Source organism: Taudactylus pleione, unplaced genomic scaffold (genome assembly GCF_031769625.1).
Source record: "Taudactylus pleione unplaced genomic scaffold, aTauple2 ptg000560l, whole genome shotgun sequence".
NCBI lineage: Eukaryota > Metazoa > Chordata > Amphibia > Anura > Myobatrachidae > Taudactylus > Taudactylus pleione.
The window spans coordinates 2,762,429-3,050,786 of NW_028284962.1; the positions used below are offsets into that span (position 1 = coordinate 2,762,429).

A 288,358-nucleotide genomic window follows, 5' to 3' on the forward strand; every position below is an offset into this window, starting at 1 on the left:
TTCTATTTGCCCAGTGCTGGCACAATACCACCACGGATGCCTGGGTTCGAGAAGTGGTCTCCCAGGGGTACGCCCTGTCTTTTCGGCACAGACCACCCCACCAGTTTTTCTGCACCAGTCCTTCTCAGGACAAGACCAAGGCGTTACAGATTCAGGAGGCTGTAGAGTCCTTGCTGAAAGCAGGGGTCATTGTTCCCGTTCCTCAATCACAACGAGGGACGGGGTATTATTCGTCTCTGTTTCTGGTGCAGAAACCCAATGGTTCTCATCGCCCTATCCTCAACTTGAAGTCTCTGAACAAATTCCTCAGAGTTCCCAAGTTCAGGATGGAAACGTTACGTTCCATCATTCTGACAATGGAACCGGAGGATTACATGGTGTCCCTGGATATCCAGGACGCCTACCTCCATGTTTTCCGATAGCACCTTCGTACCAGCAGTATCTGAGGTTCGCTATCCTTCAACACCACTATCAGTTCCGAGCGCTACCCTACCGAGGGTGTTCACGAAGATTATGGCTGTCATGGCTGCACATCTTCGGAACCTGAATGTACGGCTCCTGCCGTATCTGGACGACCTCCTGTTGCTGGCAAGCTCCCCGGAGGTACTGCTTCAACATCTCCACCTGACGATCGCTTGCCTGCAAGCACACGGGTGGTTGATAAATTGGAAAAAGTCCTCCCTGAGTCCATCACAGCGGATGGTTCATTTGGGAGCCCTGCTGGATTTGCGTAAGCAAAGGATTTTCCTGACTCCGGAGAAGGTCGCCTCCCTACAGCTGCAGATACCTACAGCGGCGGCACGCTCGTGCTGGTGGCTCCGGCGTGGCCCAGACGGCAATTGCTTCTGCCAGGAGGATGTCTGAATTGGCGCTTTCCTGTCGCCCCCCTTTCCTGATTTTTCACCAGGACAGAGCGTTGCTCCGCACTCGTCCTGAGTTTTTGCCCAAAGTGGTCTCGAAGTTCCACATTAATCAGGAACTTGTTGTGCCAGCTTTTCAGTCCCCTGATCTTTCAGCTGGTGAGACTTCCTTAGATGTGGACCGGACAGCTTCGGTTAGGAAGTCTGATTCCTTGTTTATCCTCTTTGGTTTTCACAAGAGGGGTTGGCCTGCCAACAAACAAACGTTAGCCCGTTGGCTTCTTTCCGTTATTTGTGAGGCTTATGCACAGGAGGGTTTACCTGTGCCAGCCTCTGTTAAGGCTCATTCCACTCGTTCTGTGGGTCCTTCTTGGGCTGCTAGACGTGGCGCTTCTGCTGTTCAGCTGTGTAAGGCGGCTACTTCGTCTTCAATGCAAACGTTTTTGAGGTTCTATGCGTTTGACACCTTCGCCTCTCAGGATGCATCCTTTGGGCGCCGGGTGCTCCTTTCAGCACAGGGAGAATTGGTGGCTGCTAGTATTAAATCCGTTTCCTCTGGCCTGTTATCCGATATTGTGTTTAGAGATTCTTCTGTTCTGTGTAATTTGAGATTCTCTAAAACGGATCAGATGGGTAGGGGTAGATGGGTGACCTTGCCTCGATTGGATATGTTAGTTTGCCCAGTTCACCTGGCATCTACCTACATGGGTGTGCACCCATCTGGGGGGACGGAGTGGTTGGTGCATGCTGATCTTACGCCTCTCACTAAGTTCCCATTCACTGCTATGTTTAGGCGCATTTTAACGGAGTTGTGTTTGGAGGTCTCAGCATAGGTGCGTCTACTTGAGCAGCTCTTGCAGGGGCTTCTCCCGCTTCCATTCAGACCTATGTACAAGACCTATGTGCACTGCGATAAGTTATAGTGCGCACCCTGTGTAACCCGAAAATGTTGTTTACCCGCCAATCGTTGAATGGCTAGCGTTCAACAATTGGGGGTGTGAAGGGATTTTTACATTTTTCCCCCCTGGAGCCATGATGTGGCCCAATTTGGTTCACAGGTTGGGTTTTTTAGTTTTTCTTCTTCACTCGGGATCTTGGTTTCCCCTGTTTATGCATCCCTGCTAGTTAGTTGCCATGTTTTTTTTTTTCCTTTAAGCTGTGTTAGTGGTGGTGTGGTTTCTTCAGTTTCTCAGTTAGGGTAATTTTTTCTTTACAGCGCCAGCAGTGGACGATGGACAGGTTTGGCTGGTGGGCCATTCCTATGTTTTTTGGGCTCATGGGCATGGTCTGGCTAGGCATGCTAGTGTGTTGCTTGGTGGGTGATAGGTGCGCTGTATTGGTGTGAGAGGTTTGCGTGTAGATGCTGTTCTGGCCTCATCGGTGGTTTCCTGGGGTCTGCCGGAGTGGTTGGTTTTGCATGTTGGTGGTAATGATGTTGGTCACTTGAAAGGGGTTGCGTTGATCATTTGTCTGCGAGGATTGATGGATGAGGTTTGATTGAGTTGGCTGAATGTGAGGATTGCTTGGCCGGAGATGGTTCCTCGTTTGACTTGGCGGGGTGCTCGTAAATGTGCCACTTTGGACAGGACAAGAAAGGTCAATGTGGTGGTGGATCGGCATGTTCTCTCGTTTGGTGGTGCATCACGGCTTTCTGACTGGTGATTTGGCTAGGTTTTTTAGCCCGGATGGTGTGTATCGTAATACTGTAGGGCTTTTTATTAAGGATTTGCTATCCTTTTTGGGTTCGTTTCTGTTGGTGGCGGGCCAGTCTTCCTTCGTGGTCTGGCTTTGGCAGGAGTTCGCTGCAGCCCAGTGGCCGAGTCATTTGATTTCAAAAGCTAGAACTGAGCGTGCAGCGTCTCCTTGCCACCCTGGTTAGGTTAATTATTTAATAAAAAAAGCTGTGACCTTTTAGTCAAGCTGTTTGGTGTCTGTGTCGTTATTTATTAGTTTAAGTTAAGTAAGTTACAAAGGTTGGTTAAGAGGCAATAAACCAATGGATCTGTTATGTGTTTAGAATCACGGCACTGACGCAATTAACAACAATCTGTATTGCAGTGGATGTTTTTCCGCTATGTACTAAACTGAACCAGCAGGGACAATAGTAGCAATAACCGCTGTGCCTGCAAGTTACTCCCCTGACATTTTGGAACAAATGTGAAAGACTTCTCCGAGTAAATCTGCACACAAACACGCAGTGTCAAATTGTGGAACCAGCCCGATGTGGTAGGACAGAGATCAGAAGCTATCGCTCCTGCAATTAAAGCCTCCATATTTTGCTTTACGGAGTTTGGTACACAGGGGTCAGATCATAGTCACCATTGGTAACAATGGAGACTGCGATCTGCAGCGCTAATTTGCATGCTGTAGGAGATTTGTGAAATCTGCATTAGGCTAGTAACACATAACAACAATGAAAAAAACAAAACAAAAACACGATAAACCCCTAAATAACATTGGAGATAAAATAAATAGGTATTAGACACAGACAACCATAGTATATTGACTGAAAATAATGTCAAGCATGCAGACAGCTCTTTCAGTTATGTATTTGGCTCTGGCATATAGTATGCTGTAAGTACAACGCCAGGTTTATTCCGCTGAAGGGAAGTTGTTAATAAAGTTCTGTCTTAACATCAGTTGTAGGTGAATGAACTTACACTTTGCAGTTGAAACCATTGATGGTCTATGGATAATGTTGAATACTTTTACCATCGATGGCAAATCAATTGTAGCCGTGGGCTTGATTTTTTTTTTTCTTCTTTTGTAGTTTACCTAGTACTGCTGCACAGAGCTGCTAGGCTATAAGCCAGCAGCCCTGCACTGCGCCCTGCTCTGTGTTTTGCCGGGAATGGGATGACGCGCCTACGCGACAGGCTCAGCTGTTATTCATAGCTGAGCCCCGTCCCATCTATTTCACAGAAGTGACAGAGCCCAGCTAAAACGCATGCTGACTCTACTGCACAGGCTCAAAAAACACAGATGGTAAAACCATTGATAGAACCACAGAATAGTTGTCTACCATCAATGGAGGGCACACCCATGGCCATCACTACCCAGAATCCCTCTATCGACTAGGAACAGCCTGCAGACTCTTATGAGGGGTCTGGTAACAGCAATAATTGGTGCAGTATCTGCTCATCATTCTAATATTGTTATTTATATAGCGCACACATATTCCGCAGCGCTTTTACAGAGAATATTTGGCCATTCACATCAGTCCCTGCCCCAGTGGAGCTTTCAAACTAAATTTCCTACCACATGCTCACACACATACACACTAGGGTTAATTTTGTAGGGACCCAATTAACCTACCAGTATACTTTTTTTTGGAGTGTGGGAGGAAACCCACGCACGCAGTGAGAGAATATACAAACTCTGCACAGTTAGGGCCGTAGTGGGAATCAAACCCATAACGTCAGTGTTGAGGCAGTACTGCTAACCATTACACAGTCTGTACTGCCCACCCTATTAGGTACATGCTAATCAGGATGTCTTCATGACAATACACCGCCCACTCATTACATCACAGATGCAGTGAACCGAACACTCCACCCCTCTCCTTGCAATTGTAGCACACAGTAAACGGACTGGAACTTGGTGTGGAAAAAGCGGCAGCCGCTGCATCATAGCACTTCCTAGGCTGATTTAGAGACTCTCACACAGATATACAAGTGTCACATGGGGTTGGTTGTCGTGACAGCTGCAGACAAGTGAGGACACATCTGTAGGGGACAGTGGAAACCTACTCAGTAAGGTAGTTCTCATACCTCACAATGAAACACATAGCAGGGTCGTTCCATGCCAAATCATCACAAAAAAAGTAACTTTTCAACCCGACCATCTCAGATTTTCATGAAATTTGGTAGGATGATAGACATAAAGTAACTTTCAGATGTAAAATTTTAGCCCTCAAGTATACTGTGTTCATGCTACAGGGTTGCAAACGTAACAAAAAGTTTATGCTTGTAAGGTCAACTAAAACGAATCATAACTTTGCTACTAATTGTGGTAGAAATGTAATTTTGGTCTTGTTTTGAAGCTAAGGGACCCGAGTTTTCACTGAAAATAGTTTTATATTTAAATATTGACTTTTACATTTTAAGGTCACAGGCAGAAAAGAATTGGCTCTCTACCATCAACCATTAGTAGTAAACCATCGATAGTGATGTCAGTGGGAGTGCTTTTGGCTCTGATAGAGCCAAAAGCACTCCTGGGCTTGTGGCAGCGAGACCCTACCGCGGGGTCTCGTCGCAAGCCAGATGGTCGCGATAGTCTTGACCATCGCGACCATCTTTTTGGCCGCTCGCATAAGCTGTGGGTGGTCACCCACAGCTATGCGAGCAGCCAGGAGGCCGCTCCAATATTAGGTAGGAGGGCCCTGATTCAGAGCGAGCGCTCTTGTCAGCGTGTCCGGCTCTGAATCAGGCCCAGAGTCCTCAGCTGGAATATGGAAAATATCCATTTTTTTTTTTTTTTTAACTTTTGCAATTTTTACAGCTTTCCTTTTGCAATAGTCTTCTTCTTTCATGCTTTTCCTCTTACTAGGTGATGCTCCCACACTGCTTACTTTCATTTAATGACTGCAAGGCTGATTCAGTCCTGCATGTTGCCACTTCTGTGTCACTTTCCTCATCAATTGATGTGCTCAGCAGTTAAGAATCCCTTTTAATTTGTTTCCTACAGTTATCACAAATCATTTGATAACTTTGACATGTGGCTGTATTTTAATCAGATGGTAGCAGCAGTAGAAAACAATTAAGGAAGATGCTATGTCCTTTAATATCAAATGGGTTGCAGCACTGAGTCCTATTGTAGTTCTTATCCATTTGTCACGCTCTTGATCAAACTACCAGTATATCAGATAAACCAGAGGTTCCCAAATGCAGTCCCCAAGGCACTCCAGTAGTTCAGGTTTTAGAGATATCCATGTTTAAGCACAGGTGGTTAAATCAAACTGACTGTGGTAAAGCATGGATATCCTTAAAGGCTGGACTGTTAGGGTGCCATAAGGACAGAGTTTGGGAACCTCTGAGATAATCTGTCTTAGTCATTTCGGGAGAGTAGGCAAGTATGATACAGGGGACTGTGAGCCTCACAAAAATCGGGTGGTGCTCCCAGTCCCACCCTGGAGAAGCAGGTAAGTCACCCCACCCCGGACCCCCTTGCAGAACCAACACAATCCCCCGCAGCAGGGCACTTCTAATGCCAGGTAATCCTAGCCATACTACCTGTGTTGTGCAACGCCCCCCGCCCCCCCACTACTACTACTACTACTACTACTATGCCAACCTGACTGCCCCCTCCCGAAGGCAAGTATGTCTTGAATCACTAGTTCTCAATGCAGAAGATGCAGCCATACTGAGTGGTGCAATCCATCAATGGTTCACCATAGATTGTTATTGTACCATCAATGGTTATCACAGATGGCACCATTTATGGTGACCATCGATGTAAAGCCACCAATGACCATCCCTAGAACACAGAGAGACACACTACAAGACAAGTCTGAACTTGCCCGTTGCATGGTTAGTGCAAGAAGGGTTCAACTGCTGTACTTAATATTTTTTTTTTTTTTACTCCTGTTCCCAAAGGCTACCCAAATATAAACTTATACCAAAGAGAGATTATATTTAAGTGTATAACATACTTTTATGTACAAAAAAAAAAAAAAATCGAACATACACTTTAGATATTCAAGGTCAAAGGTCACATCATGTAACCTTGAAATATAAAAGTCAATATTTAAATAGAAAACAATTTTTTAAAGAAAACCAACAAGACCAACATGAAAGCTCTACCACAATTAGTAGCAAAGTTATGATTAATTTTATTTGACCTTGCAAGCATAGATTTTACACTTTTTGTCACGTTTGCAATCCTGTAAACATGAACACAGAGTATCACTGAGGGCTACAATTTTACATAGACAGCATAAAGTAACTTTTATCTCATCCTATCAAATTTCATGAAAATCTGAGACTGTCAGGTTGGAAGCTGTGATGATTTGGCATGGAATGACCCAGCAGTAATATACAGCACTATGATGATTCTGAGGGCAGGGATATTTATATGTAGAAAGTCATATGCTTAAAGCAGGGAGAGAGGAGATGCATACGGCATACGGCATCCAGATATTCAGGTGTGGTAAAAGGGGATGAAGCACAAAGGAGAGCAGATGCAGATCCTCTGGTATGTAAATGGGGGCAGATGGGGAGTATGACTGACAAAGAAAACCCATATGGGAGAGGTGAAGGAACACGTTAGAAACATCTAGTTTCAGTACCTGTATTTGTTAATCTCTTTGTTATGTCTAAAGAAAAGCCTCTGGACATTAGCGACGCTTCCCGATGCATTGGCAAAGAAAATGTAAAACTGCACTCGCAGTCAGTGTAATGTCTGATGGGCTTTACACTGACTGAGCACAGATTTACATTTTTACCTCCAACCCGCTGGGAAGCAGCAGCTTACAAAAGCCACCACTTTTTATATAAAGCTCAAAGTCTTTCTGCACCACAGAAATCGTCATGTGTGATACATACTAGAGAGTTACAGCTAGTTTTGATCTTTACAGTATTATACATAATCTGAAACGGGTCAAATGTAAAAGAAAAAATAAGACAAAAACACATTGGCAGAATGCTTTAATACAGTTTGATAATTCTGATAAATTCACTATATAATAGCAGCCATCAGAAAAAAAAAAAAGGACAATCACCAAGAAACACAGAGTGAAACCTTATTATTTACATCAAATTTACAGCCTGCTTATCTAAATCCAACTTTTTATTTCAGGGTTACATCTAAATAGTGAAGAGAGACTTTCATATTCACAACACAATCTAAATACAAAATAACATCTGTGCACAGTACAGAAAATGAATGCTTAAAAAAACAAACCAAACCAAAAACAGAACTGAAATATAACGTATGCATTTAAATGTACGCACGGCGTTTACATGAGCGGAAATATTTTCTGGTCATGGTCACAACCTCAAAGGATCAAAACAAATATACATATGGAAACTTACCAACATCAATACAAATAAATCATAAAAATGCACACAAACTAGAAGTGCAAGACAATAAAAACCTAAAAGGAGTGACTCATTCTTCAACGTAAATGTTAGGTTTCAAATCATACATACACACATCCACTGTTGTAAAAATGATGGGGTACTCTTTATGGGAAAGCTCGCAGCTTGGAGGAGGCTATGTAATTTAGTTGTCTGTTTTTTTTTGTTCAAACCCTGGAGTGTCAAACACTAAGGGACACAAATCCTCAATCAATATGGCCCTCGACTCCATTCATATAAGTCATGCCTGTTATATATCCCCATAATTACAGGCATGTAAATGTGCAAATATATAGATATATCTATAGAAAAGAAAAACAATTTGAGCAGCTTCGAAAACATTTTTCCATGACACTTGTGCTGTCATATTAAATAGTATTTAAGAGCACAAAAAAAAAAAGCATAGGTGGCTTCACCCAACAGAAACAGCTTAACCGAACAGTTAAAAAAAAAAATAATGAGAAAAATCAGTATCTTATTGCTTTCAATCAAAGTCTAAATACAGTGTGTGCTACCTGTGGCGAGGTTTGAAAACACTGGCTGATTGTTGAAAAACATTCATCTTTATCTATGGAACTCGTAAATGGAAGTAAAATGTTACACACATAAATAGATAGATATATATCTATCAATCTATAAGAGTCTTGGAATTAAACTGGCTTTTGAAAGAAAGAAAATAATTCTGTTAAAACTAGAGTGAGAGTCCCAGGTTCATCAAGGCTCAGCTCATCCCTAAGCAAGCTTTCCATGAACACCCTTAACAATATACAGTATGGATATTTCAGATGGTTTCAAGTTACCTTTTTGGTCTACATATCCCTACTTACGGTCTGATGTCTTACATAAACACATTCCAGAAAGCTATGGCAGTAGATGTAGAATATCCCGTGCAGGATAAAAGTGCTGAATGTAGCAGTGCAACTGCTAAAAAATGCTATACTAGCACATAACTTAATTAGGAGGTGGTCAATTCTAAATTCAGGTCACTCAACCTGTCCTATAATGTAAACATTCAATAAAATAATAGATAGTTCTGAACACTCCTATAGCCTACTACCTAACCTGATAAAAGAAGGTCAACAAACAAAGGAATAAAAACACAAAAATATAAGAACAAAGCATTGTTATAATGAAATCTAGCCAAAGATGCAGCATAGGTAACTAATATCCTTGGTTCTCTTCCAGCCAGATACATTACATTTAGAGTGTGAGCTTATAAAAGATTCGGCTATCACCAGAAACGATGGACTTTGTTTTATAGTTACCAAACAAAGGTTTTCCTCAAAGATTACGCATTTCTGGTTTGCACTCTTCCTTTTTGGAACCATTCAGGATTGAAAAAGAGATATATCTTATGTCCCATCAGGGCTAAATTGTTTTTCTTTCCCATCTCACAGACCACAAATAAAGTTTGTACAAACTGAAAAGAAAAGCAATTGTTTGCCAAGCACTGGCACACCCAGGAATAAATGCACACCGAGGGATTAAACCACAAGTACACATAATAGTACAGTAGACTGTAGGATTAGGGTGGCAAACACTATTCTGCTTGGTCATCTCTTTTCTGGATCCACGGTTAACCATTATACCCTTCTTCAGGTCTCCTTCTGGACGAAAGGGCAATAAGATAACAAGGTCTCTTTATCAACAGGTATCTGCATAGTAGTTACTAGAAAAAAGAAAGTTTAGGTTATAGGTAAAACAGGTAAGTAAACCATTTAATAATCTGAAGACATGAACACATTAGACACACAGTTAAATAGGATTTCTAACCACTTTTACAAAATTACCAAGAGTTGTAAACATTTTTTTGCAAATGGTCAGCATTATACATTTCTTACAGTTTGGAAATAACAGGCTATATTCGGCGGATACTCGCTCATATACCTAAGCAACATTAGTTACAACTATTCTGAGAAATTCGGAAAAGCTTATCACCACTGCCAGCAAGGCAAAGCAAGACCATTGAAGATTGTAAAAGGTTTATACCAAGCACTGAATAAAAACAATTAAAGCCATTTAATACACAGTAGTACAAAATATAAAGGTGTAAGTGTGCAGTTTGTAAATTTATTATATTATAATGCTGGCTTGAGTGAACAAATGTTCTCTAACTACCACTGACTTTGTTTAACATGAAATAACATGCAAGTCTGGTTAACAGGAATACTAAACAAAATATAAATGGAACATACTCCAAAACACAATCAAAACAATTAGAATGGCATTTGAACTTTCTCGTATCCCACTATACAGGAATTTTCAGTGTCTCCTGCAGCATTATGTGGCCTATATTTAGTTCCCAGGGATGAGCAGTCGCTATAGTCAGCTACACTCATCCTAGGGAATTGCAGATTTTCCTGCACACCTCTTGGGGCAGAAAAAAAAAAACAATCTGTGAAGTTGGTGGCTGTGAAATGCATCCTAAATGCATTCATTATACACACACACTAATCAGTTATCGGTGCACTTTTATTAGAGAATTTCAGAATAACTCAGATTCTATTCAATTATCTGTCTCAACACAATCCACCTAGCACTCTGCATGAGAGTCCATAGTGAATGCTGACACCTGGAGGTTTAGTATACCAAACACGAAAAATGTACAGATGTGTCCACATACATCTATCCTCCGTGCACTACGCGGGAGCTCCGTGTCACTCGGCACGAAAAGATGCTTGTCGCTACCACTTTTTACATTCAAATGCGTCACAGCCATGCGAATATTTAGCACAATCTGAATGAAATGATTTTCAGCATGCCTATATTCTGTGTGTGACTGTGGGTGTATCTGCATGTGATATGCTACGTTACAGCCGCTGACACTAATGTAGCGTTTCCCACGCAGATACACCCGCAGTCACACACAGAATATAGACGTGCTGCAAATCATTTTATTCAGCAGAAGCTGCTTGTGCGCCCTATTTGCATTGCTAATAAGATGCATTTGAAGGTAAAAAAGTTGCACGAAGAGATGCTCAGCGCTACTAGAAGGGCTGTTTAGTGTGCAAGGAGGCTAGATGTATGTGGACACATCTGTAAATAACATTCAGAAATGCAAATTGTGGAACCAAGCCCAATGTAATATAGTAAAAAAATAAAATGTGACCGATAATATTTAATAACCTCATCTAAGATAAAAATTAGTGCTGACTTTAGGGAGATCTGTGCGTGCAGACAAAGCAAGGGTTAAAAGTAAGGTATGAATAACTATAAAAGGATTTCCTCCCACGTAACTGCTTTAAAAGTTGGAGGGGAGAAAACTTAGTTACTTTACCTCACAAAACAACTATTGCCCCATGAAGGCAAACTTTGCATCTCCATGTCATACAAAAATGTAGCTTGTTGGTCTCATCTCCTAGCACATTGTCCTCTTACCCGCAACCTCTCTACAGTGCAGATCTCCTGTGGAGACATGGCTGTTGGAAGTCTGCTGACTCAATGTGTGAGGCGGCGAGGGGGTGGAGTCTGTGAAAAACAAATGCCCATACGGAGATATGCACTTCCTGCCTGAGAAATGTCATCTTGAAGGAGCACTGTGATATTTCATCCATTTTTAGATAAAAATATATATTTCTAATGCAGTGGTTCTCAAATTCAGTCCACAGGACCCCCACACAGTTCACGTTTTCCAAGTCACCCAGCAGGTGCACAGGTGTACTCACTATTCACTGACACATTTTTAAAGATCCAGAGGTGGAGCTAATTATTTCACTTGTGATTCTGTGAGGAGACATGGAAAACATGCACTGTTTGGGGTCCTGAGGACAGAGTTTGAGAACCTGTGTTCTAATGCATTCACGGAAATCATAGAAATATGTAGCAAGTATTTGCACATGACTATTTGGGGGCTTGTAGTACCAAGGGAGAGCAATTGTTTATATGGGTTGGGTACAGGATCACAATGGTCAGAATACCAACAGCGGCATCCTGAAAGTCAGAATCCCGACCCAATTAGGCAAGTGTCCGAACCCATCATTCCTGAAGCCTAACCCCCTCCACCCTGCAGTCTAACCCCCTCCCCCCTGCAGTTTAACCCTCCCCCTAGTGCCTAACACTAATACTTCCCATTTACTCAAACGACCGAAAATCTTTTGTGATCTGCCAAGTAGGAATATTTGCATGAAAAAGCGGGTGTAGCCTCACGGCAAGGGGTGTAGGCGACTTTCCCACCAGAATCTGGATGGTTGGGAGGTATGCTTTTTAGGGCTTTGAGCCAATGAAACGTAAACTAAGAAAACATATCAATTTTAAATGAATTAAAAAGTCTGCAAGTAGGTCTCCTAATCTCCCAAACATTTCCCTTGTTTGCCTATCAAACCTCAGGTTCAGTTACATAAAATGGCTGATGTCTCTGTGAGACAGTCTGATGGCGCCACTAGTCTGATCTTTTTTTGGCTATGGCTGTCACATGTGGCAGCTGACAGGGACTGCCGCGGTGTCAGCGCAGCAAGCCAATAAGGATCAGCCAGATTCATAATGCCTGCTGCTGGAAGTCACCGTAATCTACTGATTGAGTGTCTGCTGTCGACCAAGATCAAAGTTTTGGCTACCCCTGGGCTTATAATTTCTATGGATTGTATACAATACCCCATTACAGCCCCACATCTAAGAGCACATGTAATGAAAAAAGGAGAGTTATGGTAAAACTTACCCTTGTTAACTCTTTCTTCGAAGTCCATAGGGTCCACAGGTGAGACAATGGGGTGTAGAGGGGACCTGGAGGACCGGACACCAACAGCAAAGGTTTTCAATCCCAGGCTGCTCCGGTCATTCCCCTTATAACCCGCCCACATCCTGCGGGCAACTCAGTTTTGTTAACAAGCCCAAGGCAGGATCAGGATAGGAGAGAAGGAAGACTGGTACACTGAAGAATCGCACTCACACAGAGAAGGAAACAAGTGACCAAGAGAAGAAACCCCTAGAAGCCAGTTGTGTCAGGGCGGGTGCCCTGTGGACTTCGTACAAAGAGTTACCAAGGGTAAGTTTACCATAACTGCTTTTCTTCAGGGTCCATAGGGCTCCACAGGGGAGACAATGGGGATGACCCAAAGCAGTTCACAACCAGGAACACTCCTGAGCTGATAGGAGAACCCTACGCCCGAAGGAAGAATCCTGAAAGGCAAATGTATCAAAGGCACAAAACCGAAGAAAGATGTGTACAGAAGACCCCGTGGCCACCTTGCATAGCTGTTCAGCAGAGGAATCATGCTGGGCTGCCCATGAGGGACACACAGAGTGAGTAAAATGAGCAGAGACTGTAGTCAGCACAGGAAGGCCATGCCTGCGTGTAAGCCTGTGATATAGTCATGCAAATCCATCTGGCCTGTTCCACCTGGAGAGGATCAGGTGTTACAGGGGCCTGGGAGTGAAACATGTCGAAGGTGGGCACCACTGATCCCAAGGCCTGCATTGCAGTGAATTGACACTCTGCGCTTATGGAGCAGTCGGCGCACTCTGTGCTGTATTGCTGAAATCTTGCCTGCTGTTAGGAAGATTATCTGAACCAGATGAGTCCAGGAGGGCGCCCAAATGCACCATCTTTTGAGAGGGGGTCAGTGAAGACTTTTTCCAGTTGGTCAGTGAACTGTGCATTTGTAGAAAGGCAATGGTTACCTGTAAATGGCAGTGAAGAATCCCTAGGAAAAAAGAGCAAAGGGTTTCCATATGAAACCTGGGCACCCTGATAAACTTGTGAGATTTGAGGTTGGGCTTCTGAACGGGGAAAAGGGTAGAATAATAGCCCTTGACCCATTGTGAGGAGGGGACCTGAATTATTACTCCTGAATTTAGTAAGGACTGAATGGCTTTCTGGCTCAGTATGGCCTTGGTTGGGTCCGATGGAGGTCCAGTGCAAAAGAACTGCTGGGGGGAGGGCCTCAGGAATCAGAAGGCATATCCGTGGAGACTTCTCTTATCCAGGCATCTGACATGGTTTGATGCCACAACTGGATACCCCCCAGGGAGAGGCCCGCTCCGTCAAACTGTAGGCTTGTCAGGTGGACATCTAGTAGCCCAGGTCTGTTTAGTCCTAGGCTTGGAGGCCTTAGTTGATGCCTGATGCTTTGAAGAGGACTGGCCTCTGGTTTTCCCCTGAGGCCGAAAGGATGATGTCCAAGGCTTTGTGTTATATGCAGAGGAAAGCCGCCTTGGAAGCTGCCAAGTTAGTCACAATTTTATCTAATTCCGGGACAAACAGGATATGTCCAGAATAAGGCAGAGATTCCAAAGGCTTCTTAGAGTCTGAATCTGCTTTCCAGTAATGGAGCCAGACAATACAGCGGGCAACTACCGAAGTGGCAGATATCCTGGAGGCTAGAAGAGCCGTGTCCATAGCTGCTTCACCTAAATAGGAGGCTGCATCTCTAATGTGAGATATGTAGGAGGGAAATGTCATCAGAGGGAAATGTCTCTTCCAGGGCCTCTGCCCAACTCTCAATGGCTTTTGCCACCCAGGCTGTAGCCCTAGCAGGATGAGTAATAGCTCCTGTAAGAATATATATATTTATGACAAGCATCTATCAGTCTATCTGTAGTTTCCTTCAAGGATTTTGCAGTATGTATGGGTAAGGTAGCATTCATGACCAGACGAGTAACATGAGAATCCACTGCTGGTGGAACTTCCCATTTAGTTTCATCAGTGGCGGGGAGAGGGTAAAAGAAACATGTTTTGGTACCTGAAACATTCCAAGCCTCGCTCATGGGATCAGATAGCTAGTCAGAGTGAGGAAACTCTGGTAAAACTACCTTTTGTAGTTTAAACAGTGGCTGTTTTGTCTTAGCGGCAGGTTCCGCCTCTTCTATTTCTAGAATAGACTCAACAGCTCTCACCAATGCAGGTATATTTAATTTAGAGGGTGGCTCCTTGTCTCCTGATAAGGTGTCAGAGTGAGAGAGGTCTGAGTCTTCTGCCTCCTTAGTGGATATATCAGAATAAGATAACTGGGTAGACTGGGAATATAACACAGCACGCTTAGTAGGTTTACTATGTAAAGGCTTCTCTTTTTGCAGCATTTGCTGAAAAACTGTTCAGGTAGTCGCCAAACTTTCTACTGATGTGGATAGTACATCTACCCATGGGGAAGGCAAAGGATTTGCAGGGAGCACCGGTTGTGGCCATCCCATAGGGGGAGCTACCACAGGGACCGCTAGGTGGTCAGCAATTTTTGCCAGTGCCTGTGAAAAGGCAGCCCAAGGTGGGTCCTGTGGAGGAAACCTTGAGGCTGAGGGGCCCGGGGCGGTATAGCAATTAGTAATGAGGTCCTCTGGAGCTTATTCTTTCCTCTGCCAGCCATAGTCACTGGGATAATGGAATATAGAAACTGACTCAGTGAGCAACTGCACTATATAGTGTGTGATAGTGCTTGCAAATCTATGGGAGATGTCAGGTACAATAAACCCCCCTATACCATAGTATGTCAGGGAAGAGTAGAATAAAGGGAAAGGTATAAGCTTGACAGTAAAGAAAGTAGAGATAAGCGCTAGCACAAGTCACATACAAATGCAGAAAAAAAAAAAAAAACAAACTATATATCTGCAATGGGCACTAAATAAACTACACAGATCGCAGTGGCTGGTAAGATATAGTGCTGTATAACGTGGCCCTTGGGAGGTATACCGGGAGACTGGACCCACTGTTCCCGGAGATCTGCTTGCCGAAACTGGCTGCCGCACATCTCTTAGGGGACGGAGGGTGAGGGAGGAGTAGCCCAGGGCACAGCAAGACCGCAGTGGAGGGGCTGCAGGGAGAGCACCTTTTCCCCTGGCTGACGTTAACCACCAGGTCCCCTGGCCTGTAGAATATCCATTTACGATAGTATAATATATGCCCCGGTGTGTAGTGGAGTCGTGGGCGCAACAGTGTCCACATCTGCGCCTCTGATCCGTCTCCCGAGACCGAAGGCAAGACTGCATAAAGACGTGGGTCCCCGCAAGCACGGATCCGCCTTACCTGTCCCCTGGGGTCCGGGGAGCCTACTAGCTAATCAGAGCCCAGCCAGGAGTACCTAGCCGAGGGCTGGTGTCACTGCGCCACAGAGAGGTGATGGAGCAACAGTGCAGACGTCCAAGGGACTGTCTCGTGCTGCTGCTCAATAGTAAAAATACTAGAAATATATTTAAATCATCAAAATAAACTTGTTAAAAATGGTGATCCAGCTCCTGCCGGACACCAACAAAAACGGAGTTGCACTCAGGCTGTGGGCGGGGTATAGAGGGAAGGATCGGGGCATCCTGGGATTGAAAACCTTTTAAAATACGGGAGGCTCAGAATACAATGTAATATGTGGTACGGCATACATACACTCTTAGTAGATTACATTTTCATCAAATTGAGAAATACGAACAAAAGAATACCCATGGCTGACAGAGCATGATTGTTCTTGAACTATAAGCAGCATTCCTTGGCATCTGTGTTACTTCCTCATATTAGTAAAACTTTTCTGTTCTCTCGCTACCTGGAAACATAAAATCATTTTTTCCCTGGATAAGATAATATTTTCCAGAACTTTATGTATTTTTCAAACTGTACCAGTGGCGGTTTCAGACTTACAGGGTATTCAGGTATTCAATTTGGAGCGAAATGTCCGTGCTGGACTTTATGCTCCACATCGCTGATTTTCCTGGGATAAAGTATCGGGCGCGCGCCCGCTTTATCCCCATATTCAATTAAAAAGCAACGAAATAGGATCGGCGAAAAAAAAAAACGGGATTTACCTGGAATTGTAGGACCCCCCTAAAGCTGTCAAAACATGGGGGATCACTATGGGTAGCCCCATTTTAGCCTGCAAATGAAAGTCGTGGTTTTAAATAGCAGCGGCAGTTTTTTTTTTTCCCGACATTGAAGAAGTGATGCAGACGAGCACTTAAGTAATTTTTTTCGTTTTTTTAAGTGGTCCCATCAAATTTGGGGTACATGAAAATGGGTACTAGCATATTTTTATGTCCCTAAAGTAATTTTTTTAAAAATCTGCAAAAATGCACCTGCCGCTAATAGCCTATTCTAGAAAACACCTGCCACATACTTGCAGAATAGCCCTGAACCTATTTCCCTATTTTGAAACACTTTTTTCCAATTTTTGTTTTTCACCCCAATTTTAAATTTTTTTTGGGGTGTCCCTCTGTTTTTTTTTTGACACAGTTTATTTTTAAAATGACATTCCCAGGGTTGCAGGCTATTTTTTTTTACTCCTGCACCCCTAAAGCCCAATTCTGCACTTTTTTTCGCCACCTATTCATTGGTGAAAACTTATCCCCGTTTTGTTTTTTCAAAGACTTTTCGAACCTGCGAAAAGTCTTTGAAATTGAATACGGGGATAATTGAAATCGGCGAAAATGACGCCATCAGCGTTAATTTATCACAGATTCTGAAATTTCCTCTTCAAAATGAATAGCCCTGTTAAGAGTTTTCAATTAACCAAAAGGCATTCCCCAAATTTATATGGAAGAGGATACCACAGAGTCTGGCAGGTGCCACTGAAGAAGTCCATTAGAAGTGGGTGGTCTGGGAGCTTCATGATGAAGTAGGAAAGTATGATAAACATCAATTTGAACCAAAGTCATTTATCATTGAGAGAGCCATTCTTTAAATGAATTTGGAAGGGAGTTAAAAAGCAGCTATCTGTAAAACAACATATGAAAACCTATGCAGTTTCACTCCAGGTTAGCTGATGCATTTTTGCAGATATGATGCGATTCTGGTTGAAGCAGTCTCTTCTCAGAGTGCAATCTGAGTGATCCAAAGTTTTAAACATTTAAGTAATCAAACAGGTTAATATTATTAGGGGAGTAAACAATGATATGCTTTACAAAGCACTGAAAATCTCCCGCAAGATATCCTTTTATAGATGTACTAACAGTTGTTCCTATAAGTTGATTCTTGTAGTTCCAATACACGTTTTAACTGGATTTTCCATTTTCACTTACAGAGCTGTACGTTTCACAATTTCACAGAACCAAATACCCCAAGGCAGGAGCTCACATGCTCACCTACTGGTAAACAGTGAACATACGGGGATATTTAATTTAATGTTCACATCACACTAGGTACTGAATTAAAACCTGAACTATAAATAATAGTTATTCTTAGCCTTACTTTAACTTTGTATGTATTTGATGTAAATATTAAGGGGTGAATATATAAAAACATTCTTATTAGGAGAACTTTACCTAGTTTCTATGATGGTGCTAGCAGGGCTCATCAGTTCCATTGTTTGCTTTCTCGTCCCCATAACCCAGACAAAGAGGTAGAAGACACAAGTCTCTAAATTTGCTCACAGCCTGCACAGAGGAATAAGATAAAACTATGTCTAGCATATATATTCCTATGTGTATAAACAATTAAATGCAGACATTTGTTAAAGTTAGTGTCCCTTTAATGTATAGGGAACCCCCCACAACTGCTCACTATGTAGCTGATGCAGAGTTGGAAGTAAATCAGGCGTCCACTACTCAAAAGAAGCGTGCACAAAACAAATGAGTATATCTGGCCATATGCAGAACTGTGCCCAGATTGTAATCAGAGTGCACTTGTGTCTGCCCCATAACAGGTGCAAACTATACGCCTCCAAAAAGACGTATTTTGCTTTTGCCAAGGTCTGCATAGCCCACATTGGCGTGACCACACTTTCACTGAACTTTGCATATGTGAGACATTCTAATTCTGACTCTTGGGTGGGATGCAAAGGAAAGCCATACACCTCTGCACATGCAAGTGCACTAAGGGGTACATTTACTAAGAAGGGAGTTCTATGAAGAAGTGATGTTGCCCATAGCAACCAATCGGATTCCAGGTATCTTCTAGAAGGTGCTAGATAAATGAGAAGTAGAATCGGATTGGTTGCTATGGGCAACATCGCTTCTTAAGCGAACTCCCATCTTAGTAAATTTACCCTTAAGAGTTCATGCAATACATACTCTGAAAACAAGCATACATTTAACTCTGCATAAGTCCCTATGTCCATAATCTACACAAGTTATCAGTAAATCTGTGTATTTAGCCTTGTTCACATCATTAGATGATAAAATACTGTTCTAAGGCTTTAAAGGTTCAGTGAAGTAGCATGTGTATTAGAACGTTGATGTTCTGCTGTGTAGTAATTTACTTCTATGTCAAACATTACTGTGTCTGAGTGCAGCAGTCCAAATCTAAAGGACATTATATGAAATAGTCAGTACTTTGCTTATAATGTCAAAATTGAAATCTGGAGTTTCCTAAGTCATATATTACTTTTATTTACCAATCATACCCCCTTTCCAGCTGAAATACTCAACAACCTTTCGTGGAGCGCCTGGATTTTGCTTAGATACTATAAGCTCTCCTATCACCTGTATATAATTATAACTTGCACCTTATTGTATAGCATATTTTAATGTGCTATCCTAATATCGCAAATTATAATAATTAACAGGTGGTAATAGAGTGCCAGTAGAGAAACCAGAATCGTGACCGCTTTAAAAAAAAAAACTGTATGCAGGATTTGGATTGTAATTATTCTTTACCAAATGTAAAAGGAGCAATCAGATGTAGTGGCTAACACTGACAGCAGCACTTATGTAGGTATGCCCAGTGTATAGTATTGTAGAACCTTAAAATCGCATTTCTAAGACGTCTGCCAACATTTAGCGCATCTTGTCAAATAAAACAAACTAGAGACGTATATGGGTCAGACATGTAACAGTACATGTACTAAAAGGATTCCTTCAGGAACTTACTGTATCACTCTCCTCGTCCGAGACCGACTGGACCTGGGTGTTATAGTGGAGAGGGGAATAAACCCAGCTCCGGTCATCTGGAGGCTGAGCCGGGGGTGAGGAGATAAGACCAGGCAGGTGCGGAAGCAGTAGAGAGAGAAGAATGAGAGAGAGATAGACAGAAGATAGAAGAGGAATAAAACAAAATATGTGCAGACATGTTTGCAGGACCTACTGGGATCTCTAATACTTCAAAAGGAATTATTTCTAACAGAAGATGCCTAAAGTAAATGCCATATGTATATGTAACATTATGTCAACACTGCTCAGCAGAGGTCCCTGGAAGTGGAGGCTGTATTGCACAAGCAGTACTCACAGTGTCAGTGGATGAAGAAGCAGAGTGCATCCTGCTGAGGCGGGGGGAATAGACCCAATATCGCCCATCCGTGAACTTGTTGAAAGATGAGATGAAACCAACAAAAGAGGTGAAGATGAATGGAAGAATTGTGAGAATGAAATGAGTTGGCCACTAGCAGGCAAAGGCACAAAATACAATTTTATTATTCGAGAAATAAGAAAATTGAAGAAAAAAAAATAAAATAAAGGAAACAGGGAATGTATTTGCAATGGAAACAAGAAATGCACATAATGGTAGAAATGGTGCAAAAACTATTAGCAGAAAGACAGGGGAGAGAGCGGGAGGCAAACCTATGTAGCGGTGGATAGGAGTGAGTTAAGCAATTATTAGTTCCCTGGCTGCTAGGAGGATTAGCAACAATTGGAGACTAGCCAAATTAGATTTATTAATACAACAAGGCACTAAACGAATTTAAGAAAAAAAAAAAAGGACCATCTCCAACACTGGAGGAGGGTAAAGCAACAATCTTGGTTAGAACCTGATAAAGTGTCTGTGACAGTGCTGTGACTAGACTGACCCTCCTAAAAAAGCTATATAGTGTTCTGGGACTGTCCTGAAAATTGTCTCAGCTTCAACCAATATAAATGATCAACCGTTTACTCACAGAGTGAGATATATTATAAAGTATGAATGACTAAAAGAGAATGACCAAGTATAAATGTAAAGCCCATACACACTGGCTGATATGCTGTATGAGCGATATCGTCGTCTGCGGGACACGACAGGGGTGCTGGCATTGGTAAGTGCATACACACTTGCCTATGACGGCAATGACGAACGACAGCAGGGGGGCCATTCGGCAGCATGGCATCACTAACAATATTCCCGGATTGAACTGCAAGTACAGACGACTAGGGATATCGTTAACACGCAGGAGCACACGTCGTTCATCGCACAGTGCATACAGCCATGGCCAAAAGTTTTGAGAATGACCCAAGTATTGGTTTTCACATAGTTGTCCGCTTCAGTGTTTTTAGACCTTTTTGTCAGATGTTACTATGGTATACTGAAGTAAAATTACAAGCATTTCATAAGCGGCAAAGGCTTTTATTGACAATTACATTAAGTTTATGCAAAGAGTCAATATTTGCAGTGTTGACCCTTCTTTTTCAATACCTCTGCAATTCGCCCTGGCATGCTGTCAATCAACTTCTGGGCCACATACTGACTGAGGCCACCCATTCTTGTCTAATCAATGCTCAGAGAAAACAACTTTACCCCAGTCCTCAGCAGTCCAATTCCTGTACCTTTTGCAGAATATCAGTCCCCTGATGTTTTTCCTGGAGAGAAGTGGCTTCTTCTTGATACCAGGCCATCCTCCAAAAGTCTTCGCCTTACTGTGTGTGAAGATGCAGTCACACCTGCCTGCTGTCATTCCTGAGCAAGCTCTGCACTGGTGGTGCCCTTATCCCGCAGCTGAATTAACGTTAGGAGACAGTCCTGGCGCTTGCTGGACGTTCTTGGGCGCCCTGAAGCCTTCTTCACAACTATTGAACCTCTCTCCTTGAAGATCTGAAATGGTTGATTTAGCAGCAATATCCTTCCCTGTGAACCCCTTTTTGTGCAAAGCAATGATGACTGCATGTGTTTCCTTGCAGGTAACCATGGTTTACAGAGGAAGAACAATGCTTTCAAGCTCCATCCTCCTTTTAAAGCTTCTAGTATATTATTTTAACTCAATCAGCATGAAAGCGTGATCTCCAGCCCTGTCCTCGTCAACACTCTCACTTGTGTTAACGAGAGAATCACTGACGTGTCAGCTGGTCCTTTTGTGGCAGGGCTGAAATGCAGTGAAAATGTTTTTCTTGTGATTTTGGCCCGATTCAGGCCCGCTCGATTTCTGCATTCTGCGCAAGCATACACATCGCAGTGCGCAAACCAGTCCGCGTGATCGGGAAGCATTCGCTCACCGTGCATAGACAGTCCGGCTGAATGAGTGACAGGAGAAGCAGTTTGTGGGTGGTAACGGGCTGGCCATTAAAAACGGGGGACTGGAGGTGCGAACGTAGGCATGCCTGAGCGTCTTAACGCCGTTTCAGAGGCATGCATAATTAAGAGGCAGCACACACCACTTGGTTGAATTTTACACTGAAGTGCTCACGGTAGGGTATGGTCAACCACAAGCACTGCATATGCATCCGATAGTACTCAATGGTACAGATGGTTGCATACACTTCGTGGAGATGACGTGCGCAAGTTAGCATCTTTAGACTGGCTGGTGGGCATCTGCATACACAAATCGATCGTACGCAAAGACATAGTGGGCGTGCTAATGCCTTGCCGTACGATCACCTGCCTTCCCGAATTTGCATACGAATCAAGCGAGCAGGTCTGAATCGGGGGCCCCAAGTTCATTGTCATGGCAAAGAGGGACTTTGCAATTAGTTGCAATGTTATCTAGTGCAGACAATAGTTGATGAAAAATAAAAAAATCTAAAACCAATTAAATATAAAACAGTATCACATGAAAAAACAGGACATACGTGAGGTATATCATTTGAGTTAAGCATTTCTTGGCATCCTGCCGCCTCCTCAGGCAGTTGAACTGTGAACAACAATTGATTCACTATTCCAACTACCTGACGAAGTTACTGGATGCCATGAAAACGCATTGCTACTTCAATGAGACAGTTATTTTTATCAATTGTCCTATTTTAACATGTGATACGGTTTTAAATGTATTCGGTTTTCAATTTTATTTTAAATAATTTAATTACGTTTTTCTTCAAATTATTGTCTGCACTAGAGAAAATGTTATGCAATCTATTTTGTCCAGGACGGTAGTAGTATGTTTTTTTTAGGCCATTAATAAAATAATATTGGTTGAAGTAGAGACAGACAATTGTCAGGACAGTCCTAGAACACAAAATAGCTCTCCTTTTTGGAGTGTAAGTCTAATCAAAGAACTATATCACAGACACATTGGGTCAAATGTAATAGGGTGAGAGTTTAGAGAATGTGAGAGTAAATTCTCACACTTTTTAAACTCGGCCAATATAATAGAGTCCGAGAACATGCAAACTCGCATATTTTTCAGACGCAAAAAAACTATTTAAATGCTCATACAGATGTTTTCCCATTTTGAACAAACAACTCGATCAAAGTAATAGTGAAAGTTTACTGCTTAACTCTAAAAGTTTTAAACACTCATCCTATTACATTTGGCCCATTTTGTCAAGTTATAACCAAGATTATTGCTATACCCTCCTCCAACGTCTAGCTATTCTACTGGGTTGGATGGGAATCCCATTTCTCTACTTAGGCTGCAGGAGTAAGGGTATCCTATTGGGTGCAACCCAGACATCCCCATTTCACCAAATGCATTTACAATCCTGAAATGGAAGGGAATCAGTGTTACACTATATGCGTATTATATTTGTGTGGATTTAGGTGAAGTTTTGAGACCAGAGAATACAATTCAGTGTTATTCCTGTAAAGTGGCAAATGATTTTATCACAACAGTTCTACAAGGATTTCTAGAAATTGTAATTTCTCCTTTCGAAGGTCTAATGTGATTTCTTTATATCACAGACATGATGCATAACAAATCTGGAATACTGCAGTCTTGACAAGACACGGACAAGAGCTCCTGACCCTTCTTATAAACTAACACACTGCACACACATGCCCTGACAAAAGAAGACCGTAAGTACATGTATAGAGCACTTACTGGTGCCAGAACTAAACTTCACTGGTAACTGAATGACAAATACCTGTGGGACAGTAAAGTGACAGATGTAGTCGGAATTATATTGAATTCCTGTTATTACATACTTCTATGAAAATACATGTTTGCATGACTGCACAACAGTGTTACCAAGAACGATCGTTTCATGAAATGAGGTTTATTAAAAAGCTATTTTAGTTTTGTACCATTAAAGCCTAACTTATTGCTAAAACCCAATATAATAAATTATATATATATATTATCTAAAATGGCAACTTTCAAGGTCACCTCTCACATGGTAAAAAAAAAAAAGACTTGCGAAACATGACTTGGCACAGGGTGCAAACTGCACAGTACAAATGAGTGCAGACATGAAATGTACACAACTCTGGCGTGCATTTCATAGTCCATGCCTAAACACACAAGACTGATGTGAAACTGCAATCAAATTGTACGACATGAACTGTGGCATTACATTCCCAAGTTTGCACATGGATGGTTGGCACTTTGTTCGCTTCAATATTTTTAGAGAGGTTTGCAAAATTCATTGTCATTTTTTTTTTTATTAAAATAAATTAAATAATAAAAATACATTTTCAATTGTAACATATGAACCACAATGCCCTTCCTTCTTTAGCTCCTGGTCTGGCTAATGATATCAAAAGTTGAAATTAAAAACCTCTACACATGAATATTATTAGTTTTTAAGATGGCATTTAAGTGAACATGAAATAATCAGTACATGATGACAGATATAAATAGCAGAAATTATAAGGCCCTGAAGACACACAAAATACTATATAACTAGAATATGTAGTTTTAAATTTAAATGTAATACTTTAAAAGATAACCAATTCTGAAAGTTTATTACATGTAAGAAGCATTCAGCTTCCCAAAGGATTTAAAGCAGAAAGTTGATTAAAGGTTTTTACTTAAATGAGTTTAATCAAAGAAACATATAGACCTTAAACCATGTACAGACTTTTTAATTGTTAGATAAGGTAATATTAATTGACACTATATCTAGAAGTCTAAATCAAGTTTGATATCTTTGTGAATTAAAAAAAGATGTCCACTTGCAAAATAAAATTTAAATAAACCTTTATGATTTACAAAACTTTTAAGACGTCATACTGTATTTTGCGCGCCTCAAGACATAAGCTAAAAACTCAACATGGTATTTCATAAATGGTTTGTTATAGAATCTGTAAAAAGATTGGGGGGGAGGAGTGGCGGTATGTTTCACTGTAATGGGCCCATATATCTGCAATGTATTGACCCAATTTCCCGTTCTGCAGACGCCAGAGAAATCCAACATGTTGCAAATCCTTGATTCACTGATCCCGGGCAAAAAAAAAAATGATTGGGATGGGTGAGTCAGGGATTTTTAACATGCTGTTTTTCCTAGATCTGCTGACGGCCGTCAATTGGCATTTATGATTGCCGATCAGCAGAACGGGGAATCGGGGCTGTATGGCTAGTAGAAAACTGACGCGGCAGACCTGATTCCACATACCACTTTTACTGCATCTTAGAACTGGGGAAGAGGATACATTTGAACCTATGCTCAGTACAGCACTTCTAACTATTACAGTTTAGTCCTTACAGTAATCATTACAAACAGGAAGAAAGGAAACATTATGCTTTATCCTAGACAGAAGTTTAAATGCTTCCTTATATCTTACAAGAAGAGGATGCAGCAAAAAGCCATGTACATCAGGGCTGCAGCCCCTTTTTAGAGTGGAAGTTAATATCCCTCCGTCTGACATGTGGCACACAGTTTAGTCAGGGATAATTAATTAGATTTTCTAAAATATTCTTAAAATAAAATTAGAAGGTTTAAAAAGATAAGTAACAAAAGCAACAGTAAAATATACACTTTTGGGAGCTGGAGGGGACAAACACTACATTATAAGTTAGGCGTGCAATACATTTTTGAATGAAAATTAAATAAAAAATGTAAAGAACTAAACTAATGTGGGGGAAAAAAAATAAAAAATTAAGGACTGAATTGTGTAGACCAGGTTAAAAGGGACAGGATACATGACAGGGATAAATAAAAAAAAAAAAAAAAGCATAATTTATGAATTAAAAAAACAGAATAAGGTTTTGTTTTGTGTAATCAATCTCCCCAAACTTAACAAAAAAATCAGTCCTAGATCCCCAGTTAACGATCTCTCTACAGCTTGACATTGAAAAACTGAATAACTAATGGGCCCAGTTCAAAAGTATTATTATTATTAACAGGATAGCTGCTGACATTGAATAAAGCTGTCCAATCAAAGTTATTTCTGAAATCAAATAGAGTGCTTTATATACTGAAGAGCCAAATGTCATGGGATAGCAGAATGTAAAGGTAATGATAGTCAGACATCTTGCAAATGCTCAGACCTGTATCAGTTGTAATCTGACATCTCGTGAGTCAATTTGAACAGCGGGTGGCTGCTCATGGCAAGGCGACGTGAATTATCAGAGTTCGAACGGGGCATGATAGTGGGTGCCTGACTGTTGGGATATTCCATTTACGAAGTTGTGCGGACATTCAACATACCTCGATCTACGGCGTTACGTGCGTACTGGGAATATCTCATGGAAACAATTACCACCCATCATGGACAGCACAGTGGCCAACCACGGGTACTTAATTATCGTGACCAGCAGCGCCATGCCAGAATGATGTTTTAACAGACAAGTTACACTGGCTCAAATCACATCCACATACAATGCAGGAGGTGCCAGATGCATAACCAGCAGGTCAGTCCAGCGTTCTTTAGCTTCCATGGGATATGGGAGCAGAAGACCCACCGAAGAGCACCTGTTAATACTACAACACTGAACGCAGCACCTGACCTAGGCTCCTGACGTTGCCAATTAGACCCTGGAAAACTGGAACATGTGGAGTAGTCCGATGAGTCACAATTCCAGTTGTTTCGGGGAGATGGTAGGGTTCAGGTGTGGTGCAGATTCCATGAGACCATGAACCCCAGTTGGCAACAAGGCACTGGCAGGCTGGTGGTGGCTCCATAATAGTGTGGAGTGTTTTCACGTTGCATGGACTGGGTCCGCCTGAACAAGTCATTGACCGGTAACTGCTACGTTGCATTGCTTGATGACCGTTTGCAACCATCCATGGACTTTATGTACCCCCACGATTAAATATTCTTAGCAGGATAACACACCGCATCATTGGTCCCAAGTTGTCCAGAATTGGTTCGAGAAGTATACTGGAGCATTTTTACGAATGGTCCATTTGCAGCCAAAATTCTGCACCTACAGTCATCAGGGAGCTGTGGGAAGCTATCCAGACGTCATGGGTCAACATCTATCCAGAGGGCTTTCGTCCACTTGTGGAATCGATACCACATCAAGTTGCTGCACTTCGCTGGGCTAGAAGGGGTCCTACCCGATACTATGCATCTATCCCATGACTTTTACCACTTCAGTGTACATTCACAGTGCCAGGATGTCAAGCCCAGAGAGCAACAGTTAACCACACAGCAGGGCATTAGTGTCTTTTGCATTGCAGGGGGCAACACTGTTTTTCTGCCAAATGAGAAAGGGGTAGGAGGGTGGTGATGACCATCAGAACATACACAGTACTTAAAAAGCACTCTACACTAGCTAATCTAACTCAGTTTCCATGCTCATAGGTAGAAGAGCACACTGCAGGCCACAAAAAGCAATTAAATAATCAAGCCAGCATACAAGCAGCAGTGTTATTTCCCAGGAAGGACCCCCCACTATTGGCTATAGGTTCAATTAAGGAGTTTTCCATACATGTACGATTAGAGAATACGGTGTCTGATTTTTCTCATTGAATTTGCCAAGGTTTAAATGCAAAGTGTTTCTTATCTGCACCTCTTGCTACGAGTATCCAAACAACTCTCTTCTAGTAAACTGGCTCATACATCAACAATCACAAAAAAAAAAGAAGAATTCACAGATTCTGTAATTTTTTCCCCCCCAATTTCAGATTCCTCAACCCAATAATATGCACCCATATATTACAGATATTTTTCAGGGATTTGCAGATTATCATCAAGAAAGACAGATCTGCTAATCTTGAAAGATTCATCATTTTATTAGTACTGGTCGGCTAATCAGCTGACTGTTACCATACAGTAGCAATCTACAGCCCCCGATTGGTCTGTGGAATCCAACATGTTGGACAAGCTAAATCAAAGTCCAATCACTTTTTGGACAGAATCTGTGATCTGTGAATCCCATACATTACATACTGTGTAGAACAATCTGCAAAACGTAAAATTGCCCCAATTGATTGCTGATGTATGAGGGCCTTAAGTTGCACAGAACTGAATTAGGGGACCCACAGCTGTGATCAACCACCATTTCCTCTAAATCTTCATCAATTCAGCCATCTCAGGCACTATTCTTCATGGTGCATTTGTTTGGTGGCCTCCCTTGTCATCTATATTACCAACTCATATACCAAGACCACTTGAGTTGAATACAGGTCTTTGCAAAAAAAATAAAAAGTTTTAAAGTATACTGTACATCTGAGTGTTCCACAATTTATTTTCTGAATCACATTAGTTATTAAAAATATTTTTATATTGCAAAGATTTATTTAAAACACAGGTGGACATCTCTTTAATGCTTATTAACTGGGACTTTCCAGTTGTTACTAGTTACTGCATCTGAAATACTTTATATACCAGTGAACTTACAAAATAAATGTCTGTCACAGGCACCTCATCATCTTCCTCAGACCGCTGACTTCCTGTTTCCTCAACAGGGAAGATCTTTCCCACACAGGCAGAGGCCTCTCTGCAGAATGAAAGAAGCACTTTCAAAATACATATATCTAATAATCTTTAAAAAAAATTAGAGAAATCAAGTTTAACAGTCACACATACTATTCTGACATTCATTTTCTCACATTTAGGCTAAAACTGTTACACAATATATATATATATATATATATATATATATATAATATTTATATTGTAGTCATCATGGGCAACAAAGACCTTATCATAGATTCCCTCTCACCCTTGCTTTTCCTCTTCTGGTCCAACCACAGCATTCTGTCTAGGCTCTACCTCAACGGTGAATTGCTGAACTTCGTCCTCTGCTCTGCTCTCCTCATGGGTTCTGAAAACAAACAAATATATAGGGCTCAATCCAATTAGGTGTGAATAGAGAGTAGCGAGTTTGTGTCTTGAAACTCGCACACTTCGCAGCGAAGCGCGCTCCCGAGAATTCTCCTATCCAAAAATGCCTATTCGTAACACTCGCAGCAGAGGGGTGCCAATTAACTGCCAAATGAGATTTGCGAGAAATGCATGAAAAATGTGAGGAGACCATCCTGGAGCCCCCAAAATGGATAATTTAGTTAGCAGGACCGTATAAAAGGCTGTTTGTGGGGTATATACAAAAAAAAAAAAAAAAGTTGGAAAAAGGGTGAATTTGGGGTACTTTGAGGGTACCTTGGAAAAAAAAAAAAAGGTAAAAAGCAATTTAACTAAAAAAATTATTGTAATTAACTTTGGGGTCCTAAACTAACGAAAAAGTTGATTGTGGGGTAAGTTGAGGACTTTTTTTTTACCCCAAAAAATGACATGTAATTATAGAAACTTAATTGGAAACTTCCAAATGCCTAATTAGTCATTAGGAAGGGGGTTTCCAAGAGGTTCAGCACAGTGCCCCGACATTTTAACCTTAAATTAAGATTCTCCTTTCCATCTCTCACCCCCAGGGTGGTGCAAGTGGAAAGTTGCGAATTCACTCTGACTGATTCAGTGCGAGTTACTAACTGGATTTCAAAATGAATTCGCTATGCGAATTCGAAGTGAAAATAGCAACTCGACCCCATAGACTGTTCAGACCTGAAGATGCTATAAACATTAAATAAAAAAACTATTTAAATGGAGATCTACAGGAGGTCTGTGACATTTATATTTAATAAAGAACTCCATTTAAAATGGTGTTTTCCCCTATTAGAAAACACCCTTGGGTCAAAGTCCAATGTCAGTCTGTATCCCGGGTACACTTCCCTAGCCTTACAATTGTGGAAGAAGCAGCAGGAGCTGCTATGTAACCTGCCAAACCAGGGCTTGGAGAAGGAGCGGTTGGATGAGCTTCAAAAGTGTAGTGTGCTCTAGATGGTGCATAAGACTGTATATAGTCAAGTCTTACCTATTTCTTCAGTGAAGCTGCCACACAAGTCATAATTGTAAACTAAAAGGAATGGGTCACATTGGAAGTACTACCATCATATTTCAACCTGCTTTCTAATAGTAGAATTCACACTTACAGCAATGTTTCTCAACTTCAGTCCTCAGTGACCACTTACAGTGCATGTTTTGCAGATGATCTCAGTATCATAAGCACCACAATTGACAATTTACATTTCTCCGATTCTCTGGGAGTATCTCTCTGCTATCCCTAACCTTAATCCCAACCCCTCCTTGCAGTGTCTAACCCTAACACACACCCCCACACCCTTAGCCTCCCCCCCCCCGCAGCCTCACCCTTCCGCAGTCTAGCCCTAATATTTCACCTGTCGATATTCTGACGGTGTCGATCTTATGAATGTCAATATTGTGATGGTCATCCTTTTAACTACATCCCCACACATCTAAAGATTTATCTTTCCATCCAACTAGTTGGAAAGAATATCTGGGAAGGTACAAGAGCAAACAACAATCAGCCATTTCCTCTCAAATGCCGGAAACAGTCAGACAAGTTGGTTAAACCGGTTTGATTTAACCAAATTGTTTGAATGACTGTTTTCGTCCGTTTTACAACATTTGTGAGTAAATGGACCATAGTCATCTGCTCCCGTACATTACCAGATTCTCATTCCAACTAGCCAACTTCTCTGGTCTCCAACTGAAAGAACGACGTCACAGAAGTAGCCAGACACTGTCAGTCTATACTTCTATTGTTAATATATCAATTCAATAAAAAATGTTTCACATATGCCATCAGACCCCCTCCTCCACAGCTTTTGTCACAAAATGACACCATGCCCTTCAGCTTGTCACACATGCAGATATATATTGAGAGGTTTTTTTAGTACAGCACACAGTAATCAGAATTTGTCAAACCACATGTACAATTTGCATGTGTGTGATGACATTACTGCAGTGTAGCTTCTGCTTGCTATGAGACAACAGCAATTCTGTCACTTAATCATGGACCCAGATGGTAATCAGATTTACCACTCCTTGTCCCCCCTATGATGTTAAATTTATTCCAATCAATATTTGATGTAATGGACAGGAGCCTGTGCTGGAAGCGGAGTCTCTGAAATGTGAGCTCAGGTGCAAACTCCAGTAGAAGTAGAGGGATTGTGATGTTATGGGGTTGACTGACCACTTAGGAGGTGTTTCCCTTTTGACATAAGTGGCCAGTTGGATTAGGTAAAACTTAAAAATTCCATAGGACTTAACACAACTCTCAAACCAGAACTACATTCAAATCTGAGAGTGAACAGAAACAGAGTGAACAAAAAGGATGGGAGCACAATGTGCCCCAGATGGATTCAAATTTATTTAAAGCTAGTACAAAAAATAATATTTTCTCTTTCATTCTTATGGGGGAAAACTGCAAATGGGGAGGTTCCAGAGCTGGCCCTAAGGAAGTAAGCGCTCTTTATGGCCGAAACTGGCATCCTTAGCCACAAACATATTTGTAACATTTTTGAATTTATTAACAGAGTACAAGGTGGCTGTATTGCTCAACTGCTCCACTGACCAAATGTGTTGCATTACCCAAGAGGCGCTCACCGATCTGGTAAAATGAGTAACATTTTACCAGATCAGTTATGTAAGCCTCACAAATAGCAGCCGTGACCCACTTTGACAATAATTGTTTTTTTTTTTGCTGGCCAAACTCTTGTGCACATCATACAAGATTAGAAGAACATTAGTCTTCAGCAACAAAGCAGATCTATCCATATAGATCTTCAATAATAATTCATCTCCACTGCCAGAGTCAAGATTCTGACGCAGGGCAGGAAGCGCAATGTCCTGGATTTCTAGAAGATAGGGTCTTCAATTCAAATAATAATCTGGCTGAAGAATGACCAACGAAAATTAGGTATTTGAAGTTCATGGAAACAAGTGGTTCAAATAAGGGGATTTTGGGTTACTTACCGTTGAATCTTTTTTTCTGAATCAGGCAGGGGGACACTGGACCATGGAGTTGTAGATGGGACTGCAAGGAGCTGGTACTTAACAAAGACTAACTTTAACCCAAGCTCCTCCCCTCTGCAACCCCATGACTGCAGTACAACTTCAAAAGTGCCTAGTAAGGAGAAGCAGTAACTCAGTGACACTGTCCTACCTATAACCAAAATAACGTTACAGTAGGGACCAACATTGTCAAAAATACTACGCAACACGACTGAGCGTGAGGGAGGGAACGCAGTGACCCCCAAACTGATTCAGAGAAAAGTATTCAACGGTTATTAACCAAAAATTCCCTTTTCTCCTTCATCAAGGCTGGAGGACACTTGACCATAGGACGTTCAAAAGCCGCCCCTAGGGGAGGGAACGCTCAGGTTTCCTAACCGGAGAACTGTACGCCCAAAGTGGGCATCGGCGGAGGCAAAAACATGAAACCTGTAAAAACACGCAAACGTATGGACAGAGGACCAGGTAGCTGCGCGACAACCTTGTTCAGCCGAGGCCCCGTGGCGCGCTGCCCAGGAGATCGCCACAGCCAGAGTAGAATGAGCCGACACCTTGGCAGGTGCCGGTCGCCCCGCATTGGAATAGGCCTGATAGATGACCAAGCGGAGCCATCTCGCAATGGTCTGCTTCGTGGCCAGTCAGCAACGTTATGGGGCATCGTAGAGGACCAGAAGGGAGTCTGTACAACGTAGGTCCGAAGTTCTTCCCAAATAGATCCGCAGGGTATGGACGACGTCCAACAATGACAGATCATCCCGGTCCTGGGAAGGTTCCGATGGGGAAAACGCAGGAAAAACTATTTCCTGGTTTAGGTGGAAAGCCGAAACAGTCGGTTGAAACGAAGGAACTGCCCGGAGAACAGCGCGATCATTACGTAAGTGTCACAAGCCGCCGCTCTGCCAATGCTGTGCGGGGTGAACACCGGGCAAGCGTTCGCTGAAGTCTCCTCCTTCCTCCTGTTAGGAGCTGTGGTTGCAGCATATTGTTTGCAGTTCCAGCCTTAGTTGCTACTGAGGCTCTGCACTAATTACTGTCTGCAGTATCAGATGCACACTAATTGATTCTCCTGTCTGTGCACAGCTCAGCTGCACACTAGTCTGTCATTAGGAAGGCTTGCTCTGGTTGAACCCTGTTTCTGTTAAATTCCAGCCAAGGCTTCACTCCATGCTGGTGATAGAGATTCTCGAGTTTCCAGTTGTGCCCAGTATACCTTTCGTCGGTCGAATTCTAGAACCCTGTTTTGCAGTGTTTACCCGCTGCCGTTTGTTCCATCCAAGCGGTCCGACTCGCACGCTGTCTGCTACTGCGGTTTGTGTCATCTAGTAGACACGGCATGCTCATCCTGGCGCGCATGCCAGAGTCCGGCGGCTAGTGTCAACCCAGCGACATTGGCCGCACCTCAGCGTCCAAACTGCACACCATTGCTAGTGTCAAGCCAGCGAAATTGGCCACATCTCCACGCCCTTGGGCATATTACACGAGAGAGACTTACCAGCCCTCAAGACTGCCTCCACAGCCCAAAGGCTGCTTCCACGGCCCAAAGGCTGCATCACACCCTTGGCCCTCCGGCCACACCTAATGAAGGCATATCAGCCCTCAAGGCTGCTCCCACAGCCCAAAGGCTGCATCTTACCCTTAGCCATCAGGCCACGACTAGCCAAGTCATACCCAGCCCTCAAGGCTGCTGCACTGCCGCATCCAGCCAAGGTACACCAACCCTCAAGGCTGTTGCAGGACTAATTTCCTATGGCCATGCCCAAGCCTTAAACAGTAAGATAAGGAACAGTGGTTTGCAAGACAAAGCCCCCGACTCAAAGACACCCGCCGAGCAGTGGCAATGCCCATAATGAAAACCAATTTCCATGTGACGAATCCAACGGCTCAAGGGAGCCTGCTTGAGAGCAGATAGGACAAAGATCAAATCCCACGGAGCCACTGGCGGATGAAATGGAGGTTGAACCCGCAACACCCCCTGCAAAAAAGTCTGAACCTCTGGCAGGAGTGCCAGACGTCACTGAAAATAGATTACAGAGCTGAAATCTGTACTTTCAGAGATTGAGGCACAAGCTGGCTTCCAAACCTCCCTGAAGGAAAGGCAACAGCCTTGGAAGATGGAACTGTGATGTATGAACTTCGCACCGTTCACACCAGATGTAGGTCTTCCAGACTCTGTGGTAGTTGCGCGACGAAACCGGTTTCCGAGCCCGCAACATCGTCATGATCACGGAAGGGTAAAACCCCTTAGCTTTTAAGAGCTCAGTCTCAACAACCAGGGCGTCAAAGCCAAATCGAGGAAGGTCCTCGTGCCAGAACGGACCCTGCAGGAGTAGATTTGGTCGCAGCGGAAGACACCAACCGGGACCTACAGCCAGCTTAAGGACCGTGGCGAACCACGACCAGCGCGGCCAATTCAGTGCCACTAGGATCACTGGAACCTGTTGCTCCCTGACCTGCTGGAGTACCCAGTGTAACATGGGAATCAGAGGAAAAATGTAGGCCAGATGGAAGTTCCAGGGAACGGTCATGGCATCCACTGCAAAGGCCATTGGGTCCCGGGATCTCGCACAAAATCAGGAGACCTTGCAATTGTGCCGTGACGCCATCAGGACCACCTCCGGAAGTCCCCACTTCTGGACCAACTGCTGGAAGACTTCCAGGTGGAGAGACCACTCCCCCGGCAGGAAGGTGGTCCGGCTGAGGAAGTCCGCCTCCCAATCTTCCACGCTTGGAATGAACACCGCCGAGTGCGCCAGGACAAAATTCTCTGCCGAAGTGAGAATGCGACTTGCCTCTGTCATGGCAACCGCGCTCTTGGTACCGCCCTGGTGGTTTATATACGCCACCACTGTGGCGTTGTCTGACTGAATCCTCACTGGGCGGCCGGCCAGGATGTCCTGGGCTCCCAACAGAGCCAGATAGATGGGCCAAACCTCCAACACATTGATTGGTAGAAGAGTCTCAGATGACGACCAAAGACCCTGAAGATAAAGGTTCGACATCACCGATCCCCAACCGCTGAGACTTGAGTCTGTAGTCACAATGAACCAGCTGGGAGTGACAAAGGAACGACCCTGGAGCAGGTGATCAGAAACTAGCCACCATTGAAGAGATTAGCGAGTGCTGTTCGACAGAACCAGAAGCTGAGAGGAGGGGTCCAATTTCGGAGAATCTTCCACTGGAAGTTTTGCGAGTGGAAGCGGGCGTACTGGATGGTCACGAAGGTAGGGACCATCGTACCCAGTAACTTCATGCACAGCCAGATGGAGGGGTGAGGCACTGACAGCACCTTCATGACCAAATCCCGGAGGGCCCGGGCTTTGGGATCGGGCAGGAAGACTCTTTGGAGAGACTTATCGAAGATCACTCCCAAAAACATCAGTCGCTGGCAAGGCATGAGGTGAGACTCGAAGTTCAGGATCCAACCAGGATACTGAAGCACCTGCATCGTGCGATCCAGATGTGCCTGCAACTGGGATGCCGAATCTGCTTCCACTAGCAGATCGTCCAAATAAGAAACGACCATCATGCCTTCCGAGTGGAGCAGACTCGCCATAGCCGCCATGATCTTCGTGAAGACGCGTGGGGCTGTTGCCAAGCCGAATGGGCAGGGCCTGGAACTGGTAATGTGCCTGTCTGACTGTGAACCAGAGGAGAGAATGGTGCCCTGCCCAAATAGGAATGTGGAGGTACGCATCTCTGATGTCGAGCACGACCAAAAATTAGTTGACCGACATTCCCTGGATCACCGATTGGAAAGATTCCATGCAGAACCGGTCCACCCACAGTCTGGTGTTCCAAGGCCCAGCAGATTTATATAAAAAAAAAAAAAAAAATCGGGCGATCGGTGCCGTTGAGCTTTCGGACTAGGAAAAGGTTGGAGGAAAAATCCCATTTCTGTTGTGACACCAGAACAAGAACGCCTTCCGAAAGCAAAGAACTGATGGCCTGGTCAAGGCCATTATCTACTCCATGTCCCTGAGAAGGGCCGTCGCGAAAAAACGTTGTGGTGGCGGCCCCCTGAGGTTGATTACACCCACCGTCCCTGAATCGGAGGCCCCTACCCCCGACGAGACTGGGTGGGCAGGGACCCAGTCAGGCACTAGGCTTCTCAGGAGCCTTTGCTTCCAAGAACCTGAAGGCACATGCCCCGTGGAACCGAATCCCTGCTGGGGAAAAAAAATTGTCCTCAGGCAGCCTGACCTCTAACCGATGTTCCCCCTTGAAAGGAAGAGCAGAAAGCCCGGAACCATTGTTTTTGGGCCACTACGGGAAGAAAAGTTCTTTTCCCTCCGGTTGCCTGGGCAATGAGGTATTCAATTCAGAGCCAAACATTACCCCCCCCTCCCTCCCCCTCCCCCCACAAAAAGGGAGAGTTTCTAAAGAACGCTTAGATTCAGCGTCAGACACCCAGAGCCGGAGTGCCCTGCGAGCCGAGACTGCTGTAGCCCAAACCCTGAGCACAGTCCTGGATGGCCTCACACATATATTCCGCTGCCCCACAAATTTGTTCCGCCAAATCCAGCAACGCCTCTCTGGATAGGTCACCCTGAAGTCCAGCAACTAGTCTGTCGGCTCATGTCTCCATGGCCCGAGTGACCCAAGCGGAGGCCAGCAAAGGGAAAATAACGACCCCCACGCCAATAATAATGCCCCGAAGGCAGCCTTCCAATTTTTTATCCAGGGGATCCTTAAAAAATGCCGAGCCCTGGACCAGAAGTGCAGTGTGTTTGGCCAAACATGCCACAGCCGCATCCACCTTGGGAGCCTGTTCCCACTTGGTGACCTGGTGTGGCAGGAGCGGGTAAAGGGCTGCGAACTTACGAGGGATGGAGCATTTCTTATCTGGCGTCTTCCACACCTCCTCGACAAGATCCAAGAAAGCTGGAAACAAGCGATCCTCTTACGCCTACGCTTGAACCGCTGCTGCTTGGGTATCCAGGTCTAGGCAGTCCATGCCGTAATGAGGTCCTCCACCCCTTGACCTTCCTCTTCATCAAGATCTTCATCAAGAACCTCCTCCTCTGGAAGTTCCCCCTCCTCCTCGGGATCCGAAATGTCTAACGGTCCCATGGAGGAAGGAAGACGCTTATGCGCAGTGCGGAGCTTAGGATCATCAAAGAACCGTTCCATATAAGAGGAAACCTTCTCGAATCCCGCTGCTGTGCGTTCCATGGTACGAAACCCCGGGTGGATGATCACCTCGGCAGCGGGAGGAGACTGCATGATAGGGACCGGCGCGGCTGCCTGAGCCTGTTCTTCCTCGTGACGAACTATGAGCCTCACCAAGTCGGAAAGCGACCGACCCATAGCCTGAGCCCACGCCGGTTCGTCCGAGGCGGATGTGGCACCACCTGATGCTTGCGCACAAGTGGGACCCATCTGACAGTCCACGCACAGCGCCCCGGAGTCCAACTGTCCATATGGCAATTTGACATGACACTGGGCACACGAACAATATCGCCAATGTAGAGGTTTGGACCTTGGCGGGCTTTGACTTGTCCATCATATCTGCCACGCCTGCGCTATCCAGGTAGCCCCACACAAAAAGAAATAAAGTGCATTCACCGAGCACTGCTAAACTCCAAACAGGCAATAATAAAAATAATGATAAAATACTTAGCCTTCCTTTGTCTAAACCCCGCAGAGGAGAGGAGCTTGTGGCTGTGTCCCTGTCTTTCCTTCAGAAACCAGGAGCAGCCTACGCAGTAAGGAAATGCTGTTTAGGAGCCTTCCATATGCAGCCGTGGAGCAGGGGGAGCTAGCGTTAATAGGCTCCGCTACCGCTTAGCGGAGATAGCTAGAGGCTTCTCCCATGAAGTGTTACTTCCCTCTGTGGGGAAACACTTTGTCTGCCCAAGAAGTGGGCGGCCTGTATCCGGCACTCTCCCCGGAGGAGCCGTCGTCACACAGCATGGCAAGATGGCGCCGCCATCGAGGACAGCACTGACCACCTGCGCCCTCTACAAGAGTGCGGGTATGCACTGTCCCCAAACCCAGGCGGTCTCTTATGAGACCAGAGTGCTCTGGGTAGTGTCGCTGGTTAGTGCACCCCCTCCCCCGTTGTGGCTCCCAGCAAGATGCGGCAGCCGCTGCACAGCACCTATGCTATATAATTAATAATAAAAAAATAAAAATAAAAAGTTACAATTAAAAGAAAAATAGCATTAAGCTAACAAATGGGCTGCCAAGCAGCCCTCCTAAAACGTGCCTTACTCCACAGGCACTTAAAACTACACTGCAGTTGCAGTGGGGTTGCAGAGGTGAGGAGCTTGGGTTAAAGTTACAGAGTTTTCGTTAAGTGCCAGCTCCTTGCAGTCCCATCTACAACCCCTGGTCCAATGTCCCCCAGCCTTGAAAAAAAATGGCTTTTGCAATGCTGACAGAACCAACACTTTGAAGGCATGTTTGAGGTTAAAGAATGCCATTGAAAGTCTGAGCTTCAAGCAGAGCTTTTATTACCTAGCTCTAGGACGTTTATTGCAAGAAGAGCCTCACTCCGGGACCAGAGTCCCAGCAGGAGAAGACCCAGTGTCACTGCACTCCATTGCAGAAGGTATCTGTGGCCATAAACATAAGACACTGGATAGGGTGGCATACTTTCAGCCACCTAAAAAGGGAGTGACAGGTCGATAGAGACAACCTGAAGAACGGTATCCGCTTGTGTATACCTTGCTAGAAGTGGAGTCTGAGGGTTCTGCGAATGGAAGCGTGCAAATGTAAATGCCTTGAAACAAGACACCATCTTTCCCAGTGAATGCATGCACTGGAGAACAGACACCTGTCTGCCAGCCAGTAGCACGGATACCAGTCACAGAATAGTCAATATCTTGTTATCTGGTAAGACGACATGGTACTGAAAAGAACAACCAGAAATTTAAATTCTGACGTTGTTATTGGAGCAGGTGCTTCTTGGCATATTTTATCACCCAGCCATGTGCCACCAGGGTCTCTTTGGTTAACTGCAGATGGGACTGGAGAAGTGCAGCAGAATTTGCCATTATCAGCAGGTTGCCCATGCAAGGAACGATTCTCATACCTTTCAACCACAAAAGTGCTGCCATCCCTTACATGGAGACACAGCAAAACCGAAGGAAAGGGCTCTGAACTGAAAATGAGCACTGCCCACTGTAAAACTGAGGAGGCAGTGGTTCCCCTCCCAAACTGAGGGCTGCATCCTTAATGTCTTGCCTGCACTCTTCACTGGAGTTCTCAGTAAGAACTCCGCAAACAAGAAGTAAAATAAGCAAGGAAAATATAAGAGCAGTAAAATAGAAATCCCAATACTCACAAAGCTGCTCCAGCAGCTTAATAATGATGGTGCCTACTACTCCATGGGCACATTGGGCAAACTGATCCTGTTGGCTCCTTATGGGATTATTTGATGTAGAGGGGATTCTAGCTACAAACAAATTTAGTTTGATGTGCCTGCTCCTCACAGCACCCTCTACACTCCATGGTTGGCAATGTCTTCCAGAAGAATGAAAGAGAAACAAAACTATAACAAACATATTAATAACAGTCACACACACTATGATATTGTAAAAAGTAAATAACCTTCTATAAAATCTTCTGTGGCTCCAACATTTTCTGCCTTTGCTACCATCAGTTTGTGCCACATTATTTGTGTCTTCCCATCCTTCTAGGTCGTAAGAGCAGGACCCTCATCCCTTGTGTTTTGCTTCATAACACTGCATCCGTCTGTCACCAGCCATTTTTTGAGGCCCTGTGTGCTGGCCTCTCTCACATGGTCGCTACTTCTCACGTTTGCTCACTGTCTTGTCAATAGCAAAATTGACATTTATATGATTTTTATACTCTCAATTTGTTGTTGATTGGTCATTGTATAATTTTGTATTGTGTATTTATGTATTATTCGTTATCTGTGTATTATAGAAAATATATGTAATACTGTTAAATGCTCTCTCTGTGCACTCCTTATGCACTGCACTGCAGGCTGTTTGTGTCACTTTTAAAATAAAAAAAATTAATTAAAATAAACAATAATAAACTGCCCAATAGTAATCCTAAAGATTTTAAAAGGATTATTATCGAATATATTGAAAAATGCACTTGCAGGACAACTGGCACCAGCCTGTGAGCACGGTTATATTAAAATTTGGTCAATTTGGAGTGTGATTCTGTTGTTTATTGAAGTGTTTGCCCATATATTGTCATTTGGAACAAAAACATCTATTGATTAAAAGTATAAAAAAAAACAAAAAAACCCCCCCAAAAAACCACAATGCAGATACCAAATCCTACCTGGCATCATATCCTGATGACTGAGTGCGTCTTCTGGAAGAAAAACAAAACAGAAGTCGTTCATTGCTAATGCTAAGGTTTAGCCATCTTTTTGTCATCTGCAACAAAAAATTCTACTGATTATAAAGTAAAAATACCACATTAGATACCTTTTTTTTTTTTAAACTAGCCATTTGTAAGTCAAACCAATTAGTAGCGCTTTTCAATCTTATTTCAGGCAATTTCTAAAATTTTTCCGTATTGTTCGTGAAAAGCTTCTTTTAGTCGTCTTTAGTAAATACAAGCAAATAAATAAATGCATACGACACTACCTAAAATATCCATGATCTTACTATAGTCTCAAATGGATTTTAAAAGTAATGACAGATATGAAATTACATTTTATTGCCCATTAAGTGAATTGTGAAACATGGATTTTGTTTAAGTTTTATAAATGCTTTATCAAAATACCTGAAATGAATGCATGTCAATTATGCCGAAAAGTCTTTAATGCCATAAATATGAAACCAAAAATAAAATTCCTTTACCACAATATGAAAATATACTAGAATTAAGCTTTCTTTTCCTCATGTAGATACTCCAATGGATTCTCAAAAGGGTAAAATATTTATATATATTTTTTTTTAACTGAAACGCTTGAAAATATTATACATGAACCTTACAGATGAAGGTTAATAAAATATGAGATATGGTAAGAACTTACCTTTGTTATCTCTATTTCTACGAAGTCCATAGGGTTCCACAGGATACCTTGGGGTATAGGTAATGACGTCATGCATCGGGCACCATAGAGTTACGTTTTCAGCCTCCCAGGATGCACTAGGGTCCCCCTCCTATACCCCGCCCCTAAGAGCCAAGGCATCTCAGTTACGTACCAAGCCATAGGCTGGAGGAGGAGAAGGAAGAGAGAGAAAAAAAGATCTGGACACACACAAGAATCACATTCTCACCAGAGGGAGATGGAAAAACCGGTGACCAAAGTAAAGCCCATCTGCAGCACAGGTGCGACAGGGCGGGAGTCCTGTGGAACCCTATGGACTTCGTAGAAATAGAGATAACAAAGGTAAGTTCTTACCATATCTCATATATTCTACATCAGGGTCCATAGGGTATCCACAGGAGACCTTGGGGATGTCCCAAAGCAGTATCCTTCAAGGGTGGGGATGCTCCTGTGCTGAAAGGAGAATCCGTCTCCCGAAGGAAGCATCCTGAGAGGCAAAGGTGTAAAACGCGTAATACCTCACAAAGGTATGGACCGAGGACCATGTGGCAGCCTTGCAGATCTGGACTGCAGAGGCACCACGTCGAGCAGCCCACGAAGGACCCACAGACCTAGTGGAATGAGCCCTCACAGAGGAAGGAACCGGAAGGCCTTCATGAAGATAAGCTTCTGAAATGGCCATACGAATCCAGCCTGCCAAAGTCTGCTTTGAAGCAGGCCAACCCTTTTTACGGAAGCCATAGAGGACAAACAAGGCGTTAGACTTCCTAAACGAAGAAGTGCGGTCAACATAAATCGTTAAGGCCCGCACAACATCCAAAGTGGCCTCACCCACTGAAAGATCAGGTGAGTTAAAAGCCGGCACAACGATTTCCTCGTTGATGTGAAAACTGGAAACAACTTTAGGAAGGAAACCAGGACGAGTGCGCAGCACCGCCCTGTTCCTATGAAAAATCAGAAAAGGGGGTCTACAGGATAGAGCCCCTAAGTCAGAAACACGTCTGGCCGAAACAACGGCCAGAAGGAAAATAGTTTTAGCTGTCAGCCATTTGAGGACCACTGAGCCCAGTGGTTCAAACGGCGGTCCCTGGAGAGCCCTCAGGATCACAGCTAAATTCCAAGGCGCCACCGGTGGAACAAAAGGTGGCTGAATTCTGAGAGCACCTTGCATAAAGGTGCGCACATCAGGGATTGCAGCAATCCTACGATGGAACCAGACTGACAGGGCAGACACAGATGCAAGGCGAAGCCCATGGTCTAGTCCCGCCTGTAGGAAAGCTAATACTCTAGACAGACGGAACTCCCGAGGAGCATAACCTCTTGGCCGACACCACTGGAAGAACGTATGTCACACACGATGGTATATCCTTAGCATGGTTTGCACTACAGAGCTGGAAAACCCCCTGGACCTTAACATGGCCGTCTCAACAGCCACGCCGTCAAAGACAGCAGAGTCAGGTCCGGGTGAAGACAAGGACCCTGTGACAGGAGGTCCGGACGTAACGGCAACCGCAGAGGAATGTCCACGGACAGTCCCTGGAGGTCTGAGAACCAGTGCCTCAGGGGCCACGCGGGAGCGATCAACAGGAGCGTCCCTCCTTCCTGTTTGAATTTCCGGATTACCCGTGGAAGAAGGGAATACGGAGGAAACAGATAAGCAAACCGGAACGTCCACCGGATGGACAGAGCATCCACCAGAGACGCCTTTTTTACATCGGCAACTTGTTGTTGTGCCGTGACGCCATGAGGTCGATCTCTGGAAGACCCCACCTGTCCACCAGAAGTTGAAAGACGTCCTGGTGCAGAGACCATTCCCCTGGATGAACGTCCTGGCGACTGAGAAAGTCCACCTCCCAGTTTAGGACTCCCGGGATGAAGACTGCTGATATGACTGGGAGATTGCGCTACGCCCAAACCAGGATTCGGGACACCTCTATGAGAGCCGCCCGACTTCGGGTTCCTCCTTGAAGATTTATGTAGGCCACGGTAGTAGCGTTGTCCGACTGGACCTGCACTGGGTGACCTTGGAGAACCTGATGTGCCTGCTGGAGAGTATTGAATACCGCGCGGAGCTCCAAGATGTTTATTGGAAGCTCTGTTTCCGCCCGAGTCCACCTGCCCTGGAACAAGTGTGGACCCGTGACTGCTCCCCAGCCTCGCAGACTGGCGTCCTTTGTCAACAGGACCCAATTCGCCACCCAGAACGGACGACCCCTGTTGAGATGGGTCGTCTGCAATCACCAGGCTAGGGACAGGCGAACCTCCGGAGTGAGCACCATCGTCTGGGATTTTAGACTCTGAGGCAGTCCATTCCATTTGGACAGGATCAACTGCTGCAGAGGTCTGGAGTGAAACTGGGCATATTCCACTATGTCGAATACCGACACCATGGAGCCCAGTAACCTCATCGCCGAGTGCAGAGACACACGGCGATTCTGCAGACAACTGCGCACCCTCAACTGCAAGTCAGAGATCTTTTCCCCCGTCACAAAGATCCTTTGCTGTCCTGAGTCCAATTAGGCTCCGAAGTGCAGAATCCTCCGAGACGGGATCAGGGTGGACTTCTGCCAGTTTATCAACCAGCCGTGCCGATGCAGTACCGCAATGGTCAGGTCCAAGTGGCGTAGAAGGAGCTCTGGAGATCCTGCCACCAACAGAAGGTCGTCCAAGTACGGTAACATGCGGACTCCCTGCAGCCGTAGGGAAGCCGCCATGACCGCCATCACCTTGGTGAATACACATGGTGCTGTCGCCAGCCCAAAAGGTAACGCCCGGAACTGAAAGTGGTCGTTGCGGATTGCAAACCTGAGGAACTGTTGATGGCGTAAAAGAATAGGGACATGCAGGTAAGCGTCCTGTATGTCCAACGACACCATGTAATCCCCAGGTTCCAGCGCCAGAATGATGGACCGTAGGGTCTCCATCCGAAACCTCGGCACCCGTAAAGACTTGTTGAGTGCTTTGAGGTTGAGGATTGGACGATACGACCCATTGGGTTTCTGCACCAAAAACAGATTGGAATAGAAATCCTGGCCCCTCTGGGAGAATGGAACAGGCACTATAACTCCAGCCTGGAGCATAGTGTGCAAAACCTTCCGCAGTTCCACGGCTTTGTTCCGGTCTGATGGAAGACCCGTGGTGAAGAATCGAGACGGGGCCTGTGCCGAAAGGAGAGGGCGTACCCATGAGAAACCACCTCGAGAACCCAAGTGTCTGTCGAGGTAACCGACCAACACTGGGCGAACTGCAGCAGGCAGCCTCCCTCTTTGGGATCCCCCAAAGGGAGGCCCGGACCGTCAGGCCGCAGGCTTGTCATTGGGCTTAGGGGCCGGATGTCTGGTACTCCAGGCCTGTTTCCGGGGCTTGGCTGATTTTTTGGGGCCAGCCTGTCTGGGAAAAGACTGTGTCTTAGGCCTACCCTGGGCCCTGTAAGGCCGACGTACCTGAACCGGAAGGAACCGCAGCAGACGGAAGACATGCCGATTTGGCTTCCGCCAGCGTGGCTACGATTTTGTCCAGATCCAGACCAAAGAGCACTTCTCCATTGAAAGGCAAAGCTTCCAAGCCCTTCTTGGAATCAGCGTCCGCTTTCCAAGATCGCAACCATAAGGTGCGACGAGCAGCGACAGCCGCCGAAGAAATCCGAGACGCCAGGGTACTGATATCCAAGGCCGCCTCATTGATATAAGTGGCTGAGTCCCGGAGATTGCCTATCAACTCGGTCTGTTCAGCCGGAATCGAAAGACGCCTCCAAATTATCAGCCCAGCGCTCCATAGCTCTGGCTACCCAACAAATGGCCATAGCCGGCCTAGCTGCCCCCCCCCCCCCCGGCAAGGGAATAAACGGACTTTAGGCAAATCTCTACCTTACGGTCCGTAGCATCCTTCAAGGAAGACATGGAGGGCATGGGCAATGTGGCACTGCAGACTAGGCATGTCACATGGGAATCCAACTGTAGAGGGGATTCCCACTTAGAAAAATAATTATCCACAAACGGATAAGCCACCGCCAAGCGCCTCTGAGGCTGATACCATTTGCCCGGATGTTTCCACGCCTCCTCTAAATAGTCCACTAACTGACCCGAAAGAGGAAACACTGTGGAGTCACCCTTAATATCCTTAAAAAAGGCATATTTAGATTTGGACACCGGAGGATTTTCATCCTCAATCACTAAAGCTGTGCGGACTGCCCGAATAAGTCCAGGAATATAAACCTTGGACCTAGTGTCCGACTCTTTAGTACGGAGAGGTTCCTGGTCCGAAAAATCCAGAATCTCCCCATCATCAGACATCACGTCGTCATCCTCATAAGGAGCGGACTGAGATGCCACCGACCGCTTATGCGGCCTCAACACAGACTCCCCTTGTAACACGTCCGACAAGTGCTGTACAGAACTTGTCAGAGAATTAACCCACGCAGGCTCCTGAGAGACTTGGGGAGGGGAAATAGGGAGACTGTGTGGTACCATCAATTGTCTCGGGAAACCCTGCATGGGTGACGACACCACCGACTGCTGGGACAAACCCATCTGTGAGAACGCAGGCTGCGGAGCTAACTGGCCCACGAGGGTTGTAAGCGATTTGGCGAAACAAGCCCAGGGCGGCTCCTGTACCGGGGCCGTGACAGTAATTGGCCGCGCCAATAAATAACACTGCCCCTCCGCGCTGCCTTCCCCCTCCGCTATAGGGGGGTCATTCAGACCCGCTCGCGAGCGCAGGACGCTCGCAAGCGGGTCGATGTTCCCCCACTGCGCATGCGCACAATGGAGGGAGCTCCGTCCTGCGCATGCGCGAGACCCGGCGAGTGACGGGCTCTCCATCGCTCCAGGTCTCGCACCAAAGGGGGCGTGCTGTCGATGTTGATTGACAGCACGCCCCCTTTGGTGGGCGTGCCTGCCAGACGGAGACGTTCCCATGGGAACGCCTACCGTCTGAAGCCAGCCCCACTGACATCACTAGTGATGTCAGTGGGAGTGATTTTGGCTCTGATAGAGCCAAAATCACTCCAGGGCTTGCGGCAGCGAGACCCTACCGCAGGGTCTCCGTCGCAAGCCCGATGGTCGCGATGGTCTTCACCCACAGCTATGCGAGCGGCCAGGAGGCCGTTCCATTTTCATGGAGGAGGGCCCTGATTCATAGCGAGCGCTCCGGTCAGAGCGTTCGGCTCTGAATCAGGCCCTAAGTACCTTGCACGTAGTACACAAAAGCTGGAGAGGAAAGTCACTCCCAGACATGATGGAAAGTATGTGACCCCTCTCACTGATACTCGTAGTATAGTGAGACCACCCTGCAATCACCGCACCGCAAGGGCTTTAGCAGAAAAAGATCAGGGAAGGGTGAAAAGGCTGACAGTAGAAAATGAAAGTACAGGCAGCAGCGCTAGCAGTCGTCACATACAATACAAAGAAAATCAATTCCTGCACTAACAGCGCTGATAATCAACTACGCAGACACAGAGCCTGGTAGGACACAGCGCTGCATACACAGACCTGAACCAAACGGAGGAGAGGTATGCCGGGGGACCCAGACCACGATGCCACCGCTTCCAAGCTTCCAGCAGCGTTCACCATGCGCTTGTAAAGATGGCCACCGAGGAGCATAGAGGAGGCCGGCCTGGGGGAGGAGCGCTGCCACAGGGCCAGTCAGCACAGTGCAGAGAGGGCTGTGTGCAGCGGGGGAGGCGCCGGCTGTGCTACAGGGAAGGCGCTCTCCCCTGGCATGCAATTAACCCCTGGAACGCCGCAGCGCTACCGCTTAGCCGCGGTCTGCTGTCCCAGGGGGGTAGTGGAAGCGCAGGTTAGGTACCTGGCTCCACGCTGCAGCCAGTCCCCAGGGAGCCCCCTGCCTGGGGACTCTGGACCATGTTTCAGCAGGGTCCCACCGCGGGACCCCGCTGCTTACCTGCTGCCCCCTTGGATCCGGCCATGGTCCCAAACATCTGGAGTCACCGCTAGCTGTGACCCCAGATGCTTACCAGCATCCCCGGATCGGTACCGGCGTTCTGGTACCGGCGGGGGTGTAGGGAAGACAGCATGGACGTCAGCACTGACTGTCCATGCTGTACTTCCAGATGTGCAGCCACAGCTGCATTGAAGAAACTTCAGGGGCTATTCTTAGCCCCCCTCTAACAGGTGCATCCAACTCCAGCCGGGCACCAAAAGAAACTGAGATACCTTGGCTCGGGGGCGGAGTATAGGAGGGGGACCCTAGTGCATCCTGGGAGGCTGAAAACTTAACTCTATGGTGCCCGATGCCTGACGTCATCACCTATACCCCAAGGTAACCTGTGGATACCCTGATGTAGAAAATAACTTTTCGCACTTACTACATTCTAGACTCGAGGCTTCTAGAAATTTGGTCTTATGATGATAATTATAGTTGGAAAAATGTGAAAGGAAAACACCAAACGCTCTTTAAATTGCATTCGCTACATGTCACGACTCTCACCGGTAACGAGGATGCTCTGAAGTTTCAGAGGGAGAGCGCTCCGGAATAGATAGCGAGGTGGAAGAAAGGGTGGTAGCAATAGAGGCAGTAGTGGCCTCCTCAAAAGACGGGGGTGTGCAGGGCAGCAAGTCTGCACGACCTATGGAGAAAGTTAGAGATATTCGAGAACACAGCAAACTGACATTCCTTACTTTATAAAGTGATGTATTAGAAAAATATTTTCCTAGGATTAATCTTACACAAGGTGCACATAGTTTAGGCTTCATTAATTCTTCACATTGCAGGAATTCAAGCAGCCTAGCCATTTAGTGCCTCAAATACTAGTCAAAAGAGTTAGTGCTTCTGCAATGTCACTGGTTTCTAAAGAAACCAATGTGATTTCATGAGTAGGTACAGCTCCACGTTTTTAACTTAGAAGGCTTTCAACCAAGGAGGCAATTGCCATTATAACAATGTTTAATGAGGATTAAGCTGGGTACTTACTAGGTCGACTTAGCAGCCGGCTGGCTGATGCCTGAATTGGCCACTCAGTCGGCGCAAGTATACACACTTACCGATCAGCCGCTCTACATGTCGTACGGACATCACAGCTGGACGGGCATTTGAAATTTGCCCGCTTAGCTGCGACATCAGTCCCTGCAACAAGTGTACAGTCGGTCTGCTGACCGCCCGTACACACAGCCAGATAAGACAATATATCTACAGATATATATCGACCGTCAGCTGTGTGATAGTTCAGTGAACGATACTTTTCACAGACATCAGGGTTACACACTTGCCGACGTGCTCGCGATATATCAGCTGTTCGACTGAATGCCCGATATATCTAGTGTGTACCCAGCATTAGGCAGTCAGTTTGATTACTCTGCTTGTAAATTAAATTACATTTCAGCGGCTGTTTAAGTATTAAAACCACTGCTGCTGTGGACCACCAAACCTGGCATGTTTTATATTGTCAATCTAGAGGCAGCATGCCAAAATATTGTATTCGTCCCTAATCTCACCATCATCCTCCAAAGTTGGGTAGCTGCGGGCTCCACGTAGGTCATATTTCCCTTCTTCCTGATCGGTGGGGATTTGCCCTGCAGAGAATGCAGCAGAGGGTCCCATAGGGCGAGGCACAAGAAGTGTGCTTCTTCCCTTCTTGGAAGGCGAGGACTTTAGTGCTGAGGGGATAAAAGTAACAAATGCTTTATTAGTGCTTCCTAACTACCTGTATGAACGGACATTTACTTAATATAAAAAGTATTTTTTCCATATATTATGAATGCATTTAAAACCTAAGAAAAGCAGAATTGTATAACATTTTATTTTATATGGAAACCATGCACTTCCACTTATAGTACAATTATCCTGGGAAAATAGATTTTACTTTTAAAAAGGCACATTAATTCCAGATTTCCCATAAGACCGATATGAGCGATTCGGAATATTTACATAAAATAAGCATAAGGCTTGAACTACAATCCATAAGAGTGACTGCTACAAACAGCAGTCATTTAAATCACCACTATTCTTGTTGTCGTTCCATCCCATATGTCTCAATCCCCTCCCAACAACAGATATTGTACTTGTTAAGTGAGGAGGACTGTGCAAAAGGGACCACTCATGACTGATTGTGATGTTGATTATACATCAGTTTCCCACAGAAAAGTATCCTGTCATTTACTTTCCTGCATAAATCAAACATACATTTTTCAGTTAGCGAATTTTACCTACTAACATTTTTGCAAAATTGCAAGAATCATGATTTCAAATAAATTTCATTTTAGCTAGAAGTGTCTCTATAAAACTTAAAAGGATTTTTTACCCACTTCAGTGTCAGTGGTGTTTAGTATCTATGTACAGTGCCTTGCAAAAGTATTCACCCCTCTTGGCTGTTTACCTTTTTTGTTACATTAAAAAAAATAAATACATTACAGGTTGTAATCTGAATTTTATGTGATGGATCTGCACAAAATAGTCTAATTTGGTGAAGTGAAATAAGAAAATATATATAAAAAAGAATCTTTATAGATAAAATTCAGAAAATTGGCATGTGCATATGTAATCACCCCCTTTGCTATGGAGCCCCTCAAAAGTTCTGGTGCAATCAATTACCTTCAGAAGTCACAATTAGTGAAATGAAGTCCACCTGTGTGAAATCTAAGTGTCAAATGATCTGTCAGTATAAACACACCTTTTCTGAAAGGCCCCAGAGGCTGCAACACCACTAAGCAAGAGGCATCACACCATGAAGACCGAGGAGCTCTCCAAACAAGTCAGCAACAAAGTTGTTGAGAAGTACAATTCTGGGTTGGGTTATAAAAAAATATCCAAATTTTTGATGATCCCCCGGAGCACCATCAAATCCATCATCAACAAATGGAAAGAACATGGTACCACAACAAACCTGCCAAGAGAGGGCCTCCCACCAAAACTCACAGACCGGGCAAGGAGAGCATTAATCAGAGAGGCAGCACAGAGACCAAAGGTAACCCTGAAGGAGCTGCAGAGTTCCGCAGAAGAGACTGGTGTATCTGTGCATGTGACCACAATAAGCCGTACACTCCGTAGAGCTGGGCTTTATGGAAGAGTGGCCAGAAAAAGCCATTACTTAGTGCTAAAAATAAGAAGACACGATTTGAGTTTGCCAAAAGGCATGTGGGTGACTCCTCAAATGTATGGAGAAAGGTGCTCTGATCAGATGAGACTAAAATTTAACTTTTTGGCCACCAAGGAAAACACTATGTCTGGTATAAACCCAACACATCCCATCACCCCAAGAACACCATCCCCACAATGAAACACGGTGGTGGCAGCATCATGCTGTGGGGATGTTTTTCAGCAGCAGGGACTGGGAAACTGATTTGAGTCGAGGGAAAGATGGATGGTGCTAAATATAGGGATATTCTTGAGCAAAGCCTGTTTCAGTCTGTCACGGCCAGGGTATTTCAGCATGGCGCTAGGCGGGTGTTACCTGTGTGGCGCAGGCTGTCTGGTGGCGGAGCTGGTGTCTGGCAGGGGGCTTTGGCTGCGCGCGTTGTTGTGCGGGCCTGTCGTCACTCTGCGCTGGTAAGGCCTGGCGGCGTCTCCGTTCCGTTTAGCATGAGCGCCGCCATTTTGCCTTCTGGCCATGTGATGCGGCTGGCCAATCCTGGTTAGTCACATGTTCCCTCTGCCCAGTAACAGCACGGCATGGGGTATTTAGAAAGGGTCAGTGCCTTCCTTCTTTGCCAGTGCAACGTGTATCTCAGCCTAGCTGAGAGGGAGTTCTCTGTGCTTATCCTGTTCCTGTGAATTCACTGTCTGCCAGTCTGCCTGTCAGCTCCTAGCTTCCGCTGGACTAACCCGCTTCCTCCATCACCCTTGCCCATACCTGAGTGCCTGAGCCTGCTGACATCCTGCTCATTGCCTTAGTTCACTATCTGCATACCTGGCTATTATTTTCCTGCATCACTACCTGCATACCTGGCTGATTATTTTCAGTCTCACTACCTGCACACCTGGACAGCTCTAATTGTTTCTACTTGGACATTAACCCATTACTTATACCACAGAACTCTTGTGCACATTTATATATTCCTGGACTTTTATTTACTGCCATATTTTATGTCTTCTCAAGCACTTATTAAAAAACCTAGTTTCTTATTCAAATCCGCTTCTGTGATCGCTCCTGCTACCACCCCGGGTCCACAAACAACCCAGAACCTACACAGTCTGCCTGTGATTTGAAACTGGGACGGAGGTTCACCTTCCAGCAGGACAATAACCCGAAGCATACTGCTAAAGCAACACTCGAGTGGTTTAAGGGGAAACATTTAAATGTGTTGGAATGGCCTAGTCAAAGCAAAGATCTCAATCCAATTGAAAATCTGTGGTCAGACTTGAAGATTGCTGTTCACAAGCGGAAACCATCCAACATGAAGGAGCTGGAGAAGTTTTGTCTTGAGGAATGGGCAAAAATCCCAGGTGCAATATGTGGCAAGCTCAGAGACTTATCCAAAGCAAATAGCAGCTGTAATTATCGCAAAAAGGTGGCTCAACAAAGTACTGACTTTAGGGGGGTGAATAGTTATGCACGCTGAAGTTTTCTGTTAGGTTGTCCTAAATGTTGTTTGATTCACAATATATATATATATATATATATATATAAAAAAAAAACACAATTTCACAGTTGCAGGCATGTTCTGTGAATGAAATGATGCACACCTTCAAACAATCCATTTTAATTCCAGGTTGTGAGGCAACAAAACATGAAAAATGCAAAGGGGGTGAATACTTTTGCAAGGCACTGTACATGCCTCTACAGATTCTGGATCGCTAGCGGCTAGGGCAGTGGTTCCCAAACTGCCTTGTTGCACCCTGGGGTGCCTCAGGACACTTGCAGGGGTGTCTCAGGTTGGTGGTCCAGCACCAAATCAATGTAATGTAAATATGTGGACAAACAGAAGTGCAAACCTGTCCACCACCACATAAATTAACCTAAGGATGATTGATAAGCACAATTTACTTCACTGTACTTCATTTTTTCTGAATTTCTCAGACAAACTAAAGTTGGGCATCCACTACACAATTATCTGTCAGATATCTGTTGTTGTAATGAAAACTTGGTAATGTATGGGAGCAAATGACAATCGTCCATTTGCGCACAAACACTGGAAAATAGAAAAAAATGGTTATTCAGACAAATTGGTTAAAACTCACAAATTTAACCAATTTGAACAATTTTTTTTGTCCTTTTTTCAGTGTTTAAAACCATATGATCGACTATCATTTGCTGCCATACATTACCAGGTTTTCATTCCAACCAGCCAGATTGGACAGATACTGTATCTGACAGAAAATTGTATAGTGGATGCCCAGCTTTAGTGGTGCCGTGAAAACATTTCTGATACTCTAGGGCGCAGTGATTCATAAAAGTTTGGGAACCTCTGGGCTAGGGCATGACAAGTCTCAGAGGGTATGAGGGACAGACCCAGTAAAAAGGAAGCCAATTAAATTTATCCAATGGACCCACAAGAGTTCTACTCAACAAAGATGCTAATAACACCTTAGTGTGTGTAATACCCCTTTCAGACATACCGAGAATCCTGGGAATTTGGTCTGTCTCAGCCAAATCCCGGGTTGCAGAGTATGTCTGAAAGGTACCTTTTCGGGAACACGTTCCCGGGTAGCCGACCCTTCAATCGTCCAGGGAATTTCCCGGGACTTAAGGGAAATTACCCTGCTTATGTCTGAATGGTGTTACCCGGGAATTTAGTACTCCCGGGCTGCACCAAGCAACTTTTACATTGATTTGGCAGCGCAGAGCGTCCTATAGGACGCTCAGCGCTGCTGCTTTGAGTTGGCAGCGCGGACGTTCAGCGCTGCTGCTTTGAGTTGGTAGCACAAAGCGTCCTATAGGACGCTCAGTGCTGCTGCTCACCACCCCCAGAGCCAGAGACACCCGCCAGCGCGTCTCTGCCACAGCGAGCAGCCCGCACTCCCGCTAGACCACCAGGGCACATTTAAATAATTTAATAATAATAAAATGCCTGTAGTGATTGGTCGGCTGCCTGCTGCATGATGATGACATCATCAGCGGCAGCCGGAGAGGGGATAGGCTAGGAAGGGCAGAGGAGAGGAAGGTAATATTAAAAACTAAAAAACCCTGCTTATGTCTACCTGGGAATTTCCCAGGTAGACACTGTAGTGTGAAAGGGGGGTCTCGACCAAATACCCGGGAATTTGCACAGGAGAAATTCCCGGGTCTGAGCAGGAAATTTCCCAGGTTGTATATCTGAAATGGGTATAAGGAAGACAAAAGCAAATAGTGAAACTGCCTGGCTACATAATTATGAATGGAATACATACTGAACCCTATATTATTGTATACTAAGAGGGCAAGAAACAAATTTACATTTTGTCACTGTATTTTTCAGACAATGCACTTCATCAGACGATTAGAAAACTTATAGGAAAAGTAGTAATATTTCAAACAAAACACATTGCCAATAAACTACCACACATACACCGATCAGCCATAACATTAAATCCACTGACCGGTAAAAGTCAATAACATTATCTCTTCACAATGGCACCTGTCAAGAGGTGGGATATATTAGGCGGCAAGTGAACAGTCAGTTCTGCAGTTGATGTGTAGGAAGCAGAAAAAAAATGGTCAAGTGTAAGGATCTGAGCTACTTTGACAAGGGCCAAATTGTGATGGCTAGATGGCTAGGTCAGAGCATCTCTAAAACAGCAGGTCTACTAGGGTATCCCTGGTATGCAGTGGTTAGTTGCCTACCAAAAGTGGTCAAAGGAAGCACAACTGGCGAGCCGGCAACACGGTCATGGGCGTCAAATGCTCACGGGGAGCAAAAGCTAGCCAGTCTGGTCCTATTCCACAGAAGAGCTATTGTAACACCAATTGCTGAAAAAGTGAATACTGGCTATGATCGACTTAACACATAGGCTCTCTTTATTATTCTTAACCCTCACTTTAAAACTCACACTAGTGTGATGCCATGGGGTGTTCTGCTGGGTTGGCCTGTGGGGTCCCTACCCTATATTTGTTCCATAGGAGTGTTAGGGACCTGCCTGATAGAGGTCACCTGGACGCGGTGGGTAGGCCAATAATTATGGCCATTATTATGCAAAGAACCTCTGATGCTATTTAGCAGTTATATTATTAGGTTCAGCATGGTTAGAGTGTGCAGCTGCATTTGTCTCTTTATGTCTGCAGCACTACAAGTCTCAGCAGGTAGTACCTCACATTGTGCGTAGGGTGTGCAATCTAGGGCCCCTCCCCCTATGATCGAAAGGTGTCAGAACACACGGTACATCACAGCTTGCTGTGTAGTCACAGAATGGTCAGAGTGCTCATGCTGACCCTTGTCCACCAATGAAAGCGCCCACATTGGGTATCAGAACTGGACAATGGATTAATGAAATAAGATGGCCTGGCCTGATGAACCACATTTTATTTTACATCATTTAGACAGTCAGGTGTGTAGGCGTTTCATTTACATGGGGAAGAAGGCAAGCCAGTGGAGACCGTAAGATGCTCTGGGCAATATTCTTCAAGGAAACCTTGGGTCTCTGCATTCATCTGGATGTTACTTTGACACATACCACCTACCTAAACATTATTTTGTGGCCTCTTCAGCAGGATAATGCACCCTGAAACACTGCAAATATTTTTCAGAAATGGTTTGAGGAACAGGACAAAGTTCAAGAAATTGACGTGCGATGTACTGTAGAAACAAGTCAGAGACATGAAGGTCTCACCTCGCAACTTACAGGACGTAAAGGATCTGCTGCGAACGCCTTGCTGCCAGATACCACAGGATACCTTCAGAGGTCTTGTGGTGTCCATGCCTTAATGGGTCTGGCATGGAGCGGTGTTGCCGGCACGATGGGGACCTACACAATATGTTATGGCTGATGGGTGTACAGAAATACATACACTAGGGCCCGATAACTCCCTAACCACTAGCCTCTGGTCTCCATCAGATCATTGTCTCCATCTATAGCCTTGACTGTGGAATTCTCATTATGTCCAGCTTCCACTATACATGTCTGCACTCTCTACCCCACTTTAGTCTTTTTAAATGGTATACTGATTTATCACTATTTTAACATCCTAAATTCTGCTGAAATTCCTAATTACATTTGTTTATGTAAAACTTCTAGACTGCTCTACATGCCAGCAATGATACTTACAGGATGTCTTCCGGAACACTGTATTGGTCATAAATTTGAAGAAACGTTCAGCATAAAAACTTGGTCTGTGTACAGACACTGTGTCCTGAAAAAAAAAAAAAAAAAAGTGTGGTACAATTTAGGAAGATATCAGTTTGACACAAAAACATTTAAAAAAAAATTAAAAATAAAACAGGAATTGAGAATAAAATAATTTAAGTTGGTTACTGGAGATAACCACTGTATCATAACTCACCCCATCATGAACAAGAGCTTTCCAAGTGTGCTCCAGCTTCTTGATTAACCTGAAATATGAGTGCATACTAGGTCACTGTACTTTGTCATTCTTGGACACCTATCGATGGTTAATAAAGATGTACTATAAAGCTGCATCAGTTGAAGCTTGCTATGAGAATTTACTTTTTCTTTTGCAAGATCATCTTTATTAACAGTGTTACCAAATAACAGACATTACTCTAAAGCTGCATTACAAGCAAGAAAAATATTTTTATACAGTGACCCCCTCCCCCATGAAGTTCATGTCAGATCTTTTCCCCACCTTTAGATAGGTCCCTGAAAACAAAACAAAAATGCAAGTGACCAAAAAAAAAAAAAAAAAAGACACTTCATAGGAAAAATAATGTGACACCCAAAATATACAGGATGTAGCCATGTGCAGAATTAATAACATTCAGAATTTTGTTCATCAGATAATTAGCATTCACCTGCCAGCAATGAGAGGATTATGATTATTCCCCAAAGAGAGATAAGCGGTCCCTGTAGGTTTTCCTTAGTTCTTTCATGGTCTGCATGTTCAAACATCACCATAATCTCATTGTTGAAATATGCAAATCAGGGAGTGATATAAAATTATTTCAAAAGGTATTACATGGGAATCGGTATGATTTACCGCCAGACCCCTGGCCGGCGGATGGAATCCCGACAGCGGCATCCCGGCAGAGGAAATACCGATCGTCGAAGGTAAGTATTCACTAACCTAATTCTACCCCCTAACCTTAAGCCTCCCTTAGTGGTGCCTAACCCTAACCTCCGCCAACGCCCCCCCTCCGCAAATTTGCGGCATGCAAAACAGGCGAAAACGCAAAGAGGCGAATGCATAACAGGTGGAAAGTACTGAATAAAAAGGGGGAATCAGTCTGTGCCCCAAAATAAGACGCACTGACACTGGAAATCGATACAGATGTGTACAATTAGCCCCAATGAACGTACTTGGTGTCCTTAAGTTGTGTTAAAAGCTTTCTAGAAGCTTTTTTGTAAAAGTGGTGAAGAATGAATAAAACAGTATTTTTTTATTAAAATAAATAGTCCAGTCAAATTTGGGGTACTTGAAAATGGGTGCTAGCAGATTTTTTTGTGCCTCTAAAGTGCACTTTTTAGAAAAAAAGCATCTGCACTCCTAAAAACACCTGCCCATCCAAACAGCCCCCCAAGAAACTTATTTTGCTAGTTTTTATCCATGTCCCCTTACTTTTTTCATGTTCGCCCCAAAAATGACATGTCTTTCTCGGGGTGATGTCTTTTATGAGGTAACTTTTTTGTCCAATTTGTGCTTGGGGGGAGGGGGGGGGGGGGGTAGTTGTTCCAAAGGGGTTCTGAATAATCAATTCCCCATTTTTGCACCCCAAAATGGAGATTTTGCACTTTTTTGCGCCTGCCATTCATTGAAGATACTTTTCCGCCTGTTAGTGCATTGAGTTTCCGCGTAAGCGAAAACGTCCTGTAATTAAATTTGGGAATAAGATGCAAGCAGGTGAAAAGCGGCAATAGGCATTACGGCATTTGCGTCTAATTGAATTTGGCCCCCAGTCTGGAGACGGTGCTGGCTATTAAATGATTTGCAGCCTACAGTCTTGTTCATTTCCTCAGAGCTAGTTCTGACATAGCCTGAAGGTATGTTTGGGTAAGTACCTTGCTGTAGGATGAACTCTTGACAAGCTAGGCATAGACCAGAGGGTATTGCTTGACACTGCAAAATGCTGCGATATTAGGATTTGGTACTTACCGATAAATCCCTTTCTCCGATTCCACAGGGGACACTGGAGTCTCAGTACAATGGGGTATAGAAGTGGGTTAACCGGGAGCTGGCACCTTTAAAAAAAATCTGAATGGTAGCTAGCTCCTCCCCCTCTATACCTCCCTACAGGCAGTCTAAATAAACTGTGCCTGAGGGGAGCTGGTAAGTAAGGAGAAAGAAAACAGAAAAGCTACAGCATTTATGTACAAAAGAAGTAAACATTGTTATAAAAGAAAAACATTTCAATCAGACTCTGGATAAGCAAACAACCGTCTGAACCTAGAAAAACAATGACAAATGCAGGTAAAACAGCGCAGGGTGGGTGTCCAGTGTCCCCTGTGGAATCGGAGAAAGGGATTTATCGGTAAGAACCAAAATCCTAATTTCGCCTTCATCCACTAGGGGACACTAGAGTCTCAGTACAATGGGGACGTCCCAGAGCTCACATCCCGGGTGGGAGAGCGCAGAGAACCCTGCAAAACCGCGCGGCCAAACTCTGAAGCAGAAGTATCAAAGCGGTAGAACTTTAAAAAAGTATGCCTGCCTGACCAAGTGGGCGCTCGACAAAGCTGGTTTAAGGAGACCCCATGAGAAGCCGCCCACGAAGAACCTACCGAGCGCATTGAATGCGCTGTAATGGAAACAGGTGGTTGTCTTGAAGCCGCCACATAAGCCTATCTGATAGTCAGACGAATCCATCTAGAAATGGTTTGTTTTGATGCCGGCCAACCTGGTCGCGCCAGATCAAACCGAACAAACAAAGCATTGGACTTTCGTAGAGAAGCAGTTCTGTCAACGTCTAAGGATTTAGAGGCTGGAGACTCATCCGTAAACACAGGGACCACAATTAGTTGGTTTATATGAAAAGCAGATACGACTTTAGGAAGGAAAGACCTTTGCGTACGCAAATCCGCCCTACCCTCGTGGAAAATGAAATAAGGCGGAAGACATGATAAAGCCCCCAGGTCAGACACACGCCTCGCTGAGGCGAGTGCCAAAAGAAGAACAACCTTCCAAGTTAAAAACTTTATCTCCACCCTCTGTAACGGCTCAAAGGTGTCAGACTGGAGGAAAGACAGTACCAAATTCAAGTCCGATGGTGCCGTTGGAGGAACAAAAGGAGGCTGAATTCTGACTACTCCTTGGAGAAAGGAGACAGCGCGGATACTTGTACCTTTAAGGAACCAAGATGAAGGCCTGCTGTTAAGCCAGCCTGAAGGAAAAGAAGGAGGCGTGATACCTTAAATAAATACTGACGGAGGTGACTTTCGTCTCTCACACCAAGCTACATACGTCGTCCATATCAGATAGTAATGTTGAGACGTAACCTCCTTCCAAGCCCGAATCATGGTAGGAATCACTGGACGGGATACCCTTTATCCTGAGGACAGCCCTTTCAATAGCCACACCATCAAACTAAGCCGCCTTAAGTCTTGATAAATAAACGGACCCTGAAGGAGGTAGTCTTGTAGAGGAAACGGCCACGGCTCATCTATCAACAGACTCCGTATGTGGGAGTACCACGCTCGTCTGGGCCAATCTGGAGCTACTAGTAGCTCCTTGACATTTCTCGCTTGATTCTTTGAGGCAATTGGGGGATGAGCGGGAAAGGAAGGAACAGGTAAATGTAGTTAAAATGGCCACAGTGTTGTCAGTGCATCCACTGCTGCTGCTTGCGGGTTTCTCGTTCGGGAGCAGTAATTGGTGCTTCAACCTCGACGCCCTGAGGTCGGCCCCAACGCAGAGTCAGTTGGTGAAATACTTGTGGATTGAGCGAACATTCCCCCAGATGAATGTCCTGCCAACTGAGGTAGTCGGCCTCCCAATTTTCTACTCGGGATGAAGATCGCAAAAATCGCCACTGCAAATTCCTAGGCCCAAAAGAATAATTCTGCTTACTTCCCTCATGGCGGCCCGGCTTTTGGTGCCGCCCTGTTTGTTTATATATGCCACCGCTGTGGCATTGTCCGACTGTACTCCGATTGCCTGACCCTGCAACAGAGGATGCGCCAGCTGGAGAGCATAAAACACTGCCCTGAATTCTAGGATGTTTATAGGCAGTCCTGCCTCCCGCTGAGTCCAGTGACCCTGAAAATGTTTTCCCAGAGTCACTGCCCCCCACCCTCAGACTTGCGTCTGTGGTGAGTAGAATCCAATCCCACACTGCAAACCACCTTCCTGCCAACAGGTGAGAGGGATTCAACCACCAAATGAGAGATGTTCGAGTTTGGGGGACGATAGAACTCGCTGGTGGAGAAAGAGGTGGGTACCTGACCATTGGGAGAGACGGTCCAATTGAAATGGAGTAGAACACAGATGTACAGACACTGCGATGTCACAGAATCAGACCCACCATGTGCTGAATGGAGGAGACCTTGTCTTGAGGTAGGAATACCTTTTGTTCCACCGTGTCCAATATCATGCCCAGCAATAGCAGATGTTGGGTTGGTATTAGAGAGGATTTTTGGAAATTCAGAATCCACCCATGCTGTAAGAGAAGACTGAGTTAATTGAATATCCAGTAACAAGCGAGCTACTGACGGGGCCTTGATCAGAAGATTGTCCAAGTATGGAACAATGACAACCCCCTGAAGACGAAGCAGGGCAATCATAACAGCCATGACGAAAAACCGAAAGGTAAGGCCTGAAATTGCAAATGAGAGTCTAGCACCGCAAACCGAAGAAATACCTGATGAGGGGGCCGGATGGGGATGTGAAGATAGGCATCTTTTATGTCTGTCTAAGGACACAAGAAACTCGTCCTTCTCGAGTCCTGCAATAACAGACTGGAGGGACTCCATCTTGAACCTGAAGGCTTGAAGATAGGGGTTTAGATCCCTGAGGTTGAGAATGGGTCTCATTGAACCATCCGGTTTGGGCACCACAAACAAGCTGGAATGACCTCTCTGATGGGTCGGAACATTCACTACCACCTGAGACAATACCAGCTTTTGTATTGCTTCCTGAATTACCACTCACTTTTCTGATGCCAGTGGTAAACCGGTTGTGAAAAAAACGAGAAGGCGGCTGGATTTTGAAGTCCAACTTCAGTCCGTGAGTAGTGATGTCCCGGACCCAGGCGTCCGGACAAGACTTGATCCACACTTCTTTGAAGTGCAGAAGACTAGATCCCACCCTGGGATCCCCCAAGTGAGAAGGAAGAACGTAATGCAGAGGGCTTCGCTGCAGCCTTGTCCTGCTGGGACGAGGATGCAGAGGCTGCCGCAGCTCTACCACAGCCTCTGGAACCACGGGAGAAGGCCGGAGATCCTCCGGGACGACCTCTGAACCTTCCATGGGCACGAAAGGACCGAAAGGATGGTCCTGCAGCAGGTCGTCTAGGAGGAGGAGCAGCAGATGGTAGGTAAGTGGATTTACCACCTGGTAGCTTGTGAGATCCACCTACCTAACTCCGTTCCGAATAGAACGTCCCCCGTAAAAGGAAGAGCCTCTACTGCTCTCTTATATTCTGCATCTGCTTGCCATTGACGCAGCCAAAGAGCTCTTCTAGCTGAGATAACTAAAGCCGAGGATCTAGCAGAAAGACCACATATGTCCTTAGAAGCTTCCCCAAGGAAAGAAGCGGATTCTGCAATCTGTTCGCCAGCTGAATGAGATCTTCAGTTTGTGCCTGGTCTTAAGACCCTCTGCAAGCTGCGTAGCCCAAGCTTCTACAGCCTTATTTACCAAACAGCTAACTAGTGCTGGACGCAGGGATACCCCTGCAACTGTATATATAGACTTCAAAGTGTTCTCCAGCTTTCTGTCAGGGGACTCTTTAAGTGAAACAGCCCCAGGTACCGGGAGTACTGTCTTTTTAGAAAGACGGGACACTGAGGGGAGGAGTCTCACATAATTTCCTGCTTTCTGGAGGAAAGGGGTAATAAGATAAAAGTTTCTTTGATATTTGAAACTACTTATCTCAGTGTTTCCAAGCTGAGGTTAGGATTTCATCCAATTCCTCTGATGCTGGAAAAGTGACAGCCTATCTAAGTCTTTTACTAAAGATAGACGGTCTAGCAGTCACCTCTAAGTCTTCCACATGTAAAACTTGGCGTACTGCAGTAATTAAAGCTTCTACACCCTCTTACTAGGGACATTATAAGACGAGGCTGCAGGAGGGGCCTGGGACATTACCCTTGTAAGTACCTCAACAGACTTGGCTAATGAACGAGCCCAATCTGGTTCGGAAGATGTCTTTCTGAGCACCTCTGTCTCTGCGAGCTGCTTCCAGCTCTGCCGACAGTAGACATAACTGAAGTCAATTGATCAGACCATATAGGCTGAACGGGTGAGTCAGCAGTCTGAGAAACACACTTGTCACACAGCAGGGAAGTACTAGACTGTGCCTGTGTAAATTTCTCTGCACAATTCTTGCAGGTGAATGATTTCTGTGCAGCTTTAGAACCCTTGGTAGACAAAACTGCAATGCACTGTCACACACACAGACACACACACACACACACACACACACACACACGTACGTGTGAAGGGACAGTGAGATACAGAGATCAATACAGAGACTGTAAGAACTGGAAAGGGGCATAGAGGGAGATATGCTATGACCCTAGCAGCGCTACTGAATAGTGCTGCATGAATAAAAGCAGTGAAACAGCAGTACTGGCCTGAGTGTCACAGCTCCATTCTGCAGACAGACAGTCTCTATGTGCAGCAGTAGCTAAAATGGTCTCCAGCCTCCCTTTGGAAGCGCCGAGGCTGCTGGGAGGCAGGAGCAGAAGATTTACTTAGGCTCCACCCCACCACCCCCCCCCCCACTATGGCACACTCTCAGCGTTAGCGGACCGCTTACTATGTATGCCCGCCTAACGTCCTGGCTCCCTGCTATTCAGAGAGCCAGGACACAGTAACCTTGCTCTGCCTTGTGCTGCTGGCGGCGGGCTTTGCTGTGGGAGCCCGCGACGTGCGCAGCATGCAGCGCGTCTTGGGACTCCCCAGAGACTTAGGTCTCTGTAGCAGGAGACCCCAGCGCACACCGCAAGCAGCTGCGGTGAGGTCTCACCGGCAGCTCCAATGGCACAGACAGGCAGGGGCAGTGAGCTGCCTGTCTGTGTCCTCAATCTGCTGATAGTAGTAACTGCGTGTGAGAGAGCCTTAAGGAGCATAGGTCCAGCTCCCAGGGCACAAATTTTAGACTGCCTGTATAGAGGGGGAGGAGCTAGCTACCATTCAGATTTTTTTTTTTTTTAAAGGCGCCAGCTCCCGGTTGACCCACTTCTATACCCCATTGTACCGAGACTCCAGTGTCCCCTAGTGGATGAAGGAGAAAGCCCTTTTGGTTCAGTGTGTCAGTCACTTCATGTAAGTTGCCGACTCAGGATCCAGCAAATGAGCTCCAGATCATCCCACTTCCTCCTCCATGCTTGACAGCTGTATCACAGAGCTTCATTTACTTTCCTGTATGTGTCAGCCCCAAATTTAAAAGAGCAATGCTTTTAATAACATAACAGAGGGTGTTTTGCTATTAAAAACAACGCCCTTTTAAATTGTAGGCTTAAACACACGGGGAACCAGCAATCGCAATAATCTGCATTTTTGCCAACTTGATGCCATACAAAAACCCTGTGGGATGAAAATGTGTATACATTTTGATTCATCGGTCCATAACATCATCTTACAGCACTGCTCCATGGCCCAGGTAAGCCTAATTTTCATTGCTGTAAGTCCTGAACCTATTAGTTAATCCCTGGAAAAAGCCTATTTTTATAACTCTGAAAATGAAATTTTTCAGTTTTTGCTAACCAAAACTTTTTTTTTTTTTTTTCTTTTTTTATACCTCTTGCAGTTTACAGCTTAACTTTGTTCCATTTCAGGTCATTAACTGGACTGGAACTGGACTTAAATTTCAACAACTGGAATAATGGGGAGGGGTGAGGGTTGGGTTTTTTAAACATTTGACCGTTAGTGTACATATATGGGTTATAATAAAAACAACAGAATGTGTGTGAACAACGTCGTTCAGACAAAACCGCTGTACACTCCTGGCGATATATCTATCAGTGTGCACCCAGCTTAAGCACATACATACCAGGGTGATTTCAATAATCGTACAAACCATTCTAGACATCACCATATCTGCCACCAAGCACAGAAGATAAGAGACCTAAGTCTTCAGGTCTGAACTGTAGGTACTACAGAGATCCTTCAGTAATATAATGGTCAGCACACACATGTATTATTATGGGGGAATTACTGAAAAACTTCACACTCTCTACCTATAGGGAAAAACCACAGCAGACTTCTAAAGTGAGGGCTTTCGAGTGAGAGCCCCTAGGGTTCTTCCTGCCAAGACAGGGATACCTTATGTTACAGGTGCAAGGATACATTTTATTTACGTCAAAATAATTATTTCTACCAAATAGTAGCACCCACTCTGGGTCATATAATTACAATTACAGTACTGCATAATAACAGCACATGTATAAGCTGAGAGCTGACTCACCAGGAGGCACCCCAAAAACCTCCAAATGGCACTATACGGACCAGTACATCCTCCCATTGCTGGCTCCCTTCATGCCTCTCAGAACTGCAAATAGAAAGTATGGTGGTCGCTCACATCAAGCTGAATGATATTGCCCAGGTACTTGTAAAGGGCGGGGTTTACACTGAACCACAGGAAAAAAAAGGGATATTCCACTTAATTCACATAGAAAGGTGATGAAAAAGTATCGGTTTGTTTATTATTTATGTAATTTTAATTCTTCCTTATTATATTAACACTTATTGATTATCTTGACACATCTGCACTTTACAAAGTGTTAATATAATAAGAAAGAATTAAAATTACATAAATAATAAACAATTCACATAGAAAGGTGATGAAAAAGTATCTATTTGTTTAAGTGGTGATTCCCTGATAAAAGCCCAGCCAGAGCAACTCCGGGAGTCCCATGCCCAAACGCTCACCCCAAAATAATTATTGCTACCAAATAGTAACACCCAGAGGAGCCTTGACGCTGGCCCGGCGCTTAATCATATATTTGCAAATGTTTGCAACTAATGCCCCTGAATTTTTATTATCATGTAGGATTCAAGTATTTTTGCTAATATTGCTGCAGTGTGCTGGAGGGAATATCCCTTTTTTTCTGTGGTTCAGTGTAAACCCCGCCCCTTACAAGCACCTGGGCAATATCATTAAGCTGATGTGAGCGACCATCATACTTTCTATTAACATTTTATTTACCAAAGTGTTATAAGTTATTAATATATCTTTATAACAGACTTCAGTAATCAGGTTATGATAGGGATTAGTACATTAAGAATTTATGTGATGTGTGAAAGTGAATTTGATCAACAGATAGTTCACATTTATTTTTCTAGAATTCACATGGAAACCTATGTGGCAAATTCAATTGGGGCGAGGTTTATCAAGGTAAAATATCTTGCGCCCAGTTTTGGATTACAGCAGATATGCGTACTCCCGAGAACATGTGTCACAGTTCTGTGTTGTCCAGTGCTATCAGATAGAAAGGTAGGAAATTCAAACTGCATATGTGCATCTGGTAACCCAAGCAATAAAAAAACACAATGGCAAATTGTGATAAACTATACAGTCTAAACTGCTAGTAACCCGCAGAGGTCATCATTGAGTAGGTGAATAATTTACCTGTATGACTGCAGTATGTCGATGATTCCTATATAAAGTAAGAGACGTTCCCCTCTTCCATTCACAGCTGGAATTCCACCCATTCTAGAAAAAGAAGCAGTAAATTTAAACAGAGTCGCTCACCAATAGGATTAAAGAAATGTTATACAAGTAGGAATATATCAGTTTCATATGTAGAACTAGAATGTACCCAGGAACACAATTTGCATGACTATGATGCCATAAAATGGACTCAAGACTGCTCCTGTGTGGAAGCACCTGCTTTTATTTTTCATAATAAAGCTCAGGGGCAGAAGCACAGAGCTATGTGACTTATAAAAAGAAGGAAACAAATATAAATACAGCTAAAAAGGTGGCTATATGTAGTTCCATATTGAGAAATTCTACAACTATATATCTATCCAGATTTAAATGATGAAAATGAAATTACTCTGTCAAAAGGAATAGTGATTTTTATTGCCTTGGCTTTCAACTAAATGCTTAGCATGGGATCTACAATAGTAGTGCTGAAGCTGTACTGCCATCTAGGAAACATTTTACATGCAACCAGGAGATTTTTACATGGCTCCCAGGGATTTGCCGGTTCTGTTAAGAATGTGTAAGTCATTTAAGTGCATGCAAACAACATTATGTGCAGTTGTGAAGGCTGTATCTCCAGCAGAACATACATTAGAGAAGGGCAACAAAATGGAGCAAGGTCTAAATCACAAAACAAAAAGAAAATTATAAAACCAGTTCAAAATAATGCATGTTCCCCACCCCTACAGGCCGCCTGCCTGGAGCATCCCTTGAACGCTCTGGACAACTCTACTGGACTGTGCCATTCCAGACACCCTGTAAGCCACATGCAGGTGCCGTGGGGCATCGACTGTGCCGCTTCCAGGGTCCTGTGCCCAATGAGACGGCACCACTCAAATACTCCTAGTTACGACCCTGGCTTTATGACATGGTGTGTTATGATACTAGAATTAGCCATTAAAACAAGGTTATAGATGTAGCCACAAGGGGAAGTGCATGGTCAGCTATAACACTCAGGGAGGCAGTATCATTTAAACGATCCTCAACTGGTATTAAGGTGCTTTTTATTATTTAGGTATTACCAGATATTTATATAGTGCACACATTCCGTAGCGCTTTAAAGAAAATATTTATCCATTCGCATCAGTCCCTGCCCCAGTGGAGTTTACAATCTATGGGCCGAATTCAATTAGCTGTGAAAAGTGCCATCTGACGAAAAATGGAAAGAATTCGCCTCATTCGCCTGTTTTGACGAAATGTTTTTTCCAAGCGCGTCCCCACTTTTCGCCCTATTCAACTGATAAACAGGCGAAAACGTGGATAGGTGAATGTTTTACAAAGCGAAACTAGCAAAAAGGAAATTTTTTGGGGGGAAATCAGTGTGTACCCCATAAATAGCTTCAGTGACCCTGGGAATCAATATAGAATAGTAGTAGTAGCCCTAGTAAACTTATTTAGTGAACTTATTTTGACGCAAAGGGCTGTTATATGCATATTTGCGGAGAAATTATAGAAAGCAATGTTTTTTCAGAAAAATAAGTACTGTAGTTAAATTTGGGCTACCTGAAAATGGGCACTAGTATATTTTGAGGTCTCTAAAAAACCAATACATCTGCTGCAGCCTCCCAAAATACCAGGCCCCCCACTTTTTACCCAATTTTCCAAACGTTTCCGGTAATTGATTAGTCCTGAACATAGGCTTGGAGGAATTTTACCCCATTCCTCCGTACAAAACAGCTTCAACTCTGTTAGGTTAGTGTTATTTCTTTCAATGGTCCTTCCACAACAATTCGTTTGGATTAAGGTCAGGACTGTGACTTGGCCATTCCAAAACTTTATATTTATTCATCTTTAACCATTCTTTGGTTGAATGACTTGTATATGCTTTGGGTCATTGTCTTGGGATCAGTATGATTTACCGCCGGCCGAAGCCCGGCAGTGAAGATCCTGACAGGTAAGTATCTTTTTTTCTTATTTACCAACCTAACCTCCACAACCACCCCCCCCCCTTTTCTTAAACTCCATAGGGGCACAGGGATCACTCTGGGCCTAGCCTGGAGAGGAAGAATCTGGCCACCAAACAGTTACTAATTTTCTTCCCAGCAGCCACCTGGCTCCCTCTCCACTATAACCCACCCCCAGCCACAGGTCAGCCAGTTTAAATTAGCAAGCCAATGGTAGGAACGAGGAGAAGAAGAGGGAGAAGGAAAACCGGCAAACACTCAGAACACATGTAAGAAAAATGTGCGCCAAGTACCAGCATCAGAGGAAATAAACCCCACAAGCCAGGTGCATCAGGGTGTGCCCTGTGCCCCCTATGGAGTCAAAGAAAAGGATTTAACAACGCAAGACCATATAATCTCCTTTTTTCTTCCTACACTAGGAGGCATAGGGATCAATCTGGGGCGTCCTAAAGCTGTATCCCGATCGGAGAGGCCGCTACTGGGCATCCGAAGACGCAAAGGTGATAACTGCATTGTACAAAAAAAAAAAAAAAAGAGTGGGCAGATAACCACGTGGCAGCCGTATAAGTTGTACCGCAGAAACGCCAAGTTAAGCCGCCCAAGAAGGTTCCACTGACCTGGCGGAATGAGCAGTTACCACAGTAGGAGCTAGAGATCTACCACAGAGTGTGGCGGATAGCCAAGCCGGGCCACCAGGATAATCGGTTCAGAAATCGGCCAGCCCCCCTTTTGAAAGTCGAACAGGACCACAGAGAACAGAGCTCCGGGTCTGTTCTTGGAAAAATTACCGGAAGTCTACATTCCTGGATACGTCCTCCAGTGAGGAGTCAGGAACACAACAACCCCAGGTAGGAGAGGAACCAAGACACAACTCTGGGGAGGAACCCAAGCGAGACTCCAGAACAGTTTGATCTAAGTTAAGATCTGAGAGGGGGAGTGACAAGATAAGGTGCTCAAACAGACACCCACTGCGCTAAGCAATGGCAAGTAGTAAGCATTAGGCACCGACTGCAAGACGGAATAGCTGTGTACTACGGCCACCATGGCCAAGCTAAGCCACGAGAATCACCATGCTTCCTTCCAAATGCGATCTGTGAAAAGTATGAACAGGTGAGAAAAGAAAGAAGAGTTGAAACTTCCAGTGTATTGCCGGAGCTATCAATAGGAGAGCTCCGGGAACTCTGGAGCCGGAACAGTATCTTGGTAACTTGTAGTTATGTGAGACATTTTGATCTCAAGCGCCAGCGACCACAAGGCCCTGAAAAGCGTCAGAATGTAGAGCCCACTCTCACCTGAGTGAATGACTTAGCAGCCTAGGAGTCCTCTGCTCCAGGAGAACTGTAGGAAGGAAGGCTGCCTTCAGAACCAACTAGGGGAGCGGCTGACCATCTTAATGGAACCGCAACTGAGAACACCACCCTGATGGCTTATGTGGGCAACAGGTATCACGCTGTCAGGGCAGACTAGTACCGGGCAATGCTGGAGGAGGGGTAGAACCAGACAGAGAGCTCTGAAAACCAACCAAAACAGCAGAATGAAAATTGGTAACTGGCTCCCCTGAGTCATCCACCAATCCTAAAGGACTAATGACAGGTGACTGCCCTACACCCATGAAGGTGTGCATTGGATCCCAACTGGAGCAGTCCATATCATAGAGCCCAAATTTCCCTGTGAAAAGGCAGGAAGTGAAACAGAGCAACCTGATGTAACTGCGCCCTGTCAAAGGAATAGATTACAGAGTCCAAGATCTGCCTGCAAGAGTGTAAGAACACTCAGTAGAGATTAGAAAGGAGGGAACGGTAAGAGTAAGACAGTTAGTATAACGGCAGAGAGGAATACCTCCCGACCAATGGAATGCAGCAAAGCTCTCCACCATGGGAAAAGGCTTCCAAATAACTATGCATCCGAGGAATCACCAAAGATCTACCTTGAGACAGATGGATATCCAGTGACTGAGCCCTGATAAGCAGGTAGAGAGGAGCTGTCATGACTGTCCTGATCTTCATGAAAACCAGGAGGGGCTGAGGGCCTACCGTAACAGAGATACTGGAAGAGATTGTACTGCACAGAGGAAGCTACAGCACCTGGTATTCCCCGGCGGTTTCCCATTCAAGTACTAACCAAGAATGACCCTGCTTAGCTTATGAGATCAGAAGAGATCTGGCGTGTTCAGGGTGGAGAGGCTATATGCTAACTGTTCCGGATGCAATATGTAAATAGGCCTCCTATATGTGAAATAATGCTTTGCAAAGCTCTAGTCTACAGGTTCTCAAACTCAGCCCTCAGGACCCCAAACAGTGCATGTTTTCCAGGTCTCCTCACAAAATCACAAGTGAAATAATTAGCTCCACCTGTGGATCTTTTAAAATGTGTCAGTGAGTAATGACTACACCTGTGCTCCTGCTGATGCGGATACTGATAATTCTGAAGTCCCCGCTAGCACCCAGAGAACTAGGATGAGCTAAAACAAGTAGTCAGGTATCTGGCCAGTAAGAGACTGGTAAAGTAACTTGCACCTTCAGAGGAAAGAATCTGGACAATAACCGTGGAGATTAGAGGAGAGTGCACAGAGTCTCCCAGAGTGCTGCTCCCAGGAGAGTTTAGAAAACTCACTAAGGCATATAAGATTTCCGTACGGGACTTGAACCTGGGCTGTGCTGGTCCCAAGACAGGAACACTACCCCTGTGACAGAAGTGGGATCTGAATCCACGGCTCCAGAGGAGAATGCGCCCTAGACCACTTGTGTTGACCCCACGCTGGGGTTCCTCAAGAGGAAATCCACCCCAACCTGTGGCAATAGACCTGCCAGCTGTATGACGGTCTAAGATCATCTACATCAGGGTCCATAGAGGAGGAACTCCTTAATCTAGAAGGTAGACCACCTGGTGCAGAAGGCAGACAATGTATATGGGCACTACCTAGAGACTGTTCAACCCCGAACCACGAGGACCTTCTCTAAAATACAGAAGTGCCTCTAAGTACTTAAGAGTTCGTGGCAGCATGCCAGGAACGTGGTCAGAGGACTGTCCTGGCCACCATGGCAGATGTCCGCTTAAGAGGTTAATATGACTATGTCAATGGTCACCTAATTAAGTAGTAGCCCAACTGCCCCTGTCCCTGCACTGAGATCCTATCGGGCATCTGCTCAATGGCCCCTAGCCGTAGCTGCCCAAGCAAAGCGAGGGACGCACCCTGTACCAGATAATTTCAGTAGAAACTACACAGCTGCCTAGGATAGCTAATCTAACCAGCCACAGTGACTGATCCGTTGCTGGTAGCGGATACATTAAAGCAATGTGCTTAGAATCCAGAAGCCTCCACTAGGAGGTTCCCAAACTACTACTGCTATACCAGGTTAATGGTGGAGTGTTCTAAACCATTAATATATGGCCCCCAGATAGGGGCTGTGTCAGATATTAAACTGATAAGAACAGATGTCGGTTTTAAGTACCTGGGCTGTAGACCAGGGGTCTGTTATGTTTAAAGGTAAAGAAATAAAAAGCCTCCATCCTTATCAGGGTGTCTCCTAAGGACATGGAGACTCCAGGCTACACCAAGTATTCACAACCAGACAGGACCTAGCACTGTCAGACCTGTGCTGAGCCATACCCCTGTTGGCTAGCATCAGCCACTCCAGTACTGAAGAAGTAAAAGAGTGCTGCATTTACCTGGCTCTACTGCAGGTGTGATCATTCTTGTAGAAAAGAGACCCACACATTAGTCCGCTGGACCATGGAAGACTAAAAGCGGCCAGGAGCTGTGAACAGGCAAAGCCCGACTTCTCCCTCTGGTGTGGACCCCAGGGACATCGCCCTCACCGCTGTCATCGGCGTCTTGTTAGCCGGCGTCCCGGTGGTCTAGCGTATGGAATGGGAACACCCCGGACCAACACTACCAGCACTGCAGGTGGTCTCCACACCGGCAGAGATAATCCGCGAGCATGCGGTTCCCTGCCAGCAGGGAGCCACTATTACCTGGCCCCATTGGCGTTTGGCTGCAGTCTCCAGAAGCGGTGGTGTGCTGACCTTCCCGGAGACCAGCGGCAGAAGTCACCGACCCAGTCGCCAGTGTCACCAGCACTGGCGCTGTGGTCGTTGTAGTGGCAGTGACGGTATCCTATAGGATTCCCTGCACTCTCCGCTATTAGTGTAAAATAAAAAATAAAATCAACAGGGAGCCACTAAAAAGCAGCCCCACAAATGGTGCCCTTGCTCCTTGCTAAGCACCAAACTTAAAAACTGGCTGGCCTATGGCTGGGGGCGGGGTATAGTGGATAGGGAGTCAGGTGGCTGCTGGGAGGAAAATTAGTAACTGTTTGGTGCCCAGATTCTCCCTCTCCAGGCTATACCCAGAGTGATCCCTGTGCCCCCTAGTGGAGGAAGAAGAAAATAGAGATGTGCGTCCTCTATGTGGGTGGTTCACAGTATTATTATTATTACCAGTTATTTATATATAGCGCACACATATTCCGCAGCGCTTTACAGAGAATATTTGGACATTCACATCAGTTCCTGCCCCAGTGGAGCTTACACTCTATGTTCCCTATCACATGCTCACACACATACACACTAGGGATAATTTGCGCTCGGAGCCAATTAACCTACCAGTATATTTTTGGAGTGTGGGAGGAAACCGGAGTACCTGGAGGAAACCCACGCAAGCACAGGGAGAATATACAAACTCCGCACAAGTAGGGCCATGGTGGCAAAGTGCTGTGATCGTAGCACTGGTAACCTGACGCTGACACATATATCCTGTCATTTACTCCTCTCGCAAGCTAAGCCCATGTTCTGTAAGCTAAACACACAAAGTAGATCACGACTGGAAGCAAGAACATATATAAGGGTACAACTGTAAAATGTTCAGCTAATACGAAGGTCGATTCCTTTAACCTCTTTTCAGTTATGCAGAGAGAAGCTCCTGGGTCGATGTAACATGGAACAGTCCTCAGGACAGCTGTGTTAAGTTCAGATAAATTCTGATACCCTAAGTGCTTACACCACTGCATACAACAAAATGGTCTTCAGTACAAAAAAAAATAAAAAATACAGCTGAATGAACGGGATGTAGTCTGGAAGCCGACGGTCTAAATGCGCACCGCCAGCTTCCAGAGACTCTGATCCCGGCGTAGTACTAATGACAGGCGTTGAAAACTCGACGCCTGTTATTAACCTTACGCCGGAAGACAGACATACTGAACGAAGGTAAGCCGGGCGCGGACAGCTGCTTGGGGGGGGGATCGGGTTAGGTTTAGGGCTCCCGGGGGGGGGGGGGGACTTAGAGTTAGGCACCCCCCTGGGAGGGTTAGGTTTAGGCTGGGAAAGAGGGGGTTATGGTTAGGCACCCCCGGGGGGAGGTTAGAGTTAGGCACCCCTAAGGGATGGTTAGGGTAAGGGGGGGGGGGGGGTGGTTAGGTTTGCGATACTAACCTTAGGGACGATCTTCACCCTTGCCGTGCTGCTGCTGTCGGGATTTGAACCACCAGCCATGCGGCCGGCGGTAATACCCACTACAGCCGAATGAACAATTACCCCTGGTTATCACAAACTAATCGCTTCTATGGCGTGAGCACCCACTCTGGGTCATATAATTTTTGCAAGTTTGGAGAGGCATGAAGGCAGTCAGCATTAGGAGGATGTGCTGATGCTTATAGTGCCATGTGAAGGTTTTTTGGGGGTACCTCCAAGGCAAGTTAACTCTCAGCTTTTATATGTACTGTTATCATGCAGTACATCAATTGTAATTATATGACCCAGAGTGGGTGCTACCAATATGTAGCAATAATTATTTTTCGTGTGATGCCCTGGGGATGGCCCTTGGTTGGAATTTTTTGGGGTGCCTTGCTTCTCGGACGTGAACCCCTTAATGCTAGGGACGCCAGTATAGAGGAGCCTTGACGATTGGCCTGGCGCTTATTCATATATTTGCAAATGTATGTAACTAATACCTCTGAATCGCTATTATCATGTAGGATTTAAGTATTGTTTTTGCTGCAGTGTGCTGGGGGGCAAATCTCTTTTTTTTTCATTATTTTTAAATTGTAGGATTTATATTTGAATGTTCTATCTGCTGGCACTTCATTAAAAATAAGGGTTACAAATGGAGTAAGTATGAAAGGCTCCGAGCAACAAAACTGAAATACGTGGCAAGAATCACCTGCCATTATACCCAAAGGCACTTTAAAGACAAGTTACTGACGGGGACAGTAAAAAGGTTGACAATCTCTAGACAGACACCAGATATTAGACAATAGGTCGACTGGTACAAAAGGTTGAAACACTAAATGTCGACATGTAAGAGGATACACAGGTACAAATGGTCAACAGGGTCAAATGGTCGACACCTGATTTTTTTTTTAGGGTTAGGAACTTACCGGAGGGTTAGGGTTAGGCACTAGAAGTGATGGTTAAGGTCAGGCACCTACCCTGATGGTTAGGGTCCAGGAGGGAGGGTTAGGCACCAAGGGGAGGGTTAGGGTGAAGCTTAGGGCTAGAAAACAAACAGACAAAAAAAAAAATCAGGTGTCGACCATTTTTGTGTTGACCTTTTGTACCTGTCGAAATTTTGTCCCAGTCGACCTATTGACTGTCTAACATCTGGTGTCTATTTAGACACGGTCAACATTTTTACTGTCTATCTTTTAATCCACACCCATTACTGACAATAAGTTGCCCACAGACAAGCATAGTACCTGATATGTAAAGTTATGAAATAGAATTACTACGATTTACAAGCTACAGTACAATTTGCATGCTTATCCTGAATGTAGATATTCCATACAAAACTGCATTATCTACAGCAATTGATCAAGGGGCTCACCTGCTATGCACGCTTTCCAGTCGTCTATTAGTAGATCAGTAAAATTTGTGTACATCGGTAAAATGTGCGTTTACCTGTGATGTTAATTTACTTAAATTACTCACGTATCATCTGTGTCTATAGATTCTCCTCGGGCTGCTCCCCCCTGAATGGATTCCATTGCAGTTGAGTACAGTGCCTTCTGTCCCACTGGACGCTTCTCATCTGTCTGACTCTGTGCCCCATCTGCTTGTCGTTCTTTTTCCTGTTGCTCCATGTTGTGCACGCCTAAAAGAAGGCTGTAATCCATTATCTTGAAGCTTTCTAAAACCTGGGAAAGAAACAAGGTAATGCAATATGGTGCTTGCGCTTCAATATCTAAAGAAAGGGAACTTTTTATCACTGTAAATTATATTGTTTGTAGAATTTTCAGTTGGTGGTTATGCCATATGGTCTAGTTGCCAATAAAGCAAGTTTATTTCCGATTGGGTTTTTAAACTGGAATCTAATGCCTTATCTACGCTAGGCAAGGCAGATGGTCTCCACTGGCAAATAGGTAGCTGTTCTTGTGATAATATCCAAGTCAGAATAGTGATTATTTTAAGTCTCCCCACTCTGCAACCACCACTAACTTTGAGTATAGGTGCACTTTACTTTTGATGTAACATAGGCAAATAGCTGCACTCCCCTTATTGTACTAAAAAAAGAATGAAAAAGCTGCTAAGTCTTACCATGTAGCACTTTGGGGCAAAAGTTATCAGATTTTGTACATGTACCTTCTGATCGGCAGCCTGTGGGAAGCCACCGACTTCAACAGAAGAGGAGGAGGAAGATTATGAGTAAAGAGAGCAGAAGCGGAAGAAGGTGGAGGTGGTGTGAGAAGGGCAAGAGAAATAGGGCATAATTATTACACAAGTTTTGTGTGAAATCTCTCAAAAACAGACTTATTTCATGAAATCTGCTGTGTCCCCCGTTTTCAAATGCAATAGCAGCCCCCATAGAGTTTTTATAGGGGCTGCTATATTGTGACATTTACCAAGCTCTGGAAAGCCTGGCCCCAGATGCCAATGCCATCTTAAGAAGGCATAAGCCATTGTAGCCTCTAGGCTATATATCGCAGATTTTATCAGGAGAGGGATCAGTTATACCAGGTGTGCTCTCCGATGACCGAGTACATGCAATAGACCGCCGGGGGTTCCGCAACACAAAGTAAAGTGATCGCACCAGCCTTCACTTTACACATCACAGGAACAGCCTGTATGTTCATTTTGTTAATACATAAGGGCTCGTGCATAATATCTTATTGCCACTAATCAGGTCTAAAACCAATAACTGGGCCCATAAGTGAGCTGTGAGGGACACAGGGGAAAAGTGAGTGGTGTGATAGAAGGTGAAGGGATAGAGAGGTAAGAAAAATCCACAAGAGGGAGAAAGGCATGGACACATACAAAGAGGATACACAGATTCCCTTAGTGGCCAAAGGAAAAAAATAAAAATTATAATAGTTAAAAAATAAAAAATACACCCAATGAACTTACAAAAAAGTCAGAAGCATTTAGAAGAGCGGGACTCATGCAGCCAGCCTCCTACAATCAGCATGTTTGACAGCAGGGGGAGGAGCAGCTGCAGATGTGGCAAGAAAATGCAGGAAGAGCAGTGCACTCACAGAAAAGCAGAAGTGACATCAGGGAATATAGCATGTACATAGGAAAATCTCCACCCCTCGTGTTAATGGAGTGTTGGCACTTATTTTTGGATGTCGCGTCACCCACAAATTAATAAAGGCCCCATTCTGGAGCCTGAAGCCAGACCTGGTGGCGCTATACGATCCCCTGGTCTTAGTGCCAAACCAGCTCTAGGCCGGTCAGCACAGGGTTGTATTCCGCACAAAGTTTGGGCCTGCAAACATAAATGCTGTGACTACCGTTAATAACGTGCCCTGGAAGCAAGGAAATGTTCGCACGTGTGGTTTGTAAAGTGCCAGTACACCCAGGCAGACATAGGAGCTGGAGATAATAGTGCTAAAGGCACCAGCAAGCACAACCCTTTAAAGATAGTCTGGGTATGTTGGGAATTTTAGTTTCCAGGGAAAAAAAATTATAATTTTATCTATTTCATGAATATTGACACTACACCCACAGCTCATGATGTTGGGAATAGCCCTAGTACTATCAGCTAGGGGCTGCCCACTTTTTTTTTTCCCATGCCCATTCTCCCTATATAACAGCCCCATGCTGACTGGACCTATTTTGGATATGATCAGCAACAACAGTTGTAAAGTTAGGGGAAAGGGTCATGGATTTTTATTTTTATAAATCAGATCTCATTTTCACTGTTAATGCAAGATCCATGTTGATAATAATGACTTTGTTCCTGGAGTTGTGCATCCACAAATGATCCACCATATAACACATACGCAATTGATTGGTACTAAGGACTGATAAAGGACTAAATTTAACTCCGTCTGAAAGCATACAGGGGGAGATGTATGAAGCCCAGAAGCGGTATCAGCGCACGCTATGTGCGCTGATACCGCTTCTCCCCGATGTCGTTATCGACAGCTACAGCATGCGCTAAGCCTATCCCCACAGCTCTGTCCCTGCGGCCGGCTCCAGGCTGCACATGGGGATCTTGCTATATGCTCAGTGGAACCGGCCGGGACAGAGACACAGGGCATCAGCACTAGGCTGATGCGCTGTGGTCTCCAGTGGGTAGCGCCGGAGGGGGGAGTTAACGCTCCCCCTCGCTGCCCAATGAGATGTTCTTACAAGCGGGAAGCGTTATAGCGGCACGGTAAGTGCCGCTGTCATACATCTACCCTACAGTGTTTTGAAACACATGTGCAAAAAAAAACAAAAAAAACAAACACATTTAGCTTACAAACCACCCCCACCCACCACAAATCTCTGAATAAGCCACACAGTGCTCACCAGAGGAATGAGCTAGGAGCCACTGTACAAATTAATAAGAAAACAGTCCATGTAACAAATTTAAATCAGAGCAGCTGCCAATAAGTCATATCAGACTCGCATCATCCAAGTTTAATCGGAACCTCTCTTACCTCTCACAAGCTGTCTGCAAGCAGTTAAGCAAGAAATTTGTGAGCTACAAAGGGAGGTGTTCTTGTCTTTGAAAGGCAGAATAAGCAGTTGTAACTAGTCTGCAGTTGCTCCAAAAACATGTATATACTATATAATGGAGTCTATATATTATACTAGATGTATAAAACACTATTGAATTGTTAACAAAAAAAAAAAAAAAGGATTTGTTAATTAATCCACAATAGTGTACACGGCTAGCTTTTCCTATACACAAGGGCTAATATGATAGCCAATGAGCTGTAGTGTGTTAAAGTGGCAGTCAAGAGAGGCAAGAATAACTGCCATCATGATCAGTACTAAATAAGTTAAGTGGATTATTAAAAACACAAAAAAAGGAGACTTAGGTCTTGTCAGTTAAGTCTTTTTCTTCGACTGCAAAGGGACCACAGGGATTACTCTGGATATAGCCTGGAGAGGAGAGTCTGAGAACCAAACAGTTAATTAAATTACCCACAAGCCTAGGCTCCCTCACCTCTATACCCCGGCCCCAGCCACTGGACCTCAGTTTTGTTTGCAAGCCCAAGGGAGGAGCGAGGCAGAGAAGGAGAAGGAACGTTGGCATACATACAGGACCATACAGATCATGGAATTACAGTCAGACTGGTCACCAAGGAAACAATCCCCGGTAGACAGGTGCGTCAGGGTGGGCGCCCTTAGTCCTTTTCACATACAATCGGAGAGCCCTCACCAGATCCAACAAAGGCTCAGGGTGAGGTGGATCCATAGACTGAAAAGCAGGAACAACTATTTCCTCATATGAATATATGAAAACGGGACACTACCTTGGGAAGGTAGCCGAGGCGAGTCTTTAAGACAGCCCTGTCAAAATGGAACACAAGAAATGAAGAGCTTCCCAAGAGAGCGTTCAAACCAGAGACCCTCCAAGCCGACGTGATGGCCAAAAGAAACACCGTTTTCCACGTGAGCTAACATAATTCAACAGTCTGTAACGGTTCAAATGGAACAGACTGGAGAGCTCGTAGAACTAAAAACTGAAGAAAGATCCCAGAGAGCTACAGGAGAAACAAATGGTGGCTGCACATGGAGAACACCCTGGGAAAAAAGTTCTCACTTCAGGAAGCAGAGATCTCTGTCTTTGAAATAGGACAGACAAAAGACATGGATCATGGAGACTTGTCTGCAAAAAAAGAAAGGATACAGGAAAGGCGAAAAGACGTAGGGTGAAAACCCTTAGTCGAACACCACAATAAGTAGGTACGCCAAACCCGATGATAGATACGAGCCGAAGACTGTTTCCTCGCCTGCAGCATGGGCCTAACAACCCTCCTGGAGAAGCCTATCGCTCTTAAGATGGATGTCTCAAGAGCCACCACATCAAAGTCAGATGGGCTAGATCCGGATGGAAACAGGGACCTGAGACAGAAGATCCAGTCCTCAGTGGAAGACGCAGTAGGGCGTCTATGGACAGAGTCAGAAGATCTGCGTACCACACCCTCCGAGGACAATCCAGAGCCACCAGGATCAGAGTGCCTCCTTCCCGTTTGTACTTGCGAAGGATCCGAGGAATCATGGTGATCGGAGGGAAGACATAAATCAGTGGAAAGGTCCAGGGAACTGTCAGTGCATCTATCAGGAGAGCTTCTGGTTCCCTGGTGTGGGAGCAAAACCTCGGAAGCTGGTGGTTGTAGCGAGACGCCATCATGTCGATGTCTGGTAGGCTCCAGAGATGGACTAACAGCTGGAAGACATCCGGATGTAACACCCACTCACCTGCATGGACTCCTGGGATGAAGACTGCGGGACAGTGCTGGAAGATGATGCTCTGCCCAGCGAAGAATCTTGCTGACCTCTTGCATGGCCCCTTGACTGCGAGTACCGCCCTGGTGATTTATGTGGGTCACCACAATTGCGTTGTCCGAATGTATCTTCACAGGGCGACCCTGAAGGAGGTGCTGTGCCTGACACAAAGCCCTGTACACGGCATGAAGTTCCAGGATGATGATGGATAGCTGGCTCTCCTGACTTATCCAACGTCCCTGAAAAATTAAGTAACAGCCCCCCACCCCCGAAGGCTTGCATTATTGGTGAGAAGGATCCAGTCCTGGATCCAAATGGGGCATCCCTTGTCTAGATGAGAACACTGGAGCCAATACAGTAGGGAGAGATGAACTTCCTGGGGGAGAATTACAGTCTGAACCTTTGGACGTGACTTGAGCCAATGCCTCAGAATGATTTCCTGAAGAGGCCGGGAGTGAAACTGACCGTACTCCACCATTTGAAAGTTGACACCAATGAACCCAGAATTTGCATGCATGAGTGAATGGACATTCACCGCTGACCAAGAAAGGTCTGATTTGTAATGACACAATCTTGTCTGGAGGAAGAATCTCTGAGCTCTGGAATTCAACAAGGCTCCCAAATGGAGCATCTCCTGGGATAGAGATAGCGTGGACTTCTTGCAATTGATGATCCACCCATGTGATTGAAGCACCTCCACCGTCATATGGATGTGATCCCCGAGAACCGCTGTAGACTGTGCCAAAAGAAGCAGGTCATCCAGGTATGGTAAGATTCTGACGCCCTTGCGGCACAGATGTGCTGCCATAACCTTCATGAACACTCGAGGGGCTGTGGACAATCCAAAGGGTAACGCCTGAAATTGATAGTGTCTGGTTTGGACAGCAAACTTGAGAAAAGGTTGATAATTGGTTTGTATAGGTATATGCAAATAGGCATCCAGTATAACCAGTGATGCCATAAAGTCCCCTGGTTCCAAAGCTAGAATGATGGACCGAAGGGACCCCATGCGGAATTTGAGAATCCAAAGAAATTTGTTCAGGTGTTTTATATTGAGGATGGGTCGGAAACAGCAGTCTGGTTTTTATGCCAATCTATTACCTCTGGGCTTGGAACTTTTAGGAGCAAAACCCTGGGTTCTCGGGAATGGCTGACCTCTGGCCTTACACTGAGGGTGAAATGAACGAGATGCTGAAGTCCTGGGTATCGTAGTGGTGACAGATGGCAAGAAAGCAGATTTGGATGCTGCCAACATAGTCACGATCTTATCCAATTCAGGACTAAAAACAGAACGTCACCTGAGAAGGGAAGGACTTCCAGAACCTTCTTAGATTCTGTGTCCGCTTTCCAGGTGCGCAGCCAGAGAGCTCTTCTGGCCGCCACTGTCGAAGCAAAAAAACTTTAGAGGTCAAAATCCCCAAATCTATAGATGCTTCGGATAGATAAGAAGCTGCTTCTTTGATATGTTCCATTGTAGTAACCAAGTCAGCTCTGTGTGCGCCAGAGGTGAGACCTTCTTCCAAAGTGTCTGCCCAGCGGCCCACAGCTTTAGCTAGCCAAGATGATGCCATGGCTGGACGAGCCCCTGAGTTTACATAAATTTTCCAATTTCCTACCTATAGGATCTTGGAGAGATGCTGTGTTAGGGATAGGGAGGAGGGATGACAGAATAAGCAGAGTAATGTGAACATCCACTGGGGGAGGAGATTCCAACTTAGCCCTATCCACAGCAGGGAGAGGGTAAAAGGTAGCTATACGCTTAGAAACTTGAAAGCATCTACTAGGGTGAGTCCACGCCTCCGCCAGGAGATCCTCTAGTTGTGCAGAAGATGGAAATTCTGCCACTGACTATTTGTCTTTTAAAAGACAGGTGACTAGGATCTAGGAGGTTGCTCAGATTCCTCAACTAGCAGAATAGTCTTAACTGCTCTGATAAGAGCCTCTAAGTCTACAGGAGACAGCCTCTTCTGGGACAGAAAATATCTCCACGTCTGAGGTAATGGAAGCGCTAGCCTCGCAATCTGAGGAGATCTCTTAATCCAAACCTCCGACAGATAATTGAGTGGAGATTTCACATGGAGCAGATTTACACCTAGGAGTCCGATTTCTATCCAGCATCTGCTGAAAGGATGTGGACACCTGAGCTAACTCCTGGACAAACTGGGAAAAAGTTTGTATCCAGGGTGGCTCCGCCATGGGGAGCTGTGGCACAGCAACAGACCATATGTTAATGCCAGTACCACCTGTCCCTAACATTTGTGACATTACCAGAGTCAGCGGAGACGCCCAAGCTGGTTCTTGAGAAGAAGCCATAGGAGAAATGACCTGTTGCAGGGCCCCATAACAATTGACACACAGACAGTCATGCTCCAGATCCTGAGAAGAAATTACACCAAAACTCTGTTTGAAAGAGCACGATGCAGTAGTGCCAGCCTCCTTAGTAGTTTTATTTTTGGACATACTGTAAGAAAATAAAAACTATACCCCCAAACAACTAGTAAGGTGTAAGCAACCCAAGGCTAGTATAAAGTGAACACACTTGTACTAGAAATATACCTATTTTGCTGTAGCAACTACCAGCTAGGTATAAAACTTAAAATAGTACTCACCCCTGCAAGGAATGTACCCTCGGTGACCAGCCCCAGCAGCACAGATATGAAGAAAGTACACTTCCATACACTCAGACCACTCGCTGCAGAATATCTGGGCAAAGTTCAACAAACCAGCCAAATGTAGCAGGAAGGAGCCAGGAAAGTAGCGCAGCTATCAGAGGAGACAGGAGCCCTGCTGCACTCTCCAACGCTGAGACAGGCTATAGCTTATAATAGCTCCCAGAAAGCAGAGCAAAACCGGTTAGAGACACCCAGTTTGTTCCTTTACAAGTGTGGATCTATTGCTTGGTGCCTACAGTGGATGACAACTTGCCTGTAGACATCACTTTTGCTGGCCGTTAGCCACAGAGATGTGCCCCTACACAGATGCTGCATGGTGACACCAGGAATAGCGGCTCTATGTAAGGGGAGATTTCAGCCACCAAACAGGTGACACGTAAACGCGGTTGTACATGCAAGCCACTCATTGTCTGGGGACGTGGCATAAACTGAGTACACAGCTAAACAGCACAGCGTTTTATGCACCTGTGCTAATGATCTTACACAGGTTTAAGGCACGAAGGTGAATTTAGCCCAGGAGACCCTGTTAACCGAGCCAGCAATAACAGGACTTTGGAAATTTGCTCCTTTAAAAACTAAATTTGTTTACAGATCTACTTGGATACAATATCGATTACACCCAAAACAGAAAAAAAATCTGCTGTGGTGAACTATGACACTAATAGCCATTAAAGGGGACCAATTTAAAGACCCCTGGAGTATAAACATAAAAGAGACGTTATATTTTCTTTTTGTCTTAATGTTTTTTTTTATGCCATTTTATTTTGATTTTTTTTCATAGGAATATACACGGATATAACAGCAACCGGTTGCTCTTTTTTTACTGTTACACTGTGCAATTAATAACTTTATATAAAGTATTTTAGAGTATATGAGTGTTTCATTCACATGCCAGACCTCTTTAATAATTAGCGCAAAAACGAATATATATTTAGTGCTGAGAAAGGCTATAGCTAAAATGGCCGCTCAGCGTTCTACTGGGGGAGGAGTGAAGAGAAAACATGCCTGGGGAAGCTGGCCTCATGGGTAAAGCACGCCCCAAGGGAGGGGCGAACAGGGAATCGCCCACATCCCGTCTAGTCCATCCACTGAATCCCCCGATGCACACCGGCTGCGGCTGGCATCTCCTGCTATTTGGGAGTCCGCGGCTGAAGTCACTGACCCAGTCAGCAGTGCTGCGCCCACCGTCGCAGGGGGTGGTGGAGCAGCAGTGTGGGCATCCTATAGGACGTCTTACACTACCCACTCTGATAACTATAAAAATAAAATAAATTAAACAGTGGGGAACCACCTATAGTAGCCCCTATAAAATGGTGCCTAGCTCTTTCCGGCACCAAACGCAAAATGAAGGTCCAGTGGCTGGGGACGGGGTATAGAGGTGAGGGAGCCTGGGCTTGTGAGTAAATTCATTAACTGTTTGGTGCCCAAACTCTCCTCTCCAGGCTATACCCAGAGTCATCCAAAGGGGCCCCCTAGTGGAGGAAGAAGAAATAGTAAGTTAGCATTTAAAAAAAAACCAAAATGATAGCTACTGGTACAGATTATGAAACTAAAGTTGTCTCACCAGACAGTCCCTCTGCATGGTCTTCACCAATGCACTGAAGGTGTCAGTGTCGAGAAGTAGTCCTTCAGGTGCATCCTGCATGAAGTCCAAGTCTTTGTAGGTGGGACTACGTTTCTCCCTCTCTTTCTTGGATGCCCGTCTTTTGTAAGTGGAACCCTTGAGGTCATATTTGAAATGCATACGCACTACTCGTGGCAGGATATTGTTCATCACCACCAAACGAATATTCTTCCCACCAGACTGCACGCAGTATAAGCCATAGAACTTGGGCAGAAGCGTCCGTGGGTTTTGGTTCAGGTTCTGTCAAGTTGGAAGACAATACAAGGTCTTAGATATATAGGCACCTACAGGGAACACACAGAAGATATTGTATAGTATTTTTTTGTGGGCTACATACAATACACACAGAGGATAAGGACAACAAACACAAATGGGAAGGTTCTTATTATAAACTATGTTTAAATTTGGACAATAAACAGAACGTACCATATAATACCCAGGAAGCAGTTTCTGGAGGAATTCAGCCTCCTTATGCATAACAGTTTTGATAATGAATTCATCATCACTAGTGACATAAAACAGAGATCCGCTTGCCCCGGGATTGGAGAGCTCAATTAGAGGTTCGTTACAGAGAGAATACTGTGAAAGAGAGCAAAAAGGAAAAAGAAATTAGTCCTTGGCACAGAAATACCTCTAGCTTACTGTAGGACTAATTCCATCCAATATAACTTGCCCCTCTCTCCCAGTCAGCAGACCAGGGAGATAACGCAGTTTGGAAAAACTCCCCCCTGCCACCAACAGAACAACTTGTTGACTAAAGGTGCCCACACATATAGCGACATTTTACACGATTTGGCCGATTTCGACGAATTGTGACGACGAATCGGGTAAAAAAAGTACAAATCGTGAGTTTATACTCACGAGCACGATGCCGATGTGCGTCCCCGCTCGTCGTAAATCGCATCTTCTGATCTGCCGTGCTGTAGGGCAGACTAGCCAACCATGAACACGATGGAAGCCGATCGTGAGGGTTTTTTCCTCACGATGAATCGTACGATTCATCACACAATGCGGAATTTGACTGACAGAAGCCTGGACACGCCCCATCGCCATCTTGTGCAGCATCGTGTATGGAGCAAGACAGTCTCACTTTGGGAGCCTGCACACTGAAGTGTTTTTTTGGACAAGTTTTGGTGAGTATTGGTACAGTTTAATACAAACACACTGACCACCAATATGTGCTCCCCACTGCCCACCAATGTGTGCCCCCAGGTAATAAATGCATGACCCAGCCACCGCCCGCCGTATTGAGGCGGGCGGTGGCTGGGTCATGCATTAAGCTCCCACTGCCCACCAATGTGTGTAATACATCAAAAAAATAAACACGTATTTTAAAAAAAAATCACCATACATTACATTTAAAAACACACATTATTTAAAGCTGGGGGTCTTCTACCTTTCGGTCTCCAGCTGTTGTGGAACTACAGATCCCAGGATGACCTGCCACCCACCTTTGAAACGGTTTTTAGGGCATCCTGGAATCTGTAGTTCTACCACAACGACAGGCCCAAAAGGTGGAAAACCCATACTGTCAAACAAAGAAAAACATTATATTACCAAGCAATAAACACATAACATTCCTGTAAAAGAAAACATGATTAGAATACCATAACAAACCTTTAAAAAAGAAAATATTAAAACATAAAAAATGTGAACTAACACAACATTACATTTAACAAAACTATATACACAAATATTTAAATGTCCTTTTTTTTCTTATTCATAGATAATGTCCATGGATTCAGAACGTGAATTCGTTACAGGATTCATTGAAATCCTGCACTCGAAAGACTGTCTGTGGAAGATCAGTTCTCGGAAGTACCACAATAAGTCGCACAAGTTGGCCGCACTCGAGGAACTGTTGGTGTATACGAAAAAATACATATCTGATGCAGACCTGAAACCTGTACGGCAAAAGATTCAAAATCTCAGGACAGTGTACATCAAAGAAAAAAAGAAGGTGGATGACTCCAAAAAATCAGGAGCGGCTACAGATGAAATATATACTCCTTCGCTGTGGTACTACCAAATGATGTCATTCATCAGTGAACAAGAGCCTCAAAGGGAATCAATCACCTTGATGTCTGAGCGTGAGGGAGATGAGGAGGTTGCAGAAGTCTTGGTAAGTAGTGACACAGTTTAAACCAAAATCCTTAATGTTTTTGTTGTTAAATCCCAAATGTCCAATTTAGTCAGTAGTTCACAGACAGTCCTCCTGCCATGGTACAGCACCTGGTCCATTGAAATAGGTCATGTACTCCTCCCTCACTTTGGCACATGCGGTGGATGTTGTTGTAGTTGGTGGTGCAGACACAGATGTCAAATGTTCAATGTCCTCCAGGGGTCCTACATCTTCTGGTCTAGCTGGGACTGGTCCTCGTTGAGTAGATTTTCTTCGCAGAAAGTTGTGCAGCACACAGCACGCCATCACGACCCAGTCTATCTTCTCCACATGTAGATTGATGGTGGTGTGGTAAATGCGGAAGCGGTTGCTCATTATTCCAAACGCATTTTCCACAATGCGCCGTGCCCGGGATAGACGGTAGTTGTAGATCCTTTTCTCTCTGGTCAGGCCCCTATGTGCAAATGGCTTCATCACATGTTCATGTAATGCAAAAGCCTCGTCTGCAACGAAAACGTAATTTAGGCCGTGCTTTGTCTGATCCAGTGAGGGCAACTTGAGGGTTTTGTTGGCGAGTCTCTGGTAGAAAGCCGTCTTTTTGAAGGACCCACCATTCGAAGCACGCCCATTCTTGCAGACATCCACAAACAGAAATTCGTAGTTGGCATTCACCACTGCCATGAGAACGATGCTGAAGAATCCTTTGTAGTTGTAGTAATATGATCCGATGTTGGCAGGTGGGTTGATGCGGATGCATTTCCCATTGATGGCTCCTCCGCAGTTAGGGAAATTCCAACGTTGTTCAAAATCTTCCGCGATGCTGGTCCACTCCTCCACGGTGTTAGGAAACTGTAAAAATAGTAAAAAAGATGTTAAAACATGACTATAATATTTTTTATATCTTTTTTCCCCTATATAGAGTCCCACCCAAGACCCTGATTTAACATCCACACCGGACCTCAGTCTGCTCGGTGGCGACAGTGATCCAGAGAATAGCACACAAGTGGAAACTCCACTTCCACCTGGACCTCATCTTCTCAACAACCCCAAAAAAAGAAAAAAAAAAAAACAAGCCAGAAAGGAGAATTTTACAGAACGAGGACCATTTTTTACAAAACGGCTGCTGCAGAAACCCCCAGATGCAATAGATGATTTCACAGCTCATGTGAACAGCACATTGAGAAATCTGGATGCAGATATCCAAAGAAATTTTTTAAGGTTAAACTACGACCTCTTGAGTTGCTGTATGGAGCAAAAATATCTCAAATTCTACATACATTGCAGATCCAATGCTATTTTCCCCTGCCCCAAATAGGTATGTCCGCCCCCCCCTGCCCAGTTAGATATTACTCCCCCACCAAGCACCCCAAGCACCAGCACCACCTTGTATAATGCTCTGCTGGATGCAGCAGATGAGTCGCCCCAATATACAGAGATGTAAATTTTTTCTTGATTTTAAGGTCACCAAATTTTATGAATTCTAATAGGTGCTTGCTGCATGGGATAGGGTGGGGACGCCGCCATTTGGACAAGGTCACTACGCACATGGCACAAGTACACATTGCTGGAAGCTGGGGCCACAATGTGTACTTGTGCCATATGTGTTTTGGCCTGTTCAAACTGGCGTCTGACCCACCCTATCACATACAGCCAGCTACCTATTGGGATTCATAAAATTTGGTGATAATGTTCTTTTGTAAAGTTATGAACAAAGTATTTTGCACACAGTTTAGTGCACACTTTCAGTTGCCTGCAGGTCAGTGCACATTGTACTAAATGAAGGATATTTTTTTCTTTGTTTTAGAAAAAAATATATATATTTTTCTTTACACAAGAAAACAAAGTGTGGTGTTTTTTTTTAACTTACCTTGCAATAATGGTACTGTAGCACTTTTACGATGGCTTTGCAGGTCTCCGGAATGATGACGCCCAAGGACTGAGTTGAGATGAGTGTCCCAAACTTCAGGTCTTCCAGTGACCTTCCTGTAGCCAGGTACCTTAGGGTAGCCACCAGTCTGTCTTCAGCAGGGATTGCCCTCCGCCACCTTGTGTCCTGTCTCGTGATGTGGGGGGGTCACCAGATGCAGCATTTCTTGGAAGCTGGCGCCATCCATGCGCAGGTAGTTCCGATAGTCATCCGGGTTGTTCTCCTTGATCTCCATCAGCAGGGACATGTGAGAGCGGGTATCCCTTTGTAGCAGCCACTCCTTGGTCCAGCATGCTCTCGTCCTTCTTCGCTGGGCCCTCTTCCTAATCTCCCGGACCCCGGCTTCAGCGACCAACACTCTATACTGATAGGGACGCATCAGTACAGAATTCAGGAACAGGATAGAATGCAGGTAGGTAGCACACACTTGCAGGTAGAATAAACTTTGTATAAGGCAAGCCAAATACAAAGAGCACGGTAGCAATGTACAGGATTCAGCAGGAATACACCTAGCCTCATCCAGTAGCAGAGCAGAATGTACACAGAGTTTAAAGGGTGTCTGCTTTTTATACTCCCTAGCTAGCCCCTCCCATTGTTATGGCTATTTAAATTTCCCTCCAATAGTCAAGAGCCTGTTTTATTTTATTTTTTTCAACTCACGATTTGTTATGGCCAATCTCACGATACGTACGATCCGATAGATCGTGAGATCGTAAGACAGATTGGGTGTCTTTTTTCCAAAATCGTGATCACGACGGCAAGGGAGCTCCCGTGAAAGTTCATGAGGAAATTGGCCATAAAATCGTATCGTGAGCACATCGGTATATGTGTGGGCACCTTAACAGTGAGAATCATTACAAAGTAACATAGCACAGTTTGCACTGTCCTATCTGGCTCTCCAGACAGTGAAGAGCAGTTAATCTACCAAAATCAGCAGGCAGATTAAAAATACAGCAATATGAACTACTCCTATGTGTGAAGATCAGGAGGTGAATACATTTGGAGATGGTAGGGGAAAGCTCTCCAAGACTGTAGGGGACCTTAGCATAAAACTCCCACAGTTCTTCTAGTCGAGTTGAGAGAGGATATCATAACACAATATTTTTTTTCCTGAATCCATAATGTTAACGTTAAAAACCATTGAGACTGAGTGGGCACGTAGTAGTTCCAGCACATTATTGCCACATTTTTTGTATGCATGGTAATTGTTTATTTGAAAGAAGAATGACCTTTAAGGGGAGCTGCTAGAAACACAAATAACTGTTCTATATTCCTTGTACTTTTTGTCCTGGATTTATACACAGTAACCACTCTCACTAAATGAAATAAATGCTGTTGCTTTTCTTTACCCAAGAACACTACTACAGGAGTCTCTGGGGAGATCAAGAAAAGAAATAGAAGTTTTTGTTTTTTACCTATGTAGGCTTAAAAATATTTTCTAGTGTTTTTAGGGGCCACACTCACCAGATAGTCATCTGGGCGAATCCCAAAGAGTTCTCGAAAGTATCGGAAAGCCACAGGAGCATATGTCTTAAAACGGAAATCTGGGTAATGATGGGCAGGAGTGAGATTACTGCCCTCACTGCAAGAGATGAGAGAAATAATCTGATTATTTGATTAGGAATTTAGTGACTCACACCACATGCAATAGTCCTTATTCTCACCTAGGGAAGAAGATACTCTCTACTACATAGAAATCCTGCATCAGGACATCCCTCTCTGGTTTTGAACTCAAATTGCCAACAGTATAGCCAATACCCAATTGAATAGCACCTTTTAAGGTTGATGAGGTTGTCTGTTGGATAAAAAGAAAAAGAACAAAAATCATTATTTTTTTTTTTACCCTTTTTCAAAAGTACCCCTAAATCACCTTTTTTCCTACTTTTTTTTTGCAATTTTCGTTTAATGTTAGAGATGAAACAAAAATATTTTTTATAAATTTTTTGACACCATTAAAAAAAAAAAAAAAAACACTTCTCACATCGCATTTCAGCAGTCAATTCGCAAACCTCCACTGCGAGTACTGCAAATAGGCATTTTTAATTGGAATGGAGAGTTCTCGGGTGCACGCATTCGGACGAAGTCATAGCGTTTCATGAAACAAACTCGCTGCTCACAATTCGCACCTAATTGGATTGACCCCTAGAAAGCAGCCAATTAGTAAATTTACCACAAAGATTCAGGAGGAAAGAAAGGAAAGAAAATAAAGAAAAGAAAAGAAAGAGAGATCGATCAATGGCGATTAAAAAAAATAAATAAAAAAACATGCCCTTCACATTGGGATACTATGATAATTGGTATGAACTCTGACCTTTCCCACCTGTGTCACTGGCACATAATTGAGTGGGGTATTGGTGATCGAGGGTGAGTGAGGGAGAAGTGTTATGCTGGGTACACACTGGCCGATATATCGGCCAATATATTGTGAGTGCATCGGTGAGTGTGTCCCAGCAGTATGTCTGACTGATGTCGTTCACAGACATATTGCATCGGCTGTGCAGCACAGCCAATGGCGATGTATCTGCTGATATATATCGGCACATTGTGCTGTGTGTATGGGTGGTCAGTCATATACTTGCTGCAGAGGCTGCCGGTGACGGACATCAAAACTGGGCGGGCACGTCAATGCCCGCCCAATTGTGACGTCAGACAACACATCGGTCTGGCGATTGGCAAGTGTGTATGCACTTACCAATCGTCAGATAGGACTGCGGATCAGTCAGACGAACGATCCGTCGTTCTGAAAGAGAAAAAAAAAAAAAAAGGAAAAAAAAGAAAAGGGTTGGGGGTGATATATGCATGCACATTATGACCAAAAGTGTGTGAACACTCAAACATCAAACCCATATATATGCTGGTTAACCTCTCATACCAAAAATATAGACGTTAACATGGAGTTCGGCCCTTTTTTGCTCCTGTAACAAGCTCCACCCTTTACAGAAGGCTTTCCACTAGATTTGGAACATGAGCACAAAGAGCATTATACCCCTTTCAGACAGGGAAAAGAACCCGGTAATATTCCGGCTCTAGCCGGGTCGACCCGGGTTTTTTTTCTGTCTGAAAGGGTAACATGGGACCTAAATCCCTGTATTTCGACCCAGGTATTTACCTGGGTTTTTACCCGGGTCTTACACGGGTTTGCGGCTGTCTGAAAGGCGCCGACCCGGATTTTTCTACTCTGGGCATAGTAAACAACGCTTATTGGCTGAGATGGCGGTGCACAGGCTGATTGGCTGAGCGGGCGAGGCAGTGGCGCTGGCGTCTGATGTCACAATTGTGCTGCAGAAAAGGAGAGAGAAAGAGAAGCATGGCGCACTGGAAGGAAGAGGAGATCCGTGAGCTGCTGGCAGTCAGAGGGCAGGAGGAGATCCGCAAACAGATCAGTGGCACAGTGAAGGACGCGATAGTCTACAAAACATAGCTAAGGTCCTCACCTCAAGGGGTATTGTGCGGACCCAGCAGCAGATAGTGAACAAACTGAAAGCTCTACGCAAATACTACAACAAAGTTCACGACCATAACAGGCAGAAAAGTGGTGCTGCCAGAATGGAATGGGTTTACTACGATCAGTGTAATGAAGTCTTTGGCAATTCTGCACTGGTTAATCCCATTGCAATTCTGCACTGGTTAATCCCATTGCCATATCATCGTCTAGCTGTGCATCTTCACGAAGTGTTACCCCAGAGAACAGCCAATCCTGCCCAATGACACCACCAATACTCTTTGATGACATCACAAAGATAAGTGACACAGATCCGATGGCTGCCATGGGGGTCCTAGACACCAATACACTTGAGGGTGTGGTTGAGGCGAGTGGAAGCAGTGCGAGTGGGACGCCAACTCCTGCACAGACTGAGACTCCGACATTGTGCAGGAACAGTAAGTTACTATACACCCACTTATTAATTTTTCGGAATGTTAACATTGTCCTGTATGGACTTGTAATTATAGTATCTGTTGCAATGTGAAGCTAGTGTGCAGTAGACCGCAAGCACATATATGTTGACATTACTGCTTTGATTTAATTTGTAAATGTATTTATTCTTTTCTTCTATTCCTAGTCTTTGAAGTACCAGACCGGAAGAAAAAAAACTTCCAAGATGGAGCTAGCAACGCGCACAATGACCAGAATCCTGGTAAATCAGCTGCGAGATTCTGATGCTGAATTCCAGGCACAGGAGGATGCCCGACTCAGCGCTTCTTTGACAATGAAAGAGGTACAAAATTCATTTGCCAGTCAGCTTGTTGGTCTACACGAACGAATTTCACGTGAAAACAGAGAGGCACAGATGTCCTTCCTTAATGGTCTACTGTCTAGGTTACACACTCCACAACCTTATGTAATGTATCCACCTCAGTACTCTGAGGGTCCTGTTAGAAATTACCAACAGCATAGCAGAGGGCTACCATTTCTGCAAAGAAACCCCTCCAATCCACCTCATGCTACTCCACATGGCACAGTGCATAGTTATCCAGATGGCACAGGGAATAGTAATCCACATGTCACTGTACAGAGCAGTCCACATGCCAATACCAGTCCAGAGGGCACAGTGCCTAGCAATCCACGTCACTGTGCATAATAGTCCAGACGGCACAGGAAATACTAATCAATATGGCACTGTGCATACTTATGCAGATGGCACAGGGATTAATACACAGAATGGCAGAGTGCATAGTTATTCAGATGGCACTCATCATAACACTCCACTTAGCACTATTGTCAGCACTGCCTACAGACAGTTGTAGACTTGTATGATGTTTTACATGTTTGCTGTCTAGTTTATATTTCTGTTTTGTTGAAGCTTGTTGTTTTTGACAATATTGTTTATCCTGCCGTTAACAGGCCTGGCAAGAGCTTAGGGCAATGTGTGGGTGCCCTTTAAGGCAGCTACGTGTATATATGGGGATGTACATAATTTAGAATGTACACATATTACCTCCATTTGTTTTGTATTAAAAAATTTGTATACTGCACTTAACATGCCAGTCGTGATCTTTCTCCCACTGTATTACCAAATGTATACTGTATATGTGTCGTTTCTATGGCTGGCCCTGACACACAGTTCTAATAGTTAGGGTGCCTCCCCTATTATATTTGTCAGTTCCACGACAGCACAACACATATAATATATATATATATATATATATATATATATATATATATATTTGAATGCATTAAGGCCATGTTGTTAATGGCTAATGCATATTTGTTGAAAAATAAAAGAAGCACTTTTAAAAATTTAATACAGAAGGTGTTACAAGTGACATAACATGAGCCTTTCAAATAAAGAAAATTTGATTGCAAAACAACACTTGTGTCCTCTATACTATGTCAGTGTATGTAAGTTTCCAGTGCAATGCAGTGAGCAGACACCACCCACTTTTCATGACCTCATCTCTGTGTGCCATAAAAGAAGTCCATTTATTATGACACACTGTATATTGCAGGGATCTGGGTTCTGTGTGAAAGGGGTCGACCCAGGAATTTCCCGGGAATTATGTGCTGTGTGAAAGGGGGTTAGGAGCAAATTCCCGGGTCCTTCCCGGACTGAACGATACGGGAAAAGCCCGGGTTTTGGGGATTTTTCTGTCTGAAAGTGGTATTAGTTAGGTCGGTGTAGCGGGTAAGATCAGACAACCAATGGGATACTAAGATGATGCAAACAAGAGATATGGTAAGAACTTACCTTTGTTATCTGTGTTTCTACGAAGTCCATAGGGTCCACAGGGTTGACCTTGGGTATAGTTGGATTTGGATCCACGGGCACCACACAGTTAAAGGTTTTGCTGCTCCCAGGATGCACTGGGTCCATCCTCCTCTATACCCCGCCCCAGCCATAGACACCTCAGTTGGTAAGTAGCCAAGGACGGAGAAGGAAAAAAAAAACAGAGAAGGAAGACTGGAACACACAAGAACCATACTCACTGAAAAGGGAGATGGAAAACCAGTGACCAGCCACATAGCCCATATGAAGCCAGGTGCGTCAGGGCGGGCGCCCTGTGGACCCTATGGACTTCGTAGAAACAGATAACAAAGGTAAGTTCTTACCATATATCTCGTTTTCTACTTCAGGGTCCATAGGGGGTCCACAGGCTTGACCTTGGGGACGTCCCAAAGCAGTACAACTAAGGGTGGGGACGCTCCTGTGCTAAAAGGAGAATCCGGCGCCCGAAGGATGCATCCTGAGAGGCGAAGGTGTCGAAAGCATAGAACCTTAGAAAGGTCTGGATGGAAGACCAGGTGGCTGCCTTACACAGCTGAACAGCCGAGGCGTCACGGCTAGCAGCCCACGAGGGACCCACAGACCAAAGTAGAATGAGCCTTAACAGAGGCCGATACAGGCGAACCCTCCTGTGCATAAGCCTCACAAATAACCAAGCGAAGCCAATGGGCCAAAGTTTGTTTGCCGGCAGGCCAACCCCTCTTGTGAAAACCAAAGAGGACGAACAAGGAATCAGACTTCTGAATGGAACTAGTCCGGTCTACATAAACTTTAAGAGCACGGACCACATCAAAGGAAGCCTCACCAGCCGAGAGATTAGGTGACTGAAATGCCGGCACAATTATTTCCTGATTAATGTGGAACTTAGAAACCACTTTAGGTAGAAAACCTAGGAACGCCAAAACTCTAGAAACACGAAACGCCTGAGGATCGTAGTTTCTGGACTCACACCATTGAAAATAAGTATGCCACGCTCTGTGGTAAATCCTGGCGGAAGCAGGCTTGCGCGCCTGTTGCATTGTGCTGATGACTGAGCTGGAAACCAGGACCTTAAGACTGATGTCTCAAGAGCCACGCCGTCAAAGATAGACGACCCAGATCCGGGTAAAGGTAGGGCCCCTGAGACAACAGGTCCCGACGTTGAGGCAGAAAACACGGAACGTCGATGGATTGGCCCCAAAGATCGGAGTACCAAGGACGTCTGGGCCAAGCCGGAGCCATCAGCAGAAACGTCCCGCCGTCATGTTTGAATTTCCGGAGGACACGAGGCAGCAGTGATATCGGAGGGATTAGATACGCCAGTTGAAACGTCCATTTCACTGACAGCACGTTGACCAGGCTTGCGCCGGCGTCTCTCGTCCTGGACCCGTACACAGGCAGCTTGCGATTGTGATGGGAGGCCATGAGGTCCACCTCCGGCAGTCCCCACCTGTCCACAAGTAGTTGAAATACCTCTGGGTGAAGGGACCATTCCCCAAGATGCACGTCGTGATGGCTGGGGAAGTCAGCTTCGCAATTGAGAACTCCTGGAATGAAGACTGTTAAGATGGCCAGAAGGTGGCACTCCGCCCAAGAAAGGATGCGTGACACCTCTGACATTGCTGCTCGACTGAGAGTCCCTCCTTGACGGTTGATGTATGCCACCGTGGTGGCGTTGTCGGACTGAACTTACACTGGCCTTCCTTGAGGAGCGTGACCGGACAACTGGAAGGCCCTGCACATGGACCGAAGTTCCAGAATGTTGATGGGAAGAACCGCTTCTTACACCATCCAACGGCCCTGAAGTGAAAGTGGACCTGTCACTGCCCCCCAACCCCAAAGACTGGCATCTGTCGTGAGCAGAACCCAGTCCGGGATCCAAAAGGGGCGACACTTGGTAAGATGAGATGTCTGAAGCCACCAACAGGCGCACCTCCGGAGAAAACACCAGCATCTGAGTCCTGATCCGGTGTGGTAACCCGTCCCATTTGGATAGAATCAGCCCCTGCAGGGGCCGGGAATGCAACTGGGCATACTCCACCATGTTGAATGTCGACACCATGGACCCCAGAACTCTCATTGCCGAGTCAACAGACACCTGGGATCTCTTCAGACAACTGCTCACTCGTAGTTGTAGGGAGGAAATCTTTTCTGGAGTCAGAAAGATCCTTTGCCGACGAGAGTCCAGAAGGGTTCCCAAATGAACCATCCTCTGTGACATAATGAGGGAGGACTTCTTCCAGTTTATCAGCCACCCGTGCGCTTGCAGACAAGCGACCGTCAGGTGCAGATGTTGCAAAAGTACCTCCGGAGAGCCTGCCAGCAACAGGAGGTCGTCCAGATACGGCAGAAGACGTATACCCTGGCTGCGTAGATGGGCAGCCATGACAGCCATAATTTTGGTGAACACCCTTGGAACTGTGGAAAGGCCAAAGGGCAGAGCCTGAAATTGGAAGTGAAGCTGACGTATAGCAAACCTCAGATACCGCTGGTGTGAAGGTGCTATAGGAACATGGAGGTAGACGTCCTGGGTGTCCAGGTAGACCATATAATCTCCCGGTTCCATAGCCAGAATGATGGAACGCAAATTTTCCATGCTGAATGTGGGCACTCTGAGGAACTTGTTCAACGATTTCAGGTTGAGGATAGGCGGATGAGACCCATTGGGTTTCGGAACCAGAAAGAAGAGAAGAGTAGTAACCCGTCCCGTGTTGAGAAATCGGAACGGGAACAACAACCCCTGCTTTCAGCAAGGACTCTATGGGTTCCTGAATCTGCAAGGCCTAGGTCCTGTTCCGAGAAAGACTCGTGCAGAAGAACTGTTGGGGGGGGGGGGGTCTGTGACGGAAGGACAGAGTGTACCCTTGAGAGACCACTTCTCGTACCCAAGCATCCCTGGTGGTACTGCACCAGCACTGGGCGAATTGAAGAAGTTGGCCTCGCACTCTGGGATCCCCCAGAGAGAGGTCCGTCCCATCAGGCTGAAGGCTTATCCTCTGGCTTGGAAGCAGGGCGTCTAGTGCTTCAGGCCTGCTTCTTTGGTTTAGGGGCAGCCTTGGTTGACAACTGCCTCGGGAAGGACTGACCTTTGGACTTGTACTGAGTACGAAAGAACCGAAATGAATGCTGAGGTCATAGACTTAGAAGGCGCAGCTGCTGATGGCAGAAACGCAGACTTAAGACTTTGCCAGGGTATCAACAATTTTGTCCAGGTCAGGACCAAACAAAATCTCCCCATTAAAGGGTGAGGCCTCCAGGCGCTTCTTGGAATCCGCATCCGCTCTCCAAGAAAGAAGCCACAAAGACCTGCGAGCAGAGACAGCTACCGCCAAAACTCTGGAAGTCAGTCAGAAGACTGGCATCCAAAGACGCTTCTCCAATATAGGAAGCGGCATCCCTCATCTGTCCAACTAAACCTCTCTGAACCTCCGGAGCTTCCTCAGGAAACGTATCTTCCAGTACATTGGCCCAGCTCTCAATGGCTTTAGCCACCCAAGAGATGGCCATGGACGGACGGGCCACCGCCCCAGAGAGAATAAATGGATTTTAAACAAGTCTTCACTTTCCGGTCTGTGGGATCCTTTAGGGATGAAATGTACAGCGTAGGCAAGGTAGCACTCTTGATTAAGGGAGTAACATGAGAATCCACCTCAGGCGGGGTTTCACACTTTTTGCAATGACTTGCAGGAAACTGATAACTAGATGCTAAACGTTGCTGCGGCTGGAACCTCTTATTAGGCGACTTCCAGGCCTCCGCTATATGATCAGTCAGCTGGTCAGATAGAGGAAAAACAGCCAAAGTCATCTTTGCCTGCTTAAAATTTGGATACTTGGACTTAGGGGCCCGGGGAGTCATCCTCTATATCAAGAATGGACCGCACTGCCCGCACAGTAATGGAAGATTTCGTCTCCACTTCCCGGCCAGGGGATTCCGAATCAGAGTCCTCAGGCAATTCAACCTCATCCGAGAATACATCAGAGTCTGATAGCTGCGCAGACTGGGATGACATAACAGAGCGTTTTGACACCTTGTGAGGCTTGGCACTACGCAAAATAGTTTAAAAGGCTGAAGATGAGGCCGCCAAACTCTGGACTGAACTGGACAACACATCCACCCATGGTGATTGACCGGCCTGCGGGAGACCCTGGAAGGGACTGACGGACTGCTGTGTCACCAGAATAGACTGAATATACATAGGGAACTTCGTATATGGATTAACAATCTGAGGCCCAGGGGGAGACTGCAATAATTGCGGTATACCTGGAGAAGGTGGGGGGGGGTGGCTGTTTGGGGTAACCCCCAATGGGGGAGAGCAGCCAGACGGTTCGTGATGGAAGCCAGCACCTGAGAAAACACCGCCCAAGGAGGATCCTGTCCCAAAGTTGGGGGTTAAAGGGACCAGGTAACTGACGGCACCTCTCACACAGCCCATCCTGTGATAAATCCTCCATATTTACCCCTGCAGCGCAGCGTCTGCAGGAGAATAGAGTGGGAGCCGCAGAGCGCTCAACTTCCTCATCAGACATGATAAAATATATATATACACAGATACATATAGCAACACAACAGGGAAGCTCAGTGTTTACTCTTGGTGCACCCACAAGCATGCAGCACACAAGCCCACAAATATGGCACAGTGTAGCACACAACTGTATGTGACCGACCTCACAAATACATGAATTTATATAAGCGAGATCCAAGAAAAGACCTTCCCACACACACCTGTCAGGGCTGTAGGAGAAGGAAAGGGATAGACTGACAGTAAGTAGAAATAAAGCACAGTCAGCACTAGCAAAAGTCACATACAATACAGAAGCTAAATGAAGAGAACCAGGTGCGCTAATTAGCCAAGTGTCAGAATCTCCTATATCCTCAGCTGCTGACCCAAAAACAGGGGATTCCTGACCATATCTCCTAATTGGATTGCAAAAAAGAAGATTATTTGAAGGGTCTGCACTAGGATATATACCAGTATAAAAAAATATTTTCAAATAGAATGTACCAATGCCAAAGTGCTAATACAAACAATTTATTGGATATATAACAATAAAATAGATTGACTGCAGTCAAATATATATGTAGGTATATATGCGCTTAAACCTTAAAAACAAGAACCAACATACTCTTGTAATGGGGGGTATCCACTAGGCGATTTAAATAAGCGATTGCACGATAACGATGTCGTTATCGCGCAATCGTTTGCAAATCGCGCATGCATCATGCATGTTTTTGACATACGCGACCAGCGATGCGCGTGCCCGCGGGTCGCTTCCGATATCCGACATCGCCCGTACATGCAGGTCAACCTGACGATCTCGTCAGGTTCTGCATGTGCGGGGATGAGGGATGTGCCGGGACTGAACAAGTGAACGTTCAGTCTAGGCACATCACTAGCTGTACAAACGACAGCACGATTGCAATGTCGCAATCGTGCTGTCGTTTGTATATCGCTTAGTAGATACCCCCATAACATTAATATACAATCCACCTGCATTGATCTAAAAAGAGAAGAAAAGTCTTGTATCAGCTGATTGTTATTTACAGCTTTAACAGTCTCCCAGAGAATTATATAGAATCTCTGACAAAAGGGTCCATGTACAAGGATGTATATATTTTCCTCAAAATAGAGAACCTGGTGTATATATGCTCTCACCTGCACTGTTGCCACAAGCCAGTGCTGGAAAGTCACGGCAAGTGGATAAGCCTGGTCAACTCCGCTGTTCCACACTTACCGCTGCCGGAGCAGCAAGTTACAGCACTACCATCTCCCTGGGTGAACCTGTATCTGGATGCCGGCCGGGATCCCCGCACTGTCTCCATCATCTGTGCGGGACCTCCGCTGTACTGGTATATTCAGCACGCCAGCAGCCCTGACAGTATCCCCGCTGCACGCACAACATCTAGGGCGGGTGAGGTAATTCAGTCAGCCACACATCCCTCTCCGCTGCCGTGACTTACTGCTCCGGCAGCGGTAAGTGTGGAACAGCGGAGTTGACCAGGCTTATCCACTTGCCGTGACTTTCCAGCTCTGGCTTGTGGCAACAGTGCAGGTGAGAGCATTTATACACCAGGCTCTCTATTTTGAGGAAAATATATACATCCTTGTACATTGACCCTTTTGTCAGAGATTCTCTGGCAAGTATACACTGGGAGACTGTTAAAGCTGTAAATAACAATCGGCTGATACAAGACTTTTTTCTCTTTTTAGATCAATACAGGTGGATTGTATATTAATGTTACAAGAGTATGTTGGTTCTTGTTTTTAATGTTTAAGCGCATATATACCTACATATATATTTGACTGCAGTCAATCTATTTTATTGTTATACAGTCAGGTGCATAAATATTGGGACGTTGACAGAATTTTCATATTTTGGCCTCTATTCACCACCACAATGGATTTGAAATGAAACAAACAAGATGTGCTTTAACTGCAGACTTTCAGATTTAATTTGGAGGGTAATTACATCCAAATCAGATGAACGGTGTAGGAATTACAACGGTTTCTATATGTGCCTCCCACTTTTTAAGGGGCCAAAAGTAATGGGACTATCAACTCAAAAGCTATTTCATGGACAGGTGTGGGCTATTCCCTCATTATTTCATTATCAATTACGCAGGTAAAAGGTCTGGAGTTGATTCTAAGTGTGACATTTGCATTTGGAATCAGTTGCTGTCGACTCTCAATATGAGATCCAAAGAGCTGTCACTATCAGTGAAGCAAGCCATCATTAGGCTGAAAAATCAAAACAAACCCATCAGAGAGATAGCAAAAACATTAGGTGGGGCCAACTGTTTGGAACATTCTTAAAAAGAACGCACCGGAGAGCTCAGCAACACCAAAAGACTCGGAAGTCCACGGAAAACAACTGTGGTGGATGACAGAAGAATTATTTCCCTGGTGAAGAAAAACCCCTTCACAACAGTTGGCCAAATCAAGAACACTCTCCAGGAGGTAGGTGTATATGTGTCAAAGTCAACAATCAAGAGAAGACTTCACAAGAGTGAATATAGAGGGTTCACCATAAGATGTAAACCATTGGGGAGCCTCAAAAACAGGAAGACCAGATTAGAGTTTGCCAAACAACATCTAAAAAAGCCATTACAGTTCTGGAACAAGATCCTATGGACAGATGAGACAAAGATCAACTTGTACCAGAGTGATGGGAAGAGAAGAGTATGGAGAAGGAAAGGAACTGCTCATGATCCAAAACATACCACCTCATCAGTGAAGCATGGTGGTGGTAGTGTCATGGCGTGGGCATGTATGGCTGCCAATGGAACTGGTTCCCTTGTATTTATTGATGATGTGACTGCTGACAAAAGCACCAGAATGAATTCTGAAGTGTTTCGGGCAATATTATATGCTCATATTCAGTCAAATGCTTCAGAACTCATTGGACGGCGCTTCACAGTGCAGATGGACAATGACCCGAAGCATACTGCAAAAGCAACCAAAGAGTTTTTTTAAGGCTAAAAAGTGGAATGTTATGCAATGGCCAAGTCAATCCCCTGACCTGAATCCGATTGAGCATGCATTTCACTTGATGAAGACAAAACTGAAGGGAAAATGCCCCAAGAACAAGCAGGAACTGAAGACATTTGCAGTAGAGGCCTGGCAGAGCATCACCAAGGATGAAACCCAGCGTCTGGTGATGTCTATGCGTTCCAGACTTTAGGCTGTAATTGCCTGCAAAGGATTTGCAACAAAGTATTAAAAAGTGAAAGTTAGATTTAGGATTATTTAGTTTGTCCCATTACTTTTGGCCCTTTAAAAAGTGGGAGGCACATATAGAAACCGTTGTAATTCCTACACCGTTCACCTGATTTGGATGTAATTACCCTCAAATTAAATCTGAAAGTCCGCAGTTAAAGCACATCTTGTTTGTTTCATTTCAAAGCCATTGTGGTGGTGAATAGAGGCCAAAATATTAAAATTCTGTCAAGGTCCCAATATTTATGCACCTGACTGTATATCCAATAAACTGTTTGTATTAGCACATTGGCACATTCAATTTGAAAATATTTTTTATACTGGTATATATCCTAGCACAGACCCTTCAAACAATCTTTTTCTCATACAATGCAGAAAGTTAATACTCACTGCACCTTGTCACTACAATCAACCACCCAGATCCAGTGTCTGGGAGGGCTATAGTGCTGTGTACACTGTCCTTTAGCAGGGGAGAGGTACACAGGGGGACCGTTCCATACGCTGCCTGGGAGATCTGCAATGCTGCCAGAGAAGATGGGCGCCGGAGACCTCAGGAGGAGGAGGGGCCGCAGGAGGAAGCAGTTCAGCGTCGCCAGACCTAAGCGGAAAGGCACGCTGAGCTGAGGGGAGAAGCCGCTAGACAGGGAAGGCTGCCTCCCCTGGCTAGCAATTAACCCCCAGGGGCGCTGGCTCCCGCATAATTTCCTGGTGGTCTAGTGGTCCTGCAGGGTATTCCTCCGGAGAGGGGGGGCCCGCCGCCACTGCTAGCGCCTCCGGTCTATCCCCAGAGACCGGAGGCATGCGACTGCATACACACGCGGGTCACCGCAAGCAGTGACCCACGTCTTACCTTCTCCCTGGCAGTCCGGCAGCAGTCGTGAGTTCCCAGAGCTTGTGCTAGTACAGACTCTGGGGTCCCACTGCGATCCCCAGATATGTACTGGCGCCGCAGCGCCAGCGTGGTGTTGGAGCGGCAGTTTGGATGTCCAATGGACAGTCTGATGCTGCCGCTCTGAAGAGTCATTTAAAAATAAATTTTATTAAAATAAAACTCTAAAAATAAGCTTAGGGACTGCTAAGCAGCCCCCCTGCGCTAAGGGTGACCCAACTCCGGCCGGGCACCAACTAAAACTGAGGTGCCTGTGGCGGGGTATGAAGGAGGATGGACCCAGTGCATCCTGGGAGCAGCAAAAGCTTTAACTGCGTGGTGCCCGTAGATCCAGATCCAGCTATACCCCAAGGTCAACTCTGTGGAAATCCTATGGACCCTGAAGTAGAAAAGTAAGCTTTTTATTCCAGGCTTGAAAAGGCAGAGCCAGTGTAAGGACTTCATACATAAAAAGGTAACAGTTCAGGAAAAATAATACAGCTATGCTGGGTACACACTATACAGATATATCTGCAGTTCGAGTGATCTGCAGATGATGGTCATTCATACACACAGAATGGCCATTATCTGCTTCTGGACGCGGGTCCCGTTGGCAGAGTCGGGGGCGTATCCGCACCCCTCCCCACGGCCTCTGCTGCATGTGTACGGGCGGTCGGAAGCTTAACTCTTTCTTGGTCACAAGGGGCTTCAGACACCCATTGCCCACCACATACCCTAAGTACTTGATTTGATTTTTACCTAGAACACATTTCTTCAAATTGGCAGTTAAACCTGTTTCTTTCAAAGACTGAAGAACAGCCCTAAGCCTATTAACATGGGCATTCCAATGCAGACTATAAATGATAATATCGTCCAAGTATGCAGCAGCATAATTCTGATGAGGCCGAAGCACCCGGTCCATTATCCTCTGAAGAGAGGCCGGGACACCGTGCAAGCCAAAAGGCATGGATTTCCACTGAAAGCGGACCAACGGAATAGAAAAAGCAGTTTTCTTCCTAGCTTCTTCTGTCAGCTCAATTTGCCAATAACCCTTCATAAGATCAAGGATAGAAATATATCTGGCCGAACCTAACCTATCAAGCAGGTAATCGACCCTTGGCATTGGGTAGGTATCAAATTTGGACACTGCATTAACTTTGCGTAAGTCTATGCAGAATCTTGTGTTTCAGGACCAAGACAATGAGGCTACACTAGTCGCTAGAAGTCTCCTCAATTAGCCCTAATTTCAACATTTCTTATACAGTACTTACCTGCACTTGTTTTTCCCTTAGAAGCCTATAGGGTCTTATTCGAACTACTACGTCAGGTGGGGTTACAATGTCATGTACAGCAAAACTAAATTGGCCATGGTTTATCAGAAAATAACATAGAATTAATCAACAAGGTTCCCCAAGGGAGGCTTCAGCTTGTCTGAATTCAAAGGTTCAAGGGGTGGAAAGACCCATCGGACTGAGGAATCTGGGGACCAAGGTCACTATGGCTATAACCAAGGTCTACAAAAAAACAACTCTTGATCCTTCCATGCTTTCAACAGGTCAAAATGGTACATCTGCCTACCCCTACGGGAGTCAGGTTGAGAGACTTCATAATTGACTTCGCCAACCTTTCTAATTACTGTATATAAATCGAGTATAAGTCGACCCGAATATAAGCCGAGGTACCTAAGCCTAGGGTGGGAAATGCAGCAGCTACTGGTAGTAATCCCTCCCCTGGTACTGCCCCCAGTAGTAACATCCCCCCTGGTAGTGCCCCAATTAGTAATACACTCCCCTGGTAGTGCCCCCAGTAGCAATATCCTCCCCTGGTAGTGCCCCCAGTATTAATCCCCCCACCCCCCGTAGTAGTGCCCCCAGTAGTAATCCCCCCAGTAGATCCCCCCAGTAGAGAGAGATGTAATAAAACAAAACAAAAAAAAAAAACACTTACCTGAAACCCCACTCCTGGTCCAGACGCTGGTACTGGCTCCTCCGTCCGCTTTGCATTATGGGAGAGACGTCGTCATGACGACGTCTCTCCCATTACCCACTGCGGGAGCTGGAAGGTGGCTCCCGCAGTGGGAGCAGCAGCAGACGAGGAGAGTCTGACAGACTTTCATCGGCTGCTGATTACAACAAACATACAGCTGCCGGCTCCGGCAGGTGTGTGTTTGGCAGCGTGTAGTGCTGACCGAACTCCGTCCGGTCAGCGCTACACATGTGGTGCAGCTGTGTCACAGAGACACAGTCTGCACCGCGGCCCGCATGGTACGCTACTCAGCTGCGTACCATGTGGGCATGACTCGAGTATAAGCCGAGGGGGGGCTTTTTCAGCACAAAAAATATGCTGAAAAACTCGGCTTATACTCGAGTATATACGGTACTTCCAATAGCCTTTGCCACTTTGCTAGTAATTTATTTCCCTGAGTAGGCAACAATAAGACTTTATCCCCAGGTGAAAAAAAAACTCGAGTTCGGGCATTACGGTTATAGAGAAGTTTTTGAGCCTCCTGGGCATTTACCAAATTTTCCTGGGCCCATTGACCTAGTAGGTCTATTTGATTACACATCTGGACCACATATTGAAGGATGCTTCCCGCAAAAGGTTGAGAACACACCGTGGCTTCCTCCCATAAAGAAGCGTAAAAGGGGCAGAGCCAGTAGAAGCCTGAGGGGACTTCTCTGATTGCAAACAACAAATAGGTTAGAAGCTCATCCCACCTTTTTTCTGTCTCTATAAACTTCTTTAACATAGACTTTAGTGTACGATTGAATTTTTCAACTAAGCCATTCGTTTGGGGATGATATACAGGTTGAGTCTCCCATATCCAAATATTCCGAAATACGGAATATTTTCAGCATGACTGAGATAATGAAACCTTTGATTTTTGATGGTTTAATGTACAGAAACTTTGTCTAAGGCACAAATTATTAAAAAGATTGTATAAAATAACCTTCAGGCTGTGTGTATAAGGTGTATATGAAACATAAATGAATTTCATGTATGTACACAAACTTTTTTTGATGCACAAAATTATAAAAAATATTGTCTAAAATGACCTGCAGACTGTGTGTATAAGGTGTATATAACACAAATGCATTCTGTGTGTATATTTGGGTCCCATTTCCAAGACATTTCATTATAATATGCAATTATTCCAAAATACGGAATATTCCATTATCCAAAATACCCCTGGTCCCAAGCATTTTGGATATGGGAGACTCAACCTGTACTGAGGTTCTGACAGATTTACATTTTTACAGCTTTAAAACTCCCTGCATTAACTTAGACATAAAGTTTGTCCCTTGGTCGGTAAGAATTTCTTTAGGTAATCCAACCAGGGAAAACAGCTCTAATAACTAAAGAATCCATATGTGGCGGCACCTTATCCCGATACAACGCCCCTGGGAAGACCGATGGTGACACTCTGACATTATTAAAGAAGAAAGGTTCTCTATACCATCCTGCGCCAGCAAGGCATTTTCCACTAGCCGGTCAGCGGAATCCAAATTCTCAACTCGATGCAGCTGGACCCAGTGAGCAACTTTGGCAGGGAGAAGTGGAACAAACTGTTCGAGAGTGACTAACTCTACCAGCCGGGCAGAATTATGTAGGTCCAGCTGCAGCCATTTAACTGCGAGATCGGACAGTTTCAGGGCCAGGACGCCTGGCCTTCCATCAGGATCATAAAACACAGACCTGAATTTCCGCCGATATGCTTCTGGATAGAGGCCAATCCGCTATGGCAGCTTTCACTCGGTCATATATTTTTGCATCTTCCAGGAAGAGGGCGGCGTATGCAGCTTGGACCTCCCACGTTAGCAGGTGGGCAATCTGTATGGCCCAGGAATCAAAAATTGTACAAAAGGCCTCCACATCACCTGAGGCTTGCATTTTGGGAAGTACTGGAGCAGTTACTGCTTGCTGCTGTTTAAAGAAGTCCAACATTTGTTGCAAAACAGCTTCCATGGTGGTCTCTTTAGGATCCTTGGCACAGGACCCACTTTATCCCACTTCTGACACCACAATGTAGCGGGTAAGTTCAGACGACCAATGGGAGACTGAGATGATGCAAACAAGTAAGCTTTCTATTACAGGCTTGAAAAGGCAGAGCCAGTGTAATGACTTCGTACATAAGGTAAACAGAGGGTATCATTCAGACCCGCTCGTGAGCGCAGGACGCTCGCAAGCGGGTCGATGTTACCCCAATGCGCATGGAGGGAGCTCTGTCGTGCGCGAGACCCGGATAGCGAAAGCCAAGCTGTCGCTCCGGTTCTCGCACCAAAGGGGGCGTGCTGTCGATGGTGACTGACAGCACGCCCCCTTTGGTGGGCGTGCCGGGGGCGTGGCTGAAAGAAGGAGGCGTTCCCATGGGAACGCCTACCGCTTGGGTCCGGCCCCACTGACATCACTAGTGATGTCAGTGGGAGTGATTTTGGCTCTGATAGAGCCAAAATCACTCCAAGGCTTGCGGCCACGAGACCCTACCGCAGGGTCTCGTCGCAAGCACGATGGTCGCGATGGTCTTAATGGTCAGAGCGTCCGGCTCTGAATCAGGGCCACAGTTCAGGAACAATAATAAAGCTTACATGAGACAGCAGTTGAAACGAGTAGAGTATTCCCAACACAGTCATGGTTCAGATTGTCCAGCATAGAGAGCTGCTGAAGGTGCAACCTCTCGCTCACATTTCACTGACTAACTAAACTTATCAGGTTTTTATACCTTAGCTGGTTAATTGACTAAGGGTGTGGTTCCTCCCTGGCTACAGAGAGGTTAACCCTTTCCTCAGAATGTGGGAGAGACCCACTCTGTCACAGTCGGCTACTAATGTTGGACGATAAAGGCTTGCAACCATTGTTTCATTTCACTCCAAAGGTCGATTGTTTTGAGGACATAACTGTGTAGGCGAATCAAGAATGGACTTTGCATTGGTGAGACTGAAACAGAAGAGAACCTTCCCAAAACTGTAGCCACAAATTTGGAATCACACAATTCTCTAGGACTGGCCAGCCCGTTGCTCTCCAGCTACAAATCTCAGCATGTTTTATCAGCTGATTGGTAGGAGTGTATGCTAGCTAGTACTTGTAGTTTCACAACAGCTGAAGAGCAATAGGTTGGCCAGGCCTGCTCTAGGATGCCACTGGATACTGTAGAATGAACAGTTCCCTTTACTGAAACTAAAGGGCCCAGCTCAAACAATTCTTCCTATACCAAAATGTAGATTCAGACAGCAAGCATTCACCTGGCACCCTCCAAAACCAGATTCCTCAGTCAGAGTGCCAGAGTGTTCAAATATTTAAGTGTTTTGCACCACTCCAGCTGACATTTGCCATGGTGCATGGCAATCTAAGGCATGTGTGCTGAAACTCAATCCATCTTTAAGAGCAAGACTGAGAACATCTGACATCATATTCATTTGTGGGAATAAATTTCAAGTATCCACTCTCTTGATCTACCTACTCTACCACCTGTCCTCTTTTACCCATACATATCAGTTGAACCCGGTCTACTATGCTTATCCAACCTTAACTAATCCCACTCAATCATTACGCACGCATGCAGTGATTACTCCTATTTTGAAAAGAAGAAAAAAAAAAATGTCTGAGCAAAATACTCAAATTACCATCCCAAGGCTAAGGCCCCTTGCCATTCAAACTTCTTGGAGGTTTGCCCAAACTCACTTCATACAACACTATTGGACTCTCTGCAGTCCAGCCTTCATTGTCAACATTCCACTAATGCTGGGCATACACTATACAATCTGTCAAATATCTATCCAATCTGGCTGGTTGGAATGAAAACCTGGTAAAGTATGGGAGCAAATGATAATCGACCATTTGCTCACAAACACTGGAAAACAGACAAAAATGGTTGTTCAGACAAATTGGTTAAAACACACCATTTTAACCAATTTGAACAATTGTTTTTTTGTCCATTTTCCAGTGTTTAAGACTATATAATCGTCTCCCATACATACCAGGTTTTCATTCCAACCAGCCAGCTTGTACCGATATCTGGCAGATAATTGTATAGTGTATGCCCAGCATAAGACTACACTGACTAAATTGATCAATGATTTGGTCAATGCTAAAACAAAATAATCACTACCAATTATCCTGGGCTTTTGCTGCATTAAACAAAGTGGGCCATTCTCTGCACATGCAAATGCTACATATCTGAAGTATTCAGGCCACTGTCCCATCCTGGTCCTCATCATACTTACCAATATACACTTTTAGTGCTAGTTTCTCCAAAGCCACCTCGTTACCATGTTGTAGTACCACAAGGCTCTATTTTAGGTCCTCTGCTCCTTTCCATCTACACAGTAACTTCACTAATGCATGATAGCCAAATTTACTTATCTTCTCCGGATCGCTCAGTATCTGTATTGGCCTGTGTGTTACCGACTGTATTTCTACCATTTCATTTGGGATGTCCTCTCCAAACATAAAAAAATGGAGCGAATATATTCCCACTAGTCAAGAGAAGTCACCTATCCAACATCGCTCTCTCTGTTGACCACACAACAATCACCCCTACTCCTGAAGCACGCTGCCTAGGTGTCATCCTCAATCTGTATCCAAATCCGGTTACATATATCTAAGAAATATTTACAGAATACACACATACACCGAGTGGCCAAATTATCATGACCTCCAGGCAATTTTATGCAAAGTAGCTATTCCGCAGATAATACAGACTGGGGAAGCCAATCCCTGACGTTTGAGTCCCAAAAACATACGGGGATACAGACATAAAATCCTGGGTATTATGGGCTGGGGCAATTCTATAATTCTTACGTTCTTTGTTCCAGTCCTCTCAGGCTCTCCCAGCTGCCCGTAGACCAGATGGAGTCCAATGATGCAGCTGCTCTCTGTCACTGATAGGCTGTGAGCGCACTGCTCACAGCCTATCAGTGACAGAGAGCAGTGCGCACGGTGACATCACTGTGCGTCGCACTCCCAGCCATTCAATGACTGAGTGCAGCCGCATCACAGGACTTCAGTCGAGCCTGGGAGAGGACTGGACAATGCACTAGTCAGCAAGAGAAGCCCCTTTTTGACCACTGATGTGTGACTATGGTAAGTGAAAGGAGGGTGGGGAGGATGTCTTTGTACAATTCAATTCTGGGATTACAAAAATGGGGCAGGATTGGGTTCCCTAATGTCCGAATCTGTACAAGAAGATAAAGCAAAAGGTATGCAGAGATCAATGAAGTGTATCACTCATAAAATAATGGGTGAATAATGCAATCTGACTGACTTTAATAATAATAATAATTTTATTTATATAGCGCTTTTCTCCTAAAGGACTCAAAGTGCTTTACATTTACAGTACAAAATACAAAACAAGCTTAAACAAGGGACATTAGTGAAATGCTTGGGTGAATAGGTGAGTCTTGAGTCTATTTTTGAAGGATTCTAGAGTGGAGGCCTCTCGAACTGTGCGGGGAAGTGAGTTCCATAAGGTTGGAGCCACAAAACTGAAAGCTCGACCCCCAGACGAATTCCGTGAGATTCTAGGTACTGTTAATAGTCCTTCGTCAACGGATCGCAGTAATCGAGTGGGACAGTAGGGAATCAGAAGCTGCTTCAGGTACCCTGGGCCATGGTCATGAAGGGCTTTGTAAGTTATTAATCCAATCTTGAAAGCAATTCGCCATCTGACAAGCAGCCAGTGAAGGGAGTAGAGAATGGGTGTTATGTGGCTGGAACGGGGCTGGTTGGTTAATAGCCTGGCAGCTGCATTTTGTACCATCTGCAAGCGGTGTAATTCTTTTGCTAGGAGACCGAGGTAGAGGGCGTTGCAGTAGTCTAGGCGTGATGATATAAATGCATGTATGACTTTAGGCAGATCTTCTGAGGGAATTAAGTGCTTGATTCTGGCTATGTTCCTCAGATGATAGAATGAGGATTTGATTGTGGCTGATACCTGATGTTTAAGTGTCAAGCCACTATCCAGGACAACACCAAGATTCCGCACATGTTTAGTGTTTTGTAATTCTGAACCCCCAAGCGTAAGTCCTGTTGGTTGGCTATGCTGTAGCCCTGTCCTGTGACCTATCATAAGAACCTCTGTTTTATCAGGGTTCAGTCGCAGCCAACTGGCACTCATCCACTCCTAAAGCTCAGCTAGGCAGCCATTTAGGGTTGTTATTGGGTCATTTGTACCTGGAGCAAAGGACAGGTACAGTTGTGTATCATCTGCATAGCAGTGGTAAACCAGGCCATGACGTCTGATTATTTCACCCAGTGGTAGCATGTATACTGCAAAAAGCATGGGAGATAGTATAGAACCATGTGGGACACCGCATGGAAGTGGTACTGGTGATGAAGAGTTTACTCCAGAAGAAACTCTCTGTGACCTGCCAGTGAGAAATGATTTGAACCATCTAAGGACTGTGCCATCCAGTCCACAGAAATTTTTCAGGCGCTCAATTAGAATCCCATGGTCCACAGTATCAAATGCTGCTGAGAGATCCAGAAGGATTAAGATTGAACAATCACCTCTGTCTCTTGCCATCAGAAGATCATTAAGCACACATACCAGGGCTGTTTCAGTGCTATGTCTTCTCCTGAATCCTGACTGGAATGGATCATAAATATCATGGGTAGACAGGTGGGTTTCCAGTTGCATTGCCACCACTTTCTCAATGACCTTTCCTAGAAAAGGAAGGTTTGATACTGGTCTATAGTTGGTCATGCAGTCGGGGTCTAAATTAGGTTTTTTAAGAAGTGGTCTAACAATTGCTTCCTTTAGTGGTTCTGGAAAAATGGCTGTTTGCAAAGAGCATTGAACTATTTTTGCAATTACAGGGCCAATAATGTCTATACACCCTATGAGAAGCTTGGTTGATGCAGGGTCCAGATCACAGGTGGTGGGTCGCAACATTCTGATAATTTTAGCAATGTCTTTTACATCCATAATGTCAAAGCTGTTCCAGGGAGACAGGTGGCTTACCTTATCAGGCTTGGTCATTTGGCACTCCTTTGATGGCACTGTGGGGAATCCAGCCCGGATGGAGGATACTTTATCTGCAAAGAATTTTGCAAACTCGTGGCATCTTGACTGGGAGAAGTTTTCATCATGCTGCAGGCATGCTGGTTTGCAAAGCATCTCCACTGTACGGAAAAGCTGAGCCGGCCTATTGTTTGCTGCCTTGATCTCATTTGAAAGGAACTCTGTTTTCTTACGGGTGATTGTTGATTGATATTCTCTTATATGTTTGAACGTGGAATGATTGTTGGCACTCGCAACAGCTGTGCAAGCATTAGCAAAACAGCTGCACTGGTGAATTTTTTGGGGGGCAGCAGGTTATTAAAGTGTACACAGAGTGGACCAGCAGACAAAAAAAAAATTGGGTCTGAGCGCAAGGCCTTTAGTCGTAAGCGGCTACTTGATCCTTCAGCGAAGCAGTAAGAGGACAGACTTATTTAGTACCACTGGAGGGCAGCAGTGCATCACATTAAAGATTATCTGAAACCAATTCATATGGCCTCACAACGAACAGTATGCTGCACATTACATCGTATGGGCTACAGAAGCAAAAAGTCTTTCTGTACGCCATTGCCATCTGCTGCAAATAGGTGAAATGCCTCAGGAACACAGGAATTGGACAGTAAAAGATTTGAAACGGGTCATGTCTGAGGAATAACGTTTTCAATTACACCATGCAGATGGTGGTGTGAGGATATGAAGACAACAGCACGAAAGTATGAATCATTCTTGCATCGTCACAACTCTTTAAGGGCGAGCTCAGGGAGGACAGAAAGGGGCATTATGGAGATACAGATCATTGCATTTAGGTCAATAGGGCGATATAACCCACTAAGAACTTTTTACCATTGCAATATGTAGCATTTAACCTCATGCATAAAATTACAATTTCCTTGTAGACAGTAAGGTTGCAAGCAAGGCCTTCTTACCGCTTTGTTAATACTCATCTCATTTTATTATTGTTACCTCAATTGTAAAACACAATTAAATATTCTGGTGTTGCATAACAACGTTTTAACAAATAAACCATGAAGCTACCGTCAAACAGTTCTCCTGCAAACGTTGCTTCCAGATGCAAACTGGAACTCCGTATTGACTGTTGCATCAAAGGACAGATTATTTCTACATGCCATATACTTCAGCACTTGACTGTCCTGTTCTATGAGCTTGAGTGGTCTACCATTTTGTGACTAAGCTAAATGTATTTCCCTGTCAGACTCTCCACAAATCTTCAAACGGGCTCTCAAGACCCACTTCTTCATCAAGGCCTTCCAGCTCTCATCCTAACCCGCTACTACATGCTCTTTTCTCCCCATCTACCCCATCTGTGTCACCCCTGTCTGTCTGTAACTCCCCTGTAGAATGTAAGCTCTCACGAGCAGGGCCCTCTTCCCTCATGTGCTTCTCCCTCACTTATACTTTCTTCTACTCCTTACTCCCCAAACACTTCGTTACTTATGCCTAGCTGCTTATTTTGAGTGCTATAATCACTAATGCAGCAGTGTATAAACTATGTCCTTGCCCTGCATTGTATTGTACTGGAAGTCACTGGTTTCTTGTTTAATTATTATTATTTATTTTATTTTTTTTATGTATTTGGCAAGGTGCTGCGGAACACTTGTGGCGCCCTATAAATAAAGGATAATAATAATAAATAATATTATAGGTGTCACTCAGGTAAAATAACCACACTAAATCAGCTGTACCGACATTTCAGTATACTGTAAACTTTCTTCAGTGCATGAAATAAATCACATGTAGTATTTAACATTATTTTGTTCCAGGCATACCACTGCATGTGTGTTTACATTGAAGGTGTTGCTCTAGAGACGCATCTCACAAGAGCATGTATGGGAGTTCCAATTTTCACAGTGCCACGCATAGCCCTACCAACTTATCTTGCCTTTGAATATGGTGTATTTAAACATGGTGAGTAATGTTTTTGTTTGTATTCCATGACATGAAGAATGTATATAATCCACTAAAATTTAGTACATCCTATTGGCATGGATATTTTACCTGAGCACTACTCTTATGTTTTTAATGCTAGTCTCTTTGAGGAAGGCAACAAGAGAAATTCAAATCTACAAAATGTGAATACCAGAGCCGCATCTAAAGTATACTTACACACTAAAAAACATTATAAGGTGGGTTTATTAAGGCTGAAAGAAGACTCAGTCAAAAGAATGCATGAGTATTACAAAGTCTTGGTGTAGAAGGGCATAATTGACTTTTATGTAAATTAACTGTGAAAGATTTTACCTTTTTATATGTTGTTTCTCCTGAAGCATCAACTCCACGGTGGCCAATCTTTTTACCAGCCCCAGGCTGCCCAGATAGCGAGGAGACCTGTTATAAAATCCATCAACAGTACAGATGACAACCAAGGACACCAAACAAGTTAAACTATTGAAGTAATTTAATGCGAAAAGTAAAACATTTAACATTCACCGATATAGAGAAAACATCTAAAACCCAAAGGAAAAGCATGTTTGTACAGCCATTTATGTGAAGGCCCAGACATTTAAGAAATAATATATTACAATGTGGCTACTGTGAAATTATTTTGCACCGAACTTCTAAACACAAGTCATGTTTTAGTTTTACTCGATAGTATAAAACAATAATGGTAAACGTGTATAGATACTAATGTCTGAGGGTACAGACTTCAGAGAAAATTACAGGTTAATTTGCCTAATGTCTCCTAGCAATAATGCAAAGTCTACATTATACTAGTGTAATCCAATGCAACCCATTTAATTTTTCTTTTTATAAAAGTGGAACTAAAGTAGATGACTGACATTTTCAGAAAGTAATTGGAGTACTAAAAAGGTAGCTGACTTTAGTAGAGTCAAATTGGGAAGTGCTCCTAATGCAGCAAGCTGCCATCTTTCCGTTCCTTAAATTGTGGTCAGCATTCTTTTATAGAATACAACCTAAACTAATACTTTTTATTTTTTATTTGGCTTCCTTACTGCCACATCAGTTACATGCTGTAAGTTTATATGTAAATTGTGCAAACGTATTAGGGCTCATACATTTGCGACTTATTCCCGCTTTTCCCTGTTCTGCCGGGGTCAGGGAATTCAACAAGTTGAACAATCTCCACTCCCTGATCCCACCACAAAAATCCTAGGAATCAGCAAGTCGTGGATTTTTAACATGCTGAAGTTCCCCTATCCGCCGGATCGGCAGAACAGGGGATCGGGGCCGAAGATGTATGGCTGACATCACTCTTGCTAGGTCAAATGTTAGCTGCAAGGTAAAATTTGCAGCTCTCCAGCATGCATTACACTATTCACACTGCAGTCATGCAGGTGTGTGCCTGGAAGAAAACTGCCCTATTGACACTAGGATATCTCAAATATAGTATATTCAAAACCAATGTTGTTATATCTCTAGCCACCAATCATTTTCTATACCTGTTTCAAGGGGTTGGGTATGGGATGCCGGAGCACCTGTTGGTCGGTACCGGGACCCTCCCCCTCTGCCTGCCTCCCTCCCTCCCCAGTGCCTAAACCTAACCCCCACCCCCCCTAGTGCCTAAACCTAATCTCCCCCTCACCACACCCAAAACTAACCCTACCCCCTAACCCTCTCCTTAACACTGCTACTAACCTTCGGGATGCATACACCGGGATTCTGTATCCCGATTCAAGTGCGTCTCCATAGGATCATTGCAGAGGAGCTTGCATATAAGACTACTGTATTTAATGGTTTTATACTAGATGAGTATTCCTTTTTAAAATTTACTTGGATAAACTGCCAATCTTTCTTTTATAGTAGTGCCTGGTGCAGGGATGCAGTCAGGAAGCCGATAGTCGAAATGCCAACCGCTGGCTTCCCGACTGTCTAATCCCAGCAGGGGTCTAGTGACAGGCATCGAAATCCCGACACCTGTAACTTTACCTACACCGGGAGCCCAACGCCCACCAATCGAAGGTAAGCTGGGCAGTGGGCGCGGACAGCCGTGGGGAGGGGGGCTTCAGGTTAGGCACCCCCGGGGGGAGGTTCGGGTTTGGCAGACTTCGGTTTAGGCTGCAGGGACGGGGGTTAGGGTTAGGCACCCCTAATGGAGGGTTAGGTTAGAAAATAGTTAACATACATACCTGTCGGGATCTTCACTGCCGGTCTTCCAGCATTGGGATTTGAACCTCCGTCCGGTGGTGTTTCATACTGATCCCCTGGTGCATACAACTACTTTTCCTATTGGAATATGTTTGGCCTTTTACCGCTTAAAAATTTGCATGCTTATAAGCGAACTCACAGTTTGTGTATTTTTAAAACAGAAATTTCTCAACAATAGAATAGCCTTAAAATTTGTCACAAAAGTAAGTGGCTCCTGTTAGTTTTGAATGTTAGCACAAACAAATGTATATGAAAATTCTGGTTTAGATCCACTTTAAGGCAGCACACATTATAAAATAGACTGTTTTAGTCAATACACAGCTCACCTCAGACGATGCTTTCTTTCCCACTACATCTGAGGAGAAGAAATGCAAAAGATATGTAAATAATGAACAAGAACAGTAAAATAAAAATAAAAGGCACTAAATAAATATTAAGAAATGCCAAAAATAAATGCTAACTCCTACAAGTCAAGCTTTGTCTGACTCAATATGATTGTGTTCATTTGTACAAAAGTATACCGTATTGACTACAGAAGTGTCATTAATATAAAAGAGCAAATTGTATTAAGGGTCCCTCCCACAAATATCTAGGTCACAGTGTTATATACAACAAGAGTATATTCAGACACAAATCAGTTAAACGATAAACATGTTTAGGCATTCAGTATAGAAAAAAATACACTACCAAAATAAACCTACTTTTATTTTTAAGAAACACTTGAATTCTCCCCTTCAAATAACAATTTTATTGTCTCTTGCCCATAAGCAGAAGACAGCAGATGAGGGGGGATTAGACGAGAACGGATTTAGGAGGGGAATTTGGGGATGGCAGTGTACGGATTTAGTATCAGGAAGGAGGGAGCACAAAAGACTAATCGGCTGATGACAACATCGCTCTATACAATCTGTATGATCTGCCAAGTGTTCACCTCCGTTACCAAGTAAAAACCTTTAAATACAAGGGAGCAAATGGATCATTGTCATTTGCTCCCATACACTGCCAAACTTTTGTTCAAACCAACAAGTTGGATGGTTGGGAAGATGATTTTTAGGTGTATGGCTAGCTTTAGATTCAGTGCAATTTGACACTATAGACATATTACCACATTTACCGCAGAGAAAACTACTTTTCTCTAATGTCAGTGCATACTGTTGTACGGGACGGTATTCTGCCAGCTCTTATTTAAAACGATAAGCTCACTTTATGACATCATCATTTTCTCACATATCAGTAGGATTACCAAACATTGGGGCAGATGTATGAAGCTCTGGGAAGTGATATAGTGGAGAGTGATAAACGACTAACCACTCAGCACCCAACTGTCATTTTTCAAGCACAGCCTGTAACATGACAGTTGGGAGCTGAGTGGCTGGTCGTTTATCACTCTCCGCTATATCACTCTTCAGAGCTTCATACATCTGCCCCAGTACGTGTACTGTGTCCAAGGGTGGCTGGTGCACCAAGGGACTTGCAGAGAACGCCAGAGGGGTGAGGTTTCTCTCCCCCACTCCGCGGGCCAAAATGTAAATACATTTCAGCGCTATTGCTTCCTGCTTCACCTAAATAAGTGGCAAAGCAGGAGCAGTTTTAATGGCACAATATGTGCCCTAGTAATACATCTCCTACTAGATGCATATAACCCCCCCTATAGTGAGTTGTATGCACATCTCGTACCAGATTGCCCCCATTCATATGCTTGGTTTTTATAACGGTCACACATCAGCCCCACACATGGTGCATACCATAAGCCTGAAAAGTATAATAATTATGCAAACTCAGCATAGCCTGCAATCTCATTGGCATGACCTTTCTGAACAATGCCTCTATTCAAACGCCCAGTTACCACCCACTTATGCCTCTACAGTCGCAAAAGGAGATGCGTCAGAGTTAAATACATCTTCGCATCATCTGCACTTGCGTATGCCCCGCTCTATAGCATGCGCAAAAGCATGTAAGATACATCACCAAAATCAACTTCTATTCAGCACTGCATAAGCTCAATTACCTGTCATATAAGCAGTTCCTTGCTACAGAATTTTCACACTGCTTCAAATTGACTGTTACTTTTGTGTTATCCGTTATTTTCAAATGGTTCTAGTCAGGTGTAAGCAACAAGTGACTCATGACAGACTCCTTTAACCCTTCTTTATTCTACATGCAAGTGATTTTTTGATAAGTGATTCACACAGTACTTTTTTTTATAGCAGACGAGTCTATGACTTACGGATTGCTCACAGCTATCTGCTTTTATAGTGACATTCACATGTTAATAAATGCATGAAAAGTGCATTAAAATAGGATAAATAATCAGAGGTGCAATTCCCACCATTGCCTTCTAGAATAAAACAGGTTTTACACTCCAAATGCAATACTAATTACGGTGAAGTACAGAACATGACGCACACTGGCTTCACGGGTTTACCAAGTGGCGGTCCGTGATGCCAGTCCCCTCCGTCACTACTGACCCCCTTCCTCCTCCCAAGCAGCAGCACCCGCCAACACTCGCTCCGGTAGTGCAAATAGCAGCTGGCACCCAGTGCTTCCAGCGCATTCCAGTAGCAGCAGCTCCAGTAAATGTAAACAGGGGGAAATGTCAACCACGCTGGCTCCAGCGCCTGACCCCCTTGTCTGTCCTCTATGGCAGCATCCCCGCAAGCTGATCGTCTCTGGCAGCACCCTAGCCAGTGGGTTCAGTATTGCAAAATAGCAGCTGGCAGCGGGGTGCCAACGTGCGCTCTGATAGCAGCAGCTCTAGTATGTCAAACAGGTCCTGGCCCTGCAGCACCCCCCTGCTAATGCAAACACCCTCTGGGCATTCTCCCCAGTAACATGACATGGATGTCTCTCTCTATTTCTGTGGTTCATCTCCACTGGGGACTGTCAGCACGGTATGTACACTGGTGATTCGGCACTGGCTCAGGAGCGGTGTTCGGTGAGTGAAAAAGGCAAGAAGAATCTTAGGGGCTGGTCTCTTGATCCAGACAGAGACAGTCATGAAACAAACAGCAGCATGGAAGTCTTATGTTAAATTAGTATAATCTCGAGTTTACTTAAGGTTCTGAACAAGTTTACTTAAATTCTGAAGTTTAGTTATGCTTAGGCAGTGTACCCCATGTTCTGAACGTCAACCCACAAATGATTTCTAAATGTGTCAAGCATGCTAGTCACATTGCAGTACAGAAGACAGATTACAATAGATTAAACTGCATTGGTAAAAATCACATGTAAAATACATTAAATTAGATTTTAGTTCAAGTGTTTTTATCCATTTTCCCCGTGCATATGTGACAGCCTGTAATAGCGCTTTCTACTCATTAATATGCCTGTCCAGCATTGGCGGTTTACATACTGTTTGGGATCTGTCATGCTAGTGATCTGATTCTCTAGAAGCATTATTCTAACCAGACATTATTCCCCTCTCGGAGTCAGAGGTCACTTGTGAGGACCTAAAACATTTCCAGTTTTCTACCAATGAGTAACATAACAACAGGGCCGTAACTAGGGTGGTGCGACCTATGCCATGGCAGGGCATGGTGCGCTGTTTGGGCCTGTCAATTTTCTGTTTATTATCATTCCCACTTGTAGCTTCCTCTTCTTTTATCCCCAGCATCTCCTGGCCTCCCCTATCTCTCCCCTGGCCCTTCCCCATGAGGCCAAGGCCATTTTTTTTTGGCGTTGCGTCTTAAGTGCCTATTTGAAAAATAGGGGGGCCAAAGCTCTTTCTGGCACAGGGAACCGAAAAGTCTAGTTACGGCTCTGCACAACAACATACACTACACTAAGCTGAGTAATGCATTGTCACATAATGATCGAAATTTGAAAATTCATCAATGCCAGTATCACAAGACGGAATTAACATGACATTTCTTCATTGGTGATGAACCTGTCACCCATGAAATAAGGTCTATGTTCTCACATGTTATTTCCTGTTCTTTAGTAAGTGATATAATAGACTGCTACGCTGCATTACATATACGAATACACAGAGGGTTCCCAAATCTTACCTACTCACTAACACTTGCCCTGATTGTGCCGGCCACCAGGACAGGGCTACAGGGATATCTGGGGAATGTTACCAGAAACCAGCGCAACGAAAAGGGAAGATGGTCTGCCTAGCATCGCTGGGCTGCTCCTACTCGCAGACCCAGGATTATGTACTAAGCCTTGAACAGAAATCAAGTGAACGGAGTTAAAGTACCAACCAACCAGCTCCTGTCATTTTCAAACACAGCCTGTGACATGGCAGTTAGGAGCTGATTGGTTGAGACTTTATTTACATCCAAGGCTTAGTAAATAGACCCCATAGGTCACTATCTGCCACTGCCATGTCTTCCCCCATCTCGGGTATGTCATGCACACCTGCGCCTCCAGCGTCACCCCGCACTCTCCATCCAGTGACGGCTGCTCTCTGTCCCTACCACTAAGCTCGTCCTCACCTTCGCCGGGGTCCTCCTCGGTGCCCATCTCCGGGCTCCCCCGGCACCCCTCCTCCTCCTCGGGCTCCTCCATTCTCCTCTAAGCCGCAGACGTTCTCTGACAGTTTCACCGGAGAATGGAGATTTGCCTCTTACGTCATCACGTTGTGCGGAGATTTGCGGAGCTAGTCAGGGTCTGAGCGCTCTCCTCATAAGGCGGGGCACGCGAGGCCCTGGCGGCCATTACTACTGAGGGCAAAGAAAGTATGTTCTAATACAAATAAATACAAGTACCTTCATGGTGATACTTGGAATAATAGCGTATGAATATGGATGTATGTGTGCACATCCAATGCTTGTATAATACCTCTCTGGCTGTATTACTCCTCAAGTTAGCAGGTGTTCAGGTACTTCTCAATGGAATTCCTTGCCGTGTGCGAGACGAGAGAATGCAAGTTTAAAAGCGTGCACTGATGGTCTGGATGCGCCTTATTTCGGCAAATCTTCAGCATCTCCGCCAGTGCCGTGTGGATATTTGATAGAAATTATTTTAGTTTCATTCATTTGTCTCTCTTCTTGCTCATGGCAGTAGCCAGTAAGGTGACAGGTGTGTAGGAGCGCCGCTACTGGCGGCGAGAGGGTTAAGTCAGTACGAGTGTGCGCGTCCTTCGTGGCCAGGACAGGGTTACACGGCTGTGAGAGGCTCGGGAGTCAGCAGCAGGAAATGCAGTGAGTGAGGCTGGAGGAGAGACCTGTGCGGTGTGTGCACCTGCCGCTGCCGCCGGACCCCCAACCAGGTACAGAGACCCTCCCTCCAATGTACGGCCGTCCTGTCCCCACTACCTGCGTCCACAGCTGCCGGCCCCAGCACTTGGCACGTACTTTGCAGTTTTGTTGTAGCAAGATTAATCACTTTTCTTCAAGGCAGCCCATTTCACAATGTTGTAGCGCTGCCTCCTTGGTCTTACTCCTTCATATCTGTGTTCTGCGCCTCTCAGCACATTGCTCCTGCACGCTGTGTACTAGGGGTCCTGCTCGCTAAGGGACTTGTTTTATTGGGGTCCTGAGTAGTATTTATGTTGATTTGCTTCTAGAGCCGTGCGGTGCTTCTCCTATCTAGTTCCCGGGACACACCAACAGTGCATGTTTTCCTGGTCTCCTTGCTGGAGTTACTGACTGATACAGTTCAAAAGATACACATGTGGTGATCATTATTTCACGTCTGATTCTGTGACCTCGAAAACCTGCAGTTAGGTGTGTCCAGGGGACTGGTTGGTTTGAGAAGCACTGGTCTAGACTGGTCCCTTTTTTTTTTAGACGCCTTTGGACCCAATATCTATCGATCTTAACCTGCGATTGTCTTATGTACATCACCTGAGTTCCTTTGTCCGTCTATTGGAAGCTTTCACTCAAAGTAAACATTTTATTTGTAATTGTGTACAAGTAATGTATATGAACTTAGGCGTCATTCCCCCTGATGGCTGCAGTGCTGAGTGGTCGCTTGCAGGATACATCTATTTATGCCTTGTATATGGAAGCCCCTGACTCACTCCCTTGTTAGCACAGTGAAGGCGGATCCTGTTTGCCTTACTCTAACAAGGGCTGGGAAATTCTTAACTCCAGAATAGATTTCTGATAAGTCAGATATGTGGGGGAACGTGACAATATAGCATGGCATTGCCCTTGTCACCCGAAAGAAAGCTTTAGACATGTGGTTTCCCTAAGCACTAATTTTAGCTTCTTTCATTATATTCCTCACCTTACATACAGGTTATGTGGGCACCAGTGTTTACCTCACCCATCAACTCTCACTGCTTAAACAAATAGTAGAGTTAAACAAAAGTAGCATTGTTCCCATACATGCATCCAGATGGGTCTCACTGTATCCCCGGACGGTGAAGTGCACTCGGGGCTGGAATGAAACTGTTCATACCAGCAAGGTGAATGCCATACATGTATTCTACACAATTAATACATGTAGAAGTGCAACTGGCATAGTATACTTGTATGGGCACTTTCAGTATTTAGCATTCCCTTTTACCCACATTATAGATTTAACAACAGTAAGTGCAAGTCTCTTGTGCAATCATGTCATAGGCAGGGCCTATTTGTCCCTGTAGGGTGAGTTTCGGTGTGTCAGGACGATTCGGAACCCGTCAAACCAGCTGGGGAGGATGTTTCCTCCTGTTTACCTTCCCTCCTGGTCATGAAAGTTTGGCCATAAGTTATACTTTATTTCCCATATTATCTTTAGTGTATTGCATTTGAGAAATCTCTGACCAGTAGGATTGATATAACGGGATTAAGGAGAACTATTAGGACCATAATATTAGGAAAAAAAAGGGAGCAAAAAATAAATATAATTTATCCTTGTAGTTTATTTGACCTGTTTGATGCCGTTTAGCCTGTATGGGGACTGGTGAGCACCTGAGAGACTACAGGCACGTATACACAGGCGCTACAGTGACAGGCTGTGGATGCTGTTAAGTTGGTGATGGTAAATTCTATGGATTGACAATATTTTTGTTTGTTAAACGCTAACTAGACATAACCAGAACAAGTAGTGATTAATACCTGTAAGGAACTTGATAACCCCGTGACTTTTGCTACTATGTGTCTCCTACTGTATGTGACGTGATTATTTATGTTTTTACTAATTTTCTGCAGCACTTAAGGCATCGCACAACATACACACGATCTGATACAATGTTGCAACAATGTAATAGAAAACAACCAAAGAGCAGTATTGGCTGCCTCCCAAGTCCTATTAGAGAAGGGATGCGCCACTGTGACTGACTTTTATCTGTCGGACTTCACTAATTAAACTCTTAGCAGATATTTCTAGTTTACGAGATTTACGTTTAGGGAACAACTTTAACAACCTGCCCTGTGATATGGTGATGTTCTATAAGTGACATCTGTACTTTACCAACAAACACATCACGTAGTAAAAGGCAGCCAGTAAGGTTGATTTGCGTTGTGTAAAACGTCAGCCACAAAGTATATTGAAGCAAACCGTACTGAATTCTGCTTAACAAAATGCGTCTTCGCAGACAGGCATGCCACTCTTCTAGCCTGTGTTTATCACAGGCTAACCGCATGAACATGTCTCTACACTCCTAGAGGAACTGCCAGCATGTGTGTGTAGCTGCAGTGCTCCACCTTCCCAGTGCACCTTCCTGTGTCACCGTGGGTGGGACCTTCTGCAGGAAGGAACAGGTGTCCAGGTTATCCTAAACCTGTAACCGCAAAGACGAATCCCCAATATTCTGCATCATTACTTTTATATTTTTTTGCCCGAGGTAGAATTAAATCTGGTCATTACTGTCTTGTGTTTCTAGATATGGCTGTAAGGTTTCAGGTACGTTCTATATAATTACATACCTCCCAGACATGATATACAAAGCCAGGGAGGTAATGCAAGATCAGGGTTTCATAGATTTAATAGAGAATCAGCAGTGTTATGTCTAAAGAAATAATATTTTGTTCTGTTTAGGGATGTTACATTTTAAAAGCCTCAAAGCTATAGTACTGTTTAATGGCATCAGCTGATCAAGGCTGTGTGAGTCATCAGCATCATTCTGTAATTTTGCAAATGGGTAATAGTAAATTATCTTAATTGTTATAAAGCAAGAATTGTCCAATTCTTCTTTTTACAATATATATTGTAAAGCATGTATTTTCAAGAGGTACTTGTCTGCATGAGTTCATGTAGAACTTGGAAAATAATCATGCTCACTTGTAGCAACATTCTTTTCTATCTTCTGTGGCTAGTTATGAAAAGGTGACAAATCGGGCACTCTGTTGTTGTTTTGTTTGTTTGTTAAAGGCCCTCTTTACTTCTTGTAGATATTATAACAATGCTTAAGGGAGTAATTGTTTATTATTATATTCAGTGTGTGAGTGAGGTTAAATATAACTTTATGCTGTGCCTATTTCTTACTTTGCATTACTTCACTATTTTCAGGGGGCCAGGAGCTACAGTGATATTACTAGCCTGTTGTAATTGTGTTTATGAATAGCTTTCTATACTATTCTTCTTTAGTTGAGATTGTAATAGCAATATGTTGTCCTTTGCCTGGCCCCTGTAAGATGGAGAGTCTATGTTAAAGTTGTTACTTTTGCTTCAGTTATTTAGAGATCTGCACCAGCTAAAGGCTCCACAGCATGGTGTCTTTTCAGGGTAGTGAGATGTCAGTATGATTCTACAGCTGTGCAGTATGCCTGCTGTCCACAAACAAGAGTAGATGGTGAATGAAGTCTGTTATAAAGTGTAGATCAAATTCAAAGGAGCAACAGGGTTCATAACAATTATAACTTTACAAATAGCATAATATCACCTTTCACACTTATAGGAGCATATGTATCAAAGCTTGATGTGAGATAAAATTGTGAAATATATATCACCAACCAATCAGCTCCAGGCTATCATTACACAGCTTGCAAAATGTAAGTTAGAAGCTGATTGGTTGGTGATATACTGTATATCTCACAATTTTATCTTGCATCAAGCTTTGATACATATGCCCCTTAGGGGTCAATTCATTTAGGAGTGAGTTTGGGAAAGCGAGCTTGTTTCATACAACTCGCAGACATCGAATGAAAGCGTGCACCCGAGAAATGTGAGATACAATTAGAAATGGCAATTTGTGTTACTTGCAATGAGATTGTGTACCGTTTCTACAAAAAGCGATCTGTGAGAAGTGCATGAAAAAAAGTGTGGAAACTATCCTGACCTCTCTCGCCTCAATAGAACACCTCCACCTACCTGTCCCATATCATTTACACCTCCACATACCTGTCCCACAGCATTTACACCTCCACATACCTGTCCCACAGCATTTGTACACCTCCACATACCTGTCCTACATCATTTATACACCTCCACATACCTGTCCCACAGCATTTACACCTCCACATACCTGTCCCACATAATTTACACCTCCACATACCTGTCCCACATCATTTACACCTCCACATACCTGTCCCACAGCATTTGTACACCTCTACATACCTGTCCTACATCATTTATACACCTCCACATACCTGTCCCACATCATTTACACCTCCACATACCTGTCCTACATCATTTATACACCTCCACATACCTGTCCTACATCATTTATACACCTCCACATACCTGTCCTACATCATTTATACACCTCCACATACCTGTCCCACAGCATTTCTTCTTTGAGTTCCATAGAGTCCACAGGAATTACCTTAGAGTATGTCGTTGGAGTAATCCAGGCACCAAGCAGTTAAAAGCTTTAGCTCTTAGGATGCATTGGGTCCTCCTCCATATATACCCCGCCCCTGGCTACAGGCACTTAGTTTTTTGTTTGGTGCGCAGGATCAGTGCAGTTTGTAGACAGGGGACTGCACGGGCAGTCCAAAGCTTTTTTTTTTTTTTTTGCAATGAGTAAGCAGCGCTAGGCGTCTGGATGGACGCATGTGCTGCTGCTCCATCTACCCTGCTGGCGCCGCAACACCACTGTGGGATCTGGTGATTTTGGTGGGCGCCAGCGGTGTTTGACTGGACGCTGGGCCCGGGACTGCAGCCGGAAGACACGGTGGCAGTCCGTGCTTCCGGCAGTGGAGACCTGCCGGCGGTTGCTGTAGTGGGGAACCAGGGACGACTGTTTCTCCCACTAGACCAGGGCATATAAATCTGGTGCCTGGGACAGTGGCGGCGGCCATGTAGTAAGCCAGTGCGCCTGGTGGATTGATACAGCCTAGGGGAGATAGGCTCTTCTCGTCAGACCCTCCCCCAGCCCAGAGACGAGATTTTCGTGCATCTGGGTTGCTCCTCCCTATCTGAGACGCGTAGAGACTACTTTCAGGTTTTTGGTCAGTCTCCCTGTATATCTCTCCTTTGGTGGCCAGGTAATACAGAGATCAATATCCTACTAAGCTTTTGTGCTTTTCGTAGTTGACTAAGTGCCTATTAGCTCTTCGGAGTCTACCAAGGCATTAGCCCTCCAGCAGGCCATTCGTTCCCTGCTGGGTTCAGGAGTGATAATCCAAGTTCTGTTGGATCAGCAAGGGAAGGGTTATTATTTTTGATCCAGAAGGCCAATGGGTTCCACCGGCCTATTCTGAATCTGAAAGGCCTCAACAGATTTATCTGGGTGCCCAAATTCCGTATGGAAACTGTTTGGTCAATTGTTCTGGCAATGGAACTGGGGGATTTTATGGTGTCCCTGGACATTCAGGATGTGTTTCTGCATGTGACCAGGGCCGGATTAAGGGGAGGGCGACAGGGGCGGTCGTCCCAGGGCCCCCACACACAGAGGGGCCCCCACCACTAGAGCATGCAGGGGGGGGGGGGGGTTTCTGAGTACAGCTGCGCGCCTGTTACTTTAGTCTGAGAATGCTGTTTACCGACTGAACCGGCATTCTCTGACTTACCCGCTTCCCAACAAGGCAAACAGTGCGTTGAATTGAATAGCTGCGGGAGCTCCCTCCCACGTCTATTCATCATTGTGCTGAATTGAATTCCACCAACATGTGGCTTGCTGGGGGCCCCCACAACTTAGTTGCCCCAGAGCCCCCACAAGCCTTAATCCTGCGCTGCATGTGCCAATTATGCCATCTCACCAAAGGTTTCTGCAGTTTGCTGTTCTGCAGCAACATTTCCAATTTCAGGGGCTGCCTTTTGGTTTGTCAACAGCCCCACGGGTCTTTACCAACATAATGGCAGTAATGATGGCCTACCTCAGGCATCAGGAGTCAGAATACTGCCAAACTTGGACGACCTCCTGATACTGGCACAGTTTTCAGCTGTGTTACAACATCATCTCAGACTGACTGTTGCCTGCCTACACAGGCACGGCTGGATCTTAAATTGGAAAAATTAATTTCTTTCTCCAGTACAGCAGATGGTGCATTTAGGTGCACTCCTGGATTCTCTGGTGCAAAGGATATTTCTGCCAGGAGACAAGATTTTGGCCCTTCAATTACGGGTTCTCAGATTTCTCTGCAATCAGACGGTGTCTATCCACTGAGCGATACAGGTTCTGGGGTCCATGGTGTCCACCTTCGACATGGTGGAATATGCTCAGTTCCACTCCAGACCACTGAAACAGCTGATTCTCTACTGGTGGAGCATGAAGTGCCAGTTAATAAGGTCACAGCCGATCCCTCTTTCTCCAGAGGTTAGGCTTTCCCCCTCATGGTGGCTGCTGACGTTTCATATGAACAGGGGCCGCCCCTTCTGGATTCCAGATTGGGTCCTCCTCCCCATGCATTCCAGCCTTCGCTGATAGGGCGCAGTGACCGGTCATCACACTTTTCAGGAAAGATGGACGACCAAGAATGGTCACCTATCCATAGACATCCTGGAACTTCGTGCAGTATACAGGGCACTCGTTCAGACACCGGATATACTATAAAGGGCAGGTCTGTCCAGATACAGTCCGACAACGGAACCGCAGTAGCCTACTTCAACCATCAGTGAGGCACTTGAAGTCTGGAAGCCATGGCGGAAGTAACAAACATTCTGGTCTGGGCAGAATGTTATCTTCCAGCAATCTCGGCAGTATTCATACCTTGAGTCCTCAACTGTGAAGCGGACTTCCTAAGTCGTCAGGATATACACACCGGGGAATGGGCTCTTCATCCGGATGTCTTTCAGATCCTAGTGCACAAATGGGGACTACCAGAGGTAGACCTCATGGCCTCAGGCCACAACCACAAGGTCCCCAAGTACGGGTCCATAACCAGGGGTCCCTCAGCCGATTTTGTGGACGCTCTAGCAGTGAAGTGGGACTTCAAGCTAGCGTATCTCTTTCCTCCGATCTCCCTCCTCCCAAGGGTCATCAGGAAATTCAAGCAGGAGGGTGGTAAAGAAAACCAATTCTGGCGCCCGTGCCCTTAAGGAATAATTTTGCTAATATATATAGGGTTGCAGCAAACTATACAAACTGTGTATGTTTGTATTTTTAAGAAACAACCAAAAAAAACGAATAGCTCGCACTACCTCTATATGAGAGCTCAGTCTGAACCAGATGATGGAATGTAGATGTATAAATAATACGTGCACTCTAAAAAATAGTATTTATTAACCAGTAAAAAAGACCATATAAAAATAAGAAATATATAAGATAAAAAACAATGTATATATCATCAATTGAATGATGTATCACACTAATACACTTAAACCTGTAAATACAATGTTACTGCTAGTCACTGATCCCTTAGCCAATAAATTTATATATAATATACTTAATGTCTTGTCCAATTGCGCAGCTGTTCACACTTATACCGACATGAACTAAACCAGTTGATATACAATCTGACAATCCTGTAGCTATTTACTAACAAGTAGAGACAGAATAATCATAATCCTCCACAGATTGAGAGTGAAATCACATATTAATTCCGGCTCTAGATCATAAGTTTAGGCCATCCAAAACAGCAGTAGCAATAACCGTGTATCAAATCACATGTAGTGGCTCGTTCGTATTTTTGCTGAATTAGCCTCAAGCTGAGATTTACACAATTGTGCGGGCTAGTTCATCAAGGTATTAATTCCTTGTTAGGAGCTCAAGGCCTGATTCAGAGCCGGACGCTCTGAACGAGCGCCCGCTCTGAATCAGGGCGTGTTTTTTTTTTTTCCGTCCGGCCTTTTGGACGCTCGCATAGCTGTGGGTTACCACCCACAGCTTATGCGAGCGTCCATGATGATGGTCGCGATGGTCTTGACCATCGCGACCATCGGGCTTGTGACGAGACCCTGTGTTAGGGTCTCGGTAACCGCAAGCCCTGGAGTGATTTTGGCTCTATCAGAGCCAAAATCACTCCCACTGACATCACTATTGATGTCAGTGGGGCCGGACCCAGACGGTAGGCGTTCCCATGGGAACGCCTCCGTCTGGCAGCCACGCCCCCGGCACGCCCACCAAAGGGGGCGTGCTGTCAATCACCATCGACAGCACGCCCCCTTTGGTGCGAGACCCATAACGACGGCTACCCCGTCGTTATTCGGGTCTCGCGCATTCGCACGACGGAGCTCCCTCCGTCGTGCGCATGCGCACTAGGGCACCATCGACCCACTTGCGAGTGGGTCTGAATCAGGCCCTCAGTCCATTAGGAATAGTGTAAACTTAGTCTCTGGACAAGTGTAAAGAGACAATAATTCCACTCTGCTCAACAGGGATATATCTGTCATGATTGAGAAACCAACGTGGGGGCCCCCTTAGTTTCTCCAGGTTCCGGAATACCATATGTTCAGCCGAAATGGTCTAAATGTTGTGCCCGATGTTTCTATTACAGTCACTGTTTCAGCAAAAGCCACTGTGTGAACGTGGATGTAGCAGAGAACCAATGCAGCCAAGTAACAATGTGTCTAAGTGTATCAAGGAGCGTCCCGCCTTACTGGTTTCGTCACGTGTCCGGTGACTTTTTTTCAAAAAGTTAGGGTTAGGGAGTAGAATAGGGTTAGTCAATACTTACCTTTTGATGATCGGGATTTTCACACCTGCCGGGCTGCCGCTGTCGGGATTTGAACTGCCGGCTGCCTACACCCGACAGATATATCCCTGTTGAGCCGAGTGGAATTATTGTCTCTTTGCACTTGTCCAGAGACTGTGTTTACAATATCCCTAATGGACTGAGGGCCTCATTCAGAGCTGCTCGCAAGCGGCTTGATGTTTATGGTCTGCGCATATGCCGCGTCCGGCATGCGCGAGCCCCGACGAGCGACTGAGCTTCAGTCGCTGCGGGGCTCGCGACAAGACGGGGCGGTTGTCGATGGTGAGTGACAGCTCGCCCCAATTTGTAGGCGGGCAGGGGGGGGTGGTTGGGCAAACGCAGGCGTTCCCGAAGGAACGCCTCGCGTTTGAGGGCGGACCTACTGACATCACTAGTGATGTCAGTAGTGTACTTCCTGCTCCATTAGAGCAGGAAGGCAACTCGGGCTTGCGGGAGCCGAGACCCTACCACAGGGTCTATTCGCTAGCCCGATGGTTGCGATAATCACGACCGACTCCAGGCCGCTCGCACAAGCTGTGGGTGGTCACCCACAGCTTTGCAAGCACCCTGGAGAAAAATAAATGCCCTGATTCAGAGCGAGCATTCGCCAGCAGCGCCTAAAAAGGAATTAATACCTTGATGGACTAGCCTGTACAATTATCTAAATCTCAGCTACATATGATTTGATACACTGTTATTGCTATTTTGGATGGCCTAAATTTATGATCTAGAGCCGGAATTAATACGTGGTTTCACTCTCAATCTGTGGAGGACTATGATTATTCTGTCATGACTTGTTAGTAAATAGCTACATGATTGTCAGATTGTACAGTATATCAACTGATTTAGTCAGGGCCATCTCTCCCGTTGGGCAGTTGCCCAAGGGCCCAAAGCTTGCAGGGGTCCACCAAGCCGCCCCCTTGCAGCCACGGCCAGTTGGTGAATTTCTACTGGATTCCGATCTAACCTCCCCAATCCCTCCCCCCCCCCGTGACGAGTACTCACCTCAGTCACCGTTTCACTTCATCCGCCGGCTTCAGACCGGTCTGACAGAGTCTCTCTGTATGTGTGGGAGGTCTGATGGGCATGCAGGAGGGTTTAATTTTATTGACCATTTACATTTTTTTTCCCGTGAATGGGTGGGTAGGGGCCCCAGTGCATTACTTTGCCCAGGGCCCACACTGCTGTTAAGACAACCCTGGGTTTAGTTCATGTCTAAGGGGTATATTTACTAAGCAGTGTTAGGAGAGAGAGTGAAAAGTTATAAGGTGCCAGCCAATCAGCTCCCAACTGTCATTTTTCAAACACAGCCTGTGAGATTGTCAGTTGGGAGCTGATTGGCTGGCACCTTATCACAGACTTATCACTTTTCACTCTGTCTCCTAACACTGCTTAGGAAATCGACCCCTAAGTGTGAACAGCTGAAAATTTGGACAAGACATCAAGGGGTCTATGTTCTAAGCAGTGAAAAGTGATGTCTGTGATAAGGTGCCTGCCAATCAACTCCCAACTTTAATTTTTCCAACACAGCCTTTGAGATGACAGTTGGAAGCTGATTGGCTGGCACTTATCACAGACATCACTTTTCACTCTGTCACTTATCACTGCTTAGTACATAGACCCCTAAATATATTATTATATATACATTTATTTATTGGCTAAGGCAGGGGTGGGGAACCTATACGGCCCGCAAGGCGAAATCATCCGGCCCGGCCGGCTGTCAGCGGCAGCAGCAGAATCAGCGTAGTGTAGCCGCTGTCAGCGGCGGCAGGTAGTGCAGCGGGAGAGCGGGGATGTCAGGATTGTCATTGGCGGCTGGTAGCCAATAACAGTCCTGACACACCCCTTCCACCCGCTGCGCTATCAGCGGCGGCAGGTAGCACAGCGGGGGGAGGGTGTGTGTGTCAGGGCTGTCATCGGCTATCAGCGGCAGGAGGTAGCACAGCGGTGGAGGGTGTCAGGGCTGTCATCGGCCGGATTAGTGCAGGGGCTCTCTCCCTATAAGTGGCGGCAGGTAGCACGGGGGGGGGGATCAGGGTGTCAGGGCTGTCATTGAGTGGCATGCAGGGCTCTCTCCCCATCAGCGGCGACAGGCAGGCAGCGCACAAGGGGGGGGGAATCAGGGCTGTCATATGGCTGCCATTGAGCTGGTTAGTGCAGGGGCGTGCAGGGTCTCACCCTAACAGCGCGGGCAAGCAGGCAGTGGTGGCACAGCAGGGGGTGTGTACAGTCAGTGCTGTCATCAGGCTGATTAGGACTGAGAGGACCCCAGGGCTGCCGCCTTATCAATCTGCCTGTCACACATCCATAGGGACTGCCCCTTCAGACTCTGCCTGGCAACATACCAAAGAGAAGCAGTTACTTACAGCCATCGCATTAAGGGTGAGTTAATAACGTTTTTAACCAAATATAGGAGGCAAATTTTAAGTTAATAATTTTGTATGGTCCCCAAATGATTTTCTAAAAATCAAAATGGCCCTTGGCAGAAAAAAGGTTCCCCACCCCTGGGCTAAGGGATCACAGTGACTAGCAGTAACATTGTATTTACAGGTTTAAGTGTATTAGTGTGATACATCATTCAATTGTTGATATATACATTGTTTTTTATTTAATATATGGCATCTTGTATATTATTTTTATATGGTCTCTTTTTACTGGTTAATAAATACTATTTTTTACAGTTCCCGTATTATTTATACATCTACATTCCATCATCTGTTTCAGACTGAGCTCTCATATAGAGGTAGCGAGTGCTCTGGTCAGAGCATTCAGCTCTGAATCGGGACCTGTGTCCCGATATTTTTACCTTCTAATAAAGATTTTCCCTACCTTATCGCCTGCTCAGGGGATTACGCAAAAAAACAAAACAAATTTCCTCAGAAAAAGCAATGCAAGTTTGGAACTGAATTGCAAATGTAATTTGCGGTGCAAGTATTTTGTGAGTATGGCTTGTAGGACCCAACTCGCACCTAATTGAATTGACCCCTTGAAGTAAAGTTAAAAATAGTGAGATCCAAGAGAAGGTGCATAAGATTACTGTATAAATCAATGCAATGGGAATAAAGAGCATTCAGGTAATTGTTCTTCTTGGTAATCTATAAGCAGTAATAGTCTTGGCTGGCTTTGCAATAAAACACCACTTTCTCAGCAGTGTAATGTAATAGTAGGGAATTAACTCATTTTAAAACAACATTAACTAATTTGGTCCACACAGGCAAATACCAGTGTTCTCTTCCCCAAATAATCCTATCCTAGCATATCGGGTAGAGCATAATAACAGAAGACTTAAAAATACAAACAAACAAAAGAAAAAACAGTGCAATGTTTGCATTAATATTTTTTATTACTGTTAACATGCATTGCAGACACGCGACTGGTCGATCACAGTGGATATGCTACACCGAAGATGTAGCCGCAGCTGACATGTACCGTCTGTGGTCAGGTGTATCACCTTGCAGCCAATAAGAATCACTGGTGATACACCTGACCGCAGATGTTACATATCAGCTGCAACTTCCTCTGCACCATTGACTGCTGGATGAAGCGTCAGTGGTCATGTGCCTCAGCATTGGCCACACTACTGGAGCGATTAAACACACTTTTTTTTTTTTTTAGCTGAATGAAGCACCCTTGTGACACCACCTTTAAGGTACACTGTGCCCACTACTCTTGAAGGGAAACGTGCTGCAGCCTGATCTCACTTTCAGGGCAAATTATCATTCTGTGCTCTACTGCTTTATGCATCAATAATGAGGCAATCTAAATTCTGTTACTGTGAATAGATTAGTATTCTGTGGAGGGCAATTTAATGTATGTTTTATTAATTTTTTTTTATGTGAGGGACAACTTTTTTTCTTTCCTGTGGGGGGGACATTGTGTTTGAGTTTTTCGCTGTGAGGGTCAATCTGTGTGAATTCATTTTTTCTTCCTGTGCGGGCCAATGTGTGATTTCGGCAGGACAGTCCCCCCGCCCCTTGCTGTGAGGTCACACCCCCTTTTGGAATGCCACACCCCCTTTTTCAGGAGCGCACCTACGGCGCAAGCAAATGTAGATGCTCAGTAGATCACAGAATATTTTTAGCTTTAAAAGTAGATTGCAGAGTCCAAAAGTCTATCCACCCCTGCACTACAGGCATACTTCACATGACTTTACAATTGGAAACACGAAGAAAACAAGACTGGAGAGTCTATTACTAAACTAGCGGTTTTGCAGAGAGATTTAAAGCACCAAGCAGGGCCGTAGCTAGGGTAGTGTGCCCGGCGCCATCGCACAGGGCACCACAGGTCGGGGGCGCTGTTTGGGCCTGTCAAATTTCTGTTTATTATCATTCTTGCTTGTAGCTTCCTCTTATGGCCCTTTTTTGGGTGCATTATGTCCCTTTGAAAAATGAGGGGAGCGCCAAAGCTCTTTCTCGCAAAGGGCACCAAAAAGTCTAGGTACGGCTCTGGCGTCAAGACAGGGACGTATCTATAATGGATCCAGGGGGCCCGCACCGCAAACCCTGCACCCATATTATCTAAAACTTACCTCTCCGAGGTCCCGCATCTGGTCTCTCAGCGCTGCTCTGCTCTTTGCACATGCACTGTGAGGAAATCGCCTGGAAAATGGTGGCCATGCCATTTCCCCAGCAATATGCACATGCGCAGTAGACGCTGGGCACACTCTAGTGCCCAGAGTCTACAGAGTCTGCAGTGGCCGGCCAGCTGCATCAGTCGTTGCCGGCCACTGGGGTGAGAGTAGGGGGCCCGTGACGGGGGATGTACACAGGCTCCCCTCCTCTCTAAAGATTCCCCTGCGTCAAGAAGTACCTGTTCAGAAATTAACAATCTGTAGGACAATAGTTCATACTTGCCTACTCTCGCGGGGCTGTTGGGAGCCTCCCGAAAATCAGGTGCCACTCCTGGCACCTCACAAGAGTAGGCAAGTCCCCCGCCTTGTCCGCTGATCCCCACGCCTGCGCATGAAAGTGGGCAGTTCGGGGAGCAATGATGCGATTCGCTCTGAATTGCGTCATCGAAGCCTCATCCCCCTGCTTTGTAATGCCAGTAATATCGACATCCTAAAGCAGGGGGCAGGGCCGCGATGACTCGATCGCGTGTACACGCCCCCCCTCTCCACCCACTTCACTCTCCCTGCTGCACCGACCTCGGAGGGGGCTGCCAGAACGTCGGTAAGTATGCAATAGTTTGATACCTAAAGTTTATGTCACAGACTGCACATTGTCCCATCCAGATTGCAATGTGAAAACTCCTAAGATGGAGTGAGTTTATATGATCCAGTCACACAGCAATGTTGGTTTGGAGGTCAGGAGGTAGTTGCTGCATAGAAACTAAAGAGCATAAATGCAAGGTTGGAGTGAGTGGTATACAGTGATGGTTATCAGGTAGAATACCAACACATTACGTATTAAGGTTTTTCAGGGACTTTATAAGCTTGGCTGAAAAGGTGGGTTTTCGCTAACATAAACCTGTTACTTAGGTTTCTATTGTATTTATTAGCCAAGATTATTTTTGTCTAAACATGGAACTGTTCCTAAATGTACTGTAGTGTGATTTCATTTATAAAGCGATCATTTCTATGAGATGTAGCTTATATCCCGAATGATGGGATGCCGGTGCCGGAATCCCGACACCAGTCAGAATTCCATAAGTATTGGTGTTAGGCTGCGTGGGGGAAGGGTTAGGTTTAGGGTGCAAGAATGACTGGTTAGGTTTAGGGGTAGAAGTAGGGTTAGGTGACTTACCTACAGGTGTCAGGATGCCGTCGTTGGGATTCTGGCTGCCGGATTCCTGAGCGCCAGCATCCTGTACCCAACCCATTTCTATTATCTTTGTTTTTCCAGTGTGATGGATCCATAGATTTCTCAGAGTATTAATAACTATGCAAAACTATTTTGTTCAACATCTTATGTTATTTTTCTTGCAACCTTATGGCATCTGATATCTCAAACTTTGTGAAAACACTTTGGGCCTGATTCGATATTTACGCAATGCCGATATTTACGCAGATCAAGGGATTGGTTGCCATTGTGCAAGCATGAATGCCGCACTGCGGACATGCAGTGATTGTATTGCGATTATGCTTGTACAGCGGATTCACTCACAAAGTGAGTAACAGGTAGTCAGAGTTTGGCAGAGGTGGGAAGTGGTTAGAAAAATGCAGGCGTGTCTGACCGTTTACAATGGGGACTACCATCTGACCCCTATGTAGCTAAATACAAAAAGTGAAGCTTTTCAGAGTTTAGCCACGGTAGTTTACGCCATCTTCAGATCAGATGGTGTAAAGTGCTTTAAACGTAGGAGAGAGATCTTTTGATCTTTCTTGACGCCTCTTGGGTGGTGGAGGCTGACGCTGTGCTCATGCGCAGTGTCTGCTTCCACAGGTGAAAGACTTCTATAAGTTGCCAGGGATATAGCTCACAGAGACAGTGGTTACCGCAACCAGTGCCCTTGCGAGTACCCCTTTGTACATAGTAGGCAGTATAGATTGCATGCTACGTACTCATCAAATGTAATAATATGTTAAGGTCTGTGGTACAGTGTTAACTGCATTTTCAGTATCCAGAATATAAGTAAAATACTAAATGTTTATTGGAATGTTTTGCTGTTTTTATTTTTTTAAGCAAATCCTTTAACTGAAATTGAATTAATATGTTCAAGGAAATGTAAATCCTATATTGGTGAGGGCTTTGCAGCCTGTATGAGTATACAACATGATCTGTTAAGAAACATAGGGCGTAATCACATAGGACAACACACACTCTAAATTTGACATCGGACAGATTCTACTCATACTTGCCAACTCTCCCTGAAATAGCAGCAATCTCCCTGACTCCCTGAAGAGTCTAGCAATCTCCCTGATTGCACCTTACCCCCATTATGTAGCTATTATATACTTGGGAAAAAAAATATAATATATATAAATATATATACTTTTGAAAAAGCATTTCAGGAAGGTTGTGAAAGCAGCACCTATGAGCACAGCGGTAAAGTGGCCGTGTCCTGCTACATCTGAGAGTCGTGTCATAAAATTGGTTTACACGCAAATGTAAACGAGTCCAAAAGCAGTCAGTTAGATCTATTTGTTTATGAAAACATGATACTTTTTAGAAAATACATGTAGCCATAGGGATCATTGTGCCTTTATAACCAATGCAGGGAATTATACTAATGATCCCACTTGAATGTATATATGTGTTGTTTTTTTTAGTGTGTGTATGTATATATATGTATGTATGTGTGTGTGTGTGTGTGTGTGTGTGTGTATATATGTATATATATATATATATACATACACACACCTACATAATGGGGGTAAGGTGCTATCGGGGAGACAGCTACTATTTCAGGGAGTCTCCCTGACAATGAGGGAGAGATGGAAATTATGGTATATACATTCATAGGATAATCCGTGCTATTTCTCTGCATTGGTTATAAGGTATAATGATGTATCAGTGTGTTTTCTTCAAGAAGTAGATCTTACTGAGCAACAGCTTCTGCTTTGGGGCTCATTTACATTTGGATGTAAGTCAGTATTATGACACGCCTCTCAGATGTATCAGTACACGTCCCCTTTACCGCCACGCTCATAGGTGCTGCTTTCACAATCTCCCTGACATGCTTTTTCATAACTAGGCAAGTATGATTCTAATGCAGTGTGTTTTGCAGTCACCGACCTAATGGTGTAATATTTGCGTTAATCATAATTGGAAAATTGATGGGTTGAACCTGTACAACGAGAGTCGTATGCATTGCTTTTAAAAATCTGATTATGGGGACAAATCTACATGTGCCATAACTTGGTTCCTAATTACTTTTTGTTTAGGTGTCTGAAATGGAGGAGATGACCATATGGGAGCAGTATACTGTTACACTAAACCGGGTAAGTGCACTGCATCAGCATCTTTAATGTGTACTTTGGTAATAAAGCAGAAATGAAAAAAAAATGGTTATTAGTCCATTCAATAAAAGTAAGGTAGCACATAATTATATGAGACTGCACAATATCAAATTAAGAGCGTATAGACTTCTCAGGAACTGAGGGACTTTATTTGTAAGTAGTTGGACAGTGGCAAAGCACAGCGTGAGATATATACTTATGCCTGTTGCATCATGCCCCTCCCCCAAAGGCCATTTGTGCTAAGGTTAACCATACTAACATAATCCAATGCCTACTACAGAGGTTCCCAAACTCTGTCCACATTTTAAGGATGTCCATGCTTGCCTTGAGGACCGCGTTTGGGAAACTCTGGCCTACTATATACATCCCTGTAACCAGCATAACATTATTTTGACCACCATATGTAGCTCTGTGTCAAGCTTATTGGCCTTATCCCAAAGTCCTATCGTATAAAGCCGTGCATCCCCATTCTCTTTGTAAGTTTATTCACTGATTCCAATGTTAAATAATGTCATAACCAGCACAGTTATCTTTCTCCCCTCTCTCTGTACCTGGTGTGGTTTGTGGTCTCCATGTTAGCAGGAATGAGAAATGCCTAGGAGGAGCTTCCATCTAAATGAAATCACAGGTTGTTTCAACCAAGACGGTAATTTCATGCAGTGGAACCCAGGGGTTTCATACAATGAATTCACAATGCATTCTATTGTTATATACTCACTGCTGTTTCAAGTAATATAAATTAATGTAGTTTCAAGTTAGCAAGTTAAGTTTCTGTGGTAGAGAGAGAAAAGTCCAACCTTTTGGCCACCAGTGCTGTTAAACATGCAGAGGAGGTCTTCACTGTTGCCACTTGTAAATAATTGTTATAGCCGACAGCTATTTGTAAGATGTGAGTTTTTTTGTTTTTTTGTTTTTTGTCCCTGTAGACACTTCAAGTACTTCTAGTATAATTGCAGCTATTAAAAAAAAGTATTCCATTTTCTCACATGACTGCCAACAAGATGTGTGTATGTAATAATATTTATTGTGTGTATATAATATATATATTTACATAAACATGTGTATGTTATATACAGGGTCGTATCTATAATGAGTGCAGATTCCTTTACCGCACCCACTTTTTTTAATACTTACCTCTCCGAAGTTCTGCGACGGCTGTGTAGTAACACATTCCCTTCCCTCTTGAAATAGGGGAGAATTTAACAATAAACACATTGGTGGCTTACCTATTTTGAATAGACTCCGGAGTGCCGCCTATTTCCATTCTATATCTGGTATGGCATTGCCTTATGAGGAGGGCACCCGGAGCAAGGTAATGGCCCGCTGAGGCCAGCAGACTGCCGGACACAAGTTTTTGTGTGTGTGAGATTATATATATATATATATATATATATATATATATATATAGACAACTTGGTGACCGGCACTCCATTAAAAGAAAAAGCAGCTCCGGTGTCCTTCCCAGAAAATTCAGTATATAGATCAGAGATGGGAGGCACTCAGCGAGACTTACAACTGAAATAAATCACGGCAATACTGTGCGTCCTTTGGTCAACGTTTCAGTGTAAACCACTTTTATCAAGACATATGTCTTGATAAAAGTGGTTTACACTGAAACGTTGACCAAAGGACGCACAGCATTGCCGTGATTTATTTCAGTTGTAAGTCTCGCTGAGTGCCTCCCATCTCTGATATATATATATATATATATATATATATATATATATATATAAGTTTATATTATACTCTAACTGATGTAACCGGTTTCACCATGGTAGTCAGTAGATATTTACTGTTCCATCTCACCACTTCAATAACATATGAATCCTTCACCTCTATGGTAATGCATCCCCTCCCTCACTTCTATAGTACTATAGTAAGACGTTACCCTCCCTCTTCTGTGTACTAACACAATCTACTTCCTCACCTCTGTAGTAACAACACATTTCCCTCCCTCGCCCATGTTATAATGCATTCAACATTCCCCTTTCTCACCTGTGTAGAAATACCATCCCTCGCTCACACCTGTAGTAACACATTACCCTCACTTACAACTGTAGTAACTTATTCCCCTCCGTCACCTCTGAAGTAACAATTACCCCCGCTCACCCCTGTAGTAATACATTCCCCTCCCTCACCTCTATAGAAATACATTTCCCTCTCACTGCTGTTGTAATGCTGGGTACACACTGGCCGACATTTCGGCCGTTCAATTGAACGTCCGATATATTGTGTATGCGCCGGCCTATGTCTGTGAACAATGTTTTTTACAGACTTATTGCATCGGCTGTGCAGCACAGCAGATGGCTGATACAGTATATCTGCAGATGTAGCCGGGGAGGGGGGTACAACACGACCCCTGACAAGTGGGACCCCCGGCCAGATGGCAGTGATGGTTGTTCAGTGTGTATGAACAACCATCATCTACAGATACACATCTTTCAAGGATATGCAGTCGGGATGCCGACTGTGTAATCCTGGCAAGGGTCTAATGACAGGTGTCGAAATCCCGACACCTGTCATGTTACCTACGCCGGGAGCCCGATGCCCGGCATCCCGGGTTAGGGTTGGGCTAGGGGAAGGGGAGTGTTAGGCATCCCCCGTGGGGAGGTTAGGGTTAGGCACCCCCCCAGGAGGGTTAGGTTTAGGCAGCGGGGAAGGGTGGTTAGGGATAGGCACCAGGGAGGGAGGTTAGGGTTAGGCACCACCTAAAGGAGGGTTGGGGGGGGTTAGGTTAGTTAGTACTTACCTTTAGCGTAGTCGGGATCTTCACTGGTGCTGGTCTTCCGATGGTGAATCATTCTTTCACTTTCAGGTGTGTACCCAACTTTACACATTCCCCTCCCTCACCTCTGTAGTAACACATTCCCCTCCCTCACTATTCAAATAGGGGAGCCTCACCAACTGCCAGTGATGTTTGGCAGCAGTTGGGATGACAGTTGGTGTTTGAATATTGCAGCCACGAGGACAGTATTGCACATGGGGGAAACATTTCAGACCTTTTTACCCCCTTAGGAGTCGAATTACGTCATGGAAAGATGATTTTCCTGCTTCTAGGTCCAGGGGTTTGGGCTGTGAGTTGATGAGTCAGTCAAGACATCTGATTTTATATATAGAGATAGATAGATGGCTGGGTGGTTGCTATGGCGGGAGGCAATTGGGAAGCCGACTGCCTATATACTGGCAGCCGGCTTCCCGACTGTTTTATCCTGGCAAGGGTGAAATGCCGGGCGTCTAGATGTAGACGCCCGCATTTCCCCGACGCTGGGAGACCGGCACCCGGGATCACGATCGTAGTGATGCCGAGCGCCGCGAGCGGACAGCCGCGGGGGGGGGGGTTAGGTTTAGGGCTCCCGGGGGGGACTTAGGGTTAGGCACCCCCCTGGGGGACTTAGATTTAGGCAGCGGGGAAGGGGGTGGTTAGGGTTAGGCACTTGGGGGGGAAGTTAGGGTTAGGCACCCCTAAGGAGGGTTAGGGTTAGGGGGGTTAGGTTAGTGCTACTTGCCTATCCACAATCGGGATTTCCAGCGCTGTCGGACTTCCGCTGCGTCGCACTCCGCTCCTGTCGGGCTGCCGCTGACGGGACTCGAACCGCCGGCCATTTCATACCAATCCCGCTATGGCTACATCTTCCACAAGTGTGATTGTATTAGCACGGCGATCACACTGGAAAGATTCTGGAATCTGATAAGCATGTTTGGAAACTAGTGGAAAGTCTTTATTGTGCGTGGGAGGGCATTCCACAAGGTGGGTGCAGCCCGAAAAAAGTCCATAGGAACAAGTAATGCGTGGGGGTGAGAGACTCAGATCTTGTACAGAGCGGAGATGGCTGGTTGGAAGATATTTTGAGATAAGTGAAGAGATGTATGTTGGTGTGGTTTGGTTAATAGCTTTATGTGTGAGTGTAAATATTTTAAATTGAATACGGTAGAAGACTGGCAGCCAATGGAGGGACCCTTCAGAGTGGATCAGCAGACAATAAACGTTTGGTGAGAAAGATCAACCTCGCAGCTGCATTCAAAATGGATTGTAGTGGGGGAGAGCCTGTTTTTTGGGAAGACCAATAAGGAGGCTATTGCAATAGTCAATGCGGGAAATAATGAGTGCATGTATTAGTTTTTGCAGTGTCTTGCGTAAGATATGGTTGAATTTTGGCTATGTTTTTTAGATGTATGTAACAGGATTTAGAGACAGATTGAATGTGGGGAACAAAAGACAGTTCAGAGTCAAGGATGACACCTAGGCAGTGAGCTTGTGGGGTTGATTGTCGAGTTGTCAACAGTAATAGAGATATCGGGTTGGAAACTACTATTGGCCGGTGGAAATATAATTAATATGCATGGAAGCAATGTCACCTTGTGATGGCGGCAGAGGGATGCATTCGGTTCCCTCCTCGCAATCCCGCACCTCCTTCCCATAGTTTGATGAATATTAGGCGGTCCTATCGGACCCCTAGAATGAATGGACCAGTTAATAAAATATGCAGTAACTAGTGTTTCCACATGTGTAATGGACCCATTAGTGATAATGAATAGGCCCCTAAATCTATAAATAATTTCTTTATAATCCTAAAGTGGTGGTGTTTTCTGGTTATAAATCCTGTCCAGAGCTGTGGTATACTACTGGTTACTCTAATCAATAACATTTCTTCATTCTCTAGCAAGTCATTATCAAGGCATTAAGGGGGTCATTCAGACCCACTCGCGAGCGGCAGTACGCTCACAAGTGGGTCGATGTTCCCCACTGCGCATGCGCACGACGGAGGGAGCTCCGTCGTGCGCATGCGCGAGACCCGGCGAGCGACGGGCTTTCCATCGCTCGGGGTCTCGCACCAAAGGGGGCGTGCTGTCGATGTTGATTGACAGCACGCCCCCTTTGGTGGGCATGCCGGGGGCGTGCCTGCCAGACAGAGGCGTTCCCATGGGAACGCCTACTGTCTGAAGCCGGCCCCACTGACATCACTAGTGATGTCAGTGGGAGTGATTTTGGCTCTGATAGAGCCAAAATCACTCCAGGGCTTGTGGCTGGGAAACCCGACCGCAGGGTTTCCCTCGCAAGTCCGATGGTCGCGATGGTCAAGACCATCGCGACCATCTTTTTGCACGCTCGTATATGCTGTGGGTGGTGACCCACAGCTATACGAGCGTCCAGGAGGACGCACCATTTTAATGGAGGAGGGCCCTGATTCAGAGCGTCCGGCTCTGAATCAGGCCCTAAATTCCTTGAACACATCAAAGCCAACACTCAAGAAAATGGTGACTGATGTTTTTTTTCGATTTTGTTACTGTTTCCAGCCTTTTAATTGGGACCATTCTTGATTTGTAGGATTAAGTGTAAAGGTATAAATGCATTAAAGCAAATAAGAAAGAATAGAATATATCAGTTGGTTTCCCTATATTCTGTATGCACCTGGTTGCTGCACTTGAGTGATCATTAAGAGCTTAATCATAACCATGCAGCTTTCTTTACTCCATCATCCAACAAAATACAGACGTTTTTATGGTATATTTTGCAACGCAAAGGACCTTGATTTTACTGCCATTTCCCAGGAGAAGTGTTCAAAAGTTCAGCTGGAACGTGATGTGCTCTTTCAAGGAACATAATACAAAGCAATCTCACTGTGAAACCAGTGGAGCTAAAAGCATAAAATTTCAATTCTAATTAAACTATCATGAGTTATTTAATACTCTTCATAAGACAGTTTTGGAGACATAGTACATTCTGAGAAATCCATAAAGGTTTGGAAGCATTCCAAATGTTAGGTAGTGGATTGATTGCTGGGTTTTGGCTGTTGAAAACACCAAACATTCAAGTCTATGTACCTTAACGCACAATGGACACCAAAAAGGTCAAATCCATTGGGCCAAATTTGGGCGTCCATTTTCTAAGGAGAAATTATCTCCAAGATGGTGTTCGTTTTGCAGCAAATTCAGAAATACGGGAGTGACAAGGGTATTGTTTGTGATTGGCTGATTTGTGTAGTAATTTTTTTACATTGAGTTATTACTTGCAGGCTCTAGGAAAGAGGAAATTGACTTCTAGAGAGAAATCATTTTAGTCCAACTAATTATGTGACATCATAGGGTCATAGTTTATGCATTAGTCTTGTTATGTTTTTCTTTTGTTTGTTTTTATTGTTTAATTGTGGAGGCTGTTAAATCTTAAATGTCCTATAACTTCTTAGCATATGTAAAAGAAAGGCCTGAGAGAGCGAAGTGTATGTACTTGTAGGGATCTTTCTATTAGCAGAGTATCTGGGTGACAGCAGGCTGGGTATGACCTGATAGCAGAGTATACTGTCACTATAATGCGTAAGCTGATTGTGCTGGAAGCCGTAGTCCTCCAGACAATATTTAAACCAGGGTATAATGTGCTTGCCAAGATGCATGTGGTGTTAAGTATGTAACGCAGTTGCTGGTGGCATTTAGTCCACACATGGTACACCTTAACCATTTCTTAGATTTATTGGATCAGGCATAACAAGTAGTGGCAAAATGGCAAGGTATAACACCGGTATGCAGATCATATAGGCAGCCTAGAGCTCAGGGTGTTGCTGGGGTTTGTAGTGCACATGTGGATGGTAGTGGTGTTGCCCTGTACTATAACTGTGATGATCTAGTATACTTGCGTCCAGCTGTGCAGCTCTGTACTGTAAAAGGCTACTGGGTCCATCCATCCCAATGGAACGCTAGGGAATAAAGGCGCACTGAGACACCGCACATGTCAGAGGTCGGGCCTGACTGACTGACTGCATCAGCAGGTCCTAGTGACTGCAGGTTCAGTCCTACTTGTCAGATGCTGGAGGGAGGCAGCGCAGGAGCGCACTCCCTCCAGCACTTTCCATGTGTGGTTCACAGCTGTTCAGCCAAACAGAACACTGATTTAACTTGTGAAGACTGTTTTAAAGTCCGTAATGTTTTAAATAAAATACTTTTTTTGCAACAATGGGGATATTTTGGCTAAAATTTATACGTTACAAAAATTTATACGACTGTGTATATACTCACAAAAAAAATTATTATTAAGTACTTATGGAAATAAAAAAAAGTATTATTAACAAATATACTATTGACAACACAATTTTGAAAATAAGTTACAACTTTAAAAAAAAAAAAAAAATGAATGTTGTAAACAACATTTCCAATTTGTCTGTCCACAGGACCCTCGCAAAGGGTTCGGTATAGCTATCTCTGGAGGCAGAGATCGTCCCTCTGGAACTGATGGAGACCACTCCGTCATTGTGTCAGATGTTGTCCGAGGAGGGCCTGCTGATGGTAGATTACAGTAAGTAAAGCTAGAAAACTTGGTAATGCTTTTTCTTTTATATGACTAGTGTTTGCCCGCAGCTTCGCTCACGTGGATGTCTGTTATTACTCAGCAAAACTAATTTTACAAAGACAGTATTGGTGATGTATATTTTATATTGTAGACATTGATCACAAAATGTATTTGTAAACAATATTTGAGGTTTTCCTTCAGGGGTTAACACAAAAAGATGCTTAGGGCTCAGTGGCATCCCTCCCCGTGGTGATACCAGCGTGCCTCACAGCATCGAACCCCCATTTTAGTCACTTCGGGGGGTCCTGGAGATGCAGATTGCCCCAGGGGACCAGTCTATGTGCAGTGTCTGCTCCCTCAATGTGTCAGGAGCCGAGTCCTGCACATAATGCTACAGTGCAGCATCCGGCTCCTGTCACAGAGGAGGAGTTGGCACTTTGCTGTCACCCCTTGGTGGGTGACACCCGGGTGTGGCTCACACCCCCCTTGTGATGCCACTGTTGGGGCTACTCGTAAGCAAGCCACATAAAGCTGCCCATGAGAGAAGCAGCAGATCATGAGACCTACGCCTGCAACCCTGAGCATTTGTCCCTGCAACCTGTTGATCATCATAGTGAAGCAGGCGCTTATAGGAAACTGCAGGCGTTTTAATTGAAAAGGAAAATTGTTGGGGATAAGGGGTATACGTGGCATATTCACACTCACCTGCACCAGATCCAGCTAGAAACTGGGCGTCGATTAGGTTCCACTGTAGAGCAGTGACTTTGTCAGGTTTCGTTGCATAACTTGGGTGGAGTCAAGTTCCGTAGAAGCATTATCGGAACACCAACTTTTAGTGCAATGCTGTGCCGTGGAAGTCTAGCTGCACTATCTTGTAGATCCCAAATCTGTTGCTACTTAACCTACAATAACACTGAAAGGTTGCAAGTAACATGAGCAGCGACTCTGATAGGTAGTATTTGTCTTTGTGTGTCATCTACTGGATTGACATGTATACTGCAACTTCATGAGTCAAGATAAGATGCCTGATTAGCGCTTAATATATAGTTGGAATTTCCTGCGAAGTAGATCTTGAGAGATATATACTGTTTATGTTCGGAGTGTGCAAAATATATTTATATTTATTTATATACATATATGATTTTTTGGCTTGAGGAGCCTGCACACTGCATGTGCCGAGTGTCAAGTGTCTGGATTTCATTTTATTGCTCCTCTCCTTGATGTCACATTGAGATAATACATAGCTCAGTTTCTTTATAGGTATCTAAGCTATACAATATGGAAGACGCAATCCAAATTCATCCCGTACTTTTTGCATGATGTCAGGACAGACAGACAAAAAAAACTCAGAAATAGTTTTTTATTGTCTTCATAGTTCATACACCATCCCAAGGAGTACATTTTTGAAAAAAATAATTCTATGTACAGACACAACCACTACAACTTCACAGATTATTGAATTGAGATTTCTGGAAGTTTTTTATTTTTTTTATGTTGTTTTATCTGTTTGCAATCTTATGTTATATTGTGGCTTTTACAGGACCCGTGATCGTATTGTAATGGTGAATGGTGTTTCAATGGATAATGTGGCCTCATCCTTTGCCATTCACACGCTGAAAGCCTGTGCCAAGAGTGCCAATGTGGTGAGCTATTACTTTATCCAGCACATTTGGAACATGGAACTTTGGTTGTTAGATATCAAACATTGTTTTCAGTGTGTTGTGGCTAAGCCTGGAGATATCCATACATTGTTGGCATTTTTTTTATTATCACAACATGGTGAAGTTTTAAAACCATAAATGATAGTTCACTGTAATGGTTACCTATAAAGGAAAGATAATTGGCTTAAACATATAGGTAAATTCTATTTTTATAAATAAAGGTTATCCTGAAATATTCCTTTCCAGCTTTATCTAGAATGTCCCTTTCTTTTGATATAATGATTATTGAAATTATTATTATAAGTATTCTTTTTTTTTAAGCATATCAACAAAACATATTAATGACACATATATTTTTGTATAGTAGTATTATAATGCTTGGACAATATCCATATGTAATCGATATTGATCGTAGATCTGTATGTTGAATATATGTGTTAGTGAGATTTTTTACCACAGTGTTGCTCTAAAAGAAAGATGGACAGTGTAATTTTTTTCTATTTAAAATCCATTTATTTAATTTTCCACTTTTTAGATTTCATTTTCTGTTCTGTTTCTTCCCAATACAGACTGTGAAACGGCCAAGAAAAATTCAGATTCCTGTGAGCAACCCAGTGCCTTCACTTTCCGCAGGACCCTCTTACAGCTCTCAAACGGCACGCAATTCAGAGCCTGTCTTCTCACATTCCCCTGACAGAGAATTGGGAGATGAACCAGATTCTCCTGTGCCCTGGAGAAGTATGCGAGAAAGCTCCAGCAGGGAGCACCACGAAAATACAGCAAGAGGCTATGAAGGGGACTCTTCCAGTGGACGCAGCTCTGGAGGCTCTTTTACACCATCCTCCTACCATGCCAGACACCGCAGGACAAGGGGTGTGGGAAGTGAAGCCGGGAATTACTCAAGGCGGAGGGCTGGTAAAGAGAGACCAGGCTCTGGCAGTGAGGCAGGAGCCTCCAGTAGAAAGAAAGAGACTGGTAGTTGGCGGGAGGGCTCTGTGAGTGAGGTAGGAGAGTATTCAAGGAGAGGCTCTGGTAGTGAAGCAGAGGGAAGATACCACAATGGCCTAGAACTTGTATCTGGATTCAAGAGACTCCCTGCGCAGGATGTACCATCCAAACCTGTTAAAGCTGTTCTGATGAAACGTATGGAAAACCAAGGTAGTTTGCACTGCACTTCAATAAGTCTGTGCAATTTGTTAAAGTACCACAAAATTTATTTTTTTTCAACATTGTCCAGCCTACTGTGTTTTTATTTATTTATTTATTTATTTACAGGATGTACCCATCTTATTTATGGCCTTTTTGTTTTGCTTTACTCTCACAAGTAAATTTATATCTTACACAGTTATAGTAGTATGTATTTCATCACTAACTTATTATTTGCTTACAGAATATGGTTTGAAGCTGGGTAGTCAAATTTTTATTAAACATATCACAGACACTGGTCTGGCAGCACAGGAAAAGTCTCTGCAGGAGGGTGATCTTATTCTCAAGGTATGTAATCCTCACCATCCATAAACCCCTTTTACACCTTTCACTAACGACATTCTTACCCTTAAGTGAATAAAATGCACATTATATGATCATATGTTAGAAGATTTTTCCATATGTAGGGATGAATAAGCCATTATTTGTCTTTTATCTAATTGATCATTATGTCCTTTCCAAATGCTTTATAGATAAATGGTGTGACAAGTGAAAATATGTCTCTGGCTGACACTCGCCGACTTATTGAGAAGTCAAAGGGCAAACTCACTCTTATTGTTTTGAGGGACAATCGACAGTTCCTGGTCAACATTCCACCAGTAAGGGACAGTGAGAGTGAAGACAGGAGCTCCATTCAAGATGGTAAGAGACTGGTATGGGTAACCCCAAACTCTAATGAGGAGGTAGTCCGAAGAAGACTAAACTTAAAACAGATTTATGGGTAATTCGTTTGGGATTTCTAGTAGCCATGGGTGTGTATTTTATAAAGTTACTCTTGTATGGATTTATTGCGGAACGTTTACTCCCAAGTAAATTAAATAAAGTGTTTAGAAATGTGCATTAGTTGGACAGTCATCAGCAAAATCAAATGATCAAGATACTGTAACTTTGATACTTGACAGTACAGACATGCAGGAAGAATTTTACTGCACCTGAAAATAACACTGCTCTTACTGTAAGATTTTAAAGACATGTAAGCAATGTTGTCTGAAGTGGGTGGATTTGTGTTAAATAAAATGACAACTACATGCCTCTGTTCTGAGTGAGATCTGTCTCATAACATTAAAACCACCGACCTGATGAAGGGAATACCGTTGCTTATCTCATTACAATGGCAACTGTTAGTTTTTGAAGTTGATGTGTTGGAAGCTAAAAAAAAATGGGCAAATGTAAGGATCTGATCGACTTTCACAAGGATCAAATTGTGACGAATAGATGACTGTGTCAGAGCATCTCCAAAACGACAGGTCTTGTGGGGTGTTCCCTTTATTCAGTGGTTAGTAATTACAAAAAGTGGTCCTAGGAAGGAAAACAGGTTCGTAGTCACCCAAGACTCATAGAAGCACATGGGGAGTGAAGGCTAGCCCATCTGGTCCTATACCACAAAATAACTACTGTAGCACAAAGTGCTATCGTAGCTTGCTGCATACGGGGCTGCTTAGCCGCATACCAGTCAGTTTCCATGCTGACCCTGTCCACTGCCATAAACACCAAAAGTGCACGTGAGATGGCACTAGTTTGCACTCTGGGGGGAAGGCAAGCCAAAGGAGGCAATGTGATGCTCTGGGCAATATTCTGCTGGGCAACTTTTGAGTCCTGGCATTCATGTGGATGTTACTCTGACATGTACCACCTAACTAAATATTGTTGCAAACAAACTATACCCTTTAGTACCCCCTGAGGGCAGTGGCCTCTTTTAGCAGGGTACAGCACCCTTCCAAAAAAATGATTAGTAATGGTTTGAGGAAAATGACAAAGAGTTCAAGGTGTTGACTTGGCCTCCAAATTTCCCAGATCTCAATCAAATCGAGCTTCTGTGGAATGTACTGGACAAAAGTCTGAGCCATGGAGGCCCCACTCTGCAACTTACAGGACTTAAAAGATCTGCTGCTAATGTCTTGGTGCCAGATGCCTCAGGACACCTTCAGATGTCTTGTGGAGTCCATGCCTCTACTGCCCAGAGTTGTTTAATTGATTTTTTTTTTGGTCACCTATTTATAACAACTATTTGCAAATGAAAAAAAAAAGTATTTCCAGCGCGAATTGGTGTAGGTAGGATTGGCACGTGTCCTGAATGCCAAATTCTGTAGACGTCATTTTTATGGTTAAGGAAAAAAATAAAGAAATAAAGTGTGTGTGGCATTTATCCCATTTCACATATGTGTAATTGTAGGAAATAGTCAAATGATGCTGTGTTGTGGAGACCAGCAGAGTTTGTTTGCAGGGGAGAGTATTGAGGAAGTGAGTGGTTTCAAGTACGTAGGGTTGGATCTTGTGTCGGTAAAAGGAGGAATGGAAATAAAGGAGAGGCGCAGAGAAGATGTAGGAGCAAAGGTTCTGGAAGCATTGGAAGGTTTTTGGAAAAAAATCTCGGCAAGGGAATGAGGGCCAAGAGAAGGTTGTACATTGTTGTTGAGACATCACAAGTCGGTGGTGTCTGCCAATTGCACTATTTAGTTTTGTGTCGGGTTTTGCTGAAGTTCATTCCAGAACCGTTTTTGTTTGTGTTGTGCATGTGGTATGCATCGCTGTCATATTAACCTCTTGCCTTTCTCTTGCGTTTCACTAACTTGTGTTTCCAGTGTGTGTATTTTGTGGCTTAATATAAGAATTCAGACATAATTTTAAAGAAATGTTTTCAAAGGGTGCAATTTTTTTTATTTCTCTCGGTGCCATCAATCCTAGTTATGCCACACTTTCATTTGCTTTGGTATAATTGGAAACCCCCATCAAATTAGCAAATGGCAAAGGAGTATTTTTGTTATTTTTGTGCTGTACCAACTTCATCACAATTTGCAATAAGACACAGTAGCAGTATCACTACATCGGACTGGTAAATGGTGCAATGTGAGTTGATCACTAGTAGCCATTTGGAGCTGGAGAGCCACAGGTTGTCCTTTTTTATATTTTCAGTAACCAGCTGACCTGCTGAGAAAAGGAACCAGTATAGAAGCTTCTGAAATAAACATTTCTATATTTTACAGGCATGTTTTACAGGTGTTTGCGATTTGTGTTTATGTAACTTTCGAAAATTTTAATCAAATAAGTGAATTCCTGTAAAAGCATGTAATAGATTTGTAAGGATCTATAAGCATGGGCATAGTTTATAGTGGGTGCAGGGAGTGTTATGGGGCCCAGCGGCTTAGAAGACCCACCTCGGTGGCCTGACTCAACTGCTTCTAGGTCCTAAAGCTGTCCACCAGATTCCCAAAAATAGCCAGCTAAGCACTGTGTGGAATAATGGGAACTGGGGGAACTGTGTGGCATGTGTACTTTAGGCAGTACAATGCGGCATATTGTTAACTTAGGGCACTATAATATGACATAACATGAACTTGGGGCACTGTGTGGTATAATATGTACTAGGGCACTACAATGGTGCATAACATGAACTAGGGCGCTACTATTGGGAATACTATGAACTAGAACACTACTATGGGGCATAAAATGAACTAGGGCACTATTATGGGACATAAAATTAACTAGAGCACTAAGAGCTAGGTCTCTACTATGGGGAATAAAATGAACTATGGTAGGGGTTCCCAAACTTTTTTTGAATCACGGCGCCCGAAAGTATCAGCATTGTTTTCACGGCGCCCCTAAGCCAAAAGTTTTTTGTTTTTTTTTTGAGAAATTCAGAAAAAAATGAAGTAAAGTGAAGTATATTGTGCTTCCCTGTCATCCTTAGGCTCAGTTATGTGATGGGAACAGGATTGCGCTTCTGTTTGTCCACACATTTACATTACATTGACCATAAAGAATTTGATTTGGTGCTGGACCACCAACCTGAGGCACCTGAACTAGGGCACTACTGTGGGGCACAAAATTAACTGTTGTGGAGAGAGGGGTCTCTAGAAGAGGGAAGGGGCCCTTTCAAAATGTTGCTATGGGGCCCACAAAGTTCTTGCTACGCCCCCTTCTATAAGGCTGAAAGAAGATGATCATAGTTCTTCAAAATAACTTTTGGATAGAAATATGTCTACAATCTACAGCTAGCATTTAGGGACAGTATAGTTACTATAATGTCCATAAATTATAGCTCTAGATTATAGAGATTTTCCAATTCAAAAGTTATTTTGAAGAACCTCTCATGTTTTGTAGCAAAGTGTCACTATGATCATCTCCCATCTATGAATAAAGCTTAATTTCTATTGAGCAGCCTTTCATGAAATATCTAGATCATATTTCACGTAATACTAATAAAACAACTAGGTTTTTGTATGTTGGCAATCCCGAGGTATGACTGTTGGCATAGAAGGCACATTACATTGGTGTGATTATTTTCCCAATGGGACACTAGCTAAGTATTCTCTGCAGCTGATCACAGATGAATGTGAGATTTTCAGGTGCTACAACCCCAGCCATTATCAAAAGCCTTTATACTGAGCAGTGTAAAATGGCAAATTGAAACTGTCAGTATTTTCCTTTTGCTGATGAAGTTACAGTGCATCCGGAAAGTATTCACAGCGCTTCACTTTTTCCACATTTTGTTATGTTACTGCCTTATTCCAAAATGGAATACATTTTATTTTTCTCCTCAAAATTCTACACACAATACCCCATAATGACAACGTGTAAAAAGTTTTTTTTGAGGTTTTTGCAAATTTAATAAAAAAAAAAAAAAAACTAAGAAATCACATGTACATGAGTATTCACAGCCTTTGCTCAATACATTGATGATGCACCTTTGGCAGCAATTACAGCCTCTAGTCTTTTTGAATATGATGCCACCAGCACACCTATCTTTGGGCAGTTTCGCCCATTCCTCTTTACAGCACCTCTCAAGCTCCATCAGGTTGGATGGGACGCGTCGGTGCAAAGCCATTTTCAGATCTCTCCAGAGATATTCAATTGGATTCAAGTCTGGGCTCTGGCTGGGCCACTGGAGGACATTCACAGAGTTGTCCTGAAGCCACTCCTTTGATATCTTGGCTGTGTGCTTAGGGTCGTTGCCCTGCTCAAAGATGAACAGTCGCCCCAGTCTGAGGTCAAGAGTGCTTTGGAGCAGGTTTTCATCCAGGATATGTCTGTACATTGCTGCATTCATATTTCCCTCTATCCTGACTAGTCTCCCAGTTCCTGCCGCTGAAAAACATCCCCACAGCATGATGCTGCCACCATCATGCTTCACTGTAGGGATGGTATTGGCCTGGTGATGAGCGGTGCCTGGTTTCCTCCAAACATAACGCCTGGCATTGACGCCAAAGAGTTCAATCTTTGTCTCATCAGACCAGAGAATTTTGTTTCTCATGGTCTGAGAGTCCTTCAGGTGCATTTTGGCAAACTCCAGACGGGCTGCCATGTGCTTTTTACTAAGGAGTGGCTTCCATCTGGCCACTCTACCATACAGGCCAGATTGGTGGATTGCTGCAGAGATGGTTGTCATTCTGGAAGGTTCTCCTCTCTCCACAGAGGAATGCTGTAGCTCTGACAGAGTGACCATCGGGTTCTTGGTCACCTCCCTGACTAGGGCCCTTCTCCCACGAATGCTCAGTTTAGACGGCCGGCCAACTCTAGGAAGAGTCCTGGTGGTTCCGAACTTCTTCCATTTAAGGATGATAGAGGCCACTGTGCTCATTGGGACCTTCAAAGCAGCAGATATTTTTCTGTACCCTTCCCCAGATTTGTGCCTCGAGACAATCCTGTCTCGGAGGTCTGCAGACAATTCCTTGGACTTCATGCTTGGTTTGTGCTCTGACATGTACTGTCAAGTGTGGGACCTTATGTAGACAGTTGTAATCCTTTCAAAATCATGTCCAAACAACTGAATTTACCACAGGTAGACTACAATTAAGATGTAGGAACATCTCAAGGATTATCAGTGGAAACAGGATGCACCTGAGCTCAATTTTGAGCTTCATGGCAAAGGCTGTGAATACATGTGATTTCTTATTGTTTTTTTCTTTTTTTTAAATTAAATTTGCAAAAATCTAAAAAAAAATTGCCACGTTGTCATTATGGGGTATTGTGTGTAGAATTTTGAGGACAAACAATAATTTATTCCATTTTGGAATAAGGCTGTAACATAACAAGATTTTAAGGATATCCATGCTTGACTACAGGTGATTTAATTAGTACCTCAGTCAATTTGATTTAACCACCTGTGCTCAACCATGGATATCTCTAAAACCTGAACTGTTAGGGAGCCTTGAGCATGGCCGAAACGAGGATTATTGTCACACGGGCCAAGACAGTAATTTGGCATTCCCCCATAGTAATGCCCCCTTCAGCAGTTCACCTATAGCCTACCCTCCAACATGACCCGTTCCATTAGGTGCACAATGCTCTGCTCCTGGACTTCCTTCTTAATTTATGATTGCAGCCACCTGTTGAACTACATAATTGATAAGACAGGTGTTTCAACACAGGTGGCTGTAATCTTAAATTAAGAAGGAAGTCCAGGAGCAGAGCATTGTGTAGCTAATGGAATGGGTCATGTTGGAGAGTCTGCTATGGTAGTGCCCATATGGTAATGCCCCTGTAATAGTGACTGCTGAGGTCTGCACATGCGCAGCACTCAGCCATTGATGGTATCCTACCGATGGTCTGAAACCATCGATGGTACAGCCAGCGGTGGCCATCACTTTCCGAGACTGGTTCCAATATTTCGCAGAGCAGGGGACTTGGATCGTGGAATGGTGCCCACATTCTGAGGATAAACCATTCAGCTTGTCCTGGCCCTTCTGCAGCATCTAATGGCTTATCGTGATCATTGGTCCTGTATATGCCTGATGTATTACATACGATAGAGGAGTGAGTGACTGCTGATGCGGTCACTTCACTTCTAATACATCGCAGGGGTGGGCTCCTTTTGGAGCCCCTGTCTCAGCGTTTCAGTTTTGATACACTGGCGCGAATAGCCTAAATATAAGCCTAAATTCTATATAAGAAAAAGCCGTTCTATACAGCTTCTTTCCCCACTTTGTAGATAGGCAAGCAAAGCAAAATTGCCATGATCACTTTTAAAGCTGCATTTTTGACTAGGGTCTGAGCACATTCTTGCTGCCGTTCTTAATCTCCTGGTCACCCATGTGTAACATGTTTTTAAGTGGGCAGAAAGATGTAATTAATGTAACTGCAGCGACCTGTGGAATGCAATCAGTAATGTTTAAGTCAGTCCACAAATACAGAGTAGCCTTTTAAAAGTTACTAGTGGAAGTAACTTTTTATGTGCGACTTTAAGAACAATACAAACTTTATGATGTAGAATGAAATAAAATTGGAATATAATATCACTGCAAACTCAGGATTACAACGAATGGGGTTTCCAAATTTTGGAACAAAGCAAAAATAAAACTTACAGCAATAGACCTGCAACAAACACTTATTTATAACACTTATTGTTTTTTAGTCAAATTGTTTTTCATAAATAACGAATGCAATTGAATCTGTGTTGGTAAATATACACAGAGACATCCATTAATCCATGTAGTTAGGTATTTGTGTAGCTCCCTTTTTGTTGTTAGTTCTGTCTGAATTTACTCCAACAGTGCACTTTATAAGTCCTTTTTCCTAACTCGCTGCTCACTTCCAGGTGTTTCTTCTTCAGGGTCCATAGGATCCACAGAATCTACCTTGGGGTATGTAGTTGGAGAGATCCATTGCACCAAACAGCTACAGCTTTAAAGCTCCCAGCATGCACTGGTTCTCCTCCCTATATACTCCGCCTCCAGCCACAGGCATTCAATTTTTTTGTTTGGTGCGCGGCAAGTATCCAGGCACACCTGTTTAACAGCGGGACTGCCTAGGTAGTCCCAGGCTTTTTCTTTTATGATTTACCTTAGTTTTTTGAACTTATGAGTTGAGCAGTACTAAGCGCCGAATAGGACGTGGGTACTGTGACTCAATCTACCCCCGCTGATGCCGAAATGCCAGTACTGCTATATCCCCTGAGGATTTTGGCGAGGCTTAGCTCGCGGCGTCGCTGGGGTCCGGACTGCGATCGGATTCACGGAGATGGCAGGTAAGCAATTCCTTGTGAGGGGAATCATGCGCGTTGCTGTCCAGGCCTCCGGCGTAGGAGATGCACCAGTGGCGGTTGTGGGTGAAGGCCTCGTGTAACATGTACTCACTAAGGTGGCCGGGGCCATATCGTCTGTCACCGGGGATGGGTAGTAGAAGCACTAGAGTGCACTATTTAGCGTCTACTACTGTGAGGCCAGCGTTACCGTGCGGTCAAAATCGCAGCTTAGGAGAGATAGGTGCTCCTCCGGCAGCTTCTCCCCCGACCCAGACGCAACGTCCGGTTACAGATTCCTGCCTCTAGGTTGCTACTTCTGACCACCTCGTGTGTAAGACTCTTGCAGTTCAGTTATGCGTACTGCTGCAAGCTGGTTGTCTCAGAGGTCTTGTCTGTCTGTCTCCCTGTATACCTCTTCTCTGGGTCTGGTATATAGTGCTCTATATCCTGCCAATACCCCGGTGGGGCTGGTCAGTTGATTCAGAGTTAATTTGCAATAACAATGTTTGTATTTATGCATTGTATGTGACTTATGCTAGCTGCTGTATATATACTGCCTTTTATTTTCAAACTGTCGGTTATATCTATCACTGTGTTTCTCCTCAACCCTCTGAAAAGGTGTGTGGGGTTTTCATATGTGAAGTGGGTCACACTGCATTTATGCAGTGGGTCACACTGCAGGTCACACTGCATGTACACCTTATACCGATCACAAATTTGGCATGTTCGAGGGTAAAGGTGAGAAGGGTGAGCCTCTGGTGCTCAAGTCATGTAAATCCTGTTTGGCAGGCCTGTTTAAACAGGATTTTATGCAAGATGGATTGTGTACTGCCTGTAGTAAACAGTCACCTTGGGTGGCGTCTTGGTCGCAGGTGTCGCAGATAATGGGTAAGGTTGCAGCGTTGCGTGCGCCTACCACGATATTGCCTCCTACTGTGGGATACCCACAGCATGTACCCTATGAACCTCTGTTGGTGATTATTCTGCTCACTCTAGTCAGAGTATGCTGCCATCTATAGCCCCTCAGCAGGTGGTGCAGGCGGATAGACCAGGGGCAGTAAAGAAGCAGGGGCAGAAGAGGGGTTCTCTCCAGACATTACCCCAGGATTCTGACCCACCCTCCTCATCAAACTCTGATACTCAGAGTTCTGGGTCTTTTACAGAGGATTGATGGTCTTCTTCCACTGAGTATGTCCACTCTCTGGTGAGAGCCATTAGATCTGTCCTCAGTATAGAGGAAGAGGAGGTGCCGCTGACTCCGGTCTTTAGGCGTCAAAAGGTAGCTAGAGATTATTTTCCTCAGTCTGAACAACTGATGAATCTCATTTCTGAAGCATGGTCTACTCCAAATAAGCATTTCCATGCTATAAGGAATTTAACCTCTCGATATCCATTTGCTCAGGGTGAATGTAGCAAATGGGAATTTCCTCCATCAGTAGATGCTCATGTGACTAGATTGATCAAGAGCTCTACATTATCCATTCCTGCCGCATCCTCTTTGAAGGAGGCTACAGATAGTTATCAAGTTTTCTATTTAAAATCAGTGTTTTCACTATATAGAGCTATTACCAGGCCAGCTATGGCTGTAGCCTGGGTAGCCAAGGCTATGAAAGAATGGACGAAGTCTCTGGAGGATAGCATGCCTAATGCTACCAGAGAACAGCTGTCTTCCCTCTGGAAGATGCGAGAAGCAGATATATCTATCTATCTATCTATCTCTAGATCTCTATAATATAGGGGAAGCGGTCCTTGATGCAGGTATCTTAGCTTCTAGGGAATCGGCAGCTTCAGTTGCAGCTTGAAGAACCCTTTGGCTAAAATCCTGGAAGGCGGATACAGGTTCCAAAAAACCCCTGAAATCCTTGCCTGGAAAGTACTTTTTGGACCAGAGCTGGATGACGAAGTGTTTTCTCTGGCAACATCTAAATCTGTGGGGTTCCCATCTACGACTACCCCTAAGTATAGGCAGTCGTCAGCTCTGTCCTTTTGCCCACAGGGTAGGGCAAAGGGACAGTCTTCCTCTAGACAGGATTATTCCCACAGAAGACTGCAGACCAGGAAGCACTTGTCAGCCAAGCTTCCAGGCCGGACGGTAAGCCCACTGCCTGATCGGGTGGGCCTCCCCCTGGGGGGTCTCAGGGTTGGAGGTCGACTCTTACAGTTTTCTCAGGCCTGGCACCAGACCACGACAGATGCCTGGGTTCGAGAGGTGGTCTCTCAGGGTTATGCCACCATGTTCCTGAGGCATCCCCCTCAAAGGTTTGTTGGTACAACTCTACCTTTAGACCCGGTCAAGTCTTTGGCCTTCCAGGAGTCTTTTGGGGCCCTCCTGAGGTCGGGAGCCATAATCCCTGTTCCTGTGACGCAACAGGGAAGGGGTTATTATTCAAATTTGTTTTTGGTTCAGAGACCAAATGGGTCACATCGCCCTATCCTGAATCTGAAGTCTCTCAACAGATTCATCCATGTGCCCAAATTCCATATGGAAACCCTACAGTCAATTATGCTGGCAATGGAGCTTAGAGATTTCATGGTCTCCCTGGACATACAGGATGCATATCTGCTTTTTCCGATTGCAAGCTCCCACCAAAGATTTCTAAGATTGGCGGTAGATCAGCAACATTTCCAATTTCAGGCTCTACCCTTCGGGCTGGACACAGCCCCTCGGGTATTTAACAAAATAATGGCAGTCATGATGGCTCATCTCAGACGACAAGGTGTCAGGATACTGCCATATTTGGATGACCTCCTGATATTGGCACAATCACAAGATTTGTTACAATGTCATCTGCAGATGACCATTGTCTGCTTACAAGAGCACGGCTGGGTAATAAATTTGAAAAAGTCATCTTTCTCCAACTCAGCGGATAGTGCACTTGGGGGCACTGCTGGACTCTCTGGGCCAGAGAATTCTCCTCTCAGAGGATAAGATTGCTGCACTACAGTCTTGTGTGCGCAGTCTACTCTGCAAACAAAGTGTGTCAGTTCACCTGGCAATGCAGGTGCTGGGCTCCATAGTATCCACATTCGATATGGTGGCATATGCCCAGTTCCACTCCAGGTCCCTGCAGCAATGGATTCTGTCTAATTGGGATGGTCAGTATCATCGTATAAAGTCTCAGATAATCTGCATCTCGCCAGAGGTTCGTCTCTCCCTCGCTTGGTGGCTGCAGACGACTCATTTAGACAAGGGTCATCCATTATGGGTCCCAGATTGGGTACTCCTCACCACAGATGCAAGTCTGCAAGGATGGGGAGTGGTGACATGGCGTCACACCTTTTAGGAAAGGTGTACGACTCAGGGAAGTCACCTACCGATAAATATCTTGGAGCTTCGTGCAGTGCACAGAGCGCTAGGTGTGGCACAGGACCTTCTTCACGACAGGCCTGTCCAGATTCAGTCCTACAACGCGCCCACAGTGGCTTACATCAACCATCAGTGAGGCACACGAAGTCTGGCACACATGAGGGAAGTGGCAAACATTCTTCTGTGGGAAGAATGCCATCTTCCAGCAATCTCTCCAATATTCATCCCAGGAGTAGTCAACTGGGAAGCGGACTTCCTGAGTAGTCAGGACATACACGCCGGAGAATGAGCTCTTCATCCGGACGTCTTTCAACTCCTGGTGGACCTGTGGGGACTACCAAACGTAGACAACATGGCATCACGCCACAGCCACATATTCCCCAGGTACGGCTCCAGAACGATGGACCCCTCAGCCACCTTTTGTGGATGCTCTGGTGGTGAGGAGGAACTTCAGGTTGGCATACCTGTTTCCTCCGATATCCCTCCTCCCAAGAGTTATCAGAAAGTTCAAGCAGGAAGGCGGCAGGTTAATACAAATAGCTCCTGCCTGGCCCAGGAGACATTGGTTCACCGATCTGACATGTCTATCCATAGACAGGCCACTTCCACTGCCTCTACGACCGGATTTGCTAGTGCAGGGTCCCTGCCTATATCCGGATTTACCTAGGCTGGCTTTGACAGCATGGCTCTTGAGTCTTCTGTCTTAAAGGCCAAAGTTTTCTCGGCTACTATGATCCAGACAATGATGAGGGCAAGGAAGCCTGCTTCAGCCCGCATCTATCACAGGATTTGACATTTCATATTTTCATTGGTGCTCCCAAACAAAATATGACCCTAAGGTTTTCAAGAGTACTTGCTTTTCTGCAGGCTAGGTTAGACTTATGTCTGCACCCCACTATCGTGAGGGTTCAGGTTTCTGCTTTGTCAGTTTTGTTCCAGCGCAGAATTGCGGTCATGGCAGATGTAAGAACATTTTATCAGGGTGCTCTATGACTGCAACCTCAGTTTATCCTTCCGGTAGCACCATGGGATTTATCCTTGGTTCTCAGGGCGATGCAAGCTCCCCCGTTTGAACCCTTGGATAAGGTGGACTTAAGATGGTTGACAGAGAAGACACTTTTTCTCCTCCGCTCGTAGAGTTTCTGACTTGGCAGTACCGTCATGTCGCTCTCCATATTGATTTTTCATCAGAATAGAGCTGTCCTTCGTACTAAGGTGGGTTACCTTCCGAAGCTAGTATCCCGTCTCCATATAGATGAGAACTTTTGTAGTCCCGGCTTTTCATTCTTCAAACCTGTCTACAGGTGAAGCTTCCCTGGATGTGATGCGAGCCCTTCGTGTCAACATGGATCGTACCAGCTCTATCAAGAAATCAGATTAGCTCTTTGTGTTTATATGGGTTTCACAAATGAGGATGGCCAGCTAACAAACTGACTTTGGCTCACTGGCTGCGTACGACTATTGCTTAAAAATGAAAAAAATCCCCTGTGATATGGATAGATAATAATCGCAGAAGTTCTACGATTAGAAGTACATAGACACCTTAATTATAGACACCTTTCTAACCAGCTTACTCAGCTCGCTCTTTCTTCTACTCCCATAGTTTTTTTTTTTTTTTCTATTACTGAACAAACTTTTTTTACCCATCCGCTAGTAGTCCCCATTCCTGGCTTTTCCCCCCAATCTTCCACAATTGCATATAAACTGCTGAGTGCTGTCAGGCCACTATCACCCAGGCAGCCACTGTCCCATGCTAACCAATCGGAGAAGATGATGTGTGTTTTCTAAATGCGTGGCAATGAAATTACAAAAGACTCAGGGAAAAGACAATGCCTACTGCGGTTGGTCCATACTGTGCAATGCAGTGAGTTACCTCAATATGTTTGCAGATACTACCCTGAGAGAAGAATAATGCTCCTAATTGATGTCTTTACCTCATTTGCCACACCCACTTCAACAATGACCCCTCTCCCAAATCACTTATTTCTCTTTCATAAGTCATTGTAAAGGAAATATTACCTCGTATATTTATTTATATATGACTCCCAATTATTGGAATATTAATTTAATTAACTCACTTGCCACGTGTGTGGATGTACCTTTTTCAGTGCATTGTATTCCTCATTGTGTTTTTACTTTTATATTTGGGGTTTTGTGTGTATCATGCTTTTTCTTAACAGTGGATTTTATTCTCTGGCAGATATTTCAGAGTTGAGTTCTGATCAGCCCCCACCTTCCCAGCCACCCCCACCACCTCCAGGAGAACCCCATAGGAGCTCATTAGAGAGCCTGGAGAACCCTGAGTAAGCTCTGTTATTTATGGCTTTGACTTGCATCTTCATCATATTGTTTGCTAGACTTACATGACTGCTCAGTCTATATTTCTATTTTTAGTGAGAATCATCAGTTTAACGGCACATACTCATCACTGACGGAAAATGTAGTGCAGGAAAATGGTGAGACATTGCTGGATCCACACCTGCGAGAGTATCCAGCTACTGTAACCTGGTATACTTGATTCTTTTTTTCTTTTTTTTTTCCAGGTAACAGTGCATCTTACCTGGACACTGAATATAAGGAGAAGCCTGAGCCACATCTTGAGAGGGAGAAAGATGATCTAAGAGTGGGGTACCCCAGCTTTATTTGCAAGATATCTTAATTCTTACATTTCTTCAATTTCACACTTCTCTAATTTTGCTGTGTTTCTCTTGAGTTGGTTTTCTGTTCTGCTTACTCCTGTATTTTTCTGTTTTACACTGTATATGTTTTGGTTCCCCACTCGTCTCTCAATCATATTATGTGCCTTTTGTTTGCGCCACATCATACCCCGATTTTTATTTTTAAGGTATAGCCCAGATGCACGCCTGGTACAGTTCAAAAAGGAGAGAAGTATTGGCCTGCGCCTTGCAGGTGGAAATGATGTGGGGATTTTTGTCGCCGCTGTCCAGGAGGGGAGTCCGGCAGCACAGGAGGGGATGAAAGAAGGTGACCAGATTTTACAGGTGACCACCATCACAATAGCCATGTCTATACATGTTTAAGTCAATCTTCATGTTAAATTGTTCTCATTGTATACATCGATATTTTAGAGCAGACTTTTCTGAGCTTTACATATAAAATTATCAATACAGATAAAAGCTTGTGAACTTCTAAAAATAACTAACCACTACAAGCTTAGCCGTAAGTTACACTGAAAATTGATTTGGCCAGCAAAATGATTTACTACAAACTATGTCTACTGATCCATGGTTAAGTTAGAATCGGGAAGGCAGAAAATAAATAGACACTGTATAATTTGCCTAGTAACCAAGGTGTGGTAGGACTCAAGGGAATACATAAAAATGCTATGCATACCTGCTGACGCTCCTTTCCAATCAGTTGTAAATTACAGCACTCTCTTACTTCATGGGTGATAAGCAGGAAGGGTCCAGATGCAAACAAGTTTAATGGTGGATTAAGTCTGCAAAACAGCACATTTATTTTGGAAATGTTTAAAGAATGTTATAGACCATCATAAGTAGCATTTGTAAGTCAGTGAATGCATTGACCTAAAACTATAAATACATTAGAATATGTATAATAATTTGACTGTTGTACAGTGGTGCTGACTATATACACAAAACATTTACTCCTGTAAACCAAATTTTTTGACCACATGTCATATATTTAATCTATAGTCTATACAGTAGTTTGTGAATACAAGATTAAAAAAGTTGAACTCCTTTTTATGTTGCTATGCACTTTACACCAGTGGAGTCCCCCCCCCCCCCCCCCCCCCCGATGTGCACGCGCCGCAAAAAAATGGGCGTGGTCACTTAAATGGGGCGTGTCAACATGACACACCCCTTTATTTTCACACTGAACATTCCTATCCATATGCACCTTAACCCCCAGTAGTACCCCTTATACAGTGCCCCCAGTATGCAGTTGTGGTCCCTCTTATGCAGGCCCATAGTTGTGCCCCTTATACAGTAGCCCCAGTAGTGGTCCCCCTTATACAGCCCCCAATTAGTTCCCCTTACTCAGTACCCCCAGTAGTGGCCCCCCAATGTAGTGTTCCCCCTTATGGAGTGCCCCCAGTAGCAGTCCCCACAATGCAGTGCGCCCAGTAGCGGTATCCCCTTATGCAGTGCCCTTTATATAGTGCCCCCAGCAGTAGCCCCCCCATGCAGTTTTCCCAGTAGTGGCCCCCTTATGCAGGCACCCAGTAGTGATCCCCCCCTATCCAGTGCCCCCTGTAGTGGCCCTTCCTATTATTGCCCCCAGTAGTGGTCCCCCGAGTGCAGTGCCTCTAGTAGTAGGCCCCTTTTATAATGCCCCCAGTGGTAGTTCCCCCCCCAAGTAGTAGTCCCCAGTAGAGGTCCCCCCTCACAATTAAGTGCCCCCAGTAGTAACCCCCCCCCCCCAGTAGAGGTCCTCCCAATAATGGTGCCCCCAGTAGTAGCCACCCCTCACCCTTTGTGCCCCCACCCTCAGTAGAGGTCCCCCAGTAGTAGCCACCCCCCTCCCCCGTTGTGCCCCCAGTAGTGCAGATAAGTTTAAAAAAAAAATAATATATATATATATATATATTTACCTGAATCCACGCTGCTCCAGTCCACGTTGCCGCTCCCGCCGCCAGTCCTCCCGGGCTGGCGCGCTCAGCATTATGGGACAGACGTCATGACATCTGTCCCATTACCCACTGCAGGAGCCGGACGGAAGCCCGGCTCTTGCAGTGGGTGCTGCAGCAGTCAATGAGAGTCTATCTGACTCTCACTGGCTGCTGTTTAACACACGCATCGCCACCAGCGCTGGCGGCGTTGCGTGTGTTATGTACAGCCTGAGCCCGCCTTCTAGTGCTATTGGGCAAGCGCTCAGGGGGAGGGAACGGGCTCAGGTGTGCAGCACAGGACCGGCGCTGAAAGCCTAGCGCCGGTCCTGTGTAAATGTGTAGCGCTGGCTAACTAGGGCGGGCGGACCGGTACCATGGCCGGCGGCGCCCCCCCGCGCCGCCAGTCCAACGGCGCCCAGGGCACGCACCCCGCTCGCCCTGCCCTAGTTACGCCACTGCTTGACACCATATTCCTGCATGAGTAGTCTCTTCTTTGTGCTTTTTATTGCTTTTAGTGGTTTCTATTCTTTTTCACTTTCAAACTCTCTGGCTTCTTATTTACCTCTATTCTCTTTCTTGCATCGTGACCCTGCCTCAGTAGCATTCATGCTTGTCCTTACACAGACAATCGCATGAGCGGTCACGTCATTGCCTTCCAAAATATTAACACACATGTACCGGAAAATATTCTGTGCTGTTGTTAACATTCTAGTCTGATTGGCTGTCCTGTTCTTGCCTGTTTCCAGACAGAGGGGTCTATTTACTACTTGGATGCAGATAAAGTGGACAAAGAAAAGTACCAGCCAACAAGCCGCTAACTAGCAGATAGGAGTTGATTGGCTGGTACTTTATCTCCGTTCACTTTTTCTACATCCAAGGCTTAGTAGATAGACCCCTGAGATTATAAAGTCATATAGGTGATAATTGATATAAAAAAAAAAAGTGCTCAAATCATGGTTTAATACAGCTTTAAAATGATTAGATATGACAGTGGTATCCCAAACTTTTTTGAATCATGGCGACCTAGAGTATCAGCATTGTTTTCACGGCACCCATAAGCCAAAAGCTTGTTATTGAGAAATTCATAAAAAAATTTAGTAAACTGAAGTACATTGTACTTAACTGTCATCCTTAGGTTCAGTTATGTGGTGGTGGACAGGTCTGCGCTTCTTTTTGTCCACATACTGTATTTACATTACATTGGCCATAAATAATTTGATTTGGTGTTGGACAGCCAACCTGAGGCACCCCTGCAAGTGTTCCGAGGCACCCCAGGGTTCTGCTGCGCACAGTTTGGGAACCACTGAGATATGATTAATTCTGTTGTTTCCATTTACAGGTGAATGAGACCAGTTTTCACAGCTTAACACGTGAAGATGCCGTACAATATTTTATGAACCTCCCACAGAATGAAGACGTCATATTACTGACCCAGGGCAAAGAAGACAGTAAGTCAGACAATAAATACTGTAACTGTAGGGCGTGCAGCACATGTGCTTCCCGGTGGTATAGGATACTCACTGAAAACAATTTCTGCTATAGTCTACAGGAAAATGATCAAGTCCAATGTGGGTGATTCATTCTATATTCGTACACACTTTGAACATGAGGCAGATACACCATCTGGCCTGAGCTTCACCCGAGGTGAGATCTTTCATGTGTTGGACACACTTTACCGAGGGAAACTTGGGAGCTGGCTAGCTATCCGCGTTGGCCGAGATTTGAAGGAAATGAAAAAAGGAATTCTACCAAATCGAGCTAGGTAAATTATTTTCCTACTGCTGCTGGTCTTTTCTTTTTATTTTTCTTTCCTGCTCCCAGCTCCAGTCACTCCTAGCTCACCTTCTGAACCTTTTCAGGGCTGAGCAGTATACTAACTTAGAGAATGTCCTGAAGCCTCAACCATCTGCAGGACCACGTGCTGAATTTTGGAAGCTCAGAGGCTTGAGGGGGGCCAAAAAGATATTGAAGAAAAGTAGAGAGGATCTGTCTGAAATAACCAGCAAGGCCAAGTATCCCCCATATGAGAAAGTTGTACTAAGAGAAGGTAACATGGAAATATATTTGTCCTTTTAAAAAAAAAAATATATATATAAAACTATTCCAGTTATGCTATTGCTGAATTGTTGCATGGTTGCCTATATAGAAAAAGGTAATCACTGACCGAAACGTCAACACTGTACCGATACGAATTGTAAGCATTAAAAACGTTGCCTTAAAAATGCTCTGGTGAATGCCCCTTAGACTATTGACTATATTATCCCAGACCCTCCAACATGACCCCTTCTACCTGGACTACCCACCTAATTTATGATTGAAATCACCTGCGTTGAACTAGTCACTTGATGAAAAGGTGTTTCAGCAGAGGTGGCTATATAAGGAGCAGAGCATTGTGTACCTGATGGAAGGGGGGTATGTTGGAGGGTCTGTTATCCTGTTATACTCATTATTTTTTTTTATTGACCTGAAGATTAGAGTGTGGACTTTACTGTTTTTACTGTTAGTACAGTGCACTTATTCCTCCTAAAGTTCTGCGTAGCGCCTGTATTTATCAAAGTTTTATGTGTGTTCCTATTGTTTTTATACATTGAAAATGGTTTACCTTCAAAAATAATATATATATATATTTTTTTTAACTAATAAAAGTGATAAAAAGGTAAATTATACATCTATCCTTCATAGCAGTGATTCTCAACCCCTAAGTTCCCCCAACAGGTCATGTTTTGATGATGTGTGTGAGCAGGTGGGATAATTACATATTTTTCATCGGAAGAGGGTAAAAGCCGGAAACATAGTAAATGCATTGAAAAAGCCGGAACTCCATAGTAAGTGTATTAGAAAAGCCGGAAATCCATAGTAAATGTATTAGAAAAGCCGGAAATCATATTGCAAGTATCGAAAAAGCCGGAAATCCATAGTAAATGTAATAGAAAAGCAGGAAATCCATAGTAAATTTATTAGAAAAGCCGGAAATCCATAGTAAATGTATGATTGCTGTCTTTTTCAATGCATTTACTATAATTTCCAGCTTTTTTAATGCACTTTACTATGATTTCCAGCTTTTCTAATACATTTACTATGGATTTCCGGCTTTTCTAATATATTTACTTTGGATTTCCGGCTTTTCTAATACATTTACTATGGATTTCCGGCTTTTCTAATACATTTACTATGGATTTCTGGCTTTTTCGATGCTTGCAATATGATTTCCGGCTACTAATACATTTACTATGGATTTCCGGCTTTTCTAATACATTTACTATGGAGTTCCGGCTTTTTCAATGCATTTACTATGTTTCCGGCTTTTACCCTCTTCCGATGAAAAATATGCAATATGATTTCCAGCTTTTCTAATACATTTACTATGGATTTCCGGCTTTTTCAATACATTTACTATGATTTCCGGCTTTCTAATACACTTACTCTAGATTTCCAGCTTTTCAATACATTTACTATGATTTTCGGCTTTCCTAATACACTTACTGTAGATTTCCGGCTTTTTCAATACATTTACTACGGATTTCCGGCTTTTCTCGTACATTTACTATGGATTTTTCCGGCTTTTCTCATACATCTACTATGGATTTCCGGCTTTTTCAATACACTTTACATCGTTGCCGGCTTTTTCAATGCAGTTACTATGTTTCCGGCTTTTACCCACACCCTTTTTCATCTGTGCATCATTTGTGAAATCCCCCTGTTGGTGGTACATGAAGACTGTAGTTAAGAAACAAGCTTCATAGTATTGATTTGCGCACACATGTAAATAAGCTAATTTCCAAATTCCAAAATAATGTTCTACAGGCATGCACTCAAGGCTACTTTGCTCTCTATTTTTGGGACACATTCATGATGGGACATCTACATTAATTGCTGATAAGCCTTAAAGTGCAGAGCGACTGCCATTTCCCCAGTGACTCGCGTATGCGCATTACTGTTGTCCCTGGGAAAATGGCGCTGGCCACATTTTCCCAGAGACCCGCACATGCGCAATATATTCTGGCATTAAGCCAGAATCTCCTGCACCGCGGGATCGCCGGAGACAGGAGGGGGCCTGAAGTGAGTTTGCACATGGTCCGCCTCCTCACTAGAACACCCCTGCTTCTTGACCTTATTTTGTCTTATTATAGATATACACACATTCGAATCTATTACAATGTATATTTTCACGTTTTTGTCATCAGTTGTTACTTTTCTGTCTTTTATTTGATTTTATAACTGTTCAATTATAATTTTTTCTTTGTGTGTAGCGAGTTTCAAACGTCCTGTTGTAATTCTGGGTCCTATAACAGACATTGCACACATAAAGCTGTGTGCTGATTTGCCCCAGGAGTTTGAGACTGCAGGTGAGTGATAAAACAGTGTTTTATTTAAAGTAGTATAAATCTGGTTTTGGAATACGGAGTATAAACTTGAGCCAGAGTGTTATTCTCTTTGCAGAGAGTGTTGCTCGAGATGAAGGACATTCCAAAGTCATCAAACTGCAACTTGTGAGAGAAATAGCAGAGAGGGTAAGATGGGAGTGGTGGCATAATGTAATCATGTACATTTAACTCAATATATTTGGATACAATTGGACATGATAAATCTAAAGGACCTGATTCAGAGGTGGACACACGCATGCATGGGTGCGATTTCTATTAGACTTGAAGCTGCGATAATATGCAGCTAGTTTCAGCCATCCCCTGTGTGTACTTGCGAGCGCCTAACATTGCAAGTCCTGAGACGTCCCCTTTCAATGTCCGCGGACAGTGCAAATCTACCGGTGGTCTCAAATACTCCACCAGCGACGCACCATCGACACTTCCTTCTGAACTTTCTCTAAACATGGCTTCTCTGGCTCTGCATCTGAGAACTCACTGTGTTCGCTGACACTCCCATAATACGCCCATTAGACAGCCTTTTTCTGCATTCACTATAAAGTCACCTCCCGAGAACGCCTATGGCTGTCCACCTCCAGCTCTATTACAAGTGAAAACCTTTGCAATAGCTGCCTCTGTGTACGCTTAGTGGTATGCTTACGCCGTAGGGGCTAGGGGCTTCCAGAACTTTTTGTGCATATACAGTAGGAAATTGCTCAACTGCGCAAACGTAGATACTGCGACCATGTCTAAATCAAGCCCAAAGTAACAGTATGTCTGTCTCAAGTGGGTAGTAGTGATCAATCAAATGTAGCCCCACACACTCTAGATAAATGTTTAAGAAGTAGATTCTATCTTGCCTCATATGTAACATACAAACAGTAGCGTAACTACCGTGTGGCTGCTATGGTGCCAGAGCTGCCTCTGGGTGCTCCCCCTGCACTCAGTCATGCGCACAATGTGGGCCAGTCCAGTCAGGGCCGTCAAGGAGGGCCTGAGTGGCAGCAGTGTTGATTTGGTACCGGACCGCCAGCTGACTAAAGCTGGCGCACTGGCAGGCAGACATACAGAGACAGCACCGCCGGTCGCGAGGCAATCAGCAGTGGCGGCTCCTGAATGGCTGCTGGACTGATTCGCTTGTGTCAGGCGCCAGATTCAAATTGCGTCTGCGCTGTCTGTCCATGTCTGCCACTGTCTGCTGGTGCGCCAGCTGTAATTAGCTGGCAGCCCGGCCCCCAAATTCACACCTACTGGCTGCTGATGGCACATGGGGAGGCGAGAGGCTGCTGGAAGGACACGGGTGGGGAGTAGCTGGGGTAGTTGGGCATAATGTGTAAGGGGCACTAATATTGTGTGGAATAATGTGTTATATAAGGCAGTACTACTGTGCGGCATAATCTGTAAAGGGCATTACTGTGTGGTATAATGTGGAAGGGACATTATTGTGTGGCACAACTACTGCATGGCACAACGTGTATAAGGGGTACTACTACGTGGCATAACATGAATGGGCTCTGTGTGGGAGCAAATTTATGTGTTTTTTTTAGCTCTGGGGAGAGGGGGACTTTTAAGAGCTTGCTATGTGGCCCACAAAGTTCTAGTTACGCCCTTGCATGCAAACACTGAAGGCTGACTAATATATATTGTCACTATAAATAGGACTAATGCCGCATACACACTACACGATGTGTGTATTCGGTGATATCGTACTCGGCAGGGGTGCCGGCAACGACAAGTGTATACACACTTGCCGATGCTGACCAACGATGGCGGGGGGGGGTGGGAACAGGCCATGCTGTATTCAGCACAGCATCGTTCACGATAACCCCAGATTGGGCTGCATGTACAGCCAACTGGAATTATCATAAACGACCAGAGGGAGCACGCATCGCTGTTTTTTTTTTTTTTTTTTGCATACTTACTGGCTGATAATGTGGACGATAACGATATATCCTTATCGTTCAATCGTTTCAAATATCGGCAAGTGTGTTCGTGGCTTTACTGTAGATTTACTATGAACTTGCATGAGTCATAAAGTTGGACACTTGCTCAGCCTGTGCGGTTGAAAGGATACTTTTGTAGCTTTTTCTGGCAGACTGCCAAATTCACTAGAACCTGTGTAATGTAAGAATGTCCCCATTTTTAGGGATTGTGTGGCCCTGATGATGATCAAACCTAGGCAGAAGCCTAATCCTGGACAAACTACACCACCATGCCAAATTTGGTGGAGCTAGGTTCAAAACTCTGCCTGTACATAAAGGACAAACAGACATACATGCTTTCTTGTTATATATATATATATATATAGATATATAGATAGATAGATAGATAGATAGATAGATAAAGGGGGTCTATTCATAAAGCGGTGAAAAGTCCTGTGTAGCTACAAACAGGGCTTGTCACTGCTTTTGGTGATTCATAGAGGAGGTTACAGTGGAGAAGGGTATTGCTTCTCCAGCGGCACCCACACTTCGTGGATGAATCGCATCACCATCTTTTTGTATGGTGAATTCAATTCATACAGGAACGGAAAGCTGAGCTTTCAGTTTCCTCTCCTGCGTACACATTTGCCATCTGCTGATGACTTAAATGAGTACGCAAGCTGAACAGATCAGGGACGTTGCATACTTCCCTGCTGTCTATCCAGTGCTGGGGTTTGACCTGACCTGCTGCTCTCGGATGCCGGTGTATATTGGGCACCTGATATGTCTTTATTCTTACTGCATCCAGGGATCGCGGAGGGGCCGGATAGTGAATGAAGATGTCAGAGAGGCAAGTATACATGAATGGCTACTAAACATCACTATATATCAGATCGATGTGATGCGATATATAGTGATGTTTATCATGTGCCACTTCATGTTCTTTATGAATAGACTTCCAAATGTTAAATTAGAAATTTCTTCTATCTCCACATTTATCAGTAAATAATCAACCACATCCTTGAAGCGTAAAAGAGTAATTAACATTTCATAAATATTTTAAATCACACTAGATCTATCATGGTAAAATATAACATGTTGAAAGCCTTTATATTTATGGAAATGAAATGACCAATTATATTGTAAACACCACTTATACAAACAAAATCTAAAAATGGATCTATAGGAAACTCAAATGTTTAATATTGGTGTTTTTATCAGAAATGATGTTGATATTAAGTCTATGAAGAGATGATGTCCGTACAGTACAGATCACGGGTGGCCAAAGTATTGTTCGCGATCAACTGCGGACACTGGACCAGTAAATCGCTGTGGCGTTCAGCAGCAAGCAGGCAATAAAATCATTCTAATTGCCTTGCTGGGCTGAAGCTGTGGCTTTCCCTGCCAGCTATCCCGTATTAAAGCTATATCCAATAAAAATCTGACTGGTTCTTGTTAGCTGAAACCAGGGCTCTAAGACATGGTGACCTCGGGGCAGCATGGTCACCTGCCGCTGCAATGCATGTTACACTAGTGGTGTGCACAGCTCTTCGGGCCCAACTTAATTGACGAGCACTCCCCACTCCTAGCCAGATGGAGCCCCAGATGGAACTATACATGTTCCAACTGCCCGCTCTCAACTTCTCCCCAGAGTAGGTGGCCAGTATGTGAGACACTGGAGGAGACTGGGAAGAGGCTGGGGCGCTTCCTATGGTCCCTGCACATGGATCCCAGAGAACTGGTTCAAAAAGCGATGGCAGAGTGACAGAACATAAGTTACTAGGAACAGGTCAGTCCCAGCAACTCCTCCAGCTGCAACCCTGTCTGAGACACCCGAGTCATAGCACCTTTGTTTTAGAGACTCCTAATCCCTGATGTATAGCTGCACCCCTGTCTCAGAGATACCTGGTCCCTGATGTATAGCTGCACCCCTGTCTCAGAGTTACCTGGTCCCTGATGTATAGCTCCACTCCTGTCTCAGAGATACCTGGTCCCTGATGAATAGCTGCAACCCTGTCTCAGAGGTACCTGTTCCATGGTATGTAACTGCACCTGCGGTTTGATGGGCAAAAAAGGGAAATGTTTGGGAGATCTGATGACCTCCCAACCGTCCATATTTTGGCGGGACAGATCCCACACCCCTTGCTGTGAGACCGCACCCCCTTTTTTGGGCACATGTCCCTACTTGGTAGGTCGCAAAAGATTTTCAACATTTAGAGTGGATCACCAAGTCCAAAAGTCTGGCCATACCTGGTGTTGATTCATCTGCGACAGGCCCCTTTTGTTAATTACAGACTGTAGCAAAGAAATACATTCCTCCTGCTTTCCCCCACCCTCCTCCTCAACACACTTACCCACTCCCTGGTCCATAACCGAGTGTGTCATATATGATTCAGCGTTATGTGATTATCATTGTTCTATATTCATACGAGCAATAACCTACATTTTTACAGTCCAAAATCTTCTCTGTATGTATAGGCCAGGGATGGGGAACCTCATGCCCGGGGCCATAGAAGGCCCCCGGAATCATTTAGTCTGGCCCTCTGAGATTTTTTTCTGCTAGCTTCATCTAAATAGCAGTGTGCCTAGAATGGCACCCTGCGGCCAGAATCGATTGCGCAGTGCCACCTGGAGCATCCTTAGAACGGTTCAGACAGTCACACCGCTCCCCTTAGAGCTCCCCGGAGCATCCTCAGAATACTCTGGGCATTGCAGTAATCATCTGCTATTGTTGCCCCGCCCCTGTGATATCATCACACAGAGGGGGCGTGGCCTGCAGAAGGCTCGCGAATAATGTTCTATATATCAAAATGGCCCTCGGCAGAAAAAAGGTTCCCCACCCCAGGTATAGGCATTCAAATATCTCTTGTACCCAATGATTTGGACTTATGGCATATGAAGAGGAAAGCTGTGGGCATTGTACCTGAAAAGTGATACTTAAAATATTTCTGTAAAACCATATTTTTATATAAAAGTTAACTGTCTTGGAAAGGGCTAAAAGGAGGATATGGGTCTGCACAGTCACTTTCTCTTAACATGGCTCAAACGGAGCAATGAATTACAACATCCGCCCTTTCTCCACCTCTAGGCATTTTATTAATGGTATAATTATTTTTATACAGATTTGTCCACATCTTCCTTGCACGTTAAACAGCCTTATGCACTATGCAATCTCCTCCACACACCTCTAATTAGGGCAGCTGCTCACACAGTGGGGTCTGCCACCCACTACAAAATATCAATAAAAGAAGAAAAGTGCAGCGCTTAACCAGAATTAGATGAATCCAAGTAACATTTATTTCTAACCTGAACATAAATATCATGTATATGTAATGTTCATTTAAAAAAAAAAAAAAAAAAAAACATACACTACAAGCACAATGTACAGCCATGGCCAAAAGTTTTGAGAATGACACAAGTATTGGTTTTCACAAAGTCTGCTGCTTCAGTATTTATGATGGCAATTTGCATATACTCGAGAATGTCATGAAGAATGATCAGATGAATTGCAATTGATTGCAAAGTCCCTCTTTGCCATTGCCATGAAATTAATCCCAAAAACATTTCCACTGCATTTCAGCCCTGCCACAAAAGGACCAGCTGACGACATGTCAATGATTCTCTTGTTAACACAGGTGAGAGTGTTGAGGACAAGACTGGAGATCACGCTGTCATGCTGATTGAGTTAGAATGACAGACTGGAAGCTTTAAAAGGAGGGTGGAGCTTGAAATCATTGTTCTTCTGTTAACGTTAGTTACCTGCAAGGAAACATGTGCAGTCATCTTGCTTTGGACAAAAAGGATATTGCTGCTAGTAAGATTGCACCTAAATCAACCATTTATCGGATCATCAAGAACTTCAAGGAGAGCGGTTCAATAGTTGTGAAGAAGGCTTCAGGGCTCCAAAGAATGTCAAGCAAGAGCCAGGACCGTTTCCTAAAGTTGATTCAGCTGCGGGATCGGGGCACCACCAGTGGAGAGCTTGCTCAGGATTGGCAGCAGGCAGGTGTAAGTGCATCTTCACCACAGTGAGGCGAAGACTTTTGGAGGATGGCCTGGTGTCAAGAAGGGCAGCAAAGAAGCCAGTTTTCTCTAGGAAAAACATCAGGGACAGACTGATATTCTGCAAAAGGTACAGGAATTGGACTGCTGAGTACTGGGGTAAAGTTATTTTCTCTGATGAATCCCCTTTCAGATTGCTTGGGGCATCTGAAAAAACACTTCTCCGGAGAAGGAAAGGTAAACGCTACCATCAGTCCTGTGTCATGCCAACAGTAAAGCATCCTGAGACCATTCATGTGTGTGGTTGTTTCTCAGCCAAGGGAGTGGGCTTACTCACAATTTTGCCTAAGAACACAGCCATGAATAAAGAATGGTACCAAAACATCCTCCAAGAGCAACTTCTCCCAACCATCCAAGAACAGTTTGGTTATGAACAATGCCTTTCCCAGCATGATTGAGCACCTTACCATAAGGCAAAAGTGATAACCAAGTGGCTCGGGGAACAAAACATCGACATTTGGTGTCCATTGCTAGGAAACTCCCCAGACGTTGATCCCATTGAGAACTTGTATTCAATCCTCAAGAGGTGGGTGGACAAACAAAAACCCACAAATTCTGACAAACTCCAAGCATTGAATAGGCAAGAATGGGAGGCCATCAGTCAGTATGTGGCCCAGAATATGATTGACGGCATGCCATGGCGAATTGAAGAAGTCTTGAAAAAGAAGGGTAAACACTGCAAATATTGACTCTTTGCATAAACTTAATGTAATTGTCAATAAAAGCCTTTGACGCTTATGAAATGCTTGTAATTTTACTTCAGTATACCATAGTAACATCTGACAAAAAGGTCTAAAAACACTGAAGCTGCAAACTTTGTGAAAACCAATACTTGTCATTCTCAAAGCTTTTGGCCATGGCTGCACAATCAATATGTTAACTAATTCTCAGCAAGAGTGCATAGAATCAACAAGGTATGAATATGGCTCTAAACTTTCATCAGGTGATCCACTTGTCCGTGGAGAAATTGCACCGAGTCCCACAGATTTTAAATCAGACTTTTCTGTTGTCGGAGACCTACTGTATATTCCGACACAATCACATTTGTAGATGGCAACAATGTATTCCAAAATATAAGTTGGTCAGAATGTGAATATAAGGCACACTGTAATAAAAGAGGGACAATCCCGTGTCTTTTTAGTTGTAAAACAGTGTCACTCCAATAATGGTCAAGACCAATATGTGGTTTGCAAAAGAATATATTGACTATTCGTATTCCGTGTAAGTCAAGATGTATCTAAAAAGTCAAATAGCCAGAAACTAGAAAGATTCAAAGTATCTTCTATTCCACACTAAGGTAACAGAATATTGATTTTTGCCTTCTGAGAGATCACACCCGGAGAAATGCGTCAAGGAATTGCCCGTTTTCTTTTGATACTGTACCAGCATTAGGAATATACCCGGCAGCACATTTGCCTGATCGCTGTTACCTGCCTTTGCTACAATAAGCACGTCCGCTGGTATCCCTGGACACCTGTTATCGGCGGCCGCTAATACTGGGACTCATTCGTGGTCCAACTAAGCCGCAGGGGATAAAAGAGGGACACCTGTCATTGGTAGCTGCTACATGGGGACTCTTTCGTAGTCCAACTCCGCTGCAGGGGATGAGTCCGGGACGAGCCAACATAGAGAACTGGAGTGCTTAAAGCGATGTAAGTGCTATTGATGGGATAATATCATTCACAAGATACTGTTACCTTTAGTGTGGAATATAAGATACTTTGAATCTTTCTGGTTTCCAGCTATTCAACTTTTTAGATACATTCTGACCTTCACGGAATACTAATAAATATTTTTTTTGCAAACTGCATATTGGTCATGACCATTATTGGAGTGACATTGGTTTACAGCTAAAAAGACACAGGATTGTCCCTCCTTTATTACAGTGTGCCTCATATTCACCCTCTGACCAACTTATATTTTGGAATACATTGTTGCATCTACAAATGTGATTGTGTCGGAATATACGAGTCTCTGACAACAAAAGTCTGATTTAAAAATCTGTGGGACTCGGTGCAATTTCTCCATGGACAAGTGGATCATCTGATGAAAGTTTACAGTCATATATTCATACCTTGTTGATTCTATGCACCCTTGCAGATAATTAGTCATTAACATATTGATTGTACACTCTGCTTGTATTTGGTTTTTAAATGAACTTTGCATATACATGATATTTATGTTCATGTTATAAATAAATGTTATTTGGATTCATCTAATTCTGACTAAGCACTGGACTTTTCTTCTTTTTCTAATTACATGCAGCATGCCTATATTCTGTGTGCGACTTCGAGTGTATCTGCATGCGAAATACATTGTAACTTAGCATGCAGATACACCCGCAGTTGCACACTGCTTTTGGAATAAGATGATTTTGATTGTAAAAAGTTGCACGAAAAGAAGCTCGGCACTACAAAGTCGCATGGCACTCTCACATTATGTTTAATGCGACTTGTAGTGCACGGAGGTAAGATGTATATGGACACAACTGTAGATGCATAATAATCATATTATATAGTCATCCAAGTAAATGCTGTATTTTATAGAATAATAATAATTATATTTATATAGTGCTTTTGTCCATCAGGACTCGGTCGCTTTACAACATCAGAAACAAAGCACGTAGGTTTAGTATTACAGAAAGAAGAATACATAATGGTTATGATGTACATAATACTGGGTTGGTGGAGCCATTTTGGGTAATAATGTCTATATAACCCACATACGAATACACGATACCAGGCGAGGCAGCAATACAAGATCTATGGAAAGGGTCATCTAAACTGAAAAGACAAAGAATAGAGCAAAATTGCACCAAGACTAAAGATTTGGGGACACCAACCAAAAGTCCATTTGAATAGAATATTGCAAAATGCTTTTACTTTGTTTTCCTTTTTACAATATGCCTGTCCTCTAAACCACTATGGCTTAGTGGGTCCATTATGTTTAGGTCAGCCATTTTGCAGGCTGACATAATATTGATGAGAATGCAGCTAAGCAATTCGTTAACAATTGCCTCAATGATGTCACTTATTTATAGTGAATTCATGAGCTCTGCTGTCATGAAAATTAGTTTTAACCCAAATATTGCTACCTTCCATGTTCAAAGGGTTTTTAATGGAGCATATAAAGTTAATACTTTATTTTCAATTTAGGATAAGCATGCACTATTGGATATCACACCAACAGCAGTGGAGCATCTGAATTATGTACAGTTCTACCCAATTGTGGTTTTCTGCAACCCAGAGAACAGACAGGGAGTGAAGGCAATGCGACAATGGTTACTCCCCGAATCCAAGAAGAGCTCACGGCGTCTGTATGCACAGGCTGTGAAACTGCGTAAGAACAGTTCCCATGTTTTTACTGGTGAGCATGACATCCCCTTTTTTTATATTCTCCGTTCCACTAACTTATTTTTTATTCCCCGTTCCACTAACTTTTTTTTATACACCTCTTACTTTATAAGCTATAGTGTGTGTGTGTGTGTATATACAGTCAGGTGCATAAATATTGGGACATTGACAGAATTTTCATATTTTGGCCTCTATTCACCACCACAATGGCTTTGAAATGAAACAAACAAGATGTGCTTTAACTGCAGACTTTCAGATTTAATTTGTGGGTAATTACATCCAAATCAGGTAAACGGTGTAGGAATTACAACGGTTTCTATATGTGCCTCCCACTTTTTAAGGGGCCAAAAGTAATGGGACAAACTAAACAATCCTAAATCTAACTTTCACTTTTTAATACTTTGTATCAAATCCTTTGCAGGCAATTGCAGCCTGAAGTCTGGAACGCATAGACATCACCAGACACTGGGTTGCATCCCTGGTGATGCTCTGCCAGGCCTCTACTGCAAATGTCTTCAGTTCCTGCTTGTTCTTGGGGCATTTTCCCTTCAGTTTTGTCTTCATCAAGTGAAATGCATGCTCAATCGGATTCAGGTCAGGGGATTGACTTGGCCATTGCATAACATTCCACTTTTTAGCCTTAAAAAACTCTTTGGTTGCTTTTGCAGTATTCTTCGGGTCATTGTCCATCTGCACTGTGAAGCGCCGTCCAATGAGTTCTGAAGCATTGGTCAGCACAGACTGTGTAATGGTTAGCGTTAGCCTCACAGCACTGAGGTCATGGGTTAGATTCCCACCATGGCCCTACCTGTGTGAAGTTTTGTATATTCTCCCTGTGTTTGCGTGGGTGTCCTCCGGGTACTCCGGTTTCCTCCCACACTCCAAAAATATACTGGTAGGTTAATTGGCTCCCAACACAAATTACCCCTAGTGTGTATGTGTGTGCATGTACATGTGGTAGGGAATATAGATTGTAAGCTCCACTGGGGCAGGGACTGATATGAATGTCCAGATCTTCTCTGTAAAGCGCTGCGGAATATGTGTGCGCTATATAAATAACTGGTAATAATAATAATAATTTGACTGAATATGAGCATATAATATTGCCCAAAACACTTCAGAATTCATTCTGCTGCTTTTGTCAGCAGTCACATCATCAATAAATACAAGAGAACCAGTTCCATTGGCAGCCATACATGCCCACGCCATGACACTACCACCACCATGCTTCACTGATGAGGTGGTATGTTTTGGATCATGAGCAGTTCCTTTCCTTCTCCATACTCTTCTCTTCCCATCACTCTGGTACAAGTTGATCTTTGTCTCATCTGTCCATAGGATGTTGTTCCAGAACTGTAATGGCTTTTTTAGATGTTGTTTGGCAAACTCTAATCTGGTCTTCCTGTTTTTGTGGCTCACCAATGGTTTACATCTTGTGGTGAACCCTCTATATTCACTCTTGTGAAGTCTGCTCTTGATTGTTGACTTTGACACATATACACCTACCTCCTGGAGAGTGTTCTTGATTTGGCCAACTGTTGTGAAGGGGTTTTTCTTCACAAGGGAAATAATTCTTCTGTCATTCACCACAGTTGTTTTCCGTGGACTTCCGGGTCTTTTGGTGTTGCTGAGCTCTCCGGTGCGTTCTTTCTTTTTAAGAATGTTCCAAATAGTTGTTTTAGCCACACCTAATGTTTTTGCTATCTCACTGATGGGTTTGTTTTGATTTTTCAGCCTAATGATGGCTTGCTTCACTGATAGTGACAGCTCTTTGGATCTCATATTGAGAGTCGACAGCAACTGATTCCAAATGCAAATGTCACACCTAGAATCAACTCCAGACCTTTTACCTGCTTAAGTGATAATGAAATAACGAGGGAATAGCCCACACCTGTCCCTGAAGTAGCTTTTGAGTTGATAGTCCCATTACTTTTGGCCCCTTAAAAAGTGGGAGGCACATATATAAACCGTTGTAATTCTTACACCGTTCATCTGATTTGGTTGTAATTACCCTCAAATTAAATCTGAAAGTCTGCAGTTAAAGCACATCTTGTTTGTTTCATTTCAAAGCCATTGTGGTGGTGAATAGAGGCCAAAATATGAAAATTCTGTCAATGTCCCAATATTTATGCACCTGACTGTATGTATGTGTGTGTGTGTGTGTATATATATATATATATATCTCTAATGCATTTATATTTTTAAGCCACTATTAACTTGAGTGGAGCAAGTGACTCATGGCTCCGCAGCCTTAAAGAAATTATTCGGACTGAGCAAGCAAGACCAATATGGACTAGTGAGGAGAAGGTAAAAACTTCAGTTCAGTTGCTTTGGCATTTTGAGGTGGGAAAACCATTGCTATATTATTTGAGCACATTTGGTTTTATTTCAGGCCGAGACACCAGTCACAGAGCCACTGTATCTCCTGAATGAATCAGCTGCCGGATCCACAGACTACCTGAGCTGTGACAGCCGAGCAAACAGTGATTATGAAGAGACGGATGCTGAAGGCGGAGCCTACACTGACCAGGAGCTGGAGGAGGAGTTCCAAGAGCCTGCACTTGCCCGATCTTCTGAACCGGTGGTTGAATATCAGCCTCCCTATCACAATTCACCATATGACTCTTCATACAGCTACAGAGACCAATCACCTGTTAAAACCTCTTCTTACCATGGATCCAACTCACCAACTGAACCATCTTATTCCTACAGAAGTCATTCACCACCTCGCAACACTTACAGCCCCCCACAGGTAAAAACACAAATAAATATATATATAAAAAATAGTAATCTTATGCGTGTGTGTGTGTGTGTGTGTGTGTATGTATGTATGTATTTCATTTTTCAAAGGGACATAATGCACCCAACAAAGGGGAATGTCCCCTCATGGGGAAGGACCAGGGAAGAGATAGGAGAGGCCAGGAGATGCTGGGGATGAAATAAGAGGAAGCTACAAGTGACAATGATAATAAACAGAAATTTTACAGGCCCAAACAGCGCCCCCTGCCCTGTGGTGCACTGTGTGATGGCACCGGCCCCACTATCCTAGCTACGGCCCTGCATGCGTGTTTATCACTAAAATACAAGTATTGCAGATAGGTTTGTGTTTTAGCGTTTATACTACCTTCATTGTGAAAAAATGTGTAAAGTGATTTACAGTGTATTACATGTATTGAAACTTGAGTTAAAGCTTTCCAACTAAAGTTATGAATGAAAAGGAAACTTAGGGGTTGATAAATCAACCAGTCATAAGAGTGGAGACTTCAACCAGTGGAGAAGTTGCCCATAGCAACCAATCAGCTTCAAATTAGCATTTATCAAGTACATTCTATAAATTGATAGGTAGATGCCAATTGGTTGCTATGGGCAACTTCTCCACTGGTCCACTTCTCCACCTTTTTTTTTATTATTTCTTTTCATTGCTTAAAACATCAACCCCTACGAATGGAATCTAATTTCTACATTTTGAAAAACATTTCTTGACCCCTGTTCAGTGTAATCTTACACACAGGAGCTTATAAAAAATATTTTGGCATAATTTGAAAAAAAATTGGACTCAAAAGTAGCGATGTGCGTGGACCCCTGTGTTTTGGTTTTGTCAAAACCACTCTCAACTCTTTGGTTTGGGATTTCTTTAAAATTGATAAAACAGATATAAATCATGCAAGTTGGGCCAGCTTTTGTTCCTACAGTATTAACACCAATAACTTTCATTTCCAGTCAATATTGACCACCACAGCTCACAATATTGTTTTCACCCATATTGACCAAAGGTCGCAGCAAGCTGGCGGGCTGGCTAAAGTAAGCGACAGAGCAGCTAAACAAACACATGGCAGCTTAAAAACAGTATAGCACAACTATGAAACATAGCAGCACAGCAGTGGCAGAAAGGATGGCAGTTTAATAAACTATGCAATCCTATAGAATATTTTCATTAGATCAGAGGCCAAAGGCCAGCACATGTAAGAGGTAGAGTATTTAGTGGAAGACAGGTTAAGCATTGATTGATTACAGAACTAATATAACTATAATTGAATAAAAATCGGTAGACAATGAAAACACTATAAAAAAAAAAAAAGTCATTGGCATTTTGGAAGCTTGTTTTTTTTTAAAGTGGAAAATGACTCCAAACAGTAAATCACCTCAGTATTCAAGGCAGAGTAACAGGCTTGTCGAAGTCGATAATTATGAATTCTATGATTTGATGATACTACACCTATATCTGTGGAGAATCTGCAGAAAATGGGGCAGAGGCAGTTTAACAGAGGAGAGGGCCCGTGTGCAGGCTTCATGCTGGCCCCCTCCTCTTTTGCAGCCCAGTAGATTCTGGTTTTGTGTCTGTCTACTGCACATGTGCAGGTCTCTGGGAACATGACGCCAGTGCCAAGTTCCTGGAGACTTCTCTATTGCACAAGACTACAGGAAAATTACATTTTCCTAGTCATTTCTGCTGTACTGGCAAAGCCCATAATGAAAAGTGGTGCACAATGGAATGGCCCTTGGGCTCTCCCACCCTTATCTTACATATTAAAAAAGAGATGCATAGTTTAACAAATCAAGCACTTCAGCATCAGGGACTATCACTTTTGTGGCTGAAATGCTTGGTTTGTTTGGGCTCCCACAAACCAAGTTACCAATTGGCTTAAGGCTCCTAGCAGTGTTGTAATTCTTCATCACAGTTTTGAGATGTCATTATCATCCTCACCCTCATCAATGTTAATATCATTATCACACAATATTAGCTCATCCACTCAGGAATCTTCCGTTACAGAAGTCTCTGTATTTTGTTTGCCAATTTTCTCCTGGCAGCCGCATTTGCATCTCTTAAGATCTGTGACAGTTGGAAAGAAAGGCATTATGTATGACTTGAACCTAGGCTGTATTCAATTGCCGGCAAAAAGATGTTTTCGGTGAAAAGTTCTCGGTGGTGACGTCATTTCGCCAGGCGAGAACTTATCCCCGTTTTCAATTGCAAAGACTTTTCACTGGTGTGAAAAGTCTGCGCCTTTTAACCAGCGGAAAAGATTCACCTCTGAAAGGAGGTGAAAAAAGTGCAGAATTGGGGGTTTGGGGTGCAAAGTTGTGGGAACACCCCTTCAGTCTTGGGACAGTCCCTCCAAAGATAAACTGCGTAAAAAACAAACAAACTTTAGAACATCCCTAAAAAGTACTTTCATTTTTGGGGGGACAAAGTTAAAAACTAGCAAAATAGACTACAAGTATGCCCAAGCTGTTTTTTTTTGGTTTGCAGGTGCTTGTCGAAGGAGCGTTTTTTTATGCCTCACTTTTGCGATTTTTAACCATGCTTGCACCCATTTTCATGTACCCCAAATTTGCAGGGACTACTTATTTTTGAAAAAACTGCTAAATGCTATTCATCACCACTTGTGCAAAGACGCTAATTAGCAGCAATCAAGAGCATTTAAGCACACCAAATACCTTCAGCAGGGCTATTCGGGGGTATTCATAGTGATCCCCCAAATCAGTACATCTTTTGAGGGGGGGTGTAAGGCTGATTTTCCCAAATCTGACAGCACTTTTCGCCATTTGAGTTTCACCGGGACGCATTTCACGTCCTTTGCAATTGCAGGGACGAGCGCGATAGTTTTCCGGAGGCAAAACCAGCTATGATGGCAGAAAGTGCACCATGCGAAAAGTTCAGCCCATAGTTGCAAAAATGTAGTGATCCAATTTCAAGATGTTGCAAACACATTAGTCCTGGTGAAGCGAATAAAGAACTTGATCTACAAGTTCAAAATACTTAGCGGAATTGCTTTGTTTCCTCTCCTTCTTCAGCTTCTCTATCTGCTTTTCCAGTAGTATAATTAAGGGTATGACTTGACTCGGGCTGAACTCACTTAATTGGTTATGATTTGAGTAGCTTACATAAAACAGAGTATTCTCCACTGTGCTGGACTAAGGTACAATCCACACCCCTCTCACAGTCCCTGTGTCATGGCTTGTTGTTTATATTTGTATGGCTTACTGCTGTTCCCCCAGAGCATACAGAGGGTAGAATTCCACCTGGTTACTACCACCTGCTTTAGATGGTGATTTGGCAAATGGAACTGATGTTGCAGCGGCTGCAATCTTTTACATGCAGTTGCTGAATGCTGAAAATGTCCAGAAATGTTTTGGGCCACACACAAAGCATTCACCTGTAATTTTTAAAGAAATTCTGAACCACTAGGTTTATTGTGTGCGCAAAACCTTTTACGAATTCAAATTGACCCGGTTGTAATGCTCATACAATGTTACTTGCATCATCGGAAATCACAAATCCTGAGGAGTGTCTTAGAGGGGTAAGCCATTTTGCTATCGCATTCCTGAGTTTTTCCAACAGATTGTCACCTGTATCCCTCTTAGTAAAGCCAGTGGTACAGAAAGTAGCCTGTCTTTAAATGAACTGGCGTTGTGTGTTTAGATACTGCTGCTGCTGAAGGTGATACACCACCTAGTGGGCTGTCACATAACAGTCATGTTATCTTTAGTTTGACCAGTACCACTTGTCCACATATCTGTGGGATAGTCTGTACAATGGAATTTTCTAGGCCAAGAATGTTTTTTGTTTTTTTTGTTGTTTTTTAACGTCCCCCCCCACATGTGAGGAATTGCTGTTCTGGTAAAATGGATGAAATTTGGTGGCGGGGACACTTGACCTCAACTAACTGTCCATAATCAGATGCATTGATGGCGGATATTCGACACTGATCTAATGCTAACTTAGACGTCATGGCTTCAGTAATTTGCTACTGGATGGCTGCTTTCATACTTGCTTCCTCTTGTAAATTATTGTTTTACAGTCTATTGTGTTAAACAACTAGTCTTCTTGGTCCCCTTCTGTGTTTGAAGATTCACCCCCAGCAGCAGCAACCCTAGCGTGCAAGGATTCTTCTGGGGAATTCTTGGTAAGGGAGGAGTCAGTTAACCTTAGTAAATTGGATACAGGAGGACTATCACCGATTTATTAATGAGGAGATTAATGACTGAGTTGGTCGCAAAGTTTGCATGTGCTGGGATCTATCCATGCTGCTGGATTGCTGCTTATTTTTCTTTTACAGGATTTTTGAGATTTTCTTAAATAATTTGCATAAACTTGCTGCAATTGACTGAACAGGGAGGAAGTTCCTAGATGGTCAATGTCCCTACCTCTATTTACTTTGGCCTTAAAAACGGTACAAATGGCTTGACAAATGTTATCAGGATTTGGGTAAATCTAATTCCACATGCCCAGGCATTACAATGGCCTTTTTCTTATCACTGACATGAAATGCTGCCACTGGTGGCTGACTGACTTTGACAAAAACAACATCTTCCTCTTGAATCTGATTAACTACTTCTTGTCCAACACATTCATCCTCAGCATCCTCATCAGCATTATACATAACCCCCTCATCCTTTTGCAATTTCACAGTAGCATTCTCAATTTCTATGGCACCATCATTACTTTTACTCATAATCATACTCCCATTTGCAGAGGGTGCAAAATAGGTGCTAGGAGGCTTTTCTATAATTACAGTTTCAGAAATGTCAGACTCCTACACAACACTTGTGGACACCCCTGTCAGTGGCGTATCTATAATGGGTGCAGTGTGTGCGGGGCACACAGGCCCCCGGGTCCAGGGGGGCCCCACACCACACACACTGCACCCATATTTTTTGAAACTTACCTGTCCGTGGTCCCACGTCGGGTGTCAGCGCTGCTCAGAACACTGGAAAAATGGCGGCCGCGGCCATTTTCCGGTGTTCTGCGCATGCGAAGCAGACTCCGGGCACACTCTAGTGCCCGGAGTCTACTAATGCTCCGGTGGCTGGCCAGCCACATCAGTCGGCTGCCAGCCACTGGGGAGAGAGGAGGGGGCCCCGCACGGGGAGTGCACAAGGGCCCCCTCCTCTCTTAAGACGCCCCTGACCCCTCTACTCAGGGATCTATGAAATTTGTGAACACAGTTTGTTTTTCAGCTTCAGTGTTCTTTTTGGTTCTCTGATTTGCCTGTTAAAAGGTGACCCCCCCTAGACCCAGAGAGAGAAGGTGTTGCATGCATGGTTACAGAAGATGCCTGACTCTGTCCGCAATAGGTATTCTAGGGCATGAAACAGCAGTAACAGGACCACCACTCGCAAAGGAACACTACAGTCTGAGCCTTTCCTTGCCACTGCGTGTGATGTATGGCATGTTGGCAATTTGACTTTTTTTTGGCAGTAAATCTTCCCTTTATTGGTAGATGTGATGTTTTTTTAACATTGTGAAATATTGTTTAGATTTCTCAGGTGCCCTTTCTTACCCCTTAACCATCTATAGTAGATGTTAAAGTACTATGACTGGCAGCAGTTGCAGCACTAGTACTGGGTTGCTGCTCGTGCTCTTCTATTGACTGATCCAAGATTGGTTTTATTTTTAAAATCAGCCAAGAAATTATTTATTTACTCTTGAGAATTGTTTTGGGGTGCAGGATGATGGAGGGACACCACCACACACACATTCGCTGACACTGCTGCTAAATTTTTTGCAGCACTAATGTTTTTGTTTTTTGTACACAGACAACACTGCCAATTGTTTTTCACTTTAAGGTCTTTATGAGAACTGTTTTGGGGTGCAGATAATGGGGGAACACCACCACACACAGAACAGTAATATATGCTGCATCATTTGTCTGAAAATACATCTCTTGAAATACACAATATAATATTTAAATTCAAGTAGAAAAGACTGCAGTTTTTTGTTTTAAACAACAGGAAAAATAAAAAAAAGTTTGCATTTATTTAATATATACAACTGGGGAAAAAAACTCAACAAATTGGCCTTCTTGGGATGCAGCAGCCTCAGACACACTACAGGATTTTTTGGACAGCCAAACACAATGTGTGTGTGTATATATATGTGTGTGTGTATGTATATATGTGTGTGTGTGTATATGTATGTATATATCTATATATATATATATATATATATATATATATATATATATACATACAGATAGTGTGTGTGTATATATAATATTATAGTTCGTATTCTGCAGTGATTTCCTAGGGGGGAAAAAAGGTGCTGGTTGACTTTACCAAACAAAGAAGAAAACAGTCACCAACACCACACACACAGTAGCTTGTTTATTTGCTCTGCAGTGTGTGACTGCAGTAACCCTTCCCGGGCACCTATTCCACTTTGTCATACACAAACTTTCTACTCCAGTCCTAATGGCACCCTTATTGCACCCTGATGGTGTGCTAATGGCGTTTTTTAAAACACAGTGCTCCAGCACACAGTCCCACACCCTTTCCCTCCACTCACCTGTGTTAAATGGCCTCTGACCAAGAGGGAGGGACTCCGGGAAGATGACGTTTTACCTTGTTTTGGGATCCAAACTTTGCGGGAAGACCCAAGCTGGGACTCTGATCCACTCATAACCCCTAAGTTTGGGTGTGTGCCGATCCCACTAATTGCATGCGCAGATGGCCATGGGCATAGGTAAACTGTAGATGACGTGCCGCCGATGGCTTCTTACTGATGGTAGAAAACCATCAACTGTCATGAAGACAGAAGTATACAAAAAATGGAAATGAAAGTACAGGTCCTAAATGTAATGTATTATTCTGTTGCAGGAAAGAGAGACTGAAACATACCATGAATTGAATCATGACACCAGCAACAGGTACAGTAAACGTCACCAGAACTATTTTACCAAGTTACTATAAATGGTATTTAGTATTTTAGAAAAAGGAAAAGCACACGTTGGCCTATGGCTTCTTTGGCACATACCAAAGCAATACCTTCAGTATAGATTATGCATAGAACTAATATGGTATTAGAAAACATGATTGAGAAACAAGAAATAAACACCAGCTATAGTCTGTATAACTTGTAATACTTCAATAAGTTACAGACCAGTCATAGTTAGATGTAAACGTTTCAATCTATTTTATTAGAGATTTTTCACAATACATATATATTTCCCATTTTCTAGAATACAATAAAAACGTCCCCAGAAATTAATATCTTCACATCCCTATATTAAGTGAATAAAGCCAGCCTCATTTGTCTATTTTTACATAAATACCTTCACTGATTTCTATTTTGAACAATATGTTGAAGCAATAACATATATTGCATACCTCCCAACCGACAGTCCCGCTTTTCAGGTACTGCACTGCCACCCCACCTACGGGCCGCAAGGTTAGGATGTCTCCCTCTCATCTGCTGCTCAACATAGCATGGCATCCATAAACTATGGATAGGGACTGGGGGCAGCCCAACAGCTTGCAAAGCACTGGGCATGTCCCCAGCATGCTGAAAACCAGGGACCACAACCTTTTTTGTGCGCATACAATTTCCAGATCCCAACCTCGCCAATGTTGGGAGGTATGTATCCTATGTAAATAATTCTGGAATTTATTGTAAACTTTTTTTTGGCATAATCAAGGCCTATTACCAATCTAGTTGTCCAAGTAACTTTATATGACTATTTTCCTTGTTTTCTAAATATATATAATTTTATATTGTATATGTGATGTATTTTCTTCTGTCTTGAATAAATAAAGTAGAACTCCACAGCAGATAGTTTCATGTTTATATTATTATGGATTTTTAATTGCACAATTAATACATTGTTTAATTATATGCAGTAAAACAGTTTTTAAATGATCATTTAATTTATTGAAGTAAAAAGTTATCCAACACCAACTAGCCCTGTGTGAAATAGTAATTGCCCCTTAGTTACTCATTCAACCAATTAATTAATTACATTTAATTGATAATCAGAGCCAGATTAACAATGGGGCAGGTGGAACTGCAGCTCCAACCACCACTAAAATAGGTTCACTGTGATGCTGTAAACAGGATATTTTTTTCCCACTACAGCATGCCAGTGGCTGCCCGAGACCCTGCCCACTCAACCATAGCGCATACATGCCTACTCTCCTTGAACCTGCCAGTGGCTGCCCGAGACCCCGCCCACTCAACCATAGCGCATACATGCCTACTCTCCTTGAACCTGCCAGTGGCTTCCCGAGACCCCGCCCACTCAACCATAGCGCATACATGCCTACTCTCCTTGAACCTGCCAGTGGCTGCCCGAGACCCCGCCCACTCAACCATAGCGCATACATGCCTACTCTCTGGGAACCTGCAGGAGGCTCACGATTTTTCGGGTAGCCATCCACACACCCGGAAGAGTAGGTACTCCTCCCGGATCCAGCAGACTTCTTAGTGAAGTGGGCGGAATGGGAAGAATCGTACCTGGAGTCCATGGGTCCATGAGGAGGGTCTGGGGCCTAATGATTCTATGATAATTGCATCATTTGGCCCCATCCCCTATTTTAATGTGCGAGATTCAAGGCATTTTGCTGCGAGGGGGTGGGGTCTAATGACGCAAAGGCAAAAAGCAAAAGCTGCCTAATTGCTGAATTTACCAACTGCAGTGTGGAGCTTTGGCCCTGGTAGCTAATGTCATCTCCAGATCGCATTAGCCATTGCAACATTTACAGGGAAAGGAATCTTTAGGATCCCTCCCCAGCAATGGCCGCTTCCACATGGTAGTCAGCAAACTTTGCAGTGGCACGGTGGGGTCCCAAATGGAAAAGTGAAGTGATCACATTAACAATCTTTTTACTTCTAACACTTCGCAGGGATGGGTTACTTTCGGAGCCCCTGGCCCTGCATATGTTTATTAATACATCCCGGCTGTACTTTATATCTTATTGTCTTGATAAGAAATTATGATGGGTTTAAAACTCAAAATAAATAAGCCCCCATGTGAGCTACTTAATGGGAAGCTACATGGACCTAACAGTGTTGTGTACTGAATTCCCTACTGTATATGCTTGAGGGGGGAAATGTTGGAGGCTGGCCTAACAGTTTAAATCAATAGCTACATTCAGTGTGCTGGTTATTAGACCCAATGGCGGCACCCATACATGTGCCCTGCCTAGTATTGATTTAGCTCCATCTACTGACAATTTGGACACATATACCATGAGGCCACTTTACTTTCCCAGTCCACCCCTGGTTAAGTGCCAGTACTTCTGAACTGTTTATATTTTCCTCTTGAACAATGGCGCACCCTCTGTGGTTCCTGCACTCAAGTTATGTATAATACATTACCAGCCAGGTAAGTTTTGTAGCGCTCTCTTGTTTGTTTGTGATTTAGGCAACCAGATTTCCAGATATTTTGTGCTAAAATTATGAGCCCTTAAGAAAGGAGGAGATATACAGTCGAAACGGCTGTCGGGCTGATGATTTCACTGCTTCAACAGTTTGTCCATAATAGGTATAAGTATAATATTCCTTATGAACTTTCTTGAATAGCATGGCTTGGAATGTTTTGTGCTTGAAAATCATTTAGCAATAAACTCCTATTATATGTATATGTGTGTATGTATATAAGTATATGTGTGTATATATGTATGTATGTGTATATATGTATGTATGTGTATATATATGTATATATGTGTATATATATATATATATATATATATATATATATATATAATTTTTTTTTTTTTTTTTTACAGTGCCTTGCAAAAGTATTCACCCCCTTTGCATTTTTCATGTTTTGTTGCCTCACAACCTGGAATTTAAAATGGATTGTTTGAAGGTGTGCATCATTTCATTCACAGAACATGCCTACAACTGTAGAGTTGTGTTTTTATATATATATATATATATATATATATATATACTGTGAATCAAACATTTAGGACAACATAACAGAAAACTTCAGTGTGCATAACTATTCACCCCCTTAAAGTCAGTACTTTGTCAAGCCACCTTTTGCGGCAATTACAGCTGCAAGTCGCTTTGGATAAGTCTCTATGAGCTTGCCCCTGGGTTTTTTTCCCATTCTTCAAGTCAAAACTACTCCAGCTCCTTCATGTTGGATGGTTTCTGCTTGTGAACAGCAATCTTCAAGTCTGACCACAGATTCTCAATTGGATTGAGATCTGGGCTTTGACTAGGCTATTCCAACACATTTAAATGTTTCCCTTATACCACTCGAGTGTTGCTTTAGCAGTATGCTTCGGGTCATTGTCCTGCTGGAAGGTGAACCTCCGTCCCAGTCTCAAATTACAGGCAGACTGAAACAGGTTTTGCTCAAGAATATCCCTGTATTTAGCACCATCCATCTTTCCCTAGACTCAAATCAGTTTCCCAGTCCCTGCTGCTGAAAAACATCCCCACAGCATGATGCTGTCACCACTGTGTTTCACTGTGGGGATGGTGTTCTTGGGGTGATGGGATGTGTTGGGTTTGCACCAGACATAGCGTTTTCCTTGGTGGCCGAAAAGTTAAATTTTAGTCTCATCTGACCAGAGCACCTTCCTCCATACATTTGGGGAGTCGCCCACATGCCTTTTGGCAAACTCAAATCGTGTCTTCTTATTTTTAGCCCTAAGTAAGGGCTTTTTCTGGCCACTCTTCCATAAAGCCCAGCTCTACGGAGTGTACGGCTTATTGTGGTCACATGCACAGATACACCAGTCTCTGCTGCAGAACTCTGCAGCTCCTTCAGGGTTACCTTTGGTCTCTGTGCTGCCTCTCTGATTAATGCCCTCCTTGCCTGGTGTGTGAGTTTTGGTGGGTGGCCCTCTCTTGGCAGGTTTGTTGTGGTACCATGTTCTTTCCATTTGATGATTATGGATTTGATGGTGCTCTGGGGCATCATCAAAGATTTGGATATTTTTTTTATAACCCAACCCATAATTGTACTTCTCAACAACTTTGTCCCTGACTTGTTTGGAGAGCTCCTTGGTCTTCATGGTGTGATGTCTCTTGCTTAGTGGTGTTGCAGCCTCTGGGTGTGTTTATACTGACAGATCATGTGACACTTAGATTTCACACAGGTGGTAATTGGTTGCACCAGAACTTTTGAGGGGCTTCATAGCAAAGGGGGTGATTACATATGCACATGCCAATTTTCAGAATTTTATTTATAAAGATTCTTTTTTAATATATATTTTTCTCCTTTCACTTCACCAAATTAGACTATTTTGTGCAGATCCATCACATAAAATTCAGATAAAAAAAAAATTACAGTTTGTAATGTAACAGAAAAGGTGAAAAGCCAAGGGGGTGAATACTTTTGCAAGGCAATCTACGTATATACTAAACACCACTGACAGATAGATATAGCATATCCAAAGGTCTGGCACTCCCAGTATGAAACACTAATAGCTGTGGCTGGTGCCCTCATAAGTGGAGACAATGGTGGGAGGCACATATAGAAACCGTTGTAATTCCTACACCATTCACCTGATTTGGATGTAATTACCCTCAAATTAAATCTGAAAGTCTGCAGTTAAAGCACATCTTGTTTGTTTCATTTCAAAGCCATTGTGGTGGTAAATAGAGGCCAAAATATGAAAATTCTGTCAATGTCCCAATAATTATGCACCTGACTGTATATATATATTTTATTTATATTATATTATTTCACACATGCTATGCCCTCCATGGTGCTTGCCACTCTCCCTTCTCCCTGTGCAGACATCACCCCCACGGCGCTGCTCATGCACCCCACAACACTACTCACACTCTTGCAGTGCTGGTCAAACCACCTGTGGCCACACACAAATGGCCCTCCATAAATTTCAGCTCCAGGCTCAAGTGGACCTAAATCTGCTACTGTTCAATTAGATCAGACAAAAGCAGGCGGATTACTGCCAGGCCTGTTGAATCTAAACAGTTTAAAAGGTCTCACTGTATGCCGCGATCAAAAGATTCCAAGAGAGATAAGAAAGTTATTGAAATGGATCACTCTGGAAAAACTTTTTATGAAAAAAAGAGACAAAAAAAAAATAATTGGCCAGTAATAAAGTAAAAGGGAAGATTATTGTATTGGATGAAAATACTTAAACGTATTGGATATCTTTTTAATAGCCTCTTGCTTAAAAGCAATTATTTATCTGCATCAGTCCCTAAGGAGGAGGTCTTGATGTATATGTCATCACATGAGAATCACAAATTTAGTGTGAAATCAAACTTTTTTCTGGTAGAGCAATTGAAACCTTTTATTATAAGACTCTAGAAAAATTCAAAGTACTCTGTGAGACCAAAGCACATGCCTGTTCCCTTAATTGTACCTTTAAAAGAACGTTGAGCCTTGAAACATCTTGCAGACTATCCCTCTATTACCATCAAGATGGCCGATAAGGGAGGGGTGTGGTTATCCAGGATACTACTGACTATTTGAAGGAGGCAAAGAGACAGCTATCATATTAATCTTTCTACAAAATCCTCTCATATGATCCTACATTAGTTTCAGAAAAAACTTAGAGATTTGCTGAGTTCTGCTCTCAATGATGGGACAATGTCTAAAGAACAATTTGCCTTCCTCTACCCCTCACACCCAATCATTCCCATCTACTATCACCTCCCCAAAATACACATCCACCAGGCGCTCTATTCTTTCTGGGATTGGGGGTTTGACATCGAATTTATCTTTTATTGATTATTTTTTACAACCACACGCTGCAAGCACTTTATACCAACATTCCACACGTTAAGGGAGTAGATGCTGAGGGTTGGTATCTGAAGCAAGATGGAGGAATCTCTGAAAGACAGCATGAGTTTATTTTATCTTCTACTCCTTTTTATTCTACGTCACAATTCATTTTTGTTTGATCAACGACATTATTTAAAATACTCGGCACGGCAATGGGATCAGGAGATTTGCAAACCTTTTATATGGGGCGTGTGGAGGACGACCTCATCTGGGACGGGGAGTTAGCTGCGAACCTGGTCCTCTATTGTCGCTATATAGATGATTTATTTTTTTGATTGCGAGGGTGATACATCTTCTGTTGAGCACTTTATTAAGTATTTAAACACAAATTATTATGGGCTGTCTTTCACATACACTTGTCATCCTAACCACATGAATTAATTGGATATCTCAGTTATAGAAAATTGCTCACAATTACCTGTGCTCAGTTATCAACAGGTGTTATTTGCACAGTGAATAGTACTTCTAGCCACCCTAGTGTGGGGATAGCTCATTCTGCCTTTGAGAAGGGCGCGGTGAAACGCCTTAAGGAAAAATCTATAATCGTCTGGGATTGCCCTTACCCTTATACAGAGAGCATCTGCACTTTTGGATAACTTTGGAGGCACACCGGTAAAGACTCATCACGCTGCCATTAGAGCACAGCTCTGGGTTGTGGCTGAGGATCATATTCACCGGCACCTAAAACAGCACAGCTGATAACTTCACGTCTACCCTAGCTGCCGGATCAGATGTGAAGTGACCCAGCCCCTCTACAGCTGGCAGGAGCAGTGGTCCCACTGCATTGCCAAAGATATACCCGTTGCAGCAAATACATCTGATACCACGTTTGGTGCTTTTTTCCATGTGCAATTATATTATTCTAATATTCAGTTTGGAGTCAGCTATATACAGACTTTTCGGTCTGATGTGCATCATCAGACCTATAGGACTATTAGATCTGTAACGGTTACACTTTAGCTACTATCTACATTGTGCTGAGTATGGACTGAACTGGATAATTATCTCCAATTTGGACATTTAGTATCTATCTGCAGCTGTTCAAAGTTGGATACATTGCTGCAGCTCAGTAGTGCACACATCAGCTGTTACATTCCAAGTAAAGACTAGAGTTTACTAGTATATTATACTACTACCCAGTACTGTGTTTGAAACGTAATCTATGCTTGGGGAGCACCCTTCATGTGATAATATGTGCAATAGGGTTCTAATTCCCTGTTTTATGTAGACCTCTTGATATTTGTCTTGATTTTATTGCTGGGGATTCTAAGCACACCCTTCAATATATGTGATAAACATTTTATTTGGGATTTCTGTCTATTTGTGGTTGCAGCGCCACTGCCCCATCCCTTTCCTTTACCTACTGTAACACCAACTCTTGTCTGTTTTAGAAGCTTTAGTAAATCTTTCCCCTGAAAATACTGTCTCCTGAATAAGCAGAGTCACTGCCTGTCTTGTGCAACAACTTCCAAGTATACAATAAGGGAAGATTTAGTATGAAACCCAACCACTGCTTCCCTCTGTGGCTGCTATCATCAGAATCACCAATATGCATGGTTCACCTGACCAGCCAAAAAAATCACAATATAACTGTATGCCAGTTCATACTCAGCTGGGTCATAAGTTTGTCGTAGCCAATGCTGGCTCTACAACTTCCCCATAAGTTTATGGAATAATGTTTAACAGTGAAGAATGTTTGTGGCCTATTAAATAGGGAATTCAAAAAAATATTATGAAATTGCGTCAGTAGAACAATTTTTATTAGATTAACCATTCTAAACCATGACACTGGTAGTCTAGACCATAATTGCGCTTTCGTATTAAATGTTTCCATTGACATTAACAAATAAATTCCTTAGGATCTTAACGTTTCTGCCAATAATAATGCCTAAATAACTTTGTTACTATACATACACAATTATGCTGAATAACTTGCTGAATCTCATCTAGAGGAAATAAGGCAGATTTAATGGTAGAAAATGTAAATATAGCAATAACTGCAATTAATCTGGCCAATGAGTTATTATGGGTCTGCCAGGAAAAGCATATCCTTTGCGTATATTACTATGTTCTCTACATGATCACCCATAACACCCCAAGTGGTTTGTGATTTGCAGAGTATGAAATTGTTTTCTGCACAAGCTAACTTAGACTACAGCTATAATAGTTGTATGGATATCAACAAGCCCTTTGCATGTGCTTAAACCCCATCACATCTTTCTCCTTGTAATGTTTCTGTGGCTTTTTTCACAATTTTATTTAATGCGGAGTTCCGCTAACAATGTCTTAGTATGTAGCTATATAAGATTACATTACCATAATATATCCAGTTGATCTCTGAGCTTGATAAATGAGACCACCATAGGAAATGATCTGAGATGCTTCTAGTCATTACCAATGGTAGCTTTATTTGGGATTCCGGAACAAAAATCCTTACATTTTCTGTGCATGGCATAGTGACAGGAGCAAATATTAGTCATTGTATATGTAGATTTCACAAGCAGAACAAATGGGTAATAAAGTGTGCATAAGTGAATGTGACTTGTGTAATGGCATAAATCAGTCACTGCATGGCTCAGCATATGGGTAGAAATAGGCTAATTTTGCAGGGTTTTTTGAGTAACTCTGCAACAGCTTCTCGCTCTACTTAACTGTGTAATCCTACAGTCTTAACAGGCGATAGTGCATACGACTCAAAGTTGTCTTTACAATGGTACTTCAACCATCATATACAGATATTTAACCAGCATTATGCCATTACTTTATAGCTTTTGCTGGTTAGTTATATTTTGAGATGCACTCTTACACACTCGCAATGCATACACTGTAATGCTGGGTGCACACTACTATATATCGGTGGCGGATGTGTACACCCGATCATCCATTCAGATATATCTAGTCTGCTCTGCGGCACAGCCAATGCAGATATATCTGTGCATCTGCATGAGTCTATGGGCAACCCGCCGACTGTCCATGCACTGGCTGCAGGGACCACCGACACTGACCTCACAACTGAGCGGGTACATTCAAGTGCCCTTCCAGTTGTGATATCTGGCCCAACATATTGAGCTTCCAATTGTTAAGTGTGTATAGCGGCCGCAATGTCTTTTAAGTGTGTACCCAGCTTAAGTTACAGTGAAGATGCAAATAACCACTTTTACTATAAGATACATTCATCTCCAGAGTAGTGCAATGACACCCATTTTTCGGGGATTACTCACAAATATTAAGTATCACCCCAATGTATGAAGAAAGGGCCGCAGCAGATATTGGAGATATCTGCTGTTGGTCCCTCTATTTCCGGCAGCAGCTGCAGCCTCCATAGCTTTCTATGGGGAGTTGCAAAGCAGTCAGATTTACCAAACTAGTCAGATTAGGGGTTGCAGTGCTGTCAGACTTACGCAGCTAACGCCAACTGAAGCTTGTGTCAGCCACTGTAGCCAATAAAAAAATTTTAAAAAAGTTTTTGTTTGTTTTTTTCCTTCTCCATATACAGTATAAAATTACCTTGGTATAAATTCATTGGGAAAGTGAGAAACACAAGTGCATGATTTTAAAAATATTTGAATAAATATACACTAGTCTAAAACAAATGTGATTATTCACGATTATTTGTTTCTCAATTTTTTAGCAGAGAATATGAGCATGATGCCCTGCGCAGAAAATTTAACCGTGCAAGGAGTAATAGCTCAGAAGATGAAGAGTATGGATGGGGTGGTCCAGCCACTGACCTGTGAACACCATCAAAGAAACCATCCCCTATACGTCACAACTGAACATTCTCTTGGTTCCCAAATATAGAAAGCTTGTGCGATTTTTTTATTTTTTATATTGAGCCAACGCTGCTTCGAACAAAGGAATATACCAGGCATAATGATTTTTTTTTGTTTTTATTATGTAATAAACTAGCTTTTCTCATTTTTGTCCATTTTTTTTTTAACCAGCTGTGTGCTAATGGAGTTTATGCCCAACAGAAAAACACATTCTTCATTATTACATCCATTCAAATGTGTTTTATTGTAGTTCCTGGAAGTTATCTAATAGGTTATGAGATTACGAAACTGGGATTTCAGCAATTTCGTCATTAAATATAAAAGGGCAATCAAGGATGGTATTACCTAATAACTGAATTCCGCTTTATATTTTGCAGCGAACGTTCTGAAATCTTGCTGGTTCTGTAACCTTGGAATAGATTACATAACTCTCATTGGTGGAGATGTACTAAGCCTTGGAGAGCGATAAAGTAGAGAGAGAAAGTACCATTCAATCAGCTCCTGTTAGTTTACAGTGTTTGAAAAATGAGCTAGGAGCTGATTGGTTGGTGCTTTACCTCCATCCACTTTATCACTCTCCAAGGTTTAGTGTATCTACCCCTCTGACTTTTATTCACCAGAAAGTGACCGTAATAGTAAAACAATGCAATATCTGAATTTATTATATAATGCCATTAGATGTGTCAGCCGAAAACTTGTAAGGATACTGGATTTAAACCTCTATACGCTCCTGCCTATACCTTCTAAATCCTGCCTATACCTTCTAGAATTGACGCTGTTTGCGTACGCAGTCATACAGTAAATAAATGCCTTCAGACTTTGAGAAATGTGTTTCCAACGCACAAAAGTTATTATTCAATATAAAAACAGTAGGTTACACGCTGTGATCTAAAGACAATTTAGCACAAAGAAATCATACAGACCCAAGGTACAGTTATACATACGCACGCGCACTGGGACCAGTTACCGGCATCAACAAGAAACCTCCATCAGCATCAGCAAGAAGACTCCATATTGGAGTCGGTATGCACATTTATACCCTTACAGGGATAAGCAACACAATAGGCAAGTTTGACATGGTTCCATTGGTTCCCAGTCACGGTGCTTCGGTTACGGAACATTTAACAGGTTGATTAAAATGCACACAGGTCAGCCTCCGACAGCCTTTTTTCTCCTTTTTCCCGCCGCATGCAAATCTAAGCTGCTAATATTACAAAGTACATTTTAGTGTTTTAACTCTCTACAGTCCATAAGTTGAGAATGCATGTTGCGATCTTCTCACCGATGATACCGGAAAGCTGTTGAGAGAGAGAGAGTAGATCAGTACAAAACCAAACACTGTTTGCTTATCATGTACTAAACCTTAGATATCAAAAAGTCTTTATTTCACAACATTAGTAATAAATGAATAACCCTTGAATATTACACCTTGAAACTATGGAACCTTTTATGTGAGTGTGCAGTGTGTAAGTATTTGGGTTTTGGCGAAAAAACACTAGTTAGATTTATGTAGCGAGGACTTTTAACTTAGGGAAGATGCATACGCATGAAGCTAATAAACAGCAGCCGTATGCGGGGTATTATGCATTCGCTAATGTGCGTATTTTTAATGTGAAATATGTGCTCGCATGATGCTAATAATAATAGCATCGCCGTATGTACTTAAGTGTGAGTTTCTCTAAAATGGCGCTGGGCAGTCATTCGCAAGATGGCGTCGTGCAGATCTCATTTTCTAAAATGGTGTCTTGTGGCCATTCACAAGATGGCGTCGTTCCAATCTAATTTTTAAACCGATTCTGTCTCAGCCAATTATCCAGCTTCGACAGTCCACCCTTTGATAGCAACCAACATGCTATCATATACTGATCTTACATTTAATTTAGGCTTACATTTTGACATATCATTTTGATGTTATATTATGGGATGGCTCAAGGTGGTTCTTAATCCATCAATAATGGGTCTCTAAGAGGGGACATAAAACTACCCTTATACGCACACTGCGGATCCTGGAGGATCATGGGAAAGGTGTGGGGATGCACCTATCCTATAAAGGAAGTCTTGAGGGGGATTAGGGACTTACATTATTTGAGGTGTTTTAAAATAACATTTTAATAATAATACATTTTATGCATGTCTAATATAATACATTATATGATGGTATTTACCTCAGTATTCATATTGTCATTGCTAACCACCATCATAATTTCGTTTCTCCGGTTTACCTTATCTTTACATTTTCTACACTTCAACACACACCTGACATATGCCAATTACTATGATGACAACCAGTATGAGGATCAAGAGTTTACCTATGCTTGCGATAATTTCCTGGACCCACTCTCCTAGACCTGAGAACCATTTCCTTGGGTTCAACCATGAAACCCATTTCTCTACCTTCTCCTCCACTTCAGCCACTGAAGCATTATGGTTCTTTTGAAATTCCCATTTTAGCTGCAGAATTTCATCCATCTTCCAGTCTATCACCTCCTTGGGGTCACTGGTATCATTTGTGACATAAGTGCAACACTTCACTCCAAATTACACAGTACCCTCCAGTGACAGCTGTTAAGTAATTTAACACTAGTCTGTGTCGCATCAGTTCTTTCTTGTATGCTTGCAATTCCCTACCTGTATACCTGAAGGTGTCATCATACATCTCGGTGATATATCCAAGATCTTGCTAAATTGATAGATAATATCTAAAATTTAGTGTACCCCGAGCGATCCTGGTGAGATCCAGTGCTACTAAAACTTGAAAGCCAGTTGTCTCACTAATTAACTGTGTGGCTTTATGCACGTCACCAGGTATCATACTACTTTTGCCTCTGTGTTCATACTGCATGTGAAGATATGGTGATGGTGTGTTTTTATGAATACCAAGCATTTCAACATGTGTGAGGGTCATATCTTTTAACAGTTACAGTACTAAGATTGGTCAGACACTCCCCTGATTGGCATAGCACTCCTCTTGACTCTACTCCATCAGTACTGCCATCAGCTCCGATCTCCTCTATCGGTCCCCCGTCACAGAAACCAGGTATCCCTGAACAAACCAGGATGATGGAAACTCTGGAAGAGAATATGAAAATGAACACAGCAGAGCAGTCTATTGCCGCAGCACGGACCTGCAAATTTCTTTAGCTCCGGTATCTCACTACAACCTTTTAATTGTCCCAGAACAAGCTCGTGATCGACAAGTCCACGTTATCAGCCTTGTCTCCACATTATTTCTCTACTGGTTGGTTGACCTTTTTGCATTGAGTGGAATGGACCAAGGTATCTCTCTCGGCCATCTTCAAAGATGTGGTACTCATCAGCAACACCTGGTACGGACCTGCCCAATGATCAAACAACCTGAGCGTAAAAAAATTTGGGTCATAACAAATTCTCCAGGTTTGACATCATGACAGTTTGCATCAAACATGTTAGAAAATAACATTTTCAATTTCAGTTCTTACTCATCTTCGTGAGACACTGCACAGTAACCTCATTATCATATTTTCACATGAGGCTGCCTGTCAAACACTATCTCAAAGGGGAAACAAAGAAAGAAAAAGGGACTTCATACATGAGGCACACCCCAGACAAAGAGTATAGAAGAAATTGGTGTAAATTGCTGAATGAGTGAAATAAAACAAATACTTTTATTAAATAATTCTAAAAATAGAAAACTAACACTAAACCAAAACACAAAATATCAATTGACGTACTACGTAACTACATAGCAAAATGACGAAAACAGTTATCGAATGGTTCAGAGTTGGTGACACTGTAAGTCTACTACCATTGGTATGTAGATAGAGTCTAAGAATAGGTATTGATTTACATCAAAACAATGATTTAATGAGAAGAGATATATATATATATTAGAATAATATCTAAAATAATCAAATACCTTTTAGAGACCCTCTGTAGTATTAATCGCAGAGACCATATAGCAGTAATTCAGTAGACTATTAAGGTGCCACACCTGGCAATAAGGCTAACAAAAAATAAAGTATACATATATTGTATATAGTGTGTTTAGAGAGGATAAATCCTCATCACTAGGCGAAAATAAGACAAAGACTAAACATACATAACCAGACAAAATGACATGTATAACATAGTTAAAAAGCTGCACATCCCACCCCAAAATTGGACCAGAGAAAATGCTGGAGTATAATAAAGAGGCGTCCCTCTATTCAATATAGGAGAGTGTATGATGATCAAACAGGATAAATATCTAAATAGATATGAAAGACAGGATAAGTGCTCTTACTGGCCAGACTCTGCTGTTCCACGTCATGAGATTCAGAGGACGAGGAATGAGTATCACTGTCTCATGGCACTCATAGAAACAGTGCAGCCTGCTTCTGCTGTTAGTGCCACATCCAATGTAGCATCCCTGTTGCTCAAAGCAGCGCAGGAATCCACATAGCGGGCATCTAATGAGAGAGCAGGGAAAAAAGATAAAGATAGTACCTGACAAAAACACTCTCCAAGGGGTGTAGGGTGAAGGGGTCCTCAGTGCGCACTGGGAACCCCCAGCTGGTGAGCCTCATGACGTGGAACAGCAGAGTCTGGCCAGTAAGAGCACTTATCCTGTTACCTTGATTAATTTTGTCTGTTAAGGGAACATCTCCATCCAATACACAATCTGTGATAAATTTTGTCACGTCGATATTGCTTTGCTAGTTGGTTTGTGAGAACTACCCAAATATCTCAAAAATCTTTGACATTTGGCTAATTCCTTTTTGGGATCAGGGAAATCATTCATTATGGAATTTAGCTCTGCTCTTGTCCAAAGACAATGCATTGCATCTTCCCTTGTGGGCACTACTCCGTTCGCATCTGCATTCCCATTCAGAACAGTTATTGTCCGGATGGGATGCAGACCGGCCGCACTGCTACTTTTGACCTTATTACCTGGCTGGAGGTTTAGCTTGTTACTGCTACGTATAGCATTAACAACTTCCTGTACTATTACTGATGGAGATGGCGGCACCACTTGTGATTGTTGTGGTGGAGCATCTAACATGTGTACAGCATGGGAAATGGCAGACATAACAATAGGCTCATCATCCACATCATAAACGTTTTCCTTATGGTTACTTAAGAGAGGGTACAAATTACTTGTTACATTTTTGTGGGTTTTTTCAATAACTGTACCTGCACCCCCATCAGCATAGGGCGGCGGTGGTGTGCGTGAACCACTGACAATACCTTCCACAACGCTACCTTGCTGCACATGCGCGCCATTTTGTGGCTTGCACGCATTGCAATTTAGCACCGTGGATGTACTTTCTGGTAATGCGTTCGCAACGCTAGTTTGCGTCGCGTGCACACCTTTAAGCCACACCTCCCCTTCATGCTGCCACAATTTTAAACATTCGTTATATTTTATCTTTTTCACTCGAGAACGCACCAAACAGATGTGAGCTCGGACATTGTTCAATATCTCCTTATCAAAGCTACCAATTTTAGGAAACGGCCTAACACTCTTCCTCGTCAATTAAACCATAAATCGCAATACCTGGTTGCATTGGCACCGTACTTAATATGCATAATATGTCGTGCCGACCCAAGCGGCACTTCCAACAGCAGCAAATCATTTAACATCTCTACCGTTTGTTTGGCCCCCATCCTGGGAGAACCCTAAGTTTTTCAATAAAGATTTAAACTGGTGAAAGACAGTCTAGATACTCTCACTTACCTATGGAAGTTATTTCTAGATGCTCCCACTCACCTATAGAAGAAATTTCTAGATGCTCCCACTCACCTATGGAAGTTATTTCTAGATGCTCCCACTCACCTATTATCTCTCAGTTTACAATCACAAGTTTCCAGTGTGGCTCAATTACAATGCTCAAGTAACCCAACCTAATTACTAAACACTGCAATCACACTGAGAGCCGGTCCCTACAACAAAGACAACATGTACACCTGCTAATGTGTATAGAACGGTAGCTACTACTGAGCAGCTAGGCTAACTCCTGCACCTAGCCCTTAAGGATCATACAATACCCTTAACATTTAGGACCCGTGTTACACCCTAAACAAATACTCACAGTTACACACTTATTTCCTGCGCAGAAAAACACACGTTAACCCAGTTATTGGCAACAATTGATAATGTAATCTCAATGGCATTTTTTAAAACATGAGGCAGCAAGACCGGAAATACGTATATGCTATTGTGCGACTAGTCGCATACACAATAATGCGACTACTACACAACCGTATTATGACTCTTAAGTTATATTACAACTTAGCTGCGTATCAAACATGCAACTTCGCTGCATATGCAATAATACAACTCAGCTGCATACGCAAGAATGTGACACCCCCTTTTTAACACACAAAATAAAACAGAAAAACAACCTATCGACGAAGGAAAACAAACTTTTTCCTCCCCCGTCCCTGGATTCTTAATCAGCGCTCCTAAAGTCACTGTAACCGGTAGTGCACTCTCAGCAACAACGGTGGTAACAGATTCCGAACGCACAATGCATTCTCCTGCCAGGAGACTCCACCCTTTTGCTGTGAGTTCGATACCGAGTGTTACAGACCGGTTGCGAGATTAACCTGCGAGCCCCCAACTAAGGATACTAGATTTAAACCTCTATACGCTCCTGCCTGTACCTTCTAAATCCTGCCTATACCTTCTAGAATTAATGCTGTTTGCGTACGCAGTCATACAGTAAATAAATGCCTTCAGACTTTGAGAAATGTGTTTCCAACGCACAAAAGTTATTATTCAACATAAAAACAGTAGGTTACATGCTGTGATCTAAAGACAATTTAGCACAAATAAATCATACAGACATACGCACGCGCACTGTTACCAGTTACCGGCATCAACAAGAAACCTCCATCATCAGCAAGAAGACTCCAGATTGGAGTTGGTACGCACATTTATACCCTTAAAGGGATAAGCAACACAATAGGCAAGTTTGGCATGGTTCCATTGGTTCCCAGTCACGGTGCTTCTGTTACAGGACATTTTACAGGTTGATTCTCCTTTTTCCCGCCGCATTCAAATCTAAGCTGCTAACATTACAAAGTACATTTTAGTGTTTTAACCCTCTACAGTCCATAAGTTGAGAATGCATGCTGGGATCTTCTCACCGATGATACCAGAAAGCTTTTGAGACCAGAGTAGATCAGTACAACACCAAACACGGGCCCTGATTCAGAGCCGGACGCTCTGACCAGAGCCCACCTCCATAAATATGGAGCGTCCTCCTGGACGCTCGTATAGCTGTGGGTCACCACCCACAGCCTATACAAGCGTGCAGGATGATGGTCGCGATGGTCTTGACCATCGCCAGTGCGAGCAGAAGCCTGCGGTTGAGTTTCTCAACCGCAAGGCCAGGAGTGATTTTGGCTCTATCAGAGCCAAAATCACTCCCACTGACATCACTAGTGTGATGTCAGTGGGAGTGATTTGATTGACAGCACCAAAGGGGGCGTGCTGTCAATCAACATCGACAGCACGCCCCCTTTGATCAGACACTACGAGCGAAGGAAAGTCCTTCGCTCGTCGCGTCTCGCGCATGCGCATGATGGAGCTCCCTCCGTCGTGCGCATGCGCAGTGCAGACCATCGACCCACTTGCGAGCGGACAGCCGCTCACGAGTGGGTCTGAATCAGGCCCACGGTTTGCTTATCATGGACTAAACCTTAGATATCAAAAAGTCTTTATTTCACAACATCAGTAATAAATGAATAACCCTTGAATATTACACCTTGAAACTATGGAACCTTCTATGTGAGTGTGCAGTGTGTAAGTATTTGGGGTTTGGGAAAGAACGCTAGTTAGATTTATGTAGCGAGGACTTTTAACTTAGGGAAGATGCATACTCATGAAGCTAATAAACAGCGTCTGCACGCGGGGTATTATGTATTCGCTAATGTGCGTATTTTTAATGTGTGTATGGGGTATGGTGAAATATGCGATCGCATGATGCTAATAATAGCATCGCCGTATGTACTTAAGTGTGAGTTTCTCTCAAATGGCGCTGGGCGGCCAGCCATTCGCAAGATGGCGTCGTGCAGATCTCATTTTCTAAAATGGTGACTTGTGGCCATTCGCAAGATGGCGTCATTCCAATCTAATTTTTAAACTGATTCTGTCTCAGCCAATTATCCAGCTTCAACACTTGGCTGAGGAGTATAGGTGGAACAGAGAAGCCCTGGCAAAAGTGTAAGTATGTAGCATCCCGCAGGGCCTCTGGCTAGGGGGAAAGACACACAAGTAAAGTAAAAAGGAGAGTTATGGTAAAAAAAAAAAAAACTTACCTTTGTTAACTCTTTCTTCAATGTCCACAGGGAGACATTGGGGTGTAGGTAGGACCTGGAGGACCGGACAGCAAAGCTTTTCAATCCCAGGATGCTCCGGTCCTTCCCCCTATACCCTGCCCACAGCCTGATGGCAAGTTTTGTAAACAAGGCAGGAGAGGAGAGAAGGAAGACTGGTACACTGAAGAATCTCACACTCACAGAGAAGGAAACAAGTGACCAAGGGAAGAAACCCACAGAAGCCAGGTGCGACCCTATGGAATTCAAAGAAAGAGAGTTAACAAAGGTAAGTATTACTATAACTCTACTTTTCTTCTTCAGGATCCAAAGGGCTCCACAGGGAGACATTTGGGTGTCCCAAAGCAGTTGTTCAAGGGCGGGAATGCTCCTGAGCTGATAGGAGAACACTACGCCCGAAGGAAGCATCCTGAGAGGCAAATGTATCAAAGGCATAAAACCTAACAATGGTGTGGACAGTAGACCAGGAGTCTGCCTTGCATAGCTGTTCAGCTGAGGCGTCTGGCTGCTCATGAGGGACTCACAGTGCAAGTAGAATGAGCAGATACTGTAGCCGGTACAGGAAGTCTGCGTGTAAGCCTGTGAGATAGTCATGCGAATCCTTCTGGCCAGAGTCTGTTTGTTAGCTGGCCATCCCTTCTTGTGGAATCCATATAGGACAAAGAGGGAGTCAGATTTCCTGATGGAAGTAGTACGGTCCACATAGATCTTCAGAGCACGGACCACATCCAAAGAGGTCTCAACTGCCGAGAGGTCTGGTGATTTAAAGGCTGGAACCACAATTTCCTCATTCAGGTGGAAGCGAAAAACCACCTTGGGAAGGAAGCCTGGGTATGTTCAAAGAACAGCCCTATGCTGATGAAATATTAAAAAATGAGAGCGCCATGAAAGTGCCCCTAAATCTGATATCCTATGGGCAGATGCTATAGCCAGAAAAGAGTCTAAGCAGGGAGCCATTTGACATCCACGGATTCCAGAGGTTTGAATGGAGGTTCCTGAAGTGCTCAGAGGACCACTAACAAATCCCATGGAGTCACAGGAGGGAGAAAGGGAGGTTTTATATGTAGAACACCTTGCATGAAGGTGTGACCATCCGGTATATGTCTGGTTTCAGAGCAGAATTGATCAAAGCAGAGCCCTGCACTTTCAGAGATGCTAGTCTGTGGCCTAGATCCAGTCCAGCCTGAAGGCAAGAATTCTAGAAACTTTAAAGACTTGGTCATAGTTTCTTGGAGCACACCATTGGAAATATGGTGATAAATTCAGGCCGGTTTATGTGCTGTGAGCATGGTCTGGACCACAGAGCCGGAAAATCGCTTAGCCATTAGGAGGGATGTCTCAAGAGCCAAGCCGCTAAAGACAGACTGGCTAGGTATGGATGTAGACATGGACCCTGAGACAACGGGTCTACTCATAGAGGAAGTTGAAGACGGACGTCTATGGAGGGACTGTGAAGATCGGAGTGCCAATGGCAACTGGGCCCAGCCGGAGCTATTAAAAGGACTTTGCCCCCCTCCTGTCTGAACTTTTGAATCACTCGAGGAAGCAGGGATATTGGAGGGAAGAGATATGCCAAATCGAAGTTCCATTTCACCGACAAGGCGTCTATGAAAGCCGCGTCAGGATCCCTTGTCCTGGCTCCATAAACTGGAAGTTTGTTGTTGTGTCTTGTCCCATGAGATCCACTTCCGGAAGACCCCATTTGTCCACCAGAAGCTGAACGACTTCTGGATGTAAAGACCATTCTCCTGCATGCACGTCGTGGTGGCTGAGGAAGTCCACTTCCCAATTGAGTATCCCCGAGATGAACACTGCGGAGATTGCGTTCGGCCCATGTGAGAATGCAGGACACTTTTGTCATTGCTAACTGACTTAGAGTGCCCCCTTGGTGATTGAGGTAGGTCACAGTCGTGGCGTTGTCGGACTGTACTTGTACCGGCCTGCTTTTCAGAATGTTCTGAGCCAGAGTGAGAGCTCTGTAGATGGCTCAAAGTTCCAAGATGTTGATTGGGAACACTGCCTTGACTGGGAACCATCGACTTTGGAAGGAGGGACAACCCTTGTTCAAATGGGTTGTCTTTAGCCTCCAGGCTACAGACAGGCGAACCTCTGGGGAGAAGCTCATCTGTGATCTGACCAGATGGGGTAGCCCAATCCACCTGGAGAGGATCAGGTGTTGTAGAGGTCTGGAGTGAAACTGGGCAAATGCCACTATGTCGAAGGTGGACACCATTGATCCCAAAGCCTGCATTGCAGAGTGAATTGATACTCAGCGATTGTGGAGTAGTCTGTGCTGTATTGCTGAAATCTTGTCTGCAGTTAGGAAGCTTCTATGAACTTGAGAGACCAGGAGGACTCCCAAATGCACCATCCTTTGAGAAGGGGTCAGGGAAGACTTTTTCCAGTTGATCAGCCAACTGTGCATTTGTAGAAAAGCAATGGTTATCTGCAGATGGCGGTGAAGAGTCTGTGGGGAGCTGGCGAAGAGCAAGAGATCGTCCAAGTATGGGAACAGTCTGATCCCTTGACGATGGAGAGGCCCACCATAATTGCCATGGTCTTGGTAAAGACCCGAGGGGCTGTTGAAAGGTTGAACGGCAGAGCCCGAAATTGGTAATGTTGCTGTAGTATAGAAAACTTGAGATATTGTTGATGAGAAGGCACTATAGGTACATGATGGTAAGAGTCCTGAATGTCTAGAGATATAACAAAAAAAAATGGGCACCATAGCTAGGATAATAGAGGAGGGTTTACATATGAAACCTGGGCACCCTAATAAACTTGTTCAGAGATTTGAGGTTAGGCTGATGAGACCCATTGGGCTTCAGAACTAAGAAAAGGGTAGAATAATAACCCTTGCCTCGTTGAGAGGAGGGGACCTGAATTATTACTCCTGAATTCAGTAAGGACTGAATAACTTTCTGGAGCAGCAGGGCCTTGGTTGGGTCCAATGGAGGTCCTCTGCAAAAGAATTGCTGGGTGGGTCACCTCTGAAACCAGAGGGTGTATCCGTGGGAGACCACTGCCCTTACCCAGACATCTGATTTGGTTTGATGCCACAACTGTGTGAATTGAAGAAGTCTGCCTCCTACCCTGGGAGCCCCCAGGGAGAGGTCCACCCCGTCAGCCTGTAGACTTGTCCTCAGACTTGGCAGGTAGATGTCTAGTAGCTCAGGCTTGGAGGCCCTTGGCTGATGCCTGCTGCCGTGGTAAGGACTGACCCTTAGCTTTTCCTTGAGGGTGAAAGTATGACGTCCGAGGTTTTGTATTATAGGCAGGGGGCAGGAACACCATCTTGGAGCTGCCAAAGTAGTCACAATTTTATCTAATTCTGGACCAAATAGGATATCTCCAGAATAAGGCAAAGACTCCAGAGCCTCTTTGAGTTTCAATCTGCTTTCCAGGACCGTAGCCAAACAATACGGCGAGCCACTGCTGAAAAGGCAGATATCCTGGAAGCCAGGAGAGCCATATCCATAGCTGCATCTCTAACGTGAGATATGTAGGATAATTGTTCCCTTGAAGCATCAGGGGGAAATGTCTCTTCTAGGGCCTCTGCCCAACTCTCAATAGATTTTTTGCCACCCAGGCCGTAGCCCTAGCAGCTAAATAATGGCTCCTGTAAGGAAGTACAAGGATTTGTGACAAGCTTCTATACGCCTATTTGTAGTCTCCTTCAAGGAGGTTGCAGTATGGATGGCATTCTTAACCAGACCTGTTACATGAAAATCCACTGCTGGGGCGAACTTCCCATTTAGTGCAATCAGTAGCTGGAAGAGGGTAAAAGGAACTTAAATGTTTTGGAATTTGAAACCTTTTACTGGGCATATTCCATGCTTTGCTCATGTGATCAGATAGCTGGTCAGAGTAGGGAAACTCTGGTAAAACTACCTTTTGTCATTTAAAAAGTGGTTGTTTTTTCTTAGGAGCAGGTTCTTCCTCTTCTATTTGTAAAATAGATTTTACAGCTCTCACAAGAATAGGTATATTTAATTTAGAGGGTGGCCCCTCGTCTCCTGAGATGCAGTCGGAGTGAGAGGTCTGAAGCTTCTGCACTCCCCAGATTATATATCAGAATCCGATAACTGGGTGGACTGGGAAGATAACACAGCACGCTTAGTAGGCTTTTCCTTTCTGAAAAGCTGTAGAGGTATTAGACAAACTCTGTACCGAAGAAGACAGTAGGTTTATACATGGGGGAGGCAAAAGATTTGCAGGGAGTACCTGCTGTGGCCATCCCACATGGAGAGCTACCACGGGGACTGATAAGTGTTCCGCAATCTTTGCCAGCACCTGTGAAAAGGCAGCCCAAGGTGGGTCCTGAGAGGGAGACACTGGGGATGTGTAACAATTAGTACTAAGATTATCCTGAATGATGTCCTCTGGGGCTAAACCCACTGAGCAGGACTTACAAGATACCAGAGTAGGAGCAACAGCATCAGCCTGCTTGTTGTTCTTTCCTCTATCTGACATCAGCACAAGAATAATAAAATATACAGTATGATACAGTGCAGTGTGCACCCTGCAGTATGTATAATATGGCACAGTGTAGTGTACAATAGTGCTATATAGTATGCGACAGCCCTCACAATTATATATGAGATGTGAAGTACAATGAACCCCCTATACCTTAGTATGTCGGGGTATAGTAGAATAAAGGGAAAGGTAGAAGCTGACAGTATAGAAAGTAGAGATCAGCTCTAGCACAAGTCACATACAAACGCAGAAAAAAAACACTATCTATCTGCAATTGGCACTACAATCAACTACACAGACCCCAATGGCTGGTAGACTATAGCGCTGTATAACCTGGCCCGTGGGAGAGGTATACAGGGAGACTGGACCCAGCGTTTCCCAGAGATCTATGAAGCAGAAAAAGGCTGCCATTCATCTCTGAGTGGGAGGAGGGTGAGGGAGGAGCAGCTCAGGGAATAGCTAGACCGCAGTGGAATGGCGCACTGAGCTGGGGGATTGGCTGCAGGGAGAGCGCCTTCTCCCCGTGCTGACGTTAACCATCAGGTCCCTTGGCCTCTAAAAATGCACAGGACCAGTATATTAATGCCCTGGTGGTCTAGTGGAGTCTTGGGCGCACCAGTGTCCACATCATTGCCTCCGGTCTGTCTCCTTAGACCGGAGGTTAGACTGCGTAAAGACCTTACCTGTCCTCTGGATTCCGGGCTGCAGTCTGGGGTCCGGGAAGCCTGCTAGCTAGTCCCCCTCAGAACCCTACCGGGTGTACCTAGCCGCGGCTTGGGGTAACAGCGCCGTGGAGGAGTGATGGAGGAGCAGCACAGACGTCCAAGGGACTGTGTAGCTGCTGCTCAGTAGTAAAAACAACAATAAAAAAATCATAAAAATGAGCCTGGGCTGCTTGAAGCAGCCCCACTGTTAAAAATGGTGATCCAGCTCCTGCCAGACATCAACAAAACTGCGTTGCCCTCTGTGGGTGGGGTATAGGAGGAAGGACTGTAGCATCCTGGGATTGAAAAGCTTTGGTGTTGGTGTCCGGTCCTCCAGATCCCACCTACTCTGATTTCTTGAGTAGGTTAAATTTGGTATAAGAAATTCACTAAAAAACATATTCTTTACTACGAATTTATTAAAATAAAATTATATAAAAATATTGTGCAAACAGGCATGTTAGTATAGTCATTTGCAGGTATAACATATCCAAACTAAATATCACAACTGTGTCTAAATACAGACTACTATAGTTGCTAAGGAGCGACTGTATTCTATTTATAGTCTTGGTATATATAATGCTAATGACTTATATTAATGCTATATATAGTATGCATTCAGTATCCCAGCGGTCGGGATAGGTCAAGTTTAGGGATTAGGCAGTAGGGGGAGGGCAAGGGTGTGGGGAGCATGCCAGGGCGAATTGCAGAAGTCTTGAAAAAGAAGGGTCAACACTGCAAATATAGACTCTTTGCATAAACTTAATGTAATTGTCAATAAAAGCCTTTGACACCTATGAAATGCTTGTAACTTTACTTCAGTATACCATAGTAACATCTGACAAATAGGTCTAAAAGCACTGAAGCAGCAAACTTTGTGAAAACCAATACTTGTGTCATTCTCAAAACTTTTGGCCATGGCTGTATACACACACAGTCATAGCTGTTCTCCGTACATTTACACCAGCTTATCCTTTGTGCATATCTAGCTGCGTACACACACACTAATCTGCAATTCATTTGACACATCATTCCTATACATTACCTAGGGGTAAACTCCCCTTCAGCCACAGTCGTATGATACTGAAACACCTGTAGATAAATGAGCTCTGCTACAAAGAATGCGTAGTGCAAAAACACGCAAGATCTATCCTGCAAAACTGATTGTATTCAGCTCTACAGAATGGGAAGACAGAGAGGACTGGCGCAGAGTTTAGGGATTCCAATCCCAAAACCATTTTGGAACCAGTCCGAGGACAACAGGATTAATCTAGTGATTAAAAACACATAGGTGTCATAAGAGAAGCAAAGATGACTTTTAATCTGGATCTAAGTAGTATGGAGCTGTCCCTACTGTGATACATATTTGCAGCTCAATCTGTTCCATTGTGTGAGCCCAACTCACTACTGTTGCTGTGTGCTTCCTGCTGTACTACTGCTATGCATTCACTCCCCTCCCCTTTTGTCTGTTGTTACCTGTGCCTTGGTTGTTGCTTTTGCAACTGCAACTTGGCTACAGTCTATTTATATATACAAGATCAGGAATAAAGAGGCTTCAGAATCACTGTAATACTGGCAGCCAGTGTGGAAGAGGTTTCCATGACAACTTGCCTCACGTCACCTGCTATCACTGCAACAGCTGCAGTATCCGTGAATAACACACCACAAGCTTGCATTAGTGAGTGACTGACTCAGTATCAGTCTGACCTATGGAATCCCTTAACACTGATGACTTAATGTTTATAATACCAGGTATGTCAGGACCCAAAAAAATATTGGAATACCTAGTAGAGACAGAGCTCACAAGCCCAATATGGCCTTTACAGTTTGGGTTTATTCTGAGAAAAGGAGGAACTATTCCTCCTATATTGTACTTTTATTATATTCCCAAAATTGAAGTGGGAATTCCTGAAAGAGGATTTTTTGTAATATTGTCCAAGATTTGGACTGAAGCTGGGTACACAGGTGGTGTGACCCAGCATCCTATGTAATGTTACATCACACATTACATGCACACTGCATGATGACGTGATGTATCTTTGCATGCTGCATGTAACTACTGTACACCATGTCGGTCATTGCATCGTCCCACCTGCTGTGCAGCGCAGCAGATGGGACCTGCGATGAACGACAGCTGGCAATGTACAATATTGTATAGTGTGTACCCAGCAAGAGCCTGCCACTATTGAATTGGTTCAGAATCTAAACCAGCATCCACAGTGTAGGATGATGCAACTAAAAATGTTAGTCAAACTGCTGCCTCTTTACCCTGCAAATGCCATTTTGTGACCTTCTACGGATCCGTTCCTCCCACATTAATGTAATTATTGTTGCCAAATAGATGCAACTGTCATCCTAAATAGTGAAGCAAAGGTGGAAAGTGGCTTATACAAAAAGGTCTAATATGTTGTTCAAGGGGCAAATGTGGTTCTCATAGATATCTCTGACACCAGAAGGTCCACAGACTACCATAATTTCAAGGGGTAAATTTACTAAGCAACAGCTTTTCAAAAAGTACAGTTAAGGTATAACATACCTCAGTTAACTTTTTCTTCGAGTTCCACAGGGTCCACAGGATCTACCTTGGGATATGTAGTTGGAGTGATTCATTGCACCAAACAGCTTACAGCTTTGAAGCTCCCAGCATGCCCTGGTCCACCTCCCAATATACACTGCCCCCAGCCACAGGCATTCAGTTTGTAAACAAGCCTAACGGCAAGAGACAGAAAATGGAGAAAGAAGTACAATGTACCTAAGAAACACACTCAAAATACAAATAAGGGAATCAGCGATCCAAAATAGCCAAGAACAGATCCCAACTGAGGCCATGTGCGTAAGGGATGGTGCCCTATGGACCTCGAAGAAAAAGAGTTAACTGAGTTATGTTATACCATAACTCTAATTTTCTGCTTCATGGTCCATAGGGTCTACAGGATCTACTTTGGGGACGTCCTAAAGCAGTTTCCTTAAGGGCGGGGATGCTCCTGAGCAGAGAGGAGAATCCGCCACCCAAAGGAAGCATCCTGGGAGGCAAAAGTATCAAATGCATCTAAATTGATAAAGGTATGGACGGAAGGCCAAGTGGCTGCCTTGCACAGCTGTTTTAGCCGAGGCGCCATGTCTAACCACCCACGATGGTCCCACAGACCGAGTAGGATGTGCGGACACCTTGTTCGGGACAGGGAGATCAGCCTGTGTATAGACCTGAGAAATAGTCATACGCAAACAGTGAGCCAAAGTCTGTCTGTTAGCTGGTCAACCTCATTTGTGAAACACATATAACACAAAGAGTGCATCTGATTTCCTGATGGAGCTGGTACGATCCACATAGATAGGGCACGAACCACATCCATCGAAGCTTCACCCTTAGAAAGGTCTGAAGACTGAAAGGCCAGGACTACAATTTCTTCATTAATATGAAAACGGGATACCACCTTTGGAAGGTATCCCGCTCTTGTACGGAGAACAGCTCTATTTTGATGAAAAATCAAATATGGAGAGCCACATGTCAGTGCTGCCAAATCCGAAACTCTGCAAGTTGAGGAAATAGCGAGGAGAAAGAGTGTCTTCGTTGTCAACCATCTAAGGTCCATCTTATCCAAGGGCTCAAAAGGAGAAGCTTGCAGTGTCCTGAGAACCAAAGATAAATCCCACGGTGCCACCTGAGGGACAAATGGAGGTTGCAGACGGAGAACCGCCTGCAAGAATGTTCTAACATCCGGCAGGGGAGCAATTCTGCACTGGAATCTTACTGGCAATTCAGAAACCTGAAGGCTCAGGGTAGCCAGACGAAGACCTAAGTCTAATCCCACCTGAAGAAAAGCAAGCACTCGCCAAAAAACCCTGAAAAAAATCTTTAGGGTCATATTTTATGTGGGAACACCAAAAGAAAAAATGAATGCCAAATCCAGTGATAGATACGGGCCGAAGCAGGCTTCCTTGCCCTCAGCATCGTCTGGATCATAGCAGTCGAGAAACCTTTGGCCTTTAAGACGGAAGACTCAAGAACCATGCCGTCAAAGCCAGCTGAGGTAAATCCGGATATAGACAGGGACCCTGCACTAACAAATCTTGTCGTAGAGGCAGTGGAAGTGGACTGTATATGGATAGACATGTCAGATCGGTGAACCAATGTCTCCTGGGCCAGGCAGGAGCAATTAGTATTATCCTGCCACTCTCCTGCTTGAACTTTCTGAAGACCCTTGGGAGGAGGGAGATTGAGGTATGCCAACCTCAAATCCCATCTCACTGCCAGAGCATCCACTAAATGGCTTAGGGGTCCCTTGTTCTGGACCCATACCTTGTGGTTGTGGCTTGATGCCATGAGGTCTAAGTGTGGTAGGCCCCACTTGTCCACCAGGAGTTGAAAGATGTCCAGATGAAGAGCCCATTCTCCGGCATGTATGTCCTGACTACTTAGGCAGTCTGCTTCCCACTTGAGGACTCCTAGGATGAATATTGCTGAGATTGCTGGAAGATGGCATTCTACCCACAGCAGAATGTTCATCACTTCCCTCATGGCTGCCGGACTTTGTGTGTCTCCTTGATGATTGATATAGGCCACTGCAGTCTCGTTGTCGGACTGAATCTGGACAGGCCTGCCCTGAAGTAGGTCCTGCGCCAGAATGAGCACTCTGTGCACTGCACAAAGCTCCAAAAACTTTATCTGTAGGTGACTTTCCTGATCTGTCCACCTTCCCTGAAAGGTGTGCAGACCTGTCACCGCTCCCCATCCTTGCAGACTTGTATGCATGGTGAGGAGTACCCATTCTGGGACCCATAATGGGCAACAATTGTTTAGATGAGTCTTCTTCTGCAGTGACCAGACGAGTTAGAGCCAAACCCTTGGTGAGATGCGGATCATCTGAGACTTTATCCGATGATACTGACCATCCCAACGAGACAGAATCCATTGCTGCAGGGACCTGGAGTGGAACTGGGCATAAGCCACCATGTTGAAAGAGGACACCATGGAGCCCAGCACTGGCATTGCCAAGTGAACTGATACTTCCTGCTTGAAAAGACAACTGTGCACCCTAGATTGTAGTGCTGCAATCTTGTCCTCTGGTAGAAGAATCCTATAAGAGCATGGCTGGATAATTAATTTGAAAAAGTCTTCACTTTCTCCAACTCAGCAGATGGTGCACTTAGGAGTGCTGCTGGACTCTCTGGGACAGAGGATTCTTCTACCAAAGTGCACCATCTGCTGAGTTGGAGAAAGTGAAGAATTTTTCCAATGAATTATCCAGCCATGCTCTTGTAGGCAGACAATGGTCATCTTGAGATGACTGTAACACCTCATGAGATTGTGCTAATATCAGGAGGTCATCCAAATATTGCAGTATCCTGACTCCTTGTTGTCTGAGATGAGCCGTCATGACTGCCATTATCTTGGTAAATACCCGAGGGGATGTATCCAGCCCGAAGGGTAGAGACTGAAATTGGTAATGTTGCTAATCTACCACCATTCTCAGAAATCCTTGGTGAGATCATGCAATAGGAACATGCAGATAAGCATCCTGTATGTCCAGGGAGGTCATGAAATCTCCAGGCTCCATTACCAGCATAATTGACAGAAGGGTTTCCATAAGGAATTTGGGCACATAGATGAATCTGTTGAGAGACTTCAGATTCAGGATAAGGCGATGTGACCCATTTGGTTTCTGAATCAAAAACAAATTTGAATAACCCCTTCCCTGGTGCATCACAGGAACAGGGATTATGACTCCCGACCTCAGGAGGGCCCCAATAGTCTCCTGGAAGGCCAAAGATCTGACCGGGTCTACGGGAAGGGTTGTACCAACAAATCTCTGAGCATGCCTTTAGGAATGTGAAGGTGTACCCATGAGAGACCACTTTTTGAACCCAGGCATCCGTAGTCGTCTGATGCCATGCATGAGAAAACTGTAGAAGTCAGCCTCCCACCCTGAGACCCCCCCAGGAGAGGCCTGCCCCGTCAGGCAGTGGGCTTATCATTCGGCTTGGAAGCAGGATGTATGGTTGACCAGGATCTCCTGGTCTGCAGTTTCTTGTGGTAATTATCCCGTCTAGGAAGACTGTCCCTTTGCCCTACTCTGTAGGCGAAAGGACCGAGCTGGCGACTGCCTATACTTGGGTGTAGTTGTAGATGGCAACCCTGCAGCTTTAGATGTCGCCAGTGTGAAGACACTGTCATCCAGCTCTGGTCCAAACAGTACCTTCCCAACAAAAGGCAAAGACTCCAGGGCCTTCTTGGACCCTGTGACCTTCTTCCAGGTTTTTAGCCAAAGGGTTCTTCGAGCCGCAAACGAAGTTGCCAATACCCTAGAAGCCAAGATAACTGCATCAATGACCGATTCCCCATATACATAGCTGTTTCTTGCATCTGCCTGAGATGAGACAGCTGTTCTCTGGTAGCATTTGGCATGCTATCCTCCAGAGCCTTCGTCCATTCTTCCATAGCTTTGGCTACATCCATATCTGGTCTGTTAATAGCTCCAAATAACACTGATTTTAAATAGTTATCAAGTTTTCTATCTGTAACCTCTTTCAATGAGGATGCTGCAGGAATGGGTAATGTAGAGCTCTTGATCAATCTAGTTACATGAGCATCTACTGATGGAGGAACTTCCTATTTGTTACACTCACCAAGTGCAAATGGGTATCGAGAGGTTAAATTCCTTGTAACATAAAAATGCTTATTTGGAGTAGACCATGTTTCAGACACGAGATTAGTCAGTTGTTCATACTGAGGTAAATAATCTTTAGCCACCTTCCCTATTCCTTCCTTAAGACCGGAGTCTTATATTTTGGAACATCCTCTTCCTCTATACTGAGGACAGATCTAACCGCTCTCACCAGTGAGGGGACATCCACAGAGGATTGATGGTGGTCTTCCACTGAGTAAGACCCATAACTCTGAGTATCAGAGTGTGATGAGGAGGATGATCCTGAGGCAATGTCTGAAGAAAACCTCTCTTATGCCCCTGCTTTATTGCCACTGGTCTATTCGCCTGCACCACCTGCTGAGGGGCTATAGATGGAAGCATACTGACTAGAGTGAGCAGAAGAATCAAACCAACAGGGATTCATGGGAAACATATACATAGAAGGATGCAAATGATGTGGGTAACCCATAGCAGGAGGCAATATTGTGGCAGGAGCATGTGATGCTGAAGCCCTGTCCACCAAATGCAACAAAACCTGAGACCAAGAGGCCACCAGGGTGGTTCTTGTGCTGGCGCACAAGATAGAAAAGTAGGTTGTTTACAACAGGCACTACACAACCCATATTGCACAAAATTCTGCTCAGACAGGCCTGCAAAACAGGATTTACATGACTTTAGCACAGGAAGCTCATCCTTCTCTCCTTTACCTTTAGACCTGGTAATGTGTAACAGGTATAGTGTATAAATGCAATGTGACTTTAAATGAGAAACCCCACACACCTTCAGAGAGATGAGGAGAAACAGTGATAGATATATCTGACAGTTTTGAAAAGGCAGTATAAATACAGCAGCTAGCATGACAGTCACATACAATAATCAAATGCTAATGCAAATGAACTCTGAAGTAACTAACCAGCCCTCTCAGGTGTATTGTTAGGATATAGAGTGCTATATAACTGACTCAAGGTAGAGATATACAGGGTGACAGACCTAACCTCAAGTCCCAAGGAGGACTGTGAGCGTCTCACACAAGAGGTGGTCAGAAGTAGAAAACCAGATGCGGGTATCCACAACCGGGAGTTGCGTCTGGGTTGGGGGAGGAGCGGCCTGGGGAGCGCCTATCTCCCCTGAGCTGCTGATTTTGATGGCACGGGAACACTGGCCTCACAGCAGTAAACACTCCTAGTGCATCTACTACCCATCCCCGGTGACAGACGATATCGCCCCGGTCACCTCAATAAGGTCACGTTAAACGAGACCTTCACCTGCAGCTGCCGATGCGTCTCCTACACCGGAGGCCTGGACTGCTTTGCGCACGATTCCTCATGAGGAATCATCTTACCTGCCATCTCCGTGAATCTGATCGCAGTCCGGACCCCAGCAAAGACTTTAGCTGAGCCCTGCCGAAATCCCCAGGGCATATAGCGGTACTGGGGTTTCGGCATCGGCCAAGGTAGAAGAAGTCGCTGTATATGCATCGTTATTCGGCGCCTAATACTGCTAAACTCAGAAGTTTAACAAAAATAAGTTAAATATATAAAAAAAAAAAAAACCTAAGCAGTCCCGGTGTTAAAACTGTGCATCTGGATACTTGCTGCGCACCAAACAAAACAACTGAATGCCTGTGGTTTAGGGCGGGGTATATAGGGAGGAGGACCAGTGCATGCTAGGAACTTTAAAGCTGTAAGCTGTTTGGTGCAATGGATCACTCCAACTACTTACCCCAAGGTAGATCCTGTGGACTCTATGGACTCTGAAGTATAAAGGAGTGTTTTGCATTCCATATTATTGCCCTTTTAAATTTCATAGGCAGATTTGCCAACCAGCTGTGGCTTTGATAATAAAGCAAATATAACCCCAAATCTCATTGGGAAAAGGGTAAAGTTCTGAAACATAAAAAGGAGTGTTATGGTAAAACTTACCCTTGTTAACTCTCCACAGGGAGACAATGGGGTGTAGGTGGTACTTGGAAGAATGGACACCAACAGCAAAGCTTTTTTTTCTATCCTAGTATGTTCCGGTCCTTCCCCCTATACCCAGCGCACAGCCTGAAGGCAGGTGAGTTTTGTTAACACCTTTGATAAAGTCACATGATAGGTGACGAAACTAGTTAGGTAGGACGCTTTTACTTGTTCACTGTGCTACACTGGATACACAGTTGCCATCTGTTATTGGACTTATGCTTCACTAAACATCTACACCCAGGACTTTCGCAGCAGACTTTGCAGCAGAATTCCTTTACATTAGCAGCACCTGTCGCAGATGTGTGCATTTCCTGGCATTCAATACAGGATACCGGAGGATTGAATCACACAAAGGGGGCCCCCACATTTGCCGACTACAAAGTCCGTGAGTACACGAAGACAACACTGTGAATATACAGTGCAATATAGTATCTTTAAATCTGCTGTGACTGTGATTGATCTATAGCCCAAACAGTGGCTGCTTCTTGGAGTATTTTATACAGCTGTATTTTTGCACAATCATACTTGGGGCTGGTGACTACAGCACGAGATCGATATCATTTATGTGCCTGACAATATTTGAAGTTTACAGGTCACTGCATATGATCATATGTGACTTTTCATTTTAACAACACTGAGGACTGTTTTTTTTTTCTCTACACTTGCTAAATCAATTAGCCATCATTATCTTCATTGTGGAAGCATTTACTATCTGGCCTGTAGAAACACCTAACAGCTCTTAGCATCTAATATATGTGTTTAATACCCCTTTTACACTGGAGCTAAAACCCGGGTTTTTGAAGGGTTAACCCAGGCAGCTCCCTGGTGTAAAAGGGCAGAGGGTTGGATCACCGGGTCGAGTGACCCGGCAATCCAACCCAGGTAACTAGCAGGGTTTAACACGGGCGTAGCCCGTGAAACCCTGCTATGGGAACAGCGCACTCCGGGTCACGAAGACCTGGTGTGCGCTGCTAGCCGGCCGATTGGTCCGGCTTCAGTGGTGCTTGGAGATGACGTCATCTCCAAGCGTCCACTTTCACTCCGCAATAGCCGGGTCTATGCAGACCCGACTGCGGTGTGAGCGGCGCTGACTCGGGAATATCCCGAGTCAGCGCCGGCAAAATTCCGGGTCTGATCCGGATAGGAACTTTGTTCCAACTCCGGGTCAGACCCGGAGTTTAGGTGGAAAAGGGGTATTATTCTGTTGTGCTGGACTACAGATTTTGGCAACTTTTGTATCAATACTTTTAATAGTCACAGTGTTTAATCATTTTAAAGTACAATATTAGATAGATTTTTTAGAGTGTTATATATGTTTATTTTTGTGTATTGATTTTATGTGGCATCCTTAGTGGATATTAAATATTTATTGTGTATTAATGTACATTCATTATCGCATCACTACTTTTCCAATCATCTATTTGAATTAATATAGAGTCAGCGCAGATTCTGCTTTTTTCAGTTTCTGCAAATTACCAACATACACACAGGTTGGTTATCTGCTGCAGTTCTATTTTATTTCATATATGATATACAGTGATTAGCTAGAAGCGCCAGAATTGTATTTTTTCTTAGTTTTGTTAACAAGCCCAAGGCAGGAGCAGGATAGGAAAGAAGGAAGACTGGTACTCTGAAGAATCACACTCACACGAGATGGAAACAAGTGACCAAGAGAAGAAACCCATAGAAGCCAGGTGCATCAGGGTGGGTACCCTGTGGACCCTATGGACTTCGAAGAAAAAGAGTTAACAAGGGAAAGTTTTACCATAACTTGCCTTTTCTTCTTCAGGGTCCATAGGGCTCCACAGGGAGACAATGGGGATGTCCCAAAGCAGTTGTTCAAGGGTGAGGACGCTCCTGAGCTGAAAGGAGAACCCATCGCCCGACGGAAGCATCCTGAGAGGCAAATGTATCAAAGGCATAGAACCTAAGAAAGGTGTGGACAAAACACCACATGGCCGCCTTGCATAGTTGATGGCGAGCTGCCCACGTGGGACCCACAGTGTAAATAGAATGAGCAAAAACTGTAACCGGCACAGGAAGGCCAGTCTGCGTGTAAGCCTGTGAGATAGTTATGCAAAGCCATCTGGCCAGAGCCTATTTGTCCTATATGGATTCTGCAAGAAGGGATGGCCAGCTAACAAAGAGCAAGATCAATTTCCTGATGGAACTAGTACAGTCCACATAAATCTTCAGAGCACGGACCACATCCAAAGAGGCCTCACCTGCCGAGAGGTCTGGTGATTGAAAGGCCAGAACCACAATTTCCTCATGAAGGTGGAAACGAGAGACCACCTTGGGAAGGAAGCCAGGGCGTGTTTGAAGAACAGCCCTGTCCGGATGAAAGATCAGAAATGGGAAGCAGTGAGCTATTTAACTTTAAATGGAGTGCATGGCGAACCACTGACAAATCCCATGGAGCCACAGGAGGGACAAAGGGAGGTTGTATACAGGAAGGTGTGAACATCTGGCAGAGGATGCTCTGCTCTGTCCCTCTGGAACCAGATGGACAGAGCAGAGATGTGTACTTTCAGAGAGGCTAGGCGGAGTTTCAGATCCAATCCAGCTTTAAGAAAGCCAAGGATTCTAGAAACCCTAAAAACCTGAGGGTCATAGTTACTAGTAACACACTACTGGAAATATGAATGCCACAACCTGTGATAAATGCTGGCAGAGGCTGGTTTACATGCTATGAGCGTGGTCTGGACCACAGAGCTAGAAAACCCTTTAGACCTTAGGAGGGATGTCTCAAGAGCCAAGCCGTTAAAGACAGATGGGCCAGGTCCGGATGTAGACAGGGACTCTGAGACAACAGGTCTGGTCGCAGAGGAAGTTGGAGAGGAGCATCTATGGAGAGACTTTGAAGATCGGAGTACCAATGGCACCTGGGCCAAGCTGGAGCTACAACAAGACCGTGCCCCCTTCTTGCTTGAACTTCGGAAGAACCCGAGGAAGAAGGGAGACTGGAGGAAAGAGGTATGCCAAATGGAAGGTCCACCTCACAGATAATGCATCTACGAAAGCTGAGTCGGGGTCCCTTGTCCTGGCTCGGTACACTGGAAGCTTGTGTTGTGAGGCCATGAGGTCCACATCTGGTAGACCCCATTTGTCCACCAGGAGCTGAAAGACTTCTGGATGTAGAGACCACTCCCCTGCATGCACGTTGTGACTGCTGAGTAAATTCACTTCCCAATTGAGAATCCCCAGGATGAACACTGCGGAGATTTTTTAGAGGTTTTTGGCATAATCATGGCCATGGTTATGGGCCTACCCACCGCACCCAGATAACCTCTGAGGGTAGGTCCCTAACATACTGGGGTTGGAATCCAGAGACAGGATACCTCAAAGAGGCCCAGCTGAGCCACCCCAGGGCATCTCTCTAATGAGGAAAGGTGAAGTGTAAAAAGGTGTTAGATAGATAAGAGCAGCTACTGCTGCATATAGTAAGGTGAAAAATAAAGATGTGAAAATAATACATATATACAGTATGCATATTCCATGTTTCACTCATTAGATCAGAATGCTGATGAGAGTGAGGAAACTCTGGCAAAACTACCTGCTGTCGCTTAAAGAGTGGCTCTTTTGCTTTAGGAGTGGGTTCTACCTCTTCTATTTGAAGAATAGATTTTACAGCTCTCACAAGTACAGGTATATTCAATTTAGAGGGGGGCTCCTCCTCTCCCGAGGGGGAGTCAGAGTGAAAGAGGTCTGCGTCTTCTGCCTCCCCAGATGATAACTCAGAATCTGATAGCTGGGTGGACTGGGACAGCACGCTTAGTAGGTTTACCCAGTTAAGGGTCTCTCCTTTTGCAGCATTTGTTGAAAGGCTGTAGAGGTAGCCACCAGACTTGGCAATGATGTAGAAAGTATGTCTTCCCATGGGGGAGGTAAAGGATTTGCAGCGAGTACCTGCTGTGGCCATCCCATAGGGGGAGTTACCACAGAGATCACTAGGTGGTTCGCAATTTTTGCCAACACCTGCGAAAAAGAAGCCCAGGGGAGTGGATGCAGGGGCTGATGTGCCAGGTGCCATATAATAAGATTCACATAGACCATCCTGAATGAGATCCACTGAAGCTAAGCTTGCTAAACAGAACTTACAAGAAACCAGAATGGGAGCAGCAGGCTGCTTGTTAATCTTGCCTTTGGTAGACATAGCTGCAAGGATAATATAGCAAACAATCTGGCACAGTGCACTGAGCAACCCAGATATAATTAGATATGGTAATTACCCTTGTTATCTCTCTTTCTTCGACGTCCATAGGGTCCACAGGGTTGACCTTGGGGTATAGGTTGGGAACCAAATCCGGGCATCACACAGTTAAAGCTTTCAGCTCCAAGGATGCACTGGGTCAACTCTCCCTATAACCCCGCCCCCAAGCCAGAGTCACTTCAGATTGTAAGTAGCCAGAGGAGGAAAGAAAGAAGACTGGAACACTCAAGAACCATACTCACAGAGGAGACGGGAAACCGGTGACCAGTAACACAGCCCATATGAAGCCAGGTGCGTCAGGGCGGGTGCCCTGTGGACCCTTTGGACTTCGAAGAAAGAGAGATAAGGGTAAGTTCTTACCATAGCTCTCATTTTCTTCTTTAGGGTCCATAGGGGATCCACAGGGTTGACCTTGGGGATGTCCCAAAGCAGTCCTTATAAGGGTGGGGACGTTCCTGTGATGAGAGGAGAATCAGTCGCCCAAAGGAAGCATCCTGAGAGGCAAAGGAATCCAAATCATAGAACCTTAGAAAGGTGTGGACAGAAGACCACGTGGCCAGCTTGCAAGGCAGAACAGCCGAGGTGCCACAGCGAGCCGCCCATGAGGGGCCCACAGCCCGAGTAGAATAAGCATCAACAGAAACAGAAAGGCCTTCCTATGTGTAGGCCCCTGAAATAGACATACGAAGCCATCTAGCCAATGTCTTTTATTGGCTGGCCATCCTTTCCTGTGAAATCCATAGACTACAAATAAGGAGTCTGATTTCCTGAAGGAACTTGAACGGACCACGTAAATCCGGAGAGGCCAGACCACAGTCAATGAGGCCACTCCAGCCGAGAGGACTCGAGAGTGAAATGCCGGTACAATAAGTTCCTGAATAATATGGAACTTAAAAACTACTTTAGGAAGAAACACAGGGCAAGTGCGACTCACAACCCCGTCTTGGTGAAATATCCAGAAGAGGGAGCTATAGGAGAACGTTCCCAATCCAAAACTCTCCTGGCAGTTGCAAATGCCATAAGAAAGGGAGTCTAAGCCATAAACCACGTAAGGGCTATCAAAACTAGTGGTTCAAATGGATACCACAGGAGGACACGAAGAGCCACTGACAAATCCCAAGGAGTCCCTAGGGGGGGATAAAGGGAGGTAGAATTGAGAAAACACCCTGAAGGAGGGTCTGGATACCCGAGAGTGGAGTAATTCCACATCCGAACCATACTGACAGTGCAGAGACCCGCACTTTCAGGAAGGCCAGGCGGAGGGCGAGACACAAGCCAGCCAGAAGGAATGCCAGAACTTCTGGAAATCATAAACACCTGATAAGCTGGCTTATGTGCTCAAAACATCCCGATGATTACATTACCAGAGAAGCCTTAGGACCACAGTAGGGACGCAGTCAAAGAGAAATAAACAACAGACGTACCTCCGGAGGGAGCACCATCGTCTGAGCTTTGATCCGATGGGGTAACCCATTCCACCTGGAGAGGATCAGCCTTTGCAAAGGCCTGGAATGGAACTGAGCATACTCCTTGTTGAAGGTGGACACCATGGATCCCAGAACAGGTATTACTGAGTGGATCAACACTCGGCGACTGTGGAGACATCTGTGCACTCGTAGTTGAAGTGTGGAGATCTTGTCTGATTTCAGAAAGATTCTCTGATCATGAGAATCCAGCAGGGCTCCCAGATAAAACACTCTCTGTGAGGAATTCAGGGAGGACTTTTTCCAGTTGATTAACCATCCGTGTTAGTGCAGGAAAGCAGTGCTTAGAACGATGGTGGTGAAGCACCTCTGTAGAACCTGCTAAGAACAGGAGGTTGTCCAGATATGGAAGCGGTCGGACACCCTGACCACGCAGGTGGGCCGCCATGATAGCCATAATTTTGGTAAACACCTGTAGAGCTGTGGATAGTCCAAAGGGCAAAGCCTTAAATTGGAAGTTTTGCTGTAGTATAGCAAACCGGAGATATCGCTGATGCGAGGGTGCTATAGGTACATGTAGGTACGCATCCTGAATATCCAGAGATACCATAAAGTCCCCAGGCTCCATAGCTAGGATGATGGAGTGTAGGGTTTCCATCCTGAACCTAGGCACCCTGAGGAATTTGTTCAAGGATTTGAGGTCTTGGATAGGCCGATGAGACCCATTCGGCTTTTGAACCAGAAAGAGTAGAATAATAACCAGTCCCTCGCTGAGATAGTGGGACTGGCACAATTACCCCTGCTTGCAGAGAGGACTGTATGGCTTTCTGGATTTGTAAGGCCTTGTTCGGGTCTGAAGGAGGGCCTGTGTAGAAAAACTGGTGGGGAGGCTGTCTGAGAAATGAGAGGGCGTACCCGTGATAGACCACTTCTGTTACCCAAGCATCCGTGGTGGTTTGACACCAGCACTTAGCGAACTGAAGAAGTTGGCGGCCCTCGTGGAGGCCAACTGCCTCGGAAAGGACTGGGCTTTAGGCTTTCCTTGAGGACGAAAGGACTAAAAGATGTAGTCCAAGGCCTTGTAGTAGAAGTTGCTGAAATCAGAAATGCAGTTTTTGATGATGCCAATGTGCTTACAATCTTGTCAAGGTCTAGGCCCAACAAGATCTCCCCATTATAGGGTAACCCTTCAAGGCCTTTCTTGGAATCCGCATCTGCCTTCCATGAGCGCTGCCACAGGGTAAGGCGGGCAGACACAGCCGCGGCCGAGAATCTGGAGGTTAGGAGACTGGTATCTAATGTTGCTTCTCCAATATAGGAAGCTGCATCTCGAAAGTGAGCAACAAAAGGCATCTGATCCTTAGAAGCCTCTGAGGGAAAAAGAGTCTTCAACTGCATCAGCCCAGTTCTCTATAGCAATAGCCATGGTTGGACGGGCAACAGCCCCTGAAAGAGTATATCGATTTCAGGCAAGCTTCCACCTTCCTATCTGATGAAGGATCCTTTCAAGGAAGTGACTGTAGGGATAGGCAACGTAGCACATTTAATTAAACGCCTAACATGGGGTGTTTCCCATTTTGCACAATGAGCCACAGGAGAAGGGTAACATGAGGTCAGACGTTTTTGTGGTTGAAACCTCTTACCAGGCGATTGCCAGGCTGCAGCCATGTGTTCAGCTAGTTGATCAAATAGAGGGAATTCTGCTGAAGCCACCTTCTGTTGTTTAAACAGAGGATGCTTGGATTTAGGAGCTGGCTCGTCATCTTCTATTAATAAAATGGATCTGATGCTCTCACCAAGGCAGGAATATTAATCTTTGATCAACTCTCCTCCTCCTCCTCCTCCAGAGGGGAGTCAGAGTTAGAGAGATCAGCGTCTTCTGCTTCCTCAGATGATACCTCAGAATCTGAGAGTTGAATGGACTGTGATGAACACACAGAACGCCTAAAGGGTTTACTGGATAGGGGCTTCTCACCTTGCAACATGGTTTGAAAGACATTAGATATAGCCACCAGACTCTGCATCGAGTTAAGAGAGTACGTCTACCCATGGTGGAGGCACAGGAGGTACCTGTATCGCCTGAACCTGTTGTGGCAACCCCAAAGGGGGAATTACAGCCTGCCGCGGTCCGCAATAGAGGCCAGTACCTGAGAAAAGGTACTGGGTGGTCTGATGGGCCTGGTGAAATATAACAATACATAACCCATCTTGTAGCAAATCCTCCTCACTTAAGCCTGCAGCACATAATTTGCATGATCGCAGTATGGGTGCAGATGCCTGCTTGTTACCTTTGCTAGACATAGCTGCAGAGTAATATGGCACTGGGTGTAATGCAACCACTGTGTATGTAGGATACTAGTAGGAATGAAATATACTGGTCCCGTCTTATGCTTGGGTAAGCTGCAGGAGCACACAGCCCAAATATGGCAACTGTATGTGACAAGCCTCACAAATACTTCGTTCTATAGATATGAGGTACAGGAAAAACCCTGAATACACCTGTATGTTAGGGCAAAGTCAGAAAAAAAGGGAAAGATATATGCTGACAGTAGATGATAGAAACAGACAGGCAGCGCTAGCATAAGTCACATACAATGCAGAAAGAACAGATAACTGCAAACTGGCACTACAATCAACTACACAGAGTCAGTGTCTGGTAGGCTATAGCGCTACATATGCTGACACCAGGGAGAGGTATATAGGGGGACCAGACCCTTTGTATCCCTGAGAGAGCTGTGTCTGTGCCTGGAGAAAATGGCCGCCGGAGACCTCAGTGGGGGCGTGGATGTAGGAGGAGAACAGCTCAGGGAAGCGAGACCTCAGAAGAACCGCACCCTGAGCTGAGGGGAGGGGCCGCTTTAATGGGGAAAGCCAGATCAGCTGCCCGCTTGTCATTCCGAAACCTAGTCAAGGCTGGCCCACCCATTAAGTGGGGTGATGATGTCACACAGCCGCCGCACAACCGCCCGCCTGCTGCTTGTGCTTTAACCACGTTCGCTGTGTCAGCTCCTCCTAGGATGCTCACACTTTTCTGGAATCAAGGTGAGCACAGTTAACCCACCTGTCAGGCTGCCTGTCACTGCCTTGGAGGCGGAAGAGGAGGGTAGCTGTAGTTCAGGGAGCACTGTTACATTTTCTGTGGGAGCAGTGTACTTTTTTCTGTGGGGAGCAATGTTATATTCCCTGTGATGAGCAATGTGGTTTTTTTCCTGTGGGGGGCGGATGGTAATTTATTCATAAAGAAGTATTTTCATGTGAGGCCACACACCGTTTTCAATGAAACCAGACTACTTTGCATGATACCACTCCCCTTATATTTGTGGGGGTGGGGGGGCATTTAGACTTTTCGTGTGTGTGTGTATGCGGCTATGGGGGGGAAGTGTGTGTATGAGGCTATGGTGGCTGTGTGTGGGGAGCTATGGGGGAAGTGTGTGTGTGTATGAGGCTATGGGGGCATTGTGTGTGTGCACAGCTATGGGGGCTTAGTGTGTATATCAGGGCTCGACAAATCCCGGTCGCCATGGCGACCAAGATTTTAGACCTGGCGACTAAGTTTTACAAGAGCCAGGCGCAGTACAAGTAAAGCTAATTGTTAAGAAAAAAAAAAAAAAATTGCTCCTCCGGAGATGGTTACAGGAGTAAGCAAGGCATGCCTGTCACAGGAAGAGGGGTGTGTACCCGCCCCATTCAGTGTGGCTCCGCCTCCTCCCTCCTGCAGGCAGCATTTGTTGTGAAAAAGTCACCAGAGCCGCCTCAGCCTCACCGTGTAGGGGACAGACGGACGGACCGACAGTCTTACGTGCCATGCCGCTGCGCTGTGACTGCCCGCCAGAATGGATGGAGCCCACCCTGCCTGTGTTGCTGCAGGACTGTGCTCCTCTGCCAGAAGCTGCAGGATGGTGCTGGGGCCGCCGCAGCTCCCTGGTCTCACAACCTGCGGGATCAACTTTGCAGACCCAGTCCAACGGGATGAGGGCTCCGACTTTTAAAGTAAGTGGCTGATAGCCCTCCTAGCTCGAACGTGTGGTAGATAAGCCTGCAACCCCTACAGCTTGGGGCTTCTACAGTGCATGCTTGTACTTGTAGTTACCCTACAAGTTTCCTCAGCCTGGTGCAGTGACTATAAGGGAAAGTCGCTATTGTTTTATGGGGGAGCCTGTCATTAGCACCACTGCAAGTTTGCAGCTGGGTGAGTTGTGTTGCAGCTTAGGGGAGGGCATTATTATATTGGGTACCCAGTGTCAGGGGCATATCTACCGATTGGCCAGGGTGGCACCCGCCAGGGGCGCCAGTCGAGGAGGGGCGCCATCCAGCGGTGCCACCCGTGGCGAAGGTGTACAATCAGGCTGTGATTACACTCCTGCTAGACTGCTACTGCCCGCTTAAGTGAAGAGTGAGCCCGCTCCTACGGGTGATGCTACTCCCAGTCCCTCCATGAGTAAAGTGGGAGCTCGCTCCTACTGTCTGCCGCCTGCACTAAAACATGACTGAAGAGGGAGCCCGCTGCTACTGCCTGCGCTACTTCCTCCATGTGTGAAAAGGGGGCCCGCTCCTGCTGCCCACACTATGCCCTCAGGTGAAGAGGGACCCGCTCCAGCCGCCTGCACTATGCCCTCCTCGGGTGAAGAGGGGGCCCGCTCCAGCCGCCCGCACTATGCCCTCCTCGGGTGAAGAGGGGGCCCGCTCCAACCTGCATGCCGCGCTGGCTACCTGTTTGATTAGGTAGTCAGCGTGCGTGACGTCACACCTGCCGCGCCGCATGGGAGAGAAGCTGTGGCGCATGAGGAGCAGTGCTGGCTAGACGATCCGGAAGAAGCAGCCAGAAGTAGCTTTCTTCAAGAAGGTAAGTCATGAGGCTTGGGATTTGATGATTTGTTTTAGTATAGTATGTGATGTACAAGTGATTATATTTAGGCTAAATATAATCACTTGTACACTACAGGGATAGAGAAATATGTTACTATAGAGGAGGGGGGGCTGTGTTACTACAAGGGATAAATATGTTACTATAGAGAGGAGGGGGGGCTGTGTTACTACAAGGGATAGAGAATATGTTACTATAGAGAGGAGGGGGGGCTGTGTTACTACAAGGGATAGAGAAATGTTACTATAGGGGAGGGGGGGCTGTGTTACTACAGGGGATAGAGAAATATGTTACTATAGAGGGGGGCTGTGTTACTACCAGGGACAAATATGTTACTATAGAGAGGGGGGGCTGTGTTACTACAAGGGATAGAGAAATATGTTACTATAGAGAGGAGGGGGGCTGTGTTACTACTAGGGATAGAGAAATGTTACTATAGAGAGGAGAGGGGGCTGTGTTACTACAAGGGATAGAGAAATGTTACTATAGAGGAGGGGGGGAGGCTGTGTTACTACAAGGGATAGAGAAATATGTTACTATAGAGAGGAGGGGGGGCTGTGTTACTACAAGGGATAGAGAATATGTTACTATAGAGAGGAGGGGGGGAGGCTGTGTTACTACAAGGGATAGATAAATATGTTACTATAGAGGAGGGGTGGCTGTGTTACTACAGGGGATAGAGAAATATGTTACTATAGAGGGGGGCTATGTTACTACCAGGGATAAATATGTTACTATAGAGGAGGGGGGGCTGTGTTACTACCAGGGACAAATATGTTACTATAGAGAGGGGGGGCTGTGTTACTACAAGGGATAGAGAAATATTTTACTATAGAGGGGGGGGCTGTGTTACTACAGGGATAGAGAAATATGTTACTAGAGAGAGGAGGGGGGCTGTGTTACTACTAGGGATAGAGAAATGTTACTATAGAGAGGAGAGGGGGCTATGTTACTACCAGGGATAAATATGTTACTATAGAGAGGGGGGGTTGTGTTATTACAAGGGATAAATATGTTACTATAGAGGGGGGGGGCTGTGTTACTACAGGGATAGAGAAATATGTTACTATAGAGAGGAGGGGGGGTTGTGTTACTACAAGGGATAGATAAATATGTTACTATAGAGGGGGGGCTGTGTTACTACAAGGGATAGAGAAATGTTACTATAGAGGAGGGGGGGAGGCTGTGTTACTACAAGGGATAGAGAAATATGTTACTATAGAGAGGAGGGGGGCTGTGTTACTACAAGGGATAGAGAAATTTTACTATAGAGAGGAGGGGGGGCTGTGTTACTACAAGGGATAGAGAATGTGTTACTATAGAGAGGGGGGGCTGTGTTACTACCAGGGATAGATAAATATGTTACTATAGAGAGGGGGGCTGTGTTACTACAAGGGATAGATAAATATGTTACTATAGAGGAGGGGGGCTGTGTTACTACATGGGATAGATAAATATGTTACTATAGAGGGGGGGGCTGTGTTACTACAGGGATAGAGAAATATGTTACTATAGAGGAGGGGGGCTGTGTTACTACAAGGGATAGAGAGATATGTTACTATAGAGAGGGGGGGCTGTGTTACTACAAGGGATAGAGAAATGTGTTATGGGGCAGGTTGGGGAAGACATGAGATGTCAGAGGGAGGATGGGTTACAGGGGAGGAATGACAAAGGAACATGTGGCTGGGGACACAATGTAATTATTCAGAAAATATGGGGGGAGGGGGGGGGCGCCAGTCCATTACTTTGCCGGGGGCGCTTAGACCCCTAGATACCAATACCCACCACACAGGGCAGGCGTGTATCAGTACAGGGTTCTGTATGTGTGCCACCCATCAGTAACTGCCCCACCATATGTGCCACTCACCAATAACTGCCCTCCCAGCTGAATTTGTGGTAGTCCACAATAACTGCCCCTCTATTCTGTCATCTATCAATGGTGCTATGAATGGAGAGGCCTGGCCTTATTCTAGAGGAGTGGATTACAGGGACTTTTTGCCACCCACACCTTTGTATTGAGACCTGCCATCCAACTAAGCTAAAGTATAATTTCCGTATGTGTAAAGGACTCTGCAGTAGTTATCGCATAAAGGAGATAGTCTTCGATGTGTTAGACCAGGGGTAGGCAACGTGAGGCACGGCAGCTGATATGGAGCTACACTTCCCTGCAAGTCCTAGCAGCCAAATTATTGCAGGACATGCTGGTATGTGTAGTTCCATAGCAGCCAGAGGGCCGCACGTTTGCTACCCCTGTAGCTACTCTGTGCTAGATAGATCAACTTTTGAAACAGGTATGTGCTGTGTGCAGTGTTGTGAAAGGGCTTCACTGAATTTGGGGTATATTGTATGGCATAACATGAACTGGAGACAGCTATGGGCATGTGATAGAATCTGATGACCATTGAAGAAGCATGTTTGGTGGTCTGATGGCATGCAGGGAGATTAAGGGGCATTTAAGAGACATGTGTGGTGGCCAATACAAGTTTTCATATATTTTGGTCGTGGATGATGGTCCGGCTCCTAAACTTTTAAGCTGGCTCTTAGATTTTAAACAAATTTGTCGACCCCTGGTGTATATGGCTATGGGGGCAGTGTGTGTGTATACGGCTATGAGGGAACTGTTTGCGGCTATGGGGGTATTGTGTGTGAAATTTCATGCAATTGAGGGAGTGGAGCCCAAAACTTGCTTAGGGCCCCATGAGGTCTAAATCTGGCTCTGCTGGGAGCTAAAGCTTTAACTGTCCTCATCCACCCCCTACACCCAAGGTCTCCCTGTGGAGCCCTATGGACCCTAAAGAAGAAATTCAAGTTTTTCGCCTTCGAAAATATATCTGGGCTAATTGGATACCAACCATAGACTTAAAACAGTAATAAATAAAAACAAAAATAGGAATGTAAGATCAAATCTCACTGTGTGGTGCCAAAAGCAATGCGTTTTGTGGATTGCAGCCTGCCTCCTCAGGCAATTGACTGCTGCCTGAGGAAGTGGACTGTGATCCGTGATACACATTGTTTTTGGCACCACACTGTGAGAATACTGATTTAAAATTTTATTTTATTTTTGTTTTAATTTCTTATTTGCTTTAAGTCTATAGATTTTTTATCATTTAATTGCTATTTTTAATTAATTATACTGTGAGCTTTTTAATGTATGTTATTTTCATCTTCTGATACTATATATGGGCAGGTATATCATGAAAACCTGGGTACACACTTTCTCGATTGCAGGCTGATCGGATCAAACTGTCCCGATCAGCAGTGCAGTCTGTCCCCAGTGTGAACCCCTGTCAGCCACATACACACTGTGCAGACATAGCAGTTTGTACGGCCTTCTATGAGTTTGGGAAGTTGAACAGATAAATATTGGGATCCCGACCGTTACAGGAGCATTAAAAGCAGTTTATCGGCTAATGCTCCTGCATCGGGACAGCGTACACAACTATACAATCCAATGGCCGTTCTCTCGATATTTGATGAACGCCCCGATGATTGCACAGCTGTGTACCCAGTTTTAGTCCATAACAGGAACACTTGACTCCAGAACCCACGTGTGTGTGAACATACATATTTTATATATATATATATATATATATATATATATGAGATATGGTAAGAACTTACCCTTGTTATCTCTATTTCTACGAAGTCCATAGGGTTCCACAGGATACATTGGGGTATTGGCGATGGCGGCAGACATCCAGGCACCACAGAGTTAAATTTTCAGCCTCCCAGGATGCACTGGGGTCCCTCTCCTATACCCCGCCCCCGAGCCTCAGGCCACTCAGTTTCGTAACAAGCCATAGGCCGGAGCAGGAGCAAAAAAAGAGAGAGAAGAAAGTCTAGAACACACAAGAATCACATTCTCACCAGAAGGAGACGGAGAAACCGGTGACCAGATCAAAGCCCATCTGCAGTACAGGTGCGACAGGGCGGGAGTCCTGTGGAACCCTATGGACTTCGTAGAAATAGAGATAACAAGGGTAAGTTCTTACCATATCTCATTTTCTACTTCAGGGTCCATAGGGTATCCACAGGATACCTTGGGGATGTCCCAAAGCAGTATCCTTTAATGGTGGGGACGCTCCTATGCTGTAAGGAGAATCCGCCGCCCGAAGGAAGCATCCTGAGAGGCGAAGGTATCAAAAACATAATACCTTACAAAAATATGGACAGATGACCACGTGGCTGCCAATCACCGCTGAACCGCCACGTCGAACTGCCCACGAAGGACCCACAGACCTAGTGGAAGAGCTTTAAAAGAGGATGGAACAGGAAGACCTGTGAATCCATCCTGCCAAAGTTAGCGCAGTGGCAGGCCAACCTATTTTATGGAAACCAGAAAGGACAAAACCGAGAGACTGATTTCTTAAATGGACTGGTACGGTCAACTTAAATTCTTAGAGCCCGTACCACATCCAAAGAGGCCTCACCAGCAGAAAGGACTGGGGAAGTAAAGGCAGGTACTATAATTTCCTCACTGATGTGGAAACTAGACACCACCGTAGGTACAAAACCAGGGCAAGTGCGAAGCACTGCCCTGTTCCTAGGAAAGATGAGAAAGAGGGAGGTCCACATGACAGAGCCCCCCATTCTGAGATCCTACCGGCCAAATCAATGGCCAGAAGGAATACATTCCTAGCCATAAGCCATTTGAAGTCCACTGAGCCCAGTGGATCAAACGGCGGTCCTCAGAGAGCCCTAAAGACCACAGGCAAATCCCAAGGAGCCACAGGAGGAACAAAGGGATGCTGAATATAATGTATACCCGGCACAAAGGTGCGGACATCAGGAAGGGTAGCAATCCTACGATGAAACCAACAGGGCAGAAACCTGCACCTTCAGGTAAGCAAGGCGAAGACCGTTATCTAAGCCCACCTGTAGGAAAGCCAACACTCTATATATCCGGAATACCCGAGGAGCAGAGCCTGTAGGGCGACACAACTGAAAGAAAGTATGCCATACCTGATGGTAAATTCTTGCAGATAAAATCTTCCGAGCTCTTAGCATGGACATAGGCCCTGTTAACTATAGAGCTGGAAAAACTCCTAGACCTTAAGAGGGCAGTCTCCACCGCCACACCGGCAAGGACAGACAACCCAGGTCTGGGTATCAGCCAGGATCCTGAGACAACAGGTCTGGTCGTAGAGGTAACAGCTTTGGAGTGTTAACTGAAACACTCCAAAGATCTGAGTAATAGTGCCGTCTGGCCCACGCACGAGCTATCAGCAGGAGCGCGCCTCCTTCTTGCTATTACTGGAGGAAGGGATAACGGAGGGACGAGGTACACAACTTAGAAGGTCCACTGGACCAACATAGGTCTACCATAAGAGTCTCATCTCTGAAAGGCTCCACTTGTTCACCAGAAGATTGAACACCTCCTGATGAAGAGGACATTTCCCTGAATGCACGTCCTGACGGCTGGGAAAGCCTGCTTTCCATCTGAGGATTTCTGAATGAACACTGCCAATGACGGCAGGGATATAGCCTTCCACCCAAGCCAGAATTCGAGACACCACTGTTAGTGTCGCCCGACTTCGGGAACCACCTAGGTGGTTTACATAAGCCATCATGATGGCGTTGTCAGACCGTATCTGCACGGTATTTCTGTGGAGGACCTGTCCTGCATGCTGGAGAACCGTGAATACTGCTCAGAGTTCTCAGATGTTTATGGAAAGCGCAAAAACTACTGGAGTCCACCTGCCCTGGAACAAGTGTGGACCCGTCACTGCTTCCCAGCCACAGATACTGGCGTCCGTTGTCAGAAGGACCCGGTGCGCAATCCCAAAGTGGGTGCCCCTTGTTTAGGTAAGCTTTCCGCAGCCACCAGGCCAGAGAGAGACAAACCTTCGGGGAAAGCACTATTGACTTTATCCTATGGGGCAACCCATCCCATCCGGAGAGGATCAATTTTTCTAGAGTGACACTGGATACTCTCCACCATGTCGAACAGCGACACCCTGGAACCACATTGCCGAGTGAATAGACACTCGGCGACTCTGCAGGCAACTGCGTACCTTTGCCTGTAATGCAGAGATCTTTTCCTCAATCACAAAGATCCTCAGATGTTGGGATATGGAGCATCCTCTGCGAAGAATCAGAGGACCATTTCCAGTGTATCAGTCAGCCCTAACGTAGCAACACAGATATTGTCCGTTGCAGATGGCACTGAAGTATCTCTGGAGACTGGTAACACCATGAGGTCGCCCGGATTGGGTAACAAGCGGACCCCCTGCATCTGCAGATGGGCTGCCATAACTGCCATGACCCTGGTAAAACTGGAAATGCTTATCGACCACTGCAAACCTGAGGAAAAACACTGGTGTTCGAAGAAAATAGGGACATTCAGGTAGTATCCCTGAATATATCCAACGACACCACAAAATTCCCAGGCTCCATTGAATGATGGAATGCAGGGTCCCCCTCCTGAACCAAGGAACCCTTAAGAAGTTGTTGAAGGATTCGAGGTTGAGGATGTCCAGGTAAGACCCATTGGGTTTCCGTACCAGAAAGAGGATGGAGTAATACCTCGTTCCCCTTTGGGGCAACGGAATAGGTACTATAACTCCTGCCTGTAGCATAAGTGTAACACCCTCAAAAATTACAGGGCCTTGTCTTAAATTGACAGAAGACCTGTAATGAAAAACCATCTGAGAGGCTTTTACCGGGAGGAGAGGACATACATTCAAGAAAATACTTCTCTTACCCCAGTGTCCGTGGAGGTCAGACACCAGCACTGGGCGAACTGGAGAAGCCGGCCTCTAACTCTGGGGTCCCCTGAGAGGAGGCCCGTCCCGTGAGGTTGAAGGCTTATAGTCCAACTTGGGAGTAGGACGTCTTGTAATCCAAGCCTGTTCTTATGGCTCAGCAGATTTCCTGGCTACTGACTGTCTTGGAAAGCTATATTTTAGACTTACCCTGGCCCCACAGGGCCGAAAAGACAAAACCCCAGACCCCGATGGGACTGTAGCCGATGGCAGACAGGCAGACGTAGCTGCTGCCTGCGGGGCCACAATTGTGTCCAGATGAGGGCCAAACAGGACCTGTCCCGTAAAAGGCAAAGCATTCCAAATGGAATCTGCGTCCGCTTTCCAAGAGCGCAACCACAGGGAGCGGCGAGTCGCTACTGCTGCCGAGCCGCTACTGCTGCCGAGGAGATTCTGCAAAGGAGTAGGCTATATGCAAGACTGTCTCATTATGAACGTGGCTAAGTCTCTGAGAATTTGCCACTATCCACCTGCTCTGCTGGAGAGTCAGTGTGCAGAGATCCAGTTACCTACCCAGCGCTCCATGGCTCTGGCCCCCCAGCACACGGCCATAGCCGGCCTGGAAGCCCCTCCAGCAAGGGAATAATTGGATTTTTGATATATTTGCACCTTGCAATGTGTAACCTCCTTCAAGGAGGACCTGGAGGGCATGGGCCACGTAACACTCCTCACTAGGCGTGTAACATGAGAATCTACCCGTAAAGGTAACTCCCATTCGGAAAAATAATTATCCGCAAAGGGGTATGCAAAAGGTCAACCGTTTTTGAGGCTGGAACCGCTTACCCGGATTTTCCACGCCTCCTCTAAATGATCCACCTGACCAGATAGAGGAATTACAGTGGCAACACCCTTATCCTTAAAGAAGGCATAGTTGGATTTAGCCACGGGGGATATGTAATAACCAAAGCCTCACGGACTGCCCGTATAAGGCCAGGTATATAGACTTTAGACCCAGACTACTCCTCCTTTGCACCAAGGGGCTCGTGTCTAAAAAAGTCAATAATGTCACAGTCATCAGACGTCATGTCCTTACCCGTCTGAGACCCGAAAGGCCGTTTAGAAGGCCGAAATGGTGACTCCCCCTGCAAAACGTCCATCAGGTGCTATATCATTTGGACAATAAATTCACCCACACAGGCTCCTGCGAGACCTGGGGGGGGCGAAAAACAGGATACACTGGGGTACCATCAACTGCCCAGGGACCCCTGCATGTGATGAGACCACCACTCGCTGCGATAACCCCTATGGGGAAACGCAGGGAGCGTTGCCCACAAGGGCTGTAAGCATCTTAGCCAGCCGAGGGCGGTCCCTTTTTGTGCAGGCACAGTGACAGAAATGGGGCGTGATATACAATACAACATGCCCTCCATAAACCCTCAGCGTCTACATATCCCTCCGCTATCTGCACATGATATCAGTACATTATAGCTGGAAGAGGATATCCTCGTTCACTTTCAGACATGAGGATTGTGAACGGAGTGTATGTGACCTCCCACACAGAAAAACCACGTTTACTGTGAGGTAATAAACACCCTGCAACACCGCACCGCAAGGGCTGTAGCAGAAGAACAGGGATAGGAAAAAAGGCTGACAGTCAGAAATGAAAGTACAGGCAAACGGCGCTAGCATTTAAGTCACATACAATGCACAGATAACATCCTGCATTACAAGCACTGCGATCAACTACACAGACCAGAGCCTGGTAGGAAACAGTGCTGCATACACTGACCTTATTGAAGGAGAGGTATGCAGGGGACCCGGACCGCAATGGCACCTGTAACAGCTTCCAGCAGCATTTGTCATTCCCAGCACATGTAGTGAGAAAATTGCCACCGAGGAGCAGAGAGGAGGCGGGCCCGGGGGAGGAGCGCTGACACAGCCCGCTCAGACCGCTGTGGAATGGCACTGTGCAGCGGGGGAGACGCCGGCTGTGAGACAGGGAAGGCGTTCTCCCCTGGCCTGCTATTAACCCCTGGGACGCCGCGCTGTACCGCACATGCTGCGGTCCGCTGTCCCTGGTGGTCTAGTGGAAGGCGCAAGATCAGTACCTGGCCCCACGCGCAGCCGGTCCCCAGGGAGCCCCCTGCCTGGGGACCAAAAAGGACTGTGTTACCGGCGGGTGCCCACCGCGGGACCCCGCCGCTTACCTTGTCCTCCGTGCATCCGGCCACAGTCCAGGTAGCCGGGGTCACCGCTAGCTGTGACCCCAGCTACCAACCAGCATCCCCGGATCGGTACCGGCGTTCTGGTACCGGCAGGGTGTAGGAGTGACAGCATGGACGTCAAGACTGACTGTCCTATGCTGGAGCACTCTAGTTGTGCAGCCACAGCTGCGAAGAAGTCTTCAGGGGCCTTGAAAAGACCCCCCTCTGTATGGTGCGACTGGTCTGGCCAGGCACCGACGAAAACTGAGTGGCCTGAGGCTCGGGGGCGGGGTATAGGAGAAGGACCCCAGTGCATCCTGGGAGGCTGAAAATTTAACTCTGTGGTGCCTGGATGTCTGCCGCCATCGCCTATACCCCAAGGTGGATACCCTATGGACCCTGAAGTAGAAATATATATATATGTACACATACATACATATAAACACAGTAGTTATTTATGTTGTCTGTCCACTGTAATGGAGTATTAACAGTCTAATTATATAAACAATGTATCATTTTGAATAGTAATGTGTGTTGTGTGATATAGCTGTACCATATTGTATGAAAATTATCACTAGTTAAATACAGAATAACTAAACACAAGGAAGTTGACAGTCCTATTACCTTTATTAACAGTAAAATAGTATATGTTGGCACTATTAACCTGTATTACAAATGAGTCATAAAATATACAAAATGTAGAAAGGGCTTAACCCTGATTGCCATATACGCTTCTGTTGCCTTATTGCACTTTTCCCTTTGTGCAACTGAAAATCAGTGAAGAAAAAAAAAAAAAAAAGTTTGTTTAGTCTATAGCAGTGCCCACATAGTTTACTTATGCACAAAGACTAGAGTAATAGTTGCAGAAAACCCATTTGTGGAAATTTTGGTTGCATCAGGTATTTTATATGTAGGAAAACACAAGTTACTGAGTTCCAATGTTATAAAAAAAATTGGAAAAACCAAGGCACATGTATGGAGGATGTCTAGTGTTAACCATGCGATGACATTTATGTTTACAAACTTCCCTATGTATCAAGCACCTCAAATATTTTAGGTGTTGTACACCAGAAGCAACATCCTAAAACTCTATCCCTGACATACATAAAGAGGATTTCATTTGTGATCTCACACACTCCACAAAGAGTGGTAACATCCAGAGCATGGTGTGCATAACAATTGGTTCCCAATTTCTTATATGGGAACAAGTTCTACAACATCTACAATTTTGTTGCCAGTAGCATTTTTCATTACCCATGCTAAAATAAGTGTACATATTGCTTCAACTTGTGGCAAATTGAACATTAGCACATCATGAATAAAAAGCTAAATGCAAAGTACAGTCAGTATGACGCATACTGTTTTTGAGACAGCCCACCCTCTGCTTTATAAATGTCTGAGGAATTCATAATGAGCTGCTGGTGTGTGCAGAAGCAAGCTCCTTCCAGGATAGAGGATACATTAATACTGGTACAATTATAAATGATAGCAAAACAACCTGAATTACAAAACAAAATTGTCTAGAACAGATTTGAATTGTAATACCCATTGGTAAACATCCCCCTCGAAAAAAGCATAGTCTCAAAGTGGGCACTAAATATAGTGTGTGTATAGCCCAATGTCCTAGCCACATGACAATTCTCTCAATGAAAAAAGATCCCGCTGAATATGACATCTGTTCTAAGTCGGACAAGTAGAGTCTGCAAAGTAAAAGTGAGGGATTCCTCAGAGATATATTGGTGTCTCTTGTCCAGTGAGCAGTCTGTAGGTGGAGGCTGGCATCGTTTTTATGTAGACCTGTAAATGCACAACTGTGATTAAAATGTCATCATCAATAAAATGTTCCTCCCTCAGAAAATAGAATATTCTTACCTCCCCTGTGGCATCCAATAGGGTCTGAATAATTTTTTCATGTGCTGTGGCCACCACACTTTGTCCATTTATTTCAATAATTCGATGTCCCACTCTGATACCTCCCCGTTCAGCAATACCGCCACGCACAAGGCTAGAAATCTGTATGGGTAAATATTGTACAATATTTCTCTCACATACACAGCAATGCACTTCCGCACAGGTAATCTTATAGATCTCCAGATAAATTTTCAAGATGTATTTGCTGCTTTATCCTTAAATTTCCTCTTGACAGGAGGATCCCAGAACTTCTAAAAGATGCAGATATAGTAGGAATAGCTTCTGGAGATAGCAAATGACTTCAGTGTCTCACATCAGTTTAGAACTGATGTGAGACGCTGAAGTCATCTGCGATCTCCAGAAGCAGCGCTGATCCGGAGGCTCCTATAGTGCTGGCAACTAAGAGATCTGCCAGCTGAGAAGAGCTGATTACTGGGCTATGTACAAAGTTCTTAAGCTTGATGTATGTGAGCATTATTTTACAAGTAAAACTATACTTTTTATACTATTCTCATGAGTGCACTATTCCTACTATCTGCATATTGTATCACAAACAATGCGGCTAGTCAGAAACTGCCACTGGTCGGTTGCCAGAAGATAATCTTCCAACAGCCCCAAATGGCAGAGGAACCTCCCGGACCCACTGAACCACTCACTGCTGATCAGGCAGCCCAGCAGTACCCAGCACCAAACAGCTGCAGAGAGGAGCAGCCGCCAGGGAAATGTAAATGAACCAGCTCTCAGCCCCCCCCCGTGTATACCTGGCGGCTGCAGAAAGGAGCAGCTCCCGGGGAAATGTAAAGCCCCGATATCCAGATGATCAATATTACAATATATCGTCTGTCGATATATATTTTTTTTTAAATAATAAAATCATGTTGGACAAGTTTTAAATAGATGCTCTTGACCTTATTCAATCATAAAACAAAAATAATTTCGGAGCAGTTTTTGGAAAAAATATTAGCCAGTAAGGTGTATAAGAAAACTGTTTTCTTTTTCAACATTCTCAAGTAAGAATGGCTGATGTAATGAAATGCAAAAATATACTGAACAGTCCGCAGATTAAACTTAAAATGGCTAGTGACACTAGGTGGCTGTCTGTTGACTTTTCTGTACAGTCTTAAGGGAATCCTTGATGAGTGTTAGTGCTGCACTGGAAAGAGAGGCCACTAAATGAAGTATCATAACAGCTGAAGGTTTAAGCAAATATATGAGAACATAGGGCGGAATTCATGTTTTTCCTCACGTCCGATCCCCCATCTAAAGTGACAGGAGATTGCGGGGTGAGATTAAATTGATTAGAATATCGCGCCCAATGAGGTCGGGTTCAGCCATGAGAAACTGCTATACCCGACCAAAGCGCTGGGTGCGATCGTGAAGAGTGCCGTTTGGGTGCACAAACAGGTCACTTTTCGCGCATTTCAGCTTGCACCCCCTGGCGCCGGCAGCTGATCGCGCCAGACAGGAGCAACAATTGAATAGCTCAGTCGAGCGCATAGGTGGCTGCAAACAATTGAATTCTGCCCATAGAATTTTGTAGCTTCACTAATGATGCTTTCAGAGGTGCTGCCTCATTTGTCTAAACAGTCTAAAGTTTAGCAAAGGCAATATGTTAATTTAACAGAAGTAGACCCTGTCTTAGAAGCTACAAAAATGGGATTTTGGTTCTTACCAGTTTAATCCTTTTCTCGGAGTCCATGGGGGACACTGGAATACACTGGGTATAAGTTTTTGCACAGCACGGGCTTCTCCTCCCCTATACCCCACCCGCAGCCTTCAGTTATTACAAACTCCAAAGAACACGAAGTAGGAGAGGAAGAAAAACCAGGCTCACCAAACACGGAAAGGGAGAGCAGAGGACTAGAACGCCAATACCCTGGTAACACTCCTTAGCAAAGCCTTGAGCCGAAGGGCAGGCGGACGGGGACGGCCAGTGCTATATTTGAAATGGACAGTTAGATAAAATGGCCACCAATAGCTTAAATGGAAGCAGTCGAGAAGCCGGCGGTCGCAATGCTGACCGCCGGCTTCCCGACCGCTTAATCCCGGCAAGGTACAAATGAACTGTCATTAGACCTACGCCGGGAGCCTGACACCCATCTTACCGATAGAAGGTAAGCCGGGTGTGGACAGCCATGGGGGTGGGGGGGATTGTTAGGTTAGGGGCTCCTGGGGGAGCCCCTAACCTAACAATCCCCCCCACTGCTGTACGCACCCGGTTAGGGTTAGGCTCCCCCGGAGGGAGGCAGGGGTTAGGCACCCCCCAGGAGACTTAGGGTTAGGCTGCAGGGAAGGGGGGGTTAGGTTTAGGCACTTAGAGGGGGGTTAGGCACTTGGGGGGGGGGGAGGTTAGGGCTAGGCACCCCTCTAAAGGAGGATTAGGGGGGTGGAATTAGGTTAATTATACATACCCTTAGGACAATCGGGATTCCTCCTCTGTCGGGCTGCCGTCATCGGGATTAGAACCGTGCGGCCGGCGGTAAATCATACTGATTCCAGCTTAAATGGGGAGAGTACAGGGACCCCTTGTGGGCGCACCTCCGTGGAAAAGAGCATTCCCAAACAGTGGGGGAAAAGATAAACGGGCCAAGGCTCCTTCACTATGAATGACACCCCCCACCCCAATGTACCTGTGGAGAAGAGGAAGACCGGTTGCCACTAAGCCATCCCCTCCGGCAGTCTCCCCAGCCAGAGGGGATCGGTGCTGTGTCACTGCTCCCCACAGTGCAGAGAGCCACTTACCTGCTACCCCTTATGCTCCAGTCATGGCTAGTACCTGCTGTGTGCTCCTGGCACCGGTGTCAGTAACTCAGGCGCTAGTCAACCGGCCATCGGAGCAGGGTGATGGAGCGGCTGACATGAGAGCTGTGTGTAGTAATCAAAAATTAAATAAAAATATATCTATACAGTATATATATTTTTTTTAACCTTTTGGTGCCCAGACTCCTCCAGATCCACCTACCCAGTGTATTCCAGTGTCCCCCATGGATTAAAGAGAGACGATGCATTATGGACATGAAACATACCTGCTTCTCATTTTACAAAGATATCTCCATCTTGCTTTGTACTTTTAAGACAAACATCTAAATACATAGACACAGTTAGAAACAAGATTCCTGATATGCCAATCACATCCTCTTTAAGAGTTTTCAATAGAGAGCTATCTACCTATGAAAAATGATGATCATTATCACCTGTTGGTATGATTGGTCAATCTTACACCCGACTATAATCCTACAAAATCCCTGACTTGTGAAAGCGTAGCTAGGAGAATTGATGCTGTTTTGAAGGCAAAGGGTGGTCACACCAATTATTGATTTCAGTTAGATTTCTCTTCTGTTCATTCACTTTGCATTTTGTCAATTGATTAATAGTTTTTTTTTTTTAACACTTCAATTTTTGAAAGCATTTTTACTTTGCAGCATTTTTTTCACACCTACATAAAACTTTTGCACAGTACTGTGTACTGCACCACCACCCCTCTCTCTTACCTAAGCGGTGGCCGCAGACTGTCAGGGGCTGTGCTTTTTAGTAATAGGCTGCACAAAAGACCACACATTACATTACACCTCCTCCTCCACGCGGTGCAGGGGCTGTGCAGCCTATTATAAAGCACAGCCCCTGACTATCCGCAGCCGCCGCTCCTTTGAAAAACAAGAGATATGGTAAGAACTTACCTTTGTTTCTATGAAGTCCATAGGGTCCACAGGGTTGACCTTAGGGTATAGGTTGGGAACCAAATCTGGGCACCACGCAGTTAAAGCTTTTAGCTCCCAGGATGCACTGGGTCCACTCTCCCTATAGCCCTGCCCCCAAGCCAGAGGCACCTCAGATTGTAAGTAGCCAAAGGCCGGAGGAGGAAAGAGAGAGAGAGAAGACTGGAACACTCAAGAACCATACTCACAGAGAAGGAGATGGGAAACCGGTGACCAGTAACACTGCCCATATGAAGCCAGGTGCATCAGGGCGGGCGCCCTGTGGACCCTATGGACTTCATAGAAACAGAGATAATAAAGATAAGTTCTTACCATATCTCTTGTTTTCTACTTCAGGGTCCATAGGGGGTCCACAGGGTTGACCTTGGGGATGTCCCAAAGCAGTCCTTATAAGGGTGGGGACGCTCCTGTGCTGAGAGGAGAATTTGTCGCCCAAAGGAAGCACCACGTGGCCACCTTGCAAGGCAGAACAGCCGAGGCGCCACAGCGAGCCACCCACGAGGGACTCACAGCTCGAGTAGAATAAGCATGCACAGAAACAGAAAGGCCTATCCTATTTGTAGGCCCCTGAGATAGTCATACAAAGTCATTTAGCCAATGTCATTCTATTGGCCAGCCATACTTTCCTGTGAAATCCAAAGACCACAAATAAGGAGTCTGTTTTCCTGAAGGAACTTGAAAGGATCACATAAATCCGGAGAGGCCGGACCACAGTCACAGTCAATGAGGCCACACCAGCCGAGAGGACTGGTGACTGAAATGTCAGTACCATAAGTTCCAGAATAATATGGAACTTAAAAACCACTTTAGGAAGAGACACAGGGCGAGTGCAACTCACAACCCTGACATGGTGGACTAATCAGAAGAGGGAGCCACCTGAGAACGCTCCCAATTCCAACACTCTCCTGGGAGGGAGAGAGGGGGAGAGGGGGAGGGAGACTAAGCTATAGACCATGTAATGGAGGCATAATCCAGAAAACACCCTGAAGGATGGATCGGATACCAGAGAGTGGAGCAATTCCACAGCCGAACCCTACTGACAGTGCAGAGATCCGCATTCTCAGAAAGGCCAGGCAGAAGGCGAGACCCCAAGCCAGCTGGAAGGAATGCCAGACCTGACCGCCAGCCCCAAAGCAGGGATAATAATAATACTTGAAATCGGCTTCCCCCGTGTGAGAGGGAAAGAGCCCGATACATCATCCAGTTCACGACAGAGCTACCTGGGAAGTAACCACAGGGCGTATATCACGCCATTTTGTGTTTTGTAGAAAACGACATCCACCCAGGGTGGTTGTTGTGGTAATCCCTGCAAGGGAAATGACAGACTGTTGTGGTACCAGAGGGAATTCATGTACTGTGAAAAACCCCGGCAGGGAGCGATAGTCTGTGACACAGGGGTCAAGTGCAAGACACTGCGAGATACCCTGAGATGAAAATGGCAGTATGGTGAAGTAACCCCAAGTTACAACAATGGGGCCCGCTCAGTGATCCGCAATGGAGAGGATCCTGAGAAACAAACCGTCCCAGGGGATCGTGTAAGGGGCCTGGCACCAGATGGCGCCGCATACATAACCCTTTCTGAGTCAAATCCTCCGCACTAATATCTGCAGTCAAAGACATGCAGGATAGCAAAAATGGTCAGACATTTCTGACTATCGTGGAAATATTAAGCAGCGCTATACTGGTCCTGACTGACACCAAGATTAGCTGCAGGGACCCATTATCAGCATATGCAACACACAGTTCCACCTAAAATATGGCAACGTGCAGCACGCAACAGTATGTGACAAACCCCACAATATTGACAAGTATATATATGTGAGGTCTCAGAACCACCCTAAGTACTTTAACAGCATTAGGGCAGATAGTAAAGAAAAGGGATAGATATATACTGACAAGAAAAGGAGAAAAAGCACAGACAGTCAGCACTAGCATAAGTCACATACAATGCAGATTATTATATATATATATATATATATATATATATATATATATATATATATATATATATATATACACACACACACATACATACATATATATATATATATATATATATATACATATACATATATACATATACATATATATATATATACATATACACACACACACACACACAACAGGGAAGGCTTCCTCCCCAGGCCGGCTATTAACCCCCGGGACGCCGGCTCCCAGTGCCAGTCGTTAAATCCCTGGTGGGCTAGTGGACACGCGGGGTATGCCTCCATGGAGGGGGAGCCCGCCGCCACTGCCAGCGCCTCCGGTCTGTCCCCTGAGACCGGAGGCATCGGACTGCATTTTAAATGCGCGGATCACCGCAAGTGGTGATCCGCGACCTTACCTGCTCCCCGTCGATCCGGCAGCAGTCCTGGGCGCCCGCAGAGTCCGGCTAGTACAGACTCTGGGGTCCCGCTGAGATCCCCAGATCTGCACTGGCATCTCAGCCCCGGCGGGGTGACGGAGCGACAGCTTGGACGTCCCATGGGCAGTCCGACGCTGCCGCTCAGAAGAGTCCAAAGTAAAAATAAAAACTTTGAACTATCAAAAATTAAAATAAAGCCATGGGGCTGCTAATCAGCCCCCCTGCAATAACGGTGACCCGACTCCGGCCAGGCACCAACTTAAACTGAGGTGCCTCTGGCTTGGGGCCGGGGCTATAGGGAGAGTGGACCCAGTGCATCCTGGGAGCTAAAAGCTTAACTGCGTGGTGCCTGGATTTGGTTCCCAAACTATACCCCAAGGTCAACCCTGTGGACCCCCTATGGACTCTGAAGTATAATGTTTTTTTTTTTGTTTTTTTTGAGTGGAGGGCTGGCGAGCCACCCCCTTGCCCCCCAACGTTTCGACACCCATGATTATAATATATATATATATATATATATATAATATAATATATATAATATATATATATATATATTTTCTCACACCCACATATACACAGCTGCTTCACACTTACCACTCCGTCCTCCACACAAAAGCCTAGCTGATAGGTAGTGTCAGGCCTCTGAATAATAGCTGTGACGACTGGAGGGCAACGCACAATGCTCAGAATCACCCGGGACTGACCTTTCAGCTCCTGGAGATTAAAAGGGAGAAATTAGTCAAATAATCTATAAACTATCGTTCCTGTGGAAGAGATTTTTTGAAAAACCACGAAAACAAATTGATGGGGTATCAAGTAACTCAAGAAATATTTCATAATGTATATGATCTAGACTTGGGAGGCCATCAAACAAGTTTCGTCATCAGGATTTTTGTCACCCCTGATGAAGTCCTAGTGACGAAATGTATTGTGAGGCCTCCCTTGTTTGTGTAGTTTGAGCCTTTGGATCATCCTTGGAGCCCTGCATCCGCAGATGAATATGCAGATAAGCCTATTATATTATTATTATTAGTTGTGGGTTGCCATTTTACACTAGGTTGTCCGGTTTTGGCTTGTAATTTATTACAGATGAATCATGGTGGTCTAACTATTATATGGATGTTGGATGTACGAAATACAATCTGTGAATACGGAATCGGTAGGATATACCAGCAGACAGGATACCAGCGGTCAGAAAACTGACAGCGGCATCCCGATGGTGAAGATCCTGACAGGGGCCGGTAAGTAACTTAACCCTCCAGGTGGTGCCTAACACCCCACCCTAAACCTAACCCTCCCCAGGTGGTGCCTAACCCTAACCTCCCTACATTGGTGCCTAACCACCCCCCCCCTTCCCACACCCTAATTCTAACCTCCCTACGGTGGCACCTAACCCAACCAACCCCGGCAGGTCCCTAAACCTAAACCCCCATCCCTGGCCTAACCGGCATACTTCCCTTCTGGATGTTGGCGGTCAGGATGCCAACGTCGGTATCTTGATCCCTTTGGGATGCAGGCGTCAGCATTCTGACGGGCATCGGATTCGTCTGTATCCTGACGTCCGGCAACCCATCCACCGGCATCTTGACTGGATCCCGGTGAATACATTGATGTGCCCATTCATTATTGCAATCTTGTATGTATACTTGAATTCTAGTAGTCACATGAGAAGCACTTTATTATTACTACACTGTATGTATGTATGTATGTATGTATGTATGTATGTATGTATATCCAGAGCACAGAGTAAAAAAAAAAAGTGACAATTACCATTTAAAGTGGAAACAAGTTCCAAAAATTTGTAATGTTTTAGAACTGTAGCATTCTAGATTAGCAAGTATCTAAGTGTATCTATTTCTGCATTTTGTGACAAATTAAACATTATTAGAACACCATGGCATTTCATTACTGAAAGGTGGCATTTCAAAGATGCCAAGAATCAGGATTTTAACAAGCAATACTTAAAACAGCAATACGGTACTATGAAGTTCAAAGCTAGGCCTACTTTATTAACTTTGTGAGTATAAAACTAATCACATCGTACAGTTCGAATGACACGTACATTTCTTGTGGGCAGAACTTCCTGTGACACTAATCATGTGACCATTTAAAGCCAATGGGCAGAAAGCTGCTAGCTTGATGTCAATTCACATATTTATCTTCCCTTCCATGTAACGTTTGCCATCTCACCTAGAATCCATTTCACACACTGTTCTTTTCCAAAATACATTCATTTGTAATTTTATGCAAACACTTTATTTTCTACTCACCCGGATTAGCCCCTGGCATGTAGAAAAGGGCAACCCAACCAGGCTTGTACCATTGACACTAGTCACATGATCTCCAATGCTCAGCTCTCCACTGCGCTCTGCTGGACCTCCATGCATTAAATTGGCAATGACTACAGTGGGAAGTAAGGAACCCCAACCTGACTCCACAACAGCCACACCTAGCACTTGTCCTTGCTGCTTCTGGATATAAACCTATGAATGGAGTGGTACACATTGACAGAATAAATAGACATTTTATGTTGTTTTTTAAGGAAAATATGGTATCTTTGTTATGCCTTGTACTTTCAACAGAGACAAATTAAATAAATAAAAAAAATGTCCACTATAGTATACTATATGGACATAACTAAATTACAAACACAAGTCATTTTGAGTCTTCAACAAATCATCTGTATTTTTTGTGCACTAGGCCGGGTACACCACCACTTCTCGTTGTCATTTTTTTTTTATAAATAATGTTTATTTAGGAATTTTAGAAGCAAAAGCACAACAGTCTCCATCCCAAAACCCACCCCCTATTAAGTAAACTAATCAAACAATTGTAAAGAAAATAATGTCTTTGCTATATTTGTCCAGAATAAACAATGATAAAGCAAAAAAACATCCGTCATGTCTTCTTGACAATGAAGTCAGAAATAAATCACAGTATACAAATAAAAGGCTGAACATCAACAGTCAAAGTATCACAGATGGGTGACCAACAGGATAAGATCATTATGTTTTAACCCATTGTCACGATCACACGTGACCAAAATCACCAAGTTAGAATTGACCAAGTCTGTGTTACCAGATGCTCCCGCCCACCCGGTTGCAGCAGCATCGACCACCCCAATACCATAGATTGATTCATTCCAGGGCCCACAAATCCAATCATATTTTAGTATATAGTTAAGTTTAATACAGGTTGAGTCTCCCATATCAAAAATGCTTGGGACCAGGGGAATTTTGGATAACGGAATATTCCGTATTTTGGAATAATTGCATACCATAATGAAATATCTTGGGAATAGGACCCAAATATACACACATAATGCATTCATGTGTTATATACACCTTATACACACAGCCTGCAGGTCATTTTATACAATATATTCAATAAATTTGTGGCTTAAACCAAGTTTGTGTACAGAAATGAAAATCATTTATAATTCATATACACAGCCTGAAGGTAATTTTATACAATATTTCTAATAATTTGTGCCTCAGACAAAGTTTGTGTTTGTGATAAAGAAAAATATAGTCACGTCTTAGAGAAACAATGGGATTGCCTATAGTGCATTTAAGCATTGTGTGTCAAGTGAGAAATGTATGGATCACAGCTCTAGGATGGGCTTTAAAATGGGTCCTGTGCCTTCAATTCCAAGGAGTCATAATGAAGAGTTTCTCTGTTCCTACCTCCCTGCAGTTGTCTTTCTTGCTGAAGTGAGGGAGGTCTGCATTGTACAGCTGTTCCATCACCGGCGTACCCTCTAATCGCTCAGGCGGAACACCTTCAGAGAGGAGGAAATTTCGGTATGCCATAGCAAAAGCTTGACCAATGGCCTGAGCAATGAGTTGAGCCTAAAAAAAAAAGGGAACACACAATAATAAAATTTTCGATGTGTGGCAAAGTATACTCTATAGATGTTTAAAGAAACAAAAGAAAAGTAGTGTATTTGTTATGGTGCACTTAGTTTTAGTTCACACTGAGCACTCAGATAACTTAAAACTTTGATATTCTTTATTCATTTGTCATTAAAATTATGTCATTAGGGGTTACTAATTAGGCGAAATATTACAATTCAGTCAAAGGTTAGATATGGAAAAGAATACTGTGTACGAAAATAGGGTTAGAAATAGTGTTTAAAACCTAGATTTAATACCATGGATTAAATATATGTATTCCTCCTGGAAATTGGTTTACAGGAGTTTTCAATAGACAGTATATTTATAATGCCACCTCTATTATAATATGAGATATGGTAAGAACTTACCCTTGTTATCTCTATTTCTACGAAGTCCATAGGGTTCCACAGGTTACCTTGGGGTATAGGTGTGACGTCAGTCGCAGGGCACCAAAGAGTTAAGCTTTCAGCCTCCCAGGATGCACTAGGTCCCCCTCCTATACCCCGCCCCCGGGCCAAGGCACCTCAGTTAGTTACCAAGCCATAGGCCAGAGGAGGAGAAGGAAGAGAGAGAACAAAGATCTGGACACATACAAGAATCACATTCTCACCAGAGGGAGACGGAAAACCGGTGACCAGAGCAAAGCCCATCTGCAGCACAGGTGCGACAGGGCGGGAGTCCTGTGAAACCCTATGGACTTCGTAGAAATAGAGATAACAAGGGTAAGTTCTTACCATATCTCATATTTTCTACTTCAGGGTCCATAGGGTATCCACAGGATACCTTGGGGATGTCCCAAAGCAGTATCCTTTAAGGGTGGGGACGCTCCTGTGCAGAAAGGAGAATCCGCCGCCCGAAGGAAGCATCCTGAGAGGCGAAGGTGTCAAACCTGTAATACCTCACAAAGGTATGGACAGAAGACCACGTAGCAGCCTTGCAGATCTGAACTGCCGAGGCACCACGTCGAGCTGCCCACGAAGGACCCACAGACCTAGTGGAATGAGCCTTCAGAGAAGGAGGGACCGGTAGGCCTTCATGAAGATAAGCTTCAGAAATAGCCATACGGATCCAGGCTGCCAAAGTTTGCTTTGAAGCAGGCCAACCCTTTTTACGGAAGCCATAGAGGACAAACAAAGCGTCCGACTTCCTAAACGAAGAAGTGCGGTCAACATAAGTCCTTAAGGCCCGCACAACATCCAAAGAGGCCTCACCCACGGAAAGACCCGGTGAGTTAAAGGCCGGAACAACTATTTCCTCGTTAACATGAAACTGGGAAACAACTTTGGGAAGAAACTCGGGCCGAGTGCGGAGCACTGCCCTGTTCCCATAAAAAACCAAGAAAGGGGGTCTACAAGAAAGAGCCCCTAACTCAGAAACACGTCTGGCCGAAGCAATGGCCAGAAGGAAAACAGTCTTAGCTGTTAGCCATTTAAGATCCACTGAGCCCAGTGGTTCAAACGGCGGTCCTTGGAGAGCCCTCAGGACCACAGCCAAATCCCAAGGCGCCACAGGTGGAACAAAGGGCGGCTGAATGCGGAGAACACCCTGCATAAAGGTGCGCACATCCGGGATTGTAGCAATCCTACGGTGAAACCAGACAGATAGGGCCGAAACCTGTACCTTCAAAGAAGCAAGGCGAAGCCCATGATCTAGTCCCGCTTGCAGGAAGGCGAGAATCCGAGACAGACGAAACTCCCGCGGTGCATAACCTCTCGGTCGACACCACTGGAAGAACGTATGCCACACGCGATGGTATATCCTCGCGGAAGACGGTTTCCGAGCTCGTAACATGGTACGCACCACAGAGCTGGAAAACCCCCGGGACCTCAGCATGGCCGTCTCAACAGCCACGCCGTCAAAGACAGCCGAGTCAGGTCCGGGTGAAGGCAAGGACCCTGAGACAGAAGGTCCGGTCGTAGCGGCAACCGCAGAGGACTGTCCACGGACAGACCCTGAAGGTCTGAGAACCAGTGCCGTCTGGGCCACGCGGGAGCTATCAACAGGAGCGTCCCTCCTTCCTGTTTGAATTTCCGGATTACCCGTGGAAGAAGGGAGACCGGAGGGAACAGGTATGCGAACCGGAACGTCCACCGGACGGACAGAGCATCCACCAGAGACGCCCCTTCGTCTCTTGTGCGAGACCCATACACCGGCAACTTGTTGTTGTGCCGGGACGCCATGAGGTCGATTTCTGGAAGACCCCACCTGTCCACCAGTAGTTGAAAAACGTCCGGGTGCAGGGACCATTCCCCCGGATGAACGTCCTGGCGACTTAGAAAGTCCGCCTCCCAATTTAGCACTCCCGGGATGAAGACCGCTGATATGGCCGGAAGATTGCGCTCCGCCCAAACCAGGATCCGAGAGACCTCTACGAGAGCCGCCCGACTGCGAGTTCCTCCTTGCCTGTTTATGTAGGCCACGGTGGTAGCGTTGTCCGACTGGACCTGCACCGGGCGACCCTGGAGAAACCGCTGTGCCTGCTGGAGAGCATTGAAGACCGCACGGAGTTCCAAGATATTTATTGGAAGCTCCGCTTCTGTCGGCGTCCACCTGCCCTGGAACAAGTGTGGACCCGAAACTGCACCCCAGCCCCGAAGACTGGCGTCCGTTGTCAACAGGACCCAATTTGGAACCCAGAACGGACGTCCCTTGTTGAGGTGGGTCGTCTGTAACCACCACGCAAGGGACAGGCGAACCTCCTGGGTGAGCACAATCGTCTGGGACTTCAGAGACTGAGGCAGCCCGTTCCACTTGGACAGGATCAGGTGCTGCAGAGGTCTGGAGTGAAACTGGGCGTATTCCACCATGTCGAACACCGACACCATGGAGCCCAGTAACCTCATCGCCGAGTGTAAGGACACCCGGCGGCTGTGCAGGCAACTGCGCACCCTTGACTGTAAAGCAGAGATCTTGTCCTCCGTCACGAAGATCCTTTGCTGTCCTGAGTCCAATAAGGCTCCAAGATGCAGAATCCTCCGAGACGGGATTAGAGTGGACTTCTGCCAGTTGATTAGCCAGCCGTGCCGTTGCAGCAGTGCAATGGTCAGGTCCAAGTGGCGTAACAGGAGCTCTGGAGATCCTGCCACCAATAACAGGTCGTCCAAATACGGCAACATGCGGACTCCCTGCAGCCGCAGAGAAGCCGCCATGACCGCCATCACCTTGGTGAAAACACGTGGTGCTGTTGCCAGGCCAAAAGGTAACGCCCGAAACTGGAAGTGGTCGCTGCGGATTGCAAACCTGAGGAACTGTTGATGGCGCAAAAGAATAGGGACATGCAGGTAAGCGTCCTGTATGTCCAATGACACCAAGTAGTCCCCAGGTTCCAGCGCCAGAATGATGGACCGTAGGGTCTCCATCCGAAACTTCGGGACCCGCAAAGACTTGTTGAGTGCTTTGAGGTTGAGAATCGGACGATATGACCCATTGGGTTTCTGTACCAAAAATAGATTTGAATAGAAACCCTGGCCCCTCTGGGAGAATGGAACAACCACTATAACTCCAGCCTGGAGCATAGTGTGCAATACCTTCCGCAGCTCCGTAGCCTTGTTCCGGTCTGATGGGAGACCCGTGGTGAAGAAGCGAGCCGGGAGTCTGTGCCGGAAGGAGAGGGCGTATCCGTGGGAAACCACCTCCAGAACCCAAGTGTCTGTCGTAGTGGTCGACCAACACTGGGCGAACTGTAGCAGGCGGCCTCCCACCCTGGGATCCCCCAAAGGGAGGCCCGGACCGTCAGGCCGCAGGCTTGTCATCTGGCTTGGGGGCCGGACGTCTGGTACTCCATGCCTGCTTCCGGGGCTTGACCGATTTCTTAGGGCCAGCCTGTCGAGGAAACGACTGTGGTTTGGGCCTGCCCTGGGCCCTAGATGACCGAAAGGACGATGGTCCCGAACCAGAAGGAGCAGCGGCCGACGGGAGACAAGCAGATTTGGCTGCCGCCAGCGTGGCCACAATCTTATCCAGATCCGGACTGAAGAGAACTTCTCCGGTAAACGGCAACGCTTCCAGACCTTTCTTGGAATCTGCGTCCGCCTTCCAGGATCGCAGCCACAAGGTGCGACGAGCAGCTACCGCTGCTGAAGAAATTCTAGACACCAGAGTACTAATGTCTAGAGCCGCCTCGTTAATGTAGGTGGCCGAATCACGGAGATTGCCAATCAACTCCGCCTGTTCGGCCGGACAGTCGGATTCAAAAGAAGCCTCTAATGAATCCGCCCAGCGCTCCATCGCTCTGGCAACCCAGCAAATGGCCATAGCCGGCCGTGCTGCCCCCCCTGCAAGGGAATAAGCGGACTTCAGGCAGATTTCTACCTTGCGGTCCGTAGCATCCTTAAGGGAGGACATGGATGGCATCGGCAATGTGGCACTACGGACAAGACGGGTCACGTGAGAATCCACCTGTGGAGGGGATTCCCACTTAGCAAAATAATTATCCGCGAACGGATAAGCCACCGCCAGGCGTCTCTGCGGCTGGTATCTTTTGCCAGGTTGTTTCCACGCCTCCTCTAAATGGTCCACCAACTGACCCGAAAGAGGAAAGACTGTGGCATCGCCCTTCACATCTTTGAAAAAGGCATACTTAGATTTAGCCGCTGGGGGAACTTCGTCCTCAATCACCAAGGCTGTGCGGACCGCCCGAATAAGTCCAGGAATATATACTTTGGACTTAGCATCAGCGTCCTTAGTATGGAGAGGTTCCTGATCGTAAGGATCCAGAATCTCCCCATCATCAGACGTCCCTTCGTCATCCTCATAAGGAGCGGACAGAGACGCCACCGGCCTTTTATGAGGCCGCATCACAGACTCCCCTTGCAACACATCCGACAAGTGCTGTACAGAACTCGTCAGGGAGTTAACCCACGCTGGCTCCTGAGAACCCGGGAGCGGGGAAATAGGGAGACTGTGGGGTACCACCAATTGTTGTGGGAACCCCTGCATGGGTGACGACACCACAGACTGCTGGGACAAACCCATCGGAGTAAACGCGGGCTGCGGAGCTAACTGGCCCACTAAAGCTGTTAACGCCTGAGCGAAACAAGCCCAGGGCGGCTCCTGTACCGGTGCTGTAACCGTAATAGGCCGCGCCATGGACAAACACTGCCGGCAAAGGCCCTCCGCGCTACCCTCCCCCTCCGCTAACGGTACTTTGCACGTGGTACACTGTAGCCGGAGGGGAAAATCACTTTCAGACATGATGGCACCACGTATGTGACCTCTCTCACCAATTAAGTATTAAATAGGCGAGAGACCACCCTGCAGCACCGCACCGCAAGGGCTTTAGCAGAAGAACAGGGACAGTAATAAAGCTGACAGTTTAGAGAAGAAAAGTTACAGGCAGCGCTAGCACAGTCACATACAATGCAGAGAAATAACAATTCCTGCACTAACAGCGCTGATCACTCAACTACACAGACACAGGGCCTGGTAGGACACAGCGCTGCATACACAGACCTGAGCCACAGCGGAGGAGAGGTATGCGGGGGGACCCAGACCACGATGCTTCCGTCCAGCGCTTCCAGCAGCGTTCACCATGCGTTCTGGAGAAGATGGCCGCCGAGGAGCAGAGAGGAGGCTGGCCTGGGGGAGGAGCGCTGCCACAGGACCAGTCGGCAGCATGCAGAGAGGGCTGTGTGCAGCGGGGGAGGCGCCGGCTGTGAGACAGGGAAGGCGCGCTCCCCTGGCATGCATTTAACCCCTGGGACGCCGCAGTGCTACCGCTCTGCTGCGGTCCGCTGTCCCAGGGGGTAGTGGAAGCGCAGGTTGGTCGCCTGGCTCCACGCTGCAGCCAGTCCCCAGGGAGCCCCCTGCCTGGGGACTTAGGACCATGTGATCAGCGGGGACCCGCCGCGGGACCCCGCTGCTTACCTCTGTCCCCCTTGAATCCGGCCATGGTCCGGAGCATCTGGGGTCACCGCTAGCTGTGACCCCAGACGCCCACCAGCATCCCCGGATCAGTACCGGCGTTCTGGTACCGGCGGGGTGTAGGGAAGACAGCATGGACGTCAGGACTGACTGTCCATGCTGTTCATCCAGATGTGCAGCCACAGCTGCATGAAGAAAAAGCTTCAGGGGCTCTTCTAGCCCCCACTCCAACAGGTGCACCCGACTCCGGCCGGGCACCAAACTAAACTGAGGTGCCTTGGCCCGGGGGCGGGGTATAGGAGGGGGACCTAGTGCATCCTGGGAGGCTGAAAGCTTAACTCTTTGGTGCCCTGCGACTGACGTCACACCTATACCCCAAGGTATCCTGTGGATACCCTATGGACCCTGAAGTAGAAATAATAGTGCTCAAATCAGTTATTATTTTCTTCTAATGACAATGTTAATTTATAGTGAAGAAACTCTCCAGTAGCTACTATCATGTAATGAATAATGTTACAAGTAGGTCACAATGTATCCACTTTCATATGACAGCCTGAACTTACAAGTGTAGCCATTCACCTTTCTCCTGCTCCAGGGCAGATAAATTTCACTCTGTTTAATTATGAGCCGCACAGCTCTGCATAATTTCTATTACAAAGGTGAATGTTTTGCCTTAAGTTTATAGTAACGTTCCAGTATAGTTCTCAGTCTGAACGCCAGTAATCTCTTTTACTACGGCAGTCCGTAACATACATCATAGTCAACGCGTTTCGCCTGGTTGCTTTATCAAGGCAGTATCAACCTGAGTGCTGGTGCCCATCCTCATTTATCCCCCGGATCGCATGCTGGTTGGTCCATTCAAACTTACTATTGACGCCCAAGTTTTCATTGATTCCACTACCCCTGGTGTTCTCTCAATGTCTAATTACTACGTATGCAGCCTCCGGCTCCTGGCCGTTGGAGTCGTTACGTCATCCGCAGATCAACGTGAATTATAGTTTGATCAAATTAAATAAATATAATATTACCTCAATCTCAGTGATTCCTTAACCAAATGTATGTAATTATTTTTAGTATGCTGTGGCTGCCTCGTATTTCAATGAATCAACTAATGAGGCACCAATATTTATTTTGCCATGAATAGGTTGCCATTATCCTATTATTGTCCCTTCGTGTATTAAATGAATTAACATGTAGGTTCCCAAACAGAAATACATATACATGCATACATATACTAATTAGCTCCTTTCATAATGGATGTAAATTGTCTAAATGTCCCTTATAGTAGTGTTTCTCCCAATATATTAATATTTTGAATAGTATACTGTACTAATTACTAGCAATTATAAATAGAGTATGGAATAATTATATTATTATGACAAGTGTACGTGAATAAAAAAACTAAACAAAAAACAAAAACTAAAACAGGAAAACCATAAGTGTGTAAAAATTATACATACATATACATATATATACATATATATATATACACACACACACACACACACATATATATATATATTATATATGTGTAGTGTTTTAATAAGTGGCATGAAACCATACAAGTGTGAAATTATTATTTTTTTATGTATGTAAACGTGTAGTGTTTTCATATAAAGTTAAAAACAGTGAAATCTGGTGCCCATATTAAATTATATTCAATAATAAATGTTAAATATATGAATGGTGTGAAACACCTTCAGTACCAATAATTGTGATTACATCACTAAGGATTTGACTGTTAATTAAGCTACTACCGTAATAATACATTTATACAATAAAATATTATACTCACTAATCACATTTCCATCGATAGTTTTTGAATAGTATTCCTCTGCTGTCAGCAATGTGCTGAGCTATATTGTTTTAATTACAAATTAAGATATATAACACACTCTTTATATTCACTTCCCCATGTACTAATTTCTGTAATTTATATGGGAATAGGATTCATATGCATGTATTGATGTCAATCCCCTTATTATTTAATATTATATATATATATATATATATATATATATATATATATATATACACATACATACATATATACATATATATATATACACACATAAATTTTTTTTTCTTGGGTTATATTTGCTCTAATTCTAGTACTTAACCATTCACTGTAGGAATATGTAATTCGCCCAAACCACGTTCTGAAACCATCACTTGTTGAAGCTCAAATATGCTGATATCTCTCAACATTAGTTATCAGGGTTGTCTCCCATTCAAGTACTAAAAATCTGTTCCATACTTTGTTAATCTTATTATCATAAGGCTGTAGCAGTGGGACAGAGAGGCATAAGGACTCAATAAGTTTTGTATAGTCTTTTCCGACCATTAAGATAGACAGCATACTTGCGAACTAGACAAGATGGTGGTGCTGTCAATAGATAATAAAAAGGTGGGAGGTGAGGTTATACGGGAGGGAGGGATTATCAACTTAATCTTAGAGGAATCGGTATGATTTACCGCCGGACATGCATCAGACACCGGCTGCCCGACATGGGTGAAAATCCTGATCGTCCCTAAGGTAAGTATTGACTAATCTAGTTCCCTCCCCTAACCCTCCCTTAGGGGTGCCTATACCTAACCCCCCCTTCCCCACCGCCTAAACCTAAGTCCCCCCCCCGGGAACCCTAGGCATCTAGGCAGGAAAGATCGATAATGGGGAAGAGAAGTGAGTCGAGCCGGGAAGATATGAATACAGTGTCAATAGCCTCAAGGTTACGCTTAGTGATGATAACCTTGTGAGGCAGAGATGGAAAAGGAGTGAGGGATAAGTTAAAAAAGAGGAGGAGATGTCAGAGAGAATGAATGGGAAATTGGTAAAATCAGTAACACCACAATGGTGAATGAAGAGCAGATCAAAGGAGTGTCCACTCACATGGGAGGATGAGGAGATCCATTGAGAGAGACCAAATAATGAAGTGTGGGTAAAGAGTTTAGAGGCAGTGGGGACAATGAAGTCACCTAAGATGAGGGAGGGAAAGTCTGGAGAAAGGAAGTGGGGGAGACAAGAAGCAAAGTTGTCAAGGAATTTGGAGCTAGGGCCAGGGGGGCGATAGAGGACAGCTACACAAAGGTGAACAGGTTGGAAGAGGTGAATAGCAAGAATATTTTTTATTGAATCTTTGGCAATTAAGATGCCCATTAAAACGTGATTGAACCTGGTTTAACAGCTTTTTGGCTCAGTGTAGAATAATCCTTCCCTCCTTTACCTAGATCATATAAGAAGAAATTTGAAAGTCTAAGTTGGAGATAATTTTTGATAGTAAACTTCTTACCAAAAGAAATACTTGCAAGCAACATATAGGTTCTGCTTGTTTAATGGATTTTAAAGCAATCTGAAACTGAAAGTTAAGCTGTGCTGGTTGCTTACACCCTATGCAATTGGTTTCTTGTGCTGAAGCTTTTAAAAACAGGACTGTTGTTGCCATCTATGGGTGTTTCAAGCATGTCCTTATAGAAAATAAAATTCAAATGGCCTAGCAATGGCTGCATACTTAACTACCCCAAACAGTAGCTTACTTGCTAATAAAATGTGACAATTCTCTGCTCCATTACTTGGATGCAACCACCTAACAGGGAATAGGGTCATCATTTTGTATTTTTGTAGTAGTGTCTTCACTTATGTGTGAATATATACCACTAGTGCTCTGGAGGACATTAGAGAAGGCGATACAATGAGGACTACCAAAGTGCAATATGGCAGTCTTTGCAGTATCAACTATAAAAATTACTTTTTTTTTTTTTATATATATATACATTTTAACATTTGACTAAATAAAACAAATGTGATCCATAATACTTAACACAAATCATCGTCTTACCTTCAACAAAAGATAATGGAGGTCATTTATGAGGTGAAAAACAGGCAAAACACCATGGTAAATAGTCTAGACCACCAAAGAATGTTTATGAATTCATATCCGTAAGTACCCAGTGTATCTTGCATCTACTCTAATCTAAATGTATCTGCCTGCCAGTCACACAATGTGCTCACGCAAAGACCCAATTTTGCTTGGAGCCAAGTAAACTCACAGTATTTTTATAGACTAATGGATTCCCCAAGGCTATCCAATCATCCCTGAAGTCTGTCCGACGCCGGCACTTATCGGCTTTTTTTCGGGACCTGATGTGCCCGAAAAATTATCCCCGAAAAAGTGCCGTGTTTTCGCTGCTGCGATGGCGAAATCAATAAAATCCGTGAACTAATCATGAATCCTATGTGTTTTCTCCCGAAAACTTCAATTTTTTCAGCCAAACAAATAGAATACCAGGATAAAACAATGAGGGGATTATTGCTGAAAAAAATCCCTGTTTTCGTCCCCGAAAATACACCAGAATAAAAATAAAAAAAAAAACAATCCATTATAGCGGTGTTGTAGTACTGTAGAGTCAGTAAGAGTGGCTTTCAAAAAGATGTAAGCACAGCCCCATGGACAGAGAACAACATTTTGTGTAGCTCCAAGATTGCACCTACATACTGCAATTTTTTTTTTTTTGGGGGGAGGGACGCAGAGTGTGAGAGATACTGTAGATACACACAGGTGGAGGACATGGATGTATGTGGTTTCTTGTTGTGTTAGTTTGTGCTCGAGGAGGATTACTGAATGCTGTGGGTAGAGGTAAAAGACACTGAACTCACTGGCTGATCACTAGGTAGGTGATCACTGTATAGTTAGCGACAGGGCCACATGAACATTTAAAACTGAAGATGTTGCAGTCTTAAACCTAGTTAAATAAATTTCAGAAAAATGTTTCTGCAAACCCTTGTTACTATTGTCTGACTATCATGCCTTTTACAACTGGCGTCATTGTGGGATGCTCAGGGAGGTAATATTCAGCTTGCCTATACAGCAAGACACAAGAACATGAAGGATCTTCTAAAGGGTTTTGTGAGTGTGGCCACTATACAGCAGAAGCAGTGGTTCAGGAGAAAGCTTGCTCAAGTGAGGCAGGATCAGTATATGTCCTAGCTTTGCAGAAACTTACTTCCATTGAAGATGTGGAGGAATATATTTTAGCCTTTGTAAGAATGCCATTAAACAGGCTCCATACATGACCTTGGAAGCTCAGCAGGCTTATGTGGAATTAAGTGAGGACCAAAATTCTGACTATTAACAGGTGGAAGATATTGGCCCGTGTTCATGTATTGGGGCCAGGGAGGGCCCATCATTTCCTGGTGTTTTGTCAAGGATAAAGCTAGTTGTTCACAGCTGGCTGAACTCTGGAAAGCTGTCAAAATCTTGGCAACTGATCAATCAGATCCATGGGCTTGACCAGAGTTGACAGAGGTGGGTGTTATAAGCTGACCCTCAATCATATGAGGAACTTCCTATGGTGATCGATCGTTTTGGAGAACTACAAAATATGTATAAGCCACTGGTGCTGATCTCCAAAAGTTATTACCCAGGTTGTGGTACTAATGGTCGACCGTGGAAAGAGAGGATTTTTGGTCACTTACTGTTGAATCCTTTTCTCTGAAGCAGGCTGTGGAACACTGGACCATGGGATTGTAGGTTGAGGCTGGAGCTGGCACGTAATGTAAACTATAGCTCTAAATCCTACCCTCTTCAACCCCATCATGTCAGTACTTATTTAAAAGAGTCCAGAGAGAAGTAGCAGTAACACAGTTCAACTGTTGAGAACCATAAAACAAATCAGTAGTGCAAAGACGGTCAAGAACCAGAACGCCACACGACTGAGCATGAGGGAGGGAACGCAGTGTCCCACAGCCTGCTTCAGAGAAAATTACTCAAGTGTAAGTAACCAAAATACTCTTCTCTGTGAGCAAGGCTGGTGGGACACTGGAATATACAAAGGGAGTGGCTCTAGACTGCACACCCTAATGTAATGAGAGGTGCCATCTTGCTGAGATTTATAGCATCACGCATAGAAAGAATGGATGCAGCTGCACTATGCACATTACTGCTCAAAATTGACAATATTTATTATATATTTCAATTTTGAGCAGTAATGATTGTATAGTGGATTTGCAGCCATTCTTTCTTGGTGGGACACTGAACCATAGGACGTTCAACAAACCCCTTGAAGGAAGGCCAAGAAACGAGAGGCAAAACTCAGAGGTATGGACCCCTCTCTGTTCACACCTCAAGATGTAGATTTTCCATACCCTGTGGTAATTTTGTGATGAAACCGGTTTCCAAGCCCGCAGCATGGTACGACCCACCGAGAGAGAAAAAGCTCGGTCTCAAAACCCAGGCCGTTAAAGCCAACTGAGGAAGGTCCTTGTGAAGACACGGAACTTGTTGCTGTAGGTGTGGTCGAACTGGAAGATGCCACCCAGGACCTACCGACAGTTTGAGAATGTCTGCGTACCACGACCTGCATGGCTAGTCTGGAGCCGCAAGGATCACAGACACTCGTTGATCCATGATGCGCTTGAGTACCCGAGGCAACATTGGGGTCGGTGGAAAGATACGCTAGATGAAAATCCCAATGAACAGTTATGTCATCCACTGCGTAAGCCAGTGGGGTCCCTGGATCTCGTACAAAACAGGGGAACTTTGAAGTTGTGTTGAGAGACTATGAGATCCACGTGTGGAAGGCCCCACTTCCGAACGAACAGTTGGAAGACTTCCGGATGGAGAGACCAATCTCCCGATAGAAACTTTGTTCTGCTGAGGAAGTTCACTTCCCAATTGTCTACTCCCGGTATAAACACTGCTGAGTGTGCTGGAAAAAAAAGTCTCAGGAAAGGATTCGGTCTGCCTCCGCCATTACCACAGTGCCCTTGGTACCTCCCACATGATTGACATATGCCACCACCATGGCGTCGTCCAACGGAGTCTAAACTGGCTGGCCTGGACAGATTGAGCTCCCAAGAGAGCCAAAGAGATGACTCGGAGATCGAGCATGTTGATGGGAAGAGCAGTCTCCAACTGTGACCAAAGAAGCATTATTACAGCAACTGAAACCAGGAGACTCGCATTTGTGGTCACAACAACCCAATCCGGAGTGATGAAGGAGAAGGAGAAGATGATCTGAAACTAGCCGCATGAAGATACACATCCCTGACGTCCGAAAACATGTTGGCCTCCAAGCTGTGGATCACTGATCTGAGAGATTCCATCTGAAAATGATCCACCCACAACCTGGTGTTCAAGGCGCGAAAATTCAAGATAGGCTGAAATGAACCGTTCGATTTTCGAACCAGGAATAAGTGGGAGTAAAACCCCAGGTTTCTATTCAAGCAATGGAACTGGAGTAATGACGCTCTCTCCGAGAGGAGAGAATTGATAGCCTTGGCCAATGCCACCCTTTTCTCTCCCTCTCGTGGAAGAGCCGTGACAAAAAAAAACGCTGTGGCGGCGGACCTCCAAGGTCGATGTAACCCCTGTAAATTATGCCCAGCACCCAAGCATCTGTAGACTATTCCACCCAATGGTCCCTGAACTGGAGCAGGCATCCCCCAACTAGTGATCGGACTTGGTGCAAAGAGACCCACGTCAGGAGCTAGGCTTCTCCGGAGCCCTGGCCCCAAATGGCAATCGGCACCAGAAATCCTGCCTCTAGGAGCCAATTCCTTGTTGGGAAAGAAGTTGCCACTGGCAGACTGACCTCTGGTGGACGCTCCACCGTGAAAAGAAGAGTGAAAAGCACAGAACTGTGGACCCCACTTGTCTATGAGCAGCCACAGGAAGAAAAGTGCTTCTCCGACCGGTAGCCTGGGCAATAATAGTATCCAGTTCTGACCCAAAAAGAACACCCCCGCCAAACAAAGTTTCCAAAGAACATTTTGATTCTACATCATCACTCCAAGTACAGAGCCAAAAGGGTTCTCCCAGCCAAGACTGCCGTAGCGGAAACCCTGGAAGCCACCTAAGCACCATTTTGCACAGACTCACAGACATATTCAGCTGCACGGCAAAGCTGTTCTGCCAAGTTTAGAAGAGAATCCATGGACGAATTACTGTGAAGCTCCGAGTTTGTACACCGGACTCTCCATAGCTTGAGCCACCTATGCTGAATCCAGCAACAGCTCCCATGGATATACACTTGAGACAACCTTCCAATTTTTTATCTATCGGATCCTCAAAGGACGCCAACTCATGAACCAGGAGAATCTTGTGTTTAGCTAAACGCACGACCGCAGCATCAACTTTAGGAGGAAATTCCCACTTGGACACATGATCGGATGGGAGTGGATAAAGTGAAGCAAATTTGCAAGGAACGGACAAATTCTTATCCGTCACAGTCTAGGACTCCTGAAAGAGAGTGGAGAGATCTGCAGAAGAAGGAAAAGTAATTACAACTTTGTGCCGATGCTTAAACGGACCCACGGTCTCCACTTGGGAATCCACCTCCAGAAAGTGATGCACAGCCGCAATGAGGTCTTCCGCTCCACGACTCGAGGAAGACTCCAAATCCTCACCCTCTGTGACGATGTCAATCTCCGCTATTTCACCCTCCTCCTACGAGACATCTAATGGAGCATTGGAAGGAGAACAACGCTTATGCGCATCGCGCCCCTTAGGATCCTCGAAAAAGCATTCCAAATAAGTGGAAACTTTTTGAAACACTGTACACTCCATGGTATGGTACGGAGCGAGGGTGGATCAGCCAATTGGGAAGCTGCACTGCCAAGTGCCGGCGACTCTGAACTATGCTTCGAGGAAACAGGCGCAGCACCCACCCTAGCCTGATCCTCGCGCTGAAAATCCACAAGCTTAACTAAGTCAGAGACCGACCGACTCCAGGCCTGTGCCGATGCCGGCTCCCTCAAGAATTGCGTGACACTAGTCCCCGCCCGACAGTCTACACACAATTCCCTAAAGTCCACCTGTCCACACACAATTTAACATTACACTGGGCACAAATTAAATACAAAGCCATAGCACCCTTGGCCTTGACAGTTTTGGCTTTGTCCGTCATAATTCCCCTCATCTCACTAAGTATAGCGGACGGAGTAAACCAAATTGCCAACATAGAAAAATAAGACACAGGTCACGGAGTAAACTTCCCCCGAACATAATAAATAACCGGCAATTATAATAAAAGGTACTCAGCCTTCCAGAGGTCCACAGCAGCAGAGGAGAGGAGCTGAAAGGTTAACTGCAGAATTCTGCAGTTAACTACATAACTGCAGAATTCAGACGCAGCAGCTTTAGTTTTCCTTCTGCCTCCAGGTATCAGCTTGGCTGTCCCGCTTGTCCGAAAGCCCAACAGCACCTAGCTTCGTCCCCCGCTCCGGGACTGCACACTCATTTCCAGGTTTTATGCCCCCGAGAGGGGAAAACACTAGATATATGCCGGAGAACCTCCCTTAATGAAGCCGTCCTCATTAAAAACCCAGCAAGATGTACAGACACATCCTTTAAAAGGGTGAGTGCACACTGTCCTGCCGTCGCACCACCCTTCCCCTGCAGCTGCATATATTGGCAAGTTGTCTCACAGCTCCCATAGCTGCCTGCACTGTCCCTGTGCACTGCTACAAGCACAGCACCTAACTAGAAAGAAATAAAAAAAAACCTTACAAATAAAAAGAAACTTTAAGCTACAGAAGGGCTGTCCAGCAGCCCCAAAAACAAAAAGGTATGTAACTACTCAGGCACTTTAAAGTACACTGGCATGATGGGATTGCAGGAGGAAGCAGCTTAGAATTTAAAGCTATAGTTCACTTTAAGTGCCAGCTCCAGCCCCAGCATACAATCCCATGGAAAAATATTTTCGTCTAAGTGTCTTGAATGTGGCCTACCTGGGCATTTCCAAACTGGGAGGTCTATGTACTAAGCCTAACTGCCATACACAGCCTGTAAAGTGAGTTAGGAGCCGATTGGTTGGTACTTCATCTTCATCCATTTTATCTCTCCCCAAGGCTTAGTACATAGACCCCTGTGTGTCCACAACAGCAGGAACCTTAATTCCCTAGTTGCTGCACCATGACTCCTTCCATGGGGAGTCCATTACTCTTCCGTGCAACATTTCAGATTAGTCAACTCAGAAAGCAAGTTGACCATGGTGCTCTGTTTGGTTGTTACGAAAGAAGTAACGGCAAGACTTGCACTATCCCTAAAAATAGGGCAAGACTATCCGCTGTTCCAGGAGTTGCTTACTGATTGGGTCCGGCTAGACATGTCGGCAACTATTAAACCGGCCGAAAGTCCAGTTTTAACAGGAGCCTGTCCAAGTCCTAACTAATACAGGAAATGATCGAGAGCTGACGTTTGAGGATCCATAAACAAAATACAAACCTAAATTACCATAATTAGTTGGCCAATAAATGTACAGTGCATCCTGAGAGTATTCACAGCGCTTCACTTTTTCCACATTGTGTTATGTTACAGCCTTATTCCAAAATTGAATAATAATGACGTGTAAAAATTTTTTTTTTGATTTTTGAAAATTTTATTAAAAAGAAAGCAACTAAGAAATCACATGCACATAAGTATTCACAGCCTTTGCTCAATACTTTGTTGATGCACCTTTGGCACCAATTACAGCCTCAAGTCTTTTTGAATATGATGCCACAAGCTGGCACACCTTTATCTTTGGGCAGTTTCGCCCATTCCTCTTTGCAGCACCTCTCAAGCTCCATCAGGTTGGTTGGGAAGTGTCGGTGCACAGCCATTTTCAGATCTCTCCAGAGATGTTCAATCGGATTCAAGTCTGGGCCACTCAAGGACATTCACAGAGTTATCCTGCAGCCACTCCTTTGATATCTTGGCTGTGTGCTTAGGGTCATTGTCCTGCTGAAAGATGAACTGACGCCCTAGTCTGAGGTCAAGAGCGCTCTGGAGCAGGTTTTCATCCAGAATGTGTCTGTACATTCCTGAATTCATCTTTCCCTCAATCCTGACTAATCTCCCAGTTCCTGCCACTGAAAAACATCCCCACAGCATGATGCTGCCACCACCATGCTTCACTGTAGGGATGGTATTGGCCTGGTGATGAGCGGTGCCCTGGTTTTCTCCAAACATAACGCCTGGCATTCATGCCAAAGAGTTCAATCTTTGTCCCATCAGACCACAGAATTTTGTTTCTCATGGTCTGAGAGTCCTTCATGTGTATTTTGGCAAACTCCTGGCGGGCTGCCATGTGCATTTTACTAAGGAGTGGCTTCCGTCTGGCCACTCTACCATACAGGCCTGATTGGTGGATTGCTGCAGAGATGGTTGTCCTTCTGGAAGGTTCTCCTCTCTCCACAGAGGAATGCTGTAGCTCTGACAGAGTAACCATCGGGTTCTTGGTCACCTCCCTGACTAGGGCCCTTCTTTCACGATAGACAGCCGGCCAACTCTAGGAAGAGTCCTGGTGGTTCCGAACTTCTTCCATTTACGGATGATGGAGGCCACTGTGCTCATTGGGACCTTCAAAGCAGCAGATATTTTTCTGTACCCTTCCCCAGATATGTGCTTTGAGACAATCCTGTCTCGGAGGTCTACAGACAATTCCATGGACTTCATGCTTGGTTTGTGCTCTGACATGCACTGTCAAGTGTGGGACCTTATATAGACAGGTGTATGCCTTTCAAAATCATGTCCAAACAACTGAATTTACCACAGGTAGACTCCAATTAAGCTGTTGGAACATCTCAAGGATGATCAGTGGAAACAGGATGCACCTGAGCTCAAGTTTGAGTGAATACTTATGCACATGTGATTTTAGTTTTTTTTTTTTTTTTTATTAAATTTGCAAAAATCTCACAAAAAAAAAACAACTTTACACATTGTCATTATGGGGTATTGTGTGTAGAATTTTCAGGATAAAAATGAATTTATTCCATTTTGGAATAAGGCTGTAACAACAAAATGCAGAAAAAGTGAAGCGCTGTGAATACTTTCCAGATGCATTGTATATGCCACTCATGGGTAACCATGGTGATTTGCACATGAATCCAACAGCACAGGCATGCAAAATCATGACTAGAGCAATAGCCACATAAACAAACTGTATTCATCGCTTAGATAGAAAAGGCCACTCGCCGCTTTGCCACAAATTAACACAAATAATCATAGCTCCAAGTAATATAAACCATAGCCTAATTATAGTTAAGAAATTCAAAGACATATACAATATAAACATGAAAATAATAAACAAATATAGTAGCAAATGGACAGAGTAGCTTAGCAAAAAAAGATATGAAGTCTAGAACAATTAAATGGAAAAGGAGAACATAGTGAAAGAGAGATATGTACAGAAGATATACATTGGTTATGCCTGTATGTAATTTGTACATAGTAAAAAAAAATTTTTTATTATTATTTTAAATAATCCAACAGCTTAAAGTCAAACAGAAAGTAAAAATATAAGGCAGTCAATAAGAGATCTGAAATACTGATTATGGGACTCACATCAGCTGACTGGAAGACATGGCACAGCATCCTATGCTGTCTCTTGTGAGAAGACTGTTGTTCCAGGCTACGGGATGATTTTCTCCGTGCCATAACAACTACAATACTGCCTATATCAGCTGTATACGATATTGTTTGCAAAGAGTGATCCATAAGGGCCTCCTAAAATGAAGATGATAAAATACTGTATATCAACATATAGCCATAACACACAGCGCGTTATGCACAAACCAAGCACTGCCCCAGTTACATCACATAAGCTCTGACCTGAGTATCCGCAGTCAACACTTTTACGCATTGTGTTGAAATCATAACATCCACCTCTGTCATAGGCTGAGATTCTCCATCTGGTGCCTGAAGAGTTAAACAGGAAAACAAAATAGAAGAAACCCATTGCTGCAAGGGAGGAATCTCCATTTCATACAGCTAGTTTATCTGCAACTTGGTTAGTCTCTCTCACCTTCACCCTATCCACTGCCTCTTGTGCCTGTCGCATGCGTGTACTGGGCATCTGGTGTCTCTCACATTGCAGTTGTGTAGATCCCAGGTATTTGGCCCCAAAAACTACACCATCCAGCAAATCCTCTGGTTCACAAGGGCCAGGCACTAATTGGGAGAGAGAAACGTATCATTAATAGGCTCAACATGTTCTATAATAAAAACCTAAAGTAATGTCAATTCTATTAAGAAATGAACACTTAAAAGCTAAATCATACCTTACAAATAAAAATAAAGCACTCACAGGTCAGAAAACGTTTACTTTTTATTTTATTACATATACATCTGTAACTTCCATCAGTGGGACGTGTGCACTTTTATACATTTCATGTTGCTGGTACGCCTTGATCTTGAATTAAAGGTGGGTACACACCTGATAGATATATCTGCAGATGATGGTCGTTCATACACACTGAACGACCATCATCTGCATGCTGCAGCGGGTCCCGGCGGCTGACAGTTGGGTAGGGGTCGTGGCCTAATAAACATTGACCGCGTTGGGGAGGGGGCGCTGTGTGCTGCTCAGCAGGCGCACAGCTAATGGGGGGCGCGATCAGCATGATCGCTCCTCCCTTTGGCATAGGAGACCGCACGGGCTGCTGCTTTAGCAGCCTCGGACAGTCTCTCAGTACAGCCCAGCACACAGCAGTGTGTGCTGGGCTGCTGTGGATGGGGAGATGTGCCGGACCCGGGTCAAGCGTGTATATGTCTAAAACCTGAACTGTTTGGGAGCCTTGAGGACCGTGTTTGGGAACCTATGGCTTAAACGCTCTCGATACGCCGAGTGCTGTGTCCCCAGCTGCCTGTGAAGCCTGTACACAGTGTGCAGATATAGCTCGGTGTTTACGGGCATCTTTGGGATCGGGAGGTCATGCCAACAAATATTAAACCGTCCATAAGATGCAACCTCACAGGTGAATTAGTACCTTAGTCTATTTAATTTAACCATCTGTGCTCAACCATGGATATCTCTAAAACCTGAACTGTTGGGGTGCCTTGAGGACCGTTTTTGGGAACCTCTGGCTTACTCGATCAGCAGAGTGATTGAATAGGTGTGTACCCTCCCTAACTGATCAGTCCTCTGCACTGGGGTAGGGGGTAATACTCATGGGAATTAATGGTCACGGGGATTTATCACCACTAGGGGTATGCAGTAATTACCACAGATGTTTATTGGCATTGGGGTGGGGGCTGTAAATGCTTTAATGGCTATAATATGAGATATGGTAAGAACTTACCCTTGTTATCTCTATTTCTACGAAGTCCATAGGGTTCCACAGGATACCTTGGGGTATAGGTGTGACGTCAGTCGCAGGGCACCAAAGAGTTAAGCTTTCAGCCTCCCAGGATGCACTAGGTCCCCCTCCTATACCCCGCCCCCGGGCCAAGGCACCTCAGTTAGTTACCAAGCCATAGGCCGGAGGAGGAGAAGGAAGAGAGAGAACAAAGATCTGGACCCATACAAGAATCACATTCTCACCAGAGGGAGACGGAAAACCGGTGACCAGAGCAAAGCCCATCTGCAGCACAGGTGCGACAGGGCGGGAGTCCTGTGGAACCCTATGGACTTCGTAGAAATAGAGATAACAAGGGTAAGTTCTTACCATATCTCATATTTTCTACTTCAGGGTCCATAGGGTATCCACAGGATACCTTGGGGATGTCCCAAAGCAGTATCCTTTAAGGGTGGGGACGCTCCTGTGCAGAAAGGAGAATCCGCCGCCCGAAGGAAGCATCCTGAGAGGCGAAGGTGTCAAACCTGTAGTACCTCACGAAGGTATGGACAGAAGACCACGTAGCAGCCTTGCAGATCTGAACTGCCGAGGCACCACGTCGAGCTGCCCACGAAGGACCCACAGACCTAGTGGAATGAGCCTTCAGAGAAGGAGGGACCGGTAGGCCTTCATGAAGATAAGCTTCAGAAATAGCCATACAGATCCAGGCTGCCAAAGTTTGCTTTGAAGCAGGCCAACCCTTTTTACGGAAGCCATAGAGGACAAACAAAGCGTCCGACTTCCTAAACGAAGAAGTGCGGTCAACATAAGTCCTTAAGGCCCGCACAACATCCAAAGAGGCCTCACCCACGGAAAGACCCGGTGAGTTAAAGGCCGGAACAACTATTTCCTCGTTAACATGAAACTGGGAAACAACTTTGGGAAGAAACTCGGGCCGAGTGCGGAGCACTGCCCTGTTCCCATAAAAAACCAAGAAAGGGGGTCTACAAGAAAGAGCCCCTAACTCAGAAACACGTCTGGCCGAAGCAATGGCCAGAAGGAAAACAGTCTTAGCTGTTAGCCATTTAAGATCCACTGAGCCCAGTGGTTCAAACGGCGGTCCTTGGAGAGCCCTCAGGACCACAGCCAAATCCCAAGGCGCCACAGGTGGAACAAAGGGCGGCTGAATGCGGAGAACACCCTGCATAAAGGTGCGCACATCCGGGATTGTAGCAATCCTACGGTGAAACCAGACAGATAGGGCCGAAATCTGTACCTTCAAAGAAGCAAGGCGAAGCCCATGATCTAGTCCCGCTTGCAGGAAGGCGAGAATCCGAGACAGACGAAACTCCCGCGGTGCATAACCTCTCGGTCGACACCACTGGAAGAACGTATGCCACACGCGATGGTATATCCTCGCGGAAGACGGTTTCCGAGCTCGTAACATGGTACGCACCACAGAGCTGGAAAACCCCCGGGACCTCAGCATGGCCGTCTCAACAGCCACGCCGTCAAAGACAGCCGAGTCAGGTCCGGGTGAAGGCAAGGACCCTGAGACAGAAGGTCCGGTCGTAGCGGCAACCGCAGAGGACTGTCCACGGACAGACCCTGAAGGTCTGAGAACCAGTGCCGTCTGGGCCACGCGGGAGCTATCAACAGGAGCGTCCCTCCTTCCTGTTTGAATTTCCGGATTACCCGTGGAAGAAGGGAGACCGGAGGGAACAGGTATGCGAACCGGAACGTCCACCGGACGGACAGAGCATCCACCAGAGACGCCCCTTCGTCTCTTGTGCGAGACCCGTACACCGGCAACTTGTTGTTGTGCCGGGACGCCATGAGGTCGATTTCTGGAAGACCCCACCTGTCCACCAGTAGTTGAAAAACGTCCGGGTGCAGGGACCATTCCCCCGGATGAACGTCCTGGCGACTTAGAAAGTCCGCCTCCCAATTGAGCACTCCCGGGATGAAGACCACTGATATGGCCGGAAGATTGCGCTCCGCCCAAACCAGGATCCGAGAGACCTCTACGAGAGCCGCCCGACTGCGAGTTCCTCCTTGCCTGTTTATGTAGGCCACGGTGGTAGCGTTGTCCGACTGGACCTGCACCGGGCGACCCTGGAGAAACCGCTGTGCCTGCTGGAGAGCATTGAAGACCGCACGGAGTTCCAAGATATTTATTGGAAGCTCCGCTTCTGTCGGCGTCCACCTGCCCTGGAACAAGTGTGGACCCGAAACTGCTCCCCAGCCCCGAAGACTGGCGTCCGTTGTCAACAGGACCCAATTTGGAACCCAGAACGGACGTCCCTTGTTGAGGTGGGTCGTCTGTAACCACCACGTAAGGGACAGGCGAACCTCCTGGGTGAGCACAATCGTCTGGGACTTCAGAGACTGAGTCAGCCCGTTCCACTTGGACAGGATCAGGTGCTGCAGAGGTCTGGAGTGAAACTGGGCGTATTCCACCATGTCGAACACCGACACCATGGAGCCCAGTAACCTCATCGCCGAATGTAAGGACACCCGGCGGCTGTGCAGGCAACTGCGCACCCTTGACTGTAAAGCAGAGATCTTGTCCTCCGTCACGAAGATCCTTTGCTGTCCCGAGTCCAATAAGGCTCCAAGATGCAGAATCCTCCGAGACGGGATTAGAGTGGACTTCTGCCAGTTGATTAGCCAGCCGTGCCGTTGCAGCAGTGCAATGGTCAGGTCCAAGTGGCGTAACAGGAGCTCTGGAGATCCTGCCACCAATAACAGGTCGTCCAAATACGGTAACATGCGGACTCCCTGCAGCCGCAGAGAAGCCGCCATGACCGCCATCACCTTGGTGAAAACACGTGGTGCTGTTGCCAGGCCAAAAGGTAACGCCCGAAACTGGAAGTGGTCGCTGCGGATTGCAAACCTGAGGAACTGTTGATGGCGCAAAAGAATAGGGACATGCAGGTAAGCGTCATGTATGTCCAATGACACCAAGTAGTCCCCAGGTTCCAGCGCCAGAATGATGGACCGTAGGGTCTCCATCCGAAACTTCGGGACCCGCAAAGACTTGTTGAGTGCTTTGAGGTTGAGAATCGGACGATATGACCCATTGGGTTTCTGTACCAAAAATAGATTTGAATAGAAACCCTGGCCCCTCTGGGAGAATGGAACAGGCACTATAACTCCAGCCTGGAGCATAGTGTGCAATACCTTCCGCAGCTCCGTAGCCTTGTTCCGGTCTGATGGGAGACCCGTGGTGAAGAAGCGAGCCGGGGGTCTGTGCCGGAAGGAGAGGGCGTATCCGTGGGAAACCACCTCCAGAACCCAAGTGTCTGTCGTAGTGGTCGACCAACACTGGGCGAACTGTAGCAGGCGGCCTCCCACCCTGGGATCCCCCAAAGGGAGGCCCGGACCGTCAGGCCGCAGGCTTGTCATCTGGCTTGGGGGCCGGACGTCTGGTACTCCATGCCTGCTTCCGGGGCTTGACCGATTTCTTAGGGCCAGCCTGTCGAGGAAACGACTGTGGTTTGGGCCTGCCCTGGGCCCTAGATGACCGAAAGGACGATGGTCCCGAACCAGAAGGAGCAGCGGCCGACGGGAGACAAGCAGATTTGGCTGCCGCCAGCGTGGCCACAATCTTATCCAGATCCGGACCGAAGAGAACTTCTCCGGTAAACGGCAACGCTTCCAGACCTTTCTTGGAATCTGCGTCCGCCTTCCAGGATCGCAGCCACAAGGTGCGACGAGCAGCTACCGCTGCTGAAGAAATTCTAGACACCAGAGTACTAATGTCTAGAGCCGCCTCGTTGATGTAGGTGGCCGAATCACGGAGATTGCCAATCAACTCCGCCTGTTCAGCCGGACAGTCGGATTCAAAAGAAGCCTCTAATGAATCCGCCCAGCGCTCCATCGCTCTGGCAACCCAGCAAATGGCCATAGCCGGCCGTGCTGCCCCCCCTGCAAGGGAATAAGCGGACTTCAGGCAGATTTCTACCTTGCGGTCCGTAGCATCCTTAAGGGAGGACATGGATGGCATCGGCAATGTGGCACTACGGACAAGACGGGTCACGTGAGAATCCACCTGTGGAGGGGATTCCCACTTAGCAAAATAATTATCCGCGAACGGATAAGCCACCGCCAGGCGTCTCTGCGGCTGGTATCTTTTGCCAGGTTGTTTCCACGCCTCCTCTAAATGGTCCACCAACTGACCCGAAAGAGGAAAGACTGTGGCATCGCCCTTCACATCTTTGAAAAAGGCATACTTAGATTTAGCCGCTGGGGGAACTTCGTCCTCAATCACCAAGGCTGTGCGGACCGCCCGAATAAGTCCAGGAATATATACTTTGGACTTAGCATCAGCGTCCTTAGTATGGAGAGGTTCCTGATCGTAAGGATCCAGAATCTCCCCATCATCAGACGTCCCTTCGTCATCCTCATAAGGAGCGGACAGAGACGCCACCGGCCTTTTATGAGGCCGCATCACAGACTCCCCTTGCAACACATCCGACAAGTGCTGTACAGAACTCGTCAGGGAGTTAACCCACGCTGGCTCCTGAGAACCCGGGAGCGGGGAAATAGGGAGACTGTGGGGTACCACCAATTGTCGTGGGAACCCCTGCATGGGTGACGACACCACAGACTGCTGGGACAAACCCATCGGAGTAAACGCGGGCTGCGGAGCTAACTGGCCCACTAAAGCTGTTAACGCCTGAGCGAAACAAGCCCAGGGCGGCTCCTGTACCGGTGCTGTAACCGTAATAGGCCGCGCCATGGACAAACACTGCCGGCAAAGGCCCTCCGCGCTACCCTCCCCCTCCGCTAACGGTACTTTGCACGTGGTACACTGTAGCCGGAGGGGAAAATCACTTTCAGACATGATGGCACCACGTATGTGACCTCTCTCACCAATTAAGTATTAAATAGGCGAGAGACCACCCTGCAGCACCGCACCGCAAGGGCTTTAGTAGAAGAACAGGGACAGTAATAAAGCTGACAGTTTAGAGAAGAAAAGTTACAGGCAGCGCTAGCACAGTCACATACAATGCAGAGAAATAACAATTCCTGCACTAACAGCGCTGATTACTCAACTACACAGACACAGGGCCTGGTAGGACACAGCGCTGCATACACAGACCTGAGCCACAGCGGAGGAGAGGTATGCGGGGGGACCCAGACCACGATGCTTCCGTCCAGCGCTTCCAGCAGCGTTCACCATGCGTTCTGGAGAAGATGGCCGCCGAGGAGCAGAGAGGAGGCTGGCCTGGGGGAGGAGCGCTGCCACAGGACCAGTCGGCAGCATGCAGAGAGGGCTGTGTGCAGCGGGGGAGGCGCCGGCTGTGAGACAGGGAAGGCGCGCTCCCCTGGCATGCATTTAACCCCTGGGACGCCGCAGCGCTACCGCTCTGCTGCGGTCCGCTGTCCCAGGGGGTAGTGGAAGCGCAGGTTGGTCGCCTGGCTCCACGCTGCAGCCAGTCCCCAGGGAGCCCCCTGCCTGGGGACTTAGGACCATGTGATCAGCGGGGACCCACCGCGGGACCCCGCTGCTTACCTCTGTCCCCCTTGAATCCGGCCATGGTCCGGAGCATCTGGGGTCACCGCTAGCTGTGACCCCAGACGCCCACCAGCATCCCCGGATCAGTACCGGCGTTCTGGTACCGGCGGGGTGTAGGGAAGACAGCATGGACGTCAGGACTGACTGTCCATGCTGTTCATCCAGATGTGCAGCCACAGCTGCATGAAGAAAAAGCTTCAGGGGCTCTTCTAGCCCCCACTCCAACAGGTGCACCCGACTCCGGCCGGGCACCAAACTAAACTGAGGTGCCTTGGCCCGGAGGCGGGGTATAGGAGGGGGACCTAGTGCATCCTGGGAGGCTGAAAGCTTAACTCTTTGGTGCCCTGCGACTGACGTCACACCTATACCCCAAGGTATCCTGTGGATACCCTATGGACCCTGAAGTAGAAATATTACCACTGGGGGGGGGGGTAGGGGTGAACTTGGGGTAATGTTATAATACGGACACTGGGTAGGGAGAGGGAAGGCTAGCCACTAAGATCGGATTTATCACATTTTCTCTATTTGATTGTATCTTGAATCTGTATTTGTAACACCTTCTGATACATCTGTAGTTGCGGCTTTTTGGCCAGCATCATATCCCATACTAACACTATCCTACAAACATGAGGATCTTCAGCTTTCAGCAATGGAGTGGGTAGTCATATTATTGATATACAGACCAAACACCTTTATAATCAAGTAGAAACAGCTACTGTTTTTACAAATAGTAGTCAATAAATGAGGATGTATACTGCTGATGAAAATGTATATAAATATAAACAGAATTCAATCTAGCACCTCGAAACCTGTCACGACCCATGCAGTTCCTCTTTCCTGTCTGGGGTGTCGCTCTCTGCTCTGGTGCTTCTAGCACTCTGGTATGCATCTCAGACGTTTGTTGTATCAGCCGAGTGTGCTGGAAGCACCAGAGCAGAGAGCGACACCCCAGGCAGGATAGAGGAACTGCACTGGTTGTGACAGCTGCAGGGTGGGTATGATTATATATATATATATATATATATATATATATATATATATAAATATATATATATAATATATATGCTGTACTATTTCCTTATATGAAGTATATAGAACATAGGTGTGAAAAGTTCTATATTAGCCTTGTGTCCCATATAAGAATTTCAGCGTTATGACAACACCTAAAATGGAATATATACCATGGGAATTAATGCAAACTAAACTTGTTTTTTTTTCATCATGTCAGCAAGGATCAAATTATTGATGATTGTTTGTGATCTCTATCTCAAATACAAACTACCTAAGTTTGTCATTAACATTATATAATGTACTTCAAATGGCAAACAAAATTGTTCCTGGCCCCATCAATGTGCTTTAAAGTTGGAGTGAAGGGGGTGGAGACAAAGTGAGTTTGAGCGAGTGTGCAGATCACACAAGTTCTCTCTCTGTACCACGCAGCTGCCATTAAGCCCAGTCCTTAAGTAACAAAAATAATTCTCACAATAATGATATTAATAAGATTATTCAATCAAGTCTAAGGGCTCTATTTATTAACATTATTTTTTACTGGCCATAGTTAAAAATAAAGTGAAAAAAGTACTGGGGGAAGCCCTATGATAATAATCGCCACCTGGAGATGGCGTTATGCAGGGAGCTGGGCCCCAGTGATCAGCTTTGTGGACAAAAAGCAAAAAAAAAATATTTATCCGCATCCAGGGTGATCGGTGGTCCGGTGATGTCCTCTGGGGCTCCGGTCAGCTGGGCTCCAGCTCCTGAACTGTGACCCTGGTCAGCTGCTGCATAGAACAGCTGACCAGGGTCACAGTGCAGGCCGGGACACCAGCTGACTGGAGCCCCAGAGGACATCACCGGAGCACCGAAGGTAATTGAAAGTGAGGGGGGAGTCATGGGGAGGGAGGGCGGTCCGGTCGCGTGGGGGTTTGGGGGGGGCACCCTCTCGCCGTATTTTTTGCAAAAAATACAGTGAGAATATTGCGAACGTGATTCACAGGGACAGAACTTTATTGCAAGCTCTGTACCTGCAAGGGATTTTTGGTAAATCCCCGTGATATTTCCTAAATTCGCACTGCAAATTTAGACAAAAATATCACACTACAACTGCACTTTAAATGCGGATGTAGTAAATAGGGCCCTATGCCACTAGAGTCAAGCACTGTGTACGATACTAGCTACTGACCTTTTTCACTACTTGCCCTGAAGACTCAATCATTGGCACACATTGCTGGAAACTATTGTGCATTAAACTTAACTTGTGAATAAAGTTGTATGAGAGTGAATAAATATGCATATAATCACTTTCCACTTTGTCTTGTTGGAACTTTCTCCCCCTACAATTTTCTGTCTTACCTCTACTGGAGACACCGGTTCCCCTCTAAAGCAGTCATTGGAGGCCTGCAAAGCTGGCCAAAAAAAAAAAAATAGAAGCCGCTCTGTGTTATCCATATTACATTATCATGGAATTACTGTAATACTAGATTGCCCATCATTAGACCCACCTGCAATTTTTACCAGGTGGTGATGAAGGCATGTAGAACTGTGGCTCCAGTCTGGGAGTGAAGGCTATTTTTAGCCCTTATGGTATTTCTATCCCTTACTTTGGTGTATTTTAAAATGTTTAGAATGCCTATATTGTAGACAGATAAAAATAAAACTCCACCATTCAATTATCTTTGCAGGAGTACAGAATTTTCAGCTAGTCTAATGTGTGAAAGCAAATGTAAAAGTGTATACAACTGTAATACACTGGTTTAGATTACATCTTCATGCTATCAAGGAGTGTTACACTTCTAACTCATTAATGCACAAGTATCAACTAATTACACATAGAGTTCAAGTAGTGAATACATTTCTAAGGCATCTTAAAAACAAAAAAATACATACTTCTGATGTACTCTGGGGTGTTCCAAAGAATTATAGCAGTCCCCTATCAAAAATTCTTAATGAAGAAATGAGTGGTCTGTACCTTGCAATAGTATTAAAATATATAATAAAGCACATTTCAAGTTACAGTATCCTGAAATTTAACCTTTGAGGATGAGTTTTTGATAACAGAAAGGCATTTGTTAAAACGATGCCCGATGGTAGCAGATTTGCACTGGACCTGGCATGCCAAAAGGGGCTGTATGGTGCGACTGCAGCAATGATGTGTGATGACATCTGTATATTTGCATTATGAATGCAAGTAAAATAAACTAATGCTAACAGTATACTTCATTTTCTGACCTCCAAAGTTGTTGATTAATCTTTTAGAATATATACCTTTTGCCAATGCTGGATAACGCTGGGACAGCTCCAGAGTCTGAGGGAGGAAAACATTGCCAATATAAACAAAAGATAATCAAATAAAAAAAATTACAAAGAGTATGAAATTTATATCTTTAGAACTAGATCTATAGCTACAGCAGGTAAAATAAGTATTGAACACATCAACATTTTTCTCAGTAAATGTATTTGTAATGGGGCTATTGTAATGACATTTTCACCAAATGTCAGCAACAACATACAGAGGTCCATAACTTAAGTTGTGTGTAATAATGTGAAATGACACAGGGAAAAAAGTATTTAACTCGCTTAAGGCACACATCCACTAGCCGATTTCTATGAGCAATTGAACAATATCATTATCGTTCAACCGCTCATGAATCGTGTATTAAATCGGCCACATTAATGTCGGAAATGACCAGCAATGCGTGCTCCCGACATCAATCGTCGGCCGAACATGCTGAACAACCTGACAATAACGTCAGGTTGAGCATGTTAGGGGATGATTGATGCTCGTTCAGTGTAGGCACAACACAGACTGTAAAACAACTGCACGATTACAATGTCGTAATCGTGCAGTCGTTTTTGGGTCTACTAGTGAATGCGTGCCTTTACTGAAATGTAATACTTCGTACAAAAGCCTTTGTTGGTAATGACAGCTTCAAGACGCCTCCTGCATGGAGAAACTAGTCGCATGCATTGTTCAGGTGTGATTTTGGCCCATTCTTACAGTGTCTTTAAAATCTTGAAGGTTCCGTGGGCCTCTTCTATGAACTCTGATCTTTAGTTCTTTCTATAGATTTTCAAATGGATTCAAGTCAGGCGATTGGCTGGGCCATTCTAGCAGCTTTATTTTCTTTCTCTGAAACCAACTGAGAGCGTCCTTGGCTGTGAGTTTGGAATCATTGTCTTGCTGAAATGTCCATCCTTGTTTCATCTTCAGCATCCTGGTAGATGGCAGCAGATTTTTTTCAATTTATCATTTCTTAAATTCTATGAAGTACGCCAGTACCGTATGCTGAAAAACAGCCCCACACCATGATGTTAAAATCTCCAAACTTCTGTTGGTATGGTGTATTTGGGGTGATGTGCAGTGCCATTTCTCCTCCAAACATGGTGTGTATTATGGCATCCACAGAATTCAATTTTGGTCTCATCTGACCAGACTATGGGGTCTATTTACTAAGCTGTGTTAGGAGATAAAGTGATCAGTGATAAGGTACCAGCCAATCAGCTCCTAGATGAAATGTCACAGTCTGTGTTTGAAAAATGGCAGTTAGGAGCTGATAGGCTGGTATCATATCACCGTTCACGTTATCTGCTAACACAGCTTAGTAAATAGACCCCTATATTCTCCCAGTATTTCACAGGCTTGTCCAAATGTTGTGCAGCAAACTTTAAACAGGCTTCAACATGCTTCTTCTTCAGCAATGGAGTCTTGCGTGGTGAGGGAGCACAGGCCATGGAGGTTGAGTGTATTACTTAATATTTTCTTTGAAACAATTGCACCTGCTAATCCAGGTCTTTCTGAAACTATCCACAAGTGGTCCTTGGCTCTTGGACAACTCTTCTGAAAATTCTTTTCACTCCTCTGTCAGAAATCTAGCGAAGAGCACCATGTCGTGGCCGGTTTATGGTGAAATTATGTTCTTTCCACTTCCGGATTATGGCCCCAAAAGTGCTCACTGGAACATTCAGAAGTTTAGAAATCCTTCTGTAACCAATGCCATCAATATGTTTTGCAACAATAAGGTTGCGAAGATCTTCAAAGAGCTCGGTTTTATCCATCATGAGATGTTTCTTGTGTGAAATGAGACCTTTTTATGGGCCATCAGTTGGGACTGAGCCAGTTTATATTAATTTGCACTGACAAGGGGCAGGATTGCTTTCTAATTACAGATAGATTTCAGATGGTGTCTTAGCATTCCATGGCTTTTTGCACCTCCCTTTCTTCATGTGCTCAATACTTTTTCCCCGTGTCATTTCACATAATTTAATTTATGGACATTATGGTTTGATTTCTTTGCATGTGTGGATTGCATGGGTTGTTGCTGGCATTTGGTGACAATTTCATTACAATAGCCCCATTACAAATATATTTACTGAGAAAAATGTTGATGTGTTCAATACTTATTTTCCCCAAGTGCAGTATTTTCTTCTCTATGATGGGGGGAGAGGGAGAGATATATCTTGGAGAGTTAATCCATAGAACAAGGCTAAGTGGGGAAAGTTACTGTCTTATGATGCACAAGAAAACAGACAAAAATATAACCTTTAATAGACTGGTTTAAAATGTACATTAGAACTATGCTAATGAAATAAGTACAACCATGATTAGTGTTCACTCTAGGTCCGGTACCTAGAGAGAGGGCACATCTGCGCCCGCTGAAGGAGCACGGCCAATGAAAAGGGGGCATGTCTTTAAGACGGGTCCCCTTTTAGTCACTCTTGGGGGCGTGCCAGGCACTTACAGACATGCCGGGCTGCCCCCAAGCGCTGCTGTCAGTGTGAATGGATGCCGGGCGCATTCGTCCTGCATCCATTTACCGGCGGTGACCACTACGCCGCAGTTTTCCCCACACGTGGGACATTGCGACCCGCAGGTGGGGACAGTACACGCAGACTGTTTTAGCGGGGCGCCATGCCGGAGGACAGGGTGCTTTTTGCCCTTTAGAAATAGGGCAGGGTGCGGCACCCCCCTTAAACAGCCTAGCGAGAATGCTACAAGATAAAATAGAGAAAAAAAAAAGTGTGTATATAGAACGCACTTTCCTTGTAATGCGTTGCTCAGTTATAACAATTATACAGCATATAAATTTTAATCCATTTCAAAGCACTATTTTACTGAGACTAGCGATAATGATTTATTTTCATTGCAGCTTGGCTCAGATAGAAAAGCGCACCTTAGCCGAGACTAGAATTAGGTTATCCTTATATTAGGAGAGCTATAATTACAGAGTTTGATATTTTACTTTACAGAGCTTACTTTAAGGTGGATATATTTCCTTCACAATGGAGCACATTTAAATTTCAGTATTAATCAGCACTACTTAGGAAGTCTTTCATACTCCATCCGTTTTCAGGGATTAACCGCAAATATTAAGTTTCCCCTAGATTTATGAAGTAAAGACCACAGCAGGCATTCCCGCTGGCAGCCGTAGCCCTCACAGGTTTCTATGGGGGTTGCGATGCTGCCAAATTTACCAACTTTAGCCCACGCAGCCAACGCCACCTGAAGATGGCGTTAGCCACTGTAGCCTATGGGCCCCAGCAATGGCAGCCGCACATGGTGCAGTCAGCGGAATTGTGCATGCGCAGTAGCACCAGCAGCACCCCGGGCTCTTTTCGGAGCCCCTGTCCCTGCGTGTGCGGTATGATACATTCTGGCGCTATGATTGCATTTAGCAATGCGATCATGGGTGGTAATGACATGTCCAGATCACTCTACAAATGCAATCATTAATAAATGGGCCCTATAGACACGGAAGACATTTAAAGAACTCCTCTTTATACTAATTCTGTTGCTGTATGTTAGCAATCAGACTGCATTGACATCATTAGGATGATTGTTGTATTCTTTAAATTAAACATTTTTTTTAAAAAAACAAGGTGGAATAGTTAAGCTTCTTGAATATTAATTAGATTTTAATATATGTATTCCATTAAAAAAAGAAAATGGTTGACAATTCATGTAATTTGTGTGGAGCACCCTCTTTGGGGATCAGTATGATTTACCCCCCCCCCCCCCCTCCCCTAGCCTAAACCTAAACGGGGGTGTGCCTACCGTTACGTCCCCCCCAGGGAGCCCTAAACCTAACCCTCCTCCACCCATCACTGTCCGCGCCTGGCTTACCTTCGATCGGGATGCCGGGTGTTGGGCTCACGGCGTAGGTAAAATGACAGGCATCGGGATTTCGACACCTGCCATTTAACTCTTGCCGGGATTAGGCAGTCGGGAGCCAGTGGTCGGGAATCCGTCCGTCGGCTTCCCAACTGCTTCCCCTTTGGACAATATCAGGAGAAAAAAAAAAAATTAATCCTTTCATTTTATATACACTGGTTCTGATATTAGTATACAGTTTCAGAAAGGTGCCTTTAATAACAATTATGTACAAAAATAATCCATATAATATGGTGCACTGTGTAATTGTTAAATAATATAAAGTTAAACTATTGTAGGCTGTCAAGTAAGCTTAAGGATCTTATTAGGGAACTGTATTGAGTAGCAACAGTAACTTTCCTCTTTTACCATTAAAACCACCTGCCTAACATTGTGTAGGTCCCCCTCGTCGTGCCGCCAAGACAGTTCTGACCCGTAGAGTCATGGACTCCACAAACCCTCTGAAGGTGTCCAATGGTATCTGGCACCAAGACGTCGGCAGCAGATCTTTTAAGTTCTCTTAAGTCCGAGCCATGGAGGCCCCACCTCTCAACTGTTTTTCCAGCACATCCCACAGATGCTTGATCGGACTGAGGCCCTGATTCAGAGCCGGACGCTCTGACCGAGCGCTCGCTCTGAATCAGGGCCGTCCTCTTTTTTTCAGAGCGGCCTCCTGGCCGCTCGAGTAGCTGTGGGTCACCACCCACAGCTATAGTGAGCGGCCAAAAAGATGGCCGCGATGGTTAAGACCATCGGGCTTGCGACGAGACCCTTGTGGTAGGGTCTCGTGGCCGCAAGCCCTGGAGTGCTTTCGGCTCTATCAGAGCCGAAGGCACTCCCACTGACATCACTTGTGATGTCAGTGGGGCCGGCCCCAGACGGTAGGCGTTCCCATGGGAACGCCTCCATCTGGGCAGCCACGCCCCCCGCACGCCCACCAAAGGGGGCATGCTGTCCCTCACCATCGACAGCACGCCCCCTTTGTAGCAAGACCCAGAGCAGCGGCTTGCCAGTCTCTATCCGGGTCTCGCGCATGTACACGACGGAGACGGCTCCGTCGTGCACATGCGCACTGGGCCAACATCGACCCGCTTGCGAGCGGGTCTGAATCAGGCCCTGAGATCTGGGGAATATAGAGACCTAATCAACACCTGGAACTCTATTTCATGTCCTTAAATCATGAATTTTCATCAGACCAGGCCACCTTCTTTTTTGCTCTATTTCTGAGGCTCATGTGCCTATTGTAGGCGCTATCGGCAGTGGACAGACGTTGGCACTGCCACTCTGACTGGTCTGCGACTACGCAGTTGCATACCAATCAAGCTAAGATGCACTGTGATCTCTCCTAGGTGTACTTCATTGGACCAGAGAAAACACCCCACAAGAAGAGCAATTTTGGAGATGCTCTGACCCAGTCGTCTAGCTATCACACTTTGGCTCTTGTCAAAGTAGCTCAGATTAGGGATAGCCATTGACCATTCAAAATCATTGATGTTGAATACTTTTACCATCGATGGCAGAGAACCAATGGTTCCCTGCCATGGATGGACGAGTCCCGCCGCCGGCAAAGACCCACCCATTTTTTATTGGCCCACAGCCGGCAGTTTCCCACCACAGCAGTGGCCAGAGGGGTGCAAACCATCGATGGTTCACCATAGATAGTAACCATCTATGGACACCCCTCCGATAACCATCCCTAGCTCAAATACTTACGCGTGCCCATTTTTTCTGCTTCCAGAACTTCAACTTCAAGAATTGAATGTTCACTTGCTGCCTAATATATCTGACCCCTTGACAGGTAACATTGTAACAAGATCATCACTCGGGATTAAACTATCAGTATTCACAGGCATTGTACAATGTGTATACCCATATATTTACCTCCTCCATTTGCTAAGGGAAGAGTGTTAGATGAGAGCTGTGTCGTGTCTGACATTTAGCAGCAGGTGCCCATGATGGTGTTAGTCCATCCCTGGAGACAGTGATACAGAGCTCTACATAGCAGTATGGGAAGCAGTTAATATACCGACACCCGGGATACCGACTGCAAACCCGGCACCAGATTCCCGATCAGCGTGGGAAGACCGGCAATGGAATCCCAACATGCCTGGAGATGCAGATGCCGGAATCCTGACAGCCGGCACCCCGAACCTAAATATAGAAGGTCGGGTAGGTGTTAGCTGCAGGGGGGGGGATAAGCACCCCGTGGGCAGTTAGGGGTAGGTTTAGGTTGCGGGAGGTTAGGCCCTAAGGGGGGAGGGATGCGGGATAGGGAGGGTTAGTATCAGGGTGCACGAAAGGAGGGTTAGGGGGTAAATAGGACTTAACGTTCCCCTGTTGGGATTGTAAACTTCGGGATGCCACAGTCAGTATATTAACAGTCGGCATCCCAAGTGTCGGGATATCATACCCAACCCTAGCAGTATACAGTGACAGCTCCATACGTTGTCCTCTTACCTCCAGGTCACTAGCAGGAGTGAGCTGGCGCTCAGATCCTTCCGCCAAGCTGCACAGCGAGTCCTCCCGGCTGATCTCAGACGACGGAGACTCCTCTCCCTTCTCCTCCTCCCACCTCACCTCCTCAGCGGCGTCTGCCGGCTGCTCACCGCGGGGCACAGTCTCCAGCCTGGCCAGTGGCGTGCTGCCCTCATCGGCACTGCCGCCCTCCTCTGACTGGAAGAGGGTGACCATGTCCTCGGTGCCCGTGTCTGCCATCAGCAATCCGCGGCTGCCGGAGCCCGAGTCCAATGTTACTCGCCGCAGTGTGTGCGCCAAGCCTTTGCCCATGGCTATGTGTAGGAGGCAGGGCTGGCACTCACTGTGGCCCCCATTGTGGCTCTCAGCCTGGCAGCGGCTGGCAGTGGGAGAGCTGGGGACCGCATTTCCTGCAGACGGAGAATCACAGTGCGGCAGCTCAGTCAGCAGCTCCTGCATGTGGAAGGCGCCTGCTCCCTGCGCCGCTCTGATCCCCGCCTGGGCCTCCATCTCCATGCCCGGCACTAGCTCCGGGGTGAGCGGGGGTCTGGTGTCCATATCCGGGCAGCTGTCAACACGAGGGGGCGTTCTCCCCGCTAGCTCCATGGAACCCGAGCAGCTCTCTTCCAGCAGCAGCACGCCGGCACCAGCCTGGGGCTCCAAATCCATTTGTGGGGGCTCAGCCAGGATCCCTGACCCACAGGAGGACACGGGGGCCGGCGACCGGTGATAGGCCATGCCGCTCTCCCACCGGTAACAGGTGCGACGCGTCCCTGAGGAGGGCGAAGGATACAAATGAGGGCGCACTCAGCAGCCACTCACTCCATGACAGGCACATCTATTATCCGCCAGCCGCGCCACCACCTAGCCTCCCCTCTCCAAGTGCAGCGTTACTGTCCCTGACCCCGCTCTGCAGCTCCAGGACCCCCAACATTAGCTTCCGCGCGTCCCTGGGGCCCGTCACAAAGCAGGGGGTCTGGGGCCGTGCAGAGGACACTGGGAGGTGTAGTCCAGGGTGAGGGCAGTGTGTGCGTCACTCAGCGCGGGGATGGCCTATGAGGCTGAGGGGTGACTGACAGTTGCTGCAGCAGCATCCGCCACGCACAAAGATATAATCGCCGGCGGCAATGAGGACTCAGGTGACGCCTCAGCCCCTGGGAAGAGAAAAAAAAAGAAGACTACACATCCCGTGGTGCAGTGCGTCGTAGTTTCCCGGAAGTAGTATCTCTGTCTACGCGATGGCCGGGTGTCGAGCGGCGCTGTGGGCTGCGGGCGGAATTCTCCGTGCTAGTGCTGGTGGGGCGCCGCCGCTGCGGGGTTACGCCAAGAAACCGGGTGAGAGCTGGCAAGGGGTTTATTATGAGAAGGATAAATGCAACCGATATTCTGTGCACAGGGGCGGTCGCCTCACCTCCTGTATGTCTGCAACGCGTCTGCTTCCAAACCCAGTTCCACCTATTTCTATACACATTAATCTGTTTACTAATATTACGAATTATTTATCTGTTTTACTTCTGCGCTCTCATTGAGCTGCGGCTGCCTGCTCCTAGCTGGCATCACCTTGGGCTCACCTCCCTCCAGGTCACCCCTGCTCTCCCTGGACTACTTGGTTGATGTCACTTGCCCGTTAGAAGAGGAATCAGTTTCAATTAAGCTTGAAGCTCCGCGTCCTAAATTACTGTCTGGTCTAAGCAATATATCTGTAGATCGCCATTCACAGCCACTTCGCTGGTACACGCTGGCCGACGTGCAGCAAATATATTGGCCGATCAATTTATCTGTCAGTGTGTACCCGGCAGTATGTCACAACTGGGATATTATTTTTTGGGGCATGGGAATACATACATTATATGCAAGGTGCTTATGTGCGCACATACCAGCCATATACTTTACTGCCAATATCACATGTTTTCCTGCGCACCTATATTGAGTGAGGCAACACTTGCAATGTACAACTCATGGAAAAATGTACTCAGTGGTCATCTTGTTAGTCCATTTTACTCTTATTTCATGATTCCATGTATTGCTTATCTTGTCACACTGTATACTATGTTGTGTGCCCGAGATGGCTGCCTCACTTGGGGGCCTATTTATCATCACTTAATTTTCACAAAAGCAGGTGAAAAAGCACATTTTTACCTGCAATTGTGAAAATTAAGTTTTCGGGCCATTCATTAAGAAGGTAAAGCAGGAGATATCACAGATATCTCCTACTTGCCTTCTGTTTGCGGAATGGCCAGCTGTTCCCATACACTATTATGGGGACAGAATTCATCAAGCTCTGAAAATATTATATTTTCGGAGCCTGACTGCGGGAGCATTCGCCATCTTCAGATGGCGAATACCCCCGCTTGTGGATCGCTACCCGCTCTTCCCTATGGGAAGAAGGTCCGGGTTGCGAGAAGGGATCCTTTCGGATACCTCCGCCCCTGTCCGGCTCCTTCCGCCGGACGTTGGGGCTCGTGTCACACATGCGCACTGCCATCACTGCTCCGACATGAGCAGTGAAAAGATTCACTGCTCCAAAAGGAGCAGTGAAGCTGCTCGTGGGGGCAGCTGATTTCACATCAGCTGCCACCGCGCCGAAGCAATGCTCCGGTGGCCACAGCGAGTTAGAATGTTAATAATCAGGGTCCGTTTGGCCCGATAATTAACATCATGAATAGGCCCCTTGGTATGCTCATGTGTAGGATGAAGAATGTATTGATCTAAATAATGAAACAAAAATCAAGTACACCTGCGCACAGCCAGTAACCAATTCAATATATAGGTCATAAACTAGTAATGTATAGATCATAAACTCATAATATGTAAGGGGAATGACTCTCAAAAGAGACGAATGATTTTAGCTATGTAAAACGTCACTTATTGTCAGATGGCTCCAGACACTGTCATTGAACGGTACAAGGCTTCCCTTCTGTTGGATGTGTAGTGTCCCAATCTTCAAATGGTGATGTAAACTTCAGAGTTTCCTCAGGAGAGGTAAGAAGAGAAGAAGGGAAACCAATGGTACTGTACTTCTCGGATAGGTAAGTAATATATAACAATTCTCTACTTCGAGTGTTCCAATAAGATTAATCACATACTGTACTCGCGTTAAAAATGGGGTATATACCACCCAAAAAAGTATCTTTTCTTTATCTTCTATATCAACCAGTAAGTATTTAAGTCCTTATGAACATATAGTAGATACAAAATGGGCGTACCCCAACTCACATCACCATTTGAAGAATATGATCTATATATTACTAGTTTATGACCTATATATTGAATTGGTTATTGGCTGTGCGCAGGTGTAGGGGTGCTTGATTTTTATTTCATTATACCCCTGGGAGGTGGATTACCTCTTTTTAGCACCCGTATACTGCTGCCACTAGTGTGCATATTTAATCCCTCCTCAAATTTATGTCGAATATATTGATCTAAATAGTTTGTAAGCATTGTGTATCTCACTTTAGTATTCTGTAACCCCCCCCCATTACATGTAGGTATTAGCTATTCCATCCAGTGCAACCACAATAGCATGCCCAAGATGGTTGCCTCGCCTGGTAGATTTGTGGGTAGGACAAATAATCCTTGACCCAAAATGGATGCTTCAACTCTGTATTATGCTCACGATTTTCTTCATATATAATCCTCTGTTTTATGTTCTTGGTTTCTGTATTACCTTTAAAGCTAAACTTCTGTATTATGTTCTTGAGTTCTGTAACGCGCCTTCAGTACTTTTGGAGAAAAGATCTATATACAGTCAGGTCCATAAATATTGGGACATTGACAGAATTTTCAGATTTTGGCCTCTATTCACCACAACAATGGTTTTGAAATGAAATAACCAAGATGTGCTTTAACTGCAGACTTTCCGATTTAATTTGAGGGTAATTACATCCAAATCGGGTGAACGGTGTAGGAGTTACAACAGTTTCAATATGTGCCTCCCACTTTTTAAGGGGCCAAAAGTAATGGGACTATCAACTCAAAAGCTATTTCATGGACAGGTGTGGGCTATTCCCTTGTTATTTCATTATCAATTAAGCAGGTAAAAGGTCTGGAGTTGATTCTAGGTGTGACATTTGCATTTGGAATCAGTTGCTGTCAACTCTCAATAGGAGATCCAAAGAGCTGTCACTATCAGTGAAGCAAGCCATCATTAGGCTGAAAAATCAAAACAAACCCATCAGAGAGATAGCAAAAACATTAGGTGTGGCCAAATCAACTGTTTGGAACATTCTTAAAAAGAAAGAACGCACCGGAGAGCTCAGCAACACCAAAAGACCCGGAAGTCCACGGAAAACAACTGTGGTGGATGACAAAAGAATTATTTCCCTGGTGAAGAAAAACCCCTTCACAACAGTTGGCCAAATCAAGAACACACTCCAGGAGGTAGATGTATATGTCAAAATCAACAATCAAGAGCAGACTTCACAAGAGTGAATATAGAGGGTTCACCACAAGATGCAAACCATTGGTGAGCCACAAAAACTGGAAGACCAGATTAGAGTTTGCCAAACAACATCTAAAAAAGCCATTACAGTTCTGGAACAACATCCTATTGACAGATGAGACAAAGATCAACTTGTACCAGAGTGATGGGAAGAGAAGAGAAGGAAAGGAACTGCTCATGATCCAAAACATACCACCTCAACAGTGAAGCATGGTGGTGGTAGTGTCATGGCGTGGGCATGTATGGCTGCCAATGGAACTGGTTCCCTTGTATTTATTGATGATGTGACTGCTGACAAAAGCAGCAGAATGAATTCTGAAGTGTTTCGGGCAATATATATGCTCATATTCAGTCAAATGCTTCAGAACTCATTGGACAGCGCTTCACAGTGCAGATGGACAATTATTATTATTATTTATTATCCTTTATTTATATGGCGCCACAAGGGTTCCGCAGCGCCTTACATAGTACATAAACATAGTGCACAAACATAGTACATAGACATAGTACATAAACAGTTGAGCAGAACTAGAAAACAGTCCTACAGTTTAAGACACTACAAGACAAGTACATGGTATATAAACACTGCTGCAACAGAAGCAGGATGGCAAAAGTCACGGGTTAGGTGCTTTTGAGTATAGAGCAGATAATATAAGTAAAGAAAGGATAAGCACAAGAGGAAAGAGGGCCCTGCTCGTGA

General features: G+C 44.9%; 4 protein-coding genes across 13 annotated transcripts in view; 2 read left to right on the forward strand and 2 right to left on the reverse strand.

Moving 5' to 3' along the window:
• Positions 1-7,419: 7,419 nt before the first annotated feature.
• On the reverse strand, positions 7,420-118,603 carry PIP5K1C (phosphatidylinositol-4-phosphate 5-kinase type 1 gamma). 9 transcript variants are annotated; one of them, XM_088452962.1, is made up of 20 exons: positions 118,461-118,603; positions 114,348-114,376; positions 112,156-112,242; positions 88,278-88,408; positions 88,078-88,195; positions 82,991-83,143; positions 82,505-82,804; positions 73,535-73,740; positions 64,629-64,712; positions 55,226-55,274; positions 54,991-55,075; positions 48,309-48,470; positions 47,305-47,443; positions 40,137-40,166; positions 28,726-28,827; positions 28,401-28,500; positions 20,004-20,078; positions 19,649-19,732; positions 18,104-18,214; positions 7,420-9,605 (listed from the first exon to the last, which is right to left on the reverse strand). In XM_088452962.1, exons 1-19 carry the CDS (start codon positions 118,531-118,533, stop codon positions 18,122-18,124), a joined length of 2,100 nt encoding a protein of 699 aa, XP_088309088.1. In that variant the 5' UTR covers positions 118,534-118,603; the 3' UTR covers positions 7,420-9,605; positions 18,104-18,121. The 9 variants fall into 9 exon arrangements, with proteins under 9 accessions (XP_088309088.1, XP_088309087.1, XP_088309089.1 ...); XM_088452961.1 differs by having other exon boundaries at positions 7,421-9,605; positions 40,137-40,169; XM_088452963.1 differs by lacking the exon at positions 20,004-20,078 and having other exon boundaries at positions 7,421-9,605; positions 40,137-40,169.
• Positions 118,604-118,936: 333 nt separating this feature from the next.
• Positions 118,937-194,933, forward strand: TJP3 (tight junction protein 3). Of its 2 annotated transcripts, none has more exons than XM_088452971.1 (21): positions 118,937-119,236; positions 135,739-135,795; positions 142,974-143,098; positions 144,633-144,735; positions 145,323-145,911; positions 146,144-146,247; positions 146,433-146,601; positions 159,427-159,529; positions 159,621-159,682; positions 159,770-159,854; positions 160,072-160,228; positions 163,160-163,268; positions 163,363-163,582; positions 163,680-163,867; positions 166,071-166,166; positions 166,261-166,331; positions 175,321-175,531; positions 177,725-177,825; positions 177,911-178,270; positions 185,119-185,168; positions 194,647-194,933. In XM_088452971.1, the coding sequence occupies exons 2-21, from the start codon at positions 135,748-135,750 to the stop codon at positions 194,750-194,752; spliced, it is 3,057 nt and encodes a 1,018-aa protein (XP_088309097.1). In that variant the 5' UTR covers positions 118,937-119,236; positions 135,739-135,747; the 3' UTR covers positions 194,753-194,933. The 2 variants fall into 2 exon arrangements, with proteins under 2 accessions (XP_088309097.1, XP_088309096.1); XM_088452970.1 differs by lacking the exon at positions 118,937-119,236 and adding an exon at positions 121,671-121,800.
• A 41,964-nt stretch (positions 194,934-236,897) lies between these two features.
• Positions 236,898-284,362, reverse strand: APBA3 (amyloid beta precursor protein binding family A member 3). The gene is made up of 10 exons (XM_088452972.1): positions 283,200-284,362; positions 276,860-276,899; positions 266,823-266,968; positions 266,630-266,716; positions 266,363-266,524; positions 247,968-248,132; positions 246,552-246,764; positions 244,876-244,995; positions 238,162-238,302; positions 236,898-238,086 (listed from the first exon to the last, which is right to left on the reverse strand). The coding sequence occupies exons 1-10, from the start codon at positions 283,953-283,955 to the stop codon at positions 238,015-238,017; spliced, it is 1,902 nt and encodes a 633-aa protein (XP_088309098.1). The 5' UTR covers positions 283,956-284,362; the 3' UTR covers positions 236,898-238,014.
• The window catches only part of MRPL54 (mitochondrial ribosomal protein L54), a 49,363-nt gene continuing 45,330 nt past the window's right edge, over positions 284,326-288,358 (forward strand). Inside the window, exon 1 of the mRNA XM_088452976.1 lies at positions 284,326-284,552. Within this exon, the coding sequence (XP_088309102.1) occupies positions 284,456-284,552 (97 nt within the window). The 5' untranslated portion in view covers positions 284,326-284,455. The remainder of the gene's footprint in view (positions 284,553-288,358) is intronic.

Bases quoted from the DNA above. Each gene is read 5' to 3' on its own strand.
- PIP5K1C (XM_088452961.1), bottom strand. From the start codon at position 118,533: ATGGAGGAGCCCGAGGAGGAGGAGGGGTGCCGGGGGAGCCCGGAGATG. The intron at 83,144-88,077 runs GTGAGTGTGGCC...TCTCTTTCACAG, and splicing joins TTCGCCCAGATGACTATCTG to TATTCTCTCTGTAACGAACC. The intron at 82,805-82,990 runs GTACGTTCTGTT...CCAACTTGACAG, and splicing joins TGCTTCCTGGGTATTATATG to AACCTGAACCAAAACCCACG.
- TJP3 (XM_088452970.1), top strand. The intron at 166,332-175,320 runs GTAAGATGGGAG...TTTTCAATTTAG, and splicing joins TGAGAGAAATAGCAGAGAGG to GATAAGCATGCACTATTGGA. The intron at 178,271-185,118 runs GTAAAAACACAA...ATTCTGTTGCAG, and splicing joins ACACTTACAGCCCCCCACAG to GAAAGAGAGACTGAAACATA.
- APBA3 (XM_088452972.1), bottom strand. From the start codon at position 283,955: ATGGCCTATCACCGGTCGCCGGCCCCCGTGTCCTCCTGTGGGTCAGGG. The intron at 248,133-266,362 runs GTGAGTCCCATA...TTTTTTTTTTAG, and splicing joins ATGTCTTCCAGTCAGCTGAT to GCTCAACTCATTGCTCAGGC. The intron at 238,303-244,875 runs GTAAGTGTGAAG...TTACCCATACAG, and splicing joins TTTGTGTGGAGGACGGAGTG to ATTTCTAGCCTTGTGCGTGG.